The sequence below is a fragment of the Ochotona princeps genome, chromosome 17 (assembly GCF_030435755.1).
Source record: "Ochotona princeps isolate mOchPri1 chromosome 17, mOchPri1.hap1, whole genome shotgun sequence".
Taxonomy (NCBI): Eukaryota; Metazoa; Chordata; class Mammalia; order Lagomorpha; family Ochotonidae; genus Ochotona; species Ochotona princeps.
In genome coordinates, this window is record NC_080848.1 from 16193683 (window position 1) to 16465115 (window position 271433).

The 271433-nt window shown below is 54.3% G+C and overlaps 16 protein-coding genes, 1 non-coding gene and 2 pseudogenes across 29 annotated transcripts in view; 12 read left to right on the forward strand and 7 right to left on the reverse strand.

Annotated features, from left to right (window-relative positions):
- The first annotated feature begins 1887 nt into the window (after positions 1–1887).
- On the forward strand, positions 1888–2836 carry HCRT (hypocretin neuropeptide precursor). The gene is made up of 3 exons (XM_058675816.1): positions 1888–1902; positions 2048–2146; positions 2407–2836. The coding sequence occupies exons 1-3, from the start codon at positions 1888–1890 to the stop codon at positions 2767–2769; spliced, it is 477 nt and encodes a 158-aa protein (XP_058531799.1). The 3' UTR covers positions 2770–2836.
- Positions 2837–4847: 2011 nt separating this feature from the next.
- On the forward strand, positions 4848–20456 carry KCNH4 (potassium voltage-gated channel subfamily H member 4). The gene is made up of 17 exons (XM_004599107.2): positions 4848–5204; positions 7345–7578; positions 7838–7984; positions 8106–8233; positions 9007–9250; positions 9545–9702; positions 12559–12766; positions 13840–14034; positions 14317–14516; positions 15142–15391; positions 15808–16046; positions 16569–16607; positions 16722–17074; positions 17342–17448; positions 17792–17865; positions 18930–19646; positions 20363–20456. Exons 1-16 carry the CDS (start codon positions 5129–5131, stop codon positions 19317–19319), a joined length of 3042 nt encoding a protein of 1013 aa, XP_004599164.2. The 5' UTR covers positions 4848–5128; the 3' UTR covers positions 19320–19646; positions 20363–20456.
- A 1810-nt stretch (positions 20457–22266) lies between these two features.
- On the forward strand, positions 22267–47991 carry RAB5C (RAB5C, member RAS oncogene family). The gene is made up of 6 exons (XM_004599106.2): positions 22267–22307; positions 40936–41193; positions 43476–43627; positions 44207–44329; positions 46130–46223; positions 47667–47991. Exons 2-6 carry the CDS (start codon positions 41028–41030, stop codon positions 47780–47782), a joined length of 651 nt encoding a protein of 216 aa, XP_004599163.1. The 5' UTR covers positions 22267–22307; positions 40936–41027; the 3' UTR covers positions 47783–47991.
- A 1067-nt stretch (positions 47992–49058) lies between these two features.
- On the reverse strand, positions 49059–49644 carry HSPB9 (heat shock protein family B (small) member 9). The gene has a single exon (XM_004599156.2). The coding sequence runs from the start codon at positions 49574–49576 to the stop codon at positions 49097–49099; it is 480 nt and encodes a 159-aa protein (XP_004599213.2). The 5' UTR covers positions 49577–49644; the 3' UTR covers positions 49059–49096.
- Positions 49645–49800: 156 nt separating this feature from the next.
- On the forward strand, positions 49801–57425 carry KAT2A (lysine acetyltransferase 2A). Of its 2 annotated transcripts, none has more exons than XM_004599105.2 (18): positions 49801–50631; positions 50775–50898; positions 51060–51205; positions 51308–51397; positions 51594–51775; positions 51864–52055; positions 52787–52893; positions 53064–53174; positions 53257–53396; positions 53479–53687; positions 53793–53919; positions 55354–55464; positions 55744–55887; positions 56092–56206; positions 56317–56353; positions 56434–56497; positions 56614–56698; positions 56792–57425. In XM_004599105.2, the coding sequence occupies exons 1-18, from the start codon at positions 50011–50013 to the stop codon at positions 56983–56985; spliced, it is 2799 nt and encodes a 932-aa protein (XP_004599162.2). In that variant the 5' UTR covers positions 49801–50010; the 3' UTR covers positions 56986–57425. The 2 variants fall into 2 exon arrangements, with proteins under 2 accessions (XP_004599162.2, XP_004599161.2); XM_004599104.3 differs by having other exon boundaries at positions 53260–53396.
- Positions 57426–58022: 597 nt separating this feature from the next.
- On the forward strand, positions 58023–64466 carry DHX58 (DExH-box helicase 58). The gene is made up of 12 exons (XM_004599103.2): positions 58023–58382; positions 58543–58744; positions 59045–59235; positions 59783–59899; positions 60531–60657; positions 60758–60949; positions 61612–61865; positions 62171–62320; positions 62411–62572; positions 62920–63110; positions 63957–64053; positions 64188–64466. Exons 1-12 carry the CDS (start codon positions 58188–58190, stop codon positions 64371–64373), a joined length of 2064 nt encoding a protein of 687 aa, XP_004599160.2. The 5' UTR covers positions 58023–58187; the 3' UTR covers positions 64374–64466.
- A 1722-nt stretch (positions 64467–66188) lies between these two features.
- On the forward strand, positions 66189–104894 carry ZNF385C (zinc finger protein 385C). 4 transcript variants are annotated; one of them, XM_058676649.1, is made up of 9 exons: positions 66189–66310; positions 84918–85172; positions 97776–97906; positions 99137–99247; positions 100374–100548; positions 102568–102864; positions 103337–103533; positions 103791–103901; positions 104294–104894. In XM_058676649.1, exons 2-9 carry the CDS (start codon positions 84920–84922, stop codon positions 104540–104542), a joined length of 1524 nt encoding a protein of 507 aa, XP_058532632.1. In that variant the 5' UTR covers positions 66189–66310; positions 84918–84919; the 3' UTR covers positions 104543–104894. The 4 variants fall into 4 exon arrangements, with proteins under 4 accessions (XP_058532632.1, XP_058532634.1, XP_058532633.1 ...); XM_058676651.1 differs by having other exon boundaries at positions 103791–103886; XM_058676650.1 differs by having other exon boundaries at positions 102571–102864.
- Positions 104895–106168: 1274 nt separating this feature from the next.
- On the reverse strand, positions 106169–116648 carry NKIRAS2 (NFKB inhibitor interacting Ras like 2). 3 transcript variants are annotated; one of them, XM_058676021.1, is made up of 4 exons: positions 116624–116648; positions 108152–108261; positions 107581–107822; positions 106169–107233 (listed from the first exon to the last, which is right to left on the reverse strand). In XM_058676021.1, exons 2-4 carry the CDS (start codon positions 108243–108245, stop codon positions 106994–106996), a joined length of 576 nt encoding a protein of 191 aa, XP_058532004.1. In that variant the 5' UTR covers positions 108246–108261; positions 116624–116648; the 3' UTR covers positions 106169–106993. The 3 variants fall into 3 exon arrangements, with proteins under 3 accessions (XP_058532004.1, XP_058532003.1, XP_004599158.1); XM_058676020.1 differs by lacking the exon at positions 116624–116648 and adding an exon at positions 109484–109607; XM_004599101.2 differs by lacking the exon at positions 116624–116648 and having other exon boundaries at positions 108152–108386.
- DNAJC7 (DnaJ heat shock protein family (Hsp40) member C7) lies at positions 116271–148823 on the forward strand. 3 transcript variants are annotated; one of them, XM_058676017.1, is made up of 15 exons: positions 116271–116666; positions 116860–117173; positions 132318–132406; positions 132829–132953; positions 134220–134333; positions 135611–135685; positions 139056–139174; positions 140101–140254; positions 140781–140945; positions 141746–141837; positions 144879–144952; positions 145296–145442; positions 145654–145806; positions 148245–148307; positions 148503–148823. In XM_058676017.1, exons 2-15 carry the CDS (start codon positions 117097–117099, stop codon positions 148538–148540), a joined length of 1485 nt encoding a protein of 494 aa, XP_058532000.1. In that variant the 5' UTR covers positions 116271–116666; positions 116860–117096; the 3' UTR covers positions 148541–148823. The 3 variants fall into 3 exon arrangements, with proteins under 3 accessions (XP_058532000.1, XP_004599156.2, XP_036352033.2); XM_004599099.3 differs by lacking the exon at positions 116271–116666 and having other exon boundaries at positions 116734–117173; XM_036496140.2 differs by lacking the exons at positions 116271–116666; positions 116860–117173 and adding an exon at positions 124293–124406.
- LOC118759752 (U2 spliceosomal RNA) lies at positions 140434–140545 on the reverse strand (annotated as a pseudogene).
- Positions 148824–149483: 660 nt separating the features above from the next.
- CNP (2',3'-cyclic nucleotide 3' phosphodiesterase) lies at positions 149484–155504 on the reverse strand. Of its 2 annotated transcripts, none has more exons than XM_058676018.1 (4): positions 155348–155504; positions 153542–154211; positions 151924–152063; positions 149484–150855 (listed from the first exon to the last, which is right to left on the reverse strand). In XM_058676018.1, the coding sequence occupies exons 1-4, from the start codon at positions 155348–155350 to the stop codon at positions 150406–150408; spliced, it is 1263 nt and encodes a 420-aa protein (XP_058532001.1). In that variant the 5' UTR covers positions 155351–155504; the 3' UTR covers positions 149484–150405. The 2 variants fall into 2 exon arrangements, with proteins under 2 accessions (XP_058532001.1, XP_004599155.1); XM_004599098.4 differs by lacking the exon at positions 155348–155504 and adding an exon at positions 155014–155156.
- A 619-nt stretch (positions 155505–156123) lies between these two features.
- ODAD4 (outer dynein arm docking complex subunit 4) lies at positions 156124–180049 on the reverse strand. The gene is made up of 12 exons (XM_058676016.1): positions 179897–180049; positions 177736–177867; positions 177360–177510; positions 175842–175903; positions 175418–175583; positions 173396–173620; positions 173045–173252; positions 164907–164993; positions 164112–164308; positions 162748–162848; positions 158112–158190; positions 156124–156587 (listed from the first exon to the last, which is right to left on the reverse strand). The coding sequence occupies exons 1-12, from the start codon at positions 180008–180010 to the stop codon at positions 156139–156141; spliced, it is 1971 nt and encodes a 656-aa protein (XP_058531999.1). The 5' UTR covers positions 180011–180049; the 3' UTR covers positions 156124–156138.
- A 5738-nt stretch (positions 180050–185787) lies between these two features.
- Positions 185788–228530, forward strand: ACLY (ATP citrate lyase). Of its 3 annotated transcripts, none has more exons than XM_004599096.4 (29): positions 185788–185950; positions 189658–189839; positions 190812–190934; positions 192517–192579; positions 192967–193157; positions 193512–193591; positions 194786–194916; positions 195649–195767; positions 196485–196621; positions 197300–197361; positions 198583–198700; positions 201025–201179; positions 201924–202014; positions 203026–203055; positions 206276–206417; positions 206674–206842; positions 209295–209399; positions 213343–213539; positions 214551–214632; positions 215179–215289; positions 215595–215722; positions 216248–216341; positions 221477–221631; positions 223382–223532; positions 223723–223866; positions 225335–225448; positions 226136–226218; positions 226817–226893; positions 227549–228530. In XM_004599096.4, exons 2-29 carry the CDS (start codon positions 189681–189683, stop codon positions 227641–227643), a joined length of 3306 nt encoding a protein of 1101 aa, XP_004599153.1. In that variant the 5' UTR covers positions 185788–185950; positions 189658–189680; the 3' UTR covers positions 227644–228530. The 3 variants fall into 3 exon arrangements, with proteins under 3 accessions (XP_004599153.1, XP_004599154.1, XP_058531998.1); XM_058676015.1 differs by having other exon boundaries at positions 185806–185898; XM_004599097.4 differs by lacking the exon at positions 203026–203055.
- Positions 228531–230708: 2178 nt separating this feature from the next.
- KLHL11 (kelch like family member 11) overlaps positions 230709–271433 on the forward strand; it is a 69152-nt gene continuing 28427 nt past the window's right edge. The window contains exons 1-2 of one of the 2 annotated variants that reach the window (XR_009246982.1): positions 230709–231311; positions 236627–238345. Coding sequence is in view for 1 of the 2 variants with exons in the window: in XM_004599095.3 (XP_004599152.2) it covers positions 230767–231311; positions 236627–238208 (2127 nt within the window). In the remaining variant the exon portion in view is untranslated. Of the gene's footprint in view, positions 231312–236626; positions 238349–271433 lie in introns of those variants that run through there. The other variant, XM_004599095.3, reaches the window with a different exon arrangement.
- On the forward strand, positions 236153–236562 carry LOC101524452 (ATP synthase subunit g, mitochondrial-like; annotated as a pseudogene).
- On the reverse strand, positions 242758–251986 carry KLHL10 (kelch like family member 10). The gene is made up of 5 exons (XM_004599093.3): positions 251644–251986; positions 247834–248323; positions 246704–247321; positions 243336–243485; positions 242758–243169 (listed from the first exon to the last, which is right to left on the reverse strand). The coding sequence occupies exons 1-5, from the start codon at positions 251835–251837 to the stop codon at positions 242795–242797; spliced, it is 1827 nt and encodes a 608-aa protein (XP_004599150.1). The 5' UTR covers positions 251838–251986; the 3' UTR covers positions 242758–242794.
- On the forward strand, positions 250377–250501 carry LOC118759733 (U6atac minor spliceosomal RNA). Its single transcript, XR_004996386.1, has one exon. It is a non-coding gene; the product is annotated as a U6atac minor spliceosomal RNA (small nuclear RNA).
- On the forward strand, positions 253574–262936 carry NT5C3B (5'-nucleotidase, cytosolic IIIB). Its single transcript, XM_058676416.1, has 9 exons — positions 253574–253682; positions 253888–253986; positions 254427–254496; positions 254576–254622; positions 255946–256031; positions 257476–257565; positions 260514–260676; positions 261637–261837; positions 262537–262936. Exons 1-9 carry the CDS (start codon positions 253644–253646, stop codon positions 262669–262671), a joined length of 930 nt encoding a protein of 309 aa, XP_058532399.1. The 5' UTR covers positions 253574–253643; the 3' UTR covers positions 262672–262936.
- On the reverse strand, positions 265856–271417 carry FKBP10 (FKBP prolyl isomerase 10). Its single transcript, XM_004599092.3, has 10 exons — positions 270931–271417; positions 269670–269815; positions 269275–269464; positions 269024–269169; positions 268502–268691; positions 268229–268374; positions 267627–267825; positions 267172–267314; positions 266826–266989; positions 265856–266467 (listed from the first exon to the last, which is right to left on the reverse strand). The coding sequence occupies exons 1-10, from the start codon at positions 271164–271166 to the stop codon at positions 266282–266284; spliced, it is 1746 nt and encodes a 581-aa protein (XP_004599149.2). The 5' UTR covers positions 271167–271417; the 3' UTR covers positions 265856–266281.

Below are 271433 nucleotides of genomic sequence, written 5' to 3' on the forward strand. Positions count from 1 at the left end.
TGCAGGTGCAGGCAGAGAATGCACCAGGCCTGTCTCCTGGGCTTCTCCCTGTCTCTCCACCCTCTGTCCTCACAGCCAGGCCCCTGCCACTGTCCTCTACCCCCACCCCTCTCACGATTCCTTCCTGTTAAAGTCCTCCCTCTGCGGCAGCTACCAGGCCCCCACCTCCAAGGGCAATCAGCACAGCCTTGGGCCCCTTGTCTAGCCACCTCTCTCCCCATGGGTGGAGGGAGCGTCCCCTGTGAGGCCCTCGCACCCCCCCCCATGCCGCCCACATGAGCTAAGCCAGGCCTTGGCCACACCATCACGGCTGTGGGCACCTTCTCCTCCACACCTGCTTCTCAGGACAGGCACGGCCAGCAGGAGGGTTCCACTCCGCTCCGCTCTGCTCCTGTCAGTCAGTCACTGTCATGTTCTCCAAATTAAGCTATCCTCAGGAGCCCCCGCCTGCACTTGTGAGCTCTCAGGGAACTGGGCCATGTCCCACGCATCCACGGTTCCTGCGCCCACACAGGGCCTGGCACACAGCAGGAGTGCAATAAATAGTTCCTGGGGGCCAGTTGAGATGGCTGGTGCTGGGCAGCCTGCCTCTTCTACCAGAGGGCCTGTGTTTGTGTCCCTACTCTGCTCCCCCTAAGTCCCGCTCACTGTGGCTGGTGCTCCGACCCTGCCCATGTGGGATACCTGGGTATGCTGTAATACCTGGCTGCTGGCTTTGGTCTGTCCCAGTCTTGGCTGTTGTCAGCACTTGGGGTATGAACCAGTGAATGGGAAATCTTTGCCTCTCTGTATTTTCAATGAATAAATAAATTAAGGATTTTTATCCTTGTCTCAAAGGCAGATATACAGACAAGGATATACAGAGAGAAAGATCTTTGATCTGTGGTTCACTCCCCAAGGGGCTACAACAGCCAGAACTAAGCCAGTGCAAAGCCAGGAGCCAGGAGCTTCTTCCAGGTCTCCCACACAGGTGCAGGGTCCCAAGGCTTTGGGCCATCCTCTGCTGCTTTCCCAGGCCACAAGCAGGGAGCTAGATGGGAAGTGGACCAGTCGGGATAAAAACTGGTGCCCATATGGGATCCTGGCTGTTGTAAGGTGAGGATTTAGCCCCTGAGCCATCACGCTGGGCCCCAAATAAATACTAAATCATTAAAAACAACCAGTACCCGGCCTCTTCCCTGTGGAAGGTGGGTAGGAGCTACACCCTCCACTCTAAGCAACCCTGACCAGGGAGAAAACTGGGCAGGTGGGAAATTTCTAGAAGCTTCTAGCAAAAACCACATTTGGCTTCTTTTTCTCTACCAGTACCAAGGAAATATTAAAAGTCTTAGAAAAGGCAGAAGGGAAGGAGTGGGGAGGGAGGAAGGAACAGAACCCAGCTTGGGCAGCAGAATGAGGCCTGCTGATGGGCCCTCTCCCACACCCCACTGTCTCACGCAGCCTCTTCTAATTAGCAGCTGTCCCTCCACCACCATATTATGCCATAAACACGTCCAAGTCCGGCTGCTTTTGTGCGAGTGCATTCCTGGATGCAAGGTGGCCTCATTAGTTCCCGGAGACTGTCCCATCTCCAGGGAGCAAGCGGACCCAGCAGCGGGACCCTGGGGCCTCTGCTTGCCTGGGCGGCCATTCCTGGGAGCTATCCTGGAGACCAGGGCGCTAATCTTAGCCTGGCCTTTGTCTGGGCCCCGGGAGAGGACGCAAGCATGGATCGCTCCCCCACCATGGCAGGGCACTATAAACCCCAGGCGCTCTGAAGAGGGTCACAGTCCACGGCCTCCGGGGTTCTGTCTGCTGGCACCACTGCTGACACCGCCGTTCCCAGCTGCCCCACCCTATGCTTCAGACAGCATGAACCTTCCCTGCACTAAGGTACAGAAAGACCCCATGGCCACTTGTCCTGTGAGAGAGTGTTGCTGGGGCAGGGAGGTATGAGGCAGGGGGTGGGGGAAGGTCTCTCTCTTCCTCTGGGCTCTGAGGCAAGAAGCTTGGTACATGCGCAACTTCTGACCCGCCCTGTCTTTCTGGGCCCACTCTCTTTGGGCAGTTACTATGTGATAAGTGCCATGTCTTCACCTATCAGCACGCTTCACTCTGCCAGCAGGATGCCCTGCCCAGCTGCAACTGCTTTATACTCAGTCCACAGGTGAGGCAGCAAGGCAGGGAAACATACAAACCCAAGGGGTTCAACTCAGCAGCTCGGAGTGCACCCAGCAGCCGATCTCCATCTTCTGGGTTGGCCAGCTGCAGAGAGCAGGGATTCATTCTGCCCCAAAGGCAATCTCCAAAGGCTTCCGGGAGGAGATGTCCTGTTGAGTCTTAAAGGATGAGCAGTCAGAGGAAGTGGACGCAAGCTTTTCTCTATCAAAGAGAAGGGTTCAAACGGTCCTGTCTCTCCCCCCACAGGTCTCCTGGGCCGTGACGCTCCTGCTGCTGCTGCTGCTGCCACCTGCCCTGCTGTCGCCCGGGGCGGCTGCGCAGCCCCTGCCCGATTGCTGCCGCCAGAAGACATGCTCGTGCCGCCTTTACGAGCTGCTGCACGGCGCCGGCAACCACGCTGCGGGCATCCTCACGCTGGGCAAGCGGCGGCCAGGACCTGCGGGGCTGCAGGGCCGGCTGCAGCGCCTCTTGCAGGCCAGCGGCAACCACGCGGCCGGCATCCTGACCATGGGCCGCCGCGCAGGTGCAGAGCCAGCGCCACGTCCCTGCCCTGGCAGCCGCTGTCTCGCTCTGGTCCCCACGGCCATGGCACCACGTTCAGGGATCTGAGTCCTTCCTAGGCCCCGCGCCCTCCCCCTTTTGCTCCCTAGCAATAAAGACGACTCTCCCTCCCGTGTGTGCCTGGTGTCTCTGTGCTTTGTGGGGTCCTGTCCAGCCCTCTAGGGTAGCAAAAGCCACACATCTGGCAGGGACTGGCCTGGGCTGGAGCGGCACTGGTTAGGGGAGCACCCCTGGTAAGGAAAGGCCCTCCTCTGTGGATGCTTGGTAGGAAGGCTGCACAACAGACGCTCCCTAACAGGAGCTAAGAGCTGGGAGGGGACCCACACATCCTCAAAAAGAGATGGCAAGGATGACTGTCCCCAAGAATGGGAATTCAGCCTGCAAGACGATCAGCAGGCACCTGCAGGGAAGACGAAGACACGGAGCTGGGGGTGGGAGTGCTGCTGGGTGGGGTACAGGGCAGGAAGTGGCACCCTGTGGGAGGATGATGGCTCTCACCACTCATCATCAGGCCTTATACTTTGCCCCTAGGAAACTAGGAGTCGTAGCAGCTATTTAGGCGAGGATCAGGCAAGGTTTTCCTGTAACACCTGCTATCCCCCCCCCACTTCACACTCAAGCCTTAACTCCTAACCTAGCCCAGCAGGACGCCAGGCTAGGAAGGAAGGTGGGTATGGATGTGGGTGTAATGAATTGGGATGAGACATGCAAGAGTAATCTATGGGGACCAGTACCCTTAGGAAACTGGTGAAGATCTGCCAGCCAAGCGCCAGCAGTCCCCTGCCCCCACCACATGGGGGGCAGATCTTCACTCTCACATCCCTGCCCTCTCTACCTTGGTCTTGGTTGGACTGGGGAGTCCAGCACGGTGAGAACAGAGATGGTTGCCTCTGGCGCCTGCTCTCTGTGCAGCTCTGTTCTCCGGCCAAGCAGGAGGAATCTGACAAGGTCCCAGCAAACTCACAAGGCCAGAAGTGAAGGGGCAGAATGAAGAGGCCCTGGTGTAGAATCTGAAGTCCCAGATACTGCGCAGCACAGACCCAGCAGTGGACTGTGAGAGGGAAGGCAGGTAGCCTGCCCTCTCACAGACCTGCTTTCCACTCTGGCTATTTTGTCTCTGGAAGAAGCCAGTCCCCCTTAGCCACAGCACTCAGCTGCCTCGGTGGTTTTCAAGTCCTTGTGTCTGATCCTACCCAGGTTTCGCTTGCTAGAGATCAAAGTCCACCTGTGTGTCCCTGGAGACTTGCAAACCCTTGTGTTGCCCACCTAGAAACTTCCTCAGTGCCAAACCTGCCTCGTGTGCCACTTACACTTGAAAGGTGGCAGAGGGGCCAGCATTGTGGTATGGTGTATAAATCCAGTACTTGCAGGACTCTTATCCCAGACAGGCACCAGTTCGAGTCCTGGCTGCTCCTTTTCTGATCCAGCTCTCTGCTATAATGCACCTGGGAAAGTAGTAGAAGATGGCCCAAATGTTCGGGTTGCTGCTACCCCCCTCCCCATGGGAGGCCCTGAAGAACTCTCAGGCTCCTGGCTTCAGCCTGGCCCAGCCTTGGCTGATGTGGCTCTTTGGGAGTTAACCAGCAAATCAGATCTCTCTCTCTCTCTGTAACTCTGCCTTTCAAATCAAAATATTTAAGGGGAAAAAAGGTGGCAGAGAGGAGGGTATGAACATGACTGAGTGTGGGGAGTGGGGAACAGAGAGGCACCATATTAGATGTGCACAAGTAGCAGAGGGGAGAATTCATCAATATGTCCATGTTGCAGATGAGGCTGAAGAAGCCAAGTCACACGCTCAACACCCAGAGGTAGGATCCCCTGTAATGAGCTCCAAGCTCTGTTCATTCCCTGTCACAGAGGTAGCTTCTGCCAGGGTGCCCGACGCAGGGGACAGCGGCCAATGCTTCCTCCAAGCAGGGTACCCAGCCTCCCAGTCCTACCCTCCCTCGACCTCTCCAGAAAAACACCGCGACTCCAGCAGGCGGCGCTGTGAGCCAGACGCTGGCGCCCCCGTGGGCGGCGCGCGGGGAAACCCGCGAGGTGGAGCCGCCAGGGCGGCACGCGTGGGGGCGTGGCCTCGCCTGGAAGGGGGCGTGTCTCTGCGCCAGGCCCCTCCCGGCGGGCGTGTCCCCAAGGCTCTCCCCGAGAGACACGCGTGGGCCGCTCCCCGGTGCGAGGCAGGCTGCCGAGAGGGGTGCGGGTGTCTGCGGGGCCCCTCCCCGTGCGGGGCCACGTGGCGGGCTCAGCCCGCGGGGAAGAGCCTGACCCGTGGGGAGCTGCCCGCAGTGAGGCGGCGGCGGCGGCGAGCGGGAGGCCAGCGGGCGGGCGGGCGCATGGGGCTTCCCCTCCGGCCCGGCCGCGCTGAACGCTCCCTGGCGCCCGCGCCTCGGACCCGCGACCCGGGGCCATGCCGGTCATGAAGGGGTTACTGGCCCCGCAAAACACTTTTCTGGACACCATCGCCACCCGCTTTGACGGCACGCGTGAGTGGGGCAGAGGCTGGGGCTGCAGCTTTGGAGCTCGGGGCCAAGTCTCCGGGATGTGATGAAGAGAGAGTTGAGGGTCCAGGACGGCTTGCAAGCCGTGGCTGCGGCGCGGGGCAGGGCGGAGGAGGCGAGAGGGAAGGAGAGGGGCCCCCTTGGGGGCTCGGGTAGGGGGTGTGACTCGAGACACAAGAGGCTTCCCTCCCCCGGGCGTGGGGAGGGGGCCGGCATCCGAGGCAACAGTGGGACAAAGAGGCTGAGCTTCCTAGGGCTTGCACCTCTACCCCCCCACCCAGGAAAAGAAATCAGGAAGACTGGATTTGGCTTGACCCAGCTGGGATTGGGGTCCCGCGACCCCACACTGCGGGTGAGGCGGGGCGGCGGAGGGAACTCGGGCTCGCCCACCGGGGCGCCCGCGCGGGTCCCAGTTCAGCACCTTGGACAGCCGCTGGGCTCCCTCCCCGCCTCCTCTCCCGCCATTCTCTCTTCCCACTGTGGTGCAGAAATCCCCTCCCGCCCCCCTCGGGAGCCTGGGGCCAGGAGCGGTACCCGGGGGCGGAAACCGAGCCAACCGGGCCCTCCTCGCCTCTCCACCCTCCCTCCAACACACACATACACACACACACACTCACACACACACCTCCCTTGTTTCCATAGCACCCATCACCAGGGCAACGCAGGGCCCTGGGATGGGAAAAGGAGGCTGCGCCCAGGGCGTAGAGCCACCCAGCACCTTGATGTGTGTCCCCTCCCCAGCCACCCTTGCTGAGTGCCCCAGAACCAACTGTATCTCAGGCCCCCTTGCCAGGCTGAGCGTGCCTCCCCAGGGGTCCTCAGCTCCCCCCACTGGAGCTGGAGCTGGAGCCAGCTCAGGGGTCACAGGGTGCCTTCTCCTGGCTGACTTTGAGCCCTGTGGACTGATTCCCTGAAGACAGCTAAAGGAATAGGAAAAGATGGGCCTTGCCTCGGGCACTGAGAACCAGGAGCAGTGTTTTATAGGGTACACCACCCCCACACTAAGGAGATGAGTGAGTGAGGGTCTTGCGGATGTGAGACCAGCAGAATCTTGGCTTGCTGTGCATCAGGATAGCGTGATGGTGGGGCACATGGTAGGGAGTCTTCTCACCTTCTCCAAGCCCTGATTCCTGTTGCCAGGATATGTGCTCCCCAAGTGAACTGATGTAACTCTTGCCACCATGCCAGGTTGGTGTGTTATGCCCCACTTGGCTGAGACGGAAGCTAAGGCCAGAAGGGCTAGTTAACTTGCCCAAAGCTACACAGTCCTGAAGTGGCAGGACAGGGGCTTTGGAGCCCAATTAAAAAAAAAAAGTAAGCCTGGTATGATGGCTCAATGGCTTAATCCTCACCTCGCGAGTGCCAGGATCCCATACGAGCTGGTTTGTGCCCCAGCTGCTCCACTTCCATTCGGTTCCTGACTGGGAAAGCAATTGAGGATGGCCCAAAGCCTTGGGACCCTGCACCCACATGGGAGACCCAGAAGAAGCTTCTGGCTCCTGGCTTGGGATCAGCAGATGGGAGATCTTTATCTCTCCTTCTCTCTGTAAATCTAATCTGCCTTTTTAATAAATAAATAAATAAATCTGTATATCTGAAAGGCAGAGTTAGAGAGAGGAAGAGAAACAGTACAAGATCTTACGTCTGCTAGTTCACTCTCCCAGTGAGTCCATCCAGGTATCCTGTGGGGTGGCAGGGGCTCAAGCACTTGTCACCCTCTGCTGCTTTCCAAGCATTGCTAGATCTGAAGTGGGGCAGCAGGACTCGGACCAGCACTCACAAGGGATGCTGGTGTTACCACAGCAGCCTAACTTACTGTGCCACGATGCTGGCTGAGGCCCATCTCCAAGTGTGCCATATTGACTTCTCCAGCCAGGCCTCATGGACTGGCAGTTGGGAGATGGATTACAAGGTCTCCGGGGGCTTAGGTTCTTCCTGCAATTCCCCATGCCTTGGGTCCTTTTCCCTTGATCACCTCCTCTCTCATTCCAGAATATTCCCAAGGGGTCAGGAAACCCGCCAATGCCTGAGAAACTTCCGGCTGGGACCACAACTTGGAGAAAGTGATGTCTACTTGCTAGTTCTCCTCCTGGCCTCATCTTGACCTAGCCCTCTCCCTCCACAGACAGCAACTTCCTGCTGGCCAACGCACAGGGCCCACGGGGCTTTCCCATCGTCTATTGCTCCGACGGTTTCTGCGAACTCACAGGCTACGGCCGCACCGAGGTCATGCAGAAGACCTGCAGCTGCCGCTTCCTCTACGGCCCGGAGACCAGCGAGCCGGCCCTGCAGCGGCTGCACAAGGCCCTGGAGGGCCAGCAGGAGCACCGGGCTGAAATCTGTTTCTATCGCAAGGATGGTGAGGGGCCCTACAGCCCTGCCTGCACCCCAGAGTCTGCTGCCCCTCCCCATGCTACCGCAAACTGGCTGTGTGACGGAGTATCCTCCAGCCCTCTCTGGGCGTCGATTTCTGTCTCCCAGACCTGTCTGGAAAACGAAGGCGTCAGGCTGGTAGATTCTGGGGGTCCTTCCAGCTGCCGAGCCCCCTGGGCCTGCCCAGCAAACCCCTCCTCCCCTGCCCAGGTTGCTCACGCCTCCTGCCTTTCTCACGGCTGCAGGCTCCGCCTTCTGGTGCCTCCTGGACATGATGCCCATCAAGAATGAGATGGGGGATGTTGTGCTGTTCCTCTTCTCCTTCAAGGACATCACTCACACAGGAGGCCCAGGACTTGGCACCCCAGGAGGCCATGGAGACAGTAACCACGGTAACCACAAGGCTGGGCAGGCAACATGGGAATCCTCAGAGGTCTTTGGCCAAGGTCACATGGGGCCTCTCCCCACCTGGCTGCAGCGTGAGCCAACCTCCACATCCTGTGTTGCCCACAGAAAACTCCCATGGTCAGAGGGGAACTGGCTTGAAACTGCGGTCCGCCAGGAGGCAGGGCCGCACTGTTTTCCACCGGCTCACCGGCCACTTCGGCCGTCGGACGCAGGCAGGCATGAAGACCAATAACGTGAGTCCCAATCCCGTCCTGGCATCCCCTGAGTCCTCCTGCTACCTCAGGCCGGGGTCACCTCTGCTACTGCTGCTCCCCCATTCCCACAGTGCCTTCCTCCTGGCCACTGGCTGCCGGCCGCTGGTTTGCTCCCCTCCAGGTGCCCCCACAACTCCTACCAGCCCAGTCTCCCTTGCTAGTGCAGTTGATTGACATATTGACATCACTCTGCTCTGATGCTGGCATGAGGGCGGGGCCCTGGAAACAGTGTCACACCACCCACAACAAGGTTACACAGGGTTGTGCTGTGCGCCTGGGGAGAAACCTCCACCCCCGTGAAGGGCCCAGCCTTTACCCCTATGCACTCCACCACAGCCAGAGGATGGAGAATTCCACTCTCTACAGGGGAGGGTCGTTCAGCTTCCCCTTCTCCTGGGAAATATGTACCCACCCAGCAAGACCCCTAGGACCCAGGAAGGACTTGACAGAGAAGTCAGTAACTCCTGAAGCTAGGCTGTATGCCTGATGTACCATAATTTTTTAGTACTTTGGGAGTCAATAAACTCCCAAACATGTGATTGGGTCATCAGGGGGCCTGGGCAGGAAGTCAGGCAGGAAGGAGAACATGGCAGTGCCAGCCTCAACTCCCTCTTCCTCACCCTCTGCCTCCTCTCCCCTCGCAGTGCCCGCTTCCCACTTTGCCCTTCTGCTGCTTCTCCCTCCCCCCACCCCACGAAGCTGTGACTCCTCTGTCCCCCAAGTGTCCCCAATGGCCACCCCTCTCCCCTTAGAACGTGTTTGAGCCAAAGCCATCAGTGCCTGAGTACAAAGTGGCCTCCGTGGGGGGGTCCCGCTGCCTCCTCCTCCACTACAGCGTCCCCAAGGCCATCTGGGACGGCCTCATCCTCCTCGCCACCTTTTACGTCGCAGTCACCGTGCCCTACAACGTCTGCTTCGCGGAGGACGACGACAGCCCCATCACCTCCCGACACACTCTTGTCAGCGACATCGCCGTGGAGATGCTCTTCATCTTGGGTCAGACTCTCTGCCTTTCCGCTGCCCGGTGACCTCGGGTGACCTTCTCAGCCAAGCCCCACTCCCTGCTGGGCCTGCCACACCCAGGTCGTTCAAGCCCATCCTGGCCTGTGTGCCCCAGGCCCCTGCAGCCTGCATCCTTGTGCCCTTTCTCCCTGAGGTCAAGCCAGCCACACTGAACCTCTTTCCCACAACTACCTCCTCTTCCATAGCTTGTCCAGCCTCAGGGCCCTTTGGATTGAGTCTCCAGGCCCAGCCCCTCCCCCAACCAGTAATAGCCTCTTGTACCCCCAGATATCATCCTGAATTTCCGCACCACCTACGTGTCCCAGTCTGGCCAGGTCATCTCTGCCCCTCGTTCCATTGGCCTCCACTACTTGGCCACCTGGTTCTTCGTTGACCTTATTGCTGCCCTGCCCTTTGACCTGCTTTATGTCTTCAACATCACCGTGGTGAGTGACTCCCTGTCACCCAGATCCCACCATGCAACCTCACCTCTCCCATGAAGGGTCTGAGCACCCAGACCAAAGCCTTCCCCCTTAGTCTGCACCTGCTGTGGGTGTGGTCTTGGGCTAGGTGCTGGGAGGGACCCAAGAACGTCTGCCCGGGAGCTGGGCGCATGATGTCTGAGGGAAGCTGAGACAAATGCAAAGCTAACTATGGCTACCAAGGCAGAGCTGGTCTGGCGCCAAGCGAGTGGTACTTTTCACATTTTTATTTAACAAACAACTGATGAGCATTTGGCTGGCTGCAAAGCACTCTGTGGGGCATGGTCACTGCAGAGGAAAGACACGAGGAGGCCTCAGCTGGTGAGCAGCAGGGACTGGGATGGGGAGAACCTCAGCAAAGGAGAAGGGGAGTGGCAGGTGCAGCCCAGGTACCGCCACCTGGGCACAGCGCTGCAATATGAGCGTGTACAGAGAGGACCTGAGAGCAGACCAGTGCTGGAGAAGCCAAGGCAAGCCAGTGGGGCCAAGGCTGGGCTGGGGTCAGGGATGTGGGAGCAGAGCTGGACCGCCAGTGGTGAGGAACTGTGGAGGGAGATGGGACATTGTAGGGAGCACTGTTATGTCAAGATGAGGAAGGAGAGAGTGTGTTTGTGTGTTGCCAGGGGAGGGTTGGATTTGGAGAGAGAGGAAGCCAGGATCTGTGTCCTTGCAGTTCCCTGGGGACTTTTTGGAGGAGCCCTGTGTGGTCTGCCCTGGACCTGGCCAGCAGAGTTCAAGTTCAAGGCGAGGCAGGCCCATCCCGTGTCCCTAGACCCCCTCAGCTGTAAGAGGAGAGGTGGAGAACGGCTTCCTTGTGTGTTCTCCCTGCCGCTCTCAGCTATAGCAGGAAACCACCTACACGCAGCCAGATTTAACTAGCCGCCGACGGGCTGCGGGCCTTGGCTCCTGCCTGTTCACACGTGTGTGCACACTCACACACACGTGCAGGTGTGTCCATCTGCCTTCTGGCCAGCATGGGCGCAGCCCTTCACTCCTCCGTGGGGGGTGGGGGGCGCCCCCTGCCTGCCCACAAGCAGTGTCAGGTGGACAGAGGCTGTTCTTGGGGGAGAGGGGACACTATGGCAGCCCTGTACTTTTCCTCCCCTTGGGCCTTTGGAAGTACTTGATGGTCACTGCTCTCCTCCAGCCATATCATCGCATGGGAGCCTCACAGTCATCCAGCAGGGAAGGTTCTCCCATCCTTTCTCAGAGGTAGATGCAGAGGCTCAGAGAGGTTAAGTGGCTTGCTGAACGTCACACAGCTAGCAGTGGCATACAGGAGATTAACAGCGGATCTCCCGGGTCCTAGTCTAGCTTTCTTTCTGACATATCCCCCTGACTGCCAGGTAATCAGATCACCTGAGTGAATGGTCTAGTTTAGGGGGTCATGAGAGGCCAGGTGGGAGGCTGGAGGGAGGCAGAGCAGGGACAGAGGATGAGCAGGCTCTGGCCCAGCTGTGGGCTTGAGGACAGGGCCTGTGACATTCTAGGTCAAAGAGAATGAGTGGGGCCTGGTACTGGATGCACCCCAGCTGGGACTGATGGTTCAAGTCCTGATTGTTTCAGCTCCCTGCTGATGCACCTGGGAAGGTAGCAGGGATGTCCTGAGGTCTTGTGTCCCTACCCTGTGTAACAGACAGGGATGGAATTCCTGGCTCCAGGCTTCAACCTGGCCTTGCCCCAGCCACTGCAGCTATTTGGGAGGTGAACCAATGGATAGAAGATCTCTCTCTCTCTCTGTATCATTCTCCCTTCAATTACATTTTTTTAAGGGAAAAAAAAAGGAGACAGAAGAGGGACCTAAGGGACCCAGGGTCAGGTGGGTGATGAGGGGGTCCCTGAAGGATTGGAGTTTGGAGCCAGGAGCTCTGAGAGCCACGGGGCAGGGGTCCACTAAGCCCCAGAGGGGGGGTCTCTGCAGGGGAATCAGCAACTTCTCTCTGGCTCCTTCCCCTGAAAGTGAACTAAACGCCGAGGTGGTTTAGCAGCAGTATGTACGCTAAACTATGGGGCGAGATATAGCCCTGCAGTCCCCTGCAGGACGGGAGGGTCGTGGGGGGTTCTCCCCCCAGGTTCCTCAGGCAGGTGCTGCCCCAGGCTCCCTGCTCCCTCCCCCAGAGGATAGCTACCCCCCCCATACACACACACACCTGATTCACACCACCAAGAGCCCAGATCAATATGACGGAAACAGAGTGGTCAGGGCTGCGTGGTGAACCCTCACAGGGCCCTGGCCTGCTCTGCTTAAGCCCTCAGGCCCCAGCACAGGCTCTGGTCTTTTGCCCATTGAGGGGTTCCCAGAGGGGAGGGTCCCAGCCTCTTGCATGCCTCAGACCCCTTGCCTGTTCCCATCCCTTCTTTGATGCTCCACGTCTCATGCCATGGCCTGCAGCACAGATGCTGTTGTCACCGATGAACAGCTCTTGTCCCTAGCTGACTGTGTCAAGATCTCTGAGCAAGCGTCTTTTCCTGTCCCCTCCTGGCTCCCCCAACACAGCATGGCGCCAAGCCTGAGGGTGGCACCAGCCAACCCAGATGGACTCCTAGCTCCTCCTTTCCTTGGTCTAGGACCTTGAGCAAGCCACTGGCCTCTGGGCGTCTTATTTTATTCTTCTGCAAATGACTGGGAAGGATGATGATTTTTTATTCTCTTTCTAAGGACTGCAATTGCTTAGGGCGGGACAGGTGGGGGCGGGGACACTTTCTCAGGACAGTGGCCATGTCTGTGTCAGCCTCTCCTGGCTCTCTGGACTCTAGGGTGTCTGGTAGGAGGGCCCTGAGGTGTACCTGCTGCTAGCCTGCCCGGCCTTTCTCCCGCAGACCTCGCTGGTGCACCTGCTGAAGACAGTGCGGCTGCTGAGGTTGCTGCGGCTGCTACAGAAGCTGGAGCGGTACTCGCAGTGCAGCGCGGTGGTGCTCACGCTGCTCATGTCTGTCTTTGCCCTCCTTGCCCACTGGATGGCCTGCATCTGGTACGTCATTGGGCGCCGGGAGATGGAAGCCCATGACCCGCTGCTCTGGGACATCGGTGAGCCACCAACCCCAGACTTTGCTCCCATCCTTGCCCCAGTGGACGCCCACCGGGAGGCCTGACGGAGAAGCCAGACCAGGTGCTTCAAGTGCAGCAGGGAGGCACTGTAATGGGGGAGGGGTGCTGGGGAGCAGATAGAAACCACCTACAAAGGCTCAGGAGTCTCATGGGTCTTCTCCCTGCCCCCTCAATCCCTCCTTCTCTAAAAGCCCAGTGGCCAGGGAGACCAGAACCTCTAGTATCCCCCCAACAAGGCAGCTCAGCCTTCATACACTGTCCTCACCCCGTCCCCTGCTGCACCCCAGCCCATCCATGTCATCTCTCCAATTGCCCTTCCCAGCCTATGGCAGTGGCGGTAGCTTCTCAGTCCCATCCACCCACCTCCTCACTACAGCCCAGCTGACCTGCCTCACTCTGCCTGACCTCTCTCATTGCTGACTCTCCCTTCACACACACAGTGTGCACCCTGGGCCCTCTGGGTCCCGCCTCCTCCACCTCTCCCATGCTCTCTGCAGGCTGCCTGCACTGGTCTGTCTCCTGCACTTTGGCCATGCTCTCCTCTTCCCTGGAGTCCCCCCTCCCGCATCTGCCTTCCGTTCTTCACCTAGGTGCCTTTTCCGATCCTTACACTCTCAAGTCACTTGGCCTTGTCCTCAGGAAGACGTACGGCCACCCTGCCCCAGTGGACGCACTCCCTGGCCTGTTAGGACGCCTAGCAGTGACTTTCAGTAACTCACCTCCCACATGCAATGACTTGTCTCAGGACTTGGGGCCCCTCCAGGCTATAAATCTGCCCCAGGGCAGGGGAGGTGCTGGGCCATGTACTCAGGAGACACACAGTCCCATAGGAGCGTCCAAGGGAGCTGGCAGCTTTGGCACTGCAACTGTAACCAAGCCCAGCACAGTGCTGTGCTGCTCCCACTTGTGATAACTGGTGCTTGCCTGCAGACCCGGCCTCGCCTAAGTCAATACTGACCCAAGGTCGAGGGTGGGGGCAACTCTGGGGACCCAAGCTGCACACGCCTCCAATGCCAGGGCCGCCTCTTCCCTGCTTCCCTCCTCCCTGGCAGGCTGGTTGCACGAGCTGGGCAAGCGGCTGGAGGTGCCCTATGTAAACGGCTCGGCCGGAGGCCCGAGCCGGCGCAGCGCCTACATCGCAGCACTCTACTTCACACTCAGCAGCCTCACCAGTGTGGGTTTCGGCAACGTGTGTGCCAACACGGATGCCGAGAAGATCTTCTCCATCTGCACCATGCTCATAGGCGGTGAGGCAGGGGGCCCAGGACGCCTGCGGTGTGCATGGTGGAAACGGGGACCCGTCCATCCATTAAATCTGGGGTGGAGGGGCACATTTGCTCTCTGAGGTTTCCTCGCGGCCCACTCTGCTATCCCTGGGGGATGCCACAAACAGGCACAGCCTTTGAGTGAGCTCAAGAACCAGGGTTTGTGATCTAATGGGAGTGGAATGGGGAATTGGTCTCAGGACACCAGGTAGATCCTCGGAGTCTGGGGGCTGTGGGTGGCCCCTGACGCCCCGCTCCCCGCAGCGCTGATGCACGCCGTGGTGTTCGGCAATGTGACAGCCATCATCCAGCGCATGTACTCGCGCCGCTCGCTCTACCACAGCCGCATGAAGGACCTCAAGGACTTCATCCGCGTGCACCGCCTGCCCCGGCCGCTCAAGCAGCGCATGCTAGAGTACTTTCAGACCACGTGGGCTGTCAACAGCGGCATTGATGCCAATGAGGTAGTGCGTCAACAAGGTAGTGCGCGGGGCACGACAGGGGCACAAAGCCCACGTGGCCCATGGAGGCCAAGCACTGTCCAACAGGGTCACTCAAATCCAGTCCCTTTGGCTTTGAGCCTGAGTAAGGGAGCTGAAAGGGCCTCTGTCTTCTCCTCACGCCATTCCCTGCAGCACCTGCTATGTCCCAGCCTCAGGCAGCTTCAAGCGGCTCAGAGATGACCACATAAAGCCCTTACCCCCATGGAGACCCTGGCCAGGCAGCCCTTGTTGTGCCTGGGCTCTGAGGAGCCAAAGAAGGTAGCCCAGAGGAGGGGACATGGTGAAGGACAAGAACAAATTTGGTCAAATAGCAGACGCAAGCCCGGTAAGGTGATGTAGGAAGTTGCAGAGTGCAGTGAGCTCCCTGAAGACCCAGTCCCCGCCCCCAGGGATTGGGCTGTCAGGTGGACAACAGCAGCCAGGCCAAGGTCAGATGGGCAGAAGTCTTCCTGGAAGCCTAGAACTGGGGATCTCCAAGCAGAGGGCACCCAGTAGCTGGTCTCCACAGAGGCAGTTGAGCACACACCTGTAGCCTCTGGTGGACACTGCAGGGAGATGGCCGCAAGGACTTCTGTCCCTTATGCAGTTATTGCGTGACTTCCCGGACGAGCTGAGAGCAGACATTGCCATGCACTTGAATCGGGAGATCCTGCAGCTGCCGCTGTTTGGAGCAGCGAGCAGGGGCTGCCTGCGGGCCCTCTCCCTGCACATCAAGGCTTCGTTCTGTGCCCCGGGCGAGTACCTGCTGCGCCGCGGTGACGCTCTGCAGGCCCACTACTACGTGTGCTCTGGCTCCCTCGAGGTGCTCCGGGACAATATGGTGCTGGCCATCCTGGGTGAGGACCCCAACCCTGGAGCCCTCCCTTCCGCAGCCAGGAATGGGGTGCCTTTGGGGGGGGTGCTTGGGGTGCCTGTGCCTTGGTCCCTTTGCCCTCTGTCCATCTCCTGTTAGCAATCCCCAGCCTCCCTGGCCACGCCTCCACCCTGGGCCTGTGGCTGGCTCCCAGCTTGGAGCATGCTCAGTTGTGCCTTCTCCTAACTTCAACTCTCCTCCCCTCCATTGCTCTTAACCCTCTGGCTGATTCCTTCGGTCTCCCCTCCCTGCTTCATCTTGTCCCATCAACCATCCCCCACACCAGCTCCATCCGCTCCTTCCACAGAGTCCGTTGACTGAGCCCTTGGGCATGCCAACTGCCTGCCTCTTCCCTCTTGCCCTGGCTGGCTGACAGGCTCCACCCCTTATACCCTGCAGGGAAGGGGGACCTGATTGGAGCCGACGTGCCCGAGGCCGGGCCTGAGCCTCTGGCTGGGGCCCGCTGTGTGCTCAAGACCAGCGCTGACGTGAAGGCGCTGACCTACTGTGGCCTGCAGCAGCTGAACAGCGGGGGGCTGGCCGAGGTCCTGCGGCTCTACCCCGAGTACAGGGCCACCTTCCGGGCAGGCTTGCTCCGGGATCTCACCTTCAACCTGCGCCAGGGCTGCGACACCAATGTACGCAGGGTTTCCCATTCTAAGGGCCCTTGCTTCCAAATAGACCTCTCCCAACCCCACCCCAGCTCCAGGGAGCTTCATTCCTCAGCCCTGGGCATGCTCTTCCATCACTCCTTCCCTGCTCAACAGCTCCCAACCCCACCCTGTTCAGCCCCCTGGACAACCCGCCCATCCACAAAGGGCACCTCACAGCCTCCCTCCAGACCTCTCCCTTTGGACACAGTCCCTACCTGGGAGTCCTCTCCTCCCCTCCCCCAGCCCTTTCCGGAGCCCACTCTGTTTTAGGCTCAAGACCGGGTCTGTCCTTTGCACTCTAGGTCTTAGTCCCTTGTAACTTTTTCAGACCTGGCTGGATTACGCCTTTTCGCAGTGGGTGGGGTCAGCTCCAGAAGAGGTCCCACCTTCTCATTCTCCCCTCCAAACCTCCCCCCCACCCCTGCAGTGCTGTTGAGGGCACTGGGAGGGATTGCCCCAGGGCAGGGGGTGATGGGAACGGACTTGAACCTTCATCTGTCCCCACAGGGCCTTGGCCGCCTCTCCCGATCCCCTCGCCTTTCCCAGGTATCACTGCCTGCCTGGGTTGGGGTTGGGGGTGGAGGCAGGAGGCAACTTTCCCAGGCTCCTGCTGGGAAAGCCACCCCATACAGTGACACCTGCCACCTGTTCTGCCCACAGCCCCACTTGGAAAGCCTTGGCTCCTCCTCAGAGAAGACCCTGCCATCTGTCACAGAAGCCTTGGCGGGTGCTGAGCCTGGAGCTGGTTCCCGGCCACGCCGGCCCCTCCTGCTGCCCAACCTCAGCCCTGCACGGCCTCGGGGCTCCCTAGTCAGCCTTTTGGGCGAGGAGCTGCCCCCATTCTCAACCCTAGTCTCCTCTCCTTCCCTGTCCCCATCCCCCTCCCCTGCCCTGGCTGGCCGGGGCCACAGCCCCTCCTCTCAAGGCCCTGTCAGGTGCTCTGCTGCCTGGAAGCCTCCCCAGCTTCTCATTCCCCCACTGGGAACCTTTGGACCTCCGGACCTCAGTCCCCGGTGAGATGCCAGCCTCCCTTACCTCCCTTGCACCCTCACTGGTTTCCAGAACCTTCTCTGGGCTCCCTCCCCAATCTTCCATTCAGCACTCCTTCTGGGCCCCCTAGTCCCAGCCACACTTTGCAGCTCCATGGTGTTCCGCCTGCTACATTTCCCCAGCTCCCTGGCACTGCTGCCCCCACTCGCCCTTTGCTGGCTGTGCTCTGGCCCCTTCCCTCCCACCCCATCTTCACCCCATGGTGCTGATGTGTACTGTCTGGTCCCCAGGATAGTGGATGGCATTGAGGACTCTGGCAGCACAGCCGAGGCCCCCACGTTCCGGTTCAGCAGACGGCCTGAGCTCCCAAAGGTTCGCTCCCAGGCCCCTCCTGCAGGTAAGAGCCTCACAGTAAACTTGAGCACACAGCCAGCTACTCATAGTCAGAGCCTACCACGTAGTAGGTGCCATGCTAAGAACGCAAGGAGAAGCCATACCTGGCCCCTACTCTTGGTGAGCCCTGGGCCTGGTGGTGGGTGAGACACCTGTGGGCACAGGTAAATGGTGTCAACCGGCTGTGACCAGACCAGAACAGGACTCTGGGAGGGTGTCCCAGCCGTGCCTCCTGGGGGAGGTGGATGCTGGGTTAGAGTTTCCCACCTCTTTGTCTCCAGAGCTCCCTCTCCCCCTGCTGTCTGCCTGCCCAGTGCAGGGGTGACCCAGCATCCCCTCCCCTACAGGGACCAAGCCCAGTCGGGAGTTGGCCATGGAAGCTGAAGAAGTCAAGGAGAAAGTCTGCAGGCTGAACCAGGAGGTGGGTGCGGCCACCAGTCTGGGACTTGTGTTCCAGCAGGAAGTGGATCAGGTTCTGCAGCCAGAGTTCATGGGGCAGACATTCCTGCTTGCTGATGCCTTGGGCAAGGCCCTGAACTAAATGGAAGATGAGCAAAAAACCACTATGTTCTCCCCAGCGTGGTCAGAAGCAATGAGAGCCTGACCGTGCCGGCTGTAGCCCCTGGCACATCACCGGTGCCCAGGACTAGTTGGTTCCCCTCCTCTCAATTGGCTCTGGGGTCCCAGCCAGGAAAGCAGACCCAACTGTCTCCACCCACGTGGTGGCACCAAGCCAGGGTGCTCACCCCAATGGGGCTGGGACAGGAGACAGGGAGGAGGTGAGGACCTAGAGACAGGCTGCTCATCCTGGCTGGGAGGAGGCCGGGTCCTGTATGCTGAGCTGCTGCCTTTGCCTGCTTGACCTCAAGGGACCACAGAGCTGTCGCCACAGAGCAGAGCCCCAGGGAGTCACTCAGTGGCTTTCCCTGTACTCTGATATAGAGTGGATGGCTCACAGGGGCCAGGTTGTAGGGCATATCCAGCTTGTCCTCGCTGCAGCCCTTCTAGGCCAGTGGGTCACCATCTTGGCTGTTGGCCTAAACCCACCTGAGAACCCTTCTTACAAAAATACACATTCCAGGGTGCCCCCCTGATTGGGAATGTCTGGGGGTGGGACCCAGAAATCTGCATTTTGACAAGCATCTTGGTGGACTCTGTACTCACCAAAGCATGGACAGCCACTGACGTGGATGCTGTGGCCTGGGTGATGGAGTCCCTGAGAATTGGGGCCACACCCCTTGCCCCAAGCTGGTGGCCTCTTCAAGCACCTGTTTCAATATCTTGCAAGAATTGCGGGTTTATCTGCAACTGAGTAATATCCACTATCCCACATTCCTTTTGGAAAGAGCCTGGAGTACTTCTACCTAGGCTCAATGCCCTGCCTTCTTCCCAGGGCAGCGGTGGGAAAGAGAGGCAAGAGCTCTGCAAACTGTAGAGGGGTGTTCACAGGGATGCTGATGAAACAGCTTGCTGTGTTCTCCACAGATCTGCCGCCTCAACCAGGAAGTGGCTCAGCTGAGCCGGGAGCTACGCCACATGATGGGGCTGCTGCAGGCTGGACTGGGGGTCCCACGACACATGGCAGGCTCAGCTTGGTCCCCCCAGTTTCCCTGCCACCAGCAGAGGCCAGCCTGTGTGTCTCCATGTAGCTCGCTCCCACCACCTGGCCTCCAAGATACTACGCTGGCTGAAGTCCACTGCTCAGCTGGTGTGGGAGCAGCAGGCATGCTGGCCACGCCCCCGAGACCTTCCATGCTGCCCCCCAGCACCTCAGAACATGACCCCCTGGGAGTCTCCCCAATGCCAGAGGCCTCTGCCCAATGCCCGGGCTTCATGAGGCCCAGCTTCCGATCCAGATCTGACACCTTCCACTGACCCTGGCCCCGGGGCCCAGGCCTGTCCAGGGTGAGCATTGCTGCCTGCCATCCAAGGAGGAGCTGGGCCCCTCGGCCTCCTGCTTGGAGGTCAGCAGCCCCCAGCTGGCCTGGATGGCTCCAGATTCTCTGGACTTTGTAACGAGGTGTGGCTGCCTCCGATCCCGGATCAGCCATCCACTTCACCAACCCTCCCTCCATCTCCTCCTCTATGAGGAGGACTGCCTGAGGCCATGGGATCCAGCCGGCTTGGGATGCACTGCGGTGCCCACAGGGCCCAGGCATGCAAATGAGATGTCCTACTTCCTACCCCAGGACCTGGAGGCAGGTAGAAATTCGGGAGCAGAGGGGAGGGATAAGGGCCCCAGGTCCAGCCTAGGAACCAGAGGCTGAGGCAAGACTAGGCAGAATCTTGCCTTTTCTAGCCAAGAGCCCAGGGATCCCATTCTCTATCTCTCTTAGCAATTCTGAGACCTCCTGGCCCAGTCCCTGGGTCTCCACTGCTGCCTTAGCCTTAGTGGATGGGTAGTGTCACCTCTGGAGGGCTTGCTTGAGATCCCTCTTGGTCTCTGACCAACCTAAGACTTCAAAGTTCTTAGGCCTCCCATCCTCCAAGGAGGGCAGTGGGGGCTACCTCATCCCACAGCCTACCCCCAGGAAACAAACTCACTGCCCTGGATACGTGTATTTTTTGGCTCTTTTTATGGCCTCTTCCCTCCCCCCATGTATGAATTAGTTGTCAGTGTTAAACTTCTGAAGTAACCACACAGAAGTCCGTGTATTGCAGTCTCTCTAAATAATTTGGAGGACCCAGCTTGAGCCAGCGTTCCATCTGGCAGTAGCAGGCAGGTGCTGGCCTCTTCTGAGGTGACCTGCAGCCCCCTCGTTTCCGATCACCACCTGCCACGCAGCTGTCTGCCCTCATTTTGCACTCTGTGACTTCTGTGGATATTGGCATCTGCCTTAGAGTACACGCCCATGCCCCTGTACCCATTTCTACCTCTGGGCCTGGGTCTCTCAGCATCTCCATCTGTCTCCCTGCAGGCTGTCGTGCGAGGTGGTCCCTTCTGCTACCAGCAACTCAGGACACCCCCAGCAGCACTCCCTGCCACATACCCCTGTCCCCAGCCTCGACTCAGCCTCCAACCACCGCCCCCCAACATGGTCTCACTCAGGGCCTGCACACCTCAGAAACCTGCCTTGGTCTCCAGCTTTCCTCCCTTCCTCAACACACCCGGGACTAACTTTTGGATAGGAAATAAACTTTATTTTCGTAGCTGCTGGCTCTGGCTGTCCCTGGGCATCCGTCTGAGAGCCGAGGCCTTAGAGGAGGAGGCAGCCCTACAGCCGTTCCCTCACCAGACCCCAGGGCCCGGCTGCTGTCTCTAGAAGGGCAGAGGCGCCAAGCAATCCACCTGACACCACATTCACGCCACCAGGGGCCTCAGGGAGGAGGAAGCGATCTTAATGAGTCCCCACAGGCCTGTTAGGTGCCTTCCTCCAAGCTCACAGTCACAGACACAGAAACACACGGGTATGTGGGAGGGACCAAGTCCTGGCTACCTGGCTTTCGCTTCTCTGCTGACTGTTGCCAGGAGGGAGGGGGCACTATGGGTATCACAAGAAAGAGGAACCAGGGCCCAGCATTGTGGTAGAGCATGCTGAGCTGCCGCTGGCAGCACTGCCATCCCATGTGAGTACTGGTTTGAGTCCTGGCTGTTCCAGTTCCCATCCAGCTCCCTGTGAAATGTGCCTAGGAAAGCAGTGGAAGATGAGCCAAGAGCTTAGATCCCCTGCATCCACACAGGAGACCTGGATGAAGATCCTGGCTCCTATCTGGTCCAGCCTTGGCCATTGTGGCCATTTGGGAAGCAGCAGATGGAAGATCTCTCTCTCTCTCTCTCTCTCTCTCTCTATATATATATATATATATTAAAAAACCTGATTCTTAAATAAATGAATATTTAAAAAAAGAAAAGTAAAGGAGGCACCCTAACCCCCAGGTAGAATGGGACGGAGGCAAATTTTTGTGACAGGCTGTCCCAGATAGGCAGAATCTCCAGCTTAGTCTCTGGGTAGGACTGGTGAGAGCCCGTGTCACAGGCACCATGGCCACAGCTGCCACCTGGGTAAGCTTTGAGCCCAAAGGAGCTTTGAGCAGTGTCCCTGGAGAGTGAGATAAAGAATGCAGGTGGGAGGGGGAAGGGAAGAGGAGGAGTAGTGGCTCTGAACCTGAGGGAGGAGAAACAGAAATGTCTCCATGTACCTGAGCGTGGGGGATTCCAGCCTACAGTTGCGGATGGAGAGATCCAGCTCTGCATTTATTTCCAGTTGGGAGTGGGCGGAGGCCGAGGCCGAGGTGGTCCTGGGTGTTTAGGGGCCACACCAAGGCAGGGGGATTATAGAGTGCCCCCGTTCTAGCTCACCTAATGTCCCATCATGGAATGACCACGGGCTTCTCCTAGGACACGGGGCTGACGCACGCGGCCTTCCGTACATGTTCATTCACACCACGTTTGTCCCCCTTCCCAGTGCTACACACAACGCCATCTGCCTGCTGCCAATGGTCCGCCACCCGCCTTCCCTCGGGACTTCTGGAACCCCAGCCAGGCCGGCCCCGCCTGGCCCGAGTCGGCTCCACCCTTAAGGCGCCAGTCCCAAGCAGGAGCCGGCTCCTCCCAGCGCTGAGAACTACAAGTCCCGTCGTGCCTCGCGCGCTCTCGCCCTCCTCTCCCATTCCCCCCCTATGGACACCGCGTGTGAGTCGGCCAAAAGTGCCTCCCATTGGTTTTTTCGCCCTGTCAATCACCTGGGCGTGGAGGGGCGGGGCGGAGGTAGAGATCCGGATCCGGAGCTACTGAAAGGCGGAAGTGGAGGCCGGAGCCTGGGACACCGCCGGGGGGGGGGGGGAGAGGAGCGAAGCCTGTCCGAGCCGCGGCCCCGAGTAAAGCCGCCGGCCCCGAGTAACGCCGCCGGCCCCGGAGCCGCCGTGAGTATGCCGGTCCCGGGACCCCGTGTCTTGCACGCCCAGTTGCTTCTGTGGGGTAACCTTTCGTCCCGCCTAACCCCTGCTTAGGGGGATCCTGACCTCTCCCCCGACCCGTAGCCCCTTCTTAGGGTGTCGGGCCAGGGGAGTTCCCTGCTATGCTGGACTTACCTGCCCTTTGTGAACCTCGGAGAAAACCCCCGAGGCTCTCTTCTGGCCTGTCCAGTCCGCGTGTGGGAAAGAGGGAACCCCAAGTTCCGCTCCTCCTGCTCCCTGGATCGGACGGTCATTGGCAGGTGGGAAGGGAGACTTCCCCCCACCCCCGACCCTGTTCTTGTGGAGGCAGCGGGGAGGGCAGGCTGTCGCCCCTGTCCTCTCCTCCCCGTCCCGCCGAAGCAGTTGTCTGCTGCAGCCCTGGAAAAAAATTGTCCCAATTGCCTTTTTGTTGGGGAGGGAGGGAATGCCCAGGAAGGCGATTCCACACGCGTGGAAAGTAGGTTTGCTCCCACCACTCCTGACCACCTCGGGCTGTCCGCGGAGTTGGGGAGTGTGGCTCACTTTTGGGGACCCAGCCCTCCCAGCCCTGGCCTTCTCGGGAGGCTGTACTCTCAAGTTAGTCTCCCTTCCTGCCTCTGAAGAATTTAGCTGAGCTTTGCTCAATCCCAGCTGCAGATCACAGATCAGGGTGGACCTACACCTTCATTATCTTCTCTTTCCCCTGCGCCTCCTCCTTTGCTCCAGGCCCAGCCCTGTCCTTCCAAAGCATGGGAGTGAGTGTTCTCCCAGCTGCCCCAGAGGCGAGGCCACGGCCAGGCATGAGTGGAGCGGTTTGGGTGGGAACCGTGGCCCATGGATACACGCACATCTGCATGTGTGTGCAACAGGTCCATGCCACACCATGGGCTGTGGTTGGTCTTCTGGGCTTGGACTGATGAATGATCCCGGTGATAACCCTGGGTTCTTAGTGTGCTGGTTTCTGGAGCCTGAGGAATTCCCAGGCCTGCCAGAAAGGGCTGGTCCCTCCCTCCACCAGCCATCCTGCTGGACCTTCCTACCCTGTTGTTTCTGTGTGATGTGGCCAAAGTACAGGCCAGAGGCTGTGCCTTCATGAGAAGTAGCTTGACCGTGGCCATGGCTGGCCCTTACTGTCTGTGGTGGAGTCGGGCTGTGCTTGGCGCTCCCTGCACTCCTGTGCCACCCTGCCCGTCTTGGCTGACCTTGGTTGCTCCCGCCCACAGGTGTTTGAGGTTCTTTTGGCTTTGAGATCTTCTCTGCTGGCGTCTGGTTCGTTCAGTCTGCTGAGCTCAAGCTTGGATGTGCTTGTTTCACTTGTTCATTGGACAGCAAAGGAAAACTTTCTTATTGGGCTCACCAGCTGGATGGCAAGCGCTCCCTCCATTGTGGGCTTGGCAGAGACTTTGACTACCAGCCTGGTCTCCATGACTGGGCTTCCCAGGACCTGGGGGGAGTTCCTCAGGAGACCTCTGAGGGCTCCTCCCCGGCATCTAAAAGCCGGCTCTTCCAGCTCCAACCTGGAACCGGGCTGTGAAGCTCCCATCGCAGAAGGGCGAGAAAGGCTCTGGAGCCCCAGATGACCATGTCACTCCAGGCAGAAGTGGGAGCCTGCTTGGCCTGGGAGGAGGAGGAGGAGGACTCTGTGTGGTGTAGAAGCCCCTCATCTATGACACTTTTCTTTCCTCCCCTTGATGGCTTTCCCAGTAAGCTGGCTGGCCTTTCTGTTTGATACTAGAGAGGTGTGGTAACTACTAATTCCTAGAGGTTAGGGTAAAGTTGCAAACTTGATTCCGCACACAGGGCTGCCAAGTATTAGGAATATAGTGAGATCTGTGTTCCCTGTGTGAAGAGGTACTGAAAGATGTCGGGGAGATTAGCAGGAGCCAAGACATGGGTTCTGGGCTCATATGTGATGTCATCTTTCCTAATAATGGGCCCTTGAATGAATGAACAGGTAGGGTAAGCCAGGAAGGACACAAGTGCAGGCACTGAACCTTCTTGCCTTTGGCATCGCTGGCTCTGCTTGGCTTCCAATTGCTTCCCCATCTTTACTTTGGCCTGCTGTACTCGTTCTTGGCCTGTGGGGATCTTGACAGGAGTCAGTGCTGTTCAGGACCCAAATGTTGACTATGGCTAACGTCTGGCTGCTGATGGTGTCCTGGGAACCTGGAAGTGGTGATGGTTAGAAAATGAAAGGGAAAGTGAGTGGGCTCAGTGGTGCTGTGGGATGGGGATGAGGGAGAAGGGACCCAGCAGACGGGGGTCCTGATTCCCCTTAGGTGCCACCTACACTTACAGGTGGGAAGAAGGGCTGTCTGCTGGGTCCCCTCTCGCTGGCACTTACGTGGAAGCAAGAACAAGATCATGACTTTAAATTCAGCCTTACCAAGTACGCACTTCTTAGAAAGAGGCTTCTTCCCATAACCTCACCCAGCGCTCAGTGTGTCAGTGTGTGTGTCTATGTGTACCTGTGTGTCAGTGTGTGTGTCTATGTGTACCTGTGTGGCAGTGTGTGTATGTCTATGTGTACCTGTGTGGCAGTGTGTGTGTCTATGTGTACCTGTGTGTCAGTGTGTGTGTCTATGTGTACCTGTGTGTCAGTGTGTGTATGTCTATGTACCTGTGTGTCAGTGTGTGTGTCTGTGTGTTAGTGTGGCAGTGTATGTCTTTGTGTACCTGTGTGTCAGTGTGTGTGTGTCTTTGTGTACCTGTGTGTCAGTGTGTGTGTGTCTATGTGTACCTGTGTGTCAGTGTGTGTATGTGTGTGTGTACCTGTGTGTCAGTGTGTGTCTGTGTGTCAGTGTGTGTCTGTGTGTTAGTGTGTCTGTGTACCTGTGTGTCTGTGTACCTGTGTGTCAGTGTGTGTGTATATGTCTGTGTGTTAGTGTGGCAGTGTGTGTCTATGTGTACCTGTGTGTCAGTGTGTGTATGTCTGTGTGTACCTGTGTGTCAGTGTGTGTGTGTGTGTCTGTGTGTTAGTGTGTCTCTGTGTTAGTGTGTCTGTGTGTTACTGTCTGTGTCATTCTGTCAGTGTGTGTCTGTGTGTGTCAGTGTGTGTCTGTGTCTGTGTTGGGGGCGTGGTCACTGGAGCTTTGCAGGACCTGAGTTGTCAGCTGGACTCCCCTCACCTTCCAGGTTGTGTAACCTTGGACCTGCTTAGCTCCCCAAGCCGCTGCTTTCAGTGAATGAGGAATACTTAGTATCTTGCATAAGGAAACAAAGGGTCAAGGACCTGCCCCTGGCCAGGCTCAGGATAGATTGTTACCAACTAGCAGTCGCCTCAGGTGGCTGTAGTGTCTGATACCCTGCTGGACGTTTCCCATACTGTCTTGCATCACAGACCCTGGACAGAATTGGTGTGGCATTCCCGTTTTACAGAAAGGCATGCCAAGGCCGAGGCTGCTTCCCCTGCAGGGATTCTCCTGCCTCCGTGGGGCCGTGTGCTGAGGATACCCAGAGCCACACACTGTTGAAACAAGGCATCTTTGCCTCTTCCAGGCCCTCTGACACTCAGTCAGCATCATTTCCAGAGGCTAGCAGTCCTGCCCTAGTGTGGATTGGAATGCACAGTTTGGGTGAATTTAAGCTAAAATGGGAAACTTGAAGATCATGTTTTGGTTGTAGCTGGTGGCTTTGGTTTGGGTTCCCGGATTCCTGGAGTTTTGTGTTTGCTTTCACGGACCTGAGTCAGGACCGCTTCTCCTGGGCTTATTTGAGAGGCATCACTTCAGGTAGAGCTCGGCAGAGAGGGCATCCCCATGTGTGCTGAGTGCTTGTGGGAAGCTTGGCAGAGGAGAGTTGGAGTATTTTTTTTTAAGATTAATTTATTTATATTGGAAAATCAGATTTACAGAGACAAGGAGAGACAGAAAGATTTTCCATTCGCAGATTCACTCCCCAAGTGGCTGCAGTTAGAGCCGAGCCGATCCAAAGCTGGGAGCCAGGAGCTTCCTCTGTGTTGCCCACCTGGGTTGCAGGGCCCCAAGGTTTCGGGCTGTCCTTGACTGCTTTCCCAGGTTACAACCAGGGAGCTGGAAGGGAAGTAGAGCAGCCCAGATACGAACCTGCGCCCATGTGGGATCCCAGTGCCTGCTAGGTGAGGACTTGAGCCACTAGGCTACTGTGCTGGGCCTTGGACCTGCTTTGCTCCCCAAGAGTTAGAATATTTTTAAGGAGCCCTCAGCATTAATAATCTGGCATAATAAAAGTTTTCAAAGGAAATAGCCCCATCTCCTTTGTCGCATCAAAGGTCCAGTAATACAAATATTAGTAAAGCTTGGTTTAGTTTTTATTATCATTGTTACTTAAAGGTTTATTTATTTATTTATTTGAAAGAGTTAGAGAGAGGGAAAGGGATGGGAAGGGAGGGAAGGAAGAAGGAGGAGGGAAGAGAGAGAGAGAGAAAGTGAAAAAGAGAGAGAAAGGTCTTTCATCCACCTGTTTTCTTCCCAGATGACCACAACAGCCAGTGAGCGCTGGGCCAGACAAGATCCAGGAACCCAGGTGCTTTACCCAGGTCTCCCACATGAGGTCAGAGACCCAAACACTTGGGCTGTCCTTCACTGCTTTTCCCAGGCCACTGCAGGGAGCTGGATGGGAAGTGGAATGGCTAGAGCCCATGTAATATGGCAGTGCTGCAGACAGTGGCTTAACCTACTGCTGGCCCCTAGTTTTTATTATTATTATTATTATTAAAGGTTTATTATTTATTTATGTATTTTTTACTTGAAAGGCAGAGTGAGAGGAAGAGCCAGAGAGATCTTCCATCCTCTGGTTCACTGTGCAGGTACTCACAAAACTTTTTGGCCAGGCTAAAACCAGCAGCCGGAAACTCCATCTGGGGCTCCCACACGGGTAGCAGTGGCCCAGGCTCTTATGATATCCTCCACTGCTTCCCCAGGCACAGTATCAGGGGGCTGAGCTAGAACTTCAGCCAGTGCTCTGTTACAGGGTGTCCGCCTCACAAGTGCAAGTGAACCCACCCCTACAAGTTGCTTCCACATCTTCTTACTTCCTCTCTTTCCTTAAGCCATTCTCACTTTATGTACTTGGAGATTTGTGTATTTATTCACAAGACAGAGTGACAGGGAGAGAGAGAGAGTTCAGTCCCCACATGTCTGCAGCAGCCAGGGCAGGCCAGGCAAGGGCGGGAAGCAGGACCTGCACCCAGCTCTCACACAGGTAGGAGCATCTCCTCCTTCCCCGGTGGGTTGGCAGAAGCTGGACCCGGACGGCCACTCTGGCAAGGGATGCTGTGTCCCGGTGTTCACTCTGTCTGGCCCTTTATTTAATTTTTGATGATTTGCGAGGCAGAGACCACAGACAATGAGAGTGAGCTCTCATTGACTGGTTTGCTCCCCAAAATACCTGTAATGGCCCAGGTTGGGCCAAGCCAGGCCAGAGCCGGGAGCCAGGAACTCACTTTGGGTCTCCCACTTGGATTGTGGGAGCACAGCTACATGGGCTGACACTACTGCCTCCCAGGGTTTGCAGTAGCAGGAAATTGGAGGCAGGAGCTGGAACTGAGTACCAAACCCAAGTGCTGCAGTATGTGATGGAGACTGCCCAATGCCTTAAACATACACCTGCCCCAGGCTAGCTTTACTTATCATGTGCCAGACTCTCTCCTGAGCCCTTGGCATAGTCTTTCAGTAATCCTGATAACTCAGGGAGGTCGGTTTTGTGTCTCTTTCCCATGTTATAGTGGGAGACTGTGGGAAAAGTGGCAGGATAGAGATTAGAATTGAAAGTCTTGGGGGCCAGCATTGTGGTATAATGGGTGAAGCTGCTGCTGACCTCCCATACGAGCATTGATTTATGTCCCAGATGCTCCACGTCCCTTGCAGCTCTCCCTGCTAATGTGCCTGGGAAAGTAGTGGGAGGTGGCTCACATTCTTGGGCCCCTGGCACCCACATGGGAGATCCAGATGAAGCCTTGAGCTCCTGGCTTTGGTTTGTCCCCATTCTGGCTGTTGTGGCCATTTGAAGAGTGAACCAGTGGATAGAAGACCCCTTTCTCTCTCTAACTCTGCCTTTCAAATAAATAAATCTTTCAAAAAGAAAAAAACAAGGACTTGACTGGGCAGATGTCACTCAACCTATCCTTGCTGCGTTTCAGGACTAGACCTGAGTGTTCTCTTTGTGGGAAGGCTCTTGTCCACCTGTTCCCCTGGCCACTGTGTCTCCCTGCTGCTCTGTCCAAGCCCAGCCTGAGTGTTACTTCCTCCGCGATGCTTCTCCTTGTCCCGAAAAGGTTGAGGGCCCCTTTTGGTGAAACTTCCCAGTGTTCTGACATTGTGAGGCCCGTAGAGGGTCGTCGTGTCCTGTTTTCTCTGTGTTCTGTGTTCAGGACCTAGGCCTGGTACTCATGGTTCTCAGCATCGTGGCCTCCCTGAGGTTGTTAAAGGAAAGAGCAGACACCTGCCCATTTCCTTCTTTTTGTCTTTCTTTTTTTTAAGATTTATTTTATCTTTATTGGAAAGTCAGATATACAGAGAGGAGCAGAGACAGAGAAGAAGATCTTCCATGTGCTGATTCACTCTCCAAGTCACTGCAATGGCCAGAGCTGCGCCGATCCAAAGCCAGGAGCCAGGAACTTCTTCCTGGGCTCTCACGAGGGTGCAGGGTTCCACGGCTTTGGGCCATTCTCCACTGCCTGCCCAGGCCATGAGCAGGGAGCTGGATGGGAAGCAGGGCCGCTGGGATTAGAACCAGTGCCCTTATGGGATCCTGGCACATGTAAGGTGAGGACTTTGGCCACTAGGGTACCAGTTATTCCATCCAGGTCTGCCATGGCAGTGGCAGGAACTCAAGTACTGGAGTCATCCTCTTCTGCCTCCCATGCACATCAGCAGGAAGCGGAAGCAGAGCTTGGAGTAGCCAGGACTGTGCTCAACATTTTAGCAGGGGGCCGGCGTGGGGGCATAGCCAGTTAACCCACCACCTGTGATCCCAGCATCCTTTATGGGTAATAGTTTATATCTTGGCTGTTCCACGTCTGATCCAACTCCAAATCCTGATTGGATTCCTGCACCTACTTGGGAGCTCTGGAAGAAGCTCCAGACTTCCTGGCTTTGGCCTGGCACAGTACTGGATGAAAAATTTCTCCCTCTGTGTCTCCTTCTCTCTCTGTCTCTGCCTTTCAAACACACCAGATCTCTTTTTAAAAATGAAAAGATTTTGGCCATTTTTTTTCTTTTTGAAAAGTCAACAGTCTTAAAATTTTTTTTTGTTTGTTTCTAGTATGGGATGTAAGCATCCAAGGCATCAGCTTCATTTGTAGCTCTCTGATTTATTTTATTTCTGATACACTTGTGCTTTTGTGACAGCTTTAGAGGCATGCTGCCGTTAGCACAGAGAGCTTGAATCCCACCCCTGCTCCTCAGTGACTGGCTGGTGGCTGCAGGAAGCCCCTGTGCTGTGTCTGGATTCTCTCTTGGGTTTTGCCCCAGTGACCTTTTTGTCTTAGGGACCCCGTTTGGATTGAGTTGTCACACATCTTAAGGCTTCCTCTTGGCTGACAATGTCTCGCACACGTGGCCTCAGTGTCAGCAGAGCCCAGATAGAATGTGCCTCAACTGGGCTTTGTCTGCTGTTTTACTCCTGAGTGGACTGGGGTTGGGAGGATTGGGAGAGAGACAGCAGAGGGGATGTGCTATTTTTGTTACTGTCCATGTGAGTTAGCATGCTTGGTGTCAACCCCGAGGCCTAGAACCGAGTGATGGCCGTCAGCTCGCTTTGTGGGAAAAAAGCGTTTTCACTGTCTGGAAGGATGTCTCTGTGCAGCCCACATGGGACCAGTGAGGAGTGATGTGCCCCTCCTGAGTGATATGCCGAATCTCCACATGACTTGTTCAGTTCTTCTGTACAAGGCATTTGTCCTCCCCCATTTGTTTATTCAGTTATTGATTCCAGTGTGGACTCATGAGTGTTTATTTAGGGCTGTGGTTTACAGTCTGATGCACGGTTCCGCTCCAGTCCTTGGCCCCCCTTCCCACTCCCTCTGAGCAGCTCCTTGGGAGGCTTTGCTGGTTTTGTGTTTTGCACACTTCCTTACTGGCTGGTGCTGCGAGATGCTGCAGGCCCACCTCCGTCTAGCATCAGCTGTCTCCTTGTCAGTAGGTTGCTGCGGGGTTATGTGGATGGGGTTAGTCAGGGTCACTGGGGCCTCCCGAGGTGGGTATAGTGGAGGTGCTCCCTGTGGGGATCAGCTCTGGGCAGGGAGTTGATCCCCGCAGCCGACTCTGCTTCTCAGCTCATCCATTCATACTTTGTAGCCCTGCTGAAACTGCAGGCGACACAACAAGTGGTCAGTTTTGGGATTTTCTTGGGTGTTTACTAACCAGGTGGAAAATGTGGTCGGTGCTAAGTTCTCCAGCCAAACCTTCCTGGATTCTATGTATGAAATCCTGCATAGTCAGGCCAGCATCTTTTGGTGCCTTTCAAAACTGATGCTGCATGGCAGGAGAGCTTGGGCAGGTTGTGGCTGTAGGCAGCAGGCCCTGGGAGGCTGTCACCTGGGCTCGGATCCTGACTCATTGATCAACTCAAAACCCTGTGGCACTTGCACCCCTTGTGCAGCTGGGAAATGTGAGCGCTGCTGGAAGCACTAGCTCTGGGTCTTCACAAGCCTCCCGCCTTCTGTTCATAGCTCCGCATGTGTCACTTTTCAGGTGGCCCTGTCAGAAGTGCCCCAAGCTTGGGTGAAGGCGAGGGAGGCTTCCCTCACCCTGCCACTCTCCTGTTCATCGGGTTGCTTTCTGAGCTGCTCAGACGGCTGTGGTGATTAATGACGCCACTTTCCAAACCTCTAGCATTTTAAGACTGGCTTTTAAAAGGAACTCTGGTTTCTTTGTCGACTGCCCAATTGCTGTCTCCTCCCCCTGCCTGCTACTGAACAACTTCTTCCTTTTCCTGAAAGAGGCTTTGAGAGATGGAAGGAGCTTTAAGATACTCTGTGTGTGTGTCTTTTTTAAGGGGCTATGCTTTGCCTAGATGAGAGCTTTCACCTGATGCTGACCTCTTGAGTGGTGGGGGCCTCTTCTCTGTCCTTAAGGCTTTGGGAGCCAGTCTCCAGGGGAGTCAAGGGTGGGGTGATTAGAGGACACCTGCCCTCCTTCTGTGAAACTGGTGAGAGACACCCTAGAGGGGCTGGGCAGCCAGAGGTTGGTGTGGGAGATAAAGGAAACTGTGGATGGTGTCTGCACATAGGTATTGAGGGGTTTGCGTTCTTCACAGAGAATTCTAGGTCCCCCCTGAACATTTGCTCAGTGCTCTATGAGCCAAGCTCTTGGCTAAGACTTGGGTGTGATGTCTTCCCAGCAGTCCCAGGAGGTAGGTGGTAACAGTCTTCATTTTGCATGTAAGGTCGTGGGTTCAGTGATAACAGTGTGAGGCCACCCTGGTCAGTGATGGCTCCACATTTGAACTGAAGTCTGTCTGGAGCACTGTGCTGTTGAGCAGCAGGGTGTGATTCTGGTAGGCAGCCGTTCTGTCTGGTCCATGAGTGTACATTTTAGCCTTCAGCTGCCCCCATTCTTTTGCTGTCCCTGTGTCACATACTCAGCTCGCTGTAGTATGTAAGCACTTTGTGTCCGGTTTTATATTCTGGGCTGTTAAAGCAGAGGAGGCTGATATTCTAGGCTTTAGGAACTTTGTCATGTGACCTTTTTCATCTGCACCAGGACTGACTTCCTCTGTCTTGCTCATGCTCAACCTTTGCTACCTGCAATAGTCTAATGAGAATGTGAGGCCTTGGAGGCAGCAGTGTGCTCATTCCTTGGGCTTGTTGTGACCTGCTCATCTCTTGGTGTCTTCCCCTGGCACTGTTGTGTATTTTTTTTTAATTGTTATTTTTTTAAGATTTATTTATTTTTATTACAAAGTCAGATATACAGAGAGGAGAGACAGAGAGAAAGAGCTTCCGTCCGATGATTCACTCCCCAAGTGAGCGCAACAGGCCGGTGCTGTGCCGATCTGAAGCCGGGAACCAGGAACCTCTTCCGAGTCTCCCACACGGGTGCAGGGTCCCAAGGCATTGGACCGTCCTCCACTGCTTTCCCAGGCCACAAGCAGGGAGCTGGATGGGAAGTGGAGCTGCCGGGATTAGAACCGGCACCCATATGCGATCCCGGGGCATTCAAGGCAAGGACTTTAGCCGTTAGGCCATGGTGCCGGGCCCCAACACTGTTGTGTATTTTGTCCAGCAGTAATGAAGAAGGACAAATCTGTTCAAAAAGTGCTCAGTGGGCTCAGCGCAGTAGTCTAGTGTCTAAGTCCTCACCTTGAGCATGCCGGGATCCCATATGGGAGCTGGTTAGTGTCCAGGTGCCCCACTTCCCATCCAGCTTCCTGCTTGTGGCCTGGGCAGGCAGTGGAGAATGGCCCAAAGCCTTGGGACCCTGCACCCACATGGGAAACCTGGAGGATGTTCCTGACTCCTGGCTTCAGATGGGCTTAGTTCTGTCCGTTGTGGCTACTTGTGGAGTGAACTAGTGAAAGGAAGATCTTTCTTCATCTCTCCTCCTCTCTACATCTGCCTTTCCAATAAGTAAATAAATAAATCTTTAAAATAATCACTAAAAAAAGGGGCATTTCGGTGGCCAGACTTGATGGCAGCCGCCATCCTGTGCATCTCACAGTGGAAACTTGGACCTTGTTCTTGTTGGGCAAGCACTGAGCACAATGTGTGGTGTCTCAGCAAGAGAAATTTGGTTTGCTGGTGTCCAGTACCTGAATCTTTTCAAACCCCGTGCACCTCTGTGATGGGGCCGCTGCTCTTTGTTCAGGAACCATTGGCAAAGCAAAGAGGGCAGGGATGGAAACTGGCTTCCTTTTGTTGTTTGGGTTTTTACTTTTGTCCGAATGCAAAGGGGGTGTAAACAGTGTTAGTTGGTAAAATGAATAGCTGTTGGCTCTGCCTTCCCAGCAGAGGTGCGTGGAGTCCTAGGCCTGGGGCAGCAGCACACATGACAGTTGTCCTGGCCTGGTACCCCTGCTCCCCACAGAGGGGCCCTTGCCCTAGACCAAGGAGAAGATGAGCTGTGCGTTGAATAAGGTTCCAGTTAGTAAAGTCCTGAGTAAAAGGTCGCTGTGTGAGCAGAACACATACAGCGTAGGCATGAGGTTTGTGGAGCGGCTCCCAGTCCATCCTGGCTGGCACCCACATGACACCTACTGTCCCAGGAAGGCAACAGGTGCTGGGCAGGTCAGGGAGGTCCCTTTGTCTTGCCTTCCTGGCTCTCGATCTTCTCAGTGTCACCCGGCACATCAAGGGCTGGCCGGGTAGTCACATACCCCGTGCCCTGTGGCTGGACACATGTGCATATTTGGGCCATGGAATATACCAGGTTTCAAGTTGAGCTTACACTTGGGACAGAGCCTCTGCCTCAGGCTACTTCAGAGGGAACCAGTCTCCCAGGGATGGTAGTGTTAGGACCTAGCCCCTGACTGCCTGTGAGAATCTGCAGGGAGGACACACCTGGCCTAAGACAGCTATAGACAGTCTTGTGTGTGGGCCTGTGTCACCTCCCTACCACCCCATCTTCGGGTTTCTGTGTGAGCCAACAGAACTGGTGACGGCAAACCCTGTAGCTGCCCATGGGCGAATGGGGCCCTTCTGTGGACTGAGCAGGTGAACTCTCCTGGCCCAGCTGTACTAGCAGACAGACCCATGGGGCCATCCTCCCTGTAGGCGCAGGAAGGGGTGGAGCCAGCCCGTAGGTTCCCATCTTCTCCTGACAGTGCTGACTTTGCTTCTCTCCCGGCTTCTTCAGGGAACCCGCCTGTTGGCAAAAGCTGAGAAAGCAGCTTAGAGAACAGGGAAGGAGTTCTGGGGGTTCTGCTGGGACAATGCCCTCAGAAGCTGGTTGTCTGTCCAGAGTGACCCAGCAGGTCTTCCGCACAAGGCAGAGGGTCCCTGGGGGATTCAACTGGCTGCTGCCAAGGCTGCAGGTGCCGCCTAGGTGCTGTGTGGGGCAGGACCATCTGGGAGGGTAATCCAAGGTCTGTGTCAGGTGCGCTGTCACATCGGCCTCTGCTGCAGACATTGGTGAAGTTTTGGACCCTGTCGGGGGCCTCTGGGTGGTGCAGAAATCTAGGCAGTCAACTCAACCTCAGGAATTATGTCATTCAAAGGGAAGTCCATCGGCAGTCACCTTCCTTAAGGGAGTTGGGTGAGCTGGAAGAGCCTGCAAGGCCTGTCCTGGGGAGAGGGGACCCCCCCCCCCGCTCACCCTGAGTGCCCACTGGCATCATTTCCTTCCCCTTCCCCTGATGCTGCCTTCCCTAAGCCTCCCATCCACTGGGGTGATGGGTGAAGGGCCCAAACATCCACGACTCCACCTGGGCTGTCAGGCTGCTGACTCCCGGCGTCCAGGCTCCTCTAGTAGGGTCTCCGGTAGGACGTGGGCCTGGCCGGATGGGAGGATGCTCCTCTTTTCCCAGCCCTGCCCGGTTGCAGGTGTTCTGTGGGCTGGTGGGGAGGATGAGCCATGACACCACTGTCGCCTGTTTCTCCCGTTGGAACGACTTCTCTGCTTAGGATCGTGAGACTTCACACAGTGTTGAAGTTCTGCTTGCAGGAAAGTCCCGGAAGTCCATCCTGAGTGTGCAGCAGTCACCATTTTTATGTGGACGCCGCTGTCTTGCTCCTTTTTTGTGTTTAACCTTTGTTCTCTTTGTTCTCATTTCTTAAAAATATTTACTTTTATTGCAAAGTCAGATTGCAGAGAGGAGGAGAGACAGAGAAGATGATCTTCTGTCTGTAGATTTACTCCCCAAACGGCCACAACAGCCAGAGCTGAGGCAATCCGAAGCCAGGAGCCCAGAGCCTCCCCCAGGTCTCCCACATGGGTGCAGGGTCCAATGCTTTGGGCAGTCCTTGACTGCACTCCCAGGCCACAAGCAGGGATCTGGATGGGAAGTGGGGCTGCCGGGATTAGAACCGGAGCCCATATGGGATCCTGGTGCATGCTCAAGGCAAAAATTTCAGCTGCCAGGCTACCACGCCGGGACCCTGACATCATCTTTTTGATTGTCTTTAGTATTATTCTGAATTGATGTTCAGAATTTTTGTACTAATGAGGCAGGACATATACACAGGGGAGCTGGATGGTTTCATAGCATTTCTAGACTTTAATTTTTATTGTTGCTTACAATCATCTATCACAGCAGCGTTTTTTAACTTCTTATTGATACATAATTTATATAACATTTACAAATCCCAGTTGTGCACCCTGATGGGTTTTTGTGTAATCTATGTATCTACCACCCAAATCATGGTATAGAATTTATCCAACAATACATCTTTCAGTCAGTAGCAACTAGTTAGCCCCTGGCTAAAAGCTGGATTTTGTGAAAGCACAGGGGGAAGGTTGCAGTCCCTGTTATACAAGTAGCTAGAGTGATGCTGTCAGTATTCTTGGGTTTTCCTTTCAGTCTGAGACATGGAAGCCTTGTCTGAGTTCAGGGTCCTGAGCTTGAACTCTGCCACCCACTCCCATTGGCCATGTGACCCCATGCAGGTCTCCTCACCTCAGCTTCTTCACCTTCTCTGTGGTTGGCGTGAGCAGGATTTTTTTTTTTTAATACATAGATTTACTCTTTTTATGAATTTACTCTTTTTTTTAAAGATTTATTTATTTTTATTGCAAAGCCAGATATAAGACAGAGAGGAGGAGAAACAAAGAGGAAGATCTTCCATCCTAGGATTCACTCCCCATGTGACCTCATTGGCCGGAGCTTTGCCGATCTGAGCCAGGAGCCAGGAGCCTCTTCCGGGTCTCCCATGCAGGTGCAGGGTCCCAAAGGCTTTGGGCTGTCCTCAACTACTTTCCCAGGCCACAAGCAGGGAGCGGAATGGAATGCGGGGCTGCCGGGATTAGAGCCAGCACGCATATGGGATCTCAGAGCTTACAAGGTGAGGACTTTAGCCGCTAAGCTACCGCACTAGGATTTTTTTTAAACATTTATTTTTATTGTAAAGGCAGATATACAGAGAGGAGAGACAAAGGAAGATCTTTCACTTGTTCACTCCCCATTGGCCAAAGGCCAGAGCTGAGCCCATCTGAAGCCAGAAGTCGGGAGTTTCTTCTGGGTCTCCCATGCAGGTACAGGGCCCCAAGGCTTTGGGCCATCCTCCACTGCTTTCCCAGGCCATGAGCAGGGAGCTGAAAGGGAAGTGGAGCAGCCAGGACATGAACCAGCCACCCATATGAGATCTTGGTGCTTTGCAAAGGGAGAATTAGCCAGTTGAGCCATTGTGTCGTTGTGAGATCAAGATTTTGGCTAAAGACCCCTTTAAGCTCTGACAGCCAACCAGTCAAGTCTGACTACTACCTGTCAGACCCTCAGCCTTCAGCTTGACACTGGGCCCTCAGCTCTGGCTAGTTTCATGTAACCTTCCCTGCAGCCCTGTGCAATTAGTATTAGATAATACCACTATAGATAAGGGACTGAAGCTGATAATAATCTCCCATGTGACTCAGCCAAGGTCACACGACCAGCAAACAGTGGAGCTAGGCTTTAGCCAGCCTCCAGGGCCCAGTGCACTGGACATCCCGGGGAAAGTTGTGCGGGTATCTTGTGTGGCTTGGGTTGGTTGCCCCAGATTCTTTTTCTGGTCTGTCCCCGACTGGGAGCCTGGGCAGTCCTGCTGTGAGGCTCACCTCTGCTCTGGGTGCAGGTGTTACTGGTTTTCCCTTTGGAGAAAGAGCTGTGTTCTGGAGCCGTGCGTCAGTCATCTTCTGAGCTAATGTGAGGTTTCCAGAACCTTGGCTCCAGGCAGCCTTTGAACCTCATTACTTCTCCTGTGTTTCTCTTTAAGCCACAAGTCCCTTTTCCTGTTGCCTTCACTAGCTGCCTCTTGTGTGGTAAGCCTTCAGGAATGCTTTTTACCAGAGTGGAGTGTGGCTGTAGAGTCACTGGCCAGAACCCCCTCCAGGGAGCTAGGGCGGGGTCCCTTGGCTCCCCGAGGGAGGGAGTCCCCACCCAGCCTTCAGTCCACAGACTGGTTTTCCTAATCAGCACACTGTCCAGGCAGTGCCAGGATTCCGAGCTAGAGGAAGTCGCTAAAAGCAAACAGGAAGCCCGAGAGACACTCATCAGCTGGAATGGCTCACCCTTTACCAGGAAGGGCAAAAAGTGTGTAGGGGTGACTTCATGGACTCAAGGAGAGCCAGGTGAGCGCTGCTCAGGGAGCTTGAAGGAGAAGAAGGTGCTCGGCGGCCTTTGGAGTCTGGAAAAGTCTTCTGTAGCAGGTGCTGCCCGCCACCTGCAGACTTCCCCTCCCCCACCCCCGCCCTGTCCACTGCACCAGCCCGTGCCTTTCTGTCTCTGAGCTCCCTCCCTTTCCCCCTTCCTTCCTGTATCAACCATCAGGTTCCTACTTTGATGGGCTGCTTGTAGTCACTTGGAGAACTTGTTTTTAAAATATGGAGTCTGAGACTCCCCCTGTGGAGGTTCCCAGGGTTATTTTTTCCCAATACCCCGAGGAAAACAGTTTGCAAGCCACTGACCTGCTGCAGCGTCCAGAGCACAGGAAGCCCCAGAGTGAGGAGTAATTGGCCTTACTTTTTCTTTCTCTTTCCTTCCCTACCCCAGGCAGCTCTAGAACTGCCTGTGCTCAGGGCTGGGGTGTTTGGAACCTTGAATGCCTTCTGCCCTTGGTGCACACTGTGGGAAAAGGTGCAGCAAATGTGGAGGACTTTGTGTTCCCTCCCCCCCCCCCCGTGCTGTGGGCGGTGTGGGGTGGCAGGTGACGCCTGTCTCCTTGTCCTCTGGACAAGCCAGGGTTCTGGTTTGCAGGGTGGGGAGTGGGTGATGATAAGGCATCTCTTGGGTGGGTCTGAAGTCCTACCCCTGCCATTATTCTGGTATCTCACAGGCTACTTTTTAACTTAGGCTCTTAAACAGGATTTGATTGTTGACTCAAAACTGACTTTTATCTTAACACTGGTGGTTTGTAAACCCCCATCCTGGACTGCATGGTGGGTAATTTTGACTACTGGCTCAGGAGGAAAGATTCCTGTCCCTGATGGTTGGACAGCTCAGTGCGAAAATCCACCTGTGCTTCCTGCCAGGGGATGCACTTTATTTCCCAGTCTCAGAAGGAGGGGACGGCAGCTGCTGGGGTCCCTGAGTCTGGCCTTCACCTGCTGTAGACAGCACTATGTGCCTCAGCACACTCTGAGGACAAAATTGGCTTCTTCTGCACTTTAGTGATCACATGATCTTTAAATGGGCCAGGAAAACCATGAGGCACCCAACTGTAAAAAGTGCTGTGTGTGCCTGCCCAGGTGTCTGTGGAGGGCAGGGCCGCTCAGCAGGCAGGACACGTCACCAGCCAGTCTAGGCTGGGTAGAGCCTGTCTCAGTTCACCAGGGGAGGCCAGTGTTGACCAGCAGTCTTAGGAAAGATATAATAATAAATAATGACATCAGTACCATGGCATGCTGTTTATTCAGCAGTTACCTGTGCCAGGCACGTGCGGGCACTGTCTTGCACCTAGCATGCCCCACCTGAGTGCTGAGACCAATAAGGTGGATTCTCTGAAGTTTCCTGGAAGTGACAGGAGAGGGTTCTTTGGCGCCTAAAGCCAGTGCCTGTGCTAGGCTCTATGCCAGCTGCTGTTGCCCTGGCCATGCTGTGGTGGTTCCTGCAGACACTGGGTCCTGCTCCGGAGCAACATGGCCCTCCAGGAGCCGGCTGTGGGGGGGACTGATGTGCAGACAAGGTTGAGAGCAGCTGTGTAGGATGTGTTTGTCCCCTTGCAGGTTTGGAGAGTCGCTGGTTGGTAGGGAGGGGCTTTAGGTGGACTGTCTATATTCCCCCACTTGTTTGTACTGGCTGCTCTGCAGCTGCTCTGGCTTTCCGAAATCAGGGACTTGGTTTTCTGTTCCTCTCTCCCTGCTCCTTCACATCTTATCCTTCAGTGTCCCAGCCAAGAGTCTGTGTTTCGGGAGTCCGTTGTGATTTTCTCCCCTCTGCTGCTGTCGCCCTGCCTGGCCCCAGGGGTGGGAGAGGAGGGAGCAGGGCTGGGGACTGTAGTATCACTGTGACTGTTACCAGGTCCAGAGGATGGCATGATCACCGGTGGGCTTGAACAAATGGGCAACTCAGGTTACTATCCAGACTGTCACCAAATGCTGGGGGGCCTTGAGCAAGGCATTGAATGCCTGAGTGTCCAGTTGATCTGCGAAGCGGGAGGTTTTAAAATCAAGGGAAGTGACAGTTGCTCAGCAGCACGCTAAATGCTAGCTGTCTTCAAAGTTGTCTTATTGCAGCAGGGTTGAGCTACTGTGTGCGGAAGGCACCCAGGCGAGAACGGGCACACCTTGCCTCCTGTGGGCGGGGAAGGGAGAGAGCGTCTTAGATCGGACAGCGATGAAATGTCATTTCTGGTCACCGAGAGCTCTCCCTCCCCTGCTTCCTTCCTTGAGCTTTTGGGGAAGAGGGCGCCCTCATGGCAAACCCCCCTTCCTTTGGTGCTGTCCAGAAAGGAAATGGCTGTCCCTGGTGAGTGAATCAGTCTTCCTGAAGTTCACTTTTTAAACAAGCTGCTCGGAGAATTTGGATGTGGCAAGCGATTTGAGGTTGAATTAGCAAGCCCTTTGCCGTCAGCTTCTTTATGCGCGTAGGCTGCTGGCTTCTCACGGACAGCCTCTGTCCATTCACTGCCCTGCTCCTTGGCCTTGACTTATCTGAGGGGCCGAGAGAGACAGCAAGATGTCTCACCCACTAGTTAACTTCTCAGATGCCTGCCAGGGCCAGGGAGTGGAAACTGGGCTCCAAGAACTGTCTCTGCTGTCCCCAGCACTTCCCAGGCACTCTGACCCAGGACACGGGCATCCCAGCTTAGGCTAACCACTCGCCCCTTCGCCTGGTTCTGTTTTGGCGTCACCCCCTTCCTATGTCAGTGTAGGCTAGAAGTGAAGTGTGTGTGTGTGAAAAGGAAAGCTGGCAGTCATTAACAGCTGCTAGCCAGGCTCTGGCTGTGCTATGGGTATGTGTGTACGTGCTTTGTTAATGTGTGTGATTCCATAGACCTCCACGAGAAGAGCGGCTCAGGGTGAGAGTGAGACATGGCTTTGATTGCCATGCACATGACCCCACCTCACAGAAACACGGTGGAGCGGCCATCCTGGTGTGGCAGGTGGAAAACACCGCCCCTGCTGCTGGCCATCCCTGGCCAGGCCTTGGTTCCGAGGGCTGCAGCCTTATCTGATCAGCTCTGATGGCACTCCCTGGCCCCTGAGTTGGCACGGAGGCAGGCTCTTTCCTGGCTACCAGACTACAAGGTCATTGTGACCTAAATCCTGCTGTCTTCCTGGGTAGTTTTTGTTTGTTTGCTCGCTTTTAGGTAGTCCAAAGAACCCATTGCCTTACCCCACCCACTGCTACCCCTGCAGACTGTGTGTGTTCTGTGTAGGTGAATGCACAAGCTAAGAGCCAGAGGGGGAGACCCCTTTGCTGTGTACTGCTCCATGGCTGTGGAGTGCAGGGTAGTGAGGCGCAAGGTGGGAGAGTAGTGAGCCAAGTCTCTAGGGAAAGGCCTGGCGCCCCAGGGAGACCCGGTGCAAGTGTCGGAATTGACCTAGGATTCCTGTCTCCCTCACAGTTGGAGGCCCCCCTCCCCAACAAGTGCCTCTTTGTACCACACCGGCCTCCACCCCGCCCCGCATTCACTGGTCCCACCACACGCAACAGGCCATGGCGGGTCGGGGAGGCGCAGCGCGACCCAATGGACCAGCCGCGGGAAACAAGATCTGTCAGTTTAAGCTGGTCCTGCTGGGGGAGTCTGCAGTGGGCAAGTCCAGCCTTGTCCTGCGCTTCGTCAAGGGGCAATTTCATGAGTACCAAGAGAGCACAATTGGAGGTGAGTGGGCATATGGGAACTAGGGGCCCTCAGGGCAAAACCTGGGCCTTGGGGGGGGGGTGTCTCCCAGAGGGCATCATGACAACACTTTTCCCTGGACAGGGTGCTAGGCCAGAATCAGACACAGGCCGCCTGTGCTGCCTCTGCCCACATTACCTGCCGGGCATCAGGAGAGACAGACTGTGCTTCCCCTGGGGCGCATCTTGCTGTCTTGAGCACACCGCGTGCCTGGCTGGGGAGGGGTGTGGGGAATCACAGCTGGACTGTGGCTTGTGTGTATGAAGCTGACTTGCACCCGTTCTGGAGTTCCAAGTGTGTCCTTGACCCCGCCATGGTCAGCATTTAGGATGTGAGTAAAGATCTCAGTCTCCTCTTCCTCAGCTGCCAGCACAGACCTCGCCAGGCCAGGACCCACGTTGTCATTGAGTCATCCTTTCTCGACCCTCTTGGTTGGCAGGAGCTGTGCAGGCAGCTGGAAATGAAATGGGCCATGTCAGCACTCTCCCTACTGGAGAGGGGAAATGAGTGGCGCCCAGGCCTTTGGCGCTGGGGGAGGGCAGCCCCAGAAAGTGGCTCTCTCCCTGCTGGGCCCGTCTGTCCTAGCCAGGGGCTCTGGGTGTGAAGCATCCACATGCATGGGCAGCGAACCACAGGTGGCCACACAGGAACGGGTCTGTGCAGAGGTGGGGGGTGGGAGGACAGCACTGTTTGGGAAGGCAGCCACCGGCCTGCCTCTACGTGGCTGTGGGACAGCGTGTGCCTCCCAGGCGGCAGAGCTGAGCGCCTGAGTGTCCTGAAGAAACCAAAGGACTGCGAGGCCCCTGGGCTGGGACGCCCTCTCTGAGTGGAGAACAAGACTGAGGGGCAGCTTTCCCTGGGTCCTCCGTGTCTGCCTGCATGCACCTGCCCTGCCTCAGGTGGGCCTGTGAAGGCTGTGCAGGAACCACTCACAGACACATGCGGGAACCACCAGAAGTTCATTGACAGTGGAATTAAATGTGAGTTTATCTTGTGTGTTTTTTTCATAATAGGTAGAAAATGTATATTATGAAAAGCATGTATAAGTTTCAGTATTTTTGGGACAAAAATAAACTCACCCTTTTTTTTTTTTCTAAAAATGTGCTTATTTTTGTTGGAAGCAGAGTCACCGAAAGAGGAGAGACATAAGAAGATCTTCCTGTCCATTGGGTCACAACCCGGATAGCTGGAACAGCTGGAGCTGAGCTGATCCAACGCCAGGAGGCAGGGGCTTCTTCCAGGTCTCCCACACAGGTGCAGGGTCCCAAGGTCTTGGGCCGTCCTCGACTGCTTTCCCAGGCCACAGGCAGGGAGCTGGATGGGAAGTGGAGCAGGACCTTGCACGATGGCTCAGTGGCTAAATCCTACTTTTGCATGTGTCAGCAACCCATATGGGCACTAGTTCATGTCCTGGCTACTCCACTTCCTATCTAGCTCCCTGCTTATGGTCTTGTGGGAAAGCAGTAGAGGATGGTCCAAAGCCTTGAGGCCCTGGACCCACGTGGGAAAGCTGGAAGAAGCTCTTGACTTTAGATCAGCTCAGCTCCAGCCATTGTAACCACTGGGGAATGAACCAGTGGATGGAAGATCTTTCTCTCTCTTCATAAATCTGATCTAGCTTCCCAATAAAAATAAATAAATATTGAAGAAAGCAAAAAAAAAAAAAAAAGTGGGACAGCCAGTACTTAAACTTGTGCCAGTATGGGATTCCAGCCTCCACAGGTGGAAGCGTAGCACGCTATGCCACTAAACTATGCGCCAGCCCTACTCTCACACTTTTAATCTATTTTTTTTCCATGAGCTTTTTGGTTTGAAAAGTAGAGACAAAAATCTGTTCTGATTTACACCCTGAGTACCCACAACAGCAGGGCATGGACCGGGCAGGAGCAAAGTGCTAAAAACCCAACCCAGGCCTCCCATGTGGTGACAGGGACCCAACTGCTTGAGCCGTCTCTTCCTGCCTCCCAGGGTGCACATCAGCAGAGGGCTGGGATCAAGAGCTGAGAGGGAGGCTGGATGCCAAGCCAGCTGCTCCTGTATGGGAGGGTTGTTGGCATCCCGAGTGGTCTCCGCGCTAAGGCCAGAGGCCAGCCCCTCCAGGAACTGCCTGCAGTGCCCTTGGCTCTACCCCCTGAGCCTGCGGGTGGGGCTTTCCCCTGCCTAGTGCCCAGTATCCAATGCCCGGGCAGAGCCCAGAGCAGCAGTACAGACCCAGGGTGGTTTCCAACCTGTCCTCACCTGGTGACACACCTTCTTCCCTCCAGCGGCCTTTCTCACACAGACCGTCTGCTTGGACGACACGACAGTGAAGTTCGAGATCTGGGACACAGCTGGCCAGGAGCGGTATCACAGCCTCGCCCCCATGTACTACCGGGGGGCCCAGGCTGCCATTGTGGTATATGACATCACCAACACAGTAAGCACCTTCTCCCCTCACCCTTCCTCCTCCTCCTCCTCTCAGAGCCCAGAAAAGGACACCAGAGTCCCCGTTTCGGGGACCATCCCTAGGTGGGATGTGGGATGTGGGCACGCATTCTCTGATGTTGTTTGGGGCCATTTCTGCAGCATGCTATTTTTTTAAAAAGATTTATTATTATTGGAAAGCTGGATATACAGAGAGGAGGAGAGACAGAGAGAAAGATCTTCCATCCGATGTTTCACTCCCCAAGTGAGCTGCAATGGGCCAGTGCGCACCGATCCAAAGCCAGGAGCCAGGAACCTCTTCCGGGTCTCCCACGCGGGCGCAGGGTCCCAAAGCTTTGGGCCGTCCTCAACTGCTTTCCCAGGCCACAAGCAGGGAGCTAGATGGCAAGTGGAGCTGCCGGGATTAGAACCGGCGTCCATATGGGATCCCGGCGCGTTCAAGGTGAGAACTTTTAGCCGCTAGGCCACGCCGCCGGGCCCCGCAGCATGCTGTTTTTATATAGCCCCATTTTGAATACCTGGGCTGGGCTCACTGGGCTCTCCTCCTGACTTTCTGGCCATGTCTCCTCAGGACACATTTGCACGGGCCAAGAACTGGGTGAAAGAGTTACAGAGGCAGGCCAGCCCCAATATCGTCATTGCACTCGCAGGCAACAAGGCAGACCTGGCCAGCAAGAGAGCCGTGGAGTTCCAGGTAAGGAGGCCCCCATCCCCACCTCCGGCTGTGGGTCCTGCAGAGGGGCCTCTGGGAGGCCACGGGAGGAGGCAGCAGGGAGCTTTCCTGCACTGAACATGACACCAGCATGGGCCTAAGAGGGACTGTCTGTCGCGCATCTCTCCCTTCAGGAGCTTTGCATGTGAGTGTGTGTATTTTTGAGACAGTGAGTGCAAGCATTGTTAGGTGCAGTTATTTGATTTTTAATTAGAGACTTACTGAAAAAGGAGTATTTTTTTTTAAAGGATGGTTTGTTTACTTGAAAGAGTTACAGAGAGATTGTAATATTAAATTAACTGGCTGTCTCCCCAAATGCCCGTAACAGCCGGGGCCGGGCAAGGTGAAAGCCGGAGGTCTAGAACTCTGTTAGGGTCTCCCACTTGGATACTGGGGACCAACTCCTTGGGCCATCATCTTCAGCCTTCCAGGTGCACTAGCAGGGACTGGCAGGAATCCAATAACTGGGACTTAAGCAGCCCTCCAGCACAGGATGCTGGCCTCACACACAGCAGTTTAACCCAGCGCACTATGACACCCTCTGGAGTGTACTTTCCTTTTCTTTTTAATACTTATTCCCATCAGTAAGGCAGATTTCCAGAAAGAAGGAGAAACAGAAAGATCTTCTGTCCCCAAGTGGCTGGTGCTGAGCCAGTCTAAAGCCAGGAGCTTCTTCCAGGTCTTCCACATAGGTACAAGGTCCCAAGGCATTAGGCCATCCTCTGTTGCTTTCCCAGGCCATAAGCAGGAGCCTGGATGGGAAGTGGAGCCTCTGGGACATGAGCCAGCACCCATATGGGATACCGATGCTGCAGGTCGGAGGATTGGCCAGTTGAGCTATTGCATCAGCCCCAGGGGTACATTTTTCATATAATATATGCACATAGTAAAATCTCAGTGGTGCAGAGAAGAGGACACTGAAGTTTGCTCCAGTCCCAGAAGATCAGTCATCTTCCTTACTGTGACGCAGTTTCCTGTCTTTCCGGAAGCATGTGTTCTGAGTGACTCTCTTTACACTGACGAGCGTGTGCTGTGCACTTGTATTGTCATTTTTTTTTTTTTTTTTTTTGCCCATCCCTAATTGAAGGGCTTCTGGGTGATTTGTAGCAGCAGAAGACCAGAGATGGTGCCGTAGTCACTCAGGTGTCCTCCTGTGCCTATGCTCAGATGGGCTGCTGTATTTGCAGGATCACTTTCTAGGAGTAGTTCTTAACCTAGTGATTAAAAAAAAAAAAAGGTTTATTTGTGGCAAAGTGGGAAGGAATAGAGAGAAAGCTTCTATCCACTGGTTCAATCCCCAGCTGGCTGTAGTGGCCAAAGCCAGGAGCTAGGGGCTCCATCTGGGTTTCCCTGGGGGAGGGAAGTGGGGAGGAGATGTGTGCTCTGTCCATCTTGCTCTGGTTTTCTCAGGCTAGGGCTGGGCAGAGAACTGGATCAGAAACGGAGCAGCTAGGACACCAGATGGTGCCCTCACAGGCAGAGGCGTTCCCCCACTGCTCTACCCCAGTGCCAGCCCCAGCCTGGTGATATTGAAGAGCGAAAGAGCAGAATGAACCTAGGGAAGCCCTAGTAAGACATGCCAGTGTTTGTGAGCAGAGAGGTGCCTGGAGGTGGTGCGGGTGTCTTGGGATCCTGGACAGGGTGTTGTAGGCCTGGCAACCTCAGTTCAACCAGCCTCTAGTGGGCTTAAGGCACTGGGCACCAAGGAGATTGTTTTCCAAAGCCCAGCCCCTGCCAGCTGCAAACATTTTCCTCTCCCTTTCTCATCTCCATCCAAATCAGGACGCACAAGCCTATGCAGACGATAACAGTTTGCTGTTCATGGAGACCTCAGCAAAAACTGCAATCAACGTGAATGAAATTTTCATGGCAATAGGTGAGTGGCCCTCCTGCCTCCGCTTGCCACTGCACCACCGCAGGCACATAGTTGTGGGCTGGGGTAGGCTGGGGCTCCCATGGCATTTTTTGTTTAAAGAGTTGTTTGTTTTTGCAAAGTCATATATAGAGAGAGGAGGAGAGACAGAGAAATATCTTTCGTCTGATGATTCACTCCCTAAACGACTGCAATGGCCAGTGCTGCGCCGGTCTGAGCCAGGAGCCAGGAGCTCTTCCAGGTCTCCCACGCAGGTGCAGGGTCCCAAGGCTTTGGGCCATCCTCGACTGCTTTCCCAGGCCACAAGCAGGGAGCTGGATGGGAAATGGGACTGCCGGGATTAGAACCAGTACTTATATGGGATCCAGGCACATTCAAGGCAAGGACTTTATTTTTTTTTAAAGATTTATTTTATTTTTGTTAAAAAGTCAGGTATACAGAGAGGAGGAGAGACAGAGAGAAAGATCTTCCGATGATTCACTCCCCAAGTGACTGCAATAGCCAGTGCTGTGCTGATCCAAAGCCAGGAGCCAGGAACTTCCTCCAGGTCTCCCACATGGGTGCAGGATCCCAAAGCATTGGGCCGTCATCAACTGCTTTTTTCAGGCCACAAGCAGGGAGCTGGATGGGAAGTGGAGCTGCCGGGATTAGAACTGGCGCCCATGTGGGATCCCGGGGCGTTCAAGGCGAGGACTTTAGCCGCTAGGCCACGCTGCCGGGCCTGGGCCTGGTCCTGGTCCCATGGCATTTTTTCACACTGTGATAAAGATGCTTTCTCCTTCATCTGGCTCACAGAAGTGGAGAGTTTGTCCCAGCAGTGCCTGAACCTGGGCCACAGTCTGAATGTGTCCCTCGCTGACCCTCAGCATGCCCACTGCAGAGCCTGTCATCCTGTGCCCTGCCCACGGAATGTGGGCATCATCCTGCTGGGTTCATTCCTGGCCCACCCATGTGTTGTTAGCTCTGAGGTCTTGGACAAGTTACACATTTTATTTTACTTATTTGAAAGAGATCACCCATCCATTGTCTGACTCCCCAAATGCCCACAATCGTCAAGCCTGGACAGGGCCAAAGCCAAGAGCCCAGAACTTCATCCATGTCTCTTACGTGGATGGCAGGGACCCAAGTGCTGGATCCAACACATCTGTTGCTTCCCAAGGTACAGGCTTTTAGGAAGCTGAGGTCAGGGGTGGAGCTGGGACTTGAACTAAAACTGTCCAGTACTGGGCTCAGGCATTCCAGGTGCTGACTAAACCAATACTAGTCCAGACCCCCACTTCTGGATTATTTTACCTGTTTCCCAGAATTCCAAGAATGTACCTTGCACACCGAAGCCCTCAGGGTCTCACCTCAGACAGGTGGTGAAGGCTGCGTTGGGTTACAGCAGGACTGGGGGCGGGGACTGCAAGACTCCACACAGGCATCTTCCCTTCCTTCCGCGAACAGCCAAGAAGCTTCCCAAGAACGAGCCCCAGAATGCAGCTGCTGCTCCAGGACGGAACCGGGGTGTGGACCTCCAGGAGAACAACCCAGCCAGCCGGAGCCAGTGCTGCAGCAACTGAGCCCTCTGCCTGCCCACTGCCCCCGCCTCCTCCGCCTGGATGACCCGACTGGAATCCACTCTAACCAATCGCACTTAACGCTTCAGGCCGCCGCTGGGGGCAGGGAGAGGCTCCACCATGATTTCTCCATGTAACTTTGATCATAGGCCGGAGTGAGGTCTTCCACCTGCACCTTTCTGTACAAATACTAATTCAATTTTAAGTCTTAAGTCACTTTTTTAATATATATGATCTGCTCTTCCCACTTCCTCCCCTCTCTGCTGGTCTCCCACTTGTCCTTTGCTGGGAGTAGTCATGTGCTCCCGGACCCCGCCCTTGTCCAAGGGCACAGGGACCAGGAGTTGGAGTGGTTTCCCTTCTTTTCCCTCCCGCCCAGCAGCCAACTCCACAGGAGCATCCACGCCCTCCCCTCGTGTGGAGCCTTCTCCCTTGGCTGGAGGCAGTGGGGCAGGCCTCGGGACAGGGGACGGAATGGCAGCTCCTCCCTGCGCAGTGGCTGGCCTCAGGCCCCTGGCGCTCCACTGGGGGAGACCCCTCAGCATTACCACAGCATTACCGTGACAGTCACGAGTCCATTGCCCATGACCCCTCCACCCTCGGTCACCCCAACCTCTGGCTCTGAGCCCGGTTCCGACCAAATCACGATGATGAGTATTTGGGGGTGGGTGGGTGAGGGGGGGAGCGGGAGGGGATGGAACCAACTTTTTCTGTATTTTGTATTGTATGTTTTCTTCAACATGTAACCAATCAGTATCTTGTCAATATAGTCAACCGATCAGTGGACTTCACGCTTGTCTTGTCTTTCTATGGAGTTTATCAGATGTTCCTGGCATGATGTTCCTTTCAGCTGAGCCCAAGCGTTATTAACAACAATTGCCCCCACCATGCCAGGGAAGCCGGGTCATGATCACCAAGAGAAAGTCCATGCTATTGGCAGCTCCAGGGTGTGGGGTGGCGGGGAGGCTGCCCAGGATGAGGTTCCTTACTGGATTGTACACCACCCCTGACTCCCTGTCCTCCCTAGATTGTGGGCTGTATCAGTGCTGTGTCTGCCTACAGCGCCTGCCTCGACTTAGCACCTGTCCCCTAGGCCTTGGCTCCCAAGGCCTCCCAGCTGTCCCTCCTGGCCCCCAGCACGCCCAGCCCTCTGCTGCCCCCTGCTGGAGCTGCTCCACGGCCTGGCCACAGTGACCAGCTTCTCCGTGGCCCTCCGGGTGCCTTTCTGCCCCCTCTACCTTTGTCCCCATTCCCAGAGATGACAACAGTGACAAGGAAGGCTGCTGCACTTGGTGGTGGTTTACTAACTAGATCAGGCTAAGTTGGGGCCCTTCTTAAGGCTGTGGCCCCGGAGTCTTGGCTGGGGCGGACCTGCTGGGTGTCAAGGGGAGGCAGTGACCCGCACTGGCCTCGGACCCACAGCTGGCCGGAGGGCGTCAGGCAGCAGGTCATGGCCGTCGGGTCCAGGTCCTGTGGTAGCTGCATTTGCCGCTGCACCTTCTGCTCCATGCGGTAACTGCCCATGGCTGGGTTGCCGTACTCCCACTGCCGTTGGCCCGTCACCGTCAGGTTCTGGCCGGTCACCTGCACCACCAGCTCCTCGGGCGCGAAGCCCTGCGCGTCCATCTTCATTTGAAAATTGTCTGCAGCCCGGCCATGGTCCTGCACAGCGGCCGGGTTGTCCCTCAGCAGCTGCACCGGCAGTGTGGCCACCTGACTCCGTCCAGCAAGGGCTACGCAGGGGCTCCTGGACGCCGCCCGGCTCCCGTTGGACAAACTGCTGCTGACCCGCTGCATCCAAGAAAGCAACTGCTGACTGGGGTCTCGAGGCTCCGAGCTGGGGCACGCGTGTGGGTTCTCGGAGGCGGGGGTGGGGGTGGGGATCTTCCTGAGCGCAGCTCACTCACCCCGCCCCATACGCTGGCTCCCTTTGAGTTCCTTCACTTTCGGGCGGCCCTGGCGCACACACTTCTACTCCCAGCACCTGGCCCTGCCTTTCACGCTCTGTTCTCCCATCGACACAAAGTACGCAAAATGGAACAGGTGCATTTCCCGGAGGGAACATCCCAGGCAGCCACCATGCCCCTGGGGACTCCCAGCTTCCCACACGGCTTCCCCTGCGCGGCTGCAGCCCCACTTCTGGGCCGCGTGGACCGGGGCCTCGGCGCCCATAGGGGTGCGGTGGCAGGGGCTGCACCCGGCACCCCCCAAACTGGCGCCTATTTCCTAGGATGCTCCTCCTCGTCCCCAAGAACGCAACAACCGTTAACGTTCCCGGATGCTTTCCAGAGAAATTGGAAGGGACGAAGCTCGGTTTGGCATGCCCTTGCGCCCGCAGCTGTCCGGGACCAAGACACAGGGCGGAAAAGTCTGGAAGCCGCAGTCTGGGGTCGCGGCGGAGGACGACTACAACTCCCATCGTGCATCGACAGGCGGCGTCTGCGCACTGCGCGCCGGTTGCCCATGCGGCCCTAGGGCTGGGAGCGCGGCGCCGCTCCGCTGCGGGGAAGGCCATGGCGGAACCCTCCCAGGCCCCGGCCCCGGTTCCGACCGCGCAGCCCCGGCCCCTTCAGTCCGCAGCCCCTACTCCAGCTCCGACTCCTGCGCCCAGCCCCGCTTCAGCCCCGATTCCGGCCCCCACGCCGGCACCAGCCGCTGCCCCAGTTGCAGCGCCGGCCGGGAGCACAGGGACTGGAGGGCCCGGAGTAGGAAGTGGGGGAACCGGGAGTGGGGGGGATCCGGCGCGACCTGGCCTAAGCCAGCAGCAGCGTGCCAGCCAGAGGAAGGCGCAGGTCCGGGGACTCCCGCGCGCCAAGAAGCTTGAGAAGCTAGGGGTCTTCTCTGCTTGCAAGGTGGGGGCGGGGCCTAAGGTGAAAGGGGGCGGGGCCCGGGGGCATCCCTGGGCTTGGGTGGGAGTTGGGGAGCGATACGTTGGAGGCTGAGCAGCTCCTGTCCCTGGGGTGCAGCGCCGGTTGACTTGGTCTCTTGCCTCCAGGCCAATGAAACCTGCAAATGTAATGGCTGGAAAAACCCCAAGCCCCCCACTGCTCCCCGCATGGACCTCCAGCAGCCGGCAGCTAACCTGGGCGAACTGTGCCGCAGCTGTGAGCACCCCTTGGGTAAGGCAGGCTGCCCCAGGACGTCAGCTCTGGGAAATCAGGGCAACTCCTAGGGAGGCATGGGGCAGGGGGTCAGGTGCACCCTGATGAGGGGAGGGGCAGGAAGTCGCGTCAATTTCTCCTGTCTCTTCTTCCCAACCCTGCTGGCTGCCCCTCTGCAGCGGACCACGTGTCCCACCTGGAGAACGTGTCCGAAGACGAGGTGAACCGGTTGCTGGGCATGGTGGTGGACGTGGAGAACCTGTTCATGTCCGTTCACAAGGAGGAAGACACGGACACCAAGCAGGTCTATTTCTACCTCTTCAAGGTGAGCATCCATGCCGGCCAGCGGGGATGAGTGGCTGAGGTGTAGTGGGGAGGGTCCCAGCGCTGAGTTCTGAAGTTCTTCTCCTCCTCCTTCTTCCGCCAGCTACTGCGGAAGTGTATCCTGCAGATGACCCGGCCCGTGGTGGAGGGCTCCCTGGGCAGCCCCCCGTTTGAGAAGCCTAATATTGAGCAGGTGTGTGATGGGGAGGATGATGAGCAGAACAGAACTGGGGGCCACTGTGGGGAAGGGACGGTGCTGTGTCCTCCCTCCTACTCTGGCTGAGAGAGTGGTGGGTGGGGCAGGGCGGGGGTTGCACAGAGAGAGAGGGACACCCCATGGTCTCCCAGCTGAAAAACTGCCGGCTCGCCCCCCACCTGCCCCTTCCCAGGGAGTGCTGAACTTCGTGCAGTACAAGTTTAGTCACCTGGCGCCCCGGGAGCGGCAGACCATGTTCGAACTCTCCAAGATGTTCCTGCTTTGTCTTAACTACTGGAAGCTGGAGACACCCGCTCAGTTCCGGCAAAGGTCCCAATCAGAGGATGTGGCGACATACAAGGTCAACTACACCAGGTAGGCCTAGTGGGGGTGAAGGTGGTGGGTAGAGTTTGGAAACCCCATGAGGATTCAGTGGTTCCCACCATCGTCCCCTGAACCCCAGATGGCTGTGTTACTGCCACGTGCCCCAGAGCTGCGACAGCCTCCCTCGCTACGAGACCACACATGTCTTTGGGCGGAGCCTGCTCCGTTCCATTTTCACGGTGACCCGTCGGCAGCTGCTGGAGAAGTTCCGGGTGGAGAAGGACAAGCTGGTGCCAGAGAAAAGGACCCTCATCCTCACACACTTCCCCAAGTAAGGCTCCTTCCTGTCCTTGGGGACCGCATTCCAGGTTCATTGTCCTCGCTGTTGTCCCCTTTCTTCCAGGAAGCCTTCCTGGATCGGTCCCTCCTCTCCCTCCAGGGGCCTTCTGGGATATGGGCATCTACCTGGCAGACTCGCCCATGGTCCAGAAGCAGCTTGCTAGTATTTGCCTAGTCTGGGGATGGCAGGTACATGACCTCGGCTAACGCTGCCCCTTCCGCACCCTGGTACACGGTGCTAATTGTTTCCTCCGGGGGCCTGGACCCAGCCCCTTCCCAGCACAGCACTCCAAGGAACCAGAGCTGACACCCGAGGTGACACATCTCTACCCTGTTCCAGTCCTCTCCGTGCCCCTACACACACACACGCACACACACACCGGCTCATCACCTCTGCACAGAGCCCCTGGGTGCCCCCGCCCCTCTCCACCAGGTGGGATCCAGAGGTGGAGGGCGGGGTGGGTCCCCAGCACGCTTTGCTGCTGGAGGGAGCAAGGGGCCTTGGGGTGACTGTCCGCTCAGGCCCTGGCTCCCTGTGGTCCCCACACTGGCGAAACTGGTGGTCTCCGTGTGTCCAGGAGCGCGTCCCAGAAGACAGAGGGGGGTCTGTGACCACAGCATGCCTCCAGCCTTCCCCCACACCCCCAGGGGCCCGGCCCAGGCTCCCCTGGCCTGGGGGACACGGGGCAGGTGGAGTCATGGACTGTTGTGCCCTCTCCGCAGATTCCTGTCCATGCTGGAAGAGGAGATATACGGGGCAAACTCTCCCATCTGGGAGTCGGGCTTCACCATGCCACCCTCAGAGGGCACACAGCTGGTGCCCCGACCCGGTAGGTGGCACAACAGCCTTCCCTGGCTGCGGTGAGCCTGGGGCTGGCAGGCATGGGAAAACACAGAAGACAGGGCTCAGCAGGGTGGGGGTCCTGGGTTGCCTTGAGGGACCTGCCAACAGCTGGCCTTCCCTCCCTGAACCCGGCCCTGGCCCTGGTTTCTCGCTCAGCCACGGTCAGCGCCACCACAGTGCCCAGTGCCCCCATCTTCAGCCCTGCCACGGCCGGGGGCAGCAACAGTTCCCTGAGTTTGGATTCTGCAGGAGCCGAGCCAATGCCAGGTGTGTGGTTCACCCCGACCTCTGCTGCCTCTGTGCATCCTTGTGCCAGCCTGTCCCTGGGCAACCTTGCCAACCTAACCAGCAGGGGAGAAGAGGAAACTGCCGGAGAATCTGACCCTGGAAGACGCCAAGCGGCTCCGTGTGATGGGCGACATCCCCATGGAGCTGGTCAATGAGGTCATGCTGACCATCACTGACCCTGCTGCCATGCTGGGGCCCGAGGTGGGCAACCAGCCCATCTGCCCACCAGCGAGTGAGGGAGGGCAGCCCGAGACCCTAGCTCACCACCCCTGTGTGTTCCCAGACGAGCCTACTGTCAGCCAATGCCGCCCGGGACGAGACTGCCCGTCTGGAGGAACGCCGCGGGATCATTGAGTTCCACGTCATCGGCAACTCACTGACACCCAAAGCCAACCGGCGGGTGCTGCTGTGGCTGGTGGGCCTGCAGAACGTCTTCTCCCACCAGCTGCCGCGCATGCCCAAGGAGTACATTGCCCGCCTGGTCTTTGACCCGTGCGTCCCCCCGACCCGGCAGGGTGGAGGGGCCAGGGAGCCCTGGGGGACTGGATCCACGCCCCACCCCACCCCCGGGCCTTGACCAGCCTCTCTTTCTCCCAGGAAGCACAAGACCCTGGCTTTGATCAAGGATGGGCGGGTCATTGGTGGGATCTGCTTCCGCATGTTCCCCACCCAGGGCTTCACGGAGATTGTGTTTTGTGCCGTCACCTCCAATGAGCAGGTCAAGGTGAGCGTCGTGCCCCTGACTCCAGCCCCAGCCCACCGCTGGCGGCTGCAGACCAGGTGGTAGGTGGTCTCTAAAGGTGTGCTTGTAGTGGCCGGTTCCAAACATCGCCACAAGGGGGCACTCCTGCGCTGACAACGGGATTGAGAAACACCTGTGGGGGCGGGGTTGGGCCAGCAGGTTAGAGACCCAGGCCCCCCCAGGGGCTCCTGCTTCCTGGAGGCACTCCCTGAGCCCAGCAGGGCTGGCTCCCCACGTGGGAGATTAGGCTGTTTCAGGCTCTCACCTTTGGCCTTGACCGGTTTTGACTGTTAAAGGTATTTTTTTTCCGGAAGGAACCAGTGGATGAACACTCTATTGTGTTTTTAAAAGTATTTTGGGGGGCCTGCACAATGGCCTAGCAGCTAAAGTCCTCGCCTTGAATGTGCCTGGATCCCATATGAGTACTGGTTCTAATCCTGGTAGCCCCACTTCCCTTCCAACTCCCTGCTTGTGGCCTGGGAAGACAGTTGAGGACAGCCCAAAGCCTTGGGACCTTGTACCCACGTGGGAGACCCAGAAGAGGCTCCTGGCTCCTGACTTTGGATTGACTCAGCTCTGGCTGTTGCAGTCATTTGGGGAATGAATCATCGGACAGGAGATCTTTCTGTCTCTCTCTGTAAATCTGACTTTCCAGTAAAAGTAAATAAATCTTTAAAAATGAAAGAGGGAAGCCCCATTGGCAGTGGCGTTCTCTCCAGCCCGGGAGGACTGCACTGTCTTGTGGCGCCACTGTGCGTGACACAGCCGCCCTGGGCTGGCTCTCTTCCCTTTGGATACCTCCCTGGGTCCCTTGTTCTACTTTTCAGTTTTTGATTTTTAGTTTATTTCTACTTATTTGAGAGAGGAGAGAGAGTTCCCCCATCCACTGGCTCACTCCCCAAGTGTCCACACAGCTGGGCTAGACAGAAGCCAGGAGCCAGGTGCTTGGCCAGTGCCTGCTGCCTGCAGGTTGAAGCAGGGAGCTGGAGTGGAAATGGATTGGATCCCATTGCTGCATTAGGGGCTGTGGACCTCCGGTGGCAGATGACCCTGCTGAGTCCCAGTGCTGGGCAGCTCTGCTGGGTGTGTCCCTGGCTCAGTGCGGCAGCACCAGCACCATGGCCGGGCCTCCTGTAACTCCCACTCCCTCCCAGCTCTGAGGTGTGGGCTGAGAGGAGCGGAGTCCTGGCTGGGCACACAGCTCCTGGGGTAGCTGCCTTTCAGCTTCGCTTCTGTGGCCTGGAGGAGACATGCCCCCCGCTTTCTGGGCTCCCTGGAGGGGAGCCTGAAGAGCAGACCCTGTGCCTGCCACAGACTCCGCCTCCTCCCCCAGCTCCTGTATCATGGGACACACAGAGACACACCCCTGCTCCTAGTCCGCCTCACCTCAGCCCTCCCACCTCGCTTTCCCTGCAGGGCTATGGGACGCATCTCATGAACCACCTGAAGGAATATCACATCAAACACAACATCCTGTACTTCCTCACCTACGCTGACGAGTACGCCATTGGCTACTTCAAAAAGCAGGTGGGCCTCGCCGCACACCTGCCCGGACCCCTGCTTGGCCCTCTCTGTAGTGGTTGCAGGAGGTGTCCCTTTGTGTCCCCTCTGCTGGCCGCCTCTCTTCCTCTGGCCACTGCTCCAGGGAAGGACGGGGCCGGCCAGGACAGTTGGGAGGCTCACAGGTGAGTGGGCACGGGGTGATGGGCCAGAAGGAAGTGTAGGAGCAGGGCCCTGGCTGGCACAGGTATTCCTGGGGGAGGGGCTGTGAGAGCTGAGCCGCAGCAGCCCATCCTGCCTCCCCAGGGCTTCTCCAAGGATATCAAAGTGCCCAAGAGCCGCTACCTGGGCTACATCAAGGACTACGAGGGTGCCACGCTGATGGAGTGTGAGCTGAACCCCCGGATCCCCTACACGGAGCTGTCACACATCATCAAGAAGCAGAAAGAGGTGATGGGGGCAGGGAGCCCCACGTGCGCCAAAGCTGTGTAACATGGCCAGCATCTGGGTCCATGCCTGTCTCCTTGGAGCACGGGGTGGTTAGCAGGGCAGGTGCTGGGTGAAGGCCCACAGCAGCCAGGCTCTCGTACCCTGCCAGCCCGCCCAGGCCAGGCAGTGGCCGCAAGCAGTGCCTCAGACCCTGCCTCCCCTCAGATCATCAAGAAGCTGATTGAGCGTAAGCAGGCGCAGATCCGCAAGGTGTACCCTGGGCTCAGCTGCTTCAAGGAGGGCGTGCGACAGATCCCCGTGGAAAGCGTACCTGGCATCCGTGAGCAGAACTCCTGGCGGGGGTGGGAGGGCAACCTGCCTGTGGTGTGGATGAGCACCTGCTGTGTGGCCCCGCATCCTAAGGGGCCCTCCCCCCTGCCCTTCTTGCAGGAGAGACTGGCTGGAAGCCGCTGGGGAAAGAGAAGGGGTGAGTATTCCTTTGGGGGCAGGGCGGGGGTCAGGGCCGGCCCAGGGCTGCAGCCCCAGGCTTGGCATCTCTCGTCCCAGGAAGGAGCTGAAGGACCCCGATCAGCTCTACACAACCCTCAAGAACCTACTGGCCCAGATCAAGGTAGGAAACCAGGCTCCCCATATTCCGGGGGATTCCCATGCTGTCAGGATTAGGGGCAGTCGTGGGCTGGGCAGGGTCCGGGGGGTGCCTGTCCCCAGCTCAGCTCTCCCCTCCAGTCCCACCCCAGTGCCTGGCCATTCATGGAACCCGTGAAGAAGTCAGAGGCCCCCGACTACTACGAAGTCATCCGCTTTCCCATTGGTGAGGAGCTGCCCTCCCAGCACCACCCCACCCCCTCCCCACCCCCAGCAGACATCTGGGTGGCTGCAAGGTGAATCCGTCTCTTGACCCTAGACCTGAAGACCATGACAGAGCGGCTGCGCAGCCGCTACTATGTGACCCGGAAGCTGTTTGTGGCTGACCTGCAGCGGGTCATCGCCAACTGTCGGGAATACAACCCCCCGGACAGTGAGTACTGCCGCTGTGCCAGCGCGCTGGAGAAGTTCTTCTACTTCAAGCTCAAGGAGGGAGGCCTCATCGACAAGTAGCCCCGGCCTGGGGCCACATCCCCAGCTCAGGCAGCTCCAGCTCGGATTCCATCGATTCTGACCTCTGCTTCCCAGGGCGCCCAGCCCGGATGCTGCTGCCTTGCTGGGGCCTGAAGCATCCAGGTGCCCATGACCACTGCGCCTGACCTCGCGGAGAGGACACCGACTGGGGCATGGGGGCGGGGTGGAGGTGACCCGAGGAGGAGCTGCCTGGTCTGCCCTGTGCCCCACGGAGTGACGGGGGCAGGACTTCTGGGCCTAGTCCTCCCCGAGATGAGCAGTAGGCTTGGGGCTGGAGGGGCCTGAGGGGCCCAGCCTTGCCTTGCTCTGTTCTGTCAGTTTGTGTCCCCGCCAAAAGTGGGGTCATGGGGACCATTATTTCCTGATATTAATCCCTTGGAGGGAACAATAAAGTTGTTTTTGTTCTTTTTTTTTTTTTTTTGTCTCTGTGTGATTGTCTCTTTGGTATACTCCCAAAGCCTTGATCCCCTCCAACACCCTCTTAAACACCAGAACCTGTATTTTTTTCTGTAAGTTGTATGTATGTATTTGGGAGACAATGACAGAGAGGGACCTCCTGTCCACTGGTTCACTCCCCAAATGCTGACGAGAACCAGGGCTGAGCCAGGAACTTGGCCAGAGCCATCCTCTGCTGCTTCCGGGACACACTAACAGGAAGTTGAGTTGGAAACCTTGGCCCTGATGTGCAACGCAGGAATTCCCAGCAGCGGCTCAGCTCACCACCCTGGGCTGGAACCTGCTGAGCCTCAGGCTTGCTGCATACCCCCCCCCACCCTCGCCCCCAGTTCAGCCTTCAGAACCTCGGCCTTAACCCTCACTGGCGGTCACCTGGCTGGCCCCAGCTACAGCCGAGTGCCAGGTGAGCAGAGGGCAGAGAACCTGTGAGCAAGCAGCATGTCCTGGGGCAGAAGACAGGGCTGGGAAATCCCTGAGGTTGGACTCTAGCTATGTCAGCTGAGCTGGCTCCTCCTCCTGCTTTCAGTTTCCATTTCTGCTCTCCCATCCTTGAAGTTGGGGCCGCCCTCTGCTTGCCAGCCAGAGATCTGAGTGAGCTCTGGCCCGGGCAGGCTGCAAGTGGATTCCCAGGGTGCTCAGCATCACCTCTCCAGGGGGAGCACGGTGGAGACCTGCACCTCAGGACGGGGCTAGCCAAGCCTTCAACAGGGAGAGCTGGTAGGGCTATGGTCCCGGTTCCCTGCTGGTGCAGAATGGAGCTGCGTCCTTATCAATGGGAAGTGATCATGCCTGCCTTGGAAGGCAAGAATATCATTGTGTGGCTGCCCACGGGCACCGGAAAGACCCGGGCGGCTGCCTATGTGGCCAAGAGGCACCTGGAGACGGTGACTGGAGCCAAGGTGGTGGTCCTGGTCAACAGGGTGAGTGCCCACTGCCCCATCAGCAGGCTCTCTGCTGCCCCCATGTTCTCCAGCTGCCTGGCACCCTGGCCACCATCTGGCACTGGGCCACATCTCTGCCATATCGCACTTGCCCCTGTTCCATCCCACAGCCACTCCTGGTCTCATTCTCCACCTACAGGTGCACCTGGTGACCCAGCACAGCGAGGAGTTCAGCCGCATGTTGGATGGACGCTGGGCCATGACCACCCTGAGGGGGGACATGGGACCGCGGGCCAGCTTCGGGCACCTGGCCCGGTGCCACGACCTCATCATCTGCACAGCTGAGTTGCTGCAGCTGGCGTTGGCAAGCACGGAGGAGGAGGAGCATGTGGAACTCACAGGTGAGGGCTGGGGTGAGGCAGATGTGCACCTCAGTTATAGGCAGTTGGAGCTGGGCGGGAGTGCCACTCGCTCAGCCAGGCTCCCCCTCTGGTAGGAACAGACCCGGCAGCAGCGCCGCCCTCTGCTAGCCAAGGCTAATTCCACTGATGTGTAGGATGGTGCTGAAGCCCCCCCCCTACACCTGGCACCTTCCCTGAACCCAGCTGCCAGTCCCGTGAAGGAAGGAAGCTGTGGGGGCGGGGGAGGCTGGGAGTAGGGCTGGTGAAGCATTACTCATAGCCCTCCTCATGTGCCCCCAGCCTTCACACTGCTCGTGGTGGACGAGTGTCACCACACGCACAAGGACACCGTCTATAATGTCATCCTGAGTCGCTACCTGGAGCTTAAGCTGCAGAGGGTGCAACCTCTGCCACAGGTGCTGGGACTCACAGCCTCCCCTGGCACTGGTGGGGCCTCCAAGCTCCAGGGAGCCATCGACCACATCCTAAAGGTCAGTTCATGCCCATGGCCCTGCCTGCCCTGCTTCCTTCCCCTGTGCCACCCCCTACCAGCCCTGCTCCTCTCGCCCTTCTGGCAGAATCCAGGCCCCTTTCTCAAACAAGGTCTAACCTCCAATGGCTTCTTGCGCTTTCCATCAACTTCTGCTGTCTCCACTTGATGAAGTCCCATGCACGATCTAGCCCCCGCCTTCATCTGCCTTTTGCTGCAATGCTCTGTTGGCACTCCTCAGCCCAAGTGTTACCTCTCTGCTGTCCCCCACAATCACCCCCCCCCCCAGCAATGTGTCCAGTTATCCAACTTGAGTCTCCAGAATTGCTTCACCAAGTATCTCCTTCTGGATTATCTTCTGCCTCCCTCACAGCCACACAGGTGCCCCGTGCTTCCAGTGCCCAGGACATAACCAGGGCAGGGAGCAGCAGTGGGAGCCATCTGTCAGCAAAGTGAATCCCTTCCCTCCAGAAACCTCGAGCTGCCTGTCCCCAGCTGCCACCCGCCTCCCTTCCCCCCTGCCACTGAAGCCTCTGTCTCATCCCCAGCTCTGTGCCAACTTGGACACCTGGCGCATCATGTCACCAGAGCGCTACCAGTCCCAGCTGCAGCAGCACGTCCAGCAGCCCCGCAAGCGATATGACCTCTGCCACCGTCGCAGCCAGGTGCACGAGGGGCAGGACATGGGTTGACCAAGCAGTCCGCTGCGAGGTTCACACACTGAGGTTTGGCTCTTGAGTCTACCCTCACAGCCTCTGGTGGAGTCTTAGAGTCTCCTGTCTCCCTTCTGTGAAGTGGATTGCAGCCAGCCCACACCCATGGTCTGTGGTTTCGATGGACCCTTGCAGGAGCCTGGCCTCTGTCCCACACTGGCAAGCTCTGCACCTGGGATGCTGTCTGATGGTCATGACAGGGCGGGATCAGGGGGCCAGGGTGCACAGCGACTGAGACAGAATGGACGCCTCCTTCACTCTCCTGCTGGCCTCTGGAACTCTCAGATAAAACAGAGGGCCATGTTTCAAACACTGGCTGCTCTGCTTCACATCCAGCTTCCTGCCAATGCACCTGGGGAAGCAGCAGAAAGTGGCCCTAGAGCTTGGGCCTCTGCACCCATGTGGGAGACCAGGAAGAAATTCCTGGCTTGGCCCTGCCTCAACCATGTGGGGAGTGAGCCAGTGGGTGGGAATTTTGTGTATGTGTCTGCCTCTCACTAAGTCTTTCAAAGCTTTCTGCTAATGACCACATGGGTGCCTGTTGCTTCTGGGATTCCTCACACCCCATCATTCTCTTACTCAGGACCCATTTGGGGACTTGCTGAAGAAGCTCATGGACCGAGTGCATGACCAGATGGATATGCCCAAGCTGAGCCGGGACTTTGGCACACAGAACTACGAGCAGCAGGTGGTGGAGCTGAGTCAGACTGGTGAGGCATACTTCTCCTGCAAAGGGCCAGGTTGCTGGGTGGGTCCTAGCCCATGGGGTGGAGCCTGGGCCCGCTCTGACCCCTTGCTGGTGGTCTGCAGCGGTTGAGGCTGGGCAGCAGGAGTGGCGGGTATATGCACTTCACCTGAGGCGCTACAACGATGCGTTGCTCATCCACGACACGGTGCGCGCCGTGGATGCCCTGGAAGCCCTGCGAGATTTCTACAACAGGGAGCGTGCCACTAAGGCTCAGATCCTGCATGCCGAGCGCTGGCTGCTGGCACTGTTCAATGGTGAGTGCAGGCATGGGGTTCAGGGCTAGCCCCGGTGGTCAGAGGCTGGCCAGGGCACAGGTGCACTGCCTGCTGGCAAGGTGCCAGCAAGCATCGGGGACCTGATTTTTTCAATCAGAATGCAAGGTTATGTCCAGGAAATATTTCACCCATATGGGTGTAGGGGTCCAAATTGTCCTCCACTGCTTCCCCAGGCCATTAGCAGAGACCTGGATGGGAGGTGGAGCAGCCAGCACACAAATCCATGCCCATAGGGGATGTCAGCAAGACAGGTGGTGGCTTTACCAGCTATGCCACAGTGCCAGGCCTTTGAGAAGCTGTCTAGCTGGTAGGGTCCTTCAAGCCTGGGTTGGGTGGTCCCTCTGGATAGAGAGGGAGGATGAAGGGGTGAAGTTGGGGGCTGGAAGCCCAGATCAGGTAGGGTGGAGGCCCAGTCTGTCCTGGGTGCTGAGTTCCGCATGGACAGCTCCAGGGCTGCCCTGAGAGCTAGGGCAAAGAGTGTAGGAGGTGCACAGGTGCCCTTAGCTGCACCTGGGAATGAAGTGGGAGCAAGCATCCTACACTGGGCCTCTCTGCATTTCTGCCACCCTGTCTCTACAAGTGCCCCTGCCCAACCCATCCCTTGACCTGAAACCTGTATCTCGTGTGGCTCTCCATGGCAGAATATAAGGATGAGTTGGACTGTCTGGCAACACAAGGCCCTGAGAACCCCAAGCTGGAGAAGCTGAAAAGCATCCTGCAGGAGCAGTTCAGAGGCCCTAAGAACCCCCGGGGCATCATCTTCACTCGCACCCGCCAAAGTGCCCGCTCTCTGCTGCTCTGGCTCCAGCAGCAGCCTGACCTGCAGATGGTCGACATCAAAGCCCAGCAGCTGATTGGGGCGGGCAGCGGCAGTCAGAGCTCACACATGACCCAGGTGGGGGGCTGGGGGAGTTCCCCAGGGTGCAGAGGTGTGGGGCCGGGGAGCCCCAGGGAGAGAGAGCCATGCTGATGTCCCCCTTGCTGGGCAGAGGAGCAGACCTAAGAACTCCCAGGCGCAGGAGGGGCCTGTGGGGAGGAGAGGGTGGTCTTTAGTCCCATACAGGAGCAGCGAAGAGCCTGGGAATTTCTCGCAGAGAAAGGGGTCTGGGGACAAGATCCTGGGCACAGGCTGGTGGAGTAGAGGGGCCAAGCGGGGGCCTGCTCCCGACCACGTGTTTCTGCCCACTCTGCCCGACCCAGAGGGACCAGGAAGACGTGATTCGGAGGTTCCGGGCTGGCACGCTAAACCTGCTGGTGGCCACAAGCGTGGCCGAGGAGGGGCTGGACATCCTGCAGTGCAGCATAGTGGTGCGCTATGGGCTGCTCACCAACGAGATCTCCATGGTACAGGTACGCACCCCGCCCCTCTGCCCCAACCCCTTAGAGGCTGCAGGCTGGGACTCCAGCCCTTCTCAGGCCCTGCTTCACGTCCCTCCCCAGGCCAGGGGCCGGGCCCGTGCGGGTCAGAGCGTGTACTCATTTGTGGCGACCAAGGACAGCCAGGAGCTACGGAGGGAACTGACCAACGAGATGTTAGAGGAGCTGATGAAGCAGGCAGTGGCTGCTGTGCAGAAGATGGACCCAGCAGAGTATGAGGCCAAGGTCAGTCCTTCAGGGAGGGGCAGGCCATGGAGCTCTATGTGGTGGGTCTCTGGGTATATGCTCACACATGCACATGCATACTCATGCACACATGCCATTCCACGCCTCCTTCCTCATGGGTTACCTTGGTGGGGGCAGTGAGAGGTGGAGGGAGAAAGGGTGAGAGGGAGAGACCAAAAGAGGCAGGCATGCAGCTGTCAGGAAGGACAGGCTGGTTCCTGATAGGCCTTGAGCCCCTGCAGCTGGGCCTTGTGCGGGATGGTGCTGTCTACCCCTGTGGCCCCAGCACAGTCACTGGAGCTAACCTGTGATGAGTGCCACCTCCCTGCCGCTCCCTGACCCCCCAGATCCGAGATCTGCAGCTCGCAGCCCTAATCCACCGGGCAGCCCGGGCTGACCAGAAGAAGCAAGCACGGAACCAGTTCACTGCGGAGCAGGTGCGGCTACGGTGCATCAACTGCATGGAGGCTGTGGGCCACGGGAGTGACCTGCGGAAGGTGGAGGGTGCCCACCACGTCAACGTGAACCCCAACTTCTCGTGAGTCCTGGCAGGAGCGTGGGCATGGGGCTAGGGGTAAAGAACTCCCTCTCTCATCCAGATAGTGCCTGGAGGGCATTTTATCCAGCACAGAGTTGGCATTTCCACCCTAGGTAGGCAGGGTTTATTCACATCTCCTTGGTCAGAGAGGCTCAGAGAAGCTACGTGTCTTGTGACTTAACACCTGGCATTCAGGGTTCCAAGTGGCCAATGTGTGGTCCTGGCTCTTCAGACAACATCAAGAGAGGCTGTCCCCGAGCCGTCCCCCAGCTTCTGACTCCGGGAGGGTGACTTCTGCCATCCCTGGCACCATTCTCAGGTGTTAAGTAGGCACATGCTATGTGCCAGGTGCTCATGGAAATGCTCTCATTTGCGAACACAACCTTCCACCTAGGCCTTGGAGGACAAGTTGTGATAAGGTGACCAAAGGTGATGCGAGGGTGACCAAAGACCCGGGACACAGGGACAAGCCCAAGGGGTCAGCCTTTACCCCAGAGGGAATGAGGAATCTCTGTAGTTTCTATAGTTTTTCAAACAAGAAGCTGGCAGCTTCCCCACGCTTGAGCAGGTGGCAGAGCATTGCTTGGGATCAGAAATGAAGACTGCACTTGATCTTAGCCAAAAGGTTGAGAAGTGATAGGAGTGAAGACTGAGGCAGGCAATCCCTTAGGAGGTTGTTGGATTCCTCCTGAACTTGGCCAAAGGATGGTGGAATCAGGCAGGATGTCCTGCAGGTTTCCCTTTCCTGGCCCTGGGAAGTTGGGAAGGCCCTCCCAGAGGGAAGTTCAGGTGCAGCCGCAGCCAGGAAGAGTCCCTGAGGGCTGTGGCCATCTCACTCCTCCCCAGGATCTACTATACTGTCTCCCGGGACCCCGTGGTCATGGACAGAGAGTTCCGGGACTGGAAGCCTGGGGGTGTCATTAGCTGCAGGAACTGTGGGGAGGTACGTACTGGGTCTGGGTCCCAGGTTAGAGCCCTCAGTCTGAGAGAGGCAGGCCTGCGGGGTGTGTGGAAGTTGTCCCTGAAGGCAGAGGCAAGCACCCAGAGCTACTCTGTCTCTCCTTCCCCGGCCCACAGCCCTGGGGTCTGCAGATAATCTACAAGTCCCAGAACCTGCCGGTGCTCAAAGTCCGCAGCATGCTGCTCGAGACCCCCCGAGGGCGAATCCAGGCCAAGCAGTGGTCCCGCGTTCCTTTCCCGGTGCCAGAGTTTGACTTTGTACAGCATTGCGGCCTGAGCTTGGAGGATCTCCTCCTGGACTGACCGCCGTGGTGCTGTAGTACCCAGCTCAGCCTGCAGGGAGCAGGAGAGTCCGCAGCAGCAGTCACCTCCTCTGTCCCCATCACTCCAAACCCTGGATCCGTTACCCTCCAAGCTGACCAGCGCATCACCTGGTGCCCTGATGAGGGAAAATTCCCCAAGTGAGGAAGCACCTGGAGAGTTCCAACTCAGCCAGCCAGCCACACACACACACACAGAGTGAGGCACACTGGATGGAGGGATGGAGTCGACAGGTCGACCTGTTTCCCCCATTGTGTGCTAGGCCACTGTTGGAAGCCTCTCACCAGTGTCCAATAGATGAGAAAATGGAGCAAAAATGCATGGAAGGTTTCAGGAACTCTGATGAAATAAACTCATGTATTGATAGTGTGTGGTTCTGTGAGGTCTCACACAGACGATCGCCCATCATCAAAATCAAGAACACAGCCTTCCCACCCCTACCCCATCCTGTCCTCTTCCCACCCTCCCTGTGGCCTGCTGCGTAATGATAATGATAAAATACTTCCCTTTTCATGGGTGTCATGGGGGCTTACTCAGCAGGAACATGTCTAAATTTGAGACTCATCAAAAGGGTCCCTGGTGAGGGGGCTGGCACTGTATCAGAGTGGGTAAAGTTACCTCCTGCGGCATCCCACATGAGCATTGGTTTGAGTCCAAGTTGTTCCACTTTTTTTTAAGATGATGATGATGATGATGATTGGAAAGGCAGATATACACAGCGAAGGAGAGACAAGACCTTCCATCCACTGGTTCACTCCCCAGGTGACCACAATGGCCAGTGCTGAGATGATCCAAAGCCAAGAGCCAGGAGCTCCTTCTGGGTCTCCCACATGGATGCAGAATGAACCAGTAGATGGAAGATGTTTCTTCTCCTACACTCTCTGTCTTTAAACAAACAAGAAATCTTTTTTTTTTTTTTTAAAAGGAGGGGGTCTTTGCACCCCTTCATGGGTTTCAGCCCCACACTCACTTCCCATCCTCCCTCCATGCCCACACATCACCCCAGGATTTGAGGGGTGGGTTCAGGTGAGCTAGGGTGTGAGGGAATTATGAAGCCCTACATTTCCTGTTCTCATTTTAATAAGCAAGAAAAAAGGAAAGGCAAGATCTAGGTTGACTCTTCAGGGAAAGGGCTATTTCGGTGGTGAGAGGCCCAGCAGGCAAGGGTCACCTCCAAGAAGTGGGGGGGGGGGGTGGGCAGTGGTGGTGGCCATCCTTCCAGCTGTCTGACCTCCTGTCTGCCCCAGGGTGGGTGGGCAGGCCACAGCAGTCGTCCCCACTCCCTCCTGTTGGAGCTGAAATCCTAGCTCCAGTATCCATGGCTGCACCCCTCCCTCCCAGAGCCCTCTGTCTGCCTCCTCTCCAGGTCCACATTGACATTGGTCCCAGAGTCCCCTATCTGCGTCCCCACCCTGGGGCCCTTCCTGTCCACCTGCTCCCCATTTGGCCTGGAGTTCTGATCCTCTGATACCCACGTGCCTCTCACAGGTCAATAAAATTAGCAGGGGTGGGGGGCAGCCTGCCAGCAGGCAGGCTCAGAGGAGGTTCCCCTCGCCCACCTGCCCGTCCTGCCTGCCACACTGGCGGGGGACTTCTGGACTTGCCTCTTCCTGAGCTGGAGCTTCACGTGCAGTCGCTGGCTGCACACACCTGGGCACCTGGGCAAGAATGCGCCTGCCACGAGGTCCTCGGGACTCCCAGGGGTCCCAACTTCCCAGTTGTGCGGAGCGGCCAGGATGCACACTGCCCCACCTGCATCAGCCGGCCCGGCCCACCCGGCCAGGACTGGGCTGGGGCGGGGCCACGGCTCCTGGGCCCGCCCCTCGCCGGCCCCACCCCTCGCAGGCCAGCCGGCAGCCGCCGGGCGCGCAGAGAGGAGAGAGCAGGTGGCCGCGGCGGGCTTCGGCTCTGCCCCGCAGGTAAGAGGGCAGCGCGGGTTGGTCCGCGCCACGGACCTCGAGGGCAGCGCGCTGGCACAAAGCGAACCCTTTCACCTGTCCCGTGCCCTCGTCCTCAAACTGAGGGACCTCCAGGGACTATGAGGGCATCCGTGTCTGGGCTATTGCTCCCCCACCCCCGTTGTGGGACACCCACTAAGTGCGACTGAACTCAGGAAGGTAGGGGTTGATGGGGTGTGGTGTCCTAGCGGCTTCTCCTTGGAACCGAGGTGGGTTCAGAGCCGGGCAGAGGAGGGAGCCGGGCTTGCTGGAGGGACAGCCCTTGCCGATGACCTCTCAGGCCCCCAGAGAGTGGACTGCTTTTGCCCCAGAATGCCCGGTCCTCCGCCAGTGGCTGGTGAATGCTGCAGCCCCTGTGGCCTCTGTCCTGGGCTCAAATGAGGTAAGAACCCCGGCAAGGCTGAACTGGGTCTTGGGCTTCTCAGTGAGCAGAGCACCACCTGCGTAATTCATGGGGTGCGGGAAGAGGATGGACAGGTGTGCACCCCCATGGCCTGGGCAACCGAGAACCTGGAGACAGCTGTTATTTTACCTGTCCTCGTGTCACAGAGGCAGATCTGGGCCTTATATTCTGCAACAGGGGGTGGGAAGGGTAGATGCCTTTGCATCCTTGGGTGTTGAGATCGAAGCCCTAGGGAACAGGTCCTGCCTCTCTCAAGAAAGCCTTCCTGGAAGAGGAGAACCTGGGCTGACAGCTTGGAGATGATGCTAAGGGCTGAGATGGGGCAGCCCAGAGGTTCCTGGCTTGTGTGATGGAGGGAGGTCCTGGATGCTGCCCTGCTGGTCAAGCAGGACCCCAGAGACTGTCAGAAACCTCCAGATAGGCACCAGTGACTACTGGAGGAGAGCCATCACCTTGTCTGGATTCCCACTCCGTGCTGCCCTCTCCTGCTACCACGCTGACCCTCAAGGCAAGAGGTTCTTTCTGGCATCCAATGTCCACTCTGTCTTCTTTAGCCCTTGCTTCTTGCTCACACTAGGCAGTGTATTGTGGTGGAAAGAACAGGGACTTGGGGGCCGGCAGGACTTGAATTAACGTCCCCCACCACTCTGTGTGACCATAGGCTGGTGTCTCAGCCTTGCTGTTTGCCGCCTCACCTATAGAATAGGTAATTATAGAGTGTGCTTCAGCAGCGGCTGTAAGGATTACGGGGACCCTGCCCTAGGGTGCTTAACACAGGGCCTGGCGCCCGTGGAGGGCTCAACACATTTAAACAGCCCCTCCTGTGTGGGACAGCAAAGCCACCCTGGGCTGGCTGGGATGGGGGAGGTTTAAAGCTTGGCCACAGAGAACCAAGTCCTTCCTAACCTCCCTCACCTCCCATCCAGCCCCTGCTCCCTGCTGGTCCCTGGCTCTCCAGACCCTGCTGGGCCACCTGCCCTGGGCTGCTTCCCACCTCTTGGCTTAGTCACCCTGTGTGTGGCCTCTGGTCTCTAGTGTGGGCAGCGGGGGTCCCCCCAGGGTGGAGACTAGCGTCAGCAGTTGCACCACTGCTGACCTCCATGGAACAGGCTCTGATTTGGGGGAACGCCTCCTGGAAAAGTACCCTAATGTCATCCTTTCCCTGCCTGCCCCACCTCCAGAGACACAGATCTGGTCCATAACTCCTAGGAGCAGAGAAATCTGAACTTGAACCTGATCTTACTGGTCATTGTGAAGGTGCATGTGTCAAGGTAGGAGGTGACAGCATGATTCATTTCACAGCTAATGAGCTTGATTTGGAATCTTTAGACCTGTGTCGGGGGTCATTTATCCTCTCGCCCCAGACCTTGCCAGCATGAGCCTTGGATGGGCCTGTGACCACAAATGTCACTGGGTTCATTCCCTCCCTGCTCTCCTTGTCCCGCTGTCAACCCAGGCTGAGGACATGCTTAGCCGAACTAGCAAGGAGTTCCAAGGTGACATGAAGATTATCACCAGTAAGTGGTCCCCCTTTGGGCCTCCTGACCTCATTCTCTGCCCTAAAATTGGGACAATTAAAAAAAATTCTGTGTTGCTTATGAGGGAAGGCTGTTCATGTGTGCAGTGTGCTGGGGGTGTGGCCCCTTCCTGGAGCATGGAGCAAGGAGGCAGGGGGCTGGATGACATTGCAGGGGGAGCAGGAGGCAGAGGGAAGCCAGAACCAGCCCCTGCCCCTAGCCCCCTCCTCAGGGGAGCTGCGTGCACAGCCTGGGAAGGCTGCAGGTCTGTCATGTGGGTCCCCCCAAGAGTTTGGGCTCCAGTTGGGGAAGAGTGTGAGAGTCGACCAGCCAGGCAGTTGGGGCACATTACCAGCAGGAATGAACCTGAAGGCACTGCCTACTCAGTGGGGGGCTAGGGGACACCCTTTCTTTGCTGCAGGCCTTCTGAAGCTCATGGTCTCCGCTTGGTTCTGTGACCCCCACCTGCACATGGACCCCTTAACACCAGATGTATTTGTTGGGACCACTCATGTGTGCCCACCCACACACCTGTGCTGGCTCTGCACATGCACGCACACTGCTTATGAGCCCCCCTGGGGTACCCAGGCCACCCCACCACACGCAGCTTGCACACCCTCGCCAAAGCCACAGCCTCCCTGTCCCTTATTGGTGACCTTTCATTCACCTTGGGTGACCTGCCAGCTTCAGTGGCCAAGGGTTGGCTTAGCCAGGGGTGGCTGGGGGCCAACAGCTGGCAGCGGTTGGACTGAGGTTTGCAGCACTGCCCCCTGGGACTCCCTGCAAATCCCACAGGGCTTGTCCCTCAGCACCAGTCTCCCAGGGGGCTCTCTGTTTCTCTGGTCTTGGGCGGTTCTGGGAGCTTTTTGTCTTTCTTGGCCCATGAACGCACCATCCCTGTCCTACCACAACTGTCCCACTGTTGGTCTCTCTCTCTGTTCTGGGAAGCAGTAAGGCCAAGCATCTTTGGCTGTAGCAGGAGGTGACAAAGTACCCCAGGGGACAGTGTCACCTCTGGGCCCAGCCACCCTCCCCTGGCTGGGAGGTAGGATATAGAGGTCTTGTAGTGGACAGTGCTGACTCCTGGGTTCAGAACTCAGACTCTGAAACGCTCTGTGCTCACAAGGCCCGGGACTTGGGCATCTGAGTGGCAAGGGAGTGAGTACTATGTGGTTAGTTGACCCAACTGACCTTGACCCCAAGGAAGGGTGTGGGGACTCGCAGGCCCCTGCAGCAGTGGCATTCACCACAGCAGGGCTGAATGGATACTTTTCTTTTTCCTCGAAGCAGCCAAGCTTAACCCACCCACCCCAGGCCCTGGCTTCCTGCGCCAAACCGCTGTAGCACTCCCCGCCCTGTTCCAAACGTTTCTGCCAGCTGCGCCCCGGGCCTCAGGCTGTTTAACAGCCTTGCTGCCCTGGCCTGTGCCTCCCTGCCTCCATCGGCCCTTCACAGGGGCTGCTGTGTTGCCTGTTTGTTTATCTGACTTGGGTTTCCTTGGGTGGGGTGGGGTGGCGCCCAGCTGGCTCCACAGGCCCTTCTCCTCCCTACTGGCGATGCCCGCTCCTCCACCCCCCCACCCCCGTGCTGGCCATGTGCATCTTCCAGACATCAGCTGTGTGGATTCTTGCCTCAGGTCAGCCCACCCATCCCCCGGAGGTCTGGCCTGGTTGGGGTGACATGGGGAGGTCAGGGGCCCTATCCCTTGCAGGAGGTGTTAGGAACTGGAGCCTCGGGGGTCTTCAGGATGTGGCCCGTCCTGCTTAAGGCAGTGACACAGTGAGATGCTGGCAGGTGCTGGGCTGCAGGTTTTCTCCAGTGGCAGTCCCTTCCAGGAGCCAGGTCCTTAACCATGTCCCTAGGACCTCAGTGTGTGGTGTGTGGAGGGGGCCGCTGGCTCCTGTGGAACATGGTCTTGGTGCAGGTGGTGATAACTCCGAGGACAAGCCCTGATCACTCTGCCCATTGCCATCTCCTCACTCCCCAGGGCTGGGCTCTGCTACCGCCGCCCATAGGCTCATGGGGAACCTCACGCTTGCACATGCTTCTGCCCCTCTGCCTACAGCCACTGTGGAGATGCCTGGCCTCGTGGCTCTGGCTGGGCAGGTGGCATTCTGTCACCTTGTTCTGAGGTTTGCCATCCTACTTAGCCGCCTTCCGAGAGGTTAGGGACGTGGGAGGCCTGTTAGGACAGCTTTGACCCTCTGAGGGCAGTCCCTAGGTTGAAGCTGCGGAGCATCTATTCTGGCTTCTTCAGGATGAAGTGTGGGGTATGGAACAGTCAGTGAAGGGGATCTAGAAGCTTCCCAAATAGGCTGTGTGGGAGCCGGAGCCCCAGGCGGTGGCCCAGCTAAGGGTGGCCTGGCTAAGGGGGCGGGGGCTTCATCTGGCCCTGGGGAAGGAGCAAAGATGAAGCAGGAGCCTGGCTTCCTCTTCTTCCTCCCACTGAGACACACTTCCTTGTACCTTGCTGTCACAAGCCATGCAAGGTGTCCCTGCCCTGTCTCCCACTGGCCAAGGGGCCCAGCCACCCTCCCCCTGCTCTCAATTCAGCGACCTTGAATTATTCATTCACTTCACACCTGTGGAGCACTGCATTGCACCTGCAAGCTCTCCCCTGAGAAAGGAAGAATAAGATGGGGTGAATAATAGGAGTGGGGAGAAGGAAATCTGCTGTAAGGGACCTGTTTTGTAGGTGACCTTCTAGAATCAACCAGGAGAAGGTGGGGGGAGGTAGGGAGAGATGTTCCCCCTAACTCGGGGCCCAGCAAGAACAGGATTTGGGACGGCTCCAAGGAAGACAGCTGGCTGTGCTGTGGGCACCACGGGGAGTTTGGTGAATAGATTGGGGTGGGAGTGGCGGGGCACAGGACGCTCTGTCCTGGGCATTTTGACCCCCAGGATATTCTGAGTGCAAATCAGCAGGCCCTGGAGTCTATTTGGGGGTGTCTGTTCATCCAGCTTCACTCCTTCATCAGCTAGTCCCACATTCCTCACACCTCCCCCCATCATTAGACACACACCCTGTTTCTCCTTGCATGTGGCTTGTACCAGAATAAGGGAGCTTGGCGTTAGTTCTGTGTTGGAGGTTTGAATTATTCAACCACGTGCTGCAGGTTCTGGATCCTAGCCCTGGAACCCTGCCTAATTTGGGAAGATTTTAATTAAAGGGGAAAAAGATTAGAGGTTGGGATTCGATTCCTCTGTCCATCACATGTAATATTGCATTGTCTTGTACCCAGCTCTTTTGATCACCAACACTCTTCCAACCGTGCATGGAGGCCACGAGCTGTGTGCAAACCCAGGGAAACCTGGGAAAACCTGGAGGAAACCCAGGAGAGAGGCAGGTGACCAGGCATGGGAAGCCTTGGCACCCTCCATTTCCCACCACAGTCCTCTCCACAGGCCCTGAGTTGCGTCACAGCCGTGCCCCACAACCGCAGCTCCCACCTCCTGGCACCCTCCATGCCCGAGTCTAGCCACTCACAGTTTGCCCAGGGTGGAGACCAGGAACAGGGTGTTTTCTTTGGGCCCCCCTCCTCCTTCGCCTTCCTCCCCAGGAGTGGCAGGGAAGCCCCACTGAGGAAGGGGTAGGGCCTCTGACTCGGCCAACCTGGTGTCCCATGACCTTGCGGCCCTGGCCACTGCCACAGACCCACACACAGGGTGCTTGTCAAGCTCTGGGTGCGGGCCCGGGGCAGGCCTACCAAAGGGGCCTCCGTTGGAGCCAGGCGCTAAGGAGGGCGGTGGCACAGACCCAAGGTCTGAATGTCATGCGGGCAAGGGCTTGTTTTACATCATCTTCACCTATAGGGTTGGGATGGTGGCACTTCAGCCTGACCTAAAAAACAGGCGATCTAGGCTATACAGCCGGGTAGCAACAGTTTGGCCCCAGTCTGAGAAGACGAGGTGAGCGCCTCGCACCTGTGTTGGTGGGGAGAGGCATCCCTTGCCATGTGTGCCAGGATGTCATTCTGTTCCCTTTGTTGCCATCTCCCATCCGAGGCTTGGCCGTGAGAGCAGGTTGGGGGCTCAGTAGTGAGAAGTGCGGCTCCACACAAGGACTCCTGGGAACAGTTGCCAGCCTGTCGCCTCAGGCTCCGCTGTGGGGGCAGCTGTCTCATGCAGGTAGGACAGGACCCAAATGGCCTAGGGGTCTCAGGCCAGGGGATAGAAGTAGCTGGAAGCTTCAAGCTGCCTGGGAGTTCAGGGGCAGGAAGGGGACTTTCCTTGTAGGACGGGGCTTCACAGGCGGCAGCTGTCCCTGCTGTGTGGCTAGGCTCAGGGTGGGGAGGTCTCTGTGGGCCAGTCAGCTCTACATCTGCCTGCTCATCACAATCACCTGGGTGCTTATAACAGTGGCAGGTTCGAGCCCCGACCCCAGCTCCTGATGGCTGAAAGCATTCATTGCTGTGATCCCCTGAGGAGATCTAGGTCGCCTTCCTGGCTTTGGGCTGGCGTCTGGGGAATGTCCCGCTGGACAGGTGCATGATGGCAGATGCCAGATCTCATGACCTCAGCCCCAGAACCAGGGACCCTGGGAGTGAGGCCTGGTCCATGCCAGCCACCAAGGTCCTCAGGTGAAGTTCATGTAGCCAGCTGCATCCAGGGAGGCTTGCTGGGCTGCGGGGGCCCGGCCCTTGGCTGCGCACCTGAGCAGGCTGTAAAGTCTGAAACCCAGGCCCTCCCAGACGAAGCCCATCATAGACCTCAGCCACAGGCGTTCAGACACTGGAGCCGAGGGTCCTCAGGCAGGTCTGTCCCTCCTCTGAGAGGCCTTCCCTGACCACCCATCCTCTGTCCTGGTCCTCCCGGGCCCCCGGAGGAGGTCTCTGCTGCTTGCCACCTCTCCCTCCCATCCCTCCCCAGCACAGTGACAATGCTCCTTGAAGCCTCCTGGAGTACCGGCCGGATGCCAGGGCATGGAAGGCAGGGCCAGGCATGCAGTAGGTGCCAGCAAACATTGATTGAAAGTATGTGTTGGACCCCCTCTTCTGCCAGGCACAAGGGGGGACACTGTCCCTCGATTACTTCTTCATTCTCTCAGCAGCCCCACCTCCCAGCGGAAGCACCTCGCCCAAGGTGTTGCCCGGAGGTGCCCAGAGGGCCTGGGGCCTGTTGATGCAGCCCAGCCTCTGGTGTTCCTTGGCACAGGGTGGGGGTGAGGGAGTCTGAAAGACCTCCTTCACGCCAGGGTCAGCTGTGGGCTTCCACCCATCGGGCTCGCCTGCATGTGGCACCTTGATGTGGCCAGCACGCTGGGCTGCGGCCACCCCACCATCTCCTCTGCCAGTAGGCTCAAGGGGTGGGACAGGGAGGCTCCCAGGTCTTCATTTCCACAGGGTTGATCCTGGCAGTGTGTCAGGGACCCACCAGCTCCTTCTGAATGTAGCCCTTTAAGGAAGAGGGAGGAGTCCCAGGGTCCTCCCCAGCCTCTCCTTCCCCTTCCTTGGGGGCACACAGGAGGAAGTCCTCCTGGGAAGCTGCCTGCTAACCTGACTGCTGTAGGAACGGCAAAATGTCCTGAGGTGGGGCCAGCGACTGCCCCCCACCCCCCTCCCATCTCACCTCTTTTTCTGCAGCCCCAGCCGCTCCTTCCAGGGCCGGACAGCTCTGCCAGGCTGGGTGAGGAGGTTGAAATAATTTCCGTTGCATTGGCAACAATCACAAGTTGGATACAGCTGTGTGCCGGGATGACTGACAGTATGCTGGCAGCCTTGGGAAGCAGGAGGAGGGGCGGCGAGTTGCCAAGGAGGGTGTGGGGAACTGAGCTGGCCCAGGGCTGGGCACCTTGAGTCAGGACAGGAGCTCCTTGGTGAGGATCTTGGCATCCAGTCCAGGCCTGTTTGTCTTCCCTCTTATTTGGCCCCATAGTTTCATATATATATATATATGACTTATTTATTTTTATTTGAAAGTCAAAGTTACAGAGTAAAAAAGAGAGAAAGATAAAGATCTTCTATCCACTGGTTTACTCCCCAAATGGTTTGAACTAGACCAGTTCAAAGCCAGGAGCCAAGAACTTCATCCTGATTTCCCACTAGGTGTGGGGGCCCAAGCCGTTCTCCACTGCTTTCCTAGGCACATTAGCAAGGAGCTGGATTGGAAACCAAGCAGCCAGGACTTGAACCAGTTGCCCATATGTGATACCTGTGCCACAGGTGGAGGCTTAATCTACTACACCATGGTGTCAGACCCAGTTTCCTTGTTTTTATTTATTTGAAGGGCAGAATAAAGGCAGAGAGATCCTCTATATGCTGGTTTGCTTCCTCCCTAAATGTCTGCAACAGCCAGGGCTGGCCCAGGCTGAAGCCAGGAGCTGGGATCTGCATTGCGATCTCCCATGTGGCTGGCAGGGGTCCAAACACTTGGGCCATTATCTGGTGCTTTTCTCAGTTGCATTAGCAGGGAGTTGGATCAAAAGTGGAGCAGCCGGGACTCCAATCAGGCGGCAGATTAACCCCTGCATCCTGATGCTGGCCCCACCCCATCAGCTTCCCAGGCTCCTTCTGCCACCTGTTCCCCCTCTCTCCTCCCCTCTCCAACGTGGGGACCTTTCCCATTTGCATGGTCTCCACTATGTTTTCTCATTTAATCTCAGTCATCATCCTTCAGTTAAGGGAGCTATCAGGAGGTGGCAACCTGTTTCGCAGGCAAGGAAGCAGGTGTACTCACCATCACCTGGTCAGTAAGTGGCAGGGCCTCCCTGATTCCGTGTATTGCAGACCCCACAGATCTCAGCTGTTGACAACTACGCTAGACACAGCCGCTCACCCTTCTCTCTGCCTCCTCTGCCTTCCCCAGCTGGGTAGCAGCAGGCCAGGCCATCCTGTGCACCAACTGCCCCCAGACTCCTGGTAGCCTCATCAGGCTGGAGCCAGGAGAATGTGGGGGAGGGAAGAGACGGAGGAGTTGGGGGTGTCAGCTGCTGATGCTACTTTTTAAACAAAGACTTAGAAAGTTCAATGTGATAATCTCTTTCTCATTATTGCAGCCCAGGGCCCAGAGCTTGGCCAAGAACGTAGCACAGGCCCGTGGGAACTAGGGGGGCTGTGCCCAAGGCTCTCACTCTATCCTCAAGTGCCCTGTGCAGGATCTTAGCCCAAGGTCTGGTTTGCTGGACTGTTTCCTTAGTGAGAAGGAGGTGTTTCTAGCTTCACAGGGAGGAGTAGGGGGCAGGGTAGGTGACCCCAAAGCTTCCCTCTTCCATCTGGGCTCAATGTTCTGGAAAGCTGACCAGTCTAGGTATAAGGCCCTCGGGAGTCACCCTATTCCCCCACCACACACACCCCAGTGCACAGATGGGGAAACTGAGGCCCATGGTCCCCAGAAGCAATCCCATCAGCCCCGCGTCTGGCTGTGGCTTTCCAGTGCCTGTCTCATTATTTGGGGATTTATGTCCAGGTCACCGTGAAGGACGATCGTCCAGGTTTCCGTGGGGGAAGGAGGGCTGGAGGGGGAGCCTGGCCAGCGGGTGGCAGGAGGTGGTGCCGCCCTGCTTGGGCCGGGTGGGGATTTGATTTCAGGGAGATTTGCAGCCCGTGGGGAGCCGCCCTGGGCACACGGGGACTCGGGCTATTTTAGGAGGCAAAAGGTGGGGGAGGGGAAGGGTGGACTTGAGTAGGCCATGTGCACCTCCGCCCTTGCAGGGGAACTGGCTGGGGTGGGGGTGGACCCACCGCTGCTGGGGGCTTCTGCCTCCACTTCTGGGACCTCAGGGGCAGGAGCCACTGGCCTAAACCCTTTTGCCACAGGCCTCGCTGCGGCAGGGACTGTGGCTGTTGCTACCATGGACCGTCTTGGCCTCTCTTTTGAGCACTCAGGACAAGAACTTGAGGCAGGAAGAAGGGCACAGCTTGCCAGCTGGGCCCCACTCTGTTCCCCAAGGGTCACTTCCGGACAGAGGTGCCGTTTGTTCTTTCAGCATCTTCATCTGTCTTGCGGGTGAGGACCGGTCACATCTGACTCCTGCGACCCATGGTGTGGACTGGACTCAGGTGGTTGCTGGGACCATCTGCAGGGGTGACTGCTCTCACCCTCTGTGGTGTGGGGGGTTTGTGGCCCTGCTTCCCAGAGAAGGATGCTGGAGCTCAGAGCCGGAGAGCTGGGGTACTGGGGTGAGCCGGGACAGTGGGAGAATGGGGAGGCCGCAGTGGAGGCTCGGTGGGTTTCCTGCAGTGACAAGGTTGGGGGCAGTGAGGAGGATCCCTCACGGGGCGGGTCTGTGCTGCCCCCCCCCCCCCCCCCGCCTCTCCAGACCCTGCAGCTCGCCTTACCAGAGAGAAGTGGTTTCTGGATTTACTTCCTTCTCTTCACTCCACACCCCCCTGTTTTAGGAATGAAAGCCACTGGGCTGCTTGGGATAAGCAGAGAGGAGCCAGAAGGAGCCCAGACTTTGGAGGCACGCAGGTGGGGTGCAAGCCCGGGCCCAGGCTCTACTGACCTGATGGCTCCGTCAGGTAGGCTGTCCTCTGGGTGGTTGAGGGAGCGGATAGTGACAGTGCTGTGAGCTGAGAAAGGCCCAGAGGGAAAAGGGCGGGGTTTGGTCTAAAGTGCAGGGCTTGGTCATTGCTGGGTTTCCAGGTGGGTGGCACTAAGCCAGCACCAGACACCAGCAAGCCCCTGCTGCTCGTAAGTCAGGAAGTCAGGGCTGGGACTGCGAAGCTGCACTTTGCAGGTGTCACCTAGAAAGAGACCCTGGGGCTCATGGACCCTCTTTGTTGCACTGAGCAGACTCAAGGCTATAGGACCGGGTTAAAGATGGCAGTGGGGGTGGGGGTAGAGAGGTAGCAACATGTTCCATCTCAAGGAGGAAGCAGAAGCCTAAATGGGTTCGCAGAGCTGTAGGTGGGACACCAGTGCACATGGACGTGGTATATTCTGCAAATTGTTACTCAGATGTCTATTTCCGGTCAGTTGGTCATCAACGTCATGTACCGGGTGGAAGGAAATAAATAGAAATCCAAAACTATCTGGAGAGCTGAGGCTCAGGAGAGGAGGGTGACCAGGGTGGGTGGGAGGGAGACGTGACAGTTGCCTGGTTAGGGACCTATGCAAGGTGTCTTGGGAGTAAGCAGAAGGCTGGGAGGGCTTCCTGGAGGAGGTGGCTGTGTCAGGGGATGAAGAATTGAAGGAAGAGCCTTCTGGGGAAAAAGCTGCCAACTTGTCTGGTGCCTGGGGGAGATGGAGTGTGTTCTGCCAGCACATCCAGGGCGCAGACCTGGGACTAGCACATGGTGTTTAGGTCCCTTTCCAGTATCACTCTCCCCAGCCTCAGGAAGGAGGGAATGGGCCTTAGGAGGTAGTGAGCTGCCCGTCGTGGCAAAGAGTGACTTGTCACGGCTGCTACCAAAGGAATAAGATGACCTCTAAGATCCCTTCCAAGTCCGAGCAACTGTGCCGTTCCACTGACAGACACGGGGTGTGGACAGCGGTGGGAGCAACGTGACTGGGTCGCCTGGGAGGCCAAGGGGGCTGTGGGGTGGCCAGGCCCTCACGATGTATCGTGTTGGTCACCCCCACACACCTTGCACTGACTTTTGAGAACAATCCGGGGTACCTGCTTTGTTGGCGGTAAGGAGCTCCCCCCTTGAAGGTGTCCAGCTGAGCATGGATCTCAAACGGAAATGAGTTTACGCGTTTGTCAAGCACCTGTTAGGGATGCAGCAAGCCTTGTGTTGGTGTTTTGAATTCTTGGGAAGTAGAGGACCAGCCTTGATGAGGGAGACAGGTAAGTGACCATATCGGGGAAGAGGGCAGCAGATGGGACTGGGCACAGACTGGAGGAGCTGAGGGCAGAGGCTCTGAAGGGGTGACACCTGAGCGAGGACTGAGTGACTAGCAGCCAGCTCAGCAGGTGCAAAGCCCCTCTCCCCTAGGAATGAGTGAGTCTGGGGAAACTGGGTGGGGGCATTGGGAGCATAATCAGCTTTCTGAGTTCTGCCTGCCCCAGGCCTGGCCAGGCTGCTGAGCAGATTCCCACAGTGTCTCTGGGAGCAGGAGCCATGTCTGTCCCCTGCCTCTGGGATCAGTCATGGCAGGGCCCTCACCCGCCTCCTGTCCTGCCTGGCTGGCCCTCTGCCCCTGTGTGCTGTGCTGGACCCATGGGCTGTAGTGACCCTGGCCCCCAGGCCACAGAGACCCAGCAGCCTCTGGCTCCCTCTCCTGACCTCCTGGGCATCCCTTTCTTTGCTATTTCTCTTGGGGGCTTTGGACCAAGTCCTGAAGGCTCCCACGGTGGTCTGAAAAGTGGGGTCCAAAGAGAGCCCAGTATCAGGGAGTGGGAGAGAGGTGTGGCAAGTTGTTGGGACGCAGCCAGCTTGGGGTACCCTTCCTGGGACCTGTGGCAGCTCAGGGACACTGCGGTGGGGGTAGGTACAGTGGGCCAGCCGGGGTGGGGAGGGTACTCGCCAGCAGGCACAGCTCTGGGGCAGGCCCCGGGGAGTCCCACCACTCAGCCCCTTTGCTGGTTGCCTTGCCCCACTGGTTCCATGTGGCTTGGCTCCTGGCACCTGCTTTGTGTTGAACTGCCCCAGGGGGCAGACTCTGAAGCCGAGGCAGCTGCCCCAGGGTACACAGTGGAGCCAGGGACTCACTGAGTACCACAGATCTTGCAACTAAGATGCAGCCCCACACCTGCTTATCAGGAGCTCTGGCCTGCCACAATTTTCAGGTAGGAGTGGGCACTGGGCGTAGGGCCTCACTCCTGGCTCCCCCAAGTCCAGACCAACGAACCTGTAACAGGGGCCCAGTCTGCGGCAAGGGGCTCAGAGTATGTTGGGGATACAGGTAGTGTTGGCCTTGTATGGGGTAGGGGGAAGGTTTGGAGACAAGAACCAGAACTTCATGGGAACTAAAGTCAGGAAGGGAAAAGCTAGCTATGGGGGATAGCAGAACCCCAGCTCCCTTGAGGGGAAGGGAAGCTGGGAGGGCCTAGTACAGAGGGCAAGGGCTCCCCGTCGTAAGGAAGGAAACACTCTGGAGACGGCATGGGAGAAGCTGAATAATCTTCCTTGGCTTCCTAACGAGTTCAGAGACTGCACACATCAGTCCACGCCACACAGCCTGGGATTGGGGTAGAACACAAGAGTGCAGGACCTGGTCTCCGTGAGGGGGCAGGGAGTATACCTCTTGCCCCCCCCCGCCTCTCCTCTCCTCTACTCTCTGGCTTTGGATGCCCCCCACCCCCATGCCGCATCTTCAGTCATGGGAGGCAGCATCCTGTTACCTGCCGAGAACTCTGAACTCATTTGGGAGGTCCGCATCACTCCTCGTTCTAGTTCGCTGGCCTGGGTACTCCCACCCCACCCCAACTGCAGTTGGGGCCCTGGGCAGGACCTTAGGGTTTGGGGTAGTAACCCTTCTTGGACCTATGGGGAGTTAAGCTGGGAGAGCAGGCAGTGATGGGTGGGCTGTGCCTGGGGAACAGGGATCTTGGGCAGGGGTCTCTCTGTGTGCTGGAAGTTAGCAGGGCGACAGGTGAGGTTCTCTAGGCTTCACCTGGCAGCAGAGGCAAGAGGGGGTGTACAGGCCAACACTCCCTGCCAACCTCCCACCTCTTCCTGCCACGGTGCAGGAGAGACACAGGAAAGACTTCCTTTGGAGGCTGCTGAGGTCTTAGGAAGGCCTGAAGAGGCAGCCCCAGCCTTTGGGAATCAGAAGGGAACCCCCGCAGCAGGAGACAAGGCAGAGCAGCCTGGGGGTGGTGACCTCACCTCCTGGCCACCCCTTGCACCCAGACCTCCACTGTCCTCTCCTTTCAGCTCCTTGGAGCAGCAGTGTTGACTTTCAGCAGCTGCCGGCCAGCTCCCTCCCCAAATCCCCACAGCCAGCAGTCCCCAGGGCCAGGTGACAAGCTCCCTCTGTCAGCAGGAAGACAGCAGGGGCCTAGGGTTTGCCTGGTAGAACTGGCACCTGCCCTTGCCAGCTGCATCTGTCCTGCTCCGGTGCTGCCCTGGGTGTGGAGGAGGGGTTGCAGGTGTGACCCTGGGGGACCCCAGCTCCCTGCACCTACAGGCCAGCAGGAGCTGGGGGCCCTCTCTGTGACCATGCACCAGAGACAATGGATCTTCTCCGCCTCCCCTTGCCCTGGGCAGGTGTCACAGCTGGGAGAGCCCAAGGCCTCCCTCCCCAGGGAGACACTGGGGTTGGGGACATGCAGGCTTGCACTCTATGCTAGAACAAGAACAGAGAAGGCAGCTTGTTTGGGTGCCTCGGTGTGGGCAGGGCACCCCACACTGCTGCTTGTTACCTGGGGCTGACGGGAGCACGCCCACCGTGCTCAGCGGCCTGGTCCGTGGCGCCTCCAAGGCTTGCAGGTGGCTGTGTTTCACACTGCCAAGAAGGTGCTGGGTGCTCTCACAACTGTGCTCTGCCCGCTCCCTGATGCTAACACAACTTCCCTGTGACTCAGCCTCTGCCACTTTGCTCCCTGCTGGCAGCTAAGCTGTGTGTGTCACAGCAGCTCTGCTTGCCCTGAACCTCAAAAGGTCAGCTGGGCCCCAGCCCTGTTGTTAAGAATGGGAACTGAAACCCCAAAAGACAGGGACCGGCCCCTGCCAGCTAGCCAGCCACAGCTCTTTTCATAAGCAGGGCCCAGGACCTGGCCAGCAAGTGGCAGGAGGGTGGCCATGAAGGAAAATGCCAGCATGTCTTTCAGGGTTGGGGGAGGGGCCTGGAAACTGCTTCCTCTCCTTGGTGAAAGCGGCTCTGTCTAGGCACCCCTGTCCGACCCCCCCCCGACCCCTCCCTGTTGCTCCCCCAGGGGTGGGTACGCAGGAGCTCTCACCACCTGCAGCAGCCGAGGACCCCCAGGAGCTCCACGGGGTCAGACACACAGCCAGGGCGGACAGGAACCCTGGCCTCCACCAGGTCACTCCAGCTTACTCCTGCAAACTGCTTCAAGTTCACAGTTTCCTATCCCTTGGGGAAGGGGGAGCCCAGAGGGAGATTTCTCCCCTTTCCTGTGTCAATCCCAGACAGACAACAGGTATCTGCCAGCTCTCAGCTTTCGCCTTGCCCTTCCTTCAGGAGTGTGGCCCCCACCACTCTCTCCTTCCCCACCGGGTTCAAGCATGTCCCCCCACCCCCACCCCACAATCTGCCCTCCATGAATGGAGCTGTGGTTTACTTAAGCCACTGAACAGTGGACCAAGGAGCAGGGAAGCTTCTATAATCGGCTCTTTACACTGTCTTTCCACTGACTCTGAAGCAAGTCCATTGTTCTGGAACTCAGTTTCATTGTCTGTTAAAGGGACCGTGTAGGCCAGGCCCTGTCCCAGGATAGTCACAGCCCAAGGAGGGCTGACGGAGGGCCAGAGCACAGAGCTGGGAAGGGAGTGTTGGTTCTGATGTTTGCGGAGAGGTCTACAGGCCTGGGTGTGCCCTAGGCAGGGTCCGCCCCCCCACATTCCCTGCCCAAGAACCCTGGCTGAGCCAGTGCAAGGCAGCTCCTAAGGGGACAGCTGGGGAGGGAGGTTGGGTCGGGCGGGACAGGCCATGGCAGGCCCAGCAGCCTGGCTTGGGGGACACAATTAGCCTCGACATCCAGGCGGCCCGTGAGGCCAGCAGCTGTATATCATGGAGGTTTAATCGTCCACCTGGCAGATTTTTGTTCCCTCTCTCAGGCCACATCCCTAGTCCATCTGTCATAGATGGCACTGAGATTTCAAAATACTCCTGTCCCCTTGCTGGCACGCCCGGCAGCTCTCCTTGGCATGGCTGGGGACAGCACTTCTTCATGCCTGACTGAGGCTCCTGCCTGGGGAGCTGGACATTCCTCCCCCCACAACATTTATACCTGGGACCTCCTTCCTGCTGGGAATGTCAGGGAGGCTTGTAAAGGCAGGAGGGGAGAGGGTGCAGAATGCTGGGGGGCAGCTCCCTGAGGCACCAGGAGCCCTTCTTGCAGTGACCTCCTTCTGGGGTGAGGAGCTGCACCCCTGAACCCTGATATGGCTCAGAAGTGGAATCAGCCTAGCTGCCTCTTATGTGGAGGAGTGAACTGTGCCCTGCTGGGTCCCCCTACCCACTGGATGCTCGCTGTGCCACCTGCAGGCTACTTCTGATACTGTAACCTAGCTTCTCCATCAAGCGTGACAGGTGGGGGACCCTCAATTCTCCCAGGGATCTGTGATCACACAATCTGCCCACCCTCTGTGTGTTAATGTGCCACAGCTGCCATGACACAGTGCTCAGAACATTTATCACCTTCTGGTTCTAGATGCTAGAATGTGAGCTCAAGGGTGGATCCTTCTTTTAATTTTTTTAATTTTATTTTCATTTTTTATTTGAAAGGTGCACACACAGACAGACCCACAGGTCTTCCTTCCACTGATTCCTTTCCCAAATGCCTATAACAGTCAGGGCTGGGCCAAGCCAAAGCTGGAAGCCTGGAACTCAATCCAGGTTTCTCACATGGTGACAGGGGCCCAAGCCCTTGAGCTATCATCCGCTGCCTCCTGGGGTTAGCAGGAAGCTGGATGGGAGCCGAGGAGCAGGGATCTAACCAGGTGCACCAAGCTTGTGGGCTTAAACAGCAAAGATATCTGGCCTAGGTCAAGGAGTCAGCTGGCATTTATCCTGAAGCCTCTTTCCCTCAGCTGTCTGTCTCCCATGTCTTTTCCCTGCCTTCTCCAGGACATTTACCCAAGCCTTCTCTTAGAAGGACACAGGTCGTACAAATGGGGACCGCCCTTATGACTTTAACTTACTGTCTTCTTTTTCTTTAAATATTTATTTTTATTGGAAAGTTGGATTTACAGAGAGAAGGAGAGAGATCTTCCATTGCTGTTTCACTCCCCAAATGGCTGCAACAGCCAGAGCTGAACCAATCTGAAGCCAATATAGCCAGGAACTTCTTCGGGGTCTCCCATGTGGGAGAAAAAAAAAAGGTGGGGGGGCCCAAGGACTTGAGCCATCCTCCACTGCTTTCTCAGGCCATAAACAGGGAACTGGATAGGAAGTGGAGCAGCCAGGACCCACACCAGCACCCATGTGGGGTGATGGTGCTTACAAGCAGAGGATTAACCAATTGAGGCATTGCACCGGCTCCTAACTTAATTTCCTCTTAAAGGCCCTGTCTCGGGCCCGGCAGCGTGGTCTAGTGGCTAAAGTCCTCGCCTTGAATGCACCAGCATCCCTTATGGGCACTGGTTCTAATCCCGGCAGCTCCACTTCCCATCCAGCTCCCCGCTTGTGACCTGGGAAAGCAGTCGAGGATGGCCCAAAGCTTTGGGACTCTGCACCCATGTGGGAGACCTGGAAAGAAGTTCCTGGTACCCGGCTTCAGATCGGCACAGCACCAGCCGTTGGGGTCACTTGGGGAGTGAATCATTGGACGGAAGAGCTTCCTCTCTGTCTCTCCTTCCTCTCTGTATATCTGACTTTGTAATAAGAATTAAAAAAAAAAATTTAAAAAAAGGCCCTGTCTCTGTATGCAGTCATTCTGATACAGTACCTGCAAGGACTTTAGCCGCTAGGCCACGCCACCCGGCCCGTGATATGTTCTTTAAAGATTTATTTATTTAAGCCAGTGTTGTGGCATAGTGGATAAAGCTGCCACCTACAATGTCAGCATCCTACATGGACGCTACTTCGAAGCCCAACTGCTCCGCTTCCGATCCAGCTCCCTGTTTAAGGCCTAGGAAAAGCAACATAGGATAGCCCACGTGCTGGGGGAGACCTGGAGGAGGCTTCTGGCACCTGACCCAGTCCTGATCCTTGCAGTCATCTGGGGAGTGAAGTAATGAGTGAAGTATCTCACTCTGTCGCTGGAGCATTGCAGGAGGTGGCCTGACCCAGCACTCGAGGCCAGCCCCTTCGGCAGCTGACTTTCAGAGGCTACATCTGGTGCAGGACAGGAAATGGGCCCCGTCACCGCTCCCTCAGGCCCTCACCTAGGGGCCGTGCCAGTCTTGGGGGAGCACACGGACTCTGCGCTTAAGATGCCCCCACCTGACAGAAGCCAGAAGGGACTAGAGATGGATGTGGTGTGGTTGGAGGAAGGCAGATGGACAGAGGCAGACAAATCAGGGAGTGGCTCAGCGGAGGGGCTTGGAGAGAACAGACTGGGAGCCTGGACGGACAATGGTGGGCCCAGGCTGAAGTGTGCACGCGTTGTTTTCAACAGGCCCAGGTCTCTCCCTGAACACCATGTATGATGTTCTGGGTGGCCAGAGCAGCGAAGGGGAGCTTATCCCACTGTCGCTACCTGCGAGTGTCACCAACTTGTGGTGCAGGAGGAGCAGGCTTCTAGGCAGAGGCTGCTGTGTTCCCAGGACATGCCCCCACATGCCTACTTGTCATGGGATTGTCAGCGTCTACTGCTTCCCAAGACCCCAGGGGCCTTGCCGTTGTGTGACCCTCGGTGGCCCTCTTACCACCAGCAAGGCTGTCCCTGAGCTCTGCCCTGGGCATCTTCGCTTCCTGTATGTTTATGTGTCCCCTGCCACCTCAAGCATCCCACCCTTTAACCCTGCTCTGCCTGAAACAGAACCTATGGTGCACCCCACACCCTCCTTGAGTTGGGGGCCCTCAAAGACCAAGGTGCTTCAGCAAGGTCGCCCAGTTGCTGGCATCTCCAGGCCTGGAGTCCTGCCTGCTACTACAGGGCATTCAGCCTGCCCTGTTTTTTTTTCTCTCTGCTCAGGTATGAAGCGGCCACTGAGCCCATCGCCCCCTGGGGAAAAGGAGCCCCCCACAGCTGGTGTGGCAGAGTGCCCCCTGAGGCCCCCAGAGACACCGAGGCCCAAGCGGGAGCGGAAGCGGCCGTCATACACACTCTGCGATGTGTGCAACATTCAGCTGAACTCCGCAGCGCAGGCGCAGGTGCACTGTGGGGGGCGTGCCCACCAGAGGCGACTTCGGCAGCTCAGCCTGGGCAAAAGCTGCTCATCAGGACCAGGTCAGTGTGTGGCAGTGTGGCTCCCGCGTGATGCGGCCCCTCCCCTCCACCGAGTAGCACCCCCTCCACTGAGTGGCACCCTCCATCTAGGTCCTTTGGAATGGCTCTGTACATGTGTTCCTCTCTATGGAGTTGTGGGATCTAGCTGCCCTCTGCAGGGTCTCTGGATTCCTTGATGGCATCAAGTTGGTTTTTAATATCTGGATGACTATGGGGTCTCTGAGGTTCTTACTGATTGTGGGGGCTCTTCCTGTGGAGGTCTTCTGGGAGCAGGACCCTAAAGTAGCACTTCCCCAGTCTGGTTCCCTGAAAGTCTGGCAGCAAGAGCTTGCCTGTAAGGGGGTCCCATGCTCTTGCTGTGGCCTCTGATGGCCCCAGGTCAGTGAGGTGACCTGGGGTGGGGGTGAGCCCTCTCTTCCTGTGGCCGCTGGAGTCCTGGCCAGGATTTTTACCTGTCCCTGACCAGGGTGACTTTGCAAGGTCTAGCTTTGAGCAGCTAGGGGCAGCTGGCTGCTGGGTCGCTTCCTAGGAAAAATGGGTGACTGCCTTCATGATGGTGATTCTGGCTGCCAGGCATGTAGGAGCCACAGCAAAGCAGAGAGCAGCGCAGGCCTCTGGCTCACAGGGGAGACTCTGCCCCCAGCATGGGATGGAAGAGATGTTGGGAATTTGGCCTGTTCAAGGCAGAAGCCAAGTGAGACACACCTCACAGCCCAGGCTGGCAGCTCTGCCCGAGGTGGCCCTGGACTCACACACCATCCTGAGGGCCGCCTACTCTTTTTTTCAAAAATTTATTTATTTTTAAAGTTTAATTTACTCAGGAGGCAGGCAGATCGCCCATCTACTTTTCAACACTCTCAAATACTAGCAATGCTTGGGCTGGGCCAAAGCAAAGCTAACAGCCCAGACACAATCTGCTCCCACATGAATGGAAGGGACCCAACCGTTTTAAAAACACTTACACATACACCTACACACAGAGATCTTCCATCTACTGGTTCTTCCAGATAGCCACAATGGCAAGAGTTGATCCAGGTTGAAGACAGAAGATTCTTCCAGGTCTCCTATGTGGGTGCAGGGACTCAAGCACTTGGGCCATCCTCTGATGTTTTCCTAGGTGCATTAGCAGGGAGCAGGACTGGAAGTGGAGCAGACAGGACTTGAAGCCAAGCATCCATATGGGATGCCAGCATTGCAGTCTGCATCATTAGTTGCTGTGCCACAATTCTGACTCTGGGACCCAACTATTTGGTCCTCTTCCATCTGCTGCCTCCCAGAAAGCTGGAGTTAGAGACCAGAGCTGGGACTCTCACCCAGGCTCTCTGATGGGGTGCATCTTAGCCCTGAGCCAAACGCCCAGCCCTGCCACTTCTGGGGATGATCACAGGATGCCCACTGTGTCCCTTGCTCCTGCTCACGCTTGTCCTGTCCTGCCGGGGGCTGGAGACAAATGCCATCCTCTCACCCTCTGTTGCATGTTGGCATCTGCCTCTTGGGGCTGAGCCAGACATGAAGAACTCAGGTACTGTGCGTGCCAGGGGCTCAGAAGCAAAAGGGCCACTACAGGGGGCACCGGGAGGGGCTCCTGAAGGAAGTGCATGCTGAGCCTTGGAGCCCCAGGGTCAGCAGACAGAGATCTCAGCACCAGTAAAGGCCAGAATCACTCTGGTGGCTGGGACCAACTTCCCAACCCAGCACTGGGGGCTGGGGACTGAAGTGTGACTGAGCAAGGCTGTATCTCAGGTAATGGCTGCTGCCAGAGAGAGAGAGAGAGAGAGAGAGAGAGAGAAAGAGAGAGAGAGATTGTTGGGAGGGGAGAGACGCCAGTCTCTCGTTCGTTCAAATACTCACTGACAAGCTACTGGGCACAAGCAGCTGTGTGGGAATTCCTGTTCAGCATAGGAAAGAGCCATCTCAGTCACGGCATGTGTTGGGATCTTCTCTAAGAAGGCATCCTAGGGCCACGTGCAGCTGAAAGTGAGAGGAGGCACAAATGAATGCACCTGAGCTGCCTGCCCAGGGCAAGCTGCAGAAAGTGAGGCTGCTTGGAGTGATGGGGCAGGAGAGTGTGGTGGGGTGAGGCTGGAGAGGGGAGAGTGGGTCCTAGAGAGCCAGTGCACGAGGGCCTGAACTTTCAGAGCAGCAGCATGCTTGGTGTGGGGTGGCCTGGTGGAGGAGAACCGAAGCCACCAGCTGGGGCGAGTGGAGGGGGTGTGCAGCTGGTGGCTCAGACCATTGTCCCCGAAGTGCTGGGCATCATTGCAGTACCTTGAGCAGGAGTTGGTAGCAGTTCTGGTTGTCCCGGCCTGGGTGAAACTTGAAGTACAGAGGGAAAGAATGTGGATACGTGAGAGAAACACATTCTAGAAGGTTTGGGGGATGGAGGGGCTGGAGAGGATGGAGGGGACCGTAAGGCCTGTGGCTTAGGCCAGCTGCCTTGTGAGGAAAGAGGTTCATGAGAGAAGACGGGCAGTCAGCACTGGGTGAGGAGAGCTGACCTGCGACCAGGGACGTGGCCCCAGCCCTTGTTTCCGTGGGCAGTGGACACTCCTGGTAAAGCCCCTCCCGCTCCTGCTCCCATGCCAAGGTGGAGAAAAGGCTATGGTCCCCTGGCCAGAACATGCCCCTGTGATGGGGACCCCCCACTTCCCCTGGGTTCCTTCTTCCCAGAGTCCCCAGTGCACCCTCAAGCACCGCATTGGTTTGAGGGGACGAGGACACTGTCTTAGGGATCACTGGGAGACCTGATGCCAGGTCTTGCAGTTCAGGGTGCTTGGTCCCCACTGGGTAGTGCTTTGTGTGCCTTGGGTGAAGGGTGGACATAGCAACAGACCTCCCCATCCACCCCTGCTAAGGGCAGGGGCCAGAGCTCAGGTGAGCAATGGCTACACTGGGGCTCTGGCAGGGGCACTGGCTGACCCAGGACCTCGACCCCGCAGTGACATCCCTTTCTCCATCTCCGAGAGCTGCAGGCAGGGGAAGCAATGACCCAGCAAGATGCCAACCGCTGGACCCAAGGCAAGGAGAAGTGAGGCAAAACAGTACTCCCCATTCAATAGAGTAGAGGCCCTGGGAATACCAAGGGGACATGGAGACCTTCTCTCCCTGCTCTGCTCCTGATCGTGCAGTGTTGGGCTCTGCCTGGCACCAAAGGCCAAGGGCTTGCTGGGAACTGTCATTCTGATTAGGGGCCTGTGGGACTGAAGGCCTCCACAGTGACAGGCTGTCACAGGCAGCAGGACGGGGACTCTCTCCTGTCCAGTCCCAGTGGCTGTCTGTGGGAAGAAGACAGGGAGGTGGGGTATTCTTGCTCTCTAAGAAGGCCTTCTAGAACCCAGTGCATGGGGCTGTGAAAGTCTGGGGTTGGGGGAGCTGTCAGCACTGGCCAGAGGCCTTCTTTGGCATCCACACCCACTTCCTTGCCTTCTCATTCCCATCCCTGAGTGAGCCTGAAATACATGGGACACCCCCTACCACTGCCCCTTCTGCAAGCACTTCCTGCTGCCCCTGCCCACCTGCCCCTATCTGCCCTCCACACAGGAAACCCTTTCATTCTGTAGGAATGTGGCTGGTATCTCCTCCCAGGAGGTGTGGGCACCAGGCCCCTCCCCCCATAAAACTGAATTCAGTGACCCTAACTAACCCACACACCCTTAAACAATCTTAAGTGGCTCTCCATCATGTGCCAAGACAGAAAGGGGCTGACTGCAACCCCAGATAGGGAAATTGGGTCAGCACAGGACTTGCTTGGGGTGAATCACCCCCACCCCCCACTGAGCTCTGGGCCTGGCCACTTGAGGGAGATGCTGAGCTCCAGTCATACAAACCGGGAGAACAGGGCTCAGCGAGATTAAGGGCCACAGCCAAGGCCACACAGCTGGATCCAGATCTGAGTTTCAGACTTCATTAAAAAGAGAAAATAAAAAAAAATGATAGATTTATTTATTTGAAAGACAAAGTTAGAGAGCAAAAGAATGAGACCTTCTCTTCTCTGTTTTTTTCCCCAACTGGGCCAGGTTGAAGTCAGGAGCCATGAGTTCATCCAGGTCCTCCACCTGGGTGACAGGGGCCCAAGCACTTGAACCATGTTTTGCTGCCTGCCCATACACATTAGCAGGCAGCTGCATGGAAAATGGAGCAGCTGGGACTTGGATCAGTGCTTGCAACGAATGCTGGTGCTGTAGGCAGCAGCCTAACCTGCCTGTAAACAGGCAGCAGCCATGTTTCCAACTCTAATCCTATCTCACAAGAGAACAGCATCTAGTAAAGGAGACTGAGCCACAATATACATTTTTAAAGATTTATTTTTATTTGAAAGGCACAGAGAAAAGGTGAGATAGAAATTTTCCATCTGCTGATTCACTCCCCAAATGGTCGCAATGGCCAGAGCTGAGCTGATCCAAAGCCAGGAGCCAGGAGCTTCTTATGGGTCTCCCATGTGGGTACAGAGTCCCAAGGCTTTGGGCCGTCCTCGACTACTTTCCCAGGCCACAAGCAGGGAGCTGGATGGGAAGTGGAATAATCAGGACACAGACTGGTGCCCATATGGGATGACTGTGCTTGAAGGGGGAGGATTAGCTAATTGAGTCACTGAGGTGGCCCCTGAGCCGCAACAGTTGAGAGCGGGAGGAGACCCAGCCCAGAGCGACAGGATGGCTCCCAGTAAGATGACTCTAGCCATGACCTTAGCTGATAGGTAGGGAGATGCTGGCATCTCTTTCCCCCTCCCCAAAGGCTGCCTCCCAAAAGCAAACAAGTGCCTACCTGTCTCTGCAGGACTAACCCCAACTCAGGCTTCTAGCTCAGGGTGGCCTTCCCTCTCACCCCCCACCATTGCAAGCTGAGCCTGGAGGGGAAAGGAGGCATTGAAGATGCAACCTCAACTTGCTGGAAGGGCCAGAGGAACCCTGGGTGAGATATACCGGGGTGGGGGGCCATGCAGCAGGAGGGATCCCTCCCAGGAATCCTCAGACCTCCCTGCTCCCTGCCAACTCCACACACCACCCCACCCCACCAATATGGTCAGCCCCTCATCTCTAGGTGGGAGCCTCTGGTTTATCTGGACCCCAGAGGTCGAGACCTTGAGCTTGGTCATGCCTGAGTCACTGGCTCTGTGAGCTCGGCAACCTGTGTTCCCTGCAGATTGATTCATCTTAGGAGGCCCGGGAGCCTCTAGTATGGGCTACAAGTTCTTCCTTGGGGACCACCCACACCCATCCCCCACCTCTACATGCAAGCTTCAAAGACACTGCTCCCCTCAGCGGTTTCTAGCAGTCTAATCCCCCTCTCCCACTGTTAGTCTGAGGCAGTGGTGGCAAGTGACCAAGTGCCCCAGGCTCCTGCTGGATGCCCAGGTGTGACATACCAGCACCCCCACCCCCATCCCCTGGGGGACCACCAGGAAAGGCCAGTCTGTCTGAGTAGAGAATCGGGGCTTAGCTCAGATCCTGTCTGAGTCTCCCGGGTAGCTTAACTAGCTCTGGGCTTGAGTTTCCTTCCCCTCTCTACCCAGATCCAGGTTAACAGACCTGTTTGGGGGAGCTGTTGCAGCCAGCCCCCCTCCGCAGACTTGCTCCTTGCTCTGGAGATTACAGGCTATTGTCTGGCCGAGACAGGGTGTTGAAGAGGCCTGGAATGCCAGGGCGGAGGACTGGCTGTCTCCCCTCCCATGTGTGACCCCCTCCCAGCTGCCAGGTGCTCAGATGAGGCAGGAAGCCAGCTTTCTGGAAGTACAGGGAGAGGGAGCAGCAAAGAAAGAAGAGGCAGGGCTAGCATTAGCGGGGAGGGCTGGCTGGGACCGCCTTCCTGCCACAGCCCCGAGGCAGGTCCAAGTGGGTCCAGAACGAGAGCAAGTGTAAAAGGAACCCTGTGCTGAGTTTCACCTTTGCCCCACCTCCAGTCCCAGTTCTCTTACTGGGGTAGGATATGCCCTGCTCCAGGAAGCCCAGGAACACCCAGACCAGCTAACGCCATCTGCCGCTGCTTCCCAGCCAGGTCCCTCCCTGGTGCCCTCCCCTTCTCACCCCTCAGATCCCCTCCCTCTGTTACTCTGACTGGGATTCATTTGCCCCCTGCTCTGCTCTGAGGTGCCTCCCGAGACGGAGGATGCTCTTAGGTGAGTGATGGTGACATCGGGGTGGGAGGAGTGGAAGGGAGGCTCTTCACCCCACTGCCCAGACCTACCCTTTCCTGTGGCTCCCAGAAGCTGCATCCGAGATGCCAGGGGCCAGCTGACATTTGCACCTTGGTCCAGGTGCAGGGGTGGGAGAACCAGGTGGGCTGCCCATCTGTGCAGGCGTGTGCCCAGGCAACCTGGGTCAGAGGTGTGAGGTCATTCCTTTAATCTGTCCCTAAGGGGCTGGGAGGAAGGGGACCAGGCCCTAGGGGACTGAGGAGGGAGCTGCTGCTACAGCAAAAACCAGGGTTCTCCCCCACATGTGATCCAGCACCCCCTGCTTCTCTGTGGATGCCCTTTTTCCTCCCCACACAGGGGGTGAGATAGCCCCTCAAAGGACCTTGCTGGAGAGCCCTTCCCAGAGGGGCGAGGGTCTGGCAGCAGTGGGATGTGAGTGGCTGTGCGGTATTCCAGCATGGGGTAGGTGGGTGCCTGTGTCTGGGGAATCAGCACATGCCAGGAGTGGGCAGGGAGCTCCGTAGAATGTGGGACACAACCCTGGCTGTGGCAGACTCCTATGGGGGTACCCCAGTGCTAGGACTCAGCTCGACCCCCTGCACAGCTGCTGGCTCTCTCTCTCTCTCCTGGATATCTGTTTTCCCCTACAGTTTTGGTTTCATCTGTGAGAGACACAGCAATGCTGTTATGTGAGGCGTGTGTGACTTGGGAGGACACTGCTGCCTGCCCTGTGACTGGGGGAAGGGGGGAGCAAGGCTGTGTGTTTGGCTGCAGGTGCCTGGGGGTCAGGTGTATTTGATCTCCTGGGAGGCTTGTGCTGGCGCCCATCTCCCCCAGCCAGTGGTCCATCCAAGGGTCTTTGTGCCCAAGAGTCTGCCTTTCGCCCACTGCTTAAGTCATCTACAGAAACGTGAGCAGGGTTGTGTGTATCCACCTGTCTGTCCCTCTGAGCGTGGGGCACCACAAACTGGTCTTGGTTGGGTCTGGCTGTGTATGCGTGCATACCCACACTTGGCTGTCGTGGCAGCCAGGGTCTCGGTCTCAGCATGGGTACCTCTGGGTATGCACACATCTGTGCATGCAGAGATGGTCTGGCTGTGGGGTGGTGTATGTAGGCATGTGCCCAGGGGTTGGTGTTGGGGTCTGGGAGCCTCACGGTGGTGTGTGTGTGTGTGTGGGTGTGGGTGTCCCAGCAGGCGGCTTCTCCAGAGCTTCTGCCTTGGGTGATAGTCAGGTTAACGTTATTTCCCCCGCCACCTCCCCCTCTGTGCCTCTGCCCCAGTCTTGGCTGGAGTCCCAGGGCAGCCTCTTCTTCTCTCAGTCATGCTCCTTTGTCATGTTTTTCTGGGTCCCCCAACCCCTCCTTGCCCCTCGGGCAGCCTTCCAGTGGTCCACAGGATGCTGGGCAGGAGGGAGCAGAATGGCCCCAGGCTCCTGAGCCGCGATGGCCACTGCTGCACACAGCTGACCTTTTCATGGGGCAGCATTCTACACCTGCTGGGCTGCATGGTGCCACCTTGGCCAGCGGTGGGCGTTACAGCATCTGCCTCCATCTGCACATGGCCAGGAGCCAGTGATGTCCCTGACCCATGTATTGTCCAATGCCCTGGGGGCCAGAGACTGTGGTGACTGTCACAGGCAGATGGGGTGGGGGTGCAGTAGCACTCTTGGGGGGAGCAATGCCTGGTGCTGGTGAGCAGAGGCCCACTGGGGAGGGGGTTGGAAGGCATTTCCGGGTGACTGAGTTAGCTGCAAGGGCAGATACTGGGTCATTCCTTGACCTGTAGCAGCAAACCAACCCCTGTTCCAATGGCCTCCACACCTGACACCTTACTTGGTCCTCAAATCCATTCCTGTCCTGGCCTCCTCTTTCAGCTGTGACTCTCAGTTCACAGATGAGGAAACTGAGGCATCCCTCTCCCATCCCCATTCAAGGAGCTGCCCAAAGGCCCCAGAATTGAGTGTAAATGGAGTTCCCTCCTGGCCTCCAGGTCTAGGTGTGAGGTACCCACCACTGCAGGGAGCCCACATCGATCCTCATTTCTGGAGTGGGGAGGACTAAACAGGAACCAGGGTCAAGTGCATCTGACAGTCCTAGCAAGAAATCCCTGTGATTTCCCTCTTCCACCCTTGCTGTGGTCCCCATTACAAATGACCAGTTAGACTGAGATCCCAAGCTCCCAGCCCAACCAGCATTCACCCCTGGATCTCCCAATATCCGGCCTGCGCCCCTAAGCCCCCTCCACTCCCAGCCCCCAGTGCTCTCTGGAGTCTGTTGCACGTGCAACAGTGTTCAACTTCCCCAAGGATTGATGATGTGTGGAGTGTCTCCCACCTCCCGCCTCCCGCTGTGGGGCCTATGGGCTCACAAGGCAGACCTTCGCTTCCACGACCCCGGCTCTTCCAGGGCAGCGAAGCAGTGCACCCCAACCCTACTCCCTACGTGCTCCACCAGTTTGCCTCTACATAGTCTGAGCCAGCGCCTCCAGGAGCCCGAGGGCACGTGTGATGACCTGCAGGCTTCTCCTTCCCTTCTCACTCCCCGCAGTCTCACTTCACTTGCTCCCTCTGCCTTATGTGCAGCCCCAGTAGGAAAAGTGAGGATTGAGCGCTTGGCAGAGATGGGTGCGGCCAGGTGTGCCCCGGAGGAAGCCGCACACCCTGGCCGCTGCCATCCCTGCCCATTCCCGGGCTAGTGCCTCTTGGCCCCAGTTACCACTAGTGGCTGCTGTCGCTCTGTGGGGCCCTAATGCTCAACAAGCATGGCGAGGCTGAAAACGCCTTCAATGTGGGCACCGACAACTTCCAACACCACACCCTGCTGTACCACGTCACCTCAGATGCCCACTAGGAGGCCCTGGCCGTCAACCAGGGCCCAGCGGAGCAGGCAGCAACCTACTCAGGCCTGGCACCCACGCCCACCCCGAGAGGGGTCAAGACGGAGGCAGACCTGACCAAGATAGCCATGCTGACCACCGTGTATGGCATGGCCAAGGAGGATGTCCCTGACGACCGCTGAGCTGCCCTGCTCGAACTACAAAAGTTCAACCTGTGCTAGGAGCTGCTGGGTATGGAATGTGATGACCACTAGCACCCCCGGAGGGTGAGGGACATGCAGGTGGGTGGCAGCTGGGGGATGGGGAGGGAGCACGTTGAGCCATCAGACAGCAGCCCCAGTGTGCCAGAGCCCCCACCCTGATGGCAGCCAAGGCACTTCCTTCACATTCTCACATTTCAGAACCTTCACTGAGAGCCCACGGTGTGCCAGGCACTGGGCCACCTGCAGAGCATGCACAAGCCAAGAGACCAGGCCTGGCCCAGGCCTAGGGGAGGAGATGGAACCTGGAGCACTGTTTTACTGCCTAACCCAGAGATTACAAATGACCTCAGGTGGTTGATAATCCCCTGGATGTATTTTATTGATTTGGGGGGAAAATTTCCAACCTAAAACCACGAGAAGCCATAAAAGAACCAGGATCAGTGACCCCAACTGCAAAGGGGGGTCCCCAGGCTCTAGATGGGGTACAAGGGCACCTTGCCCAGTCTTCCCCAGTCCCTTGGTTTGCTGCTGGTCGGCATCAGGCTCAGGGTTCCACACATGGCCCCTGCAGGCATGCAACCTGCAGCTCCATCCCAAGAACAACCGTGTTTGTCTTGAGTCAGGTGGACTTGGGTGGGAGGCACTAGCTGGGACCCTGAGTAAATTGGGCAGGAGTGAACAGGGGCAAATATTAGTTGAGAGCAGACATTGGAGTTCAGAAAACAGAAGCTCAGAGAGGCCAAGTGGCTTGATCAGGCAGCACAGCCAGGGAGGGGCAAGGCCAGGCTCCCTCTCTCTGCACCCCTGCCTTGCTGACAGGTGGCCATTGCAGGGGTCTTGCACACAGAGGCCTGCCAGTGCCTGAAGGTATCCCCATATGTGGGACTGGTGTTAGACGAGACCAGGGTCTGGCCTGAGTCCCACAGCCTGGCTATTTGCCACTTTGGTGTCCCACTGTGATGGCCAGCCCGTGACCACCTTCCTGGGCATGGTGAAGCTACAGGAGGGTGAAGTCACCGCCGGCCAGTTCCTAGACATCCTGCAGGCTTTTTGTGTGTCTACACTCAAGCTGACCTGACTCAGCTCCAGCCTGCCCAGTGAGCACCTGCAGAGCCTGGGACAACAGCTCTGGACTGCCTGCCCACTGCTCACAGAGCTACATTGCCTCCCTGGTCAGACAGATCCCGAGCCCCTGCCTATCTGGGTGAATATGAGAGCATCCTGGATGCCTTGCTCCTGAGGCCGAGTTTCCCCACAGTCCCTGAGCTGCAGGCAGCACTAGTCCTTGCAGCCGTTGACTTGGCCGGGCCACGGCCTGTGCCCTGGGCCTCCCTGCTGCCCATGGTGGAAACAGTGGCTGAGGTCTGGTCAGGCCTTGTACCCACCCTGGAGGTGGCCGTCCCAGTTTCCCCACAGTCGGAGCCCTGTGGCTGGCTCTGTGCCAGTTCACCTTCAGAGCCTTCACCCACCTGCTGCTGGATGCTTTGCCCTCCGTGCAGAAACTTGCCCTTGTCCTGCAACCAGAAGAGCCAGACTTGACCTTGCTACAGCTCCTGGTGACGGCGACCATAGCCTCCAAGCTCAGTGCAACTCCAGCGGAGGTTGCCTTCCAGGGCTTCCTATGGGAACTGGCATCCTCGGAACCTGAAGTGAGAGGCGGACGCTGCACCTACCGCGGGGTGGAGCTAAGCCGCTGCTCCGAGATTGCAGTGCGGGGCTTGGAACAGCTGGTGGGAGGCTCTGCGGGACTCCATGCTTAGGGGGCCCTCTCCAGGGGGCCAAAACCGCCTTCAGGGCCATCTTCAACTCCCAGCGCTACCCACAGATGCCAGAGGAGCTGAGAGTGCTGCCGCGCCTTCACGCCGGCCGTGATGCGCCGCCAGTGGCCGCTGGGAGACTTCGAGCACTCCAAGCGCGTGATGTTCAGCCTGGAGCAACTCGGGTGGCGCACGCTGTGCACCAGGCTGGCGTGCTCGCACTCCAAGCTGCACGAGCTCTTACCTGACTTTGCAGCCCTCACTGCCCTGGCTTTAACGTTGCCCTTGGGAACCGGCCTCTTGGACAAGGTGGACCTCAGCTGAGAGCTGCGGTGGTGGGGGCAGAGCAGGGCAGGGGAAGGCCACAGAGGGCATGTGGTGAAGATCGCTGTGGATGGGCGCCATTGCGCGAATTTGACTTCACGCTGGCCATGGAGTTCTTAGAGAGTGGGTAGGGGAAGGGGTTTCTGGGGCCTCAGCTCCCCTGTAGGTGGCCCCCTCTTCTTGGCCCAGTCACCCTGGGACCCGGGGCACCTGACCATGCTGTGCCCACACTGACCAGTAATTGTTCCCACCTTCCTTCCTCCTGGAGGTCCTGGGCCTCCTGTCTGCCCTCTGGGAGGGCTGGGTCCAGAACATATGGGCAGATATGCAGAGGCCCCCAGAATGGCTGCCATTCTTTTCCTTTGGATGAGGAGTAGTTCACCCTGTCCCCTTCTGAATCCCCCACCTCCATGTTCTGACCCTGGAAAGCTGACATGTCTTGATGAGGAGAGGCAAAAGGCTGGGTCTTGGGAGAATTGAAACATCAAGGGAAATGAGACCAGGTCCGCAAGCGCATGTTAGCCCTACTCCTGGCAGTACCTGTTCCAGGCCCAGCTTTCTGGTTTCCAGGGAGCTATGGGGTCCTCCTTTGGTGCCCCCTCCTGCTGGAGCTTTCTTGTTTTACACAGTGTGTATCAGCATCACAGTCTATGCACCTGAAGGAATCTATCACATCAACGGAGACTGCGTTGCTGTCACTTTTTTTTCCTCAAAATCAGATTGTCCTCCAAGATACTAATTCTCCCCTGCTGTCGCTTGGATCCTTTAAGATCAAAGACTGGAGAAGTGCAGTGTGGTCACCTGCTGTCCCCTGGGGCTGACCTGGGCGCACCTGCCCTTTGGCCTCCCTAAGAGAAGCAGCTAGGGCCTGGTCTGGGGGGGACCTTGTCCCTCAGATATCTCTGGGGTTTTCCATCCCTCCTTTGGGATCTAGAAGGGTGGGTGGAGCTGGCCTTCACACAAAGCCCCCTGGGGTTGGGTTTAATTTGTAATAAAGTGGAAACCCAGCACATGGTGCTGTCTCCATGGTTGTGTGTATGGCAGGGGCCAACCCCACTCCTGCCCCCTCCCTCCTGGGCTCCCCAAGGGGCTTCATTTGATCCCCACGTTGCCTCTGTCCAGTGAGAGGGCCCTCTCTCTGGGCTGGGAGCCTTGAGCTGTGGCCTGCCTGCCTCCTGCTTCCCTTGCTCTGGGGCCAGCTGTCACCCTGGGTTCGTGGAAAATGATTCAGGTGGTTCTGCACCTCCAGGCACCCATCCACCTCGTGTGCTGGCTGCAAAGGTGGGAGAGAACACCTGCTCTTCCACCATGGCTCCTTGGTTCAGATCCCACCCTTCTTCCTCCTGCAGCAGGCCCGGCCTCCAGCGCTTCCAGCCCCCTGCTGGCCTCCCTACCTCTGCAGCCCCCGCTGGACCTCAAGCACTTGCTCGCCTTCCTCAATGGCGCCACCCCACTCAGTCTCTTCCCCAACTTCAGCACGGTACGGAGAGTGGGCTGAGGAAGAGGTCTGTGGGGGGGCGGACCAGGATGGCGGGCTCCAAGGGGCCAGCCTCAGCTACTGTATCTAGCTGGGGCACTCCATCATCTCCCATTGCGACCTGGTGCATCATAAGAGGAGGGACCCTAGGCTGCAGAGCAAGAGTCACCCCCTCTCCACCCTGTCCCCCACCTCCAGCACTGCTACGCCCGCGGGGTCTGGCAAGTACAGATCCCACGTGATTGTGTGCATAGGGCTATGTGTGCCATTGTATAGCTGTGTCTTCTGTGTGTGTGTGGCCTCATGACTCTCCTGCTGGTCTGGGACAGCTATCAGCTTGTGTGCCAGGTGTCCCTCGATTTCCATATGTGGCAGAAAAGTGTCCCAGCTGAACTTTCCTTTGCCATATGATGGCTAAGAAAACCCCTGTCCACGGGTGAGCCTCCAAACAAGATGGTAGCAAATTCCTGCACCTACTCCTGGGGGGTGCAGACACCCTAGGGAATCTGGAACATTGGGGAGGATCCTCTTGCCCTTGTCCAGGGCAGCTGAGCCCCCTGCTGGTTGCTGGAGCCCAGCGTTCTGTGAGATCAGTGCCTGGTTCTGTTCCCCGGGGAAGTTTCTTCAGCTGGGCCCTTCCCTCTTCCCTTGCAAAGTTCCTCTCAACAAATTCTGCTTCTTGTCCCTGAGAAAAAGAAACTAAAGGCTTGGCCTGATTGGAGAGGAGAGGGGTGAGGAAAGTCCTGCTCAAGCAAATATTCCAAAGGAATGAGGCTGCCACTTGGGAGATCCTCAGGCCACCGCTGGCTGTCCCCAGATTCTGTGCCTGACTTCCAACCTCCCCTGGATGGCAAGGCTTTTACTGCCAGGCTGCAGGCCCCATGCCAGGCCCCCAGCGCCAGACACTAAGGCTGGATTATGGGACCCTCCCTACTACCTCATTGCCATCTCCCTGTGCACAACTCCCAGTGCCGGTGGTTTACGATTCTTGCAAATGAGAACAGTAGAACAGACCCCAGAGGGGCGGTGAAAGTACACAGGTGTCTGACAGGACTTGCTGGCCAGGAAGAGGAGGGCTGTTTTTCTCTGACAAACAGATCCAGGGGTTTGGGGCTGCCTGCACCCTGCTCAGCCTTTGGTGTTTGGTGTTTTATAGTGCCCCGCTCCCAACACCCCATGACCACCCACTTCTGCACTGACCCAGCGTTATTTTGTCCTCCTGCTCCCTGACAGATGGACCCAGTCCAAAAAGCTGTCATCAGCCACACGTTTGGGGTCCCCTCCCCCTTGAAGAAGAAGCTCTTCATCTCCTGTAACATCTGTCACTTGAGGTTCAACTCAGCGGTGAGAGTGGAGAGGAGTGGGCACAGGGGTGGCATGGACTGGGCAGGGGCAGGGCGGAAGCCCATGGGCTCCTCTCTGTCTATGTTCTGGATCTTTCTGTAAGAGAGAAGGCCACCTCTCCTCACTCCAGGCCCTGGGAAGTGAGCCTCACAAACCTTTGAGGATCCACAGATGGCACTGAGGCCCTGGGGAGACAGGGAAGAGTGCTGTCATCACCCCCACTTCCCAGACAGGCAAGCTGAGGCTCAGAGAGGTACACTGACTTGCCTTGAGGCCATGTAGCTGGTGGGTAGATAGGCTGGGCTTTGAACCCGGGTCAGGTTGATCCCCAGGCCGACCCACTCCTCACACTAGAGCTTTACCTGGGCAGCTCTGGGCTTCAGGCTAAATGCCGGCAGACCTGCTATGGATAAAGCACCCAGGAAGGGGTTTCAGGGCTGGGGAACAGCAGGGAGATAGCCTGGGTTGGAAGAGAGAGGACACCGACAGGCCAGACGTGGGGAGTCCCCTGCAGGCCTTCAGGGTGCAGGAGTCCCCCAAGACTCAGAGGAGAAACTGAGGGAGGGGCCCATCCTTGGCTGGTTGGGCCCAGGCCCAGTGCCTGGCCAGCAGTAAACACTCTCTAGTTGAGAAACCTCAACGAGGGGTGAATGTTTTGGAGCGCCTCTACCCTCCCTCCTGAATGCGAGGGTTCCTCTCTCTTCATTTGTCCATTTATCAGGTCGATAGCTGGCGACCATTGATCTTCCCCGCACATGTGAAACCCTTTTAATTCCTGTTGCTGTTGAATTCTGACAATCCCATAAAGTCAGGAAAAACATCCCCCAGTTTACCAGTGAGAAAGCTCAGGCCCAGACACCTGAACTGACCTTCCCACAAGTGACTGGATCAGAAGAGGGAGGCAGAGACTGCTTGCCCAGGTGAACTGGTTTTCTGGAAGCTCAGAACCACACACGGGCCAGGACAATGGTGACTCTGAAACCAATTTGTCCCGTGTATGATCCAAGCCCTGCCTCCCTCTGACCCAGGGGAGGGGCCTCTGAGCCCAGGCTCGGTTCCCACTTAAATATGGGACAGGTGAACTTGACACACGTATGATGATGACTCCGTGCCCTCCACTTCCCAGAACCAGGCGGAAGCTCATTATAAAGGTCACAAACACGCCAGGAAGCTCAAGGCCATGGAAGCCGCCAAGAACAAGCAGAGGCCTCCAGCCCCAGCCAGCGAGGGGGCAGCGGCGGCGGCGGAGGCCCAGGTTGAGACTCCAGCCAGTGAAACCTCCAGGGAGCTACAGAGTGAAGGTTAGCCTGCATCTCTCCCCCAGCCCCTGGCCAGGGACCTTCCCCTGCTTCTAGGGATCCGCCCAGGAGTCCAGTGCTTGCTGCTGTTGCTTCTTGAACTGGGGCTGGACTTCCAGCCCCTCAGGCTGCAGCTGGCACCTGTCCAGCACAGTGGGCTGGCTCAGGCTGTGCCAGCAGTCCTGGGTCACCTCCCAGTCGCTTCTGGGCTGTGTTCATGGTACCAGTGAAGCTCAGTGGGTTCTCTCCTCAGCTTCTCATGCAAATAAAAAGCTTGGACAGCAAGCACACACATAACAGAATCTTCAATAGGAAAGCACTGGTCCGGGAAAGTAGGGACGTAGAGTATCCGACTAGACACTAGCTTTAGGGGAAATGGCTTGGGCGTTTTTTTTTAAAGATTTATTTTTATTGGAAAGTCAAATATATAGAAAAGAGGAGAGACAGAGAGGAAAATCTTCCATCCGTTGATTTACTCCCCAAGCAGCCACAACTCCCAAGCCAGAGCTGCACCTATCTAAAGCCAGGAGCCCAGAGCTTCTTCCGGGTCTCCCACACAGGTGCAGGGCTTTGGGCCGTCCTCAACTGCTTTCACAGGCCATAAGCAGGGAGCTGGGTGGGAAGCGGGGCTGCCAGGATTACAACCAGTGCCCATATGGGATCCCAGTACATTCAAGGCGAGGACTTTAACTGCTAGGCTCCCATGCCAGACCCAGCTTGGGCTTTTAAAATTTTCTTTTCTTTTCTCAAAGTTATGAACACAAAGAGGGGCACGGGGCAGAGGGGACACAGGTGTCTGGGCTGATAGAGAGGTGTCGAGCAAGCACCTTCTAGTGTCTATCTTGTCCTATTCTGGGCCTCCTCCTCCCTAGGTCTGGGCAGAGAAGCGGAAGGGAGACACCCTTGGCCCTGGTTGTCTTTGCACAGCCAGCCCATCTGGTGTGTGTCGACAGTGAACTGTGACATGGGGTTTGGAAAGTGGTCATTCCTTCTCCTCTTCCAGGCCCTGGACCCGGCCTCATTCACTTCTTAGGGCTGTCAGCACAAAGGACCCCAAACTGCTGAGTCAAAAGACCCAGTTCTTGAGATGCCAAGTCCAAAGACAAGGCGTGGACGGGACCAGGTTCTCTTTGGGCGTGCACAGGCAAACTCCATCAGGCAGCTCTCGCTCCCAGCAGTGGCCAGAGTGCCTGGCATTCCTTGGCTCTCAGATGCCTGGCTACAATCGCTGCCTCCATGCTGGCACCACATTCTCCCTGTGCTCTCACGGGACCCACCCTTAAGGCCGCCAGTCACCCATCAGTCCCGCCCTTATCTGGCATGACCTCATCTGAAGGCACATCTGCAAAGACCCTGGCTCCAAAGGAAGTCACGTCCCCAGCGCCAGCCAAGGATGCCCCCAGGCCCAAGGTCACCATGACCCTGGCTTGTCTTCAGTTGATTTCATTTGGGCTGTGTTGAATCCTAGCTAGCTCTGTTGTTCATGGGTGTGGCTTTTGTTTGTTTGTTTGTTTAGATTTTTTTTGTATGAGTGTGGCTTTTGTTCATCTCCTGAATATTTGCCAGGGACAGGTTCATTCATATTAAGCAAGTCACAGTTGGTCTTTTTCCATTGCTCTGTAATACTCCTGTGACCACACCACTGTTGTTTCTCAGTTTATTCTCTTGCTGATGGATCTTGGGTAGTTCCTGATTTTATGCTATCATGAATAGCCGACCCTGAACATTCTAGAACTTCTTTTTGGTTTGGTGATGCCCGCTCAACAATTAGCAAGTAATGAGGCTATCAGGCTGTGAGGGTTTGCTGGGATGGGACTACTTTGTCTGAGTTTGTGACTTCAGGTGGGTAAAGTGGGACCCCGAGATGCCCAGGTCTGCCTGGCCAGTTGGAATCCAGCCCTGGTCATCCCTGCACTAGGCACCCTTCGGCCCTGCCCTGATCCCTCCAGGCCAGTGCTTATTGCTGTGGGTCCCAGAAGACGCCTGGGCCAACCCCCCTCACCAGTGCCTCCTTTCCCCCAGCAGTTTCTGCAGCCCCTCCTCTCGGCCCTCCACTACAGCTCCCACCGAGCCCAGACCCCTCATCGAGAGAACCAGCACACTCAGACCCCCTGGATGCTGCCTCCTCTTCCTCCTCTTCTTCCTCCTGCCCACCCTGCTCCCCAGAGCCTGGAAGAGAGGCTCCAGGGCCAGAGCCAATGGCAGCAGCTGCAGGCAGCAGTGCAAGCAGGGAGGGCAGGGGTGAGAAGGGACACCTCTACTGTCCCACGTGTAAGGTGACCGTGAATTCAGCCTCCCAACTTCAGGCTCACAACACAGGTTAGTGTCCATTCGGCAGGGCTATCGTCTGCAGGGGTGTGGGAGGAAAGGGGAGAGGCAGGTGGGCTGAGCTTCCCCAGCCATGGGCAGGCTGGAGTCCCAGGGCTGGGGGCAGAGGTACGTGCTTAGCTGTGCCCCACGCAGGCACGCTGGGTCCTGCTGCTAATCCCTGGGGCAGAGCAGGCTGCGCTGAGGCAGCAGGGACTGGAGGTCACCTCCTCTGCTTGGTCACTCAGCCCCTGCATCTCTGCCTGCTCAGAACCAGGAGGAAGGGACTAAGATTAGAAGCAGAAGGGAAGGCGCTCTGGTGTCCTTGACTGGGGGCGGGGGGAGCTGGCAGGAGGTGACCGTGGGTGCAGAATGGCTTCCAGGCCTAAAGGGACACACTGACCTGATTGCTGGGGGCTGCATCCCCTTGGCCTTGCAGTCCCCACTTTGGGAGCTCAGAGATGGTCGTCTCCCCTCCCTCCAGGAGCCAAACATCGGTGGATGGTGGAAGGTCAGCGTGGGGCTCCCCGAAGGAGCCGGGGCCGCCCGGTGCCCCGGGGAGGGGCTGGACACAAGGCCAAGAGAGTGGCAGCAGGTCGGAGTGGCCGCCAGGGACCCAGCCCTGCGCTGCGCTGTGCTCTCTGCCAGCTTCAGGTCAATTCAGAGACCCAGCTCAAGCAGGTGGGAAAAGGGAGGCTGGGGTCTCTGGGCTTGGAGGGGGCAGGCTGCAGGATCGGTGGGAAAGACAGGTGTACGTGGAGTGGACAGGGAGGAGCTGGATGGAGTGGGAAGGGCTGGCTGCATGGTGACAGGGGGATACCCGTGACCTCCCTTACCAGACCCTCCCCCCCCGGTGGGGGAACACCCAGGAAGAGTTGTGGATAGAGAGGAAGGGTAAGACAGTCAGGTGTGATGGTTTCTGTCTGTCTGTTCATCAGCACATGAGCAGCAGGAGACACAAGGACCGCCTGGCCGGGAAGCCCTCCAGGCCCCACAGCCAGCCCAGCAAGCTGCAGAAGCACGCAGCACTGGCTGTGAGTATCCTCAAGGTATCCCACAGGTGGCAACAGAGCTGGAGTGCGGGGTCAAGGGCAAAGGGTGGGGCTGTGGGGACAGGGACAGCCCTGCAGAAGCGGAAGAGCTGGGTTTGGGGGTGTGGGATCTGCCCGCAGGAATGTTCCGGGAGGTGGGCTGGGGTGGTAATCTGAGGGCATGCAACTCCTAGAGACTGTCTCTACCCCTTCACCCCACACCCTCCACAGGAAGACAGGTGCAAGAGAAAGTCCAGTGGAATGAGGGTTTGGGGGTGGAGGAGTGGATTTGGGCTTGGAAGCCTAAAAGGCACGTTTTGCCTGCAGAAGAATCTCCAGATGGGGGCCCAGGGAGGGGGCGGGTCTTCCTGGGGTCAGGGATTCTGTTCATTCCTCTCTTCTCATCGTAGTCTAAACTGGCACTACAGAAGCAACTGACCAAGACGCTGGCGGCCCGCTTCCTGCCTAGCCCGCTGCCTGCTGCCGCTGCTGCCATCTGCGCACTGCCCGGGCCACTGGCCCTCCGCCCGTCCCCGGCAGCCACTGCTGCCGCAACAGCTCCCCTCTTCCCAACCCCGATCCTGGGCCCGGCTCTCTTCCGCACCCCAACGGGAGCCGTCCGCCCTGCCTCGGGACCCATTGTCTTTGCTCCTTATTAGCCTCCTGAGGAGGCCTGGGGACTCCCCAGCAGCTGTCCACCACCCCCAGATCCGTGGCGCCACTCAGTCCCAAAGGGGTTGCCTTCGGCCCCACAGTCCCTCCTCATCTGACCTAGGAACGAGCTGGGCTGTTTCTAGGGGCAGCTGCCCTTGATTGTCCGGACTGGGGATCCAGCCTGTGTCCCTTGGGTCCAAGGCCCATCCCCTCCATTCTCAGGCTGTGGTCAGTCCTGGGCTCCCTAGCACTTCCCAGCCTGTTAACCGCCAAGACCTATGCAAAAGTCCCGGTGCTAGGCAGGTGGTGCTCTCACTCCCCCTAACTGAAAGCCCTGCCCACCAGGGCCCACACCGCCTGGGGTCTCCAGCCAGAGGACAAGAAGCTGCCAGGACAAGGGAGTGCCAGAGGACTTGGCAGAAGAGGGGATCCTTCAGCAGTGCAGAGTTGGGGGGATGGGGACTGAAAGCTTTGGGGGGCTCACCTGCTCCAGTGGGATGGGGCTAGCACAGGGGGAGGGGAGGGGATTATTCTGGCTGGGCCAAGTTTTAACATTTATTTATTTGAAAAGCAGTGTTCAGGATGGGGGAGGGGTAGGAGGAAGCAGAGACAAAGACCTGCCCACTGGCTCACTCTCCAAATTGCCACAAAGTCAGGGGTTGGACCAGGCTGAAGCCAGGAGCCCAGAACAGCATCTGTTTCCCACATGGGTAGCCGAGGCCCAAGTCCATGGCCACCTTCAGCTGCATTCCCAGGTGTATTAGCAGAGAATGGAATCATCTCTCATGTCGCAGGCAGCAGATGAAGCTTCGTGTGCCTCAGAACCCCGCCCCCTTCACCCCGGGGACCCAATTTGTTATTAACAAAGGTTGTGACCCAGTCCTTCCACGCTCTCCCTCTGTGGCCTGTGCCAAGTCCCTCAGATTAAGGACTGTTAACACCCAATCCTCCCAGAGCAAGCCCCTAAGGCTCCCCCGAAGCTGGTCCCTGTACCCAACCCAGCTTCTGTCCGCCCAGCCAGCCCTGTGCACCAGTGTGGGATTTGGCCCCCCCCACACACCCAAGAACACTTCTGGGCCGTCAAGGTGTCACGCACCCAACCCCTCCCCAGCCCAGCCTCTGTCACCCACACGGTATGGGACACTGCCAGTATCCACCAGTATCTCTCTTTTGTGCAAAGACATTGCCAGTAAGAGAAAGAGGAAGGGGGGAGGGGATAAAATGTTTTGATAACAGCAGTTGTGGTTTTATTGTGTCCAATGCATCAATAAATGAACCAGAAGCCCAGCCTGAGGGTGTCCTACCTCTCCTCGCCCTACCCTGCTCTGGGAAGGGGTGTGTCCTGGGGGTGGACAGGGTTGCAGTGTCTCACTTTCAGCAGGTGTGCACTTAGAAGCATGGGGAGGCATGGCAGCTGGGGAGAGGACACGCTGTGACACCTTCCCAGAGTGTTCCACACTTAACGGTTACTGGTTCACCCTATTCTGTTCAGGCGTGTGAGGTAAGGTGGGCTGGAGAAGCGCCTTATCCAGCCTTCAGCACAGCAGCAGGCATATCAATACAGGCTGCTGATACAGGGCCACCCTGGGAGGGCGGACGGGGCTCCGGGCATCACTGTGGCAGCGCTCTCCTGCCCCCCTGGTGGTCAGCGCCAGGGCCGCGTCCCAGCCTCCAGGGCTCCTGGGCGTAGCACCTTGAGAGGAAGCAGCAAGAGGAGCAGGCCCAGGAGGCCGCAGGCCATGGCATTAAGAAAATCCGAGAGGAAAGGGTCTAGGAAACTGAGAGCTACTCCTGTCACCTTAATGTTGAAGCAATGGAAGCCCAGAGACGGGGAGGGCCTGGCTGGGTCTCTGCCCTGTGCTCACTCCACTCCACCCCAACCAAGCAGGAAGAGGAAGTGAACTGCTGGGGCAGCTGGGAGTAAAGTCCATGCAGGAAGATGCTCTCAGCTTCTTCCAGCCCAAGAAGGGCCAGGGTCAAGTGTGTGGAGGCACCTCTAAGTCCAACATGCACACACAAGCACACACATGCACAGCTACACTCACAATACCTGGATAGGCCATCCTTTGAGGCACACACTGGCGTGCCCCAAGTGTATATTACAGGCAGGTAGCCCAGGAGCTGGACCCCTGTAACAGGGACCAGACCCTCAACCGGGCCCCTCTTCAAGGCAGCTTTGCTTCCTGCCCAGAGAAAACAAATGGGAGGGACATAGCCCCACAATTGCTCACACGGGTAACAGCTGGGAGGGGAAGTGGCCGGCTGGGAGCAGAGGGGCAGGGGCGTTTCCTGGAGCTAAGAGGGAGAGTCCCAGTGGCCAGTACTGGCAGGGGCTGCCTGGCTCAGGGGAGAGCGCCCTCTGCTGATGGGCAGGAGCACAGCTTGCCTGCCCATGTCCTCCCCAGCCGCCAACATGCCTGGGACCACTGGGGTGAGGAGGGTGAAGACTTGGCTCTTCAGCCATCCAACGAGCCGCTGCCCTTGTTCTTGCGGCTGAGGGGGAAGGCGGACTTGCTCTGGGGCTGGGTCATCTTGCTGGCCAAGTAGATGAAGGGCTCGAGGAGCGAGCGGCGGTCGGCCACTGACACCTCCCACAGCTTCACCTTCTCCGACCTGGCCCAGTGCTGTGCTACGTCCGGGTCCACACGCCGCTGCTCCTGCAGGTCACACTTGTTGCCGAGGACCACGATGGTGACCTGGAGGAGCCAGGGGGAGGGCGGACCATGAGTGCACCATGGGCCTCAGCCAGGGGTCAGCGGCCAAAGAGCAGGACAGAGGCTCGGACCTGAGGGTCCAGGAGAGCCTTCCCAGCTAAGGGCCTGGAGCCTTCAAGAACACACCAGGATGGCTTCACCCTGTCAGGGTCAGGGTGTCAGCCTACAGATAAAGGGCCTCCTTGGTTGAGCTGGGTCAACATCTGGCAACCTTTGGAAAAGCCTTCCAGCACCTGACTCCCTCCTCCTGGTGAGTAAGTTAAACACAGAGCCCAGCACAGCCTGCCCCACCAGCCCCGCGCCCACCATTGGGGGCCCTGCGCCTGCACCTCCTTCTTGTCCTTGGACTTGTCAATCTCCTTCTTGAGCAGCTCCACCCGCTGGAAGGACTCCCGGCTATCAGTGCTGTAGACCAGGACGTAGCCATCCGTGCAGGAGAAGCAGTGCCGGGGCAGCTCGGCCCCATCCCGGAGCCCCCGCGTGTCGTAGAAACGCACCTGCTCCCGCACCCCTCGGTCTGTCTCGATGGAGCCCACGTAGATGTCTTCCTGCGTCTCGATCATCTCAGAGCCTGTGATGTAAGGAGGAAGCCGGCTGGAGGTGCTGGGGAGGCAGACAGGACGTGTGCGCCAGGACACGCGCAGGAGAGAGGTGGCAGGGACTGTGTGCAAGTGTGTGTGTGTGTGTGTGTGTGTGTACGTCCATGCACACACCTGGCACGACTGGGATCTTCTGAGGGAGCAGACACTGTGCTCCGCTGTGTCAAGCCAGAGACTGCCATGGGAGCTTCTCCTCCCCAGCATGGGTTATCAGACTGGGGGTTCTGTCAGTTTCACCCGGGTCTAAAAGCTCTAACAGGAGCGGCCTTCAGCCCCTGCGTCCTTCTCCCAGCACACTCACCTACCACGTGGTTCCCATACAGAAGCTGCTCCAGGATGGAAGTCTTGCCCACAGACGCCTGGCCGCACACCACCACCTTGCAGCTCTTCCCCATGGCTCAGCCTGTGATCCTGAGGGACGGGGGAGCACTGGGTGAGGGGAGGGAAGGCAAGGTCAACACCCAGGGATGATTTTCCAGGCTGGAGAGTGCCAAGGTGAGCTGAAAAGCGGCCTCAGCGACGCAGTACCACCCCTCCTCCCCATCCCATCCCTCCCACCCCCACCCTGCCCACTCCAGGACGCTGAGCTACCAGCTCCCCACAGGGGAACAGGAAAGCCATTGGCTTGGGGCAAGCATGCACCTGGCCTCTCTGTGTACACAATATGGCAGCTCAGGGTAGCTGCCTCACCGACAGGGACCCCATGAGGAAACCGGCAGACATAGTATTCAGACTGCAGCTGCCTAAAGCCACCTGCTCCTTTGGGGGACAGGGAGCAAAGCCGGATGCTAATTTGCCTTCTTGTGTGACTCATGTGGACAGCATTCCGTTCCCTCTAGTCCCTAGGGAAGCTCAGAGCTAAGCTGAGTGACAACTAACAAAGAGGCAGAAAGCTGAGGGACAGCCACAGTCGCTGAATGGAATTATGCCACTGCCTGCAACACCAGTGGTTCAAATCCCAGCTGCTTCACTGGCAATCTAGCTCTCTGCGGATGTGTGTGGGAAAGCAGCACAAGATGGCCCGAGTACATAGGTCCCTGTCACCCACAAAGGGGACGTGAAGGAATGTCAGGTGCCTGGCTCAGGCCACTGCAGCCATTCGGGGGGTAAACTATTGGATGGGTCTCTCTCGGTAACCCTTCTTTCAGATAAATAAATCTTTCAGTAATTACATTTTTAAACCCCTGTCACTGGGGATGCCTGCATCTCACAGTGGAGTGCCAGTTACAGTCCTGAATTTCCCCTTCCTGCTAATGCACATGCTGGGGACAGCAGATGACGGCTTAAATACTTGTGTCCCTGCCACCTTCAGGGAGACCTGGCTGGAGTTCCAGTCTCTGAGTCTCTGCTTGTCTCAGAAGCCATACACAAGCGGGACGGGCTTCCAGGGGAAAAGGCTTCAGATCAACCGATCCAGGAACCCCTTCTGAGAGTCCCCAGACGCACATCTTGCCGAAAACCAACCGTGACATCCGCTCCAGATGCCCCCCTCTCCGAGAACAGGTACAAAAACTACTCCCAGACGCGGCCTCCCAGACAGGAGAAGCTCCTGTCAACGCCTCCCCCTCCCCAGATAGTGAACCCCACAATCCAGACCCGACCGCTCGGGATGGGAGGCCCCAGGGACAGACACCTGCGCCTCCCCGACCCCGGCGTCGGCCGAGCCGCCTCCCAGCCCCGTCCCTCCCGGGACCCTCGAGACATGCCCGGCCGGGTCCCCTCAAGGACGCATACAGCCCAGCACTCGCCGCCGCCAACCTTTCTCCTCCACCTCCCGGCAGACCTCCGCTCCGTCAGGTCCCGCCCCGCCGCGCCCGCGCACAGCCCTCGGCTTCCGCCCTGCGCCGGCTGCTCCCCACAGCGACCCCGCTAGGCCGGCGGGAGGGTGGCGGCCAGAGCCCAAGCCTCCAGGCTTGTAGGGTGCTGTGTAGCACCTTCTGAGGTCCCCTCGCAGTGATCTTTCGCTGCCAGGACTTCCACTATTCTTGCCTCCGTCAAACGTTTTCAAATGTATCTGCTGTGTGCCATGGACAGGGCCGCGTGCTGGGAAAAGCCCCTGCATTGAGACGCAGTGCCTGCCCGGGTTGACTGTCTAGAGCAATAGCTGGAGTCCTGCATGGTGAGTACCATTTCCACAGGTGCCATGGACACAGGAGAAATTTCTGGAAGAATGCATACCTGTGCTGATATTTGCAGGGTCTGAGGAGAGGAGGTGTAGCGGAAGCCAGTTTTTTGGTTTTTGGTTTTTTTGGAAGTGCAAGTTCTGCAGTTCAATACTGATGGTAGAAACATGCCCAGGAGACAGAGGCCCTAGGGGGTGGGTCTGAGACAGGATGCCATTGTAGGTACTATGCCCATACACTGACCTGCTCTCTTTGTTTTTGTATTAAGGAAGGCATGCTAAGAGCAGGTTTAGCCTGCTGGTTCAGACGCCAGCATCCCACAGCTAAATGCTGGGACTCCATCTCTGGCAGCAGCTGTGGAGTGCAGTGACCAGGTTAGAACCTTGGGAGGAAGCAGCAGCCATGACTCACGCACATTCAGTTCCTGCCACCCACGGGTGAGGGGAGACCCAAGCTCTTGACCCTGTCCTTCACCCCAACTGCTATGGGGTATTGGATGTGAACCAGAGGATGGGAACTCTCTTAAAAATAAATAAATCAATGCAAAGAAATCTCTGTGGACCCAGGAAGCAACCAAGAGCTATCCAGGAAGTGGTTGAGTCTACAGGGCTTGGGGCAGTGACAGCAGGAGGGGACAGCTATCAGCGGGTGGAGTGAAAGCTGTGGCATTGCTGGGCTGATGCTGAGACAGGCAGCATGGAGTGCAAAAGCTGCTAAGATGCTTGGACTGCTGGACGGCAGACTGGCAGCCACCAGGACAGGCCCAGCCACCCCCAGTGAAGCCCATGCGTGCATTTTGGGGAAGAGCTCCCTTCCTGCCCACCAAACATCTCCCATTCCTTCCCCACGCAGTGATCCCCACAGGCACTGGCTTAGAAAGGCAGATACCAAGCTGGGTGGGACTTCCTTTGGCACATACTGCTTTCCTGGAGGAAGGGACAGATTTTTTTTTTTTAAGTTTTATTTGAGGGCCCGGCAGCGTGGCCTAGCAGCTAAAGTCCTCGCCTTGAAAGCCCCGGGATCCCATATGGGTGCCGGTTCTAATCCCGGCAGCTCCACTTCCCATCCAGCTCCCTGCTTGTGGCCTGGGAAAGCAGTTGAGGACGGCCCAATGCATTGGGACACTGCACCCGCGTGGGAGACCCGGAAGAGGTTCCAGGTTCCCGGCTTTGGATCGGTGCAGCACTGGCCATTGCAGCCACTTGGGGAGTGAATCATCGGACGGAAGATCTTCCTTTCTGTGTCTCCTCTGTGTGTATCTGGCTGTAATAAAATGAATAAATCTTTTTTTTTAAAAAAAAGATTTATTTGAAATTGGGCCCGGCGCAATAGTGTAGTGGTTAAAGTCCTAACCTTGTACTCCGGGGATCCCATTTGGTCGCCGGTTCTAATCCAGTGGCCCTGCTTCCCATCCAGCTCCCTGCTTGTGGCCTGGGACAGCAGTTGAGGACGGCCCAAAGCCTTGGGACCCTGCACCCGTGTGGGAGACCCGGAGGAGCTCCTGGCTCCTGGCTTCGGATTTGCTCAGCTCCAGCCATTGCACTCACTTGGGGAGTAAACCATCGGACAGAAGATCTTCCTCTCTTTCTCTCCTCTATGTATATCCGCCTTTCCAACAAAAATAAAGGCAGATTTATAGAGACAAGAGATAAAGTCTTGTACAAGTAGCTGCAATGGCTGGAGCTGAGCCGATCTGAAGCCAGGAGCCAGGAGCTTCTTCTGGGTCTCCCACATGGCTGCAGGGTCCCAAGGCTTTAAGCCATCTTCCTTTGCTTTCCCAGGCCACAAGTAGGGAGCTGGATGGGAAGTGAGGCAGGCAGGACTAGAACTGGTGACCATATGGGATGCCAGTACTCTATGAGGGAGGAGTAGCTTTTTGAACCACAGCACCAGCCCGGACCTGAGACTTAAGAGAGCCTACTGAAATGGAGGCCAATCTTCAAGCACAAGAATTACTCAGCCATTTCCTAACTGGTTAAGAGACCACCAATGGGGAACCTTTTACCTGGAGGTTCCTGCCCAACAAGGAGGGGGTCAGGGAACGCTTAAAATCCCTAGACCTTTGCAAAGACCCCTTTAGTGTCTCCCCTATCTCCTTTCAAGAGGCACCCCATCTCCCAGTGCTCTCCCATCTGGTCACTTTGCAAATAAACTTCTCTGTCTGCAACCAACTCCTGGCTTTTTATTTCTATCTTAAGCTGAAGAAAGAACCCATAGAACTTTTCTGGTAACATAATTTCCCTGGTCCTCTGGGGCAGAGTGTAAAAAAAAGATTTAGATTGGATCCACAGCTGAATCAACCTAGAGAAGACTTCACAAGGTTGGCATGGTTTCCCTCAAGTGGGACTGCACCTGTGGAGGTGATCCTTGACACCCCATGACTCTGCACAAACACGGGAGGCCCCCACAACCAGTCACAGCCTAACTATGGTCGGATCTCCAGAGGGATTGTATTAGGAGGGGCGATGTTAGGAAGGGCGGCTGTTTAGGCCATCAGAGGCCCTAATCCCCAACTACCTATTTGCCCTTTCCTATCACCTTCATTTTCCTTTTGGGAGCAAGGCCGTGGGTACACATGCTCAGAGGAAACCTGGAGGAAGACTGACAGTCTCTGGCAGAAGCCACTCTTGTGTGGGATTTGAAACTCCCCAGGTGGATCCCGAATGGCGACCGGCAGGGGACCCAAGTGCTGAGCTTCTGGCTCACCTCTCAGTGGAGGAGGGGTGAGACTCCTGTGCACCCCCAAGAGTGTGTCGCTTGGGTTTGATCCCTTAAAGTGACTCGTGTGGACCCTCTACACTCCCCAGAGGAGTTGAGAAAAAAACAGTCCCTTTACTCACTACCAGCTCAGTTTTACCACCCACGTGGCTTCCAGCCTCTGAGACCTGAGCAACCATAGGAATGGGAGGGATGCATTTGGAGCTGTGCTGTAGGAACCTGTCTATTAGAAGCTCCAATAAGGGCCTGGCATGGTAGCCTTGCAGCTAAAGTCCTCGCCTTGCAGGCACTGGGATCCCATATGGGCACTGGCTCCAATCTTGGGAGACCCAGAAGAGGCTCCTGGCTCCTGGCTTTGGATTGGCTCAACTCTGGCTGTTGCAGCCAGTTGGGGCATGAACCAGTGGATGGAAGATCTTTCTGTCTTTCCTTCTCTCGTAATTTGAACTTTCCAATAAAAATCAATCTTTAAAAAAAATCACACAAAAATCTGTGGGCCTTTTCCACTCATATTGATGAGGTGGAGACAAAAATCCCAGGGGCAGTCATCCTTTGTTGTTACCAAGTGTTCCGGAGCCTTCATGTGGGATGAAACAATGGTCAGGGGCAGGTGGGGCAAGGCAGGGGTGATCCTGGGGTCCTGTCCTGGTGGACAGCAGGGCCACTCCTGCGATGACTACACACAGGGGTCAGACTGGGCTTGCCTCCCAGTTCTGACACAAACTTCGGGCACAGGCTAGACAAGGGAGAAGACGGCAAGTCTCTCTCTCTACTTGGTTGTTGTGAGTGGACTCCCAACCCTTCTTGGTTGTACCCTTAAAAACTGGGACTTCTTTGACCCCCAAATCTTGAGCAAAGTTAGCAAAACCAGGATATATTTGAGCAGGCAGAGTCCCAGATGTAGCGTGGTGCAGGAAATAGGAACTGATCATTCCCAGCACCTGCTGTTCTGACAATGTATCCCTAGACACTAAGGTCTGGCCCAAACACTCTCTCACTGATGCTGAAACCTGGCCCTCCACAGGGAACCTTACTTCTGACACCATCTTACAATTGGACCTATTGTAGGCACTGGGAAACTGTGTAGAAGTTCTTTATGTCCAGATGTTTTTCTTTCTCAGAGACTACCTCAAGGACAGCAGAATTAAAAAAGCAAACAAAAACAAAAACAAAAAACAGAAAAACAAAACCAGCCACAGTTCAGGCATCTGGAAGTGTTGGCACCTTCTGATTCAAAAGATAAGGGCAGGGCCCGGCAGCGTGGCCTAGCAGCTAAAATCCTCACCTTGAATGCGCCAGGATCCCATATGGGTGCCGGTTCCAATCCCAGCAGCTCCACTTCCCATCCAGCTCCCTGCTTGTGGCCTGGGAAAGCAGTTGAGGATGGCCCAAAGCCTTGGGACCCTGCACCTGCGTGGGAGACCTGGAGGAAACTCCTGGCTCTTGGCTTTGGATCAGCGCAGCTCTGGCCGTTGCAGTCACTTGGGGAGTGAATTATTGGATAGAAGATCTTCCTCTCTGTCTGTTCTCCTCTCTGTATATTTGACTTTGCAAAAAAATTAAGTAAATCTTTAAAAAAGATAAGGGTAATTTGCAAGTAGATTAAAAAAAAGCTCCTCCTCTTTGAAGGCTCCTTCCTGCTGCTCCTCCCTCACAGGGACCTCATCCCTGCTCAACTCCCCCCAGAGCAGCCCTGCCCTCCTTATCCCAATGCCTCAGAGGAAAATGCTTCCAAGTCTTATCCTGGATTGTTTCCTCAGCCAGTGGTGAGGGTAGAAGAACTTGGTAGGTACCCAACTCACCACTGTTCGTTAGGGAGAGACTGAGCCACCAGTGACCTTTCTAGAACACCTCAAGGGAGCCAACTGTAAAGTTCACTAACTTGGGCCCCACACAGTGGAGGGTGGAGCAATCCTGAAGGACAAATCCCTTGTACAGTCAGCCCTGGATATCTGGAGAAGCTCTATGCTTAGGGCAGACTCTGGTAAGTCCTCCTTCGACCAGTTGATCCAGGCAGCCAATACCGTGTTCTGTAATCGAGACTTAGAGAAGGAAAGGTGGAAAAACAGGCACCATAGCGAAATGTTGGCTGCTATGAATGTGTCCACTTCAAGAAAACAAAAAAACAACATGGTCTTGCTACAGCTGTGGGAAGCCAGGCCACTTTGGGAGGGAGTGCCCTTAAACCAAAGACCAGAAGACTCCTCTTAGAGAAAGTCCCATCTTCAAGGAAAATCATTGGAAACTGAAATGCCCCCAGCTTGAAGGAGCCAGGGTCTGCTGACCAGGACCCCCAGTGATGGGTCCTGGGGTCTCCAACCCAGGCTCCCAACACCTGGGTGCAAACTGAAGAGACTCGGGTCTCCCTGATGGTGGGACCTCAGAAAGTCAATTTCTCATTAAACACAGGTGCCCAATTATCTGCATTGTCTTTTTCTCTTGTGCCTAGATCCTCTCAAAAAGTAACTGTATAAGGCATCTCTGGCCAGCTTCTCGAACGACATTTCACCCAACCACTGGCTTTTACTTTTGGAGATCTGTACTCCCACCACTCTTGTTATTTCTGAGACACCTGCCACTTTATTGGCAAAGGTTATGTAGGCGTAGCCTTAGCCACTGGTGTTCAACATTGTTTTCCCCTCTCTGAGGCAGATACTGACTGTACGGTCTGAGATCAGCACCTCCAGTCAACCAGATTCTCCAGATCCAACCTGCAATTCACTGGAGGATCTGAAGTTGCTTTTCAAAAAGGCACCTGCCAAATAAAGTTAGCAACCAAAACACTGTCTCCATGGGTAGGAATTACAGATCACTCACACCTGAGAGCAACATCGGCTACCCAGAGCAGATGACCTAGTTTCTTGAAGAAGTGTTTAGTGGGAATGGTATGCAAAAGCCTGCTATATTTGAACCCTGTATTATCAGTTGCTTTGTGTTCTTTCCCCCGATTATGGGCCTTCAAACTCCAGATGGGCCTTAACGTGAAAATTTGTGCGATGATCAACTTCTATCACAGCAACTTGGACGACCCAGACTGTGAATCCCACACCTCCATGGGGCCCTTCTACCCAAATGACGCCCCATTTTAGCAGGAAGCAGAAGCTGTCTTTGCCCTTTATCCCTACAGAAGTGGGTGTGGGATTCCAAGATGGGGAGGGGGTGTCGAAGACTGTCCAAACCCACTGAAATCTTGGCCACATCCTCAGGCGAGTGGCACAAGAATTGCCCAGCAATTTCCTAACTGGTTAAGAGACCACCAATGGGGAACCTTTAACACTTACAATCCCAAGACCCTTCCAAAGACCCCTTTGGTGTCTCTCCTTTCAAGAGGCACCCCATCTCTTGGCTTTCCCCTCCCCTCTTCTTTCTACGTTCTCCTGGTCTCATTGCAAACAAAACTTCTGTCAGCAACCAGTTCCAAGCTTTTAATTTCTGAGGGAAGAATCCACCGAGCTTTTTTTTTTTTTTTAAGTCCTCTTAGCCTTTCATCGTAGCCTTAATCTCAAGCTCCAACAACACTGTAGCATGAGTTTGGGTGCAGAGCAGGACGATGAGGCTGCGGCCGTGTGATCGCTCTGCGGTCCCGTACAGCCGGCCCTGGGCAAGCCCGGCGCGCCGAGCAGCAGCGTTTATGAGATGGAGCCTTGTGGGGGCCACAGACCTCACCCCGGGAGCTGCCATATAAACTCCAGGGCAGGGTCTGGGGTGCCTCGTCAGCTTCCCTAAGGCTTCCTGCTGAGATGGCACTCCCCGGCGGCTGACTTGAAAGCGGCCTCATAAAAGGGGGGGCCCCGCGTCATGAGGGTGATGAACCAGTCGGCGCTTGGAGATCCGCGAGGGATGAAAGGCGCGGGGTGAAGACGCCCTGCGTTCCCTGGCTTGGCTGGGCAGGGCCTCCAGGGACCCAGGAAAGCTGAGAAAACTGGGCTCACAGTGTATTGCCCTTCCCGAGAAGAGGCGGCGACACACTTGAAGGTAGTGGCGGGCGGGCGCCCCTTCCAGGGTCCCCCGTCGCTCAACTCCGTCGCCTCCCCGAGCCGCACGCCTAGACGCGCTAGGACTTGGCGGTTGCTATGGCAACGAGGCTCTCGGACGACTGAGGCGAGTCGAGGCCTAGAGAGACGACACCCTCCTGCCTTCCATCTTTCCCCTCCCGCCTTTCCTACAGAAGGGCAAAGTGGCGCCCCCTACGCACAGAAACCGTCCCTGGGCCCCGGCCCCGGCGCGGAGACCACCGTGGACCTCCGGGAGCGGGAGGCCGCTCTGGCCCCCGGCGGAGCCTCTCGTTGGTAGACGGGCCCGAGGGAGCCCCTCTGGGCGCAGCTCCGCGGAGCCGCTCTATGCTCCGACCGGAAGTGCTCTTCACCGCCGGTCTCCCACCCGGCTCTCTGGTCCCGGCGGTAAGATGGCGGCTGCCGCTGAGTGCGATGTGGTAATGGCGGCGACCGAGCCGGAGCTGCTGGACGACGAGGAAGCCAAGAGGTGAGCTGGATGGCGAGGTCATGGAGGGGGCAGCGAGCCTCAGCCCCTGCGGTTCACGGAAAGCCGTCCCTGCCGCCATGCAGCCTCTGGCTGCCGAGACAATACCCCGCTCTCCATCTACGATCCAGTCCGGGTGGATCCCCACGAAGGGGGCTCCGGGCATCGGCCTGGCCTCTTTCCCTCCGCTCCGCTCCTTACGGCCAGGACGGGGTCTCCGAGGGGGCATCGCCGAGGTCCGGCCGGGTGGGAGAGGCAGCGATGACGACTTCCTTAACTCGCCCCTCGACTCCCGCATGCCTGGGTCCGCCTCTGGACATTGTTGCCTGTCCGCACTTCGCTGTCTGCCAAGCCCTTGTTCTCCTCTCTGCTTCTCCTGCAGGAGCTCAGATCCCTCGTCCACGCTGGGCTCGAGGGGCTCGTGGGAGGCCTGGATTGACCTGGTCGTCCCCTGCTTTCCCCCCACCCCCGGCAGGCAGAGTGAGGGACTGGCGGGGAGGGGGGGAGGTCTGCGTCTGTCTGACTGCTCTCCCCTTCCCCCCTTCCTGGTCTGAGGGCTTCACTCCTCCTGGGACAGCGAGGAGGAGAGGTGGGGGCAGCTGCTTGGACGCCGTTAGCACTGCTGGGCAGCCGCAGTGCCTGGCGATTGCCAGCCCCGACCAGCCCAGGAGCTGCTGAGTGAGTGGTTTTCTAGAACACTCTGGGTTCTGGCAGAGTGCTGGGAGTGGGGTTTGGAACACAGTTGTGGATAGTCACACCTGTTCTGTCCCCGCAGCCCATCCGGTGGAGCGGTTTCTAGAAGCTTGGAGGCCTTTCCGCATCCGTTGCAGGTTAATTTGATCCTTTTGGTGGACTACCAGGGCCCCCTGCCGTCTTGTTCTCTCGCTCCCTGTGGTGAAACCAAGCCCGGTGCTTTGAAGCGATGAGGAATTCGTTCATGAGATTAGAAATCAGAAGTAGCCTGAGATTACTTTCTTCTGCCCAAGTTAGAAGCGGAAGTTGCTAGTTCCTAGTCGTGGCTGCTCCCGTCCAAGGGTAGCCCAGGGTCACAGTCAAGTTTCTGATCTGTTGCAAGAAGAGGTGTTCCACAGAGCTCAGGCACCCCCTGGGGTATCAGAAAAGGTGGGGGAATAGAGGCCCAAATCGCTCTTCTTGTTGAATTTTCTTGTCCTTAACTGTTTCCTGGTGTTGAGAGATGTGGTAAACTCCTCCTAACAGTGTAATTGTAAAGATTTACTTGGAAAGTGGAGTGATTCTTTGTGTGCTGTGAATAGGAACTGTGGTCTTGTGTTCTTAAAGAAAAAATCACAGCTTTAGGAGCAGACATTTGGCCAGCATTGGACACCTGTGTCCCGTGTGGGAGTGCCTGAGCATGGTTATCCTTCCTGCTAATGCAGACCCCAGGAATCAGGTAGTGACAGCTCGTGCAGTAGGATTCATTCCTGCCTTTCACACAGCAGACCTGAATTGAATTTCTGATTTCCCGGCTTCAGCTTGGCCCAACCCTGGGCAGTCCAGACATTGGAGGAAGTGAACCAGCTGATGAGAGCTCTTCCCTCCCTCTTTCTGCATGCCTCTTTAAAAGAAAAAAGATCACAGAGTTGTACTTTTATTACTGTACAAAGTGAGTACACTGTACAACTTACAGTATTTGTTAGCGGTATACTGAAATCAGAGTGTTGGCATCTGCTAAATGCCTTTTTTCCTGGAACTTAAGATGTCATTGATTGTAGCATGTCCAGCCAGTTTATCTACCACTTAGAAAAATGCAACTGTAAATTCAACTACTAAAAAAAAAAGTGCGCTCTTACAAGAGTTGTATGCTACATTTATTTACATAGAATTCTTTCAGACTTGATAGAACATGTTTGCTCTGGGGCACTCTCATGCACAAATAAAAAGGAAAACAAATGAATTAAATACTTACTATTTGGCATTCTGCCACAGAAGGCTTGGTGGAGGTAGATTTTCCAGCATGGAGGCTGAATGAAGGGTTGGAAGCGTTGCAGGGAGGTGGCCGCCCTCTCTTCTGTTTGCTGGTGTCTTCCCTCATAGAGGCCATTTGCTCTGGGTGTAAGGATAGTAGCTGACCACATTCCTGTCTTGTTAAGGACGGCTGTCAGCTCCCTGACCTCAGGGATCTCCAGAGCTGTTTCAGTGAGAAACAGGTGGAGTCTTCATTTTTTACATTTTGGCTCAAGTGTTTGCTGTGGCTGCTGCTAAATGGTCACAGCCCCGCAGCAGGGAGGAGAGGCGCGTTTCAGACGCTGGGTGGCACGGTTGCTGCACTGGACCTGAGGCCATGGTTCATGTCCTTTGCTTTAGCATCCCTAGAGCAGAAAGAAATGGACTTCAATATGTTGGCCAGTTTCTCTTAACAAAAGTTACATTTTCCTGTAAGATCTGAGACACTAAAGTAAAAGTTCTGATTCTATTTGCTCACCAGAGCACAAAGACCTCTTTAGAAACCAGAAGGCTAAATTGCAGGGGTTTTACATTTTAGCTGACCTCAGCTTTGCCTTGGCTTGGGAAGCCATCAGCCTCTCTACCAGGTGTACTGATTGGCTTGAATTAGGACACTTTGGTCCTGTTTCTTGCATGAGGGAGCAGCTGATGCCTGAGGTTGTCTTGATTACAGTAAAATGGAGGTATTTCAAGTTTATCTGGAGTACACATTTTTTTTTTTAAGATTCATTTATTTTTATTTGAGAGGCAGATTCAGTGAGAAAAGGAGAAACAAAGATCTTCCATCACTGATTCATTCCCCAAATGGCTGCAGTGGATGGAGCTGAGGTGATTTGAATCCAGGAGTCTCCTCTGGGTCTCCCACGCAGGTGCAGGATCCCAAGGCTTTGGGCTATCTGCTGCTTTTCCAGGTCACAAGCAGGTAACTGGATGGGAAATGGAGGAGCTGGGATATGAACCAGTGCCCATATGAATTGCCGGTGCTTGCAGGGGAAAGATGAACCAATTGAGCTATCACGCCAACCCCTAAGCAGACACTTTTTGAAAGACATTTATTTATTTGAAAGGCAGTTATAGACAAAAAGAGGGGCGGAGATCTTCCATCTGCTGACTTACTCCCCAAATGACCACACTGTCCAAGACTGGGCCAGGCTGAAGTCAGAGCCTGGAACTCTCCAGCTGGATCTCCCACGTGGATGCAAAGGTCCAAGGCTTGAGCCATCCTCTGCTTCCTTTCCAGGCACATTAGCAAGGAGCTGGATGCAAAGTACAGCAGCCAGGATTGCTCTGACACCCATATGAGATGCTGGCGTCACAGGCTTAACCTGTACCACAACACTGGTTCTTAAGTAAACAAGAAAAGTCAAGGGCCCCGTAGATCAGGAGCTTCCTCAGCCCTTGAGTTGATCCTAACCTTTTTGTATGTGTGTGTTGAAAAAAGATTTGCTTGTTTGAAAGAGCTAGAGAGAAAAAGATAGAGACTTTCCAAGATGGGCACAGTAGCTGAAGTTGGGCCAGTCTGAAGCTGGGAGCTTCTCCGGGGTCTCGGACGTGGGTGCCGAGGCTGAAGCAATGGACCGTCCTCTGTGGCTTTCCCAGGTGTGATAGGGAGCAGTAGAGGAAGTGGAGCAGCTGAAATTCAAACTAGTGCACACGAGGGATGCTGGCACCACAGGCAGCAGCTGAAGCCACTGTGCCATAGTAATGTCTCCTTTGTTTTTTTTTTTTTTTTAAGATTTATTTATTTTTATTAGAAAATCAGTTATATAGAAAGGAGAGACAGAGAAAGATCTTCCATCCACTGATTCCCCAGGTGGCTGCAACAGCTGGAGCTGAACTGATCTGCAGCCAGGAGACAGGAGCTTCTTCCATGTCTCCCATGCAACTGCAGTGTCCCAAGGCTTTGGGCTGTTTTCAGCTGCTTTCCTAGGCCTCAAGTAGGGAGCTGGATGGGAAGTGGGGTGGCTGGGACACACACTGGCATCCATATGGGTTCCCAGCATGTGTAAGGTGAGGATATCAGCCACTAGGCTACTGCACCAGGCCGTTTTGGTACACTTGAGCAAGAGCAATTTTCTTTTAAATAAATTTTATGTGTTTATTTATAGTTACACTTTAAACATTTTATTTATTTTTATTGGAAAGGCAGATATACAGAGAGGAGAGTCAGAGAGGAAGATCTTCCATTCGATAATTCACTCCCCAAGTGACCACAACTGCTGGAGCTGAGCTGATCCAAAGCCAGGAGCCAGGAACCTCTTCCGCGTCTCCCAAACGGGTGCAGGGTCCCAAGGCTTTGGGCCCTCCTTGACTGCCCTCCCAGGCCACAAGCAGGGAGCTGGATGGGAAGTGGAGCTGGCAGGATTAGAACTGGTGCCCATATGGGATCCTGGTGCTTTCATGGTGAGGACTGTAGCTGCCAGGCCACCACGCCAGGCCCATAAATTTTATTTTGTTAATAATGATTACATGGATGATCAGGGTGGGAAGAATTGAGTTTTAGGGGAAAATTGGGTGAATTCATTGCTGCTGCTTGTTGTTCCTGGGGGAAGGGGATAAACAAAGGGGGAAACCACTCACCACTTTCCACACATCCCAGTACCGGGATGAGGAACTGCCACCTCCTATCAACCCGGAGTCTCAGTGTGCACATATTCTGAAGGCTCTGTCCTAGTGGTTTGGATAGTTCTGAAATGCTGCCAATTTCACCGATCCGAGGATGATGGCACCCCCTCAATGTTCATTGGCTCCATTCACAAGATTTTTTTTTGCTGTCATTTGTTTGGGGTAGTTCTCCAGTTCTGTTTTGCTACAGCCCCAAATGTGCTGTCATATTCTCTTTTTACAATAGGGCCTGTATCCACTGCTCCACCTTTTTCATTAGGTAGGGCATGTTCTTGCAGGCGAGTCCCAAGTACCTGGGCCAGGTGTCCCAAGCATCACTGGATCCCCCTCTCCTGGGGCTCACAAACCCGGTGTCCATCTATTAGGAGGAGACCAAAGCATCACCGCATCCCGCACCCCTGGAGCTCACAAACCCGGCATCTACTTAGTAGGTGGGCCCCAGCGCCTAGGACAGGAGACCCAAGCCCGGCCGAATCCCCCACCCCTGGGCTTCACAAAACCAACATCCACCTAGAGGGTGGGCCCCAGGTTCTGGGCCAAGCAACCCACACCCCACCAGTTCACCCATCCCCAGGACTCGGGAATCCCTCCCCCACCGCGCACATGGGCCCCATGACCTGAGCCAAGCTACCCCAGCCCTGTCAGGTCCTCCATCCCTGGGACTCATGTACCTGGCACCCGCTGGGTCCAGGCTGCCATGCATGACTCGCCTCACCTCAGCGTCTGCAGTCTTATTGCGTAGCCTGGCCTAGTCTAGTCTGCCCACTGTTCCAGCTGCAGCTGGTAGGTGCTGCAGCCTATCCCAGCCCGGCCTGATTGCTGTCCCAGTCCTAATGTGAGCTGGCTGGTGTTTTTAAAGAAGATTTATTTATTTTTATTAGAAAAGCAGATTTACAGAGAGGAGAGAGAGGGAGAAAGGTCTTCCAACCACTGATTGACTCTCCAAGTGGCCTCAGTGGCCAGAGCTGAGCTGAGCCGAGCCGATCAGAAGCCAGGAGCCTTTTCCAGTTCTCCCTCGTGGGTTCAGGGTCTCAGCGCTTTGGGTCATCCTCTGCTGCTTTCCCAGACCACAAGTAGGGAGCTGGGTAGGAAGTGGAGCAGCCAGGATTAGAACCAGTACCCATATGGGATCCCAGGTATGTAAGGTGAGGACCACACCGGGCCTTTAAAGACTTATTTTATTATTATTTGAAAGATTACAGAGAGGAGGAGAGACAGAGAAAGATCTTCCATCTGCTGGTTCACTCCCCAGGTAGCTGCAACTGCTGGAGCTATGGGGCCGCCGGGATTAGAACCAAAGCCTATATGAAGAATAATTTTTTTAAAAAAGATTTATTTATTTTTATTGCAAAGTCGGATATACCAAAAAGATCTTCAATCTGATGATTCACTCCCCAAGTGACCACAACGGCCGGTGCTGCACCTATCTAAAGCCAGGGGCCAGGAACCTCCTCCAGGTCTCCCATGCGGGTACAGGGTCCCAAGGCTTTGGGCCATCCTTGACTGCTTTCCCAGGCCACAAGCAGGGAGCTGGATGTGAAGCGGGGCTGCCAGGATTAGAACTGGCACCCATAAGGGATTCCAGAGCTGCTAGGCTCCTGCACCAAGCCTGAAGAGCAATTTTTATTAGGCCCTTTATTGTTAGATTATCCAAGTACTGACCAAGCTCGACCCTGCTTAGCTTCCAAGATCATATGAAATTGGGTACAGACAGGGTGGTTTGGCCATAGTCAGATAAGGCCCTTTCTCAGAGCCTGAATGTTGCCAACCTGCTGTGGATCCAGGTTTGGCCATTGATTTCCCTGCTTGTATTGGTGCTGGGAAGGGCGGTACCCTGCATCTGTGTTTTGGGGCACGCTGTGCTTAGTTTGATTACCACAGCTTCTGGGGATGCTGTGCAGTGTGTGGTACTCACTGCAGCGCTTAGGCCTGCTGCTCACCACCCTCGCTGTCTTTCTGTCTCCCTTCTTTTTTGGCATGTTTTACATTCTTAGCATTTGGTTGTCCTAATCTGAAAGTCCCTAAGTAGGAAGCTAGACATTGCCTGCATGGGAGTTTGATCTTGAACCTGAATCGGTGTTCTTTCCTGTTGTTGAAGTGTGAGGTCAGAGATAGGAAAACACGGCAGTTGGGAAGAGGGAGCCCTGATTCAGGAAGGTTAAACTTAAGAACAGAAAACCCTGACACTGGCAAGTGGCAAAATGGTTCATTAATTGTCACTGGAGCGAAGGTGAGACAGCAGGTCTCATCCTTGTTACCCGAGTTCAGATCCACATATTAAGCAGAAACAGTTTTGGGAAAATGTTGGGCCAGTTGAGTGGCAGTTGCCCAAGTATACCTGTTCCTAACGACTAGAACTCTGATTGGCCCAAATCTCGGCCTTGTTATACCTTCCAGCCAATCGGGTTAGTTGGGTCACTGAAGCTAGTATTTTAAGTTTTTAAAAGCTGAGTACTGGGCACTTGCCTTGCTTGCTTTCTTTAGGACTGTGGAAGAAGACTGGAAAAGAGTGGTCAGTGGCTGTGTAGGGGTCTTGTGGCATGACGCATAGAACCTCTGATAGCTCATTGCTCTCTTACTCCACTAATGTTTGATCCCCTTTCTCCAGTCCTCGGTCATGTGGAAGTTTCTTAGACGTCGTTCCAGGTATTATTTTAAACTGATTTTCAGCAGTATGAGCAGAGCCCAGCGTGCGTGTGCACCATTTGGCGGTGGGTTTTATCAGAGGGGACAGCTCTTTCTCCACCCAGATCGTGATGGTAGTTACCGGTTTGACCTTGTCGTGGGCAGGAGTTGAGTGGTTGAGGCTTCTGAGAACAATAATAAGAATATATAAGGGTACTTCAGAAAGTTTGTGAACTAGAATTAAAAATATAAGTTTAATTTGGTAGAAAAATTTGAAATCCTTGTATGGTTTTCTTACTACACGTTTTCAGAGGCAGGTGGGAGGCCTAGACAGAGTTCCTGGCTCCTGGCTTCTGTCTGGCCTGGTTCAGCTGTTGAGACTGTTTGGAGAGTGAACCAGGGAGTGGAAGATAGCTTTCTTTCTCTCTCTCTGTTTCTCATTGTGTGTCACTGTCTTTCAAATAAAATCTTTTTTAGGAAATGTACATTTTTCATGAACTTTTTGACTTTCCCATATGTGTGGATTTTGAATTTCACACCAAAATAAATATATCTTTTAATTCCATTTTCCACAAGATTTTTGAAGTATCTTCACATGAATTCTGTAGACTGATTTTGAGGCCTAATGTTCTGTTTGCACGGTTTGTCTGGGGAGGTTTGGATTGTGAGATAAACGATTTTAACGGTTTCTTCTGTTTGGTTTTTTTTGGGGGGGGGTGTTTTTTGCTTGTTTTGTTTTGTTTTTTTTGCTTGTTTGTTTTTTTGAGATCTTTCATCTGCTGGTTTACTCCCCAAATGCCTGCAAAGCCGGGCCTCAATCCAGATCTTCCCTGTGGGAGGCTGAGACCCAGCTGCTGGAGCCAGCACCTGCTGCCTGCCAGGTGGAAGCCAGGTTGGAAGTGGGGGAGCTGGAACTGGCTCCACGTGTTCCAGTGTGGGCTGTGGGCTTCCCGTGTGGTTGGTGCGACAGATAACCTGGCACCAGCTCTCCTGGTTTTCATGTTAGTTTGGAGGGGGGTAGGAGGGGCAAGGGGACATTCTCTTCTCCTGGAAGTTCCTGTCCTGGGAGCTCTTCCTTGGGCAGGTTGTTGAGGTGGTTCGCCACCCGTTACTAAGGAACCAAGAGAATTCTTGGGAAGAAAACCCAGATAACCCACTCTGATTCCCCTCTTTGACTTGCCGCGCCCCCCAAACAAAACAAGAAGTAACCTTTTTTTTTTTTTTTTTTTTTTTTTTTTTAGATTTATTTATTTTACTTGAGAGAGAGGATGAGACAGCGAGCTTCCATGTGCCAGCTCATTCTTCAGATGGTTGTACCAGCCAGACCTGAGCCAGCCTGAAACTGGGAGCCAGGAGCTTCTTCTGGGTCTCCTATGTGGGTACAGGGTCCCAAGGACTTGAGTTGTCCTCTACTTCCTTCTCAGGCCAGGAATAGGGAGCTGGATGGGAAGTGGAGCTAACCCTGCATCTGTGATGCTGGGATTCATTATGGGCACAGGTTTAAGTCCCAGTTGCACCACTTCCCATCCACCATGCTGGCCCCAGCAACTTTTTCTCAGTAGTAGTTCCTCAGTTCCAAAGTGTTGGTGAGTGCTGGTATCCCTCTGGGGATAGAGAAGTCTCAGAATGAGGGCCAAAAGTTAGAATGTCAGTGACCTGGGGGGAGTATGCCTGTGAGCCCCTGGCCAGTGGTGGGGCCCAGAGAGCAGCTTCATAGAAGCCTGTTCTCACGGGTAGCTTTGTGGTTGACTTCGTTTCTCTGCAGGGCACGTAAAGGTGAGGTGACTGCTGTCATTTGAAAAACTAGTCTAGGGTTAAAGCTCACTATTGAGGTAGCAGTTTCTGTACAAACACACTACAGTGACAGATTCCTGTGACAGTGGAGTGGGCTCTTGTGGGCTGTCCTTCCCTGCTCTGAGCACTAGAGAGCTCTGCTGCCTCACACGGCCTTCCCCTGCTTCCCGCCGTACCCTTGGGTCCCTGCCAGCAGTGCTGCTACTGAGGCGTCCCCCTGACTGTCCGCAGAGCAGTTGGAACTGGCGGAGTTGGGACTTCGCTTTATCTCCATCTTCTACCTTTCTTCTCCTAGGAGAAGGAGAGTGGGAGTTGAACTGTGCTGTAAAGGGAAAGTTGTCTTCTATAGGGAATGTTTTCAGAGTGCAGTTTTCATCCTCCTTTGCCCACTTCTGATCCAGCTCGTTGCTAGTGTATTTAGGAAGGCAGTGGAGGATGGCCTGGGTGCTTCCCACATGGGAGACCTGGTCTGGGCCTAGCCCAGTGCCAGCTGTTGTGATTTTGGGAATGAACCAGCAGATGCAGGGTCTCCCTGTATCTCTCTGTATCTCCCTTTCTGTAACTCTGCCTTTCAAACAAGTGAAAATCTTAGGCTGGGGCAAAGCTGGGGAGCAGTTAGCTTTGCCAACAGGCAGCATTTGGGTCAAGCCCTCACCTCTCTGTTTTCTTCAGATGGTGTGAAGCTCCTGCATACAGCACCTGGTGAGCACTCAGCTGTTGGTGACAATGTTCCAAGTTGTAAATGGCTTCCGTTTATGGATGGAGAACTGGACTTCATGTCTTACTCCTGGCTTAGTAGAAAGTTTGTGTTATGTTTTGTTTTAAAGCAGCAATGAATGACTCGCATTTGATAGGATTGGGTAGTAGGCGGGCCCTGGGCTCCTGTGGCTTACTCTCGTGAAGGTCAGAGAGAGGGCAGCAGGCAATGGGCCCTGTGACATGCCACTGGGGACAAGAGGTCTTGGCCCGTGGGAAGGAGGAAGGAATCTACTCTGGGACTGGCCCATCACCCGTGAATTCTGAAGGGCGGAGGGCATTGCTGCCACCCAGTCAATAGAACTGCCAAGAAACGAGGCCCAGCAGTAAGAGTGACATTTTGGAAGTGGCAAGCACAGTGGGATGTTTGACAGTGTGAAGTGTTCCTGTTGAAAGTCCAGCGGCGGGAAGGAGAAGTATTTCCCCCAACCCTAAGGTTCTCCTGCTAGTAAAATAACCTCCAAAATTGACTAAACACTTTTTTTTTTCAACTGGAAAATCAGACATACAGAGAGGAAGATCTTCCATCTGCTGATTCACTCCACAAATGGCCGCAATGACCGGAACTGAGCCAACCCGAAGCCAGGAGCCCGGAGCCTCTTCTGGGTCTCCCACATGGGTGCAGGGTCCCAAGGGTTTGGGCCATCCTTGACTGCTTTCCTAGGCCACAAGCAGGGAGCTGGATGAGAAGTGGGGCCACAAGGGTTTAGAACTGGCACCCGTACGGGATCCCGGTGCATTCAAGGCAAGGCTACAGCGCCGGGCCTGCTAAACACTTCTTTATTCTGTCTTGTTCTAAGTTGTTATTGTATGAAGAAAATGGAAAAACAAAGCCAGGTTGACTGCATTGCTTGTGCCTTAGTTTGTTATTAATGTTATCGGAAGACATTTTGGAAACTAGCACCTAAAGGATTCTGTGTCTGTGGAGGCCGACTAAAGTCTGAACAGTCCTGAAGTAGAAATCTTACTTAAGTGTTAAGCTTGGAAATATTAGAACAGACATTTGTATGGAGCGTCTAGTTTGGGGGCATGTTGCAATGTCACCCGTGGTGAAGGAATGTCTTTTTAAGACAGGTTGTAAATTTGTAGGCTTGGCTGATGATCACAGGCCCAGATCGACTGATTTGATCACATCATGTTGAGCCCTGCTTACACCCACATGGTACCAGATTCCCTCGGCAGTGTACTGGAGCAGTTAGCGTGAGCAGGAAGTGAATGCTATGCTGGGAAAGAAGTAACTGGTAGGAGAGGGTATCAACATGTTAGCACGTTCTGTGCCTGGCGCAATAGTGTAGCGACTAAAGTCCTCGCCTTGAATGCTCCCAGGATCCCTTATGGGTGCTGGTTCTAATCCCAGCAGCTCCGCTTCTCATCCAGCTCCCTGTTTGTGGCCTGGGGAAGCAGTTGAGGACAGCCCAAAGCCTTGGGACCCTACACTCAAGTGGGAGACCTGAAGGAACTGGCTCCTGGATTTGGATCAGCACAGCACCGGCCATTGCGGTCACTTGGGGAGTGAATCATCGGACGGAAGATCTTCCTTTCTGTTTCTCCTCCTCTCTGTATATCTGACTTTCCAGTAAAAATAAATAAATCTTAAAAAAAAAAAGTTAGCACATGTTCTGACTGATGAGGTTGTCTCTGAGCCATAGGGGGGTGCATTTTAAATAGCAGAGCAGACCCCCGTGGCATGCATTCCCCGGGGAGGGGCGGTGCTGCTGGGAGACTCTCCTTGCCAACATCCAGAAATCTGCCAGCAGCTCTTTTCACAAAAACTTGTTGCTGGAAAGTAAAAGTAGAGGACCAGATTGGTGCAAGTAGTCATTCTCAGTGTTCCTTTGTGAATCAGAGCTGTGGAATTTATCTTGCTAGGGTTGGCCAAGGTTTCAGTGGGAAGCAGAAGTAAATGTTCATCTGAAAACTTTGACCCAAACAGGAGTTTAGTGGAGTAAAGTAGGACTCCGTTAGGAAGCTTGTAGAACAGGTGAGGTAATCACCATGCTGTACGAGGCCGTGGGAACAGGGTCCATGGAAACAAAGTCTGAGAAAGCACTGGAGCTGTGATGTGACTGCTAATAGCCCCATCAGGGCAGTTATGGCCAAGTATTTTAATTAGTGGTTTAATTTAGTCTTCTTGACAGTTCTTGCCCTCTGCGTTGTTCTTTTTTTTTTTTTTTTTAGATTTGTTTGTTTTTATTGGAAAGGCAGATTTACAGAAAGAAGGAGACAGAGTTAAAAATCTTTTATCTACTGGTTCACTCCTTAAGTGACCGCAGTGGCTGGAGTTGAGCCCAACTAAAGCCAGGAGACAGGAACCTCCTCCGAGTCTCCGACGTGGGCCCTGGGTCCCAAGGCTTTGGGCCATCCTCTGTTGCTTTCCCAGGCCACAGAGAGCTGGATGGGAAGTGGAGCAGCTGGGGCATGAACCAGCACCCATATAGCATCCCCATGCATGCAATGTGAGGATTTAGCCACTGAACCATCACGCTGGGCCCGAGTCCTCCCCTGGCTTGTGAGCCTGCTGGTCCTGGTGCTTCTGTCTCAGTATTGAGGTGCTTTGGTGGATGTGCACGGTTACCGCACATGCCAGCAGATGGGTGGCAGGTGCTGCCTCCAGAGTATCCTGTGCTGGCAAGCTCTGCTCCAGCTGCCCATGCCTCTGCTGTAAGGGTCACTCCTGCAAGCCTTGCTCCTGTCTCAGACTCCCAGGGCGGGGCTTGAATGGGCTTGACCCTGAAGTTAGTCCTGATGCAGCCTGTTCTTGCTGCTGCTGTGCCGGATTCCAGTGAGCCACTCTTCGTTGGATACATCTTGTTGGGTAAAACCTGCTGTGTGTTGGATAGAGGAGCTTCAAAATGGAGAGACCCCACTTCAGGCACTGGACTTGGAGGGAAAAAGCCTTCAGCCTAAACGTACTAAGTGGCCATTGTTTAGGCAGCTGTTAATCAGCCATGTTTCTATGAAAATAAGTCCTTTTTCATGAGACAATTGTGGGGGAATAGCTAATTCTGGCCTGCTGCTATGCAGTGTGAGGTTAAAAACATGGTAACTTGTCACAACACAATTCTTGTTCTTTTTCTGTGGGCTGACTCTACATTACTTGCTTTGTTTCTTCTAGAATGGAATCTACTCACCATTTACCAAAATGAAATGCATTTCTTGGGGGGAGGAAGTCCAGTTCACTAGGTCTTGGATCTTAAAGAGGAAGGAACCCTGTTCTCTAGTTGATGGGAATGTCCATGTCTTATTCCCAGCAGAACAAATGAATTTTTACAGAATGTAGCAATACTTAGAGGTGAGCGTTGGGGAGAAAGCTTGGCATAGTTTAAAGTTTACAAGCTTTGAGATCTGACAGGTTTCAGTCATATTTAGACCTCAGGCAAACTTTGAACCTTCATTCCTTAATTTCCTCTGGGGGGGAGTTGGGGGAGGGGAGAATATCAAAGCTCACTGGAACAGTTGTTTAGAGAGGTGGTTGAGGGCAAGTCCCCATCCTTGGCATTTTCACCAGAAGCCGGTGCTGAACACAGCTCTGTGGAAGGGGCACCTCTCTGGTCAGGGCACTGCGGGCTGGCAGGCTTCCTGTAGCTGACAGTGTCTGTCCCATTTTAGGTGCCTTAGGTCTTCTGGAGGTTTGTGCCATCTTGTCTGCTTGCTGACTAAAGGAGCTAGACCTTGGTTTTGGCCTAAAGTGTTCTGTGGAACTTAGGACATGTCTTTCTTTTTAAAGATTTAGTTATTTTTATTGGAAGGTCAGATTTTCAGAGAGAAGGAGAGACAGAGAGAAAGATCTTCCATTTGCTCATCCACTCCCCAAGGTTTCGCAGTGACTGGAGCTGAGCCAATCCAAAGCCAGGAGCTAGGAGCTTCTTCCTGGTCTCCCATGCGCATGCGGATGCAGGTTCCCAAGGCTTTGGGCTACCTTGACTGCTTTCCCAGGCCACAAGCAGGGAGCTGAATGGGAAGCGGGACTGCCGGGGTATGAGCAGGCAGCTATATGGGATCCCTGCGCGTGCAAGGTGAGGACTTTAGCCACTAGGCTACTGTGTTGGGTCCTGGAATTTAGGACGTTTCTTCACAGCAGTTTGACTTTTGAAATCCAGTTCTGGGAAACCTCATGCTTCAGATTTGTTGGCACATCTGCCCTTAGAGTGGGCTGCTCCTACTTTCTGTCATAGAGCAATGTGCACCTCGTAGAGAGAGCTCAGGTCGTTCATGGTTTGCCGTTATGTTGTCCTGCCGACTTGTCCCTACGGCTGACTTTGGTTCAGCATTGTGACCGTTGGCGTAATAAAGAGAACAAGCAGATTTCTATCCATCCTGAGTCCAATCGGATGGCACTTATGGATCATTTCATTTTCATTCTTTTTTCTTCTGGCACTTCCCATGTTAGTAGGATGCACCAGGACAGTGAGGGAGGATGGGAAGAGAGGATCTGCCTAGGGGAAAACTGGTTAGCATTGCCAGTGTGTATGTAAAACTCATGAGTGAATGGATCACAGATCTTCCCAGCGCTAGTGCCTGTGTGTGAAGCCGTACACTCCCATGCCGTCAGCAGTGTCCAGAGCTGGGACCTTCATCCCCAAGCCAGAGAGCTTTGAACAGGGTTCTTGTTAAGCAGTTGTATGAGTTTGGTATACTTGATAGAAATTGCTGTTCTTTTTAAATACTGTTGATTGGATTATTTGATTCTAGTTACTTGGTCAGGAAGATAATTTCCAATTATATAACATTGTTCCTTTTGGAAAGCACCATTGGTATAATGACACAGTTTCAAAAAATAGATCTTTGGGGTAGAGAAAAAAATGTAATATAACCTACTTGCTGAATGTAAGTTACTGAAAGGATGTCAAAGCATATTTAGGCCAGATCATTATTTATGTATTAATTGATTTGAGAGGCAGGATGAGCTCCTGCACTCATGTTGGAGACCCAGAGTAGGTCCCTGACTCCTGGTTCCAGACTGAACCAGCAAATGGAAAGTTTCACTGTGTCTCTCCTGTGTAGAGAAAGAGAGACAGCAGTTACAATCTAGAAGGAAATAGATAAAGATTGTGTTCCTTTCTGAGTTCAGGGACTGTGTACATTTGTGCTGCAGAAGGATGACTACAGGCACCAGTAGTGGGGCCAGGTAGGCACCATGAAAGGAGTTCCCTTGACTTAGTTTGAATGCACCTACATGACAAGAAATAGCATCTGAGGAACTTGAATTCTTGCCGAGCAATTCCTTTTGGCCCCTCTCAGCCTACTGAACAAATGGAGATACTTTGAGGTGTTGGCTGACCCCCTAGCTCTGTTGCAGGGGTTCTAGACCAAAGGTTGCTCCCCTGACCTGGCCTGGATTTCCCCTTTTGTATAGTAACTTGGTTTCACTTTCTTTTTCAGAGAAGCAGAGTCTTTCAAGGAACAAGGAAATGCATACTATGCCAAGAAGGATTATAATGAGGCTTATAACTACTATACAAAAGCCATAGGTAAGAAGAACCTGCTGCTAGAAAATATTTCGCAAAATAGCTCCCCTCTTAGACATAGCCCTTCCAAAAAAAGGGGGGGGGTGTATCCTTTTGCTTAATGAAGGATACTGTTGCTGTGTTAACTCTTCCAGCCTTAGTGGTCTCATGAGGGGTCACTTGAAACAGTTCATTAGAAATAGCCTGCCCTTGCCCCCTGAAAGGGAAACAGGAACCTGGAAAGCTATAACTTGTTTCCTCTTAAGGTCGCTTGTTCCACCAGTGCTGCTTGCACAGGTGGTGGTGTGTCCATGTCAGCTTCGTCCACTGAGGGTGTGTCAGCATCCTTAGCTTTGATGCATTTGACATGCCTGAGAAGGGAAATGGCCCCTCACTTCTAAAAGTCAATCCACGTTTCAGTTTTATTTTACATTTTTTTCCCACAGATATGTGTCCTAAGAACGCCAGCTATTATGGCAACCGAGCAGCGACGTTGATGATGCTCGGGAGGTTCCGGGAAGCTCTTGGAGATGCCCAGCAGTCAGTGCGGCTGGATGACAGCTTCGTCCGGGTGTGTGCCCGCGCCTTGAGGAAGGCTGGCCTGCCACAGTACAGTTCCTCCAGCCGGGTTCCTTACTCATAACGCTGTTGACATTTGAGGCCACATTATTCTTTTCACTGGAATTATTTATTTACTGCAGAGGTAGAGAGATGGACAATGAATGGGAGCACCCACTTGCTGATTTGCTCCCAAATGCTTGCCCAGGGCTGGGCCAGGCTGAAGCCAAGAGCCACAAACTCAATTCAGGGTTCCCATGTGAGGAGAGGCTGTTTGCCTCCCAGCGTATTTTTTTTTTTAAGAATTATTTATTTTTATTGCAAAGTCAGGTATATACAGAGGAGGAAAGACAGAGAGGAAGATCTTCCATCCATTGATTCACTCCCCAACTGGCCACAATGGCCGGTGCTACGCCGATCCAAATCCATTAGCCCAGATCCTCTTCCAGGTCTCCCTGCCGGTGCAGGGTCCCAAGCTTTGGGCCATCCTTGACTGATTTCCCAGGCCACAAGCAGGGAGCTGGATGGGAAGGTGGAGCTGCCAGGATTAGACCCGGAGACCATATGGGATCCTGGGCACATTCAAGGCGAGGACTTTAGCCGCTAGGCCAAGCACTGGGCCCAGCATATGTATTTTTATTTGTTGAATTTTCATTTATTTGTAAGAGAGAAATATTGCTTGACTGATTGATTCATCTTCTGTCTACTAACTAGTTCATTCTCCAAAAGCCTTTAGCTGGCACAACCCAGCCAGGCTGATGCAGGAGCTAAGAATGCATACTGGTTTTGTATATGGTTGGCAGGAGCCCAAGTGCTCAAGCCATTACCTGTTACCTCTGGCAAGCACCTGAACCTGGAAGCAGAACCAGGACTTAAACCCAAGCACTCTGACAGGGAACTGGGTGTTGCAAATGCCATTGTGTCTGCTGTACCAGAATGTCTGCCCCACTGTAGGCATTAACACGAAGCCGGACTCTGGAGTAGGGTCAAGACTTGAACTCGCTAGTGTGGGATGTGGGATTGTTCACTGCTAGACCAAATGCCTAACCTCAGATAATCCTTGTAGGGGACATTTAACCTCCGAGTGACAGTAGCATGCCCTCTCCCCAGATGTGACAACCTGCAGTGTCTCCTAACATTATTAAATATTTGTCCCAAGTCAGAAGTCACTTTGCTCCCCCTTTGCATCCCAGGTTGGTTTGTGCAGGTCTTCATTGCTGCTGCTGATCTCTGCTTGGCCAGTCATGCTCCTACTCTTCCCTCTTCATATTTCTTCTAGGGTCATCTACGAGAAGGCAAGTGTCACCTCTCACTAGGAAATGCCATGGCAGCATGTCGCAGTTTCCAGAGAGCCCTAGAACTGGATCACAAAAACGCACAAGCACAGCAGGAGGTAAGGTCTGCCCTTGTTAGTGTCTGGAGTAGCAGGGTCCTGTGGGGCAGAGGCAAGACTGAAGTCAGAACCAAGATCAGTCCTTCCCTGACCATCCGCCACAGCTGGGGGGTTCAGGCAGGTCTGGGGTCTAGCTGAGCCCCAGCCTCCTTCTGTGGCAGCTGAGTTTAAGTATGAGGTGTTTCCGAAAATCTGAAAATTGAAAGTTGCCACCAATTTAACCAGAATTTTGAATTTACTAAAATTTTTTAACCTTATCCAAATTAGCTCCTTGAAGCACCCTACTTGCTCAGCTGTCTCAGAAACATTAGTTTCTCTACTTTATACTCAGAATCTAGTTGGTCTATTCTTCAGTGTTTATGTTAAGCTTAAACCCTGTCAGTGCCTGCCTTTTATTTTTGCATATGTTAAGGCGTGACTGTTGAATTCCTAAGGGTGAAGTCTTGGCCCCAGCTTTCCGGTTAAAGAATCTTGGCTGGGGGCCCGGCAGCATGGCCTAGTGGCTAAGGTCCTCGCCTTGAACGCCCCGAGATCCCATATGGGCGCCGGTTCTAATCCCAGCAGCTCCACTTCCCATCCAGCTCCCTGCTTGTGGCCTGGGAAAGTAGTCAAGGACGGCCCAATGCATTGGGACCCTGCACCGGCAGGGAGACCTGGAAGAGGTTCCAGGTCCCCGGCTTTGGATCGGCGCGTACCGGCCCGTTGCGGCTCACTTGGGGAGTGAATCATTGGACGAAAGATCTTCCTCTCTGTCCCTCCTCCTCTCTGTGTATCTGACTTTGTAATAAAAAAAAAAAATCTAAAAAAAAATTATTTAAAAAAAAAAGAATCTTGGCTGTATCTTCATCAACTCAATTTATGAAACTCCATGGTCCTGATTTTTTGTTTTTTTGAAACTTATTTTTGTTAATCTGAAAGACAGAGTTATAGTGAGAAAGACAGAAAGAGACACAGAGAGATTTTCTATTTGCTAGTTCACTTCCCAAATAACTTCAACAGCCAGGATTTGGCCAGGCTGAAGTTGGGACCCTGGGACTCCATCTGGGTCTCCCGTTGAACGCAGGGCCCAGGCACGTGGTCCATCTTCTGATGCTTCTCCAGGTGCAGCTGCAGGGAGCTGGATCAGAAGTGGAGCAACCACAACACAGGTGACAGCTTAGTCCACTATGTCACAGCACTGGGTCTCCAAACCAAGTTCTGCAAAGCTTTGTTGATTTTTGTGATTATTCAATTTATGGCATCAGTAAAACTTTCTCACATGTGATTCTCTGGTGCAGTTCAAAAATGCTAACGCAGTCATGGAATATGAGAAGATAGCTGAAATGGATTTCGAGAAGCGGGACTTTCGGAAGGTAAGGTAGAACCACAGGCCGACCCCACCTGCCCTTTCCCTGCTATGGGAGTGTGTGTGTGGGTACACACGCGCCAGTAACCAAGCAGTGGAGAAGAGTGAATTATCACTCGTTGGGTTCTTAACTTCTTTGTTCTTATTTAAATGTGGGAGAGAGATGAAGTACTTCTTTTAATTACATTTAGCTTTATGATAAAAAGTCAAATGTATCTGTTACTTGAATTTATTTCCATTGTTGATGTGATATCATAGTGCATTGGTTAAAAGGAAAAGCCAAATGAAATTAAAAATCCAAATGGATTTGGACAGTCCATTTTTATTTGAAAGATGAGAATTAACTTTAATTCCTGCTGTATGTGAGAAAAAGTTATAAGTCAAAAATAGTACTTGCAGTTTGTCATTGTCACATTTTGGTGTTAGATTATCCTGAAACGTTAAGACTGTGTGATCGTTCTTTGAGGGTTTACATGTTAGGGGGGTTGACACATCTGAAGCACAGGGAAGGTGTAAAGTTCTAGACGTTTCTAGAAATCTAGAACCTGTAGACCTTAGGATTGACTTGACTTCTAGCTCCCATCCTTTGGTAGTGGTATTCAGCCTTTCACAAGAGGATGGAGCTGGCCCCAAAAGGTTATCAAAACATGGATGAGGAAGAGGCTCTCAGGGTCACTTACAGAAGTTTGTGAGTAGCGTCGGCAGGAGGAAGTTGTCCTTCTGTGTGGGAATTTCCGTAGCAGGTGTTCCATGAACGTCTGATGGAAGGGTGTAGTTAAGAGTCACTCTGGACGCACACTATGGGCTTTTCCTTGGTAATGATACATCTGAGCATTGATGATGCACAGTGCTGGCATTAACTTATTAGCATCCCTCCTCTGTGCATTGACTTTAATAATCACAGTGTCATTGTAGTGTGATTCATAAGTTTGTTTTGTTTGGCTTTTGTGCGTGTGTTTGGAAAGCAGTTCTGCCTGCTGTCACGTTTTCTGGAATTTACATAGGCAAAAGCTTTGTCTCCAAAGGCGGTCTTCTGGGTTTCTTTTCTCTCTTGCCTACTCTGGAGCCAGAATTCTGAGTTTGTGACAGAATCCTCTGTTTGTGATATCCCAGCCCCCCCACTGTGGCTCATGGTGATGTCACAAATGAAGAATTATCCTGGCAGGGGAAACAGATGAACTTGGAAGAAACAAAGATCTTCTTTGCCTGCAGCTGTCCCTAGTGAGGCCAGGGGAGGTGGGGGTGGAGGGGAAGTATTGAGCCTCGCGCTGGCCAGCGCTGCCCACCGTGGGCAGAGGCGGCTCAGCAGGGAGTGTCACCCTGGGAGGGCCGCAGCCTGGGGCCACCCATGGCTTGCTAACTGCTGCTCCTCCCACTGACTTCCATGGGGGGGCAACATTTGGCACCACACTGCACAATGCCCAAATTCCATGATTGTCCTTGCTGTTTGAACCCTTCCAGAAAGTATTCTCAAGGGAACATCTCGTGGTTTACCTATTTTCCCCCATTTTTGTTATTTTAATTTTGGCCTTTCAGTGATGAGTGTCCCATTAAACTTACCCATCGGCTGCCCAGTTCGCGCTCTCACTATTCTTGTGTCTTATATTTTCTTCTGCAGTTTTGGTTCACATACATGAAGTGCAGGTCCTAACATTTCTTCCTCACGTGTGAAAGAAAGTACACGCCTTGCCAGTCTGTGCTTCGGTATCCTCCCACAGGGAGGCTCTGGCTAGTTAGAACTCCATAGCACTCCGCTGGGGACTGTCAGCCCTGCCTAGCAGGCCTCCTGTCCTTAAGTGCTCAGCCTTCATTTCCTTCTGATTCCCATGACCAGATTCTTGGAGGGAGTTAAAGCCCTTTAACTCCAGACTTCTCATTTGAGTTAACTTTTTGAAGATTCACTAATCTTTATTGGAAAGGCAGATTTATAGAGAAGGAGATAACAGAAAAATCCTGCATCCACTGGTTGACTCCCCAAGTGGCCACAGTGGCCAGAACTGAACCGATTCAGAGGCAAGAGCCTCTTCCGGGTCTCCCACGTGGATGTAGGGTCCCAAGGCTTTGGGCCGTCCTCCACTGCTTTCCCAGGCCACAAGCAGGGAGCTGGGTAGGAAGTGGAGCAGCTGGGACACAAACCAGCACCTGTATAGGATCCTGGCATGTGCAAGGTGAGGATTTAGCTACTGAGCTATTGTGCTGAGCCCTAATTTTTTAAAAAAGGATTTATTAGTCATTTAGAAGGCAAAGTCACAAAAGAGTTGGAGAGAAGGCAAGACAGACCTTCATCTGTTGGTTCACTCCCCAAGTAGCTACTGCAGTTAGAACCATGCCAGGTGCCTGGGGTTTCTTCAGGTCTCTCATGTGGGTACAGGAGCCCAAGCACTTGGTCCATTCTGGGCTACTTTCCCAGGTATATTAGGGAGTTAGATTGAAAGAGGAGCAGCCAGGACACGAACTGGCGTACCCATGTGAAATGCCAGTACAGCAGGTGACATCTGTACATGCTATGCCACAGCACAAGCCTGAGGGGTTTTGTTTGTTTGGTTTTTGTCAGGTTTTTTTGTATGTTTTATTTTTTGGCTCATTTGAAAGGCAATAATAGAGAGGGAGAGACAGAGAAAAGACTGTCCAATCCACTGGTTCAAACTGCAGGTGGCCACAATGGTCAGGAGTGGTCCAGGTCTCCCACGTGTGTGGCAGGGAGCTGGGTTGAAAGCAAAGCAACTGGGACTTGAGCTGGCACTGTGATAAGGATGCTGGTACCCACAAGCAGTGGCTTAACTTGTTGTACCACAACACAAACCCATAATTAATTATTCCTGAGGTGAATCTGATTTAGCAGGGATCTCAGCAATAGCAGCAAAACTGAAAATGAAAACAAACTTCTGGAGAGAGAAAATGGGAATGCCCCATCAGTGTAGTGTATGTTGTGTGTGTCTTAAGCTTTGTGTAAGAGCATGTTGAGAAAAGTAATCTGACACAACCCATTTGAATCCATTTAAAATGGGCAGTTTCTGTACTAAAAGCTACTTGGAAAGGGGCCGCCTGTGTGCACTCAGACGTGAGGTTCTTGGCATCGGGAAGGAAGAAACTGAGCAATTTGAGAAATGCAGGAGCAGTGACTCTGCTGTTCCTTGTTTTGCTTACTGGACTGTCATGATGGGTTATGCAAAGTAGCAGATAACGAATTTGTGAGAAGAAGGTGAGTTTTAATCTAACAAATTTACTATGTTTTTGTGCTTAGATTTTATTTTCCTACTCCAACAGTGAACCCAAAGAGTTTGTTTGAACTTTAGCTCTGTGACTGTCCAAACTAAAGTGGCGACATCTCTCAAGTCTTAAAATGAAGCATCATCTTTCTTGTCTTCCTCCCCCAGGTGGTTTTCTGCATGGACCGCGCCCTGGAATTTGCCCCTGCCTGCCATCGCTTCAAAATCCTCAAAGCAGAATGTTTAGCAATGCTGGGTCGCTATCCAGAAGCGCAGTCCGTGGCCAGGTATGTGCTAGATCGGTTCTGTGTTGAACGGGCAGGTTCTGCTGCACAGTGTGGTCCTATGGGTAGGTCAGTGGGGGCTGATGAGGCCTTCTTGAAAGGTAAGGCCAAAAATGAGACCACATTTGAAAACCCACAGCATATATGAGTAGAATTGTGGCAAATACTTGGGTTGTGTAGGAGGGAACAGGCTAGGTGAATTTTGGGGATATTACTTGAAGTTTTTTGTTTGTATATTTTACCTTTAGTCCTTTTACTTCCATTCCAGGCTTGGCCAGCTTTGTCAGGGACTATATTGTAAATATTTCTACCTTTGCAGGCTGCTTAGCACTGCCATTGTAATGCCGAAACAGCCATAGATAATAGGAGTGGCTGTGGCTGTATTTCTTTTCTTAAGATTTATTATTTTTATTGAAAAGGCAGTTACACAGAGGAGGAGAGACAGAGAGGAAGATCTTCTGTCCGATGATTCACTTCCCTAGCGGCCGCAACGGCTGGAGCTGAGCCATTCTGAAGCCAGAAACCGCTTCCAGGTCTCCCACCTGGGTGCAAGGTCCCAAGGCTGTGGACCGTCCTTGACTGCCTTCCCAGGCCACAAGCAGAGAGCTGGATGGGAAGCGGGGCTGCCAGGATTAGAACCGGTGCCCATATGGGATCCCGGGGCTTTCATGACGAGGTTTTAGCCCTTACGCTATCACGCTGGGCCCTATGGTTTAGTTACCAAAACCAGTGACATGATGTAGCCTTGTCAGTGGTGATTGAACACCTCTTGCTGGGAGCTGTAAGATGAGTATGGATGATTTATTTGAGGAAGACTATGGAAAAGTTCTTTTAACTGTCTGCCTTCAGAGACTACATGGTCAAGGGGAAAAGCTGGCCGCACGTGGTAGCGGTTGTGGTGTGGACATTCCCCTTTCTGGCTTTTGCAGTGACATTTTACGAGTAGATTCCACCAACGCGGATGCGCTCTATGTTCGTGGTCTTTGCCTTTATTATGAAGATTGCATTGAGAAGGCGGTTCAGTTTTTTGTGCAGGCTCTCAGGATGGCTCCTGACCACGAGAAAGCCTGCATTGCCTGCAGAGTAAGTTCCAGACACCAGATCTGGGTGGGAAGGAAGGAAGCTTCCTTTTCGGTGGAAGGTTTTAGAATCATGAAGGAAGTGATTGCTGTTCTTTGCATTTGCAAGGATGCCTCATCCTTTTACTTTGGTTTATCTAAAGGTAAATGTCATCATGTTCAATCAACTCCTTTTACTATCGGAGTGAGTTGGTTTTTGGTTTTGCTTTTTCCCTCCTTCATGAAGAAAAGATAGTTATGCTTCCCTAGGGAATAGATACTACACTTGATCTTAGCCAAAAGGCCGAGAAGTGATTCCCCCTATGGAATAGAGGCAAACCCTGGGGAGCAGGGCAGGCCTGTCAGTAGCTTGTCAGTCTTGGTTTCCCTACCCACCCCAGGAAGCACCTGCGAATCACATACTGGGTGGAGTGGGGAGCTGCTGTGTGATGCCAAACTGCTTGAGAAAAAAAAAAAAAAGATGATAATTGAAGTAGATTCTGACCTCTCAGTACAGTGACCTGAGACTCACCACTTGCTTTTCTCTGTAGAATGCCAAAGCTCTTAAAGCAAAGAAAGAAGATGGGAATAAAGCATTTAAGGAAGGAAATTACAAGCTAGCACATGAACTGTACACAGAAGCCCTGGGGATAGACCCCAACAATATCAAAACAAATGCTAAACTCTACTGTAATCGGGGTACAGTTAATTCCAAGGTAAGCGCTTGGGGCCCATGGAGATGCTTTTAAGGGTCATCAAAGGGGTCTGCCCAAGCAGAGTAAACCAGAGGCAGCAGGGAAGGTGGTTTGGGGAAAGTTGTATCTCAGCTTATTATGGACTGCTCTCTGCAGGCGCTCACCTCTCCTGTGCAGTTAGAATCCTGTGAGGGTCACAGTGAGAAAGGCTGTTCTTCCTGTTGTTCCCCAAGGTCCTTTTCCTGCAGGAAAAGGACCCTGGGGGTTTTGCGATGACTTTAAGCAAGTGAAACTGCTGCTTTTTGCTTGCACAAGAGATTATTTTTGCTTTAGGAGTGATTTGAAGCAAACTGTAAGAAGCAGTCCAGATTTTTGTATCTACCTTACCTGATGCTTACTGTGCACAGCCCCTTGAGTGCTTCTGAGGTCTACACACTGTAAGCAGTAAAGAACAGGCCCCTGCCCTCTCAGGGTGCTGGCTAAACAACAGTCCCTGTCGTTGTGAGTCCTGTGGTGATCTCTGCAAGGGTGGAAGGCAGGAGACCACCCGTACGTAGCATTTCCATGTTTCGATTGGGCACTAACATGGAACAGGAAGTGGTTGCCCTCTGAGATGAAGATGTCTTGCGTCACATGGAAAACATTTCAGTTCTGACTCTGGTGTCCTTAGCCCAGTGAGCTGTTGACTTTCTTTGCAACCCGCTAGACGGTTCAGAGGCAGGCGTGAGTGCCACACTTAGAATTTGGAAGCCATGGTCCCAGCTTCTGGGCTCCCTGAATCACCTGAGATGTGAAGTGTGACTGCTCTCTCTCTCCTGAAGCTTAGGAAACTAGATGATGCAATAGAAGACTGCACAAATGCAGTGAAGCTCGACGACACTTACATAAAAGCCTACTTGAGAAGAGCTCAGTGGTGAGTGCCTCCCGCGGGCAGGGGGAGAGGGGGGCCGCTGGCCTGCCAGGGGAGCCGCGCTGTGGATGACGGAGCAGACCCAGGGATGTTGTGAGGTCATTTGGTCCTTCCCCCTGCCTCTAGGTGGGATTGTTCCAGCCCTAGACTATCTTTATAGACCTCCAGCGGAGGAGATTGCACAGCTCCCTCAGTCTCCCATGCCTGTGTCTAACGCCCCTCACGGTCAGTAAGTTTCCTCTGATGCCTGACCCAAATTCCTTTTGTTAAAGTTTTCACCCATTGCCTTTGGAGATTCTGTGTTATGTTGTACACTTTTGCTCTAACGTGGCACAGTGCTTGGCACAGGGGTGCTCACTCTGGACGTATCTCTTGGATGGATGGACGGTGCTTGGATGAGAAAAATACAGATCCTCTCCAGGCCATTGAAGGATTGGACTTAGCTTGCTTGTCGTGGGAGAGGGAAGAGTCTCGTGAGGGTTAGATGGTGTGGAATCCAGCTCAGCCTCTCAGGAGGACGAGGAGGTCCTCAGCCAGGTGGTCTGGCTTTGAGAGGGCTTCCTGTCTGACAGGGTGTTGTGCCCACTCTGAGGGCCATGGTGCTCATCTTACCCTAGAACACACAGACATGTTCCTTGGGAGGAAGGACTTGGGAAAACCTCAGTCAGACATCCAGCTGTTCTTATTCCAGATTACTCCTCAGGCAGAGAAATTCCAGTTTTTAAACTTCCAGAAGGAAGATATACTTCTTGTCTGACAGTCTCCCATCCCCTGCTCTGTTCTTACTGTTTTGTCCCCAAAACAGATTCTGGGACTGATGCCTGCTGAGCCCTGGGAGTGGATGTGCTAGGTCTCCATCAGGGTGTGGTGGCGGTTGGGGACCACATCCCACCACAGCTTTCCTTGGACTGTCCTTTAGAGGAAACCACTTTTGTCCATGATGCTTTTTTTTTTTTAAGGTTTATTTTTTATTTACTTGAAAGGTAGAGTTACGGAAGAGGAAAACACACAAGGAGATCTTCATCTGCTGGTTCATTCACTCTCCCAAATGGCTACAATGGCAAGGGCTGCACCAGGCCGAAGCTAGGAGCCAGGAGATTCTTCTGGTCTGCTGTATGTGTGCAGAGGCTCAAGGACTTGGGCCGTCTTCCACTGATTTCTCTGGTACCTTAGCAGAGAGCTGAATCCAGAGTGGAACAGCCAGAGCTCAGACTGGTGCCAGCATCACACTTCACGTACTCTGCCACTACATTGGACTCCATGATGCTGCTGCTGCTGCTTTGTTTTTGTTTTTTAATGAATTTCTAAGTAGCTAAGTATGTCCAACACCAATACTTATACAAAGTTATAGATTGTGTGAGAAAGTTGCCATTAATCTGGCCTAGAAGCAAAGCTTTGATGGACAGGAGTCCACCTTAGCAGTTAATGACTGAAACTCGCAGGTGCAAAATGCTGCTTTCTAGCAGGTCTTCTCTGCCATCTTGTCTGATAGTGGGGGCGGGGCTGGGGGGCATTGTGCTCTGTCAGGTCAGTGGACTCTGTAGGGATGGAGCAGGGAACAGAGGGAACAGGAAGTTCTTGTTGGGGGATGATGGGATACAGGGCTAGTTCCTTCATGTTTGTTGACAGTAAATAAAAATCTGGGGTTGCTTTGATCTAAAAACCGCTTTTCTGGAAACAATTCTCCTTGGCTCTGGTTTTGAGACCTCACCTCAGGGACCCTCCTCACCTTAGCACAGTCCCCTCTGGCAGCTGAGACAAGGCCCCCACCCCAACTCCCCCAGGTTGTCTTGGGCCGGAGCCCTTGCAGAGAGCTGCCCACTGCCCTTGTCTGCCTCGGCTTACCCCTGAAGTCGGGGAGAGACCGTGTGCTTACAGCATCTTCTGCCGTGGGCTAGAGGAATTTATGATGGAAGGATCTCTAATGTCAGGTGTGAAGAACAAGTGCACAGCACTCAGTCCCTCCCGTGGGGCGGGGCAGGGGGGCGGGAAAGTTCATCAGGCCTAGCCTCGGGCTACACTCAAGGTTGTAAGTTACCAGTTCACTTTTACTTTCACTTCAAATTTGATCTTAGTTCATTCTGTGAGTGATTCTCTGAGCTCCTAGCAGCAGCATTGGTGTTGTGTCCTAAATGGAGGTGTGGGTCAAAAACTTAGATGGCTACTATGTTGGGCTTCTCTCTCACCAGCCAACAATAGCACTGTCCCTGCCCAGGCCTGTACTGCTGTTGGGAATCTAATGACCTGTAGCGGCTGTGTGATCATTGGGGGCCCCATGGTGTAGCAGGTAGCCATGCTGCACTCTCTTCCCACTCCCAGCTGATAGAGTCTGCTTAACTGGTAGGCCAGTCATAGCACCAGCAGTCTTACCAGCACACAGAAGATGCCACTTGCTTCCATGGAAGAGGCACTTAACTGGCCTGGCAGTCACCCTGGCCAAATGGGTGTGTCCCAGCCCAGATCAGGGGCCTCCTCCTCGTCTTCCTAAAATAGAAGCAGCCCGGCGTTTAGAATCTCCCTTCCTTTCTTTCACCTCAGGTGAATTGGTCTCAAAGGAAGTGTTTGCCGCTCGCCACTGCCTTAGGTGACACATCTAGTGGCTCACTAACCCCACTTCACTGGGTTGGGGCTTGCTGGCCCTGCATGGTTTTGGCATTGTAGGTTTTGGGGCTCTTTCATGAGGGTTTCCCTCCCATGATAGGTGTTTTTCCATTTGTGTTTCAATGCTGGTAATCAAGTAGGGGCCTTCCCTCTGCCAGGGCCTTCCAGGATGCCTCTCATAGCGCTGTTGAAAGCAGCTGGGTTATTTCCCACTCAGCAGAGCGTCCTTTAGCTGCTGGGTGCAAGCAAGTGTCGGAAGCCATCTCTCTTTCGTTGAGGAACTCTGAGCTGATTTTCTCCTGTGCGCCACGTGGAAGCCCTCTTCTCCAAAACCTCTTCCCCAAAATGTGTGTCTCTTGCTTGAGCCGTGCCTCCTCTCCAGTGAGCCTGAGACCAGTGCTGGGCCCGCCTGAGCACCATGTTGTCTTGTATTTCCTCCGCAGTTACACAGACACGGAACAGTACGAGGAAGCAGTTCGGGACTACGAGAAGGTGTACCAGACGGAAAAAACAAAAGGTAAAGGAGGCATGGGGTGTCGTTTCTCGGGGACAGTGTGGTCCTGCATGTAAGCACTGACGTGTAACAGAGATTGGGCTGAACCTGGAGTTTCCGTTTGGCCACTGGCCAGGAGCAAGTGAGCTAGAGGGTGCGTCAGGACACAAAGGACTGTGTTCTGACCCCAGGGCCTCCCGGGTACTTTCACTTCTTGTCCTGTGCCATGAGGCTGATGTGAGGAACCCAGACACTGAGTGCCCCTGGTGTGGGGAACCAGGCTTGGCACTCCTGTGGTTCCAGGAGGTGACCCAGCAGGAGGAACTAGAATCAGATGGTTCCATTGATGCTGGGTGTCTCCCTCTAGAACACAAACAGCTCCTCAAAAATGCACAGATGGAATTGAAGAGGAGTAAGAGGAAAGATTACTACAAGATTTTGGGCGTGGACAAGAACGCTTCTGAGGATGAAATCAAGAAAGCTTACCGGAAGCGGGCTTTGATGCACCATCCAGGTAGAGCTGGGAAGACTCAGTGGGAAGAATGCACAGTCGGACCCAGGGCTGAAGCCTTGGAGAGCAGCTGCTGCTGGGAATAAGATGGTAGTGGGTTCTCTCCCTGACAACTTCCGAGAAGTTCGAGCTTCCAAAATCAGCATCTTACACTCTTGATCTTCAACTTTGTTTACTTGAGGCTCTTTTGTGTCTTCTGCTGCTGCCTTTTTAGATCGGCACAGTGGAGCCAGTGCTGAGGTCCAGAAAGAAGAGGAGAAAAAGTTTAAGGAAGTTGGAGAGGCCTTCACCATCCTCTCTGATCCCAAGAAAAAGACGCGCTATGACAGCGGCCAGGACCTGGATGAGGAGGGCATGAACATGGCTGGTGAGTTGCTCAGGGCGGCCTGGGTCACTGTGGTGGCTATGGAACGCTGGAGCTTTTTCTGAAGACATTCCAGGAGGAGGGCTGTGTGTCACCAGCCAGGGCCTCTGGGACATGTGCCAAGCCTCTTCATGCGTGTCTGTAGGGCATAAGGCACTAGAGGTAACAGTAACAGCTCCTTTCCCCAAGCTCCAGGAGCCCAAGGTTAGGGGCTTGCCAGCTCGAACACCTAGGTTCAGTTTGATCCATGATCTCAACAGGGTTATAGGCAGTTCAGTCAAAGCAGTACTGTCAGCGAAGGCAGCTGTACAGGGGAAGCACCAGCAGCAGCAGACTTGGAAGGGCCTGAAAGCACGGTGCTGGGAGACCGCAGGGCTAGGGCACTAGAGGCAGGTGAGAGATGAGGCCAGCGAGTCACTTGGAGGCTTCAGAGCTAGGGTGTTAAGGAATGTGGGTTTCTTCTTGTTAGCTGAGCCTTCTAACGATTGTTGACTATTGGGGGTCATGCTCGAAGCCCTTGTAGATTAACATTTCCCCCAAAGGCTCAGATTGGCATGCAGGGAGGGCCACTGCTGCCAGTGCTACTGCCCACCGAGGGCTCGCTCAGTCACAAAGGCCCCGAGCTGTGTGTGGTCACGTGCACATCATCAGTTCTGATGCCAGCCTGTTGGCTTCCACCAACAAGTGCATGCAGATCCTACAGAGAGCCCCGGGTGCTCTCCAGGTCAGGGTCCCGGGCTGCATGTTCGGGTTTAAATGAACCTGAGCTTACCAATAAGAGGCGTGTTCTCTCCAGCCGAGGAGCAGGGCTGTCAGCACTTCGAGGCTATTAAAGAATTTAAATAGGGACCTGAGGGGCCAGGTTGTTTGAATTTAAATGTTTGGTTATTTGAAAGGCAGAACTAGAGAGATGGGGAGGAAATGAGAGACGGAGAGCTTCCACATTCTGGTTCCCTGTCCAGTGATTGCGACAGCCAGGGCTGGGCCATGTCAAAGCCAGAAGTCTGGGCCCAGTGTGGTGACCTACTGGCTAAATCCTCACCTTGAATCCACTGGAATCCCATATTGATGCTGGTTCATGTCCTGGCTGCTCCACTTCCCATCCAGCTCCCTGGATGATGGCCTAAAGTCTTGAGACCCTGCACCCAAGTGGGAGTCCCAGAAGAAGCTCCTGGCTCCTGGCTTCAGATTGGCTCAGCTCTGGCTGTTGCAGCCACTTGGGGAGTGAGCCAGCAGAAGGAAGAACTTTCTGTCTTTCCTTCTGTCTGTAAATCTGCCTTTCCAATAAAAAATAAATCTTAAAAAAAAAAGAGGCTAGAAGCCTGGAATTCCATCCAGGTCTCCCACATAGGTGGCGGGAGCCCAGGCACTTGGGCCATCTTCTGCTGCTTCCCCAGGCATGTTAGCAGGGAGCTGAATCGGAAGTGGAGCACTGGAACTCAAACCAGCACCATGTAGGATGATGGTGTCACAGGCAGTGAGTGGCTCAATGTGCTGCCCCACAGTACACAATACCAGCCCCTGGAAATAACTGTGATAGGGGAAGAGGGGGTGCAGAATGGAAGACACAGCAGGTAGGAAAGGCCTGGAGGGTGGGCAAAACAACATGACTTTGGCCAGGAAGATGAGCAGCTATGCAGGGAAAGGGCAAGGTGCTTTAGGACACCATGTGGTAGCTGATGGAGCTACGTCCACCTGGCACAACTTGGAACATTCACGTCCCAGACAGAAGTGCCTGGGTCTGTCCTGGTGTCTCTGCTTCCTACCCAGCTTCCTGCTGGTGCCTCGTACCAGATGAAAGCCCAAGTGCAAGGGCTCCTGCCATCAGTGTGGACCATCCCTGCCTATTGCGGCATTTTGTGGACCAGAGGACAGAATTAACACATGTGTCTGTCTCACTGTGCATTTAAGTAGATGAAAAAGAAAAAAATGGGGGTGGGGTTCTCAGAGCCAGGTAAGAGTGTTTCCTGTTCCAGGTGTCTTGAGCAGGTGACTGAATCCCCTGACAGACTGTGGCAGAGTACCCAGCCGCAGGAGTGGAACCTAGCAGGTGCTAGCTTTTCTCCTGGCTATACTGGGTGGAGTACTAGACATTCAAGCAAGTACAGTGAGGCATAGCTCACTGTAGGACCGTTTAGCCTTTTCAGTGGTAGCCCCAGCTTTGTGGGGGCAGTAAGTCTCACAGAGCAGGAACATTCCCAGTGGTTGAGAAGATGGGCCAGCAGAGGGAGTTGAAGCCGAGAAGGCTTTCCTGTGGGAGAAAGGAGTGGGGTCTGGCAGGGTGTCTATCACAGAGGGTGCGGCTGCTGTGCCCACCTCTTGTCTGATGTGGGGATTGGGGGCACTGGTCCGACTGGGAAGGCTGTGGAGCGCTTGAGATACCCTTCCGACACTTCTGATTGTCCCACCTTCTGTCTCTTCCCTGATACCCTGCGGCACAGACTTCGACGCGAACAACATCTTCAAGGCGTTCTTCGGAGGCCCTGGGGGCTTCAGCTTTGAAGGTGGGTGTGTTCCTAGATGTTGAAGGCACAGACTTGCCCTAGGTGGCTGGGGATGGGGTGGGGGCGCTCAGGAATGGAGAAGCTGCCCTCAAAGTGCTTTCCCTCTCCCTCTGAAGCAGCCCTTGGAGGCTCCTTACCATCCCTAGAAAAACCCATTGTGCGCACCAACTCACAAACCCTTCTCTCCCCTCCCAGCGTCCGGCCCGGGAAATTTCTTTTTTCAGTTTGGCTAATGAAGGGCAGCCACCCCAAACCCAGAAGATGCGGACTCGCTCAGTTTAATCTTGAATGTGGACATACTTCACCTCCTCCCTTCATCATGTCTCCGTGTACTTAGAGCAGTTTGGTTTTCACACTTGGATCCCATGTCTGTGTGATTCGGTGAAGAAAAAGGAGCCAGCGCCGAAGACTATGGGGAGGGGAGGGAGGCAGGCGTGGACAGGGAGGCAGCTTGTGAATTTTTGTTTTACTGTCTAACTTTATTAAAAAAGAAGAGAATAAAATGTTTTGACCCTCTCTGGCCATTGGCTCTGGCAGCTGCTTCTTGTTGCTTCACAGTTGGTGGCCAGAGCTGAGCCCCCAGCACAGGCCTGGTCCTGACTCGGAGCCAGAGGCCCAGTCATGGCCACACAGCAGATGTGCCTGGTGGGTTGTGAGCACCTTCCCACACCTGGTTATTAGCACAGGAGCGCCAGGCAGGCCAGAGAGGGGTCTCCCCTCTCTGATCTCCTGCCCCTTGCTCTGGACTGTGGACACATGACCGAGCAAAGCCCAAGAAGGTGAAGTCCCACGTGGCTCTTCAGGCCCCAACTCAGCATTGTGTCCCTTGTTGGAAGAGGCACCGGTGGCCTTCCCTCGAGAATGGAGTACAGCAAGCAACCTGCAATCTTACTGTGAAATTTTTTGAAGGGATTAGACAGGGATGCTGTGGTTAATGGGGATGAGCCCCCAGGCAGCCCCCACTTCTGCGAGCATCTAAGGCCAGCCTCTCTCGTTTCTGCCACCTCATGAAAGCCAACACTGTTCCACTGCCCAGCCTCGCCACAGCTGTGCCCAGCCAGCAGAGGGGAGACAGGACCGATGGCCCCGAGCTGGGGGACAAAGCCGGTCCTAATCAACCCAGCCCTAGCCCCAGAGAAGACAGCTGAACACAGAGGGCGAGAGATTACGCACAGCCAGGATTAACGAGATTTATTTCATTATAAGTCATTCCAGTTGCTGGGGCTGGGCAGAGCCAGGAGGGTAACATAAATTCCAAGCACTTTCTGTTGACAACCTGATTAGCAAGGTCCTGTTACTGAGCAGAAGGAGGTGGGGGGCACCCCAGAACACAGCCCATGTGGCAATGTTGAAAACCTCTTCCCAGCTCGAGGTCTGCCCCCTGGCTGTTGGTGCCTGCCAGCCCCCTGCCAAGAAGACACCATGGGGGCAAGATGGTCACACGGGGGCAAGACTGGGGCTCCCCGCCAGCACACTGTCTCTGGTGTTAACACATCAGAGCCACAGGACACCACTGGACCGGCCAGCCCATCATCGCCTTCCTGGGGCTCTTCCTGTTGTTTTTTCCCCCAGTTATCTAATATTACCATTTCTACCCTGGCAAATGGCTCCATTCCGCCCAAGGCTACAGTGATTAATAAATGGAGTCAAAAGTCCAGGGTTTCTCCCAAAGCCACTGCTCTTCCCAGGCAATGGATGCCTGCCCCTCCCACCACCCTGCCCACTGCCTTGCACCTCCCTCAGCGGGTTAGTGAGGCGGCAGGGACCTCCCCCAGCCAGTGTGGACCTGGGCAAGGGCTGGGGCCCACCAACACCTGGAAGAGGGTAGGGTTCGGGGTGCTGGCTGCAGCTCCAGGCCAGGCACGGCCCAGCCTCAGCTCTGGTGCAGGTTCCTGAAGATGCCTACCCACCCTCCATTGTGTTTAGCTCCTATTAAAGGGCAAGGATGTGGGGCGGGGCGGGCAGTGGGAGGGAGGCAGTTATATTACAAGTTTCCAAAAAGTTGCAGGCAGGTTAACTTTTGAGTATAAAAACAAAAAAGGAATCTTAAAGACCAGAGGGAAAGGCACCTTTTCCTCTCCCTCCACTTCAAACATGCTCAGATGATGGTGCAGGCCTGCAAGGTGCCCCCCTTGCGGCTGCCGTGCGTGGGCACAGGCTTGCCCTTGCCGTAGTAGCCGGTGAAGATGGCCCTCACCTCCATCTTCTTGGCCAGGCTCAGCATCCAGCGCCCACTGCCCAGGGAGTAGAGCTTGCCCCTGCTGAGCTCACCCACCTCCTCGCCGCGGCTGCCCCCCTTCTCCTGCCGCACAATCTCCAAGAGGTCGATGCCTGTCTGCACAGCCTCCACGTCGGCTGCACAGCCCAACGTGATGTGTGCCCGACTCCCCCGTGGCAGGTTGTCAGAAGGGGACACCTTGTCCACATCGCTCGGCCACAGCAGCAGCTCCTGCTCGCTCAGCTCCACCCGGGCCCCGGCTGTCTTGGGTGTCACAAAGAGGGCAGAGATGGTCAGCGTGAAGGCTTTGCAGTAAGACTTCTTCACCACCTAGAAGGCCGAGAGGGAAGAAGGGACCTGAGCTGGAGGCTGGCGATCTCCACGGGGCCTGGCCGACCAGGGCTCCGTCACTCGCAAGAGACGAGCACAGGTGTGCAGAGGAGATACCTGTGCCCCGGCCCTGCTGGCAAAAGCGGGAGAGCAGGTGACAGGCAGGCTGGGAGCTGAAAGCCCAGGCCTTGGCTTATAGCCTTGGGGCCTTCAGCACTGTGTGGCACTTCAGGTCCTGTGAGTTGGGCTAACCCTCAACACTAACAGGAAGCTCAGGTGACCACTGTGGAGCTGTTAATAGCCATGGCTCTGTACCCAGGCAGCAGGTACTCTGCAGGGCGTGGTGAACTCAGACATGTCCTTGTCCAAATCCACTGTCCCCTTTGGCTTACGTCAGATTCCATGGCCTCATTGGCTGTACATCTGATTCTTTGAGAAGGGCCATCTCTCACTGGCCTGTAAAGACATCTCTAGGTTCCCTCACAAACCCTTGTCCCAGCAGTAATGGAACAGGTCTCTAATAAACATTGCTAGATGAAGAAGTGGATACAGCTGGCAGTGCCACTGATTCACTCAAGGGGGCAAGGGTGAAAAAAAAAATCTAAGGGCTTCTCAACCTCGGGAATGGGAGGAGGGCAGTGAGCAGAATGGCTGCCTTAGCCAAAGCAGAGAATGGTGGGGACACAGGGTCAGGGAGGGCCTCCCTGAGGAGGCTGGAATCGAAAGGTCACATCCTCTGAGGGCTTACAGGCATGGGAGCCCTGCACTGGCGTGTGTAGGGGGGCGGTGAGCTCCACTGCCCCATGACTCCCTGGGGCCAGGGAAGGGACTTCCAGCCTCTGGGACAAAGACAGACTTGGAGAGGTGAGGGCAGCAGCCTGCTGTGTCCACCCATTCCTGTTCCACAGGAGACACTCAGGGCGGGCTATGGGAGCCAGATGACTCGGCCAGGGAGGAGGAGCTGCTGTCTGGTTTCTGGCCCAAGTCCCCATCTCCAAAGGGCACTGCAGTCTCTTTGGCCCCAGCTCCCCACCTCCCCCCAGCCAGGCACCCCTGGGGAGAACTCACCTCCTGCTGGGCATACTCCTCTGCCCCAGCGGCCTTCCCATAGTCGCAGAATTTGGTGGTGCAGTGCAGCACGCCCGGGGGTCTCTTCCCGAAGTAGCTGACCAGTTCCACCTTCTCCTTGGGCTCATCCCCGGAGATAACTGCAGGGAGCGGAGGCTGGTCAGAGCAGGCCAGGGAGTCTCAGGTGGGGAGGCACAGCTAGCCAAGCATAAATCCGTGAGCAGCTCTCCATGGTTCAAACACACACACACACACACACACACACACTCAGCAGCTGGACAGTCCTGGCAAGCATCTGCACCCCCCAGCCCTGTGGGGTGCATTTTTTACATCCCTTCTCCAAATCCTTAGGCACCAGGTACAGGGATAGGCAATGCAGGTACAGCAAGGAGGAGCAGTCCTGAAAGCCGGGGTGAGGGGGATGAAGGATGAGTGGGGTCAGGCAGTGGGGTCCAGTGGAAACAGCCAGAAACACACTCACTGGCTTGGGATGGACAATGGATCCTTCTGTCAATCCAGTAAGACAACATGCCCAGGGCACTGTACCAACTACTGGTCGTGCCCCATCTCTTCTGGATCCATTTAGGGAGGTAATTGGTGGCTTGGTGGAAGACAGTCTACAGAGGGTGTGCCTGGTCCAGGGGCGCTCTGGTATATGCTGGGGTAACACTGTGTAGCTGGTAGGCAGCCCCCAGTCCCCAGCTTTTACTAAAAGGAGCATAGTAAAGACTTCTACTTGGAAAGCAGGCCTTGTCCTCAGCTATCGCCCAAGCAGAAACATAAATTCCAGCTGTCCAGTTCCCATACAAGACAAGGCTGCCAGCTCTGGCCCGGAGCCCTGCCTCACTGTCCTCCCCTAGTCCAGGCCTGGCAGGCTCAGTCCCAGCCAGTCACTGCAGGGTACTCTGCACAGTCTTCTCCGAGACCTCCTACAGGTACGACATGAGCTGATGGAAACGTGGGCAGACTATTCCAACGAGGACGGTATCTAGCACTCGGGCATGTTAGAAACGGCGCCTGGGCCTGGGCACGTACAAGGGTGACATCCCCAGGAGGCCTCTTTGAAAGGACAAGGGCCGCTGGAGCTTCTCTTATCCCAAACCTGCCCTCTGTCTGGGGCAAAAGCCTTTACCGGGAGAGACCCTATAGCAGTGGACGCAGCCAGGGTCCAGCCCACAGCCCCTAGGCCCACTCTGGGCCCAGCTTTCCATCTGGAAAGCCAAGAGTTTGGGACCAACTGTGACACTGGCATTTTCCAGAGTTGAAGGATACCACGGGTTGTGCCGGGTGGCCTACAGCCTGGGAGCCATCCCTAGGAACGCCACGACAGTCCCGGCTTTCACATCTGCAGCTTACATCTGCACATAGTTATGGTTTTACTGACCTTGAATATGAAAATACTGTCAGCTCCTCCCCTCCACAGGAACACATCATCACCTGAGTACTAATCCAGATCCAGACTGGGGGAAGGGGCTCGGGAGCAGAGGACGGGAAGGGGTACACTCCATATTCCCATCGCTGTCACTCCCACTGCCCAAGGCTACCTCCCGTCCGCTTCTGCCCATTCCACCCTTTCCAAGTGCAACAAGCCCCCCACGCCCCCACCCTGACCACGCACAGTGCCGAAGCTCCTTCTTAAAGGCCTTGTGGCCGCTCAGCTCCTCCAGGAAGACCTGGCCAGCTTTGCGGAGGCTCTCTGAGCTCTTTTTGGTCAGGAACCAGCCGAAGAAGAGCGGCAGGAAGTCCTTCTCCAGCCCCGGCTTGAGCTTCTTGAGCTCATCGGCCGACAGCTGCCACTGACTCTTCTCCTTGAGCTGGGCACAGTCCAGGCGCCAGGCCGTCTTGGGCTCCACCAGCACCACCTGGTACTGGTACTGGTCAGCCACCTCAAAGAGCTGCTCCAGCCGCTCCCGCTCGTGGTGGGTGTCATCCAGCACCAGGACGCGCACATCGCGGCGGCAGTAGGCCGCCAGGTCTTCGTCCAGCCGCTTGTACTCCTCAGGGAAGGTGGTGCGTGTGCCGGGGGTGATCTTGTAGCTGTCGGCAGACACCATCTTGGTGCCATCCCGGTACTTGTCCACGATGAGCCGTGCCAGCGTGGACTTGCCACTTCCTGGCAGCCCGCGCAGGATAAAGAGTGTCTTGCACTCATGCAGCGTGGCCACCGTGTCCTCATCCTGCAGGAACGGGAACTGCAGCTCAGGCTGCTCCTTGGGCCCCGAGGAAGACATTTTACGGAAAAAGATCTTGGGCAGGAAGGTGTGGCTCTTTCGGGAGAAGCCTCTGCTCTGTGTGAGGAGGGGAAAGAGAGGAAACATCAGCCAGCTGCCGGGGTGCCCCTGCGGCTACCCCAGCCGCCTCGTCCCCTGGTCCTTGCCCTCTGCTCCTTCCTCCAGCCCAGACTGCCAGGAACCCTGGGGCCAAGTAAGCACCTCCCCAGACAAGGCAGGGGTGCCCACCTGTGCCAGCAGTGCAAGGTGGGGCAAGAGGTGCAGCTGTGCCTCTGAACAGCACAGAGGGCAGAAGTGCAGGCAGGGCCAACCCTGGGGCCAGTGGGTCTGGCACTGGCCTGACACCTGCAGAAACTGTGCCCTCCCTGGAGGCCCGGGGCTTCTCTCTCTCTCTGGCCACAGCTTCAGCTGCCCTGGCTCTAATACAGAGTTGGAGTGGAGGAGGGTGACCCAAAGACTGCCTCCCTTCCTCCCCCCAACAATGGCCGCAACAGATAATACTCTCTTGTCTGCCTTTGGGGGGGACACAATGGTCCCACAGAATAGCTGCTGGGGGGCAGGGCGGGAGAGCACTGGACAAAGAGCCTCATTCACAGCCTGCCACCTCCTCCACTGCCCGCTCCCAGGCCCCCACAAAGTTACCATCTTTGTGCCTGCCTCAGGACTGGGCAGCACTGGGCACCTGTGTCATGGGGTTGGCTCTGCTGGTGCCGCTTCCCCAAGAGTCAGCAGCACTTCTCCAAGCCATCCGTCCTCCCTCCCATCTGCTCAAAAGCCACAGGTGACAAAAGGCCTTGACCGTGAGTGGCTTCACACAGCAGTCGAAGGGCCCAAGCAGACACAGCTTCATCAGGCCGACCTTGCGCCTGTGCCTCCATGCGCTGCTCCTGGCCACGTCCAAGCCACCCCCCAGGTCGCCCCAGGACACCGCTGGACTCTGCAGCCGCTGGGTTCCTCCCTCACCCGGGATTCGCCAAACGCTTCCTTCAGCGGCCCCACTCGAGCTCCCCTACCCAGGACTCCCGCAACCCCTACCTGACGGCTGTGTTGTAGAAACTCTTCCCCTCAACCCCGGGCCTCATTTACATGCCACTTCCTCCCGAAAGTCTCCAAATACCCCCGATTTCCGTTATGAAAAAGCCACCCGCACTCCACCACCCGATGCCCTCCCCGGCCCCCAGCCGTGCGCTCACCATGATGAGGGGGCGCCGCCGTCGCTGCCTTTGTGGGCACTCGCGCTCCGGGCCACCCGCCTGTGCCACGCGAGCCTCACGGTGGCGGGGTGGGCCCCTGGCCACGCGGCCTTACATAGCCCGGAGGGCGGGCCCGGCCCCTGTGCGCGCAGGCGCTGGAAAGCGAAACTCAAACGGGCCGAGAGCCCCGCCCGCCCGCCGCCTCGCACCTGCTGAAGCAGAGCTGGTGAAGCACGGATGCCGGCGTCAGCACCGGGCGTGATTTAAACTTGGCTATTTTATTTGTCGCGGACTTGGGCGTTAAGTTCCACTTTTCACCACTAACGCTTTTTTTTTTTTTTTTAATCTGGTACTTAAATAAACGATGCGCCTGCCTGAAACCCTGCACTCCAGGGGCGGGCCCGGGTGGCGGGGGGGCGGGGCACTGGACGAACCCCGCGGCGACCCCAACCTCCTCTCCTCCTCCTCCTCCGGGTTCGTGGGTTCCGAGGACCCTCACCGCCATCCTGCTTGCGGGGCTCGGAGGGATTGACCAGTCGGTCCCCTGTGCAGCCTGCCCAGCATTCTGAGCCCGACCCTCCACCATCCCCCAACCTCCGCCCTCGGGCGCGTCCTCCCCGAGACTCTACCCAGAGTGGGGAGCAGTGACGTGGCCAAGCCAGACTTGGGGGGGGGAGGGTTTAAACGGACTTTTAATGGAGAACAGGGAGAGGGAGAAGGGTAGCTGACTCACAAAGACTGTCACTCACTTCCCCTCTGTGAGGAGGCAAATCGGGGCGGCAGGGTCCCCCTCACGCCTGATCCACCTCCCCGCTCTCTGCTGTGGTTTTCGCGTCTCCCGTTTCTCCCGATTCTGTGGGCCCCGGGTCCTCCAGACTTCCCGACTCCTTTCTGCTGAGTTCCTCCAGCAGCGCCTGCTCCAGCTCCCCGGAGGGCCGCCGGTAGATCTCTCGGGACTCCCTGCGGCCCAGGTCCACAGACGGCAGCCTGTTAGTGGACGGCCTCCCGGGGGCCTCGCCCACCGCCCTGAGGCCTTGGTCCGCCTCCTGGCTCTCCCACTGGGTCACGCTGGATGGCGCCTCCGGGAGCTCCTCCTCCTCTTCCTCCATCTCCCTCTCGCTCTCTGTCAGTTCTCTCTCCCACCGCTTCACCACCTTCTCCAGGTCTTCTCGCCCTCTCTTCAGCTCCCGCCCCTTGGCCTTGGACGTTTTCTCTTCTACGGGTACTGCCACAATCTCTTCTGCAAAAAAGACACGGGAGGGAGGGAAGTCGGCAGAAAGGGTGTCCTTGCCCAGGCAGCAGGAGGCCTGGGCACCCCCAAGGGCTCTCAAGAGCTCTTTAACCTGGAAACATCGCGGAGCCTGCGTGTCATGGCCAGGGTAAGGGAGATTATGCCATTTGCTTCTCACTCAACCGCCCTATGTCACTGATCCAGGTTCTAAGTCACACAGAGAGCAGAGGGTCGAGCTGGGACACTTGCGCCTACAGACACGTCCTTTTTCCCTGCAAAAAGCAGGATGGAGGTGGGGACCGCCTCCCCACCCCCACCCCCACCCCCACCACGCCAGGGACCTCTCCGTTGCGCATCCTTAGGTCCTTCCTTATTTGCTGGGAGGAGGGGTTTGTAAAAATAGCAGCAGGCTGCCAGCAGGAAGTTGAACTGGAACTGAAACTAAGGCCTCTCACGGTTCTATCCCTTTCGGTCCTGCCTGCCCTGTTCTTCCAGGAGGCCCCCAGCGCCGCCTAGCGGCCTGCAGGTCTCTAGCTAGATCGCCTGCGCTGAGGCGTCTGTGCGCCACTGGAGTTGAAATTAGAAGCAAGGGTGCTCCCTGCTGTTCCGAGTGGGAAATGCGCGGCAGCTGCGGGCACTTGGCTGGCACCTGAGAGCAGGTGCTGCTGGGAGCTGCCCTGGCTTCCCAGAGCCGCGTTGGAGGCACTCAACATACACTTGCCGAGGGGACCTGGCAGGCGCTGAACCATACTGGACTGTTGGTGCCATGCTAGAGCCAGACAGCCTTGGAGCCTGCGGGGCTGCAGTCAGGAGCTGTCAGTCTGCCCGCTAGATCTCTCACAGGAGCTGGGCAGAAGCTGTCAGCGGGATACCCCATACCCTGACTGCTCCTGGCCCCTCATGCCCCGCTCACTCAGAGGAGCCTGGAAGAGCCTGGTGGCAGGAGTGCAAGGGGTCTTTACTCCCTGGAGGCCTTGAGAGAACCAGGTGATGAGGCCCAGCCTGAGAAGCACACAGAAGCCCCCTCACCATGCAGCCTTCCCCAATGCCCATCCCACCCCTTCCTCCCTCTGACCGCAGGGAGACAGCTCACCTTGCTCAGCTCCCCTTCTCTCCAGACTGTGAGGACTGAAGGACCTGGTCCTCACCCCCTACACCCTGTGTGTGGCAGGCGGCTGTCACTGTCGCTGCTGCTGCCCACCGCTGGTGCACCTAGCCCTGCTGTCTTCCATTTACAAAGCTCCTGGGCATCTTAATGAGCCAGGGGTAGCTGATGCTTCCTCTCTAGGGCCCTCCATGTCTACCAGGAGCACATAGGGGTCTGAAGGCCCCCTGGTGGGCCTCCTCACCTGCTGCAGACACTCTAATAACCCTGGATGACCATCTCCAAGAAATGCACCAGCCAGCTGTTAGGTCACAGCCCCCCCAGCGCTTTCCTCAGCCCTGGCTATCCTCCCTGTCCCACCCCAGAAAGACGAGTTGGCCACGCTCTCCTCCTCTCGGGAGCCGCAGGCGGCCAAGCCTGGAACTCACCTCGCTTTTCCTTGAGAGCCTCCCTGTAGTTGGTTTTCTTCAGTTCTTCAATGATGCCCTTGTTGGCATCATCCAAGGCCTGTGGACAGCAGAGGGAGCACTGAGTTCTTTGCACGTGTGCCTGGCCCCTGCGGCCACCCCCCTCAGAAGGCAGACTGTGTTGTGGCTGGACCACCTCACCCCTCCCGAGGACTCCACCACGCAGGACGCCTACCATGACGTTAAGTTGTCCTGCCTGCTCACCAACAGAGTATCAGCCATGCTAAGAGGCCCAAACCCTTGGCAGCCAACTTCATTCAAACCCATTTCTCTGAGGCTTAGGCTTGTCTTCTGAAGTTGTATCTGTCTACTACCGTCTATCTTTTATTTCTTTGTATTTCTCCCTTTTAAAAAGATTTATTTTATTGGAACGTCAGATTTATAGAGCGAAGGAGAAACAAAGAGAAAGATCTTCTGTCCACTGGCTCACTCCCCAAGTAGCCGTAACGGTCAGAGCTGATCTGATCTTAAGCCAGGAATCAGGAGTTTCTTCTGGGTCTCCCACATGGGTGCAGGGTCCCAAGGCTTTGGGCCATCCTTGACTGCTTTTCCCAGGCCACAAGCAGGCCACTGCTTTCCCAGGGAGCTGGATGGGAAGCGGGGCTGCCGGGATTAGAACTGACGCCCATCTGGGATCCTGGAGCATGCAAGGTGAGGATTTAGCCATTAGGCTACTGTGCTGGGCCCTCTTTGTATTTATTTATTTGAAAGACAGAGTGACAGAGAGGAAGGGAGACAGAGATGGCCACAACAGCTGCAGCTGGACCAGGCTGAAGCCAGAAACTTGGAACTCTATCCAGGTCTCCTAATGGGTGGCAGGGGACCCAAGCACTGAGCTATCATGTGCTGCCTGCCAGGTATATTAGCAGGAAGCTGGATGGGAAGGGGAGCAGTGGAAACTTGAACCAGAATCCCAGTATGGGATGCAGGTGTCTCAAGCAGCAGCTCTACCTGCTCCTAACGTCTCCTTTTTACCTGAAGCTGCTCTTGGCTTCAGTTCATGGAACAAGATCATTGAAGTCACTAAGCACTCAAGGAGGCAGCAAGCCGAGGAGGGGACTGGAGACAGCCTGGCAGCTGGCTGGGGGCTCTTTTCCTCTTACTGCCCCGTGCCCCTGTGGTGCTGCTCCTGGGACAGGCCCAGGTCCCACACCTTTGGGCTCAGCATTCCAGGAGCCACCCTGCTGTATGCTTTTGCGGGAGACAGTGGAAGGGAAAGACCAGGAGAGGGAGCGAGACTCAGGGGAGTAGGGGCTCTTGGGGAGGGAGCACGGGAACAGTCCAAAGACAAAGCTAGGCCACCCACAAGGGTACATGTGGCTGGCCCCACCATAACAGGCAAGTGGGGACTCTGTCCCAGTGCTCCCAGGGAACCTGGGTCTCCCTGGGACTCAGTCCCTGAGCTCTTCCATCACAAGCTCTTGCTTGGTGCCCATGGCCTTGGGCCTCAGTGCCCCTCCCTCCCCTCCCAGGCCTGCCCAACCTGGCAAGTGACCCACCTCTGTCAGGGAGCACCTCGGGGAGCCCTGCCAGGGTTTCCTTCGTTTCCAAGTGCTGCACGGTTAGTCTGTCCCCAGGGTGCATCCTTCCCCCTCCATTCCTGCCCCGCTGTGTTGCCTACGTGGTCTGTGGTCTGACAGCTCTCAACCTGCATGCATGTGCCCCAAGGCCAGGTGCCAACTGGGTTCCAGCCCTTTGCCAGTGGTGGCTGCACAGTTTCCATGTTGGAAGGGCCTGGAGCCAGAAGTGGGTGGGTGGCAGCAGCTGAGCTGGGAGGAAGAGCACTTGCTTAGGCTGCAGGTGGTGGTGCCTGAATCTGGAGTGGCCTGGGGAGCAGGGGTGGAGCTGGGTGAGCCTGAAGCATCTCTAAGGTTCCCTGGCTTCACCCCTGTTCCAGCGGACTCTTCTATGATGATAACATTCTAGATCTGTACTGTGTGGTGCCTCTGAGTCACATGTAGGTAAACTGATGTTTCATTAACTTTCCTGTCACGTGTGGCTGGCAGTAGCCAGAGTGGAGCAACGCAGGTGCAAGCAAATCCAGCCAGCAGTGTGCCTGGGGACCATGGAGCTAAGAGAAGCTGAGGGGCTGAGGGGCCCAGGTAGGGCTCCTGCAAGAGGTCCTCTAGGGTGATGGAGGTGGGAGGGCTGGGAGCTCACAGCACATGCCAAGGCCAGAAAAGACACAGTCTGCTGCTGGCTGCAGCTGGAATACAGGGTGGTGGTGGGTGGGGTGGGCCAGCCCGGAGACAAGGAGGGGCCCACAGGGGTCACCAATGGTCTTTCCACCCAGCAGGAAGAAGCCAGAAAGTCCTCCAAGAGACACCTGGGCCCCAAGAGAAGGTTTAAGCTGCAATATATCCTAATGCCTCCTGTATAAGGCCGTATTTTGGAAACTGCAAGTCCTAAAGTTAGCTTAGAGGGTCTCAACCAGCATTAAATCAACACGAGACAGAATACAACAGGAATGCAACCAGTGTGGGTAGCATGCAACTTCTGTCAGGGAGCACCTCGGGGAGCCCTGCCAGGGTTTCCTTCGTTTCCAAGTGCAACTTCTATTTTTGTTTGTTTGTTTCAGATACAAGCTTCCAGAAATTCATGGAAATGACCTTGAAGGAGAAGCTTAGGACCGGGTATTCAGCCCAACTATCCAAACAGCCTCATCCCGCTCGGTTGCTGAGTTCCTGACCCTGCCTCCTGACTTGCTTCCTGCTCGTGCACACCCCGAGAGGCAGCAGGGATGACTCAGGTGATCGGCTTCCTGCCCCCAGCGTGGGAGACCTAGATGGTTTCCCTGCCTCTCAGCCATGGCCCTGGCCCAGCCTCAAATGCTGCAAGCCTTTGAGCAGAGGAAACTATACAGGCGCTCTGATTCTCAGAACTAAAAAGGTAAGTTTATTTTGGCACAAAATTTCTTGAAATTCATACTTACGGGGAAGCGGTCTCCCAAAAGTTCGTGAAAAATACATGTTACGGGGGTACTTGCAGTGGGTCAAGCTGCCTGCATCCCATAACAGAGTACTGGTCCTCATCCTGTCTGCTCTGCTTCTGATCCAGTGCCCTGCTAATGCGCCCAGGGAAGCAGCCTGTGATGCAGCAGGTGGTGACCCAGGGCCTTCAGTTCCTGCTGCCCTGAGAGAGACACGAGGGAGCTTCTGGCTCCTGGGTTCAGCCCTGTCCAGGCTCTGCTGTCATTCGCTCTCTCTGACCCCATGATTCTGCCACTCAAACAAATAAATCAATATTTTAAAACTGCGCGTAATGGGTAAAACTGCTGTTTGCGATGCTCATATCTCTTCAGGGAGCACCTGTTTGAACCCCAGCTCCTCAGCTTGTCAGGGGAAGCAATGGAACTGGCCCTGTTGTTGGGCCCCTGTACCCACATGGGAGACTTGGAGGAAGCTTGGGACCCAAAGCTTCAGCCTGGCCCAGCCTGGGCCTTTGTGGTCATTGGGAAGTGAGCCAGTACATGAAAACATTCTCCCTCTCTCCTAATCTCTCCTTTTCTCTATAACTCTGCCTTTCAGATAAACACATTCTCTTTTTTTAAAATAAGTGTAATTAAAAAGCTATGTAATGGGCCAATGGACTTCAAAAATTTTTTGCAGGTGCAGCGCAGTAGCCTAGTGGCTAAAGTCCGCATCTTACATGTCCAGGATCCCATATGGGTGCTGGTTCTAATCCCGCCGGGCCTACTTCCCATCCAGCTCCCTGCCTGTGGCCTGGGAAAGCAGTTGAGGACAGCCCAAAGCCTTAGGAACCTGTACCCACACAGGAGACCCGGAAGAGACTCCTGGCTTCAGGTTGGCTCATGTCCAGCTGTTGCGGCCACCAAAGGGAGTGAACCAGTGGATGGAAGATCTTCCATTCTTCTTCCTTCTGTAAATTTGACTTTTCAATAAAATAAATAGAGCCCAGCGCAATAGCGTAGCGGTTAAAGTCCTCGCCTTGAATGTGCTGGGATCCCATATGGGCACCAGTTCTAATCCTGGTGGTCCCGCTTCCCATCCAGCTCCCTGTCTGTGGCCTGGGAAAGCAGCCGAGGACGGCCCAAAGCCTTGGGACCCTGCACCTGCGTGGGAACCTGGAAAAGGCTCCTGGCTTTGGATTTGCTCAGCTCCAGCCGTGGCAGCTGCTTGAGGAGTGAACCATCAAACGGAAGATCTTTCTCTCTGTCTCTCCTCTTCTCTGTATATCCACCTTTCCAATAAAAATAAATAAATCTTTAAAAATATATATATATATTTTATAACTTAATATTTTTTTTGCTCCGAAATAAACTTATCTTTTTATTTTATTTTGTCAGGAACTTCAGGAAGTTCCCTTCATGCTTTGTGTGCTATACAAACCACTCACAGAAGCAGGCTGAATGAGTTCTGCTCTACCTAGCACACAGGGGCAGGGTGGGAGGGGAGGGGGGATGGGCGGGGGCAGGGCTGACAGCCCACGGGGCGGAGCGGGGAGGGGGTAGATGGGGGACTGAGTCCAGGGGGAGGGAATGGCTGGGGAGGGGGGCTAAGAGCCCCAGGGGAAGGGGCTGGTTGGAGAGGGGGCTGGAAGCGGGGTGGGGGCTGAGAGCCTGGGGGTAGGGGCTCACACTGATGATGGCCTGCTGCGCTTCGGTGTTGTGCACCAGCTTCGCCCGCTCCAGGGCCTTCTCAAAGTTGCTCACGGCTGACTCGAAGTCTCTCAACTTCACTGAGGAGCAAGGGGAGAAGGCACAGCACAGGCAGGAGGTGACATTTGGGTACTGAAGGATGTAGCTGGGTTAGGAGCCGCCGGGGAGGGCAGGGGTCAGCCTGCCGCTGCAGCCTCATGCCAAATGGAGCGGCTCAGCAGCACCCTCTCCTGCACGCTCCTGGGCTGCCGCAGACCAGGTGATCTGTACCCTGGCACTAAGGGGTCCCTGAGGAGGGGCTTCCGGGGAGGGGACTGGTACACATGGTTCAGGTCTCCAGGGCTAGGGAGACTCATTTTACACATCCTTAGAGCATTCCAGAAAAGGAAAGGCATATATACATACACACACATCCATATATAATTATATATTTGTGTATATTATAATACAAATAATTATTATTAATATAAATATTTATTTATTATTTGAGAGAGTTACAGGGAAAGACAGAGATACATTGGCTGATTTCTTCTCTAAGTGGCCTCAATGGGCAGAACTGAGCCAGGCCAAAGCTAGAAGACCTGGGGTGAGCGCCATGGCTCAATAGCTTAATCTTCCATCTTCAAGCGCTGGCATACCATATGGACACTGGTTCAAGTCCCAGATACTCCATTTCCAATCCAGGCCCCAGTAATGTGTCTAGGTAAGTAGCAGAGGATGGCCCAAGTCCTTGGTACCCTGAATCCATGAGGGAGACCCAGAAGAAACTCCTGGGTCCTGGCTCTAGACTGGCTCAGCTCCAGCCATTGCAGCCACTTGGGGAGTGAACCAGTAGATGCAAGATCTTTGTCTCTCCTCTCAGTGAATCTACTTCTCAAATAAAAATAAATAAATCTTAAAAAAAAAAAAGCTAGGTGCCTTCATCCGGTTTCCTACATAGGTGACAGGGGCTAAAGACTCGAGCTATCTTCCACTGTTTCCCAGGAGTATTAGTAGAGAGCTGGATCTGAAGTGGACCAGCCTGGACCTGACCGGCACCTGTACTGGACGCCGGCATTGTGGGGCAGCAGCCTTACTGGCTATGTCACAATCCTGGCCACAAGACATCTCACTCTAAATGTCATTCAAGACTATGTGATATGGGGCTGGTTGGCAGCTGAACTCCTCAAGGTCAGGGCCAGTGGCTCCCATGGTGCGTGGCGTTCCCCACCGGTGAGCATGGTACACCCCATGTGCCAAGCAAAATGGAACGGCTCCTCCTCTCCCTGACTTGACTCCCGGCTCCCCCAGGGCTGGAAGCTGGACCCCAGCGCTAGGGAGGCTGATGGTCTCAGCATCCCTACCTTGTGCCTGCGCCACGAGAACGCTCGCGTTGAGCTGCCACTCCATGTCACCCTCCTCCTCGGCACACTGCTGGGACTTCTCGCCGTAGTTCTGGGCCTGCCATGGTTGGTCCAGTTCCAAGTAGCAGCGGCCAATCTCATGGAACAGCCAGGTTTTCTCCAGGGTGGTTTTGGCCAGCGGGATCTTCTCCTCCCACCTGGGGAGAGGAAAGACCAAGGTCTCTAGCCCAGCACAAGGGCCACAGCGGGCCGGGCCTTTCTGCTGGGCGCCTGTTCTACTACCACCAGTCCAGGGGGAGGGTTAATAAACGTGCTCATGTTCAAAGCTCCCACAAGATATTTTGGGAAAAGCTACGGGATCAAATTCAAAGCAACAGTTGAAAATTGTGCTTAAAAGTAGCATTTGAGGAGCCGGCATTGCAGTGCAGTAGGTAAAGCCACCACCTGCAGTGCTGGCATCCAGGATGCAAACATGCTGGTCGGAGTCCCAGCTGCTCTGCTTCCAAAACAGATCCCTGCTAATGTACCCGGACACGAGAACGAGTAGGTCATTGGCCTTTACAAAGTATTCCTATGACTCTTACATCTGGAAAATGCTGAGAAAAATGCTGACTCTATTTCAGGAACTAATTTGAACAGAGGAGGTTTTGAGTTTGCAGAGTAACCTGAGATGCCCAGCCTGGGTCTGTCTGATGCCTCTGCCAGCATGCTGGCCCCAGGCTGGGATTATAATAGATAGGCAGGAAGTTCAGGTCCCTGGCGAGCCCTGGGCAGGGGCCATCCCTGCTCACTCACGTGTCGATGGCTTGCTGGAACTTCCCAACTCTGGCAAAAACCCTGCCGATGTTGTCGAGGGCTCTGGATTTTGCATCGGGAAGGTCACTGGAGGGAAGGAAGAAAATCAAGCATTACCTAGAAACTAGCCCGAGGCAATGATCAAGACTCAGGGCCTGAGAGGGGCTGGGCATGTTATGGGGGCACACTGTGCTAAAGATCACCCAAACAATTAGAGCAAACTGGGGAGCCTTTATTTGCCAGCTGGCAACTGCCCCCACTCAGAACAGGTCTGAAGGAGACAGCCCTGAGCTGTGAGGGCAGTGAGCTTTGAAAGGAAAAAAACCCACATCCTAGTGGCCTTTTTACAGTGGCAAGCAAGCAAGCAAGGATACAGAGGCTACAATAAGCAGGTTAGAGCCAGGATGAGCAATTTTATAGTTAGAGTTACAATTTAACTTCTTACAAATTGGTTCCATTTTTCATGGGGCTCAGTTCGCAGGACCTGGTTCCTCCTTTCATGGGGCTCTGCACCTGAATCAGCACCTGGTTCCTCCCTAGGAGAGGAGGGTCAGTCTAACCTGACTGGTGACCACGAGATAAACTCAGTCTATAATTTTTCACCCTGTCATAGGCATGGTCCCTCCAATGGCACACTGAGGCCAAAAACAGACCGTTGTGGGGTGGGGCCTGTGGTTCAGCAGTTAAGTCAATGCTTGGTATGCCCCTGTCCTATACGGAGTGTCACGTTCGAGTCCAGGCTACTTCACTTCTGGTCCAAGTGCCTGCTAAGGTGCACCCTGGGAGGCAGCAGAGGATGGTCTGAGGACTTGGGTTCCCACTCTCCATGTGGGAGACCCAGACTGCATTCTGGGTTCCTGACTTCAGCTTGCCCCAAGCCTGACTATTGCAGGCATTTAGGAAGTAAGTCAAGAGATGAATGACCTGTCTGTCTCTGCCTTTCAAATGAACAAAACTAAAAATAAATAAGAAAAAAAAGGAAGAAAAAAAAAACTGAAAAAGAATGAACTAGTTTTAGGATCATTTTGGAAGGCAACTCACATCACAAAGATGTCTCTTTGCTCCAACAACTTGTGCTCTAGCAAAACCGCCTCAACTAGGTAATATGGGACAGGTGTCCAGCACCACAGTAAACATTCTTTGGCCCTTTGCACCCCTTATCAGAGCGCCTGGGCCAGAGTTACTTCTCTGCTTCCAATTCCAGCTGCCTGCTCGTAGGCACTCTGGGAGACATCAGGTGATGGTCAAGTGCTTGGGTCCCTGCCATGTATGGAGACAGACCTGACTAAGTCCCAGGCTCCTGGCTTTGGTCCTGGGGCCAGCCCTGACCATTGCAAGCAACTGGGGAGTCAATCTGTAGATGGAGATCTTGCTCTCTTTCTGTCCGTCTCTTTGCCTTTAAAAAGAAGGAAAGGAGGAAAACTAACTAAGATCTTTAAACTACGGGCTGGCACTGCAGAGTAGTAGGTAAAGCTCTCGTCAATCCAATAATGCTTACATCCAATTTGGCCATGATTTGTGTCTCAGCTGCTCTTCTGACCCTGCTCCCTGCTAATGACCTGAGAAAAGCAACAGAAAATGATCCAAGTGTTTGGGCCCTGTCTCCCACATGGGAAGCCCAGAAGTTCCTGACCCAGTGCTGGCCATCCGGGGAGTGAATCAGCATTTGGAAGATCTGTCTTTCACACACACACACTCTCTCTCTCTCTCTGTAACTCTTTCAAATTAAATAACCTTTTAAAAGATTTATGTTTTTAAAGATTTATTTATTTTTATTTGAGTGACAGATTCACAGAGAGGAGGAGAGACAAGGTTCTTCATTCTGCTATTTTACTCCCCAAGTGGGCGGAGCAGCCAAAGCTGAGTTGATCCAAAGCCAGGAGCCAGGAGCTTCTTTTGGGTCTGCCACGTGGATGCAGGGTCCCAAGGCTTTTGGCAAACCCCTACTGATTTCCCCAGCCACATGCAGGGAGCTGGATGGGAAGTGGAGCAGCCGGGATACGAACCAGCACCCATATGGGATCCTGGTACTTGCAAGTGGAAGATCAGCCTGTTGAGCCATGATACTGGCTCCCAAAATAAATAATCTTTTATTAAAAAAAAAATCTTTAAATGAAATTGTACTTTTGTCCTTTTACCAAGAGAAGAAATTGGGAGCCAGAAACGCAATTCAGGTTTCCCACATGGACAGCATGAACTCAATGACTTGAGCCATCACTACTGCCTTTCAGGGACTGTGTTAGCACGAAGCTGTAGTCAGGAGCCAGCCGCAGGGACTCTGGCGTCTCGATTGCTAAGCAGAAACACCTGTTCCTTAATGAGCTTGGTTTTCTTTCTTTTATTTTTTATTTGAAAGGAAGATTTACAGAGAGAAGGAGAGACAGAGAGTCTGTTAGTTTATTCTCCAAGTGGTTGCAAACGCCAGAGCTGAGCCAATCTGAAGCCAGAAGCCAGGAGCTTCTTCTGGGTTTCCCATGTGCATGCAGGGTCCCAAGGCTTTTGGGCTATCTTCTGCTGTTTTCCCAGGCCACAAGTAGGGAGCTGGATGGGAAGTGGAGCAGCTGGGACTTGAACTGCTGCATGTGCAGGCTGCTGGCAGTGGAAAGTGGAGGATTAGCTTGTTGAGCCATCATGCTAGACCTGTGAGCTTTATTTTCAATTCTACAGTCAGGCAATACTTCATCTCACCCAACACAGTAGGTGCCCCAGCAGAAGAAATCGGCTTCACAGACAAAAGTGCTGGAGAAAGCAGAAATGAAGCCATCGTCAGACTGGCCCCCCAAGGGCTACTTTCCTTTTCAGGTTCTCTTCTCTCCATAAGCATCAAGGCAGAGGAAACTTCACGACTGTGCCAATTTAAACTGGCTTATTGAGACAGTTTGGCCCTTATCTCTTTCTTATCTCAGGAGGATCAAATAGCTTCTGTTCAGCTCAGCTTGGTGCATTGCATGTTAGCCTGAGCGACTCCAGTTACTCTTTTTAAAAAAGGCACAAAGATCCTATCCACAGAACTCCTATCCACCTGCTAGCTCACTCCCCGGGGGTGCCCCAATGAGAGTAGGGACCAGAAGGGGGTGGCGAAAACTCAATCCAGGTCTCCCATGTGGGTGACAGGGGCCCAGTTACTTAGCCACACTTGCTGCCCCCAGGGTCAACAACAGGAAGCTGGAGGGCATCGTAGGCCAGCCTGGACTGTCAGGGCCTAGGGCAGGAACAAAGACCCCTGGTAATTTTTCTGGAACACTCCCCTGCCCTGATCCCTCCACACAGCAGGCACAACCTTCCCAGGCCTGCTTCTCCACCTGCTCTCTGCTTCTCAGGTCCCCGCTGCCCCGGGGGATCTGGAATGAACCCTGGGATTGGGGGCTCACCCTGCATGACGCCTTGCGGGCACATGGCTCACAGTGGCAAAGACGCAGCCTGCCGGCTGTGGTCAAGCTGGCCATTCTGAACACACACCACGGCGCCCTTTCTTCTACAGAACGACTGCTGTGTCTGGGCCCTCCTTAGATTCCAGGGAGCTTCCCTGGGCCGTTGTTGCAGCAACCTCAGTGCACACCCACAGGAATGCGGTGCAGTGCGTTATGGCTCCAGGGGAAAGAGGTTTTCTATGAGGCTATTCAAGGAAAGAGATCCTTTCCATGATGTTCTTTAATTAAACACATACAAAAACAAACTCCTTTTGTTGTTATTAAAATACTCGTGTGTGTGCGCACCTAAGTGGGCAAATACACTGAGAAGGATTTACAAGGGGCCAAGCTAGTGAGCAGGAGGGGGAGACGGAACTTTCAGGTCTTGCTCCCTGTGCCCTTTGGCTGAGGGCCCGGCACCACACTGCTGTCCTTGTGCACAAACACTCCCTCCTCGGCCTTAGGACCTGCAGAGTGCTGACATTAAGCCCGAACTCCCAGACCCACTGAGCTGCTCCAGGTACTAACCAGAACAGGACCAGGTCTGGGCGTGGTTCCCCAAGCTACCAGTAGCAGGGCCAGCAAGCAACTACAGATGGACACGTCCCCAGGACCAGAGCTAAGAGCGCTGTTCCAATAATCACAAACATTTGGAGAAGGAAGACATGAAATGGTTAATACCAGGTTAACACTGGACCTCCTCTGGCTACAGACAGAGGGGCAGGACACCTACGGGGAGACAGCGTCAGGAGACTGCTGCTGGCTCCTGGATTGGCCGGGGTGAGCCGTCTGGGAGAAGTTCATAGGCAACAGGTTGCTGGGGGTCTGCAGTTTCAACATCCATCCAGGACTGTGAGTCACTGCTGGTTTCACCTGCAGCTGTTCACTGATTAACTCCCCTTATCTCACCCTACTTCCCCCCCAACCTCTCTGGCCTCCCACTCCCCAGGGGTACTGGCCCCCAGCTCAGACAGGCCACCTGCAGTTCCCCAAGGCCTCCACCCCACCACATACCACTGCCTCCCCCTGCTCTTGTCCTACCACTCCCACTCCTAGGGTCCACTTTTACTCCCTCTCCTGTTCTCTCTGAAGGTCCTGCTGCTCCCTGCCCCCATCCCTCCGCTCAGCCCTGCACTGCTCCCTCCTGCCTGTCACCTTGACCCTGAGCCATATCCTGCAGCTGCTGCTCTCCCAGCACCAATGAGGTCAGGGTGCCCGTCCAGAAAGGGTGCTATGTTTTGGTGTGAGGAGTGAGTGAATAAGCTGTGTGATATGCTCATCTATTCCTGACAATAAAAAGTAATAAATAATAAGAACAGGAGTTAAGTCACTGCTTGGGAAGTCTGCATCCCATAGTGGAATGCCAGTTCAGGTCCTGGCTGTGCTTCCCATCCAGCTCCCTGCCAGGGAGGCTGGGACAGCAGCACGAGATGGCCCAGGCGCTTGATCCCCTGCCACCAACATGGGAGACCTGGATGGAGTTTCTGGCTCCTGACTTCCACTGAGCCCAGCACCAGTCACTTGGGAAGTGGGTGAGAGGCTAAAACATGTCTCTCTCTCTATCTCAAATAATAAATCTTTAACAAATAATGGCAGCAGCGATGAGAAAGCATGTCGTGAAGTCACCGATGGCACAGTCAGACATGAGTGAAGGCTGGGGGCACTGAAGAAGCTGCTGGACAAGTGAGTGACCAGAGGAGACGAGGACATGTGTAAAGCATGTACAATTCACAAGGAAGGTCCAATTTGTGGTTGCGAGAAAGGAACACAGATTACTGCAGGACACCTGTTTACCTTGTAACCGCCTCGCACACCAACTACATGCCCACGCTGGAGCAGGGGCTGGGCCCCTTTGGAAGGGCAGGGTCTGGCAGGGCAGAGGCACACCTGCAGGAGGGAGCTGGGGGGGCGTGTCCTTCCCTGCCCCGTGGGAGTAGGGGTGCGGGTACAAGGAGGCCCTGCCTGGGGTGGGTTCATACGGGAGCATTGAAGACTGTGTAGGCAGTGTCCCCAGGCCTGAGGAAGCAAGTACTAGGGAAAGAGAGGGTACTGAGTCCCAGCTGGACACCAGCAGGTGCAGCCTGGCAACCCTTTGAGCAGCTTCATATGCCCGGGGGCCTGAAGAGAACCAGGTCGAGTCAGAAAGGGCAGCAGCATGCATTGCACAAGGCACTGGGACTTGGGTGTTATCACTTCATGGCAGGGCTGGCCGGCCAGCCAGCAGGGCAACAGGGTGCCCAGGCCAAACACAAGCAAGGAGTGGAAGGGAGGGGATGCATGTGGGAAGTTTCCAGCCTTGGGGCCTGGGAGGTATCCAACTGTGCCACCTTCAGGGAGAATGGGGATCAGGGAGGAAGATTAAGGATCCCACATTGGGACACATTGCGTTTCGGTTTTCCACAGACATCTAGCCCAGCAGAAATGTCCTAGGGTCTATTAGACGTGCGGTCAAGGTCTGGGAAGAGAGGTCTGATGAGAAGCAGAGATGGATAAGTCCTCAAAGCCAGCCCAGGCTGGACCCAAAGGACTGTCTACACTGCATTGACTTGACCCTCACAGACCCTCAGGTGCAACTTAGTCTAGGCTGCACGGTATCTCAGCAGCAAAGTCAGGTCTGGCTGGAAAGCTGTTTCTTTCTTTCTTTTTCCAGGGTGGGTACTATGCAGTATTTTGGCTCTGTGGGGCGAGGGCAGGTGAAAGATGGACTGGGAGATGGACAGCATTTAAGACTTGGCTGAGGAAGAGGGAGAAGGCAGAAGCAGGAATGTTCTGGAAAATGTGACCCCAGGACAGCACAGAGGTGGGTGTGGAGAGCGTGGCCAGGACCAACTGCAGAGTGTGAGGAGTGTCAGCTGGAGAGGGAGAGTTCACCTGTGGAAAGTGGCTTCTGCAGTGGGAGCTGGGGGCAGAGCCCCTGGATAACAACAGGATAGAGGTCCTCGCGTGATGGCTCAACTGGCTAATCTTCTCCCTTGTAAATGCTGGGATCCTATATGGTCACTGGTTCATGCTTTGGTTCATGTTTGGGCACTGGTTCATGTCTTGGCTGCTCCACTTTCCATCCAGCTCCTTGATTGTGGCCTGGGGAAAGTAGTAGAGGATGGCAGAAAGCCTTGGGACCCTGCACCCAAGTGGGAGACCTGGAAGAAGCTCCTGGCTCCTGGATTCAGATCATCTCAGCTCCGGCCATTGTGGCCATTTGGAGAGTGAAACAGCAGATGGGAGATCTTTCTGTCTCTCCTTCTCTCTGTAAATCTGACTTTGCAATATAAATAAATAAATATTAAAAAAAAAAAAAGAACAAAGAAAAGAGGACAGAGCAGGAGGCTGACCAGGTGTCAGGATGCCTGCGTTCTGTATCTTAGTGCACGCTCCCGACCCCAGTCTCCACCAACACAGACCTGGGGAGGCGGCAGCAGCAGCTCCCTGAAGCTGGATTCCTGCCATCCTCATGAGAAACCTGGACAGAGTTCCTGGTTCCTAGGTCGGGCTAGTGTGGTCTCAGTCTTTGCAGGCATCTGGGGCGTGAACCAATGAATGACAGCTCTCTCTCGCTCTCCTCCTGCCTCTCAAATAAACAAAGAACGTTAAAAATAAATTTAAAAGTCAGAAATACAGGCATGTATTTTATTGCTTATGTAATTATTTTCAACTATTTCAAAAGTAGAGCAGTAGTGTGACAGAGACCTACCATCCACTGGTTCACACCCCCTACACCCTAAAAAAGCTTGCAACAGCCCTCACTGGGTCACATTGAAGCCAGGAGCTAGGAACTCCCTCGAGGTTTCCTGCATGATGTGGGTGGCAGGGGCGTAAGCACTAGGGCCACCCTCTGTTGCCTTCCCAGGTGCATTAGCAGGGAGTTGGACCGAAAACAGGACAGCTGGGACTTGAATGGCGCTCAGATAATGGTGTCAAGTGACTGTACCACAATGGCTCCTGCCCTGAGTTCTTGAAAAGGACTTCCGCACTTTGCCATCACAAGCCCGCCCCTCTCCGCTCCTTCTGCCCTCCAGGGCAGATACTCTTGTCATGCCCACTCAACACCAAAGGAAACACACAGGCTCAGCAAGATCAAACAGCTTGCCTTAGGGTCCCAGAGCTGGTGGTACAAGTTCCTGAGCCCAGCTCTGCCTACCTGCTGCTGGTGCCCGTGTCCTGGGTCAGCAGTGTGGCTTACAAGGCTCTTCCTGGTGCAACCCCAGAGCACTTCCTGCAGCCTCCTCCTGGCTATCCTCCTCTGCTTGCCAGCTCGGAGCTGCTTCCTGCCTCAGGGGCTGCCCACGGACTGCAGGTGTGCCCAGCTCTTGCTCAGGTCCTCCTGGGGGATACTTACCATGACTACCATTCATCAGTTATGCACCTTCTGTTGGTTCTCTACAGGAAAGTAACCCTTACTCATATCTGGTCGCTACTGTATGCTCAGTGCTTAGTGCTAAGAGCCATGATCAAGGCTGGGATTGGATGCATGCTTGTCGAAACCATGTGAGAATAAAAACAAACCTTAGAACCAGATACTGCCAGGAGCTTCTGACATCCCGGGGCCTTCACTCCCTTTTGGTGCTGACATGGCTAACAGTCTAGGTCTGCTCCGTTTCACCCTGAGCAACGGCCCCCTTATCCCCTCAGGGAGTCCTCACAGCAAAAAATGGAAGCTGAGCCACCAGAAGCCCCAGCCAAAGGCAAACCCAGCCCTGTTGAGGCCCCAGCCTGCCCCAGCACACTCACTGCTCCTTGGCGATCTCCAGATCTTTTCTGTGGCTATGCAGGGCCGCCACCATCTGGCCCAGCTCAATCTGGGCATTGCCGATGCAGCTGTACAAGTTGCCAACCAGCTCATCCTTGTTGGGCACCTCCTCTTTGTCCCACTCCAGCACCTTCTTCAGCACTTTCTCGGCTTTCTGCAGGCTCCCTTCAGCACTGCCGCTGGTCAACACTGCCGAGGAAAACATGCAGTGAGGGGGTGGAGTGGAGCGGTTCCTCTCCTCTCTCAGATCCCATCCACGGGTCAGTGGGGCCAGGATGCAGGTTGCTGGGCCGTCCCCTCCCACCTGCCTGCCCTCTGAGATGGCCACCCACACATGTCAATGTCCTCCAGGCTCTTGAGGATGTAGCGTGCTGTCTGAGAGGGCCTGCGCTTGCGGTCCCGCAGCCACTTCTCCTGCATCAGCTTTCGGTCCCGTTCTCTGGCGTAGATTGGCTTCTGCTGCCTCCAGAAGTTACTGCGTGTGTCCAAGTAGTTGATGCCTGTGATGATGAGGTCCTCCACTGTCAGGCCGTTTTTGATGGTGCCTCTGATCAGGTCTGTGGGGAGTAGGGAGGGGAAGGGGGGAGGCAGTGGGGAGGCATCTAAGAGAGTCGCCCCTTCTAGGTCCAGTCCTGGTTTGTTACAGACATTTGGGGGATTGAATAGCAGATAGATCTTTCCCCTGCCCTCCTCTTTTTGTCACTCATCCTTTATGTATTTTTATTGGAAAGGCAGATCAGATTTATGGAGAGGAGAGACAGAACTGGCGCCCATATGGGATCTCATTTCTTGCAAGGTGAGGATTTAGCCACTGAAGCCATTACACCAGGCCCAATAAATAAATATTTTTTTTAACGATCTATTAAAGGCAAGGACTTTAGCTGCAAGGCTACTGCACGGGCCGCAATAAATAAATCTTAAAGAAAAAGAATGACATTGACCCAGCACGACAGCCTAATGGCTATCCTTGCCTTGCATGTGCCAGGATTCCATATAGGTTCTGGCTCGTGTCCCGGTTGCTCCATTTCGCATCCAGTTCCTTGATTGTGGTCTGGGACAGCAGTGGAGGACAGCCCAAAGCTTTGGGACCTTATACCCATGTGGGAGACCCAGAAGAAGCTTCTGGTTCCCTGGTTTCGGATAGGCTCAGCTCCGGCTATTGTGGCCATTTGGGGAGTGAACCAACAGATGGAAGATCTTTCTCTCTGTCTTTCCTTCTCTCTGTAAATCTGAGTTTCTAATAAAAAAAAAAATCTTAAAATTAAAAAAAAGAAAGAGAGAGCAACAGTTCCAGGCCCCAGGGTTCTCCCGTTGTGTCCTCATGGAAGATGGACTCTAACTAAATGACCTCATCCAGGTTGTCAGTGCCAAGTGAGTCCCCAGGTGCCAACTGTGCCAGGGCACACTGGGATCTGGCAGGGTGTGCCACATTCTTCCTGCAGCATGGCCAGAGGTTAGAGCCCTAGCAACACTACAGGGCCACTGGGGGAATTGCTCAGGCCTCCCCACCCTCCAGGGCAGGCCCTGAGGAGCGCAGGGGTGGCACTATTCCTGTTACCATGGTGACGAGCCAGCAGTGACCTTGTGGGGAGCCCCGTGGGAATTTGCAGATGTCCTTGGGCAGCCAGTTCCAGAGAAGAGGCATTTGCTCAGACTCGGCTGACCAGCTCAGGGCCACATGCCCGGCCAAGGTGTATGTGGGTTCTCATTCAAGACTCTGCCCTATCTCTGGTGGCATAATGTGGTAGGAAGAGGGTCAGACCAGCAGTTAGCAGGCCTGGATTCTGGTGTTCACCACTAACTTGTTCGCTGCCTTGGAAATGTCACTCTTCATTCTCTAATTTCTATGTTTTTATATAAGAAGGGAAAGATCAGATCCGAAGCTGTTACAGAATATCCCAGTGCTGACATCCCGAGATTGAAGCACCAATCTTTTGGATTGCTCTGCTTGTTACACATGGGGTGCCCCTTTGGGGAACAGGTTGGGGGCAGGGAGTGCCAACTTCGGACCATGCTGGCAGAGGAGCCCAGATCTTCCCTGTCCCATTCTAGATTCCACTGTGCTTCGGAGCACCTGTTCTAGATTTTGCTAGCTTTTGTTCTCTGGATTTTGTTCGGGCTTTGCTGGGTTTGAACTCCAGCCACGTGGTCGCCTACCTAAGCATGGCCTTAGTTTCTGCAGGTCCATGCCTTGGTTTCCTTACCTATAAAGTAAGACTGCAAAACATAAAACCTGCCAGTGAGTAGATGCTGCTCATATTGTTTGGTTGGCTCAGCCTCTGGCTCAGCTGTTAAGCATCTACCCTACACCTCCTTTATCCCCAAGTTCCCCTTGCCAACAAAGCGGCTGGAACCTTCATCCAACAAGAGCTTCTCCAGGTACTCCTTGTCCACATAGAGCTCTCCCAGGAGCTGGCGGATCGTCTTCTCGCTCTTGAACGAACCCCTCCTCTTGGTCTCCCTCTTGGTGGTGTGTAAGAGCTGTTTCATCGGGTGAGGCTTCTGCTGCGTTTTCAGACTCTGGGGAAATGGAACGCCGCCCAAGAGTGCGTCAGCCAGGAGCCAGCACTCGCACATGGTTCTCACGGCTGTGGGCCCACATTCCTCTTCTACCAGAACCTCTCTGGGGGCCCAGAACCCATGGAGCAGGCCGGGTTAGGCAAGGGCCCTCTGGAGCAGGGTGGGAAGGTAGGCTACTGATGGCCACGGCTGACCGTGATGGCCAGGAGCATGGTGCTTCCATGCTAGACCCGAGCTTCTCAGAATCAGCGGCCTTACCTCCGCCTGCTTGCTTAGGAAGGAGAGGTCCCCTTTGTTCTCCAGCTTAATGGAAGATGGACCTGCAAGAACAGAGGCCAGAGCTCAGTGGGGCCAGGCCTCCCCAGGCATGACCTCTCACCTTATTTTTATAGGGAAATGTCTACCCAGGGCAGGGGGATGGTGGAGGCTGTGGCAAAGTTGGCCCGAGCCAGCCCCGCAGGCAAATGTGCAGATGCTTGGTCAACACTCACCCATCAGCCACACAGCCCCCCACTAGCCTAGGGCCGTGACAGCCAGGTTTCCACACAAGGTGAGGCCCTGGGTTCAGGGAAACCTCCCTACCCTGTATCACTGTTACACTCTGCGGCTCCTTCTGGCAAGCTCTCACTTCTCCTGCCATCAAGCTGATGGGGAAGGCCAGTTCTTGGTAGGCATGTGGAAAGGGAGGAACCTAGGGCCTAGGGGAAAGCTGGGCTTAGGCCTCATTCTACTGACTCCAGGCCAGGTACAGGCCTGCTTTGAAATAGCCCTCTTCTGGAACCAGCACTGTGCAGAGTGAGTTATGCTACTACCTGAGATGCTGGCATATCACATGGAAGCTGGTTTGAGGCCCAGTTACTCTACTTCTGATCTAGCTCCCTGCTAATGCACCTGGAAAAGCAACAGAGGATGGCCCAAGTCCTTGGAGACCAGAAGAAGGCTCCTGGCTCCTGGCTGAGCCTGGACCATTGCACTCATTTGGAGAAATAAACCAGTGAATGGAAGAATGGAGGAGTTATATATATATATATATATACACATATATATGTATAAACTTTATATATATATAGTTATATATAGAGAGATATTTTTTCTTTAAAATTTAGTAATTTTTATTGAAAAGGCAAATTTACAGAAAGAAGAAGAGAAAGATCTTCCTTCCAATGGTTCACTCCCCAATGACTGCAACAGCCAAAGTGAAGCCAATCTGAAGCCAGGAGCCAGGAGTTTTTTCCAGGTCTCCTGCATGGATGCAGGGTTCTAAGACTCTGGGTCGTCCTCTACTGCTTTCCCAGCCCACAAGCAGAGAGCTGGATATCTTCCCATCCAAGGCAGAGCAAGAACCAGCATCCATATGGGATCCCATTGCTTAAAGGGGGAGGATTTAACCAACTGAGCCACTGTACCAAGCCCTATATCTCTTTCAAATAATATGTGTGTGTGTGTATGAAATACCCCCCCTTCTGATCCAGGTTTGAGGAAAACCATATGCAACGGGTCAGGAACCGGTCCTCTTAGGCAACAGTTCCTAACCCTCAGCAACATCAGCAGTGGCCATGTCCAAGTGTTGTAGTCCCAGTAGGCCTGGCAGCAGCTGCTCACTCATTCTGTCTCTGGCCACTCTCTAAGTCTGTGGATTCCCAGAGTCTTCCTGGATGGCTAGTTGGATGGTGAGAGCAAGAGCCTTAAGATGCTTGGTGCACAACAAATTCAACTACAATTGCAAGAGGCTGCACGATGTCCCAAAGCAGATCTGAAAGGCCTGTGATCACTCACTTCCCACTGAGTTGTTGATTGCTTCCTGGGCTTTCTGGATGCCGACTTTGAACTCTCGGTCAGGCCGTAGCTTATACCCTCGATGATAGAACACCAAGGCAAACTCAAAGTCTCCCATGGTGTACAGCGTCTCGGCCTTTTGTAGAATCCCCTGGCACAAGAGGAAATCAATCAAGGTGACTGGGTAAGGCCTTCAGAGACTCGGGGGTGGGGGAACTGAAGGGACCTGGTTTGGAGGGGGGCAGGGTGCTGGAACCTCACTGGAGGCCACCCTAGGCAGTCTGGCCGGTTTTTCAGCTACTGCCACCACAGGCTACCAGAGGCAACAGCAGAGGAGAAAGCCAGGTGGAACCTGCCCGCCCACATGATCGGTCACCTTGCAGAAGGTCGGGTCATTCTGGAGTGAAGCCTCAGCATCTTTCAGGGATTTCTCCAAGTCACCCAGCTTCAGAAAGCACTTGGAGCGGGCTACCAGACAGTTTTTGTCCCCATTCTGAAGGTGAAGAGCCTAAGAGAGGAAGTGGGCAGGTGGATAGGCATCAGGAAAAGCCAGGGCAGCAGCCTGATGGGGATAGGAGGGGAGGCAGGACAGCCTGCAGGGATGCAGACTGCCCAGCAGATCCATTTTTTTTTTAAAAGATTTACTTGTTTTTATTGCAGTCAGATATACAGAGAGGAGGAGAAACAGAGAGGAAGATCTTCTGTCCATTGGTTCACTCCCCAAGCGGCCGCAATGGCTGCAGCTGAGCCAATTCGAAGCCAGGAGCCTCTTCCAGGTCTCCCACACCGGTGCAGGGTCCTAAGGCTTTGGACCATTCTCGACTGCTTTCCAAGGCCACAAGCAGGGAGCTGGATGGGAAGTGGGGCTGCCAGGATTAGAACCAGCGCCCATACAAGATCCCGTCATGTTCAAGGTGAGGACTTCAGCCGCTAAGCTACCACGCCAGGCCCTGCCCAGCAGATCCAACCATAGAGATTTCTGCTTAGTTTGCTGGATCATCTCTTCTGGAGTAAGGTCAAATCCTAGCTATTGTGGGAGCCACAACTGAGCTCGGGAAAACTGCTACCTTGCCGACAGATTGACCATCCCGCAGAGCCCAGAGGCCCCAATCCTGGCACCTGAGGATGTGCTGGGCACACAAAATTCAGTCTCTAATTTGAAATGGCTGTGCAAGCTGTGCAAAATTAAATGTCAGAGCCTGGCGCAGCAGCCAGTGCCTATGCTTGCCTTGCATGCTCTGGGACCCCCATGGCTCCTGTTCTTTTTCAAGCTGCTCCACTTTCCATCCAGCTCCCTGCTTGTGGCCTGGGAAAGAAGCAGTCAAGGACAGCCCAAGGCACTGGGGCCCTGCAATCGTACGGGAGATCTGGAAGAAGCTCCTGGCTCCAATTTCTGGTTGGCTTAGCTCTAGCTGTTGTAGCCACTTGAGGAGTGAGCCAGTGGATGCAAGATCTTTCTCTCTGTATATCTGCCTTTCCAATTAAAAAAAAAAACTTTTTTTTTTTTTAAAGTAAATGTCAAAGGCTCAGCATTCTAAAGACAAAAATGGAACTTAGGATGGTTTGCAGTCTACTAACTTCTTCATGTTTTGCAGCTCATTGAGAATTAATCACTGTTGCCAGAAATAAGGTGAGAATGCTAGGGAAGCCGAAAGTGTAATGTTGATCCCCGCCCCGGGTGGGTGGACGGTGAGAACTCCCATCACCCCAGTCTGCGAGAGGGACTGTCCCTACGCTGTCAGGGCTGCACCTGCCCCTCCTGTGCTGCCTGCTGTTCTTGGAACAGGAAGCAGCTCTCCGGCACTTCCTGGAAAGACACTCCAGCTCTGACAGGCGACTCTCCCTCCCTCTCTAAGCTCTCCAGGACAGACCTCCTTCGCAGGAGGACAAGTGCGGACAGGCACCCCCGCCCCCGGCCACCTGGACTCAAGTGCTCACCTATCCCAACCTCCTTTTTGCTTTGCTTTGTCTTAAGGGGTGACTGGGGTGGAAAAGAACAGAAGTTTGACTTTAAGGGTTAGAGGCACTCCTGTCTGGAACAAGAGTGGGCCACATATAGCAAGGGATCGCCGTGAGAGCATCTCCCGCTGTACAGGTGCCATGGACAGTCCAGCAGTCCAGCAGCCCTGCAGTCAAGGGCCGGCTTTGGACCCTTTCTCTGCCATTTGTCAGTCAGTGACCTTGGCACATTGCCCAACTTCTAGATCCATTTCCTCCCCCATAAAAGGCAGTAATAATATACCTCCCTCACAGGCTTGTTCTGTGTGTAGCGGTGTACCTGACAGCCTAACTCCTTCAGGATCTGGTAAGGTGACTTAGACATCGGGGGCTATAATAACGTTCGTTATAATGCCTTTGATAAGCAGCGACACGAAGCTGCCTAGCCTATCTCCCAGTCAGTGAGGTAGCTCTGTGAAAGCAGGCCAGCCAGCCAGTTCATACTGAAGTAAAGAAAGAGAAGAAGCGCTACAAAACAGGTGCGCACAAGCACTTTATGACACCTGTGAGCCCTGAGCAACCACCACATGGCAACTCACGTTGCTGAAGCTCTGGGCGGCCTTGGAGAACTCCCCGCAGAGATACAGACGCTCGCCCTCTGCCATGTAGGAAGGAAAAGTGCTTCGCAAGGTATCCGCTTCAGGGTCCGACATGATGACCTGCCTCAGAAAGGGAGGGAAAAGAAGCTCGAGAACTTCGCTCGGCGTGCGGATGTCCCGTCGCTTAGCAACCGGGAGTCTCATCGTAACTTCCGGCGCCGCCCCCGGCTCCAGCGGAGGTCGTGCCGGGGGTCAGCCGGCTCGGGAGTGCGCAAGCGCGCCAAGCCGGGGCGCGTGGCCAGCTCCTGCCGGGCGGCTGAGCCTCCGAGGGGTTGGTCCTGGGCGCTCTGTGCGTTCTCCACCTAGTGGCCACGTGGAATTGCTCTGGTGGAAGGCAGCCAGGAAAACCAGAAGAGGGTTAGAGGCAAAGGACCAACGAGGGGTTTAGGTGTCCATGGCAGGGATTTGTGTATCGCCGTGGATGGAAGTGGTGTGGTGCAGGGAGCGTCCTGGGCTTGGGGTTGGAACTCTTTGGTCCTCTTCAATCCTGTCGCTTCCTAACCTCGGGACCCTACACGAAGTACACACAGTCCGGAACCTGGAATATTCCGTCTGCCTAATGAATGTGGAAGCAGCAGAAGGCTTAGGGGTGTAAGAGTGTTCCTGCGGAGAATCCTGTTGGGTAAGTGTGCGTTGTTTTCCACTGTTGAGCACCCGCTTCATAGCAGGCCTTGACTCCAACAGACTTCCCAGTTCCCTTACCACCGCTCCAAACAACAAACTGAATGAGCTCTAGGTTCCCACAACATATTGACTGAGGAGCCCAGTAACTGCTTGGTTGGGGCTTGGCTGTTGAAGGTGTTTGTGAACAGGTGTTTGTGAAAATCTCTTAATCTGGCACTGTTTCAAGTAGATGAAAATAAACATCATTATCATCATCATTATTACAAATTGTATTTGTAGAAGTCAGCTGTCTGACACATGATGGAAACTAAACAAATTAGGGACCAGCACTGTGACACAACAGGTGCCAACATCCCATATGGACACTTTCCATCCAGCTCCCTGCTGGTGTACCTGGAAAGCAGAAGAGATGGCCCCTTGCACCCATGTAGGGGACCTGGAAGAAGCTGCTGGCTTCTAGCCCAGCTCGACCCACTGTGGACATTTGGGGAGTGAGACAGCAGATAGTAGTTTTGCTCTCCTCCTTTCTCTACCTTTCAAATTCAAAGAAACATAAGCCACAGTCGGATGGAATAGAGAATTTAAAAACGCATCTGGCAGAGAGCTTGTGTCCATGGCACATGAAGGGAAGTACGCTTGGAGTGGGCAATAGTTTAATGCCAAAGACACCTGCTGTTCAAGTCAGAATATCCACTCTGGCTCTGCACTCCGCCTTCCTGCTAACACAGACCGTGCAAGGGGGAAAGTGGGGGCAAGCAGAGTGGCAGAGTGGTTATGGCTGCTGCCACCTGGGCTCCTGCGGTCCATGTGGGAGGTGCAGACTGAGGTCTAACTCCCAGCTTTGGTCCCAGCTCAGCTCCAGTGGCACTGGCATTTGAAAAATAAACTCACAGCTCTCTCTTTCTTTCCTCTCCACCCCACCTCTCAAACGATTACAAATAATGTGCAATTTATTACACATTGTGTCCCCTAAAAGTGTTAAAAAAAAAAAAAAAACAGTAAAAACACCATCATTGGGCCCGGCGGCGTGGCCTAGCGGCTAAAGTCCTCGCCTTGATCCCTCGCCGGGATCCCATATGGGCACCGGTTCTAATCCCGGCAGCTCCACTTCCCATCCAGCTCCCTGCTTGTTGCCTTGGAAGGCAGTTGAGGACGGCCCAAAGCCTTGGGAGCCTGCACCCGCGTGGGAGACCCAGAGGAGGTTCCAGGTTTCCGGCATTGGATCGGTGTGCACCGGCCATTGCGGCTCACTTAGGGAGTGAATCGTCAGATGGAAAGATCTTCCTCTCTGTCTCTCCTCCTCTCTGTACATCTGACTTTGTAATAAAATAAATGAATCTTTAAGAAAAAAAAAAACACCATCATTGTGTGTGTGGGTTTGGCAGTCTGCAAGACGCTTTATCATCTTAACACATCCCGGGGACCAGGGGGTGGGGGTGGGGGGACAGGCAATGTTTTCCTGGTTTCACAGATGAAACACTAGGGTTGAGGGAGGTATCAAGGTTTGCCCCAGGTCACAGCACAAGGATACCTGTGAACCAGGCCTTGGATTGCCTTGGCAGGCTGAAAAGTTGTGGAATCGGATCCCATCCTGATTCAGCTGTTTATTAACTGGGCTTCTTACATCACCTCTTCGTTTCTTCTTTTACTAAAAATTAGAACATCAGAGTAGAAACACATCTGGCACAAACAGGTATAGTTTGGCTAGATAATTATTAAATGAGTGCTCAGGTCAGTGAAGAGACACACCGCCTACAATGAGAATCCCTTTAAGGCACCTCCCCAGGTAGTTGCCACTTACCTTGTCATGACCCCGGTCAGAGCCCACATCCTCCGCTGCTTTCTCAGGCCACTAGCAGGGAGCTAGATGGCAAGTGGAGCTGCCAGGATTAGAACTGGCGCCCATATGGGATCTTGGTGTGTTTAAGGACTTTAGCTGCTAGGCCACTGCACTGCCACCTGCCCCCGCAACTTCACCTTCTTACACTTAGTGTCTTGGAGTAAGACACCTTGTGTTTGGCAGAATTTGGCACCAGGGCCTCTGTTCCTGGCTACCCTGTGAGATTTCTGAAACACATGCAAAGAGGGACAAAAGGCCAAAATGACAAACTCATCCCACGACAAGGTTCCACATGTCTTATGTTAAAGGCAAGGGCAACTGATCTGGAGTGGAGGGTGGCACTGGCTGCTGCTGAAAGAGGGAGGGGTTTGGCAGGAACACAGCTGCTGGGGGGAGGGTATGCAGTGGTGATGTTTTCAGGAGAGGGGCAGTGGAGTGGGGGCTGACCGTGGGCAGGAACCAGCCTAGAGTTGGTCCTATTTTTTGAACAGGGATCCTGTATCCCCCAGAAGGGTAATTTCTGCCTAGGGAGCCACACTGCCTGGCCTTTGACTGTCCTGGGGGCATTACCCTCTGTTTGTCCAGAAGCAGAGCTCTGGTTGCACCTGTACCTCCTTGGGGAGTCCCCACCCCAGCACATATGGGCCAATGGCTCCAATGGGAGGCCTCATTGCTGGGTTAGAGTAACGTTTATAATGGGGGTGCTACCATTGTGGCGTGGCACATTAAGTCACGGCCTGCCTTTATCTTCCTCCTCCCTGAACCCTTCCCCTACAGTGACTTTGTCACATTCACAGTCCATTCTGGTGTTTATTCAATCATGCATGCACCGAGTGCCTAACTTGTGTCTAGTCTGATGCTAGGCACCAGGGATGCCAAAACTAACAGGGCACAATCTCAGTCCAATGAGAAAGGCCTGGTGGCCAGGGCCTTCGTCCCTCCTTCTCCTCCCCTGTGCAGCTGCGACCTGCTAGGGGACTGGAGTCATCACAAGGGCCAGTGGCTCCTCCACAAGTAATGACAACACCTAGCTCCAGGGCTTTGCTGTGCTTTTCAGCTAGTAAATGCTAGGCAAATATGAGCTCAAGTGGGTTAAAATAGGGAAGGAAGTCGTTAGTTGGGATTAAGCTTCTGGAACTGAGGGGAGCAGGATGCCCAAAGCTTGGGTGCATAGATGCTACCTTGTGCACTGTGTATGCAGCGACATGGCCCTGTCCTTCAACCTGCTGCAGAGATTCATTCTCTCTCACTCTTCCTTCCTTCCTTCCTTCCTTCCTTCCTTTTTAAGATTGATATATTTATTGGAAAGGTAGATTTACACAGAGGAAGAGAGACAGAGAGAAAGAAAGAAAGAAAGATGTACCATCCCCTGGTTCACCTCCCAAATCGCCACAGTGGCTGAAGCTGAGCTGATCTAAAGCCAGGAGCCAGGACGTTCCTCTGGGTCTCCTAGGAAGGTGCAGGAACCCAAGGATTTCAGCCATTTTCCTCTACTTTACCAAGCCATAGTAGGAAGCTGGTTAGGAAGCAGAGCACCCAGAACATGGCCTGGCACTTATATAGGATGCTGGCACTAGCAGGTAGAAGATTAATCTATTGAGCCACAATACCAGCCCCAATTTGAAGTTGGGAGCCAGGAGCTTCTTCTGGGTCTACTGAGCTGGTGTAGGATCCCAAGAACTTGGGCTATTCTCTGATGCTTTCCCAGGCCATAAGTGGAGAGCTGGATTGTAAATTGAGCAGTCAGGAGATGAACTGATGCCCATGTGAGATGTGGGTGTCATGGGGTACAGGATTGGCTTGCTGTGCCACTGAACTGGCCCATTAGGGTGCCTCTTTCTAACCAGACAATAAATTGTGGCACGGGTGAGCCCTCCTAAGTACAATTTCCTGGCTAACCACCAAGACCCAGAGGTGGTGACCCCCTAGGTCAACTCTGGAACACCTTCATAGCATAGGTGCTATCTCCCTGGGGGAGAGGTGACTTCCTGGGGATTTGGGCTAAGATGGCAGTGGAGTTGCATCCCTGCAGGATTGGAAGGCTCTGGAGGACATCTCCCCCATCTTAGGTCCCAGAGGAGAGAGCAGGTGTGGAGCAAGGAAGCAGGCAGTGACATCAGCAGGGAGCCCTTGCTTCAGGCGTGGGTAGCAAGCTCAGCCATCCTCCAACCAGGTGCATGGGCCCTGCAGAGTTGTGGTCCATACGAGTCTTGTGTCATGGTTGTGGTATGAGGGTGACTTTGCAGGCGCTGCTGTGACCCAGCGTGCCCTGCATACAGGGCTGACCCGTCCCCTGAGCTGGTCACTGCATGGTTCCCTTCCTCAAGCTAAACAGCTGCAGGGCAGCCAGCAGCCCAGGAGACCCACAGCACGAGGTGAGGGTGGAAATACAGCAACAGAAAATTTATGTCCTGACTTCTAAGACTGTCTGATATAAAAAATTCTGTACCCGTCAGACTGGGCGTCCCAGTTTTTGGTTTGGAAAATACGTTTGTCTTGCAAGTCTTGAGAAAGGGAGGGGTGCCAATTCATTTTTTGCGTGCTCACAAAAGACACTAACAGTGTCTTCACTCCAGCTGACTTTTCAGCTCTCCCGGATCCGTGTTGAGGTGAGTGGGGAGTGGGACCTTCTTGGCTCCACTTGCTAACCTTGTCCCGGGACCCTATCCCACTCAGTGGTTTCATTGTTAGTGGTCTGGGTTCTCGGCCTCAGTGCTGGGTCAGAGTGAGTAGCATTTACAGTGGGAGGCTACTATTGTGGCACATCAGGTTAAGCTATTGCCTGCTTTCATCTATCTCCTCCCTCAACCCTTTCCCTACAGTGGCTTCGTCCCATTCACAATTGTATTCTGGTGTTTGTTCATGCAACGTAGCTTGGAGTACTTTGGGGAAGGCCGAAGGTCTCCGTTGTTTAAAAAACGGATCTAAGCCACAGGACCTGATGTGGTGATCACAAACCGACGTCAGTCAGTTTCTCCCCTGGGAGAGAAGAAGAGATCGCCAGGTCCCCGAAAGCTGTGGGCAGCAGGTCTAGCCAACAACACCCCATCCCACCCCTCCTCCAAGCCTTCCTCTGAGTAGCGGTGGGCCCAGCCCCTAAAGCGATCAGGCCACGGCCCCCAGCCCGGTAGGTTCTCCTTCCAGTCTAGCCCGGCCCATCTCCCCACCCGAGGCCCCGCCTCCGCCCGGCCCCAGCCTCTCCCTCTCCCAAGAGAAGGCGGTCGCTAAGCCGTCTGGGGCGGGGAGAGTCGGCGAAGACTACAAGTCCCAGCAGGCCACGGGGCCCACCCCTAGGGGCGTGGCTATGCCCGCAACAAATTGGGAGGAGTCCTGGCGCTCAGGCTAGGGAACGCGTGTGACCAATCGCGGCGCCGCTCCCGCCGGTGAGCCGATGGGGGCGGAGCCAAGCCCGTCTGGGCCGGGACAAAAGCCGAATCCCGGGCGGCTGCCGGCGGCTGGAGAGCTCCGTGCGGTGAGGGTGAGTCGGTCCGGTTAGAGGGAGTGCCACGCGCCGACTTTCTCTCAGAGAGGTGAGTGCGGGCCGCTGTTTTCGCCGGCGGGACCGACCCTCACTGCCCGCCCTAGGAGCTTCCTGCTCCCCCACCCTCGACCCGGAACCGACTGGGTGGGTGTTCGCGCGCCCTCCCTGCACCTGCTTGGAAGTTTGTAGGGGGCTCAGCGTTGCGGTCGCTTTCTCACGGACCCCGGTGGGTGCCCAGGTGTGGACCCTTCCGCTCTCCTCCTCTCCAGGCCCCCATTCTCCAGGGTTCTGATTCCCGCGAGTTTGCACGCGGCTTGCTCCCGTCGTCCTGCCTCCCTCCGCCGAATTGAGTTGGCCCCGAGCTGGCGCCCTCGCCTGCCCCGGTGACCACCGGATGACGAGGACGGGAAGCAGAAGCGATCGCCCCATTCCAACCCTTCAGGACCTGAGCTCGGGCCCTTCCTCCTAGTTCTGTGGAGAATGGGTTTGGCTGCGCTCCGGAGGGAGCAAGCGGGGCGTGCGCCACGCTGGGCGGGCCGCCCGAGGTGCCGAGGCCTAGCCTAGCCGCAAGGACTTGGCAGGCGGAGTGATGAGGGCCCACAGTGAACCCTCATCGCCCTGGGAGTGCCAGCCCTTAAATGACAGATGGCTGGGGTCACCGGCTCCTTGCCCACCCTGGAGCCCCTGCCGAGGCCGGGACCGTGGGCTGAAGGATGCTGCTGCCACCGCTGCCCTCCTTTGGAGCCTGGCAGGGGGCCAGTCCCGGCACCCGCTGCTCTCCCTACTCTAGCCTTGGCAGATGCTGTGCAGTGCCAAGGGTTTGGGGGGGGTGTCTTTGAAGGTCTGCCTAGCAGGGCACTTTGGATGCAGCGATAGGAAGGAATGTATAGCCTGGCATGGTTCTCCGCCCACCATGCCTCTCCATCCTTCAACTTTGTGCTTAGCCTCATGGATTCCTGAGCTATCCAGTGGGGGACAGTTGGTAGTTCCCAGCTGCCCAGAAAGTGGTGTGTAGCTCTTAGAAAACTTCTGAGTCAGTTTTCAGGGTGGTAACGGGAAGAAGTGAAGAGGCTGGGCAGTGCGGTGCCCTGAGTGCTGCAGCAGGGCCACCGCCAGGCCCCTTCCCTTGGCTCCCAGCAAGGCCTCTCTCCCTGTGGATGGTAGCCTGAAAATGTGTGTGCTCTCAGCCAGGCTCAGGGGCTTGCTCTCCCTTGCTGGTGGCAGGGGTCCCTTCCTGGGGACAGCTTCTGCTCTCAGTCACTAGTCCTGCAGGAGGCCCCATGCAGCTTCTAAGGGGAGAGAGACAATGGATGTGTTCCTGGGATGATTTCTGTCAAATGGTTGACAGATTGTGACCTATTACCTGGTAACAGTTCTGGGGCTCAAGCTATGCCCCGGAATTGTGTGTGTGTTCCTGGTGTCGTGGGCACAGTCCACTAATGGGGAAACAGCTTAAGAGTTTGGGGGAGTTCTCCAAACCCAGCTTGTCCACTTGGAGTCTTGGTGTCGTTGGAATTGTCGATTGGTCCGTGGGCTCTCAGGTCACTGTCACACATGAGCACCTGGAAGACACACACACAGCTGATTGTATGCACATCTTCCTGGGGTTTCCTTCAGATTTTTACCAGCCCAAGATCCCTGAGAGGTGATGAACCAGGGAGATTTCCAGAGCTTCTGAAAGGCTAACCATTGTGAGGTGCCCCTTCCAGGTCCACGGTGTTGGGGTGGGAGCTGGTGGAGTACCTCCTCATCCTGTGAGGGTGTCCAAAAGTTACATTGTCCTGGTGGTAAATCTCTTATTTTGGGAAACTGGCAGATCTTTTTTGTTTTGAGTCGGCCACCTCCCTGTCTTCTCACCCAAGCACCTCGGAGAGACCCCCTCCACCCACCAGAGGCGAGCTCTGGGAGTTGAGTTGGAGCAGGGGCTCCAGAAAATGTCAGAGGCCAGCTGTGAAGTACCCCTTGCTCTCTTTTTTCCTCTCCAAAGTAGGATCTGTGTCTGCCCTGGGAAGTGCCAGCCTCCGGCACTGGTGCCCTGATGGGCAGTGTTAGACTTTCGGCAAGGGGCTGCTTGTCACATAGAGACAGTCAGCTGGAGTCGCCCCCAGCTCCCTCCAGCATCCTCTGCCCTGGGCCACACTCTGGGAGGGGGTAGGGAGTGTGCCCATTTGATTTCAGGACCAGTTTTTCTGGTCTGAGTCAAGAAGGTTGAGAAATGGGGCTGGAGTGGGTGAGGGGTGGAGGACTGCTGGGCCGTGGGGCTGGATGAGGTGTCTCCTTCCGGAAGCTCATCCTGACTAGCAAAGGGTCACAAGTCATCCCAGGAGAAGGTCAGAAAAGGGACTGTCTCCATCGAGCCCTTTCTCAGATACCCTGTTTTTGGGCCAGACATCCGGCTGAACACACTCATTGTACGGGACGGGAGACCAGCTGGGAGGCCCAGGGAGGCAGCCCAGCCAGGATTAGAACCTGAAGCCCAGTGGCCTGGCCACTTGGGATGGGGGCTACAGAGTAGCCTGCTCTGGGCTTGGGGTGGATGCCAACCTTCCACGGTGTGTGAAGCAGCCAACTCCCCAGCCCCACCCTCTTTTATTATTTTGGCTTCACTTTCTCCCCAGCAAATTCAACAGCTTTAGATCTTTATGGGAGCAGCAGGTGTGACTTCTTGATTGGGCCAAGCCCTTGGCACGAGCGACTTGGTCTCCTTTTCCATCTTCCCCTCTGCCTATCCATTCCCCCATCCACTCTGCGGGTCCTTACCCACAGCACTGGGGGGATGGGATGCATCAGGACAAAGCTATGGGGAAGGCCAAGGACACATCTCTGAAGCCCAGGGTGGCACTGGGCATGGGTCTTGGAGAAATAGTCCTTTTCTTTTGGACTGATGTGGGTTTTTCTTAGGACTCCAGTATGAGGTGATTAGGGGTTAAGTCTTGGGATTCCTGGTCAAGTTCCCTCTGAGTTTATATTCATCTGAGAACAGGCTGGTGACTCTCAGTGTATCCCAGGGTATAAGGCTGTTCATCTGATGACCAAAGATGGTGTCCCCCTGCCCCTGGTTGCTGGCCCAGCTGGGAGGGTCCAGAACTGTGCATTCCCCATGGAGGCCTGTTTTCCCTGAGCAGGAACTGCTCAAAATGAGCAGCTGATGACTCAGTGAAGTGGGTGGAGTGTCCTGAAGGTCACTCTATCTACGCCCAGGGTCCGCTCTGAACTGGGCTGGGAGCTCTGGGATGACTGTCCTGGAGCCAGGGCCCAGGGGTGTGATGCAGCTGGACTGAGCCTGAGTGTCCTTTGGCAGGCATGAGTACGCGTAAATGCACGTGGACGTGTGTGCACAGCTGAGTCTGGGGATGGCAGAGAGGAAACCTGCCAGGGGAAGCCTGGCCAGTGGAGCCCAGTTGCAGCCGTGCTTCTGGCAGGTTGTGGGACCTGAGGGTGTGTCCACTTCTGGTGTGAGCTGGAGTACTGGGGGCCCTGTCTTCCCATCCAGGTGCCTTTAGCGGCAGGGTTGATGGTGCGACTGCTCCACTTTGCTAAGAGGCCCCCTGAGGGCTAGTGTACCTTTCTTTTCCTCACCATCTCCCCTGCCTCCTGTTGTGCTGGGGAGAAGGCGCTATCTGAGGACTGCCTTAGCCCTCCTGCTAGGGGTAGCTCCTTGAGAAAAGCTGAGGTCAGGGAGTGGGTAAGCCTCACTGGGGAAGAGAGGGACTCCCTCTTCCCTGCCTCACTGACCAGCTCCTCTCCTCCCCACAGGTGGAGCAGGTTGCTCTGCAGCCATGTCAGCCAAGGCAATTTCAGAGCAGACGGGCAAAGAACTCCTTTACAAGTACATCTGCACTACCTCTGCTATCCAGAACCGCTTCAAGTATGCCCGGGTCACTCCCGACACAGACTGGGCCCACCTGCTGCAGGACCACCCCTGGCTGCTGAGCCAGGTGAGCCCTGCCTCCACCCCGGTCCTTCTCCCAGGCCCCAAGGTCTCAAGAAGAGAAAGCATTTGCTGGGATGGAGCTGTCAGAAGGGCCACAGGATCGCAGACAGCCTGCATCTGTGAGCAGTGGGTGGTGGTGAAGGGTGCACAGGTGCAGGGTCTTGGATTTGCTCTGTGCCCTGCATGTTGGGGCATCTTGCTTTGATATGGAGTTAGAACCAAACATGCTAGTATCCAAATCCCAGCTCCCTGGTTATTAACCACGTGGCTCACATCGCTGCATTTTGGATTTCTTGTCTGCTGAAGACGACTACTCTCTGAGAACTATAGATATTAGCAGGAATGTCCGGAAAGCAGCTGGTGTGCTGCCTGGCTTTGTGGTCCTCAGTAGGAAGGCAGTCAGGGAATGTGCCATTGGCCTTGGAGCTCGCTGTCCGCAGAGCCCCAAGGGGCCATCATTGGGACACTCTGTCTCCTTTGGCAGGGTCCTGAGGGTGGGACTGTGGCCGATGGTGAGATTTGCCTCTGTGAGACGGCGAATTTCCCAGCCCTGGATTCAGGGGCTGCTTTTTGGGCCTGTGTGGCCAGGGTGCAGGCACAGCAGGGGGTTGACCAGGTGACCTCCAAGGTCCTCTGTCCCTGTGCTCTCTTTTTTGGAGTACAGATGCTGGTCTAGACTGAGGAGTTGGCAGTGGCCTGAAGGAGCTGTCCCACCAATCAACTGGAGCAGCAGGTGTTTGCTGAGCACCTGCTGTGTCCCAGGCCCTCTCCCGAGGACAGAAAGCTCTGAATTTCTGGTTATTAAAACAAGGTGTAGGCTGGGGTCGGCATGAGGGAAACTCGATCCTCAAAGAGGAGTGTGGTTGCACTGGAGGTTGGCTGCATTGGCTGCTCTGAGGTTTGCATCCCTCAGCTCTCACTTTCTTACTCAGTGTTCCCCCTTCTCACTTAACACAACTGCCTCTTCTCATTCCAGAGCTTGGTAGTCAAGCCAGACCAGCTGATCAAACGGCGTGGAAAGCTTGGCCTGGTTGGGGTCAACCTCACTCTGGATGGGGTCAAGTCCTGGCTGAAGCCAAGGCTAGGCCAGGAGGCCACGGTGAGTGCTAAAGGGTTGCGATGGACACCCTCTGGTTGCCTGCAGGCCTGCAGCTCCAGGTCACCCCCTAGCCTGTCACATGGCAGCCAGGAAGAACTGTGTCCTGTGGTGCTGACCTGTCCAATTGGCTTCAGGCAGCAGGACTGTTCTGGCTGTTCAGTTCCAAACACCACCACCACCACCCCCCGCCCCTGGGGAATCAGAACACCTTTTGTTCTTGGATAGGGAACAGTGTGTGAACAGTGTGTTTCTTTACCATTGGTCCTGCAGCTGGGACTCCTAGGCCAATTTTGAGAACTCTGCTCTCTGGGTTCCAGAAGGAGTTAGGGTCACTTATGGTGCTGCATACCCAAAGCATGTGGATGAAGAACATGAGAGCCGGAAGACACTCAGGCAGAGAGACGTATTGAACCAAGAACCTTGGAGAAGATTGTTACTTGTGCTGAAGAGCAAATTCAATTCTAGATCTGCCCCGGTTTTGTGGTGAATTTCGGCTGTGTCGATGAGAGGGCTTAAGTGAAAGATGGCTTAGGAAGGACTGAGAGATGCTCAGGGGTAGCAAGGAGCTGGTGACCCAAGAACGGGGAGTGAGGCTGAAGCATGACGTAGCCTGGGAAGGACATGGCCTCTACCTTTGGCTCTGCCTGTGGCTCTCAAGAGCCTGGTGCCTGATCTAGGAGGGTGACCTTGGGCTTGGGAAGAGCTGCTCCCTCCCTTGCTGCCTTGGAGCTTGGGTAGCAGGTGGCCCTGGAAGTCCAGCTTCCCTGCAGCAGCTTTTGATGCTAATTCCCAGTGTCTGATCCAGGGGTGGAGGAGGGGTTGCTGCAGGTGCTGCTGGGTCTCAGGTGGAGGGACCTTTGAGGCTGAGCAGCATCCCCATTGACTAGTCAGGCTCCTTTCTGTGCATCTGACATGGGGTGGTGGCATGGCGGGGGGTGTGAGCTGGCAGCAGCAGGGGCAGGAGTGGCTCATTACCTCTGATGGATGGATCACTGTCTGGCTCCTGACTCAGCGGTGACGCATGGGCTGGGCAGGCGCGGGGAGGGGGTTTCTGGACACACTGGGCTCAGAGCCGTCTCATCTTGCCTGCCGCCAGGGACCCACTCAAACTGATTAGCTCTGCGGGCCTGCTGCCCTCCCTCAGCCAGGAAGGTCTATGTGGAACTTACCTAATCAACCCCTGGCTCTCTTCCCCACTGCCCGTGGCCTGGACTCATGTCCTCAGGCGTGGTTGTCTCTGTCAGCTTCAATGCAGACAAAGCAAGAACCAGCTGCCCCACTCCACCCTGTGCCTGCACGAGGTCCGGGGTGGCCTTGGTCTGGCCAAGCTCAGTTGGTGCCATGGTGGGGTGAGATAGTGTTGTAGCTCCCATGTCTCCCTCTAGAGGAGAGGCAGGCGATGAATGTGCAAGGTCAGTTTGTGGCCAAGTGTGGCTGGTGCAAGGACAAGGGGGTGACCTCATGAGCACTTCCTGAGCTGACCCCTCACCCTGGGGTCTGTCTTGGCCTCATGCTATGATGGCATCCTGGGGAGTGAGTTATGCCTTCACCCCTCGCTTCACCTACCTCTCTTTCTCTATAGGTGGGCAAGGCCACAGGCTTCCTGAAGAACTTCCTGATTGAGCCCTTCGTTCCCCACAGTCAGGTATGTGCCAGGCAGTTTCAGGCCAGCCAGAACTTTGTGTGTGTCCACCTCCACGGGGTGGGAGTAGCACCAAATGCCTGGGGCTGTCCTGAGGCTCCTGAGAGTCCCAAGGTGAAGGCGTGGCCTGTAGCAGGAGGAATAGGGCTGGAGACAGAGGGACTTCCCAGGGGTGCCATGAGAAAGACTTGGAAGTTGGATGCCTCCCCAAGGTGGGGTCATACCTGCTGCTCTGTGCTGTCGGCTCTGTGGCAGCCTGGACCTTTCTGGTTTCCAAGGGGAGGAGGGTGAGCAGGCTTCTTGCTGTTTTGGAAGTGAGCCCCAGAGGCTCCGGGCTCCTCCCTGGCCAGAGGTGGCTCTCACCCATTTCCTGTGCTTCGCACCCCTAAGGCAGAGGAGTTCTACGTGTGCATCTATGCGACCCGCGAAGGGGACTATGTGCTATTCCACCACGAGGGCGGGGTGGACGTGGGCGACGTGGATGCCAAAGCCCAGAAGCTGCTGGTGGGTGTGGATGAGAAGCTGAATCCAGAAGACATCCGGAGATATCTCTTGGTGCACGCTCCTGAAGACAAGAAAGAGTTGAGTGCGAGGGGGTGCGGCGGGGAGGCCATGGGTCTCCTGGCTCAGAGCAGAGAGAGCGGATGAGGGGGACTTCCTGTGTGGGTGGGAGTTGGGTCTGGGCGCAGCATGGGCATGCAGGAGTCCTCACCTCTGTGCCCCTGTCTGTCTGGCTGCTGGCAGATGCTTTCTGCCTTAGCGGCTGAGGAGCACGGCGTCTGCAGGGGACAGCAAGGGGTCAGCCGGGCGAGTGGAGCTGTCATGTCAGTGACAGTGAGAGATGGCTGCGGGGGTGGACTGAGAGGAGGAAGGACAGGGATGCTGCTGAGGCCACATCCTGATGGATTGTCTCCTTCTCTCCCTCTCTCTTCTAGAATTCTTGCCAGTTTTATCTCTGGCCTCTTCAGTTTCTATGAGGACCTGTACTTCACCTACCTCGAGATCAATCCCCTTGGTAATTAGCTCTGTTGGGGCGGAGGGGGCTAGAGTTACTTACAACAGGGTCCCAGTGTCCACAATAAATAACCCTGGCCTGGGCGTAAGAGCCAGACCCCTGCTTGCCTGAGGGCCGTGCAAGGGGTGTGTGTGTGTGTGTGTGTGTGTGTGGAGGTCTCCACACTTATTTAGGCCTAGCTCCTGTTTCTGAGTTCTCTGAAGACTAACTACTACTCCTTCACCACCAACTTCCTCCCCAGTGTGTGTCTTTAGTCTTCATGATTTCTTGTGGTTGGGAGAGTCCTGACGTGACCCCACCTGCCCCAGCCGGTGGCTCGGGCTGCCCTGCTAGAGGCTGTGACCCATGTGCCACTCCCCTCTGCCCTGGTCTGACCCTTCAGGCCTGTCTTCCCTGTCCCGTGGAGTACTGGCAGGCTTTCCTTGCTGCAGGGCTTGGTCGGTCATTGACTGAAAATGAAAGGTGGTCATGGGGGTTGTGTGGCAATGGGCCTGCTCCACCAGAGTGAGTTCTGCTAGGCTTTCTCAGGCCAAAGTGCAAGAATCCAGGAAAACCAAAGCAGATTCGAGCTGAGGCTGCAGCCCCATGCAGGGGCCAGATGGCCGTGTGCTAACTTAATGAGTTAAATGGCCATGAGGGAGAAGGCAGGCAGGCGGTTGTCCAGTGAGGCGGCAGTGAATGAATTGAGTCCCGCTGGCTGGGGGCCTGGTGCTCTGCATGGCTTCCTGCTGCACCATTGGCTGCTTTCCTGGGGACCCTGCAGCTCCCCCTGGGAGTGTCAGAGGCACACATGGGGTGGGGGGGCAGGTCTTCTGACAACCATATGGCGTTAGCCATTTTCATTATAAATGGCACAACCAAAGGTAGGGGAAGGGATAGGTGGTCAAAGTGGGGAATGCACCTTTTATAATGATGTTCGAGGTTGCTATGGCAACTGACCCAGGCCTGCCTGCCTGGCTTGTTCCGTGTAGGTTGCAAGTGAGACATGGTCTTGCAGAGTTTGATGTGTCCTTTCAGAGGGGAAAGCTGTGTCAACATAAGGGTTACCTTGGTTTCCAGCTGAGCTTAGGAGGTCACTAGGCCCATTTGGGGACCCCACGGAAGGGATGCCGGGGAAATCTGGTAGGGGCTTTGGAGGTTGATGGTCACCCAGGTCCAGGGCCGCATGTCCGACTGCGTTTCCTTTTCTTGCAGTCGTAACCAAAGATGGTGTCTACGTCCTTGACTTGGCAGCCAAGGTGGACGCCACTGCTGACTACATCTGCAAAGTGAAGTGGGGTGACATAGAGTTCCCGCCCCCCTTTGGGCGGGAGGCCTATCCAGAGGTAAGATGGGTTTGGAGCTATGCCAGAGGGTGAGGGGTCTCAGACAGTGACTAATCTCAGCCTGGCATTCGGCCCCCCTCCTGGGCTGGCTGTTTGGCAAGGCGAGGAGGACCAGAACTATTTAATTTTCTTAAAATCCCAATGGGGTGATAGCAGGAGGCAGCCAAGCCTCTGAATCACAGCCAGAAATCCTTTTAGACTTCACTCTCAATCAACCTCCCTTGGCTCTTAACTTGATTTGTTGCTTCTCGATGATTCTGGATGGATCCCGTAATCCTGGTGGGGAGCTGGCTCCCTTGGCCGCATGCTGAGAATTTTAATTGCTCTTTCCCACCCATCCTCTGAGAAGTCCTCCCAGTCCAGGGGTGGGGGTGGGGTGCTCAGGCTCTGTGAAGAGAAGAACAGTACCTAAGAGGAGAGTAGGACCTGAGGGATGGAGCCAGCATGCACAGGCAGGCAGATGGTGGAGCAGAGGCTGTCGCAGAAGCAGAGACGGGGAGTTCCAGGACTCAGGCAGAGAGCTTAAGGTCAGAGTCAGTTGGACATTTGTCCCCAGGCAATGACCGTGGCTGTGGGTGGGTTTGGTACTTGGAGACACATTATGTTTTGTTCTGGACACTTGGAACCCCACAGTGAACCCGTTAAGGTGTGTCCAGGGGAAGGGGCGGGGCCCAGGGCCTGGGAACTCCCCCGAAAAGTGCCCTGAGGGTCTACCTGTTGTCTGCCACCCAGGAAGCCTACATTGCAGACTTGGATGCCAAAAGTGGAGCCAGCCTGAAACTCACCTTGCTGAACCCCAAGGGCAGGATCTGGACCATGGTGGCCGGGGGGGGCGCCTCGGTCGTATACAGGTAACTGATGACAGAGCTGCTGAGGGGTGCCAGCTAGGCCCACCCAGTGCCTGGGGGTGTGGCTTGCGGTCTCTAGCCAGGGACTCACCTGCGGATTAGTGCCACCCAGAGGGCTTTGAAGGGCTCTGGTGAGGCCCTGCGCTGCACAGCATGCTTAAGCAGGAGCTTTGATGCTTTGCAACAGCATTTGCTGCCAAGGTTCTCAAGTGTACAATGTAATCTGGTACGTGGAAGCTGTCTCCTGTCTGTCTCCCCAGCCTTCCTCAGCGAGGTCACCCACGCCTTGTAGTGCCTATATGAATATGTATTTATTTTCTTATGGCATAGAAACGTTGGGGTCATTCTCTGTCCCCTGGGCTGTAATCAGCTGTGATTTTAGCTGAAGCACAATGGCTGTCTGCTGGTTTCCAGCCAGAGTGTCACTGGGTTCCCCTCTGCGTGGCCCGAGCCCCCCACAGCAGCAATTCTTGGCACTGCACAGCCTGTTGCTGTTCCTGCAGTGGGGCCTTCTCCTTAGCTGTGTTGTTCTTGTTCATTTCACCCACCAAACTGCCCTGGGAACTGGCGTCCCCACAGCTGGCAGGCAGCTCTGCCCAGGAGAGTCAGAGCAGCACAGTCTGATTTGCATGGGAGGCCCAAGGGGCATGTCTACCCGGGCCAAGCTGCTGCCCAGTGCTCCAGGGGCGGAGCAGGTGCTGACCCTCTTCCCTCTGGCAGTGACACTATCTGCGACCTTGGGGGCGTAAATGAGCTGGCCAACTATGGGGAGTACTCGGGCGCACCCAGTGAGCAGCAGACCTACGACTATGCTAAGACCATCCTCTCCCTCATGACCCGCGAGAAGCACCCCGATGGTGAGATGCTTGTGCATGCGTGCACACATACACACACACAGACACACACACACACAGTCTTTTCTTGAAGCAGCCCTGTGCTCTACAGTGGGAGCAGTCTGCTGCCGGGGGTCCCGGAGGCTATGGGGCTGTGGGGCTGTGGGGCTGTGGAGCTTTGGGGCTGTGGTCCCGGTCCTCAGTGGACCCAGGCCTTCCTTTTGGACCTTGGTTTCTCTGACTGCACCATGGGAGTACCTTGGAGGAAGAAGCAGTAGCTGTGTGATCCCTTTGCGATCACCATAAACTGTCCCGAGTGAGTGTCCTGTGGCTGGGTCTTAGCCATGGCACTGCTCTAAAGAAGCTGACCTGGGCCTTGTGATTCTCACTGCCAGCATTTGGTGGCCACATGTGCCACTTGCCCTTTCCCTAAGCCAGAGAGATTCTCAGCGGAAGTATCTAAGGCCAAGCTGGGATTTCCTGGATGCCACCCTGCAGTGCGGGAGACACTAGGTGGATTTGGATTGAGCCCCACGTGGTCACATAGCTGATGGAGTGCAGCTGACACCGCTTTGTGGATGTTGGGAGAGACTGTCCCACGCTGTTCCTGCTGCCTCCCGGCAGATGAGGTCCCTGGCCCAGTGAGAAGCGCTGGAGTCAGCCTCCTTAACCCTTTTTCAGCTTGTCTTATTCTAAACCTAGGCAAGATCCTCATCATTGGAGGCAGCATTGCAAACTTCACCAATGTGGCTGCCACGTTCAAGGTAATCGGCTGCAACAGCAGTGCTGTTGGGTCTGGGGACAAGTTGGATTGGAGCCAGAGGCAGGTGCCCGTAGGTCCTCCAGCCTGGAAAGAGCCTCTGTCCAGGTCTCCCATGGAGGAGGCAAAAGACCACAGAGTAGGAGGTGTGGAGCTCAAGCTGTGTGTCTCTGGGCCAGCAACTGACCGTTGGTGAACCTTATTCTCTCCTCTGAGGGATGGGGAGAGGGCAGTTTCTGCTTCTCCCATTTTAGGAACCAGTTCTTAGACAACTCACTAAACTGATCCTCATGTTTTTAAGACTCTGGGTTCTCTGTCACGCCTGGTCTTCTATCCCTCAACCCCCGGCCCTCTCTCCAGAGATGGGAATGAGGAAGGGGTTTTGACAATCTGGACTGCTGTTCATTCAGCTTTGGTCCCTGTGCTGGGCTGGGGCCTTGTGCCTGCCTCATAGACACTGTGCCTGTGGCTGCCAGTCAGTAATCACTACAGAGCTCACAGATCTTGGGAGCTGGACCTTTCTAGGCAACCTCCTCCAGGGCTGCTGCTTATCCATGTGGTCCTGTTCCGTGAGGCTCCTCAAACCACCATCCATGGTGCATGTGTAAGCAGGTTAAGCCTCAGCTTACAGTTCCCACACCCCACACCGGAGTGCCAGTGTGGTCCTCCCACCTCTGTGGCAGGGGTCCAAATGCAAGGGCCATTTTCCACTGTTTTCCCAGACCATTAGCAGGGAGCTGGGTCATAAATGGAGTCGCTTGGACATGACTGGCACTTGTATAGGATGCTGGCACTGCAGGCAGCAGCTTTACCTACTATACTACAATGTCAGTCCCAGAATACTGTATTTTGATTCACTCTAAAAACCCTGCATGGGGTCCCACCACTAGCAAGATTGTAATGAGAGATGAGATTGACTAGTGAAGGAAGAGACCAGCAAAACTCTGTTGACTCTGCATGGCTGGGGCAACAGTGCCTCAAGGACTGTTGCTTCTAGGTACTCCATATCCCCCCCATCAGTGTTGTCAGAGGTGATCAGATGTCCTAGACTATGGGTTGCTTGTGCCTGCCCCGGTGGACGTGTGCATAGAGCTGACTGCTGGGGCCTGCCCATTCCCTGAGAAGCGGCCCTTGTAGTAGGAACCTGTTAGCTTGTTGATGAAGATTTTCTATCATCCACTGTGGCTTCTTGTTTCGGTGACATGTCTCTGCTGTCCCTTTCCAGGGCATCGTGAGAGCCATTCGAGATTACCAGGGCCCCCTGAAGGAGCATGAGGTCACGATTTTTGTCCGACGAGGCGGCCCTAACTATCAGGAGGGCCTGCGGGTGATGGGAGAAGTGGGTAAGCATGGAGCCCCAGAAAAGCATTGCCATTCAGTCTGTACTTACTGAAGGATGCCCGCTGCTTGCTAGGCATTGCCCTGGGTGCTGGGGTTTCAGCCACAGACACAGTAGGCCATGAGCTCAGGGCAGCTCAGAATGTTGGGAGCAGCATCTGCGTGCTGGGGGCCGCTGACGAAGGCAGCAGCGAGTAGTGGCTTTCAGTCAGATCCAGGAGTTCCTGATGGGAAGGTGGCATCTTGGTCCAGGCCCTGGGGAAGGGCGGAGGCGGCTCAGTGGCATCGTCTCTCATGTGGGAGACCCTCCCAGCTCCCGGCTGTGGCCTGTCATACACACAGAGGTGAAAGCCAGTGGATAGAGGCTCGCTCTCCCATGGCTTCTCTGCCTTTTCCTTTGAGAAATGAAAGACAAAGTGAATTGAACAACAGAAATGAAAAACAAAAACTCAGAGAGCTTAAGTGGGTTCCCCCTCAGCCAGCCAGGTTAGACCTGAGACAGCTGTTTTGGTCCTCAGTGACTTAGAAGGCCCCGGAGCCCAGGCAGTTATGGGGAGCAGAGCAACAGAGATAAGGCGCTTTGCTCAGGGGCTCGCTGTTGATTGAACACACAAAACCATCCTGTGTGTTCCCATACTCAGTGTCCGTTGTGAATGTGAGTCACTCAGACACACACACAGACACACACATCCTCCCCCCCTTGAGGTGGTTCAAATATTCACACTCGTTCATCTACCTAAAACTGAGGCTCTGGGGACAGCATGGTCAACGGTTTTTTGTTTTGTTTTGTTTTGTTTCTTTTTCTTTTTTTTTTTTTTAAAGATCCATTTATTTTATTACAAAGTCAGATATACAGAGAGGAGGAGAGACAGAGAGGAAGATCTTCCGTCCGATGATTCACTCCCCAAGTGAGCCGCAACGACCGGTGCGCGCTGATCCGAGGCCGGGAACCAGGAACCTCTTCCGGGTCTCCCACGCGGGTCCTCCACTGCTTTCCCAGGCCACAGTCAGGGAGCTGGATGGGAAGTGAAGCTGCTGGGATTAGAACCGGCGCCCATATGGGATCCCGGGGCATTCAAGGCGAGGACTTTAGCTGCTAGGCCATGGTGCCAGGCCCTGTTTTTTTTCTTTAAAGATTTATTTATTTAAACATTTGTTTATTTTTATTGGAAAGACGGATATACAGAGAGGAGGAGAGACAGGAAAATCTTCTGTCTGATGATTCAGTCCCCAAGTGACCGCAACGGCTGGAGCTGAGCAAATCTGAAGCTAGGAGCCAGGAACTTCCTCTGGGTCTCCCACGCGGGTGCAGTGTCCCAAAGCTTTGGGCTGTCCTTGACTGTATTCCCAGGCCACAGGCAGGGATCTAGATGGGAAGCAGGGCCACGGGGATTAGAACCAGAGCCCACATGGAACCCCAGCGCATTCAGGGCGAGTACTTTAGCCGCTACATTATCGCGCTAGGCCCTAAAGGTTTATCTATTTTTATTGGTAAGTCAGATATAGAGAGGAGGAGATACAAAGAGAAAGATCCTCCATCTGCTGATTCACTCCCCAAGTGGCCACAACGGCCGGTGCTGTGCTGATCCGAAGCCAGGAGCCAGGAGCTTCTTCCAGGTCTCCCATGAGGGTGCAGGGTTCTAAGGCTTTGGGCCATCCTTGACTGCCTTCCCAGGCCACAAGCAGGGAGCTGAATGGGAAGTGGGGCTGCCGGGATTAGAACTGGCACCCATATGAGATCCTGGCACATATGAGGCAATGACTTTAGTCACTAGGCTATTGCACCGGGCCCGGTAAATGGGTTTGTTAGAGCACAAGGCAAGTCAGCTGTGAGGTGAGGATGCTTTCCCTAGGGATCTGCACAGTGTGTAGGGCAGACCAACCTCGGGGGTCAGGAGTGTCCACCCTTGACCAGAGCTCTATGAGAAGGACACGGCCAGGTGACCTGTGAGGCAAGTGTTCCATGCAGAGGGAGCTGTGTGCCCACAGCCCCCTACAGTGGTCTTGTAGAAGCTGAGAGACCAGGCCAGGGCAGCAAGCATCAGACATGTGGAGACAACGGGGGCTGAGGGGGTGCGGCCCCAGGTCAGACTGCAAGTGCTAGAAGACTGACTTGACTGGCACTGTGGTCACTCAAGGCTTGCCCCAAGCCGTTTCCTGCTCCTCATGCCAGCAAGTGGGTGGTCTTTAGACAGTTTGTGTGGTGGGAAAATTTTGACAGGTGATTGGTCTGGCATGGATCCAGGCAGGGAAGAGACTTAATAGGGCCATGGGGTTGCAGACTCCCTCACTGAGGAACACCATTGATGGACTCTGTCATCTCTCACAGGGAAGACCACCGGCATCCCCATCCACGTGTTTGGCACGGAGACCCACATGACAGCCATCGTGGGCATGGCACTGGGCCACCGGCCCATCCCCAACCAGCCTCCCACCGCAGCCCACACTGCAAACTTCCTGCTCAATGCCAGCGGGAGCACATCGGTAGGTGCCAGCCTTCCTGCTGCCTCAGACAAGGAAACCATCACAGCTTTTCCACTCCCAGGCCAGGCCCCGTGCCCTCGGCTGCCATCTGGGATGTAGGGGATGTAGAGGTGGATGCTAGGCGATGGCTCCCATCAAGACCAAAAAGTGACAAATCAGACCTGTAAGGTGGAGGGAGGGACCCTGGCAGGTGCCTCAACCACTCTGTGTGAGACAGTGTGGTTTCTCTCTCAGGGAACTCTTTTTTTTTTTTTTTAAAGATCTGTTTATTTTTATTACAAAGTCAGATATACAGAGAGGAGGAGAGATAGAGAGGAAGATCTTCCATCCGATGATTCACTCCCCAAGTGTGGGTGACGGCCGATGCTATGCCGATCCAAAGCCAGGTTCCCGGAACTTCTTCCAGGTCTCCCACGCGGGTGCAGAGTCCCAAGGCCTTGGGCTGTCCTCAACTGCTTTCCCAGGCCACAAGCAGGGAGCTGGATGGGAAGTGGAGCTGCCGGGATTAGAACTGGCGCCCATATGGGATTCCGGTGCGTTCAAGGCGAGGACTTCAGCCGCTAGGCCACGCCGCCGGGCCCTCAGAGAGCTCTTATAAGTGTGCTTCTGGATGCAGCTTGGGAGGAGTGGTGAGGGACGTGCTTTTTGTTCCCTGATTTCATTGGATCCTTCGGGATTTGGGAGCTTTGTCCCCAGGCTGCTATCTGATGGTAACCCCCTTGTTTCCCTCTTCTGCCACCCTAGACTCCAGCTCCAAGCAGGACCGCGTCCTTTTCTGAATCCAGGGCTGATGATGCAGCGCCTGCCAAGAAAGCCAAGCCCGCCATGCCACAAGGTAGCTCCTGGAGGTCACAGACACGTTGCAGAATGGCCTGTCGGTGCTCTCCTCACTGTGTCCTGCTTGGGCTGGCAGAGTACACACAGAAGAATCTGGGCTTTGTGGGAGGAGAGGCCTTGGGGTGCAGGAAGCGATGGCTGGAGCTCGGTGGTCTGTCCTGAGGCCCAGGGACCCACCCTATGCCATGGTACCTCACTCCCTTCTGTACCTCTGTTCCTGCCTGGGTGTGAGCTAGGTGGGGAGGCTGCCAAAGACATAGGGCTTTTGCAGTGCCAGGTGTGGGAAGCTTTCTTACTCCCTATTTTTGATATAGGGCAGGGGCAGGAGCCTCGAATAAGCACCCGTGACACAGTCCCCCAGCACCACAGGGCCTGTCCTTAGTCCATTGGCCCATCTGTGCTTCACCTGATTGGCCTTTTCATTGTAACTGCCAGGCAGCCCTTGCCATCCAGTGTCACTTAAGCAGCGTGGTTGCCCTGGGCCTGAGGAGGCCCATGCATGCTCTTCCTGCTCCAGGCAAGCTTGACTTGAGTTACTTTGGGAAAAATTGTGGCATCAGCTCCAGGGGCTCAAGCTCCAAAGCCACTGCCCTGTGTATGATACTGCAAATCATCCTGAGGAGCCAGGTCCAGCCTTGGGCTCGTCTCATCATTCTGCCACGCTTCATGGGGACAAGAAAGAGATGACATTGAGGGGCTGGGACCAAGCCAGCCAGAGAGCTCAGTGCCAGGTGGGGAGGGGATTACCTGCCCACTGTCCCCTCAGAAGGCCTGGGGAGGTTGGTGCTAACACCCAGTCTCTGCCACCTTGGTCCTCTGTATGCCTCTGATTGGCACCTTCACTGCTTCTGCTGGCTTCCTCCTGTCCACTGTGCAGTAGGGGAGAGATTGTGAGGGATCTGCCCTGAAATGCACATCCACGGGGCCCTTCCCTGTCACTGCCCTCTCCCTCCCAGCACCTCCAGCCATCAGCAGGTGACTTAGTTGCCTTGGTCATTTTCTTTGACAGATTCAGTCCCAAGTCCAAGACCCCTGCAAGGTAGGATGCCCCCACCCGCCCCAGCTCCACGTGTGGCTTTTTATCAGTGGGTACCTATCTCTGTGTGTGTTTCCCTTCTCTTAATGGACTGCAGTGTAATCTGCTCTATTTGGTGTCCCCACCTCAGTGTGGCCTGTTCCCAGGTCGGCCTAGTCTTTCCTCTCGCTCCCCCTCCATCCCTGATGAGAACATGCACCCTACTGGACACCATTCTCACCTTGTGGCTCTGTGGCTCCACAACTGGAAAGTGTGGGAGCCGGGCCCAGCCCTCAGGGAGGGACGCAGTGTCAGGGAGGGAAGTCAACATCCCACAGCTAAAGGGAGCCCCACAATCATTCCATTCTCGTTTACCCTCATTTTCTCACTTGTCCTGCCGGGGCCTCAGCACTGCCAACTGCCTTGCAGCACTCCTGTTACAGGGGCAAGTTGACATCTGCCCAGCTCTGTAGTGGAAGAACAGAGTAAATAGAGAGAGGGAATCTGGGGCATTGGAAGGGATCTTGGCTTTGGCATCTTTTGTAATGGGCATTTTATCTAAGCATGCACACACACAAACATATCACACATATTCACTTTTCATCTCCTGACCTGGGGGAATAGATGGAAAACCGCTGGCTTCCTGTTAGCTATTGACATTCCCAGCTGTGAGGACAGGAGAGTTTTCTGGTCTTTTTTTTTTTTTTTTAAGGTTTATTTTTATTACAAAGTCAGATATACAGAGAGGACGAGAGATAGAGAGGAAGATCTTCCATCCGATGATTCACTCCCCAAGTGAGCTCAACGGCCAGTGTTGTGCCGATCCGAAGGCAGGAGCCAGGAACTTCCTCCAGGTCTCCCACATGGGTGCAGAGTCCCAAAGCATTGGGCCGTCCTCCACTGCTTTCCCAGGCCATAAGCAGGGAGCTGGATGGGAAGTGGAGCTGCCGGGATTAGAACCAGCGCCCATATGGGATTCCGGTGCGTTCAAGGTGAGGACTTTAGCTGCTAAGCCATGATGCCGGGCCCGAGTTTTCTGGTCTTGACCCTCTGCTAATGCGAGGGTGCTGATGCCCTGCTGGTTAGTCGGGCACACAACCCTCTGATCCTCCTCGCTTCGCTCCCTGCATTTTCTGTCTGACGAGATCCCCCCTTACCCACAGGCCAGACTGAGCCCCATGCAGAAAGCACCAGTGTGGGGTGTGGTTTCTAAAGAGGAGGGGCATGTGGCCACGTGGGCGAGGGAGTGGGTCGGAACCAGCTCTGCCGCTCAGTGAAGCAGAGGAGGAACCTGCTGGGAGCTGGGGGATTCAGCCCTGGGAGACTGTTTCTTGGGGCTCCATTGCTGCTAGTGAGGCCAGAGGCCACTGTCACCCCTTGCTTTGGGTGTGGCTGAGGCAGGCGGTGTGAGTGGGTTTGCAGATTGTTGCTTTGTTCTCATCTCTGCATGTGCACTCAGATCTGGGCGGCCCTCTCCTCCCCACCCTTCATCTCCTACCCCCTCTTCTGTTACACAGTGGAGCTGCGTCTTAAATTATTATGCAATCCTGGCTCTGGTGCTGGATGATCTAGGACCTCTGTCATTGAGCATCTCTGGGCTTTGGTTTTCTGGGACCAGACACTGTGAGAACTGGATTAGGTGGCTTCCCATGTCTCATGGGCTCCGAGGTGCAGACAACAGCAAATCCCAGGTGTTTGCAACCTCTGGAACCTTCTGTTATGAGAAGCTTCAGGCTGTGATGGAAGCTTCTCTACACGGAGATTTAATGAGACCTTGAACTTGGCCGCTAATCCCATGTGGTGGAGCAGGTTAATACCACCTGCCACTGGGCTGGGTGTTTGCATACTGAGGAGAGCTGAGAACCTCCATTGAGTGCTGTGCTAAGGGTTTGGTGGGGGACGGTAACAGCTGCCTCCTGTCACCCCACAACTGTACTGCAGCCACTCCTGTGTCCCCTTCGTCCCTCCCTCTTTCCTGTCTGCCAGGGAGACAGAGGGGGTCCCCGTGCTGCCAGCCTGCTGCAGCCCCAGCCCGGGATGGCTAGTCCTCAACCCTGGCTACAGTGACCTCAAATTCACAGGGATTCCAGGACTGGCTGGCACCTGTTTCAGGTCCCTGTTCATAGAGTGAACAGGGTTGTGGGGGGAATTATTAGAGTGGATGAGAAGAGTGAAAACTTTTCAGAAACTCACTGATTTTTTTTTTTTGAAACTCATTGATTTTTAAAGCATTTGTCAAAAATTTGTTTGCAAATAGTTTCTGGAAAAGTGGAACTAAAACAGAAGTTCAAGGGCCAACACTGTGGCTTAGCAAGCCAAACCTTCACCTACGGTGTTGAGATCCCATATAGGTGTCAGTATGAATCCTGGCTGCTCCACTTCCAATCCAGCAGCCTTTTTATTTATTTTTTTTAAGATGTATTTTATTTTTATTGGAAAGTCAGATGTACAGAGAGGAGGAGAGACAGAGAGGAAGATCTTACATCCGTCCCCAAGTAGCTGCACGACCAAAGCTGCGTCGATTAAAAACCAGGAGCCAGGAGCTTCTTCTGGGTCTCCCAAGAGGGTGCAGGGTCTCAAGGTTTTGGGCCACCGTCCACTGATTTTCCAGTCCACAAACAGGGAGTTGGATGGGAAGAGGGTCCGCCAGGATTTGAACCAGTGCCCATTTGGGATCCTGGTGCATGCAAGGCAAGGACTTTAGCTTTTAGGCTACCATGCAGAAGGATTGCTGTCTCTTCCTCTCACTTTCAGATAAATGGACAAATCTTATTTTTTCTTTTTAAGATAATTTCGAGGCAGATGTGATACAGTGGGGTAAGCCCATATGAGATCCTGGCACATGCAAGGCGAGGACTTTAACCACTAGGCTACCATGCCTGGCCCTGTAAATTCTATTTTCCATAGAGTTTTCTGAAGTCCCTGAAACCTTTCTTGTGAAATTAAGCAGGCCCTAATTCTCCTGGGAACCATTGGCTGGAGTGAGTGGTCCCTGCAAGGGGTGCTCTCTCTCTGTTCCTTGCTGAACTGTCTAGCAGCCAGGAAAGTCCTTTTAGTTTTTTCTGTCGCCTTTGCTGCCTCCTTGTGAAAAAAATCAAGGTGTCTCCTACTCAGTTCTCTTGATATCCCTTTGTGCTCTTAAAGGAGCCACTGTCCTGAATGTGGTGTGGAGGGCTCTACCCCACCCCCGCGGGTGCCTGGGTGCATGTATTCTGGGTGCACTCGCTGTGTCTTTGCCCACCAGGGAAGAGCACCACCCTCTTCAGCCGCCACACCAAAGCCATCGTGTGGGGTATGCAGACCCGGGCCGTGCAAGGCATGCTGGACTTTGACTACGTCTGTTCCCGAGACGAGCCCTCGGTGGCCGCCATGGTCTATCCTTTCACGTGAGTCCTGCCGTGGCCAGAAACCCAACTGTCCTGCTCTCCTACCTCAGCTGACACCAACCAGGGCTGGGGGTAAAGGAGGGCTCAGCACACTTCTCCCCTTTGCTGGGGAAGGGTCTGTCCCTATCCCCACTGTTGCCACCCCGTGAGGACAGTCCACCCTCTCAGGGACCTTTTTCCCTTCTCTACAAAGTTGAGGAAGACAGAGCCCTGGCCTGCTGCACCTTGTCTCAGCTTTGCCTCTGCCCTCTCCCAGGGGTGACCACAAACAGAAGTTTTACTGGGGACACAAGGAAATCCTGATCCCAGTCTTCAAGAACATGGCTGATGCCATGAAGAAGCACCCGGAAGTGGATGTGCTGATCAATTTTGCCTCGCTCCGTTCCGCCTACGACAGCACCATGGAGACCATGAACTACGCTCAGGTCAGTCCCTGAGCACTGGGCAGGAGACAGCCCCTGAGTGGTGTCCACAGCCACTGCAGCTGGGGACAGAAGTGGCCCAGCTGCACCCAAGGGTACAGCCCTTGCAGCTTTGCTCTGTCCTGGTGTCCGAGTGGAAGAGATAGTGGTTCCCATAGTCCTCTGAGGGCTCTGAGGCCCCTTGCCAGCACTAAGTAGTTGTCAAACTAATACTTCCTGTCGAATTTGTATTGCTTTGGTCATCAGCTAAGAGAAGCTTTTGGAAACACTAATTGGCCCTTTGTACCTCACCACTTGCTCTCCCTCGGGTCTTCTCATTTGTCCTTTTCTTTATTTTTTTTTTCAGTTGTCTTCAAAATTGATTTGTAAAAACCCTTCATAGATTAGTCATGTTGATTCTTTTGTTCCAAATTGTCTGATTTCAGGTTGTTATGTTTTTTTTTTTTTTTTTGAAGATTTATTTTTATTACAAAGTCAGATATACAGAGAAGAGGAGAGACAGAGAGGAAGATCTTCCATCCGATGATTCACTTCCCAAGTGAGCCGCAATGGCCGGTGCGCGCCGATCCAGTGCTGGGAACCTGGAACCTCTTCCGGGTCTCCCACGCGGGTGCAGGGTCCCAAAGCCTTGGGCTGTCCTCGACTGCCTTCCCAGGCCACAAGCAGGGAGCTGGATGGGAAGTGGAGCTGCCAGGATTAGAACCAGCGCCAATATGGGATCCCGGAGCACTCAAGGCGAGGACTTTAGCTGCTAGACCCATATGGGCGCCGGTTCTGGTCCCGGCAGCTCCACTTCCCATCCAGCTCCCTGCTTGTGGCCTGGGAAAGCAGTGGAGGACGGGCCAAAGCCTTGAGACCCTGCACCTGTGTGGGACACCCGGAAGAGGCTCCAGGCTCCTAGCTTTGGATCGGCATAGCTCTGGCCATTGCGGCTCACTTGGGGAGTGAATCATCAGATGGAAGATCTTCCTCTCTGTCTCTCCTCTTCTCTGTGTATCTGACAAATGGATAAGTCTTTTTTTTTCTTTATTTTTGACAATCTTTACATAGTTAATTAGGGCACAAAGGTTCAAGGGCTACAGGAAAGTGTGTAAGAGTATTATTTCCACTTTTTGTTCCTGTATCTGGGGAAAAGGAGGAGGTAAAGGGTGAAGCTCCACCCAGTCTCCCACCCATCCCAGGTCCCTGATGTGGGGCATGCTCTGAGGGTCTTGCTCAAGTGGTTTTGATAGTTTAACAGTTCTGAATTGCTGCTGTCTCACCATTCCAAGCACGATGAGGTCGCTGAATTGCTGAAGAATCCACTGATTGACATAGTCCATCTTAGACTCTCCATTTGGATAAATCTTTAAAAAAGAAAAATCACTTAAAATTTTTTTTTCTGGGGCTTGGCAGCGTGGCCTAGTGGCTAAGGTCCTCGCCTTGATCCCATATGGCTGCTGGTTCTAATCCCGGCAGCTCCACTTCCTCTCTGTCTCTCCTCCTCTCAGTATATCTGACTTTGTAATAAAAATAAAATAAATCTTAAAAAAAAAAATTTTCTGTATACTAGAAAAGAAGAGTGATGAGGAAAGAGAAACAGAGAGAAAGAGGGATCTTCTTCCACTTGGTCGTCCCCTAAACTCCCACAACAACCAGGGATGGTCAGGCCGTAGCCAGAAGCCCAGAACTATGTCCACGTCTCTCGTGTAGGTAGGAACCCAAGCACCTGAGCCATCATTGCTGCCTCCCAGGATGTGTTCCAGGAAATGGAATTGGAAGCAAAACAGTCAGGACTGGAACCCATGCACTCTGATAAGGAATGGGGGTGTTCTTGAGGAGTGGTTTAACGTGCTGCGCCACAACACCTGCCCTATCACCCATTTTAGTAAAAAAGATTTGTTTAAAAATTACAATCATGCTCTGATTCACATACCATCCGTGACTGCTTTTTCACCACACATCACCAGAGACCATGTGGGCCGGAGAGCTGAAATGCCACCTCCACTCTTCACAGAAGGTTTGCTGGACCCTGGTCTGGAACCCAGGAAAGGAGGTGCTTGGGCCTTCTTTGTTCCCTGCCTGACACACTCCCCCAGCCGAGTGTAGAAGCAGCTCGTCCCCTCACACTCAGGCCTCACCCTGTGGGGACACGGTCACAACTCAGAGGATACTGTGGAGAGAAGCCACACATGGCTGGGCAGATGTAGGGCAAGTGGAGAGCAAGTGGCCGGACTTTCCAGGTGAGAGGCCACGTGGCAGACTGTGGAAATGTCTTCTCTTGTGTGTGTACTGAATCACTGTGGTGTCGGCCAGTGAGAGCTACTGGCCTATCTACCACCTCTCTTTTGGGGAGAAGGTTAGGGCGCTTAGGGTGGAGGGCCAGGCATGCTGGCCACATGACTTTATGCATAGAGCCTGGGAGGGGGCACAGGGCATGGGAAGGGCTAACAGGAAGGCATTTATTGTTGCCTAGATCCGCACCATTGCCATCATAGCTGAAGGCATCCCTGAAGCCCTCACCAGGAAGCTGATCAAGAGGGCGAACCAGAAGGGAGTGACCATCATCGGCCCTGCCACTGTGAGTCTCCCACTCCCACCCCCCCAGAAGACCTTGCTTCTCTTTTTTTTTTTAATTGTAATTTTAATGATGTTTACATTGTTTACATAGGGTGGGAAGGGTTGAAGATTAGGGAAAAGTGAATGAGACCATTGTTTCCAAATTTGCTTTTTCTTCTTCCTGTTTCTGGGAAAGTGGGCACATAAGAGGGGGAAGACCATCCAGCAACCCAACCGCCTCAGTACCCAGGGGTGGGGAACAGCCACCGGATATCATTCCAGGGTCCCCTATGTGAAGCATGCTCCGAGGGATCTGTTTAAGTGGATCTGATAGTTTTGAAATGTTGTTGATCTCACTGATCCAAGGATGAGAAAATCCTGCCAAAGTCCATTGGCTGACATAGTTCACCTCAGAGTCTCCGTTCGCCCAGCCAGATACTTGCTCTCAATGCTTGGCTGGGGTAGTTGACCACTTTATTCTGTCCTCCATCCTCTGCTGTGGTACCAGATGTCCCAGTGGACTGTCAAGTCCTCCATGTGCATCTGGGCATGCTGTTCATTGCTCTGTCTTAGCCACTGAGGAGGCCCAGTTCTGACACATGCACTCCACAGTCAGACCACAGATCCTGCAATTCTTCCCATAGTTTGAGTTCTGAGTCCAGTGGTTCAGTTGGGAGGATCTCCAGAGAAACCTCATTTGAGGCGATCCAAGACCTGATTTGTGTGTGCTTGCCAGTATGGGGTCCGGCTCAGTCTGTCACCCACATCAGCCTATGCACACACTGGTGGTTGCAATTGCTGGGTTAGTTCTGTCTCCAGCCCCGTCTCTTATACAAACCAATGAATGCTGCAATCCAGCCCAACCCTGACCACCACACACTCAGCCCTCACATATACCAGCGGGAACTAATCGTGGTGACCCCTCAATAACCCCCCACTAGGCCCACTCCAACCTTGGTTTCTGTGCTTACTGGTATGTTCAGCAGACTGGTCCAGTCTGCCCCACATCCACATCCTATTCAGCCCTCATACATGTCAATGTCACTGAAGTCTGGGTCAACCCAACCAACCCCACTATCCAGCCCACATTTATGTCAGCAGGTACCACTCCCTGTTTAGCCAGGCCTGCCTCCAGCCCTGGTTCTCACTTTGACCAGTGGGAGTTACAGCCCTTCATAGAGGTGGCCACAGTTTCCCTACTTGGTCTACGCCTAGCTCTAGATCTTGCACTTTCCAGGTGCTGTGGCAAAGCCCAACTAGCCTGTACTTACTCTAGCTCATGTGTGCACTAGTGGATACCCAGCCTGGCTTTCCCCCTAATCCAGTTCACATGCAGGCCAACAAGTGTTGTAGTCCTACCTAGCCTAGCCTAGTTTTCACTCTCACTAGTGGGAGCAGTGGCCCAGCAGGGGAGCTCGCGCTGTGCCCTACCAGGCTCACACTTCTCCCCCTGGGTCTCACGCATACTGGTGGGTGCTGTAGCCTGGTCTGGTATAGTCCGTCTCACCTTGGTATTTGCCAGCAGGTACTGTAGCCTTGCCTGGCCCAGTCTGCTCCCAGTTCCAGCTCATGCTGGTAGGTGCTGCAGTCTAGCCCAGCACAGCCAACCCCCAGTCCTGACCCTAATGTGAATTGGCTGGTGTTGTGGCCCAAACTGGCCTGTCCTGCACCCCATCCTGGTTCTTAGATCTGCTGGTGGGTGTATGAAGTGGCCCAGCCTTGTCTTCCCCCAGACCTGACCTACACGTATACCAGCGGGTGCCACAGCCTGGCCTGGTCTGGGCTGCTCCCTGCCTTGGTTCTTGCACTCACCTGCAGGGACTTTGCCCTCACAGAGGAGTTAGGCCTTGCCTCTTGACTGTTCTGTCTCTTGCTAGGTTGAAAAGATTTAGGGAACATTTGTGGAATAATGTCAGTCTGTTTGTTTCTAATTAACTACTAAAGGGTAATTTAATTTATTTTGAGGGTTTATGTATTTGAAAGGCAGAGTTACACAGAGAAAGGAGGAGAGATTTTTTTTCATCTGCTAGTTCACTCCCCAGATGGCTGCAATGGTCTGAAGCCAGGAGCTTAATTCTGTGTCTCTCACAGAGGTACAGGATTCCAGGTACTTGGGCCATCCTCCACTGCTTCCCAGGCACATTTGCAGAGGCCTGGATTGAAAGGGAAACAGCTTAGACTTAATGGGTGCCCACTTGGGCTATTAGCAGAGGCTTTACTCACTTGCAAGAGAACCAGCCTCTCACATTTTTTTTTTAATTTCTTTTTTAAAATAAAGTTTTGTTTTGTTTATTTGAATTTTGAGTTACAGGAGGAGAAAGAGATAGACACACACGTACATACTTAGAGAAAGAGAGACCTTCCATCTGCTGTTTCACTCTCCAGATGGCCACAGTGGTTGAGGGCTGGGCCAGGTCAAAGGCAGGAACTCCATCTGGATCTCCCTTGTAGGTGGCAGGGGTCCAAGTGCTTTCCCACGTGCATTAGCAAGGAAGTGGATCAGAAATGGAGCAGCCAGGACTCAAACCAAAACTCTTATGGATGCTTGTCTCATGAGTCCTTGTACAAAATTGATATCTCAGGCCCATTATGCCAGCCTTAGTCCATTTCACCTTTGTATATAGTTTCAGGAGCTAATAAGAAGGTGTTTGTTTTGAAAGAGAGACAGACAGACTCCAGTCCACTGGTTCAGTCCCTACATGACTGCAACAGCTAGGGGGAAGAGCCAGGTCTCCCATGTGGGTGGCAGAAACCCAGTCACTTAAGCAAGCCATTGCTACTGCCTCCCAGGATCTGCATTAGCAGGATTTTTTAAAAATGTGTTTGTCTACCTTCAGAGAACTACAGGTAGTCTTTGATTCTTCCTTCAATTATAAATCAAAGAATGATCTCCTAACTTGGGAGATCATACTCTTGAGTCAAAAACATGCTCTGTAATATTTTTGTTCTTATATTTACCTAGTTGTTACCTACGTATTATTATTTATATATTTATTTTTTATTTGAATGAGAGAGAGAGAGTCACAGAAATTTTTCCCTTAGCTCATTCATCCCCTCCTAATGGTTGCAAGAGCTGGGGCTAACTGCTAGGCTGGGAAGGCAGGTTGGCCTTGTGGGTGCAGGACCCAAGCATGTGGGCCATCTTCTGCTACTTTCCCAAGTAAACTAGAAGGAAACTAGATCAGAAGCTGAGCAGTCAGGACTTAAGCCAGGCCATCCCAGTATGGGATGTGTGTGTTCCAAGCCTTGGCCCAACCCTTTACTCCACAATATCCTCTTCCTATTCCACGTGTGAAGCTGGGATTTCCAACTAAGCAAGGCATCTTTCTTCTAGAGTCAGAGGGTGATTTTGATGCACGAAGAACAGCTGTATTGTTCCCTCTGCTGGGTTCTGGGCCTGTCTGGAGTGAGAGTGGTGACCTGGCTTTAAAGCTATCTGCATCTGGGGCCCGGTGGCGTGGCCTAGAGGCTAAAGTCCTCGCCTTGAACGCGCCAGGATCCCATATGGGCGCCAGTTCTAATCCCGGCAGCTCCACTTCCCATCCAGCTCCCTGACTGTGGCCTGGAAAAGCAGTTGAGGACAGCCCAAAATCTTGGGACCCTGCACCCGTAATGGGAGATCTGGAAGAAACTCTGGGTTCGGATTGGCTCAGCTCTGGCCGTTGCGGCTACTTGGGGAGTGAATCATCGGACAGAGGATCTTTCTCTCTGTCTCTCCTTCTCTCTGTATCTGACTTTACAATAAAAATAAAATAAATCTTAAAAAAAAAAACCAAACTATCTGCATCTATAAGAGCTGACTGTGCTTGATAAACAAAGCTGTTCCTTTTTCTGTGTGGCTTCTTTTGAGAGAGGAGCTTCTTCCTAAACAGGAAGGCCAAGGAGTACTCGGTTCTTCTGTCCATGGCTTTGAGATGGCTCTGAGCCTGTGTCATATCTGACTGCTGCTGTGTGACCCCCTGCAGGTTGGAGGCATCAAGCCTGGGTGCTTCAAGATTGGGAACACCGGTGGGATGCTGGACAACATCCTGGCCTCCAAGCTCTACCGCCCTGGCAGCGTGGCCTACGTGTCGCGGTCTGGAGGCATGTCCAACGAGCTGAACAACATCATCTCCCGCACCACGGACGGTGTTTACGAGGGTGTGGCCATCGGCGGTGACAGGTGATCCTCTGCCAGGGGGCATCCCAGGTGGAGTCTCTGGATCCTGCTATGTCTGCTTGCTGGCACAGAGCTCCAGCCCTGGCATCTAAGTCCCTGACAGGATATCCCTGTTCCTATCTCAGGCCTAATGAACTCTTTCATGTTTTTCTTTATTTTTGACAATCTTTACATAGTTAATTAGGGCACAAAGGTTCAAGGGCTACAGAAAAGTGTGTAAGACTATTATTTCCACATTGTTTTTTTCCTGTATCTGGGGACCTAATGGACTCTTGAAACCAGACAGCAGAGCAGGCTGTGTTTCTAAAGCATTAGCGGGCCGTTGCCAAGCTTGGCCCTTGGGGTGGCAGAGTATAGTTGGAAGGAGAGCAACCAGAGGTAGCAGGGACAAAAGGAAAGCTCACTCCCAAACCAAGTGGCTTCTAGCAGTGAGAAGCATGGAGGTGTCAGTGGGCAGGATGTAAGAGAGGCTGGATCCGGCAATTCTGCCTGTGAACTGGGGGTTCAGTGAGGCTGTGCTCAGACATCGGCAGGGTGACTGTCCACCGGGGACGGCTCATCCATTCTCCATGGGTTGTTGGAGTCGCCTCAGGACTTGGAGCTGATCCCCCAGAGCCTGACATTTAAGAGTGTCAGGCACTGTCTTTAACCTATCCTGGGACGATAGGGTCACAGATGGCTTCTGTCACCTGTTATTCAGGAGAAGCCGGTTATCTCCAGCCAATCAAGAAGAGGGCTGGAGCTCAGTTTCCAACTTCTTCTGAGAGAGTGACTGTATTTTAAGATCCGTACCTGTGCCTTCCAGGGCATCTCTCTGCTGGGCAATGCTCCCCAGGCTGCTTCTGTGCCCAGTTTTTTCTGCAGCTCACTGACCTCTGTCCTCCCTTCTGTCCCATATTCCTCCCGGGGCATTTGCCCCCATGGAAAACCCCAGTGTCCCTCACACAAGTGTGCTGCTCACACTTGCACCCCCTTTCCCCAGAACTCTCCTGATCCTGTCCTCCCTGCCCACAGGTACCCCGGCTCAACCTTCATGGATCATGTGTTACGTTACCAAGACACACCAGGAGTCAAGATGATTGTGGTGCTTGGAGAGGTTAGTTTTATTTATTTATTTATTTTTTAAAGATGACCATAAAACTAGTACGTGATCTTAGATTCTAAAAATGTCAGCCTTTGACTCTGTACCACTGAAAGCGGCAGCCCATGGGTGGTGGGGCCTCGAGGCTGTCACTGTTGGTGCTGCCGTGTGTTTCTTCCTAGTGGCCCAAGCCACCAGCCCTTGTCCAGGAGCAGTGCTGTCCTAGCTGACCGGGTTCTGCACCTGGTGAGCCGGAGCTCTGTGCCTTGCTCACACCCCTGGGTGTGTCTGATTCTCCATCATCTCACAGCTATAGATTGTCCAGGGATTGTCTCTGGAGTCCTCCTAGAATACCTGCTGTGCTCCAGAATTCTTCCTCATGTCCAGGCCTGAAACTGAGCTCACGTTCTGTTATTTGGCCAAAACCGTGCCCTCTGTGCTGAAGCCGAATGGATCATGGAGAACCTTCTATGGGGTTAGGCCTCCACGTGGCCTGGGGCAGTTATTCTGGATGGCATCCACTGACTTGTGGGCTTCTGCTTGTTGCTTGTTCCTGGGTAGATAGGGGGCACCGAGGAGTATAAGATCTGCCGGGGCATCAAGGAGGGCCGCATCACCAAGCCTGTGGTCTGCTGGTGCATTGGGACCTGCGCGACCATGTTCTCCTCTGAGGTACGTCGGGGGTGGGGCGGCTGAGGGGACCTCAGTAGCAGTCGTCCCTGAGATCGGCATGCTGGACCTGCTTCGTGACTGTGAAGTCCAGCCTGGGCCCTGCTCGCTGACTGTCCAGCTCTTTACCACATCCAGGCCTGCTCTCTAGGAGGGGAAAGGCTTCCCTGAAAAAGTGGGGCTTACCTGGTGTCTTGAGGGGTTAGGAGGGGGACACAGCTCAGCTGCAGAGGGCGTGGTGAGCGTTTCTGAGTGCAGGGAGCCCCGACCACCAGGCCCCAATCAGGCCACTCTCCTTTGTCTTCCAGGTCCAGTTCGGCCATGCTGGTGCCTGTGCCAACCAGGCTTCTGAAACTGCAGTGGCCAAAAATCAAGCTTTGAAGGAGGCAGGGGTGTTTGTGCCCCGGAGCTTCGATGAGCTTGGCGAAATCATCCAGTGAGTGACCTGAGGAGGCTGCCCGCCTCTCCTCCCACGTCCCTCTGCAAGTCAGGGCAGCTGCGCAGGTGGTGAAACCACCCTTCGCTTCCCAGGGCTGGGTGTGCAGGCAGGGGCGCCGACAGTGTTGGCTCCAGAGGCCGCCTCCTGACCAGGCCTTGGTGGCTGTAAGGGCAGATTGAGCATGAAAGTATCTCCTCTGACTGAGAAAGAGTTGTCCCGCTGTGTCTTTCTGCTTTTCCCTGTGCTGCCCGCCCGTGCTGCCCACCTTGGCCTTTCCTCAGCCCCCAGATTGTGCTTTCTTTAAATCCCTGTTCACAGCACATGTGAAGTGGTGGGGAGGGTGGGGTGAATGCAGCCTGGGCCAGAACCTGTTTTTATTTAGCTCTCGAGACCCAGCTCGACAGAGTAAGCCACGGACAGGAAACCCATGGTGTTCAGTTTACATGGAGAAGCACTCTTGGGATGCTGTGTAAGAGCCCAGGATCACAGAAGTCACGTGATGTCTTCTCCTCCCCCTCCCAGATCTGTATACGAAGATCTTGTGGCCAAAGGGGTCATTGTACCTGCACAGGAAGTGCCGCCCCCAACGGTGCCCATGGACTACTCCTGGGCCAGGGTAGGTGCCTTGGGTGCCCCAGGCGAGGACAGGGGAGGTTTGGGGGCAGTCTGTTGTTTATTTGAAAGATATAACAACAGAGAGAGAAAGAGAGAGAGAGAGAGAGAGAGAATTCGAGCTCTCCATCTGCTGATTGACGTCCACATAGCCACAGCAGCTAGGTGTGGGCCAGGTCAAAGCTAGGAGCAAAGAACTCCATCCTCGTCTCCCATGTGAGTTGCAGGAACTCAAAACACCTGGGTCACCATCTACTGCTCTCCTAGTTAGATGGGAGCTGAATCGGCAGCAGCAGGGGCCAGCACTGTAGTGTAGTGGGTAAAGCTGCTGCCTGTTGGGCAAGCATCCTATAAAGGTGCGCTCTGAGTCCAAATGCAGCCCCTATTCATGGCCTGGGAAAACAGCGAAGAATGACCCAGATGTTTGGACCCCAGAACCCCCATGGGAGACCCAGAAGTTGCTGGCTCCTGCTTTCAGACTAGTCCAGTTCCACATGGTGCAGCATTTGGGAAGTAAACCAGAAGACAGATCTCTGTGTGTGTGTGTGTGTGTGTGTGTGTGTGTGTGTGTGTGTGTTTCCTTCTCTCTGTAACTGCCTTTCAAATAAAAAAATAATAAAATCTTAAAAAAACAAAACGTAATTGAAAAGCAGCTGGGCTCCACACCTGCGTTCCTGTATGGGAGGCTAGTGTTGAAAACAGCAGTTTAACTTGCTGCCCCACAACAGCAGCCCAGGTGGTTTTTTGTTTGTTTGTTTTTGTTTTTTAAGATTTATTTATCGGGCCCGGCGGCGTGGTCTAGCGGCTAAAGTCCTCGCCTTGAAAGCCCCGGGATCCCATATGGGTGCCGGTTCTAATCCCGGCAGCTCCACTTCCCATCCAGCTCCCTGCTTGTGGCCTGGGAAAGCAGTGGAGGACGGCCCAATGCATTGGGACACTGCACCCACGTGGGAGACCCGGAAGAGGTTCCAGGTTCCCGGCTTCGGACTGGCGCGCATTGGCCCGTTGCGACTCACTTGGGGAGTGAATCATCGGACGGAAGATCTTCCTCTCTGTCTCTCCTCCTCTGTGTATATCTGGCTGTAATAAAATGAATAAATCTTTAAAAAAAAAAAAAAAGATTTATTTATCTTTATTGCAAAGTAAGGTATACAGAGAGGAGAAACAGAGAGAAAGATCCTCCATCCTAGGATTCACTCCCTAAGTGACCACAATGGCCGGAGCTGTGCTGATGCGAAGCCAGGAGCCAGGAGCTCTTTCGGGTCTCCCACGCAGGTGCAGGAACCCAAGGCTTTGAGCTGTCCTCGACTGCCTTCCCAGGCCACAAGCAGGGAGCTGAACGGGAAGTGGAGCTGCCAGGATTAGAACCAGCGCCCATATGGGATCCTGGCGCATTCAAGGCGAGGACTTTCGCTGCTAGGCCATGGTGCCAGGCCCAACCCAGGTGTCTTAATCAGTTCCTGACCTGGACATGGATAGGGCTGGGAACGGGTAATATATCCTAACTGGTTTTGTACTTTGGAGGGGTTTACTCTGACCAGTTGTCTGTGTGGCCTAGCATCACTGATCACTGATGGGGAACTGCCAGGGGCCATATAGATGCTTATAACAACATTCACTGGCCATTTATTATTACCTTACTAAATATTAACCTGCTAGAGATTTATTGAATTTTAGGACCTGCCAGCAGTTTCCTTGGCAGGACCAGACCACGTGATCCCACAGACCTGCACAGCCAATGGGCCAATTGTTCCTCACCCCTATCCAGAGCCTGTTTTCTTAATTTACAAGGACTCATAAAATTCAGTATTTATTTCTTTCTTGTTTTTAAGATTTTTTTGTTTGTTTTAAGTTGGGAAGGCAGATTTACAGAGAAAAAACTTGCATCCACTGGTTCATTCCCCAAGTGGACACAGTGGCTGGAGCTGAACCAATCAGGAGCCAGAAACTCCTTCTGGGTGTCCCACCTGGGTGCCAGGCCCCAAGGCTTTTGGACCATACTCTACTACTTTCCCAGCTCACAAGTAGGGAGCTGGATGGGAAGTAGAACAGCTGGCACATGAACCAGAGCCCATACGGGAACCCTACGGTTGCAAGACTAAGATTTAGCCACCAGGCTACCACACCAAGTCAAAAAAAAAAAGAATATTTCAAAGGCCAATAAACCTTTAGAAAGATGAATAGTAATTGGCCTTTTAGCATGAAAAAATGTTCAATATCATTTATTATAAATGGAATCCAAAGTTGAATTGTCATGACAGCTTTCCCCCATCAGATCAGCAAAGATAAGAAAAGTGTTAGGCAACATGTTTGTGCAGGTGTGAGGACACCGCACCTGCCTCTGTGGTGGGTGGGAGTGGAAGTTGATCCAGCGTTCCTGAGGCAGCCAGGTAAGAGCAGAGCAGCTGGAGCCTGTGGCCCAGCAAGGTTCTGCTGAGTGGTCAGTGCAAAGGAATGCCGTGTCCGTGTCTGGCACACGAAGAAACGGGTCCAAGGGTGCCTTCTATTTGGTGGCTGTCAGTGTGCTGTAGCACTGTGCCCATCACAGGACGTGCAAGGAAAAGAAGGGAGCAAGCCGGCATGGATGTGCTGACATCTGTAGAGTTCACAGTTATTGAACAGACTGCCCAGGGGTCCACTGCCCTTACCCGAAAAGAGTCTATGCATGAAACTACGTTGCACGTCATCTGTGTAAATGGAAGCAGGAAAGATGTCCATTTCACTAAAACACGCAGACAACCTGGGGGTGTTGGTCACAGGGAGACTAACTACATATGAGGTTTTCAAAAAGTTGATAGAAAATGTGTCTTCTACAAAAACTATGCTTGAATTTCACTTTTTCTCTTTTAAAAATATACTTGTTTGTTTGAACGGCAGATTTAGAGAAGTCTGCCAACTGTGGTTCACTCCCGGAATGGCCAGGGTTGGGCCAGGTCAAAGCCAGGAACCTGGAACTCTGGTCTCCCCGTGGGTGGCAGGGGCCCAGTCACTTGCACCATCTTCCTCTGCTTTCCCAGGTGCATTTGAAGGGAGTTGCATGGGAAATGGAACAGCTGGAATTTAAACTGGCACTTACATGGAGTTAACCCTCTGTACCACCTTGCTAGGGTAACTTTTTTTTTTTAAGATTTGTTCAGTTATTTGGAACAGTTAGAGGGGAAGAGACAGAGAAATCCTCCCATGCTGCTTCACTCCCAAAATGGTTGCAACAGCCAGGGCTGGGTCAGGCTGAAGCTAGAAGCTGTATCTGAGTCTCTCCTGCCTAGGTGCAGGGTCCCAAGGCTTTGGGTCATACTCTACTACTTTCTCAGGCCACAAGCAGGGAGCTGGGTGGGAAGTAGAACAGCTGGCACATGAAACAGAACAGTCCGTTCAACAGTTCTGAGCTCTACAGATGTCAGAGGGTACAAGGACCTGGGCCATCCTTCGCTGCTTTTTCCAGGCACATTAACAGGGAGCTAGGTGGGCAGTAAAGCCACAAGGGCTCAAAGTGGAGCTCTTACAGGATGCTGGCACGGCAGGTGGCTTACCCAGTACACCATAGTACCAGTGTCTCTACTTGCTTTGCACCAAAATCGGGCATTGTAATTCCATTTCTGTGAGCTTTCTGAAGTACACTTGTATCTATCTGTTCTACTTTAGTTTTGAAAAGGAGAATGTAGTCGTATTCCTTTTACACACATATGCCTTAGTGGTGTTTGTTAAGGAAAGGGGGTTGCACAGAAGGGGCAGAAGAGAAGTTCAAGAGCTCCAGCGCCTTTCCCCACATAAAGAGCACGCTGGGTAGACCCCCACGTGCATTCACCATGTGCTTTGGAGTGACATCATGTGCAGATTTTCCAGGGGAGCCGTTCTTTGACTTTTCAGCCTGTGATCTTGGGCCTCCAAAAGCCTCCATTTCTCTTCTTTAACATGAGAAATGATTCTCCTTGGTGGCGTTGAAATGAGCCGGTGGGGACAAGCATTTGGCCTAATGGTCCTGTAGCTTATACTGGCAGGCCTGGGATCAAGTCCCACGTCCATCTCCCATCTTACTGCTGCTGGTGCATACCCTGGGAGGCAGCAGGTGAGAGCTCACTCACCTGGGTCCCCATGGCCCATGTGGAGAGCCTCACTGAATTCCAGGCTCTGTTCTGGCTTGGCCCAGCACTGGCTGTTGGAAACATTTTGGGTAGTAAGCCAACAGTTGAGGGACTCTGTGTCTTTCTCTGCTTTTCAAATGCTTAAAGTGCATTTATTCATTTTATTTTATTTTAAAGATTTATTGATTTTTATTGGAAAGTCAGATATTACAGAGAGGAAGAGAGACAGAGAGGAAGATTTTCCATCTGCTTTTTCACTCCCCAAGTGGCTGCAATGGCCACAGCTGAGCCGATCCAAAGCCAGGAGCCAGGAGCTTCTTCTGTGTCTTCCATATGTGTGCAGGGTCCCAAGGCTTTGGACCATCCTCAACTACTTTTCCAGGGCACAAGTAGGGAGCTGGATGGGAAGCAGGGCTGCCGAAACTATAATTGGCGGCCATATGGGATCCCAGTGCACGTAAGGTGAGGACTTCAGCCTGTAGGCTACTGCACTGGGCCCATTTATTTTAAAAGATGAGGCAGTAAGGCCAGCTGTAGGTCTGCCCAACATGGCAGTGTTCAGTAAAGGATAGAAGCAGTGCCAGAGTTGCACGGAACCATGCGGTGGTGCCCTATTCCCTGTCCTCTGGAGAGACCCAATGAAAGAAGTTTTGCACCACTTTCTTGGGGGAGATTCGTGAGTTGCTACTTGGCCACCAGAGTTAAAAACATTCCTTGGGGGCCAGTGTTGGTATGCCATTTGGGTCAAATCTGCCTGTAACACGGGATCCTCTATCAGCTTGCTGGTTCCGGTTCATGTTCCTTCACTCATGATCCAGCTCCCTGCTCAGTGTGCCTGGGAAGGCAATTGTAGAAAGTCCAGAGAGAGGGCTTGGCCAAGTCCTGGCTTTATCTCTGTCTTGCTCTAGATTCAAATAAATGCATGACTCTAGATGTCAAAAAAACTTTCTTGGGACACTTTGGTTCTGGGAGTAGGGGCAGATCACAGCCCTGGAAAATCTGTGGCTATCATGTGTCATCGAATATTCCTGCTTCCTTTTGCTCCACCTCTGCTCAGGAACTGGGTCTGATCCGCAAGCCCGCCTCGTTCATGACCAGCATCTGCGACGAGCGGGGCCAGGAACTCATCTACGCGGGCATGCCCATCACTGAGGTCTTCAAGGAGGAGATGGGCATCGGCGGGGTCCTCGGCCTCCTCTGGTTCCAGAGAAGGTGAGGCATGGAGGGCAGAGGTGGTGGGCCCTGCAGCTTGCCTTCCTGCAGAAGGGTGGGCAGGCTGTTGCAGTGTGGTTAGGGTTGGTCTTACAGCCACAGGTGGACAGCAAGGGCAGGGGAAAGAGACGTGAGGGTGTTCCCTTGTCTTGCAATGACAGAAACCAGAGCAGTAGGGGGCAGCAACCTTTGTGGAGGTCACAGCTGTCCCTGTCCCCAGCCTCAGCCTTTTTGCCCTGGGAAGTTTTACTTAAGAAGTGAAATCTCTGGAAGGGCAGGGCTGGGTCGGTGAGGGCCAACCCTCACAGGTGCAGCTGTGGAACAGGCATGAAGTTGGGTAATTGCTGAGGTCAACCTTCCCCGGGGCTGACAGCTGGGCACGGGAGCTAGTGAAGACTAGGCAGAAGGCCAGGGGTCACATCCTTACCCACGGACAGCTGGGTCTTGATCCTGTCCTGGGACCTTCCTGCAAAAAGGTCACGGTTGTAACATCTGAACAGGTTTCTGTGGGTCTGCACTGGTCTCGCCACATCTCCAGACCTTTTGCAGGGAGCTGAGTGTGGCCGGAGGTGTGGGGCTCCCCACGCTGCCACCCTCGGCAAGAAAGCCACAAATACAGGCCAGGTCCTGTTGGCAGCAATTCATACCGGAAAACTCTTGCACTTCGTCATTGCTAGCTCTTGCAGTTTAAGTGTTTGTTTATTTATTTTTATTTATTTGAAAGGTGGAGCGACAAAGTGAGAAAAAGATCTATCCACTGGTTCACTCCCCAGGGACTTCATCCAGGTCTGCTGTGTGGGTGATAGGGACTCAAGCGCTTACGCCATCAGCTGTGCCTCCTACATGTATTAGCAGGAAGCAGAGGCGGGACTCCATCCTGGCACTCTGAAACAGGATGCACGTATCCTAAGCTATAGCACTTGCCCTGCTAACTCCATTTTAAATACAATATTTGAGGGCTGACACTGGCATCTCCTGTGGGCATCAGTTCATGTCTCCCCTGCTCCACTTTTGAGTTCAGCTCCTTGATTATTGCCTGTGAAAGCAACAGAGGATGGTCCTTAATCCCCTGCACCCACGTAGGAGATCCGGAAGAAGCTCCTGACTCCTGGCTCAGCTGCAGCCATTGCAGCCATCTTGGGAGGGAAGCAACAGATGGAAGATCACTTTTCACTGTGCTTCTCTTTGTAACTCTGCCTTTCAAACAGAAATAAAATAAGCATTTTAGATATTTATATAGCAGCATAGTACAGAGCTGCTATAAAGTCCCCAGATTCTGGGACTGGCCTTTAGCCCTGTGGTTAGGCTGGCGAAGATGCCCACTTCCCCTACTGAGTGCTTGGGTTTGACTCCCGGCTTTAATTGCCAAGTCCAGCTTCCTGCGAATGCAGTCCAGGGGAGGCAGTAGTGATGGCTCAAGTAATTAGATTCCTTCCACCCACGTGGGATTCCTGGCGGAGGTTCCTGGCTCCTGGTGTCAGCCCAGCTTGGGTCCCCTGGAGGTTTAGGGAGTGTACCGCCAAATGGGAACACTCTCCTGTCTCAACATGAAGCAACCATCCTGAGGCTTGGCTTTTTGGCTTCGTGATCATCGTACATTGGCATCGGCAGTTTGCTGTCCCTAAACTTGACTAATTTTTTTCAGAGAAACAGGTGCAGCAGGAACCTGGCTTTATCGGTGGAGCCCCTGACCTTCATTCCTCCTCACCTTTTCTCTTCCCCTCTCCACCTCTCTCTCACCCTCCTCCAGGTTGCCCAAATACTGTTGCCAGTTCATCGAGATGTGCCTGATGGTGACCGCTGACCATGGGCCAGCCGTCTCGGGGGCTCACAACACCATCATCTGTGCCCGGGCCGGGAAGGACCTCGTCTCCAGCCTCACCTCGGGGCTGCTCACCATCGTACGTACCAGCACCCGGGGAGGGAGAAACGGCAGCAGTGGCCCGGCTTTGGCAGCACACAGCAGGGTCCTGGCATAGACCGCCCCCCCAATGCCAGAGGGTGCTGTTCTGGGCCCCGGGGGGTCGGCCAGTCATGAAGCAGAAGGAAGCCGCTGCTGCTGAGAGCTGTGTGTGCTTGTTCCTCCCCCAGGGGGATCGGTTCGGGGGTGCCTTGGATGCAGCAGCCAAGATGTTCAGTAAGGCCTTTGACAGTGGCATCATCCCCATGGAGTTTGTGAACAAGATGAAGAAGGAGGGGAAGCTGATCATGGGCATCGGGCACCGAGTGAAATCTGTAAGTTGTTGCTCTCTGAAAGGGGTGGCGCTACAGGAAGGGTGGTGACGGGAGAGTCAGTGCAGTCAGCAGCACGTCAGGCAGGTGGACGGGTGTTGTTCACTATGTAACTGTCGTTTGCACCTCATACAGTACATACTACAGCTGTGTGGTTTGGTTTGTTGTTGTTGTTGTTGTTGTTTTAAGAGTTACAGAGAAAGAGGGAAAGGGGAGATTGAACTTTCATCCTTTGATTCACACCCTAAATGAATAGCCATGGTATCCAGAGCTGGGCCAAGCCAAAGCAACCTCCAGAGGCTGGCTGGCAGGGGCTCAAGCAATCGGGCCATCTTCTGCTTTCCGGGTTGCAACTGGGACTTGAACCATGTGGGATGCTGGTGTCATAGGCTGCAGCTTACCTGCTGTACTGCAGTGCCCACCCAGCTTAAGCAGCAGCATCAGCTGTAGTATGATAAGATGGTAGAAACGTGCTAACTGCAGCTTCTCAAATGAGCTTCCCAGGACAGTAAGCCTAGAGTTAAGGGGGACATATCATCCCCTTAGGTTACCTGCTGCTTTGTGTTACAGTTCCCAAACAACTCCATATGCATCAGGTTTACAGCAGCCAAGGTGCATGCGGTCACCCACACCACACCAGCGAGGCTGCCCCTGTGCTCTGCCATCTGTGCAAAAGGGGCAGACTTGGAGCTCCGTTTGCTCTGGGCTCTTTGGATGCACTGGTATAAGTGGGCACAGTGACTCATATCAGAGTGTCCTGGGTGTGGTGCAGGAAAGCCCTTTTCAGGCCTGTACACTCCAGGTCAACTTTAGTGAGCCACGGTCTGGGTTAGAACCATTCCCCATCAGCCCAGCAGGTGGCGCCTTTGCAGTCTGCAGCTCAGGGCCTCTTCCTGATAGTGCTAGCCATGCGCTGCTGCCCCCTGGTGTCAGCTAGGGAAGGAGTGGTCTTTGGTGTGAGGATCTGTGTGTCTCTACAACCCCTCGCACAGGAGTGGTCTGTTCACAGGTGGGTCATTTTGTGGTAGATCTGAAGTCTTTCCTAAAATCTGTGAGTTACTTCGCTGCCCCTGTGGCAGCATATGCTTGAATTTTGTTCCAGCTAGACGTGGCTGCAGAGTCACTGGGCTGCCTGGTGGTGTCAGGCCTGGAGACATGCAGGAGGGCGGCCCCCTGCCCCTTGCCCTGCACAACCCGGGGCATCTCCAAGGCTCAGTTCCTCCTGGGTAGCACACAGGAGAAAGCCTGCAAAGGTTGTTAAAGCCCTATGGGATCTGGAAGGACCTCGGCCACCTTCAGCCCCATCTCATTTTCTGGTTGGTGCCATCCATGTGTAGTGGCACATGTGGCTTGGGCCCCCGTGTTGTCTCAGGGACACATTCAGTCCTATGCAGCCATTGGCCAAGTCCTAACATGCCCCTCAGTGGCAGCATGTGAGCAAGCGCCCCCTTGACAGAAGGTCCCTTTCTAGATAAACAACCCGGACATGCGCGTGCAGATCCTCAAGGACTACGTTAAGCAGCACTTCCCTGCCACCCCGCTGCTAGATTACGCCCTGGAAGTGGAGAAGATCACCACATCAAAGGTAGACAGCCAGGACCCTCCCTCTGCCACCTGCCATGCTTTGATCCTGATTTGGGGTGGATTTCCCCAGAGGTGGGGGAACTGGGAGCCAGGCTCTGGCTGGATTGTGCAGCCAAAACTCCAGCCCAGTTTTCTGGAAAGTTTTTATTTTCTGTTGTATAAGTGAATTCAGCAGATGTACTCGGTGCCAGCCATGTGTCAGGTCCTGTGGTGATCACTGGGAATTAAACTGTTATGAGCTTAAGCCAAAGGGATTGCTTCGGTGGGAGGCAATGGGAGGGAAAGAGAAATGTTTCATCTGCCGGCTTTTTCTCCAAATGGCTACAAAGGCCAGGGCTGTACCTAAGCTAAATTGAGGAGCCTGGAACTCCATCCTGGTTGCCTGCATGGGTGACAGGCACCCAAGCATGGGGGCCATCACCCGCGGTTTTCCTAGGTGCGTTAGTAGGGAGCTGGACGGGAAGTGGGGTAGCTGGAACTTGAACCAGCACTCATGGAATGCCAGCATTGCAGGTGGCATTTTAACCAGCTGTGCCAGCATGTCAGTCCCTTGGTGGGAGGTTTTAAAATAATGATCAAAATTTGTATTAGTTTTATATATATTATAAATGATATATTTATATATAGTGACAAAAGAAAAAAAAAATGAGAACTCACACAACTGCTTTGAATTGTTCACCTTTCCCAGAAACCCAATCTTATCCTGAATGTCGATGGTTTCATTGGAGTTGCTTTTGTAGACATGCTTAGGAACTGTGGATCCTTTACTCGGTGAGTGGTGCACAGCCTTTTTTTTTTTTTTAATTTATTTATTTTAATTAACTTACTTATTTTTGCGAAGATTTATATGTATGAGAAGCACAGAGAGGGAGACACAAAGAAAATGAAATCTTGTGTCAGCCAAGTCACCGCTGATATGTCTGCAACAGCCAGGAGCCCTGAACTCCATCTGGAGGTTCCATGTGGGTGGCAGGGGCCCAAGTACTTGGGTCATCATCTGCTTGCTCTCAGGTGGATTCAGAAGGAACCTGGATTAGAAATGGAGTAGCTGGGACTTGAACCAGCCACTTTTCATGTGGGATGCTGGTGTGCCCTCTGCCATGATGCCTGCTCGTGCTGTTTTCCTCTTTACAATGTTGATTAAGTTTTGTTTCTACCCAGCTATAGAAGTGAGGCATGCTCTCTGTAGAGAATTTAGGTATTAAGAAGACTCCAGAAAACGGTCTCAAATCCTATCACCCAGAGTGCTTTTCTGCTTTGGAACTAAACAGTTGCTCCTCTCTGGGCAGCCAGTACAGGATGTGCTGCCTGCCTGGAGGAGGGTGGGCATGTGAGCCCTGACAGACTCCTGCGCACCTGTGTGTTACAGGGAGGAGGCGGATGAGTACATCGACATCGGGGCCCTCAATGGCATCTTTGTGCTGGGCAGGAGCATGGGCTTCATCGGTGAGTTCCCGACCCTCACGCTGTACCCAGCAGTCCGTACAAAAGATGTGTCACTTGTTGTCCTAAATCATTTCTAATTCTTCCTTTAAAATTTTTTTTTCATTTATTCACTCATTCATTTATTCATTCATGTATTTATTCAAAGGTAGAGCCACAGCAAAAGAGGGGAAGAGAAAGAGACAGGGACCACTTGCTGGATCAACCCCCAAACGCCTGCAACAGCCAGAGCCAGGCCAGGCCTAAGGCCAAGAATTCCACCCGGGTCTCCCACGTGGGTGGCAAGGACCAGCGTCCACGGGCCGTCACCATCTGCCCCTCGGCTGCATTAGCAGGAAGCTGAGGCTTGAACAGAATAAGCCGTGGCTAAACTTATTCCACAATGGCCCACAATACTACTTCCTCACTTTTATGTTTGGTCCTTTGCTGTTAGAAACCACCTCTGATTGCCAGCCCAGCAAAACAAAAAATTACATCTAATGTTGCTTTTCTTTTTTCAAACCGAGTCCAGCTGGTCAGCCACTGGGCTAAATCTGGATTCACTCCCCCAATTCTAGGATTCTGCCTTCTTGTGTGTGAGAAAGGCTTTTCCCCGCTCATTCTTGGCCCTCACCAAGCTCTCAGAACCCTAACTCAGAGATGTGTTTGCTGCTTTTAGGGCACTACCTTGACCAGAAACGGCTGAAGCAGGGGCTGTATCGTCATCCCTGGGATGACATCTCCTATGTCCTCCCGGAGCACATGAGCATGTGACTGAGCCTGGAGCCCGACTGCAGACACGTGAACCGACACAGGAACTCCTCCCTGAGGAACAGCGTGCAGACAGCCGGCAGCTGGTCTGGGACGGGAACAGCCACTGGGGCACACGTGAAGACCAACTCCCTCGGGCTCACTCCCAAACGGGCCACACAAAGAAGCTTACTATTTTTTATTTTATAAACGTAGAAAAACAAAACAAAAAAACCCAAGCCAATACTTGGTGACATTCGCTCTGCTACCTGCTGTATTTATTACACGGATATATCCGAGTACTGTCAGCATCGTGTTCCTCCTCCTGGGAGGGCGTTCAGATGTTGTTTTCTTTTTCCCATTAGTTGAGAAGATTCTTTTTCCCTGGGAGGAAGGACTGACACTCTGTAAGGCTCTGGGTGTTACTGTCCACTTCCAGGCTCCCTAACATCCTGTCTCCCCTCTGTCCTCTTCCTCCTCATATAACATGAAGAATGTTGTGTTCATCTGGTTTTTAAAGACTTTTGTGTATGTTATATGTGTCAAGGATTTATTTAGCATCCCACTGAGATGTTCTGCAGGACCAAGCAAGGTCTGCTTACGTCAGGGGGGTGGGACCATTGCCTCCTTGTCATTGTCATAAAGTGTGTGGAGTAGTAACTTAAAATGTAAAGTTGTAACATACATATGTTTAAGATGAAACCACAAGGCAGAAAGCTGTGAAGTATCTCGTGTCTTAGTTCTCCGTGTCTGTGCAGCTCCCTCGGCCTTTGGCTGCAGCGCAAGGCCCAGGACTCCATCAGCTATTCTGCATCTATGCTCCACCATGGAGCGGGGCAGCCGCCGCCTCAGTCTCGTCTCAGTATCCTCACAGTCCAGTGGAAATAAACTATACAGTAACGAGGAAACCACACTGCTGGCGCCTGTCTTCCCTTCCTTTGAACTGCACTTTCTAATAGTCTCAGTACATCTATTCTTTTTTTTTTTTTAACATTTATTTATTTTTATTGCAAAGTCAGATATACAGAGAGGAAGAGCTTCCATTCTAGGATTCATTCCCCAAGTGACCGCAACGGCCGGTGCTCCGTTGATCCGAAGCCAGGAACCTGGAACTTCCTCCAGGTCTCCCACGCAGGTGCAGGGTCCCAAGGCTTTGAGCTTTGAGCCATCCTCAACTGCTTTTCCAGGCCACAAACAGGGAGCTGGACGGAAAGTGGGGCTGTGGGGATTAGAACCGGCGCCCATATGGGATCCTAGCGCATTCAAGACAAGGACTTTAGCTGCTAGGCTACCGCACCAGGCCCTCAGTACATCTGTTCTTTAAAATAGTCACCCACCTCTTCGGAAAAACTTCAGTGAGCCAAACAATAGCTTCAAGGAAAAAGAAAAAAGACTTTCTTCTTCCCTAAATCTGACCTTCCCATTCTTTCCACAGAAAAAAACCCAAAGCCCCACCCAGACACCAGCCCCGAGGCTGGCAGTGACCCTGTCCTCTAGTCTGCGCCCATCCCCCTCTGTTTTATCCTGCCAAACCTATTTACCTATGCCTCGGCTGGCTGCTCACGGGTGACCCCTACCCGCTTCCTCCCTGCGTGGTACATCCACACAGCCACCAGGGATATGTGTGTATATGTATATATATATGTTATTGTATTTATATATATAATAACATATATATACTTGTATAAATATATATTAAGATTTATTTTTATTGGAAAGGCAGGCTTACTGAGGTTTACAGAAAGATCTTCCACCTGCTGGTTTAATCCCCAAATAGCCACAACTGCTGTTACGTTTTACACCATGTAAAAGACCACCAAAACCAATTTAGAATTGGGGAGCCTTTATTCGCCAGCTGGCAACTGCCCCCACTCAGAACAGGTCTGAAGGAGACAGCCCCGAGCTGTGAGGGCAGTGAGCTTTGAAAGGAAAAAGCCCACATCCTCGTGGCCTTTTTACAGTGGCAAACAAGCAAGGGTTCAGAAGCTACAATAAGCAGGTTAGAGCCAAGAGAAGTAATTCTGTAGCTATAGTTACATTTTTCCTTGCAAATTGGTTCCATTTTTCATGGGGCTCAGTTCCCAGGTCCTGGTTTCCCCTTAGGAGAGGAGTTTCAATTCAACCCAAGCAGTGACTGGGATATACTGAAATTTTTCACCTTGTCACACTGCAAGAGTTAGGCCAGTCCAAAGCCAGGAGCTTCTGCCTTGTCTCTTTTTCAGGTCAGGTGCAGGGGCCTGAGGGCTTGGGCCAGCCTCTGCTGCTTTCCCAGGTGCATTAGCTATGAGCTGGAGCAACCAGGATTCAAACCTGTACCACTGACAATTCTTAAAATATTTTTTATTGGAAAGGCAGATATACAGAGAGAAGGAGATATAGAGAAGTCCTCCTTCCACTGTTTCACTCCCCAAGTGGTTGCAGCAGCCTGAGCTAAGCCAATCCAAAGCCAGGAGCCTCTTCCAGGTCTTCCACGCAGGTACACAGTCCCAAGGTTTTGGGCTATACTCTACTGCTTTCCCAGGTCACAAGGAGAGAACTGGTTGGGAAGCACAGGAGCCAGGAGACCAGTGTCCGTATGGGATCTTAGTGCATGCAAGGCAAGGGCTTAGCCACTAGGCCACTGCCCCAGGTTTTTAAATTATTATTTTATTTATTTATTTGTTTAGATCAAGCATATTTATTTGTTTAGATCAAGTGGAACTGTGATTATGGCCAGAACACTCGCCAAAAATGAACATTATCTTGTCTTCAGCTTCCCAGTCATCTGATAAGATTTTAGGAGATGCATTGGTCCAGAGATAAACTCACACATCCTTGTCAGTTGCCTGGGGCCCCGCCTTAATTTTTTTTTAATTTCCTACTCCAACTCGAAGCAAAAACCCCGTTATTTTGCACCCAAAGCTTTAACAAGGCGTGTGGCCCAAGGTGGTCTTCGCTCTGCAAAAACGGTCGCGACCCAGTCACCACCTTAAGGGCAGCGGGCCCCACCGCCTGGGTGGGATGCAGCCTGCGGACGCTCTGCGCATGCGCGGAGGCCCAGCGCCAGGCTCCGCCCCGCGCGCATTATTTAATCCCAGAATCCCTCTGTGTCGCACCCGAACGGCCGCTCGGCTGCGAGGCTGCGGTGCCGGGCGCGGCGGCGTCAAGATGGCGGCTGCGGCGGTGGCGGCGGCGGCGGCGGCGGCGGCAGCGGCGTCGCTCCAGGTGCTGGAGATGGAGAGCATGGAGACGGCCGCCGCCGGCTCCGCGGGGCTGGCCGCCGAAGTGCGGGGCAGCGGCACGGTGGACTTCGGGTCGGGTCCGGGCATCTCGGCCATGGAGGCGAGCGGGGGCGACCCCGGGCCGGAGGCCGAGGACTTCGAGTGCAGCTCCCATTGCTCGGAGCTGTCGTGGCGGCAGAACGAACAGCGGCGCCAAGGCCTCTTCTGCGACATCACCCTGTGCTTCGGCGGCGCCGGAGGCCGCGAGTTCCGGGCCCACCGCTCGGTGCTGGCCGCGGCCACCGAGTACTTCACGCCGCTGCTCTCCGGCCAGTTTTCCGAGTCTCGCTCGGGCCGTGTGGAGATGCGCAAGTGGAGCTCGGAGCCGGGGCCCGAGCCCGACACGGTGGAGGCCGTGATCGAGTACATGTACACCGGACGCATCCGCGTCAGCACGGGCAGCGTACACGAGGTGCTGGAACTGGCCGACAGGTAGGCAGGCGCCGCGGGGAAGGGCTTGGAGGGGCTGGCGAGGCCCCCAGGGCCCCGGGCCGGGCGAGTGTGGAGAGGCATGGGACCCCCTGCTTCCACGCCGCGCAGAGGGGGACGAGACCCTCGGGCGGGGTGCAGGCTGCCCTGGGGAAGGCACTGGGTCTGGTGGGTGACGCGCAGGAGGGCGGGCGAGATGCGTCGGGATGAGGACCCTGGGCTGGCAAGTCTGGATCGCAATGGGAAGCTGCGGTGAGGAAGAAAAAAAAAAAGATGCCATTTAAGTGTTTGAAAGGATTATTCCGCGACTGTGCCAGACAGGACCGGGAGTGGATGCTCCGGAGCCTGGCTGGAGACAGGTGGAGGCCAGGTGTGGGAAAGGGGCGGAGTCGGCTGGGGCAACAGCATCTGGTTAAGGAGTCGCTATTCCAACGCCTACCTGCCGAGCACCTCTAGGTCCGGTCCGACCCTGGGTGCTGAGGTGCAGGGGGGGATTCAGCAGCAAATGAAATACACCAACAGTTCCTTTCCTCATCGCAGTTACGTCGGTCTAAGGACGACGAATAGAAACAAGGCCTGTCGGATGATTGTTAGGACTAGAGAGGGGCGGGGGCGCCCCGGGAGAGGGCTGCTGCAGAGTGTTGACCTTGGTTAGGTAGAGGATGCCTCCTCGAGGGCGAGGAAGGGGGACATTTTGCAGAGAACCGAAGAAGGTGAGCTGGACCGTTCTAGGCAGGGGTGCACAAACAGCGGCCCTGCAGTGGGGCTGATCCAGGAGGTGGCAGACAGAGCAGCGGCAGAAGCCCGGAGTGATGGGGATGGATGGATCCAGATGACATGGCCTCCCTGGCTTCCACACAATGAGCTGGGAAGGTTGTGAGCGGAACCGATGAAGCCTGAGTTGATGGATCCTGGGTTGAAAGGAGAATGGGGAGGGGAGGGGCGGTGAGAGCAGAGCCCGACGTGAGTGTGAGGGTTGTTGCAGTGGCAGCAGGGGCTGGAGCTGAGGCTTGTGGGGGGTTCTGATTCTGCGTTATTTATTTCTTTAGTGTTTATTTTTATTTTTTTCTGGGTTATTTTGGAAACAGAAGAAATGTATTTGCTATGGATTGGCTGTGGCTTGTGCAAGCAGAAACTGCTAGCTGGGGCCCAAGCAGCTGAGATGATGGGAGTTGTTGCGATGGGGAAGTCCAGAGACCTGGCTGGGCAGATGGATACAAGGGCAATGGGAAGTGCAGCTGGCAGCCTGGGTGAAAGTAGCATATAGATGGTAATTAAAGCCATGGGACTGCCTTAAATTACTTAGGAGATACAGATGGAAAAGAAGTAGGGGGAGAAAGGCAGGACTGCAGGATTGGAATGTTCTAGAATGTTGCAAGGGGGCTAGGAGAGGAGACTTCTCTTGGAAGCCGAGAGAGGAAGGAAGGATGTCAAGGCAGAAAGCAGCCAGACCTGGCCACTGCCCACCGCCCACCCTGGAGTGGTAGTGGGATGCTGGTGTTCGATTTGGGCACCGGTGAAAGGATTCAGTGCGACGGGAAATCCACGTCACAGGTGTCGGGGGAACTTGCCAGAGTGGACTCTTTGAAAACAAGGAGATGGAATCCCCTTTAAACGTTGGGCTTTTTGTTTTGTTTTTACTTATTTGAAAGGCAGAGAAAGAGAAAGTGGTCTCCCATTTTCCACATGCCTGAAACAGGCAGAGCTGGGCCAAAGCTGGGAGCCCAGAACTCCATCCAGTCCTTCTACTTGGTTGCAAAAATTCCAAGTACTTGAGCCATACCTGCTGTCGCCCAGGATGCACAACAAGAAGCTAAATTAGAAGCAAGCAGAGACTTGAACTGGGCACTCCACTATGAGATGTGCCTAAGCTTAACTTCTGTGGCAAAGCAGACTTGCCCCCTCCTTTGTTGGAGAGTTAAGGGAAAGGTGAGGGAGAAGATAGTCCCAGTCAAGTCTCCAGATGTCAGGCTGTATCTAGTCTCCAGCTGTATCGGGCCTGTGAATGACCTGCAATCATCACGTTTAATCTTCCCATCAGCCTCCAGGCAGGATCTCCACCCTGCACACAGCCAAACCAAATCTGCTCTGTTAACCACCCTACTTACCTCGCAGGACACTTTATAATTAGATGTGCTGCCCACAAGACAAATGTCTGCTGAGTGATAGCTGCTATTTCATAAAGCAGTATGGCAGATACCTGACGGAGGGACGGGGTCTCAGGATTACCTGGAGGACCTGCCAAAAATAAGAGCTCAAGGCTGCCTGGGATTGGTGACCTTGGCACCCAGCCTTGAGAGCCACGGGAGCGTTGCCAGCCCCGTTTGACCTCCTGGATGGTGTGCTCCCTCACGAGGGTGAAGGGAGCCTGTCTTACCTTTCTTTTGCAGTTGCGATAGTTATTAATGGCTGTAACCCTAATAGCAAACAGTTACTGACTTGAGAGGCCTGAATGGATGAAGTCATCCTCCTTACTGTTTTGAAAGCAGCAGTCTCGGTTGGCCACCCTCAGGAGGAAGGCTAAGGCTGCCAGATTGATTAATTCAGTTGAAGCTATTGGTGTTTTGTTTCTAATTTAATTATAAGTTAATTAAAGTAGGCGGATAAGGTCTAACAGGCCACCTGCCAAACCACTTGTGCTTTTAAACCTAGACTATCCTGCATACCTGGTTTTGTTGTGATCTGGTTTTGTTTCCCAGCTTCTTCCAGTGCTTAAGTTTGTTTTATGATCCCTACACTAATGAGCACTCAGCTAGGGGCAGAGCCCCCTGGGCACCCCAACCCCTCTAGCTGCCAGTAGAAGGCTGTGGTGAAGAAAAAGGGGCACCATGTGGCACAGCAAGTTAAAACTATGTCTGGGGTACCAGCATCCCATATTGGTATCAGTTTGAATCCCGACTATACCCCTTATAATCCAGCTCCCTACTGGTAGCCTGGGAGGGCAGCAGAGGATGGCCCAAGTGGTTGGGTCACTCCTGGTTTCAAATCGACAGCTCCAGCCATTGTAGTCATTTGGGGAGTGAACCAGCAGATGGAACATCTCTGTCTCTCCTATCACTGTAGCTGTGCCTTTCCAATAAAAATAAATCTTCAGAAGAAAAAGGAGGGTCCGGCGGTGTGGCCTAGCGGCTAAAGTCCTCGCCTTGACTGCACCAGGATCCCATATGGGAGCCGGTTCTAATCCTGGCAGCTCCACTTCCCATCCAGCTCCCTGCTTCTGGCCTGGGAAGGCAGTTGAGGACGGCCCAAAGCCTTGGGACCCTGCACCCGTGTGGGAGACCCAGAAGAGGTTCCTGGTTCCTGGCTTCGGATCAGCGCAGCACCGGCTGTTGCGCTTACTTGGGTAGTGAATCATTGGATGAAAGATCTTGCTCTCTGTCTCCCCTCCTCTCTGTATATCTGACTTTGTAATAAAATAAATGAATCTTTAAAAAAAAAAAAAGGAAGGAAGAAGATGAAGCAAATGGAACCCACATGAAGCCTGTGGTGCCATGTCTTTAGGTGTCTAACCACTTGGTGGCCTGGAAGACACAGTCTTTTCCTGGAGGAACTTTATATCTTCCAGGACCTTATAGAAAAACTCAATCTCATATAAAATATGTATGTTTTATTTGAAAGGCAGATTTACAGAAAGTGATTTTCCTTCTGCTGGTTCACTCTCAAATAGCTGCAGTGACCAGAGCTGAGTTTTTCCAGAGCCAGAAACTTCCAGGTCTCCCACACAACTGTAGAGTCCCGAGGCTTTGGCTCTTCCTCCACTGCTTTCCCAGGCCATAAGCAGGGAGTTGGATGGGAAGTAGAGCATTAAGGAATGAACCAGTGGCCATATGGAATGCTGGAGTTTGAAAGCAGAGGATTAACCATTTAAGCTATCACACCAATTCCATTATGTATATTATAATGTGTGAACTACAGTATTTTAAAAATACATTTTTATATAACTTTAAGAAAGTATTTGGGAGAGACACAAAAAGAGAGATCTTCCATCTGCTGGTTCACTCCTCAAAATAGCTGTAGTAGCTAGGGGTAGGCTAGGCCAGGGCCAGGAGCTTCTTCCAGATCTCCCATGTGAGGGCAGGTGCCCAACCAACCACTTGGACCATCTTTTGCTTCTTTCTGAGGCACATTAGCAGGAAGCTGCATCAGAAGTGGAGCAGCTGGGACAGGAACCACTGCCCATATTAGGCGCTAGTGTTGTAGGTGTCGACTTAATTCACTGCATTACAACATGGGCCTTATAATACTTGCTTTTAAATGTCCCTTTTAATTTTTGTATTTTTCACATGTGCATAAAATGAGATTAATCTCACCATTTCAATTTCCACAGATCTAATGCTCTCAAAATGTCATCTCAGGAGGCTGATTTGTTGTTTAGCAGGTTCAACCACTGCTTTGAGATCCAACCACACAGGTGGAAGACACGGTTGGAGCTCCTGGCTTCTGCCTAGTCTAGTCTTACCTGTTGGCCCATTTAGAAAGTGAATCAGATATGGGAGATATCTCTACTGTGCCTTACAAACCTTTTTTGAAAATTAAAAATATTCTAGTGATGAAACTTAAAAATGCAACCACATAAAATGTGCACAGATTAGGAGTGGGCATTGTGGCAACTTTACTTCTATATTTGAAAGAGCCAGAAAGAATGAATGAGATAAGCAGAGCTGAGACTGGAGCCTGGCCCAGGTGTGGGACGCAGGTATCCCAGGCAGAGGACTGACCGCTGGGCTGGACCTGCATCCCCTTGCCCTGAATGTGTACATGCTTACTCGTTTTTAATGGAGCACAGTGTAAAAAAAAAAAGCAGCAGCCAGCCTTGGGGGCGACGGACTCCGCAGCTTGTCACCATGGCCCAGTTCGTCCAAAACCTCGCGGAGAAGGCCCCGGCGCTGGGAACGCTGCTGTGACTTACTCGAAGCCTCGATTGGCCACATTTTGGCACTATGCCAAGGTTGAGCTGGTTCCTCCAACCCCTGCTGAGATCCCTACAGCGATTCAAAGCCTGAAAAAAATAATCCACAGTGCTCAGACTGGTAGCTTCCAACAGCTCACAGTTAAGGAAGCTATAGGCTGAATGGCTTGGTGGCCACTGAGATGTGGATGTGGTTTTATATCGGAGAGATCATAGGCAAGCGTGGCGTCGTTGGCTATAATGTTTAAAGACCAATCTTTAACATCTGATTTATTATTTGTATGGTTTTCCACCATGTGTGTTGAAACTGTTATCTGAATAACATATGTCCAAAAAAAGCATAAATTGATCAACTCAAATATTGAGCATTTCCATGCACTTATATTTTCCCCTTGCTCTTCATTTTTAGGTTCCTCTTAATTCGTTTAAAAGAGTTTTGTGGAGAATTCCTGAAGAAAAAACTGCATCTCTCAAATTGTGTAGCCATTCATAGCTTAGCTCACATGTATACTCTGAGCCAGCTAGCTCTGAAAGCCGCTGATATGATACGTAGAAATTTCCACAAGGTGATTCAGGATGAAGAATTTTACACTTTACCCTTCCATCTCATTCGAGACTGGCTTTCGGACTTGGAAATTACAGTTGATTCTGAAGAGGTTCTCTTTGAAACAGTTTTGAAGTGGGTTCAGAGAAATGCTGAGGAAAGAGAGAGGTACTTTGAGGAACTCTTTAAATTACTCAGACTGTCACAGATGAAACCTACCTACCTTACCCGGCATGTCAAACCTGAGCGTCTGGTGGCCAACAATGAAGTTTGTGTCAAATTGGTGGCTGATGCGGTGGAGAGGCATGCCCTGAGAGCTGAGAATATACAGTCCGGCACATTCCAGCTTCCTGCTTCTCATGTTTCGTTGTTACCTCGCTATGGGCAGAACATGGACGTGATCATGGTCATTGGGGGTGTGTCTGAGGGAGGGGACTATTTAAGCGAATGTGTGGGCTATTTTGTTGATGAGGACAGATGGGTGAATCTGCCCCATATTCATAATCACCTTGATGGACATGCCGTGGCCGTAACCGAATCCTATGTTTATGTTGCTGGTTCAATGGAACCAGGGTTTGCCAAAACCGTGGAGAGATACAACCCCAACATCAACACATGGGAGCATGTTTGCAGTCTCATGACAAGGAAGCATTCTTTTGGACTCACAGAGGTCAAAGGCAAACTCTATAGCATTGGAGGTCACGGCAACTTTAGTCCTGGCTTCAAAGATGTCACCGTTTATAATCCCGAACTTGACAAATGGCACAACTTAGAATCTGCACCAAAGATTCTTCGAGATGTGAAAGCACTAGCCATTGAAGACCGGTTTGTGTACATTGCCGCCCGCACTCCCGTGGACCGAGACACTGAAGATGGCCTGAAGGCTGTGATTACCTGCTATGACACCGAGACGCGACAGTGGCAAGATGTAGAGTCTTTGCCTCTTATCGACAACTACTGCTTCTTCCAAATGTCTGTTGTCAATTCGAACTTTTATCAGACTGCATCCTGCTGTCCCAAGAGCTACTCTTTAGAAAATGAAGAGGCAAGGAGGAAAATTGCCAGCCAAGTGTCTGATGAGATTCTGGAGAGCTTGCCGCCAGAGGTGCTAAGCATCGAGGGGGCAGCCATTTGCTATTACAGAGATGACGTCTTCATTATCGGGGGCTGGAAAAACAGCGACGACATTGACAAACAGTACCGGAAAGAAGCCTACCGATACTGCGCCGAGAGAAAGAGGTGGATGCTGCTCCCGCCCATGCCGCAGCCCCGCTGTCGAGCCACCGCATGCCACGTGCGGATCCCGTACCGCTACTTGCATGGCACACAGAGATACCCGATGCCTCAGAACCTGATGTGGCAGAAGGACCGCATCAGACAGATGCAAGAAATCCACCGGCACGCCCTCAACATGCGGCGGGTGCCCAGCTCCCAAATCGAGTGCTAGATCCTCCCGAGGCGTGCAGCCTCATACTGGCGGCCGTGTCTCGAGGCTGACACTATCCGTACTGTTACTTGAACAAAAGTATGTCGATAACTTATTCTCTGCCTGAACTGATTCTGACCCCATATATAGAAGGTAAAGTTAAGACTGAACGGTAGACAGCTCAGTCCTGGGAACTTGTTGACTTGTGATCTTGATCAGCTTTGCTTCGTGTACGTGCTAGTGAAGAGCTTATTAAAGACAAGTGGAAAAACCAGGTGTAGTTACTTGGCTGTCCTTCTGCCAGCAAGTTACAAATCCTTTGTCTAAGGGACATAGGTTTTGTACATGCTTTAAGTACCACTTTTTGTATTTGCACATTTGCTTCCATACTTCTTATTCATTTCCTCTGAGATGGTTGGTTTTGACCAGGTCAGAATTTATGCCCTCATCTGTAGGAGGCGTGTGCAATAGCAAGACTTCAATTTGAAGGAAAAGCACAATGTTTCAGCAAGATGATTTCAGAGTGTTGGTTTAACATGTTGTCATGTTTATCGAGCTTTTGTTGGTTTCTAGTTTACTGAGGAGACTCATGATTTGCTCATATGTGTTTTTGGAATATTTTTCAATGTTTTAGCAGCTTATAGGTCATTTCTCTGAGGTGATGGCGATTAGCAAAAGGATTAAGCTGGTTGAGTACAGAAGAAGTTAAATATGTGCAATGTGTGCATTTAAAAGTGTTGATGTAGGTTGAGAAATCAAAAAGCATCTAAACCTTAAAATCCCTCTTTTACAGCAGTTGCAGGCTTACAGATAATGAATGAGTGTAAATAATGCCCATGACAATCAGCACTCAATGCCTTCCCTTCTCGTTTTTGCTCTAACACATACTGTGTAAATCCTTTATTATTCCTTTCTACGGAAACTGTTTTTTCAAAATGGAAAGGAAGTAACAATTTGGAGAAATGTTGCTGAAGAGAAGCCTTACTATTTCTGGCCCTGATTAGCATAATATTTCTCTAGACTTCTATCAGAACTTTGCCTGAACCTTACAGTACCCAAACTTGGGTGTATAAATTAGCTCTTAAGAATTTATCACCACAGCTATCTTTATTTGTGGTTTTTCCTTTTTCAATTGAGATCTACTTATTTATTTATTTGAAAGACAAAGTGACAGAAAGAAAGAGACAGATCTTCCGTTAGATCTTCCATCCACTGGTCAACTCCCCAGATGGTCACCACAGTCAGGCCAAAACCAGGAGCCAAGAACTCCATCCTGGTATCTCACGTGGGTGGCAGGGGCACAAGCACTCTGCCTTCCCAGGCACAGCGGCAGGAAACTGGATTGGCAGCAGAGTAACTGAGACTCAAGCCAGCACTCCCAATACAGTCTGCTGGTGTTGCAAGAACCGGCTTAGCCCGTTATGCTGCAACACCACCCCAGTGCATTCTGCTTCTCCTTCACACTCCTAAGCTTTGTACAAGTTAGCCCTTAGGTTAGCTCCTTCAGCACTCATCTAGTCTAAAGGATCCCTAAGAGTTGACAGCGTGGATCCAGTGTATTTTCTTTGGGGCTTAAGAAATGCCTTTCGGGCCCCGGGATCCCATATGGGCGCCGGTTCTAATCCCGGCAGCTCCACTTCCCATCCAGCTCCCTGCTTGTGGCCTGGGAAAGCAGTCAAGGACGGCCCAATGCATTGGGACCCTGCACCCGTGTGGGAGACCCGGAAGAGGTTCCAGGTTCCCGGCTTCGGATCGGCGTGCATCGACCCGTTGCGGCTCACTTGGGGAGTGAATCATCGGATGGAAGATCTTCCTCTCTGTCTCTCCTCTGTGTATATCTGGCTGTAATAAAATGAATAAATCTTAAAAAAAAAAAAAAAAAAGAAATGCCTTTCTTCGACATTTCAGAATACTGTTCAAGTCCCAAGTGCAAGTGCAATGATTCGTTACAGTTCCCCTTATTAGTTGTATTATCAGACTTCAAAGAGAAAAGCACAAACAGAAATTGTGGTTTGCTGTATGCTGGAAGAAAATGTTTTCCTTCTTGGATTATACACTAGAACTAGCCTGAGATTTCCTAAATAGTATCTCCCTACCTAGGTCAAGGGTTTTTAATGTGTTGAAAATCTGCTTAATTTAAACTGGCCCACGGTGGGAAACTGCATGGCTATTTCCATGTGTGGATACTTTATCCAACCCTTCCCCTCCCCCCACATATCTCTAAATTTCCCTTCATAGTAACCTTATAGAGACTGTTTATGTTCTGAACAGCCCTGATTCTTAGTTAGGGTAGGTCTGTACAAGCAAGATGGAATCATCTAACAAGGCTCATGGAGTAAGGCCTCATTTTTGATAGACCAAGCTAACACACTTCTTTATTTGGTTGTGTTCAAAGACTTGAGTATCACTAAGATGGCAGCTTTTATCCTAAAAGATGTCCCTAGTTTTGTTTTTATTTTGGTCTTCAATTTTTGTCTTCTGGGACAGTCAGGACCAGTGGTAGGGGATTTTTGGTTTGGTTTTTGGTTTTTCTGTTTGTTTTTGTTCCTTCACATGGTGTGACAAAAATTCTAGCTAAATATTTAGGTGTAATCTGGTTTTGAAAGAGTTGATTGAAACTTTGTTTTAACTCAGCAGGCAGCTTAGACCATGACTGAAAAGAAGGGGTAAGTCCTTCATTGCATGATGTGTGCAGTTTCCTGACCCATGAATGGCTGATTGGTATATTGGAATTCACATGTGTGACTTCACATTAATAACACGCTTCTGAACATCCTGACTAACTTGTTCATAAGAAGAGAAGCCAGATTTGCTTAAATGTGTTCAAGGCTGACATTCTGAATCTCAGTTCAAATTGGAAATAACTTCTTTGAGTATTTGGAATGCTTCTAATTATTTTGTTCAGGCCTTTAAAAACTCTCTTATAGAAACAAAGACTGAACGGGATCATTTAATCAGCTAAACACAGTGTTAAAAAGACTGTGTGCATTCAAGCTAACTTTGTTTTGTTGCTTTGTCTTTGATAAAGAGAGGAGGGTGGGAATTACACCGTAGAGGAACAACCATACGTAACTTTGGAGGTGGCTAGTTGGATCTTGGAGTGTGTGCCTCTCGCTTTCCCTGCCCTGCCACAGTGTCCGAATGCTTGGTATGTGCAGAGTGTCGGTCACAAACGTGCTGTGCCCTGTCTCGGTTACAGTGCTGCACGATGAGCCTCGTGTGTCTTGATCCTCGCCTTTGTTGTTGCTGTGCTGGCTCTAAAAAGATATCTGCTGAAAACTTGTGAAATTCATCAGTTCTGGTTGGGTTTGTTTTGATCACCTGCTTTTGTAGAGTATTTCTGGGACCCAAAAATTCAACACTATAGAAGAGAATTTAGAAAGAATGTGTGGGAGATCCGAGTGCCGAGTGCCGTGTTTCTCAGCCCTTCAGGCCGCCGGGAAAGTGTTTTCTAGGGCACACCTTTTCCCCTTTGTCTCAACTAACGTAGCATGTGGCTTGTTTAAACTACTTCATTTTCTGCCTCTTAATTCTCTAATACCAACACTATGCTATGAATAGACTAGTGACTGAATTGTGTATTTGTAACTTGATCCCATCAAATTTAACTAAAGGGGACTTTTTGAATACTTGCCTCAAATTAAGTTTCAATTAAAAGGATATTTGTTGTCCGTATCTCACATCTTTGAAAGTACACAGTAGTGTAAAGCAAATGCCCTGCCTACACTAGAAAAAAATAGGGTGCTTTAACCGTGTGCTGTTTGAGAAGCCAGTCTCTGTAACTGTCAAACATTGCCCCAGTTCCTTACTCCAGTTTGTTACTTTCTTGAATAGTCCATTTTATTTTTGTTATTGTTATAATGCTTGCATTATAACATGTTCTAGTCTTTGGAAACAACAGCTCATAGTTGAATGATGTAATACAGTGATATTAACGTAACATAGCACTCACTTTGCTTCCAGGAATTTAGGTAGTTAGCCAGTTGGCCCAATTGCTGCTTTGTTGATTGCCTTTGTGGGGCCTTCGTCTACCCTGTCTAGCCATTCCTCCTGCTCTCTTACCTGGAAGCACACGCACAGAGCTCTTGTTGCATTTAATCTCCTGCGTCAGGCACTTGTGAGCTGTAGTGCTTGCTAGATGTTTGAAGATCCTACCATCTGTATGCTAGAGGACTCATTGAGTTATTTGTAAAATAAACACGTAGAGTTGATAACAGATTTTTCAGGCATCTACTGTAGTGAAAGTGTGTCCCTGTATTCCTATAAGTAGGAAGAGATGTAGTGTTTAGAATACTCTGAGACCACGTTGTCAAACAGCCTGTTGTATGTTCCTGTAGCTGTCTTGTTCTGTTAAAGCTACTAATTGTCTCGATTTAAGTTTTAAATAAACTTATTTCTGCAGAGCTGTTTACACTGTGTGACTTTTTTTTTCCTTATGCAGTCTAATGCAGTGGCCTTCCTTCCCTCCTGCTCCCTCATTCATTCATCCAATCCTTTAGTTCCCTTAAGTTGAACACTTTCCAGTACTCTTACAAGTTTAAACACTGCATTTATTTAAAAAAAGAATTAATTCTTATTGCTTAGACCTTTTATTAGCTAATGAAGACTCATACAGGTAGGGTACTTGTCGAAGCAGAATACTTTACTTCATCTCGCAGTGCTAACCCTGTGAAGTTGTCCCGTCTCGCTGCGTACTCCCCCACGTTGGCCAGCCCTGGGACCACACAGCAGCTCAGGGCACTGCGGTAGATGCTCATGTCGTGGGCATCGTACCACTCGTCGGTCTTTTCGTCATAGCACTCCACATTGAAGGTGGTGGTAAAGCCATTGAAGCCGCCCACTACGAACAAGAGGTCGTCCACCACCTCGATGCCAAAATTGCTGCGGGGATTAAACATCGTGGGGATCGTGCGCCAAGTGTTAGCCACCGGGCTGTAGGCTTCCGCACTCCTGAGTCGGTTTGCTCCATCAAAGCCACCCACCTGTGGGCAGCAAAAGAACACGTTGACTTCCCCTTTGCCTCTCTTCACCAACAGATTCCACCTTCCATTGGCTGCCTTAAATAACCAGTTTTTCTAGTGCTGATATAAGCCTCTTTCCTCCTAGGAAGTCTAGGGGCTGTCGTTCAGGCTGTGAGGATGTACTCACCGCATACACATGTTCTCCATAAGCAATGACGCCTATTCCACTCCTCCTGCTTCTCATGGGTGCTATGACTGTCCACTGATTGCTCTCAGTGTTGTACACTTCTGCTGTAAACAGGCATTCGTTACCGTTAAACCCACCACATATGTAGACCTGTGTGAAGAATTTCCAAGATTACCACAGTCCTTTCATCTGGGGAGTGAAAGGAAGGGATATGTATGCAGCAGTGGGACACCTGGGATGCCAGTCCTGACGCTTGGAATTTTTTTTCCCATCTTTGCATGCATTGTATTTTGCTTTGTTGTGCCTTTTTGAAAGACACAATGACATCATCCATCTGCTGATTCACTCCCGATATGGTTGCAATAGTCAAGCCTGGACCAGGCTGAAGGCAGAAGCCTACAAGTCCTGGGTCCAAGCACTCAGGGCTGTTATCCCCTGCTCTTAGAAATAGACTGGGACTGGAGTGATAGCCTAGTGGCTAAAGTCCTCACTTTGCATCCCATATGGGCACCAGTTCATGTCCTGGCTGCTCCACTTCCAACTTACTATTTGAAGCCTGAAAAAGTAGTCAAGGGTGGCCCGAAGCCTTTTGGACCCTGCACCCATATGGGAGACCCAGAAGAAGCTCCTAGCTCCTGGCTTCAGATCAGCTCAGCTCCAGCCATTGTGACCACTTGGGGAGTGAACCAGCAGATGGAGGATTTTTTTTTTTAAAGATTTATTCATTTTATTACAGCCAGATATACACAGAGGAGGAGAGACAGAGAGGAAGATCTTCCGTCCGATGATTCACTCCCCAAGTGAGCCGCAACGGGCCGATGCGCACCGATCCGAAGCCGGGAACCTGGAACCTCTTCCAGGTCTCCCACGCAGGTGCAGGGTCCCAATGCATTGGGCCGTCCTTGACTGCTTTCCCAGGCCACAAGCAGGGAGCTGGATGGGAAGTGGAGCTGCTGGGATTAGAACCGGCGCCCATATGGGATCCCGGGGTTTTCAAGGCGAGGACTTTAGCCGCTAGACCACGCCGCCGGGCCCCAGATGGAGGATTTTTATATCGCTTCTCTGTTCTGTCTATCTGCCTTTCCAATGGAAATAAATAAGTCTTTTAAAAAAAAAAAAAGGTAGGGTAGCCTGGGCTAGTCAGATGGCTTAACTGGTTAGTCCTCTGCCTGCAAGCACTAGCATCCCCATGTGGGCAACAGTTTGTGTCCCACTGCTCCAGCTCTACTCCATCTCCCTGGTTAATAGCCTGGGAAAGCAGTGGAGAATAGCCCAAAGCCTTGGGATCCTGCACCTATGTGGGCGATGTGGCTCCTGACTTTGGATTAGCTCAGCTTTGGCTATTGCAGCCATTTGGGTGTAGAAGATCTTTCTCAGCCTTGGAGCTAAAGCCTAGTGGCTAAATCCTTGTCTTGCATGCCCAGGGATCCCATATGGTGCCAGTTCATGTTCCAGCTGCTCTGCTTCTCATCCAGCTCCCTGCTTGTGGCTTGGGGAAGAGTAGAGAATGACCCAAGTCCTTGGAATCTTGCACCCAGTGGGAGACCTGGAAGAAGCTCTGGCTCTTAACTTCAGATTTGATTGCCTCGACTTCAGACATTCCAGCCACTTGGAGAGTTAACCAGTGGATGGAAGAACTTTCTCACTGTTTCTCCTCTGTAAATCTGCCTTTCTAACTAAAAAAAAAAAAAAGTAGGGTAGCTATGACTTAGCCTGGGACTCCACTAAGAGATGTTAGCATCGCTGGGATGACTTAATGTATTGTGCCATAGCACTAGCCCCCATGCATTGATTTAAAACATTTTTTTATTTGAAATGCTGAGTTAAAGACAGAAGGAGACACACACAGAGATATTCCATCCACTGGTTCACTCCCCAAGTGGTTGCAACAGATGGAACTGGTCCAGTCTGAAGTCAACATCCTGGAGCTGCTTCTGGTGCAGAAGCCCGGTGTCTTGGGCCATCCTCTGCTGCGTTCCCAAGCACATTAGCAGGGAGCTGGATCGGAAGTAGAGCATCTGGGAGATGGGCTGGCACCCGTATGGGATGTCAGCACCACAGGTGAAGGCTCAACCAGTGTACTGGTTCCCATACATGAAATTTTAGTAAGAGAAAAATTGTAAGTGGCCACTTAGTCATTTGAGGAAGAAGTGAATACAGTCAGCTCTCTATATCTCTAGTTTCCACATCTGTGATTCTACATCTCATGCAGCAAAACTACTCAGGTAAAAAAATGTGTCTTGGCTGATGTTTGCCGTAGTTGCCACCGGGGACACTTAGTACCCCAACTGGAGTGCTCAGGTTTGAGTCCTCCCTCGGCTTCTGATCCAACTTCCTGCTTACATGCACCTCTTGGTCCACATGGGAGACAGATTGAGTTCTGGCTCCTGGCTGTTTCGCCATGGCTGTTAGCAGGCATTTGAGTGAACCGGCAGATAAAAGATACTTCACATGTGCATTTCAAATAAAATGTATACATTTAAAGCAAGTGTGTGGACCCAGTGTGATAGCCTAGTAACTACAGACCTTGTCTTGCACACCCGGGATCCCATATGGCGTCAGTTCTAATCTCAGTGGCCCTGATTCCTATCCAGCTCCCTGCTTATGGCCTGGGAAGGCAGTCAAGGACGGCCCAAAGCCTTCAGACCTGCACCCAAGTGTGAGACCCAGAAGAGGCTCCAGGCTCCTGGCTTTATATTGGTGTAGCACCGGTCATTGTGGCTGCTTGGGGAGTGAACCAGAGGATGGAAGATCTTCCTCTCTGTCTCTCCTTCTCTCTGTGTATCTGACTTTCCAATAAAAATAAAATCTTAAAAACAAAACAAGTGTGTTCCGGCGTTGATAGTATGGTATCATAGCAGGCTCAAGGCGACAACCTCAGCATCCCAAGTGTTTGGGCCCTTGCCTGCCACTTTGGAGAGCTGAATGGAGTCCCAGGTTTCCTGTTTCAACCTGGTCCATCCCTGACTGTTGCAGCTTTTTGGGGAATGAACCAATGGACAGTCTCTCTTCCTCCCTCCCTCTTTCCCCCACCTCTAATTCTCGCTGTAACTCTGGCTTTCAAGTGAATAGTTTTTTCCTTGTCATTATTCCCCCAAACCGTATAGTATAGTACCTATTCCAGTAGCACTTAGATTGCTTTGTAGCATAGGAAAGGATTTGTGTAGGTTACAGGCAAATACCTCTCCATTTTTGTCTTAGGGACTGAGCATGCGCAGATGTTCGTGTCTGGAGGTGGTCCCGGAGCCAAGCCCCTAGGGATAGCAAGAAGCGACTGCAGGCAGAGTAAGCCCACCCACTCCTACACAACCTGGTGAGTGTTTCTGGGTTCAGCTCCCTGCCTTCCCCCTCCCACCCTGGTTCTTTACCTTCCCATAGAGTGTTGTGGCACTCGCATCACTCCTCTGCTCATGCATGGGGGCAATGAGTGTCCACTGATTGGTCTCTGGCTCATAGCGTTCAGCGGTGTTGAGACGCACGTAGCCATCGAATCCTCCCATGGCGTAAATGAAGTTGCTGAGGACTGTCACACTGACATAGCAGCGTCTGGAGTGCATTGGGGCCACCTGGTGCCAGGTTTTCTTGACTGGGTCAAAACGCTTAACGCTATTGAAATAGTCTACACTATCGAACCCCCCAATGATGTACACGTAGCCTTTCAAATAGGCTGCCCCATGGTAGGCACGGGGACTCTCTTCCTCACAGGTGACATTCACCCATCTATCTGCTCGAGCATCGTATGCCTCAATGGCATTGGTGGGGCTCCCTCCACTCCAGCCACCTATGGCAAATAAAATAGCATAGGGCAGGCGGGGCCTGGTGAGTGGGTTGGTGAAATCAGAATTAGAAGGTCCATTCATGTTTAGGTCATACATGGCCTTGAGAGCATTAATGATGACTGGTTTGCATTCCTCACTGTCTTTGACATAGTCATTCATCTTCACATTGTTCATGAAGTACTCAGCGTGCATGAGGGCCAGGCGAACCTGAGGAGGAGATACAGAAATTCATTCAGACATGGTGAGAGGTATGCACTGTTGAAGTATTTGGGGAAGGGGCACAGTTTGGATGCTGAGCATGCAGTAGATGGAATAGACTCCTCACACGGCCCCAAAGAGGCTATAGCAATGGTTGCATGTGCCCCCGCCTGCTAAAACCTCAGCACTGCTTGGCTACATGTATGTAGTACATGGCTCTTTTCCAGTCTAACGTCTACCTTGGGCATGGGGAGCCTCAGAATGAAGAAAAGCACAGTCCTTTCCTTCCCCTGTGGCCAGGAAAAAATTAAGTTAAAGAAAAAGCAATGCCAAGGGAAAAGGAGTGGGTACAATCCCACAGAGGATTAGGAGATGCCTTCATCTTAAACCATGTACCTCCATCCGTCCCATCATGCATCTGACTGCAGCCCTTAGGACAATCCCTCTGGGGTAGATGAATCAAGAGTAAATCATGAAACATTCACAACAATAACAACAACAAAACTGAAGTTGAACTTGACCTTAGGAAGCAAGACCGAAATGTGCTGCTTTCTATTTGGGGGGTCATGAGAAATCCACTTCAAAATGGCCTCGAATACAGCATCTTCCTGTTTGACGTTGAGCTCATCTTTCTCGATGATGTCCTTAAGTTCAGAGACCGAGAGCTCGAGAAACTCTGCCGAGACCTTGACCATCTCCTCAAAGTTGTGCAGTATGAACATGTAGGCCTTCTGCCTGAGCTCAGGGCAGTAGTAGTAGTCAGTGAACTTGCAGATGCCAATACAGTTATCCAGACACAGCTCCGACTTGAGGAACTCGCAGCAACCCCTCACGATGCCCATGATGTTGAACTGGTCCGCGGCGGCCAACAGCTTTTCCACGTTGTCCGGTGTGATGGGCACGGTTCGGGTGTATGCGTACTCAATGATGAGCTTCATCATGTCAGGGGAAATGCCAGGGATGTTGTAGACTTTCTTCTCAGTGTTGTTCCAGCCACTTGTAAACAAAGCTCTGGGGGAAAAAAAGAACAGCAGCCATGAAACGGTTCTCTCTTCTTGGCTGGATCTTCCCTATTCCACCCCGTTTTTTCTTGTCCAAGTAGCGCACTGTGGGTAATTGGAGAACAAGCTGGTGCTGATGAGTGTGTTATGCTGTCAGCAAGAAGAGGGTCTTTCTAAGAACTCTGGTCCCTTCTCACCTCACACTCCTGACCACTTGGGTTTTTTGCTTACTGTATAGATGGAAGAACTGAGATTGAGATTGGGGAGGAAGGCTCGAGTGTCTCCTGCTCGCCCCATCAACCTCCCAATTGTCTCATGCTTATGGAATCTGAACTAGAATGACACATGTTTTAAGTATCAACTCTAGGCAGGCATTGAGCACAGCATGTTAAACCACTACCTGTGAGTTTGAGTTCCAGTTACTCTGCTTTTGATCCAGCTCCCTGCTAACGCACCTAGGAGGCAGCAAATGATAACTTACATACTTGAGTCTGTGCCATCTGTGTAAGAGACCTAGACGGAGTTCCTGGCTCCTGGCTTTGGCCTGACTCACTTCTAGCTGCTGCAGCCATTTTAGAGTGAACCAACGGACTGAAGTGCTCTCTCTCTCACTCTTTCAGATACATATATCTATTTACATATATCATTCCATTATCCCATATCCAAAATCTTACCATTCCTTATTTGTTTAATGCCTACCTCCCTGGTCCAAGCTATGACCGACTCATCTGGATTATCCTCCTGATCTCCCTGCTTCTGCCCTCCACACCTCTGGAGTTTATGGTTGTATCCCAGCAGCCGGAGCAATTCTTCTAAATCTGTTCCTCTTCCACTCCAAGCTTTCCACTGATCTCCCTTCTCAGGTGAAAGACAAAATCCTAAGCAAGAACCACGAGAGTCCACTGCCCCCTGGGCCACTGATGCTTCTTTGCCCCACCTGCTCCCTCCTTCCTTCTCAGGTCCAGTCCTGCCAGCCTCTTGCTATTCCCTGGCGCACACCAGAGGGGCTTCTGTCTTCGGTCCCTGGTGCTCTGGCCTGTTCTTCCCTCTGCTGAAAGGCTTTCCCGAGTCCCTGTATTCTTCACTCTCTTGTCCCCTTGAGGCTTTTGCTCAAATGTCACTTAGTTGGCCTACTTACCACTCCCTTTCCTTTTTTCTCTCCCTGCCCCAGGACTTACAATGACCTGATGGCTGTTGTACTCATGTCGTGCCTTCCGCCTTATAGAAGGTAAGCCTTAGGAGAATAGGAAGGCTTATCTGTTTATTCATTCCAATACCCAGAGTAGTACCAGTCACAAACTAGGCACTCAGTAAATGATTGCTGACCAAATAAATGGCTGTCATTCCACAATCATTTACTATATTCTTGTGATGTGGGTACTTTTTAAAACAATTTCATTTTTACTGGAATGGCAGATCAGATTTATAGAGAGAAGGAAAGACAGGAAGATCTTCCATCTGCTGGTTCACTCCCCAAATGGCTCTGATGGCTAAAAGCTGAGCCGATCCAAAGCCAGGATACAGGCAGGGAGCTGGATGGGAAGTGGAGCAGCCGGGACACGAACCAGTGCCCAAACAGGATCCCAGCACATGCAAGGCAAGGATTTAGTCATTGAGTCATCGTGCTGGTCCCAGCTGTATACTTTCTTAGAAATTGAGCCCAGCAGTGGCCCTGCCCAAATTTGATGGCACTTTAAGCAAGTCCATGGAAAATAGAATCAAAAGAGAAGTTTATTTGGAGACCAAAGTTTTAACTCCATGCATACGAGGAGTCTCCAAGGAGTCCATGGAAAGTTTCTACTACAGCTGCCAATTCCTTTTCGCACCCAAGTTTATGTTTCAGTCCACCTTTCCAAGGACCCCCACATTTTCCTCCTTTTTCTAGGAGATTTAAAAACACAAGCGCTTGGAGGTAAGACTCCTATTCTCGAGCCAAAATGCCTTGGGGTCAGTATAAATTCAGTCCCCACTCCTCTTTCACATTGCCCATAAGTTACGAATGCTGTTTTCCACACTTTTAAATTCTTAGAAAAAGAAAAAGACCAAACAAAATAATACTTTGTGTGTTGTATGAACGGAGAGAAGTTTAGCACTCCCCTTGACAAGAAGGAAAAGGCCCTCCGGCCTGACAACACACATATAGTTAAAGCATTGCCATCTGCTTCATGGCATCTAACCATTGTTTTTGTGTCTCTCCTCTCTCTGTAACTCTGCCTTTCAAATAAATAAATAAACGTGTTAGAAAAAAAATATATACTGGGCTCAGTGTGGTAGCCTAGCAGCTAAAGTGCTCACCTTGCACGCGCCAGGATCCCATATGGGCACCCGTTCTAATCCCGGCAGCCCTGCTTCCCATCCAGCTCCCTGCTTGTGGCCTAGGAAAACAGTCAAGGACGGCCCAAAGCTTTGGGACCCTGCACCCGTGTGGGAGACCCAGAAGAGGCTCCTGTGGTTTCGGATTGACTCAGCTCCGGCCGTTGTGGCCACTTGAGGAGTGAATTACTGGATGGAAGATATTTCTCCCTGCCTCTCCTCTCTGTGTATCTGACTTTCCAATAAGAATAAATCTTAAAAAAAAAAAAAAAAAGAATACTTGTGACTTCTAAAAGTTACAATGAAGTCAAACTTCAGTGTTGGTGAGTCACACTGGAGCACCTTTTCCTTAGGTGTTGCCTGAGGCTGCTTTTGCCTCCCAAAGGCAGCCCAGTGGCTGGGACGGAACTCCAGCATCACCAGCCGCTCCTCCTTGTGGCCTTGGCCCTAGCATCTAGCTCAAGGAGAATTTAGCAAACATCTTTCTTTAGGCTTGGACCAAAATAGTCCTACTTCCTGAGTTATAATGTTTGGGTTTTTTTTTTTCCTAATAAATGTTTCCTGCGTACTACCCCTTCAGCCCCTTTTGGGTTCTGCCACTGCTAGTTATAACTGATCCTCCTGCCCCTGTTTGAGATGGTGAGGCATGGGGGTGGAGGGGTGGTGTGGCCAGCTTTCAGTACCACAGCTTAAATCGACGCTTCAGATGCCCACATTGCATTGTGGGCTGCCTGGTGCAAGCCCCAGCTGCTCTGCTTGTCACCCAGCTTCCTGCTAGCGCCAACGCGGGAGCCAGCACGTGTTGGCCCGGGGTCCTGGGTCCCTGCCACCCACGCGGGAGACCCAGACAGAGTTCCCAGCTCGTGGCTTCTGCCTGGCTTAGTTGTTGGTTGTTAATGGCCCTTTCAGGAGGACTCAAGCAGCAGAGAGATGGGGTGAGAAACAGAGAATGGAGCAGAAGGTCTGAACATGAGCCCAGTTCCCCCTTCAGCTTCCTCAGGTGACCCTGCCAGATACCTAAAGTAGGAACTGCAGCTACAGAGGATGTTCTTATGGGCATTGAACTCAAAGCCATTGACCTTGATGACCACGTCGCAGAGCTTGCCCTCCAGCCTAAGCTCGTTGAAGATCTCACAGGTCATCGCACTCATCTTCCTCTCCATGTGAGGCTGGTGGAAGCGTGTGGAGGCCGCCGTGCTCTCCATCTCCATGGCACCCTGGGACCAGCGGAGAGAGGCCGCTCTCCTAGGGGGTTGGGGAGGCTTGTGGGGGGCCCCTTTAGCCAGCTGTCGCTCCTTTTCCCTACTACATCTTTCATATAGGGCCCATCTGGGAGCCCAAATTCCAGAATCCTGGGCCGGCAGTGAGATCACTCCCAGGATTATGCGCTCAGGTTCTGGAACCTTCCTTGCTGTGCTTGCCCCCTTATTTCCCCCTCCCCCTTTTCATCTTGCCCACCCCTGCTCTTCAGCCTAGAGCAGAACTGCAACCACCAACATCACCTGAGTCTTTATGGACTCCACTTCCTATTAAACATTTCGAGTCACCAAGGTTGGTGTCCTGGCTGAGGGGGATGGGGGCCTTCCGTGGCTCCACACACCCAGAGCGCAGAGAAATCCAGGTCTGGAGAGAGGTGAGAAGCAGGACTGGTCACACCTCCCCCCGGCCTGGGTGTCCAGGGGCTCCAGCCGCTGTGCCTTCTGCTGGAGAAAGCACCTTCTGCGTGTTTGACAGAAGTCACGCCCTGCTGCCTTCATCTCTCTTCTGGCCTGGTGAATTTATCTGTGAGGCAACACGAGATGACAAGATGACTCCGGCTCTCTGGGTCACTCCCCAAATGCTACAGAAGTCACAGATGAGGTGGCTGGTGGGTTAAGCCACTGCCTGGAGTGCCTGCTCCCAGGCCTGCCTCTGCTGCCAGTTCAGCCCCCAACGAGGGCACCTGGGAGTGGCTGGCGATGGCACGTGATCATATGGGAGACTAGATGGAGCTCCTGGCTGCTAACTTAAGTTGAGTTTTTCTCTCTTAAAGAAAAAAATAAATATGAAGGTTTTTTTTTTTAAGTGTGTGTTGTTGGTAGTGGTTGCGGGGTGTTGGTATCCCAGACAAAGCCAGGAGTGCAGAACTCAACCTGTGGGCCTAGTGCAGTAGCCTACTGGTTAAAGTCCTTGCCTCACATGTGCTAGGATCCCATATGGGCACCAGTTTGTGTCCTGGCAGCCCCGCTTCCCATTCAGCCCCCTGCTTGTGGCCTGGGAAAGCAGTCGAAGTCAGCCCAAAATCTTAGAACCCTGCACCTACATGGGAGACCCAGAAGAAGCTCCTGGCTCCTGGCTTCAGATCAGCTGAGCTCTGGCCATTGTGGCTACTTGGGGAGTGAATCAGCAGATGGAAGATCTTTCTCTCTGTCCTCCTCTCTGTGTATCTGACTTTCCAGTTAAAATAAATAAGTCTTAAAAAAAAAAAAAAAGAAAGAAGTCAACCTGTGTCTGCCAAGTGTGTGCCAGGGACCCAGCTATGAATTACCATGGCTGCCTCCCAAGATATGCATGAACAGGAATCGCATTGGGAGTGCAGCCGGGACTCGAACCTACGAACTTACCTATGTGCTGCAGGCATTCCAACTCATTACTGAGCCGCTGGGCCAAATACAGGTTTACAGGTTTATTGTTGTTGCAAAATCTTAAATCTGGAAATGACCACTCTTGCCAAGGTTTTTGCTCCAGAGTGATTGGCAGGATTCCACCCAAGACCTCGTGACACCCCACCACGTAATCCCACCCTTTTCAGGACCTCATGCTCCTCAAGGGCAGAACCCCAATTGATCTGTCCCAGCGAACAGCGCTTGCCTGGTGCAGCCAGCTCCCCAGCCCGCCCTGGCCCCACCCCGCCACGCCTTGGTCCCCTCGCCCCGCTCTGGCCCCGCCCCCATCACCCCGATCCCGCCCCGCCCCCTTGGTCCCGTCCCCGCCCCTGGGAGGCGGCGCCTGCGCAGTGCGGCTGCGCGGCTCGTTGTATGCCGAGACCCCAGCAGGCGGCTAGCGCGATGGCGGAGGTGAGGCGGGCGAGGGGGATGTCCCGAGTGAGGCGGGCGCGGACCTGGGTCCCCGGGGCGCTCGGAGGACCCCGGCCGGGTCGCCGCGGCCAGCAGCCGCTCCGCGCACAGCACAGCCCGCCTCGCAGAGGCGCCCGAGCGAGCCCCGGCTCCCCCGGGCCCTGCGTGGCGCCGGGGTCAGCGCTTCTCTCGGGTCCCGGAACAGGTGAGCGCCCTGAGGAAGGCCACGGTCCTGATGCGGCAGCCCGAGCGGGTACAGGAGATCGTGAGCGCCCTCCGCCGGGGCGGGGGAGACCGACTGCAGGTACCGCGAGGGCGTACTGTGTCCCTTCCCGCTTCCCTTAGCAGCCCTGCGTCTCCCTGCCAAGTGGTCCGGTCGGGGTGTCTGGAGGCACATTGGATACTTAACAACATCCTTGGGGATCATACTGTCTTTATCAGCTTAGAAATTAGCCTTCTGTAGGGTTGTTGGATTTCAAGTCCTGCTGCTGTGATTGCCTTGGCAGAGCAAAATGTCCGGGGCTGAGGGGGCGTCCCAACCTCACTGGGAGGTAGCATCCTCTCTCCAACTGCCGACCAGGCTGTGTGAGAAGGGGAAGACAAGATGGGGAAGAGCCTATGGGCCTGGGTACCACTGAGCTAGAGCAACCGCTAGCCTTCGCTTGGTCCCCCACCGCACTCCCTGCACAGGCTGGGCCTCCAGATAAGATACTTTTTTAGGCCTGTCTTCTCTTTTGCTTCTAGGTGATTTCCGATTTTGACATGACCTTGAGTCGGTTTTCCTATAACGGAAAGCGATGCCCTTCATCTTACAGTAAGTCACTCCATCAGCTTGCTTTGTTGGACTGGATGGGATGACGGCGTCCAAGGGGTAACGGTTTTGTTTTTTCCAGATATTCTGGATAACAGTAGGATCATCAGTGAGGAGTGTCGCAAAGAGGTAGGCTTACTTCTCTTTACTCAGAAGTAGCTGGCCTGCAGTCTGATTCCAGGATGCAGACCACGGAGCACAGATGTTTCAAAAGTGGCAGTGTTGTATGTTGAGTTTGATATGTTCTTCCTGTGTTTAAGATGAACCAGTGCTGCGGTGCTGCAGGCTGAATTGCTGTTTGTGATGCCAGCAGAAGGCTGGTTCAGGTCCTGGTTGCTCTGCTGCCTGACAATGGGCTTTGGAAAGCAGTAGGATATGGCACAACAGCCTTGCATCCACTGGGATCCCATAGTTGTGCCGGTTCATGTCCTGGCTGCTCCACTACCCATCCAGCTCCCTGCTTGTGGCCTGGGAAAGCAGTTGAGGACGGCCCAATGCATTGGGACCCTGCACCCGCGTGGGGGACCCGGAAGAGGTTCCAGGTTCCCGGCTTCGGATCGGCGCGCATCGGCCCGTTGCGGCTCACTTGGGGAGTGAGTCATCGGACGGAAGATCTTCCTCTCTGTCTCTCCTCTGTATATATCTGGCTGTAATAAAAATGAATAAATCTTTAAAAAAAAAACTAAAAAAAAAAAAAAAAGAAAATATATTTATTTGAAAGATAGAGAGAGGGAGAGAAAGAGGGTGGGGGAAGAGAGAGCTCTTCCATCCACTGGCTCATTCCCCAAACAGCCCCAGTGGTTGAGGCTGGGCCTGTCAAAGTCAGGAGCCAGAAACTTCTTCCAGGTCTAGCCCATGGGTGCACTTGGACCATCTGCTGCTGCTTTCCCAGGCACTTTAGCAGGAAGCTGGATCAGAAGTGGAAAGCCACATGACCCAGTGTCCAGAAGGGGTCAGTACTGTAGGGGCAGCTTTACCTGCTACATAACTGTGTCAGCAAAGGCAACCTTATGAAAGCGTGTGTGATGTCCTTGTTTTCTGTCCCTGACACACATGAAAATAAATGCAAAACCATCAGAATGAATGGCGTTCATCCATTTAACAAGATCACCTTGCCAGCCACATTTGGAAAAGGCAGCATTAAGTCACTTTTGGCTGGGGAAGCCCATGCTGTGCTCAGCTGACAGCAACAACAGAGGCCAGGTGGGGCGTGGGAGATGTAAAAGCACCTTCTATCGCAGATACTTAGACATGGTCCCTGTGGGTGGACATTAGGGTGTCGGGAGTGAGTGAGTCTTGCTATTCCCAGGTGAGCTCTGGAGGAATGCATACTGGTCCCAGCACCTACAGTGGAGTGACCTGGGCCGTTTGCCTTCTCTTGCAGAGCTGTTGCTCAGGTTCGGGAGAAGCTGCTGTGGACTAAGGGCCTGTCTCTCCCTCTGCCTGTTTCAGCTTGCATCACTCTTTCACCACTATTACCCCATTGAGATCGACCCCCACCGGACCGTCAAGGAAAAGTTCCCTCACATGGTAGAATGGTAAGTGGTGGTAGGGAGGAGGCGTTCCTGGAGCCAAAAGGCGGTGGAGCTGGGAGGGGCGAGCTTCGTCAAATTGGTGGGCTCCTGTACCCATTGGGGAACCTCTACCCAGGACCTTGGCACCACTAATTAAGTCTAGCCACCCAGGTAAGCGTGGGTCGCAAGTGGCTGCTGCCAAAGTAGAGGTCCTCCCACTGTCTCTGGAAGAAGTTAGAAGGTGAATGTTCTGGGCAAATGACCGTTTCTTAGTCAGCACATGGCAGGCAGGATAATTTGTAACAAAAATGTACTGGCATCTGCTCTTGTGGCCAAGTTCACATTCAAGAACCCATTTCTGGTGAGGCCTTTCTGGGTGCCCTGTCCTGTGCTAGAAAGGCACAGAGGCTGAGAGGGGGCAGGCATATTGTGGCCCAGTGAGCCAAACCGTCACCCATGATGCTGGTGTTCTGTGTTGGAATGCCTGTTGGAGTCTTGACTGCTGTGCTTCCAATCCAGCTTCTTGCTAACACACCCAGAACAGGCAGGGGACCTGGATGGAGTTCCAGATCACTAAAGCCATTTGGGGAGCAAACCAGTATGCAGAAGAGTTCTTTCTCTTTCATCAACTCTACTTCAAATCAATCTGTTAAAAAAAAAGTAAGAAAGAAAAACAGCATGAGGGGGCTGTCCTTATCATTTGATAAGGAGTCCTCTCCCACGATGAAGGCATTATTCCAGTCAGTGGTGCTCCGTGCCCCAAGTGACTCCTGTTAAGCCCCACCCCCTGGCACCTTTGCATTGAGGATCAGGTTTTCAGCATGTGGACTTGGGGGGGATGGGTTCAGGCCACAGTGTGCTTCTGTGGACACCAGCTTCACAGGCAAGGCCGTGCGTCCTCAGAGCAGAGTCCTGCAGGAAGAACTTTGGTCTCTGCTGCCAACCTGCCTGCCTCTTTGTTGTGCTACTTTCACACTTTTTTTTTTTTTTAATATTTATACATTTATTTGAAAGAGCAAAAGAGAAGAAGAGAGATCTTACATCCTCTGGTTCACTCCCCAAATGGTGGCGATAGCTAGGGCTGAGCCAGACAGAAGCTGGGATCCTGGAACTCCTTCTAGGTCTCCTGGCTGGGTCAGAGGGGCCCAAGCATCTGGACCATCCTCCGCTGTCTTCCCTGGCTTGTCAGCAGGGAGCTGAGCTGGAAGCAGAGCAGCCAGGACTTGAAGCCACGTTTCTCTTTGAGATGCTGACGTGCTGAGCAGTGCCCTGCCTGCTATGCCACAGCACTAAGCCCCTGATGCTCTTCCTTTTAAGGGTAGCCTGAGTCCTTCTGGAAGTGGCTTTGGGGAAGAGGGTAAGGCCTCCACTGTTGGCATTGTCACAGGGGACTTGGCTTTTTAAAGGGGAACTGCCCTTCTGTTTGAGTGATTGGAATTTTGGGGTTTTCTGGAATGTCTGTTTGCAGGTGGACCAAAGCCCACAATCTGCTGTGTCAGCAGAGGATTCGGAAGTGCCAGATCGCACAGGTGGTGCGGGAGTCCACCGCAGTACTCAGGTGAGGATCCTGGCCTGCAAGTATCGCGTTCCATCATACCATCCCTCAGGACTCACAGGGGCCGGCTCTCCCACGGACACCGGAGTTAGGCTGCCCGCCTCTCTTATCTACAATACAGTCAGGCCTCTCTAGCTGACTGGGGGTGTCCGGCACAGGGACACTGCTGTGTGAGTAGTTGCCCTGCCATTCAGGGAGTAATCATGAGAAAGCAGCGGTGCATGTGTGATACAGACACTGCCACTTCTCCAAACACTTTCAGTCCAGGACCGGTTGGTTGGCTGCAGGTGCAGAGGCCACTGTGCTTGCAGCATCCTTCTGGCTGACAAACCATCCATCTGCAGGATTACTGCCCAGATGCCCACAACAGTGTTGGGCCGGGCTGAAGCCAGGAGCCCAGAGCTCTCTCATGGTCTGCCTCATAGGTGGCAGGGGCCCAAGCACATGAGCCGTCTTCTACTGCCTTTTCAGGTGCATTAACAGGGAGCTGGATCAGAAGCAGAGCAGCCAGGGCTTGAACCAGCACTCCATTATGGGCTGCCATCATAACATACAGCAGTTTAACTCGCATCACGCCACTGGCCCTAGGATAGCAGCATCTGGCTTATTGCTCACGATGGGGGAGTCTTGACGGCCCTCTGGTCTGATGCTCCTGACACAGACACAGCCTCTGCTCAGCTGGACCTCGGACACCGGCCTTCCCCGAGCAGCTCTGTCTGCCAGAGCCTCATTTCTCTTTGAGAAAGGAGGTGATGTGGGGACCTGTGCCTGAGGATTGTATGTCCTGCTGAGGCAGCTCCAGAGAAGCCAGGGGAGTTGAGATGTGTGTGTGCAGGCCTACCAAATGCCTGCAGACCTGCCAAGTGCAGGCACGGGGACTGCCTAGCTCTGTAAGCAGTAATGAAAACACACACGCCGTACACCTCAGCAGCCCTCTCCTCGGGGACTGCCCAAGGGAGAGGAGCATGAGGAGCCAGCATGGGGCATTGATGCTACCTGATTGATGGTATGGTGGAAGAACACTGCACAGCAGTGAGAAACAGTGAATTACTAAAGAAGGGCAAAACCCAGATAAATCACACCATTTTATCAAATAAAAAAGCCAGTCATGGGCCAGTGTTGTGGTGCAGCTGGTTCAGTGCTGGGCTCCTGGCTTCAGCCATGCAGGGAGTGAACCTGTGCTTGTAAGAGCTCTTTATCTGTGTTTCTCTCTTTCTCAGTCACTCTGCCTCTCAAATTAATAAATATATATATATATATATATTTTTTTTAAGATTTATTTATTGGAGGAGAGACAGAGAGGAACATCTTCCGTCCGATGATTCACTCCCCAAGTGACTGCAACAGCTGGAGCTGAGCCGATCTGAAGCCAGAAGTCAGGAACTTCTTCCGGGTCTCCCATGTAGGTGCAGGGTCCCAAGGCTTTGGGCCATCCTTGACTACCTTTCCAGGCCACAAGCAGGGAGCTAGATGGGAAGTGGGGCCACTGGGATTAGAACCGGTGCCCATGTGGGATTCTGGTGTGTGCAAGATGAGGACACTGGGCTACTCTGCCAGGCCAGAATAAATAAACTTTTTAAAAACTTAATTAGCCAGGCCCCAGCGCCGTGGTCTAGCGGCTGAAGTCCTTGCCTTGAATGTGCTGGGATCCCATATGGGCACCGGTTCTAATCCCGGCAGCTCCACTTCCCATCCAGCTCCCTGCTTGTGGCCTAGGAAAGCAGTTGAGGAAGGCCCAAAGCCTTGGGACCCTGCACCTGTGTGGGAGACCTGGAAAGAAGTTCCTGGCTCCTGGCTTCGGATCAACAGAGCACTGGCTGTTGCGGCCACTTGGGGAGTGAATCATTGGACGGAAGATCTTCCTCTCTGTCTCCCCTCCTCTGTATATATCTGACTTAAAAAAATAATAATAATAAAAATAAAAGCTTAATTAGCCAGATGCAAAGCAATATATTCTGTGTGTGAGTCTAGTTAAATGCATTCACGGACAGGCAGAGCTACTCAGCAATGATACAAAATCCAAGTCGGTAAGGGTAGCACTGACGGGGCGTGGGGGAGCTGTGACCTTCCAATAGTTGCATGGGTGTGTGTACATGTGAGCCCTGATTCAGCTAAACAGCTAGCACCCACCCATACACTAACCACTCCTTGTACAGGCATTATGCCTCACTGCAAAATGCTTAAATGGGAAAAAAAGGAGGGACTATTGCTGTGACATAGTATGTTAAGCCTCCAGTTGCAGCACCAACATCCCACATGGGCACCAGTTCACGTTCTGGCTGCTTCACTTCTAATCCAACTCTCTGCTGCTGTGCCTGAGAAAGCAGCAGAGGATGGTTCAAATGTTTAGACCCCTGCACCCACATGGGAGATGCAGAAAAAGCATCTAGCTCTTTGGCTTTGGATTGCAGCAACACTAGCCATTGCAACCACTTGAGGAGTGAACCAGCAGATAGAAGATCTCTTTTTGTCTCTCCTTCTCTGTAACTCTTCCTTTCTTTTTTTTTTTTTTTAAGATTTTTTAATTTTTATTACATAGACAGAGACGAGGAGAGATAGAGAGGAAGATCTTCTGTCCGATGATTCACTCCCCAAGTGAGCGCAACAGCCGGTGCTGTGCTGATCCGAAGCCAGGAGCCAGGAGACCTCTAGGTCTCCCACACGGGTACAGGATTTCAAAGGATTGGGCCATCCTCGACTGCTTTCCCAGGCCACAGTCAGGGAGCTGGATGGGAAGTGGAGCTGCCGGGATTAGAACCGGTGCCCATATGGGATCCCAGCACATTCAAGGCAAGGACTTTAGCCTCTAGGCCACACTGCCGAGCCCAATTCTTCCTTTCAAATACAAAGAAATGAACCTTTGAAAAGAACAAACAGCAAAGTATCTCACCCAGGCAGAAGCTCCTATGGCGGGGGTGGTGCCAGTTCCGAGTCCCTTGCTCTCTCCCCAGGGAGGGCTACAAGATGTTCTTCCACACACTCTACCAGGACAATATCCCGCTTTTCATCTTCTCAGCGGGCATCGGGGACATTCTGGAAGAGATTATCCGACAGATGAACGTGCTGCACCCCAACGTCCACATCGTGTCCAACTACATGGACTTTGACGAAGAAGTAAGTGAAACTCCACTTTGCTGCTTGGGGAATGGGGCTGGGAATCCTCCAGTTGAGCAGGGGTGGTGGAGAGAGCTTGTTCACTCACACCTTGCTCCCTGGCTCTTCTCTATGGGTTGTTTTCTTTCTTTTTTTCTTTTTTTAAGATTTATTTATTTTTATTACAAAGTCAGATATACAGAGAGGAGGAGAGACAGAGAGGAAGATCTTCCGTCCAATGATTCACTCCCCAAGTGGCCACAACAGCCAGTGCTCTGTTGATCCGAAGCCAGGAACCAGGAACTTCTTTCCAGGTCTCCCACATGGGTGCAGGGTCCCAAGGCTTTGGGCTGTCCTCGACTGCTTTCCCAGGCCACAAGCAGGGAGCTGGATGGGAAGTGGAGCTGCCAGGATTAGAACCGGAGCCCATATGGGATCCCAGCGCGTTCAAGATGAGGATTTAGCCACTGGGTAATGCCGCCGGGCCCTCTATGGGTTGTTTTCAAGGGACCTCTCTGGTGCTTGGCGAGCAGCTGGCTCAGTGCCATGGGTACCTAGTGGGTACAGGTTGTCCTGGCCCCGTGTCGCCACCCTGGAGGCTGAAGAACCACGGCTTGTTTGTTTAGAGCCAGCAGTGGGCAGCTCCAGCTCACCTGCATCCTGACTTCTTTCCCTCAAAACCAGTGGCTGGAGTTTGCATTGGCTAGCGCCTATGGCTAGGACATGGTCCAAACAGCCGAGCACATGTGTGCACCCCTCGATGTGGGTTGTGGCCACACGACTCTGCCCATCGTAGCACAGGATGTGTTTGGTTGAGGCTGGATCCCAGGGATACTTCCAAGACAGGCCCAGTCCCGCCCTCACCTGGTTGGCCAACCCCAGTGTAAGACTAGAGTGAGGGTGGGGCACTTCCTGTGGCTCCAGAAATTTCTGTCCTCTACGACAGTGACAACGCTCCTGTGTCTTGTCTCAAATATTTAGGGCTTCCTGAGGGGCTTCAAGGGCCAGCTCATCCACACGTACAACAAGAACAGCTCCGTGTGTGAGAACTCTGGTTACTTCCAGAAGCTCCAGGGCAGAACCAACATCCTGCTGCTGGGAGATTCCATGGGGGACCTCACCATGGCTGAGGGGGCCCCTGATGTGCAGAACATCCTCAAGATAGGCTTCCTGAATGACAAGGTGGGCAGGGCCAGGGCTTCCTGTCCGGGTGGCTTGTTTTTCTGGGTCCTCGTGTGTGCTCAGCACCACGTTCAAGTGTGAGGCACATGGCAGCTGTGCACACCCCATATGGCCTGACCAGGATCTCTGAGAGTGACTCTTGCCTGCAGCCAGCACGTCCCTGCACGCTCAGCAGGTATCACCCCCAGGCGCTAGGCTGTCTAATCTTTACAGCAGTTCTTTGAGGAAGCGGAAACAGGCAGGAGGTTTGACAGCTGGATGGTTTAGGGTGCTTGCTGGACCTCTGTGTCTTAGTTCCCGAGAGATGGGAGATGCCCGATTTAGGGAAGGAAAGGGCGGAAGGGACCACGGACAGGATGGAAGCTTCCCTGAGCTGGAGCCTGCGTGCACACACACATGCACGCATGAGCCATGTGGGAGCTCAGTGAGTCAGTGACATCTGGGTTTTTGCGTCAGTCTGCTTTACTGCCCTTCTAGCCTTGACCCCAGGGCTGACTGGTATGCCTAGTCCGCTGTCTGCATCTGCCAGGGGCTGACCCTGTGTCACTCTAAAGCCCCTCAGCTTTTCAAAGGGAGCCAAGGTGGGGTGGGGAGGTTCTGCCCGCAAGCCTACTCCCCAGTCCCAGGCACTTGAGAGTGAGATAAGAGGGCCAAGCACTTTGGGGCCGCTCAGTCTCCCCTTCCCCTTGCTCCTGCCAGGTAGAGGAGCAGCGCGAGCGATACCTGGATGCCTACGACATTGTGCTGGAGCGGGATGAAACGCTGGATGTGGTCAACGGGCTGCTGCAGCACATCCTGCGCCCAGGGGACCGCCTGCAGGTGCAGGGCTGCTAAGCATGTAGGCCAGGCCAGAGAGGCCAGGCAGGGACCAGCACTGGGCAGGGGGAAGTCCAGGCCGAGAGCTGCTGGACCCTACTGGACCCTCCCCCATGCTGGGTGGGGGACTTGCACCTGCCATTTCAGAAATGAGCCAAGGGCCACAGCTTGTCAGCTCTCTGTGTATGATCTTGTCCAGGGGGCACTTAAAATTTTTTTTTTTAAACACGAAAAGCTGTTCTTCATATATGTATGAAACATGAAAATAAAAAAGTGAACCAGAGCTGCTCTGATGTGAGGGGTGTGAGTAGGGGCTTGTACCCCTTAGCTCTGGGGCTCCATAGAACACAATCTAAGAACCACCAGGAGTTAACGCAGCAGCCAGTCTGAGTATTGGCTCCATGAGTCGGGATCCGCACAGGTGGGTGAGGCTGCAGGGGCACGAGTCTGACCTGGAGGGGCCTGACCTCATAGTCATCAAGCCTGAAGAGTGGCTGGGGACTGCTGGGAAGAGCTGGCCCTCCTGTCCATTTGGGTGTGGGCCTCCCCTACACCTCCTGCTGTGGGTCTAGGGCCACTGGAATGGGGGACCCAGGCTGGCAATAGTGGCATAGTGTCGCCTGCAGCCCACATCGGAGTACCTGGTGCAAGTGCTGGCCACTTGGCACTCGCAGTCCAGCTTTCCACCAGTGTGTGTGGGAGGCACCAGATGATGGCTTGAGTGCTTGGCCCTCGGTCACCCATGTGGGAGACCGGGAAGGCGTTCTTGACTTCAGCGTCACTCAGTCCTGGCCTGGCCCCTGGCCCTTGTGTGACCATTTAGGGGAATGAACCAATGGACGGAAGATTTTTTTTCTGATTGTAGACACAGAAGTTTTATTTGCAAAGTAAACAAGTGAAGTAGAAAGAGGAAAGGCCAAAGCACCTGCTGGCAGAGATAAGTCTCCTGAAAGGAGACATCTAATCTATGCCTTTCAAGTCAATACATTCAAAATAAGATTTTTTAAAAAAGATGCACTTGTTTTTTATTGGGTAGGCAGATTTATGGGGAGAGAAGAAGAGACAGGGATCTTCCATCCACTGGTTCACTCCCCAATTGGCTGTAATGGCCAAAGCTGAGGAGCTTCCAGGTCTCCCACGTGGGTTCTGGGTCGCAAGGCACTGGGCCATCCTCCACTGCTTTCCTAACCCATAAGCCAGGAGCTGGATGAGAAGTGGAGCAGCTGGGACATGAACTGGCACCCATATGGGATCCTGGTGCATGCAAGATGAGGACTTAGCCACTAGGTGACTAAGCCAGACCCTCCTGTTTTTTGTTTTTTTTTAAGATTTATGTATTTTTATTACAAAGTCAGATATACAGAGAGGAGGAGAGACATAGAGGAAGATTTTCCGTCCGATGATTCACTCCCCAAGTGAGCGCAACGACCACTGCTGTGCCGATCCGAAGCCAGGAGCCAGGAACTTCCTCCAGGTCTCCCACATGGGTGCAGGGTCCCAAGGCTTTGGGCGACCCTCGACTGCTTTCCCAGGCCACAAGCAGGGAGCTGGATGGGAAGTGGAGCTGCCAGGATTAGAACCGGTGCCCATATGGGATCCTGGTGCATTCAAGGCAAGCACTTTAGCCACTAGGCCACGCTGCCGGGCCCCTGTTTTTTGTTTTTTTAACCTCAATCCTTCCCACCCTAACCAGAGGCCCAATTGGGTTTGCATTCCCCTCAACTTTGTAATGTTAAAAATTTTTTTTTTTTTAATTTGAAAGGTAGTTTCAGGGCCTGGCACGGTGGAGGTGAAGTCCTCACCTTGAATGTACCGGGATCCCATCTGGGTGCTGGTTCTAATCCCGGCAGCCTCGCTTCCCATCCAGCTCCCTGCTTGTGGCCTGGGAAAGCAGTCGAGAACGGCCCAAAGCCTTGGGACCCTGCACCTGCGTGGGAGACCTGGAGGAAGTCCCTGGCTCCTGGCTTTGGATTGGCCATTGCAGTCACTTGGAGAGGAATCATCGGACGGAAGATCTTCTTTTCTGTCCTCTTCTCTGTATATCTGACTTTGCAATAAAAATAAATAAATCTTAAAAAAAAATTACTTAGTCTTGTAAAAAAAAAAAAAAGGAAGAGTTTCAGAGAGACAGAAGTCTTCCATCTGCTGGTTCACTCCCCAAATGGCTGCAATGGCCAGGCTGAAGCCAGAAACCAAGGGTTCTGGGTCTCCCACAATGGTGCAGGGTCCAAGTGCTTGGGTTGCCCTCCACTGCTTTCCTGGGCACACTAGCCAGGTCCTGAATAGCAAGCAGAACAGCCAGGACTCAAACCAGATCCCATATGGGATGCCTGCAATACAGACAGCAGCTGAACCCACTACTTCACAACACTGGTCTCTCTACTCATTAAATAAGTATTTAAAAGGAAAATAGGGGGCCTGCATTGTGTTACAGTGGATTAAGCCAGCCATCCCATATCAGAGTGCCAGTTTGAGCCCATGCTACGCTTCCTGTCCAGCTCCCTGCTCATTGTGCCTGAAAAGGCAGATGGTCCAAGTGCTTGGCCCCTTGCCACCCATGTGGGAGGCCCAGAAGAGGCTGCAGGCTCCTGGCTTCATCCTGGTTGTTGCAGCTATCTGGGGATAGAAGCAGATAGAAGATCTTTGTCTCACTCTCTTGCTCAGCCTTTCAAATCTTGAAAAACTTAAATAAAAAGAGAATGGGTGAAGAGAGGGCTGAGGCCAATGCAGTGTACTGTCTGCACCATTCTTACCCCCACCCCTGACCTGAATGTTCAGAACCAGCTGGATCCCTCCAGGGCAGCTAGGGGAGAAAAAGATGTGGGACTGCCCAGTCTCCCAGGCCTTGGTTACTCATTCATTCTGTCCACCTCTGGGTCTTACCTGGCCCAACCTCCCCCACTGCAATAGACAGTATCTCGAGAGGGTTGTTTTCATCTTTTAATTTGTGGAGGGACAAGGATCTGACACCAACTTCCCTTGAAATGTGCAGAGCTCTGCCTTCCACCCCACCCCCACCCCGCCTAAGAAACACCAAACCCAGGGATTCCCTGGCGTCCTTGCCCTCTTGGCTCTTTCCCTCCTCAGCGATTCCTTGGAGGATGGCGCCTTCTCCAGAGGTGGAAGGTACCCAAAGTCCAGTGCTGACCCCCAGCACCTGGGCTTGCACAGGGCCCTCCAAACAGGAGGAAGGGGAGAAGGGGAGAAGGGGAGAGGACCAGCTGCCAGACAGGTGAGGGGGGCTGCCCCTGTCCCAAGAGCCAGTCACAGCTGAGGGAGTACGGCTAGACGGGTGTCCTGGGAGCTGCCACAACACAAAGGGGGCAGGAAGGCAAGGCACACACAGGAAGCTGGGGGAAGACAGCCCAGCCAGCCAGGAGTTGGAGGTGGGGCAGGGATCCTGTCTGTTGACCAGAGCTGGCTTTGGAAGGCCTCACACTTGGAAGGGCTTGGTGGCTGGGGTAGTGGCTTGGAGGGCTGCCCTGCTGTGCTTTCCCTCCAGGGCAGGCAGGGGCCAGGGTGTCTTCTGACACCTGTAGCTCCTGGACCACACAGGCAGGCAGGCAGGCCAGTCCCATGGGCACTGTTGCCCCCTGGCAGGGCCTACTGTGTCTGAGGCTCCCACCCCTCAGAGCTCCTCATGCACCCGCTCCTGGTCTTCATCTGACTTCAGCTTGAGCTCATCAGTTGTGACCTTGCCATCCTGGTTGCGGTCCTGGTTCTGGAACATGTCCCCGATGGTCTTCTCGGGGTCCTGCCCCGGCAGGAGCCGGCCCTTGCCCTCACTCACTTGAGCCTTGATGAAGGTGGAGAACTGGCGAGGAAGGAAGAAAGCGGGGGTAGGGGAGTGGTAGCACCAAGGTGGAGCAGCATAGGTGGCCCTGGGAGGAGTCCCAGAGAGGCCAGCGGGGGTGGGGTTCTTCCAGGCTCCCCATGGAAGGCGAGAGGAGTGGGTATGGGGTGCGGCATGGGAGTGAACATTGACTGGCATGGCTGGGAGGAGGAACAGGTAGCACTGGTGCTTAAACCACAGGTAGGGACAAGAAGCTCAGGGTCTGGGAGACTCAGCATGGGGGACGGGCAAGCAGGAGGGGTACATGCACATGCGTGGTGGCCAGCCATGCCATACAAGGTGGCTCCCAGCTGGGAGGGGGGAGTGGACCTTCACCCACCTCCTCTAGAGGGACCTCGCCATCCTTGTTGAGGTCCATGTTTTCAAAGAGGTTGGCAGGAGGGTCCTCGTGCCACACAAAGAGGTAGCCAGTGGGCAGCCCGTCTTCCCGGGACACCAGCTCTACCTCAAAGCGTAGCACAGCACTGCCAGGGACGCCTCGTGCTAAGGATGCAGAAGGAGACCACAGGGCCTCTGTCAGGTGGGGGCCCACTGCCACAGCCTCAGTCTCCCCTCTGTGGGCCTGGGGCGTGGGCTGCTCACAGAACCATCCTGAAGGCTCCCCTGTCTGTCCTCCCGCCAGCCACGGGCCTCAGCAAGCCAGGGACCCTAATCTCTGCCCATACCTCCGCTCTCGCCATGCGCCAGGTGTGGGGGTATAACCAGCTGCCGCCTCTCTCCCACACACATGCCCTGCAGGCCCCGGTCCAGGCCTTCGATCACCTTGTTGGCCCCCAGAGTGGCCTCCTGGGGGGCTCCATGGTCGTGGCTGAGGGCAGAGTCTCAGGTGAGTGGCCATCCTCACCTAACACCAACCCTTGCCGTGTGGGGCGCCCGGACACCCACAGCCACAGGCTCCCTCCCATCTCGCCTCTGTTCCCAAAGCACGGCCTGGAGCACTCATGCCTCCCTGCCTCAGTTTCCCCTCCATGAAAGGGAAATAGTAGCCAAAGTCACTGCCCTTGCTTCCCCCCTCCCCAGAGTGCAGACCCCTCTCGCCTCCCTGGGGACAGATGGGTAGGAAGGTGCTGTGGGGAGGACAGCCCGCCTGTGCCCAGCCCCAGCCCCGCCCTGGACCCACGAGGAGAAGAGATGGGTGCCATCCAGCAGCGAGCAGTTGTAGTGGTAGCGGACAAAGTCCCCCAGCTTGGCAGCCTCTGTCTCATTGCAGGCCTCGGGCGGCCGGGACAGGGTCTGGATTTCCACTGGGTCGGCAGGGTTGTGGAAATCGATGATGTGGACGTCGAAGATGAGCACAGCAGAGCCAGGGATCTTGTCCCCTGAGGCCAGAAAGGGGCCAGTGAGTCCCCTGGGAGCTCCAGGAGAGGCCACCAGGCAGAGGATGGCCAGATACCTGTGCAGCCTTTCCTCGTAACCAAAGGGAGGGCGGGGCGTCCCAGGGGAGATCAGCCCCTTTCCACTTATCACCTGGCCACCTGCCAGTGACTGGCCCTGCAGGCCCCAATGGCGAGTTCCATTTTACAGATGAGAACACTGAGGCATCCAGCTTAGCTGGGTCTCCGATCCTGGTCTCTGCTTCCTAGGGGGCTACACTGCTTCTGCTCTTCCATACCTCCCACCTCACCACACTGCCAGGGATGGTGCATGGGATGGAAACCAGTACCCCCATGGGCACAGCGGGCAGCTCAAGGGAGGAACTGGCAGCCTCAGGAACAACCCTACCAGTTCCGTTCTCTCCGTAGGCAAGATGTGGGGGGATGGTGACCCTGCGGCGCTCCCCGATGCAGGCGCCCTGCAGCCCCTGGTCCATCCCGGGAATGATGTAGCCCTGCCCGATGTAGGTGTTGTAGGTTTGGTTGCGGGAATAGCTGCAGTACAGGGCAGAAAGCACCGGAGGAGTGAGCTAGGGTCCCCAGCTGCTGCCTATGGGGTGGAGTGGGGTAGGGTGGGGATGGGCTCCCCAGGCTGCCCAACCCCTCCCTCTGCCCTCCTGACCTTGAGTCAAAGAGGGTGCCGTCCATCAGTGAGCCGTTGTAATGGTAGCGCATGAAGTCGCCCACCATGGCTCGGCGCGTGCAGCCTGGGGGCAGCTCCAACGTCTCCGTCTGCACGCTGTCTTTGGGGTTGTGCACGTCGACCAGGAGCACGTGGAAGACCAGTGAAGCCTGCGGAGGGATCACGGTCCCTGGGGAAGAGACGGCTGGAAGTGAACTGGGCCTCCTGCCTGGTGGTAGCAACAGCCTGGGAGGAGTGGGAGTTTGCAGGAGACACAGCCCCTGCTCTCCTGCACGCCTGCCCACCCGCTGCTCCCTCTCCTGATCCTCCTCTGGCCTTTCAGGCCCAGCACCAGCGCCAGCTGAGCCTTGGAGTCAGAACAAAGCAAGGCTTGGTCTATGCCAGGGATGAGTCTGGCTACATCTCATCCCCTCCCACCTCTCTGGCTGTAGAACCTGAACAACTGTGCGTGGAGCTCTAGCTTTCTTTTTGCTTAAAGAAGCCTCCAGAGTCCCTGCTCACCATAGCCTTTCTCTCCATAGGCCAAGAACGGAGGGATGATGATCTCTCTCCTCTCTCCAGGACACATGCCCAGTAGCCCCTGGTCCATGCCCTTGATCAGCCAACCAGAGCCAATGTAGGTGTCGTAAGTGCCGCCCCTGCTGTAGCTGCAGAAGGGTAGAGGTGGTGCTGAGGGACCCGGCCTCTGCACTACATGTCATGGTCCTGGCCGCACCCCTTCCCTCCCCACGGGTCTCCCCTCCAGCCCCTACCTGTTGTCAAAGGCTGTGCCGTCCAGTAGCGTGCCGTTGTAGTGATACCGAACAAAGTCGCTGTCCCGCACCATGCGGGGGCAGTGGGGCGGGCGCAGCAAGATGCTCACCTGCACTGTGTCGGCCTTATTCCACACATCCAGCAGGACCACGTCGAAATAGAGGGTGGCATCCGGGGGGATGAGCCCCGCTGTGAGTACACAGCAGCTCAGGCAGGACTTAGAGGGTCCTACTGGGCCTCCCCTATCCCGCCTCCTTCTAGCAAGTTGGGGTAGCAGCCTAGCTGCACATCCGCCACTACTCAGATGCTTGTGCCCAGAGCCTTGGGCCATTTCCCTCCACATCTGACCCTGGGGCCCCTGACCCCAGCCTCCCCACTGCCTGGCACTCCTTACCGACACCGATGCTGCCATAGCCCAGGTGGGGAGGCACGATGAGGCGACGCCGCTCATTGACACACATGCCCATGAGGCCTCGGTCCATGCCAGTGATGAGGCGCCCCACACCCACCACAATGGCCACCAAGGTGTTGCGGTCATAGCTGGGGGCAGGAAGCGGTAGGTGGGCCAAGGTGAGGGCACACACGGCCACGGCAGCACTCCCTCTGCCTGAGATCACACATTTGTGCAGGTGTGCCCAGGTGTGCACGCACAGAGAACTCACCCTGTGCAGGTAAGAACCTCTCTGGGTAGGTCATGACTCCCACCTTCAGGGAATTGGCTACTTCCAAAGAGACAGGGTGTGGGGGGCACTTATTCTCCTGAGATGGCTGCAGAGTCAGCTAGCAGGGCCTGCCTGCCGCTTCTACTTGCTGATAGCAAGGGAGAGGTAAGGATAAGAAGGTGCTGCAGAGTACCTATTGAGCACCTACTGTATGCCAGTCATGGCCACTAACTTCGCGTGGGCTGAGCTCTCTGCTGGGGGAAAGAGTCTTAGAGGGCCAACTCCTTTGAGTGTGGCACGGATATTTGAGGATGAGATAGCTACTTAAAGTGTGTCCCTAGGCTGGCACATAGCCCTGCCTTGCTCCCAGCAGCCCAAGGGAACTGGCTGGCGGAGGACAAGGCCCCCCCCCCAGGGGTCAGTACCTGAAAGTCCCCAGGCTGGCAAGATGGGCAGCAGCACTGGCCTGATGGAGCTTAAAATGGAGGAGGCAGGGGTGCCAGGAGGCCTGGAGAGGGAGCTCTGGGTGTTATAGCTATGGCCGCGACACGTAGACAGACAGGGCCCCTCTGCCCTCCCCCCAGACCAGCCCGCAATCATACTGCAATGACCTGGGCTGAAGGTGCCCCCAGAAGACATTCTAGTCCAACCACAGTCACTGGGGACCCAGGAAGGGAGTCAGGCTGGGGAGAAAGGGCTGGCTCCCAGATCATCCCAAGGCTCGCCTGCCCCCAACACTATGCATTGGGACCCCTCTCCATTCCAACATCACCATGGGGACAGCTAGGGCACCTCTGAGAGGTGAGGGCTTGCAACTGGGGTGGGGAGGTATCTTTAGAACCACAGCTGACCCAGAGCACCCCAGGTTGCTGCGCGGGATTAGAGGGCTCACTCCAGGGTGACTGAGGGGATGCCAAAGCTTCATAAGGGGCAGAGGCCATCATGGCACTCAGGGTAGACAAGTGACCAGTCTGAGGGTGCCCAGCCCATTACCTCGAGTCAAACTTCTTGCCATCCTCAAAGGTGCCGTTGTAATGGTAGCGCACAAAGTCCCCCATCTGCACCTCCCGGGGACAGGCCCTGGGGATGTGGTACCGCTCGATGACCACGTCTTCGAGGGGAGCCCCCGCAGGACTGGCGTGGCTCAGCCCCCTGCCCACAGCCTGCAGCAGCAGTAGCAGCAGAGGGAGCCGGCGGAGGGTGGAGCTGGGGGGCTCCTCGGTGAACATGCTGCCTGCTGCTAGGACCGCCGGCAATGAGGGCCCGAGCGCGGGCGCCGGCTGCCTTCCCCCTCCTCCCCAGCTGGCTCCCCCTCTTCCTGTCCGTCCCTACACCCGCCCTGGCTGGTCCACGTGGAATGGGGGCTGGGGAGACTGAGCTGGCTGGGCGGGGTGGGTGGTGGTGGAGGAATTGGAGGAGGGGGCGAGGCTGAGAGCGGTGGCGCCAGAGGAATACAGTGCCAGGCACCACCCTACCCCCCCCCCCCCCCCCCCGCT

Excerpts from the sequence above, each read along its gene's own strand:
- HCRT (XM_058675816.1), top strand. Across the intron at positions 2,147-2,406 it reads GCTTTATACTCAGTCCACAG|GTCTCCTGGGCCGTGACGCT; the intron begins GTGAGGCAGCAA and ends CTCCCCCCACAG.
- KCNH4 (XM_004599107.2), top strand. The coding sequence starts at position 5,129 with ATGCCGGTCATGAAGGGGTTACTGGCCCCGCAAAACACTTTTCTGGAC. Across the intron at positions 5,205-7,344 it reads CACCCGCTTTGACGGCACGC|ACAGCAACTTCCTGCTGGCC; the intron begins GTGAGTGGGGCA and ends CTCCCTCCACAG. Across the intron at positions 17,449-17,791 it reads CTCCCAGGCCCCTCCTGCAG|GGACCAAGCCCAGTCGGGAG; the intron begins GTAAGAGCCTCA and ends CCTCCCCTACAG.
- RAB5C (XM_004599106.2), top strand. The coding sequence starts at position 41,028 with ATGGCGGGTCGGGGAGGCGCAGCGCGACCCAATGGACCAGCCGCGGGA. Across the intron at positions 43,628-44,206 it reads TATATGACATCACCAACACA|GACACATTTGCACGGGCCAA; the intron begins GTAAGCACCTTC and ends ATGTCTCCTCAG. Across the intron at positions 44,330-46,129 it reads AGAGAGCCGTGGAGTTCCAG|GACGCACAAGCCTATGCAGA; the intron begins GTAAGGAGGCCC and ends CATCCAAATCAG.
- HSPB9 (XM_004599156.2), bottom strand. The coding sequence starts at position 49,576 with ATGCAGCGGGTCAGCAGCAGTTTGTCCAACGGGAGCCGGGCGGCGTCC.
- KAT2A (XM_004599105.2), top strand. The coding sequence starts at position 50,011 with ATGCTCCTCCTCGTCCCCAAGAACGCAACAACCGTTAACGTTCCCGGA. Across the intron at positions 51,206-51,307 it reads TCTATTTCTACCTCTTCAAG|CTACTGCGGAAGTGTATCCT; the intron begins GTGAGCATCCAT and ends TTCTTCCGCCAG. Across the intron at positions 56,354-56,433 it reads CCGCTGGGGAAAGAGAAGGG|GAAGGAGCTGAAGGACCCCG; the intron begins GTGAGTATTCCT and ends CTCTCGTCCCAG.
- DHX58 (XM_004599103.2), top strand. The coding sequence starts at position 58,188 with ATGGTCCCGGTTCCCTGCTGGTGCAGAATGGAGCTGCGTCCTTATCAA. Across the intron at positions 58,383-58,542 it reads TGGTGGTCCTGGTCAACAGG|GTGCACCTGGTGACCCAGCA; the intron begins GTGAGTGCCCAC and ends CTCCACCTACAG. Across the intron at positions 63,111-63,956 it reads AACGTGAACCCCAACTTCTC|GATCTACTATACTGTCTCCC; the intron begins GTGAGTCCTGGC and ends ACTCCTCCCCAG.
- ZNF385C (XM_058676649.1), top strand. The coding sequence starts at position 84,920 with ATGAAGCGGCCACTGAGCCCATCGCCCCCTGGGGAAAAGGAGCCCCCC. Across the intron at positions 99,248-100,373 it reads ACTTGAGGTTCAACTCAGCG|AACCAGGCGGAAGCTCATTA; the intron begins GTGAGAGTGGAG and ends TCCACTTCCCAG. Across the intron at positions 103,534-103,790 it reads CAGAGACCCAGCTCAAGCAG|CACATGAGCAGCAGGAGACA; the intron begins GTGGGAAAAGGG and ends TCTGTTCATCAG.
- NKIRAS2 (XM_058676021.1), bottom strand. The coding sequence starts at position 108,245 with ATGGGGAAGAGCTGCAAGGTGGTGGTGTGCGGCCAGGCGTCTGTGGGC. Across the intron at positions 107,823-108,151 it reads GTATGGGAACCACGTGGTAG|GCTCTGAGATGATCGAGACG; the intron begins GTGAGTGTGCTG and ends CTTACATCACAG. Across the intron at positions 107,234-107,580 it reads AGTCCAAGGACAAGAAGGAG|GTCACCATCGTGGTCCTCGG; the intron begins GTGCAGGCGCAG and ends TGGCTCCTCCAG.
- DNAJC7 (XM_058676017.1), top strand. The coding sequence starts at position 117,097 with ATGGCGGCTGCCGCTGAGTGCGATGTGGTAATGGCGGCGACCGAGCCG. Across the intron at positions 132,407-132,828 it reads CTACTATACAAAAGCCATAG|ATATGTGTCCTAAGAACGCC; the intron begins GTAAGAAGAACC and ends TTTTTCCCACAG. Across the intron at positions 132,954-134,219 it reads TGGATGACAGCTTCGTCCGG|GGTCATCTACGAGAAGGCAA; the intron begins GTGTGTGCCCGC and ends TATTTCTTCTAG.
- CNP (XM_058676018.1), bottom strand. Across the intron at positions 152,064-153,541 it reads TAAGAAGGAGCTTCGGCACT|TTATCTCCGGGGATGAGCCC; the intron begins GTGCGTGGTCAG and ends CGCTCCCTGCAG. Across the intron at positions 150,856-151,923 it reads AGGAGTATGCCCAGCAGGAG|GTGGTGAAGAAGTCTTACTG; the intron begins GTGAGTTCTCCC and ends TCGGCCTTCTAG.
- ODAD4 (XM_058676016.1), bottom strand. The coding sequence starts at position 180,010 with ATGTCGGACCCTGAAGCGGATACCTTGCGAAGCACTTTTCCTTCCTAC. Across the intron at positions 173,621-175,417 it reads GAAGCTCTTGTTGGATGAAG|ACCTGATCAGAGGCACCATC; the intron begins GTTCCAGCCGCT and ends TACTCCCCACAG. Across the intron at positions 162,849-164,111 it reads TCTCGTGGCGCAGGCACAAG|TGAAGTTGAGAGACTTCGAG; the intron begins GTAGGGATGCTG and ends CTTGCTCCTCAG.
- ACLY (XM_004599096.4), top strand. The coding sequence starts at position 189,681 with ATGTCAGCCAAGGCAATTTCAGAGCAGACGGGCAAAGAACTCCTTTAC. Across the intron at positions 223,533-223,722 it reads CCTCGGGGCTGCTCACCATC|GGGGATCGGTTCGGGGGTGC; the intron begins GTACGTACCAGC and ends TTCCTCCCCCAG. Across the intron at positions 226,894-227,548 it reads CAGGAGCATGGGCTTCATCG|GGCACTACCTTGACCAGAAA; the intron begins GTGAGTTCCCGA and ends TGCTGCTTTTAG.
- KLHL10 (XM_004599093.3), bottom strand. The coding sequence starts at position 251,837 with ATGGAGATGGAGAGCACGGCGGCCTCCACACGCTTCCACCAGCCTCAC. Across the intron at positions 248,324-251,643 it reads AGCTGCAGTTCCTACTTTAG|AGCTTTGTTTACAAGTGGCT; the intron begins GTATCTGGCAGG and ends TTTTTCCCCCAG. Across the intron at positions 247,322-247,833 it reads TTTCGGTCTTGCTTCCTAAG|GTTCGCCTGGCCCTCATGCA; the intron begins GTCAAGTTCAAC and ends TCTCCTCCTCAG.
- NT5C3B (XM_058676416.1), top strand. The coding sequence starts at position 253,644 with ATGCCGAGACCCCAGCAGGCGGCTAGCGCGATGGCGGAG. Across the intron at positions 253,683-253,887 it reads CGGCTAGCGCGATGGCGGAG|GTGAGCGCCCTGAGGAAGGC; the intron begins GTGAGGCGGGCG and ends GTCCCGGAACAG. Across the intron at positions 253,987-254,426 it reads GCGGGGGAGACCGACTGCAG|GTGATTTCCGATTTTGACAT; the intron begins GTACCGCGAGGG and ends TTTTGCTTCTAG.
- FKBP10 (XM_004599092.3), bottom strand. The coding sequence starts at position 271,166 with ATGTTCACCGAGGAGCCCCCCAGCTCCACCCTCCGCCGGCTCCCTCTG. Across the intron at positions 269,465-269,669 it reads CTATGGCAGCATCGGTGTCG|CGGGGCTCATCCCCCCGGAT; the intron begins GTAAGGAGTGCC and ends GTGTACTCACAG. Across the intron at positions 269,170-269,274 it reads GGCACAGCCTTTGACAACAG|CTACAGCAGGGGCGGCACTT; the intron begins GTAGGGGCTGGA and ends ACCCTTCTGCAG.